General features: G+C 42.3%; 5 protein-coding genes and 4 non-coding genes across 10 annotated transcripts; 3 read left to right on the forward strand and 6 right to left on the reverse strand.

The window, feature by feature from the left end:
• Positions 1-10,174: 10,174 nt before the first annotated feature.
• On the reverse strand, positions 10,175-33,261 carry mfsd8l2 (major facilitator superfamily domain containing 8-like 2). Its single transcript, XM_060921458.1, has 12 exons — positions 33,186-33,261; positions 32,319-32,504; positions 31,760-31,822; positions 31,462-31,581; positions 28,556-28,635; positions 28,042-28,333; positions 22,807-22,880; positions 22,332-22,545; positions 14,582-14,704; positions 14,348-14,478; positions 13,811-13,928; positions 10,175-10,712 (listed from the first exon to the last, which is right to left on the reverse strand). Exons 1-11 carry the CDS (start codon positions 33,259-33,261, stop codon positions 13,848-13,850), a joined length of 1,440 nt encoding a protein of 479 aa, XP_060777441.1. The 3' UTR covers positions 10,175-10,712; positions 13,811-13,847.
• A 2,318-nt stretch (positions 33,262-35,579) lies between these two features.
• kcnmb3 (potassium calcium-activated channel subfamily M regulatory beta subunit 3) lies at positions 35,580-44,889 on the forward strand. Its single transcript, XM_060921472.1, has 4 exons — positions 35,580-35,667; positions 42,203-42,427; positions 43,159-43,333; positions 43,640-44,889. The coding sequence occupies exons 1-4, from the start codon at positions 35,633-35,635 to the stop codon at positions 43,931-43,933; spliced, it is 729 nt and encodes a 242-aa protein (XP_060777455.1). The 5' UTR covers positions 35,580-35,632; the 3' UTR covers positions 43,934-44,889.
• A 47,855-nt stretch (positions 44,890-92,744) lies between these two features.
• tbl1xr1b (TBL1X/Y related 1b) lies at positions 92,745-135,461 on the forward strand. Of its 2 annotated transcripts, none has more exons than XM_060929185.1 (16): positions 92,745-92,948; positions 96,530-96,600; positions 103,181-103,281; positions 120,410-120,555; positions 120,658-120,865; positions 127,271-127,403; positions 127,529-127,670; positions 129,884-129,947; positions 130,167-130,264; positions 130,348-130,408; positions 130,702-130,823; positions 130,946-131,020; positions 131,223-131,350; positions 131,433-131,598; positions 131,685-131,786; positions 134,010-135,461. In XM_060929185.1, the coding sequence occupies exons 3-16, from the start codon at positions 103,224-103,226 to the stop codon at positions 134,034-134,036; spliced, it is 1,530 nt and encodes a 509-aa protein (XP_060785168.1). In that variant the 5' UTR covers positions 92,745-92,948; positions 96,530-96,600; positions 103,181-103,223; the 3' UTR covers positions 134,037-135,461. The 2 variants fall into 2 exon arrangements, with proteins under 2 accessions (XP_060785168.1, XP_060785175.1); XM_060929192.1 differs by having other exon boundaries at positions 92,937-93,024.
• Positions 135,462-154,223: 18,762 nt separating this feature from the next.
• b3gnt5b (UDP-GlcNAc:betaGal beta-1,3-N-acetylglucosaminyltransferase 5b) lies at positions 154,224-206,039 on the forward strand. The gene is made up of 2 exons (XM_060921482.1): positions 154,224-154,396; positions 203,277-206,039. Exon 2 carries the CDS (start codon positions 203,411-203,413, stop codon positions 204,536-204,538), a length of 1,128 nt encoding a protein of 375 aa, XP_060777465.1. The 5' UTR covers positions 154,224-154,396; positions 203,277-203,410; the 3' UTR covers positions 204,539-206,039.
• A 14,486-nt stretch (positions 206,040-220,525) lies between these two features.
• On the reverse strand, positions 220,526-240,777 carry eif4a2 (eukaryotic translation initiation factor 4A2). Its single transcript, XM_060929203.1, has 11 exons — positions 240,701-240,777; positions 239,795-239,852; positions 226,949-227,081; positions 226,735-226,874; positions 225,898-226,066; positions 225,551-225,660; positions 224,942-225,085; positions 224,524-224,661; positions 221,509-221,598; positions 221,331-221,410; positions 220,526-221,246 (listed from the first exon to the last, which is right to left on the reverse strand). Exons 1-11 carry the CDS (start codon positions 240,727-240,729, stop codon positions 221,102-221,104), a joined length of 1,236 nt encoding a protein of 411 aa, XP_060785186.1. The 5' UTR covers positions 240,730-240,777; the 3' UTR covers positions 220,526-221,101.
• On the reverse strand, positions 224,396-224,470 carry LOC132896809 (small nucleolar RNA SNORD2). Its single transcript, XR_009656175.1, has one exon. It is a non-coding gene; the product is annotated as a small nucleolar RNA SNORD2 (small nucleolar RNA).
• On the reverse strand, positions 224,725-224,911 carry LOC132896786 (small nucleolar RNA SNORA81). The gene has a single exon (XR_009656169.1). It is a non-coding gene; the product is annotated as a small nucleolar RNA SNORA81 (small nucleolar RNA).
• LOC132896781 (small nucleolar RNA SNORA81) lies at positions 225,298-225,476 on the reverse strand. The gene has a single exon (XR_009656168.1). It is a non-coding gene; the product is annotated as a small nucleolar RNA SNORA81 (small nucleolar RNA).
• On the reverse strand, positions 225,765-225,837 carry LOC132896805 (small nucleolar RNA SNORD2). Its single transcript, XR_009656174.1, has one exon. It is a non-coding gene; the product is annotated as a small nucleolar RNA SNORD2 (small nucleolar RNA).
• Positions 240,778-285,116: the final 44,339 nt, after the last annotated feature.

Here is a 285,116-nt window from a genome sequence, read left to right on the forward strand (position 1 = left end):
GACAAAGAGAATACACATTCACCTGTTTATACGTCATGTTCAGGAACAAACTAATGTTAAGGGCGCTGAAACAGACACCATCAAATGGTGCGGTTGGAGTCTTGGACTCAACTCGCATTTTTTTTAATGACTCGGACTTGAACGCTGGGGACTCAAGACTGGACTTGGACTCGAGGTTTAGTGACTCGACTACAACACTGTCATGTTGTAAGAACGTGTGAATGAGTGTAACAATAGCGCACTGTGCATATGCATTACAATCACCACAACAGCAAATTGTGATCTTGCATTATCAAAGGTACAAGTGGCGAAGCCACTATGTCATTGTGTTGTGTTGTAAGAATGAGTGTAACGATATCAAAACTTCGTAACCAATCAGTACTTATCCTGATCAAGTTCGATTACCCATTCTACTTCTTGATAAACTTCGGAACCAAGCAGAACCAGAAACGAAATAAGAGAAACCTCGTTATAACTTTGTAGTATCGGAAGATAATCGGCAGATAAAAAGATAAATGAAATTCACCTCATGGTTCACCAAGGCTACTGATTTGATATCAAGTAAGTGGTGATCATCACAGTTTTTCTTTGGTCCTTCTGAAAGGTCAAATGAAAGGTTTTGCAAGGTTCCCATCTCATTATCTCTAGCCGCTTTATCCTGTTCTACAGGGTCGCAGGCAAGCTGGAGCCTATCCCAGCTGACTACGGGTGAAAGGCGGGGTACACCCTGGACAAGTTGCCAGGTCATCACAGGGCTGACACATAGACACAGACAACCATTCACACTCACATTCACACCTACGGTCAATTTAGAGTCACCAGTTAGCCTAATGTGCATGTCTTTGGACTGTGGGGGAAACCGGAGCACCCGGAGGAAACCCATGTGGACACGGGGAGAACATGCAAACTCCGCACAGAAAGGCCCTCGCCGGCCACGGGGCTCGAACCCGGACCTTCTTGCTGTGAAGCGACAGCGCTAACCACTACACCACTGTGCCGCCCCAAACTTGTGCTATTCACTTTAATTTTATGGCCCTTTTCCACTACCCTTTTTCAGCTCGCTTCAGCCCGACACGGCTCGCGTTTCGACTATCTAAAAACAGCACGACTCAGCTCGCTTCAGCCCTGCTTAGCCCCCAAAACTCGCACCGTTTTGGAGTGGGGCTGAAGCGAGCCAAACCGAGTTGAGTGAGGCTAGGGGCGTGAGGAGACACTCCCCTGTGCACTGATTGGTGAGGAGGAGTGTCCTCACACGCCCCGCGAGCACGCTGGGATCTGTAAACACCGTAAACCCGGAAGAAGGAGAATTACGAATTATGAAGCCTTATGCGCCTCGCCTCATCTATACGCTCTTGCCAGTATCTGTTGGCGTTGTCGGCAACAACAAGCCACAGCACCAAGACCAGCAACACTAACGACTCCATGTTTATTGTTTACTCTCTGGGTTGTGAGACTACCGCTTAAAAGCTCACTGATGTCACTGTTTGCGCCGCCTAACGACATCACGTGACGTCCACCCACTTTCGCTAACTCCACCCAATGTGTCCACCCACTTCCAGCCAGCACGGTTCAGCGCGGTTGTAGTCAAAATGCAACTCCAACAGCCCTGCTCGGCTCGACTCAGCCCGACTCAGCACGGCACGGCTCAGCCGCGTTGGTAGTGGAAAAGCGGCATTAGAGTCTCTACACTACACTTCAAAGACAACTCATGAACAAGCGCTTTCTTACTATTTTGAAAACAGATCTAGTTCACAGCGCTGTATTTTGAAGAAAGCCCTGATGCTGCTCACAGCTTGGTGACACTTGTACGGTAAGAGATGAGGCGAGTATCATTGATAACATGATGTATATATGCTATATTTACTGTATGGACATGGGATCAGAAAACTATTTTATTTATAACCAGTACCCGTCCGACGGGTACATGTACCCGTCAAGTACCTATTTCCCCCCCCTCCCCCATCAAGAGAGGTCATATACAGTATGACATGATGAGATGAAGCCAGGTTGTATTGTAGGTTTTTCCTTCCCCCCCCAATGGGCGGAGCAGGAAGTTAGATAAGAAGAAAAAAAAAAAAAGGGGGTGTGCACATAACTAATTGTGACGCCTCACTGAATCCAGGGATACATGTTGGCCGAAACGAATCCGAGATAATCGCAAAAGAAGCTTTTTTTTTTTTTTTAATTTGTGATTTTTGTTTTTTTCCATAATGTGCAAGTTGAGATCTTGAAGAATGCAATCAGTATTTCAGATAATAGATTGTTTTGTTGGAAAAGCATACATTTTTTGTTGCAAATTGTCTCGTTTTTGTCAGGACTGTAGCCTGCTGGGGGGTGTGGATAAATTACCATATGGGGCATTCACATGATGATTTGTCTTTTTTTTTTGCGAATCAGCTGTATGATACGAGCTGAGCTCATGGCTACTTAAGCTGCATACAGGCGTGTAATTTCACTATGGAATGAACAAGCTAAACAGAGCGCCGAGGAGCTGAAACACCGCGAAGCAAACAGACACACTGTTTTTACATCGGAGATGACCATTTCTAGCAAAAAACCCCAACCAAAAGGAAGCTAGGATTACATTCCATCGGAGGCATTGGTGTGTGCAAGGCGACGTTTCTCTTTCTGGTGGGGTGAGTTTATTAATCTAAGGCTGTGTGGTTATTTTTGCATGTAACGGAGAGTGTTGTGGTTTGGTTAAGCCTAGGTCACAACCGGACGTACGATTTTTTGGCGTTTCCCAAATCGCTGCGTTTTTTTTTTGTTCACGGAGAAAGACGCGCGTTGGCCGTAAGCTTGTCTTGCAACCTGAAAAAAACGTAAGCGCCCGTAGAGTTTGTTTGACATGACAAAGAACCTCTGCGGCCGGTCTGCGGCTCGAAAATCAGCACATCACACGCGCCCTCCGTGCGTTTCTTGCGTTTTTTGTATGTAGACCGGCCGTAGGAGCACGTACAGCCGGTTGTGACCGAGGCTTTACATGAAACTAGCGTTGTTAGTTGTGTCATCATCGTGCTATCTTTCTTTCTTACGGTGTGAGTAATTTTTCAACCACAAAACGTTAAAGTATACTTTAGGACTTATTTTTGTACTTCATAATTGTGTTGGGCATACTTTGCATGGAAGGAAAATTGACGTGGTGATCTTTGTTTACATGAAAGTAGCATCGTGCTAGCTCGTAGGGGGTAGGGCTTTCCTTAATGTCATGCAAATGAGCACCATTATGTGCCCGCCCTGCACCCAGAGTAGCTGAGAAGGGAAACTTTGAGGGCGATTTTCTCCCTTTCCTGTTTTAAGAGGTATACACTTTCAAAAGGCCACACATTCTTCAAATATTGTCAGATCTCCACATGGAAGGCATCATTGGAAAGCTTAGAAACTGTACTTTCTGAATCTGTCAATAACTCAAAATGCCCCCGGGCCGACATGTGTCCCTGGATTCTGGATTTGGGCACAATTTGTTTTTGACTCGCCCTGTCTAAATGCCCAACCAAATTTGGAAAATGCCTCCAAACTTCACGCGGACACAAACATCCGGGACCGAATTCATCTTGTAACTCGTTAAAGTCCCGGTTTATTATGCAATTATTCATGTCGAAGTATTTCAAGCGTGTCGGTCTGAACTTTTAAGGCATTTATTTGAAGAAGGATTTCGGCATGTACCAACCTTTTTGATATTATAAGAAGATGAATCTTTCTAAGTGTGTGTGTGTGTGTTTAACGTCATATCCATGAATCGACCTTCTCTCATTCAGAACGACACCATATGCGAGCGATGCATTATGTGCACTCAGTAAACGCTACAGCGTGTGCCCTTTAACCCCGGTCTTGACCGAGGCAGCTGTCTCGCTGCTCTCATATCACCGCAGTTTGCCCTCGAGCTGCCCGTGTAGCGCCTTTTTTTTTTTTTTTTTATGTTCATCGTGCTCAGCCGACACGTTCAATCCCAGACTGCTCTGTGACGTCTGACACGCTTGTCAAATAGGATTTTGAGTGCAATATAAGCGCTACACGCTGCTTCTAAATGACGGTTGTGACATTCCCAGCGCAGTAAAATCTGTCAAACAGCTGCACGTGACTTTTTCCCCCCCATCTATAAAAGCACACTACACGCTGTTCTTACATATAATAAAACGCTTTAAAATATGCTTTCTATTACACCTATAATGACGTTCCCTTAGGACTCTACATCACACATGGGTGGCTGCACGTGCAGCTGATTTTTCCATGGGTTACTGCTGCTTTCACTTGCTATCAGAATCATAATAAATAGGAGCCCCAGACAGATTTGGGCAGAGTATCAAAAAAGAAAAAAAAAGTGAAAGGCAAGTCAAGTAGCGTGCTATTGATCAGATTTACGCTACATCTGAGCTGAACTTTATTTAACCTAAATCCCATGGAATCAAATCAGCATTCATTCAACCCGGAACCACATTAAATATGGTTATTGCTGGGTTTCACGTGACGTCGCATCCACCTCATTAGTTATTCAAAAGTTTAACTGGTGGTCTACCAAAGCTCAGTTGACAAAGTATTTGTACGAAGAAGGTGCATTGCTTGCATGAAAAATGCCTTACGCTTGCGTTGTTCGAATCGATCAAACCGCGAAACTGATCAAAGTTTCTTCAGGGTTCCTCGTGAGCTAATAAAAAAAAAAGTGAACGAACACAGAATTTCACAAAAAGACGTTGAGAAAGGTAGCTTTTGAAACTCTCGCTGAAATCGAAGGAAGCCGAGTCGAAGCATGCTTGAGTTTGCAGTGATCACTTCTTCGTGAAAGGTTTGTATTTCCCCTCTTAGCTACAGTGGTGCTTGAAAGTTTGTGAAGCCTTTAGAATTTTCTATATTTCTGCATAAATATGACCGAAAACATCAGATTTTCATACAAGTCCTAAAAGTAGATAAAGAGAACCCAGTTTAAAAAAATGAGACAAAAATATTATACTTGGTCATTTATTTATTGAGGAAAATGAGCCAATATTACATATCTGTGAGTGGTAAAAGTATGTGAACCTTTGCTTTCAGTATCTGGTGTGACCCCCTTGTGCAGCAATAACTGCAACTAAACGTTTGCGGTAACTGTTGATCAGTCCTGCACACCGGCTTGGAGGAATTTTAGCCCGTTCCTCCGTACAGAACAGCGTCAACTCTGGGATGTTGGTGGGTTTCCTCACATGAACTGCTCGCTTCAGGTCCTTCCACAACATTTCCATTGGATTAAGGTCAGGACTTTGACTTGGCCATTCCAAAACATTAACTTTATTCTTCTTTAACCATTCTTTGGTAGAACGACTTGTGTGCTTAGGGTCATTGTCTTGCTGCATGACCCACCTTCTCTTGAGATTCAGTTCATGGACAGATGTCCTGACATTTTCCTTTAGAATTCGCTGGTATAATTCAGAATTCATTGTTCCATCAATGATGGCAAGCCGTCCTGGTCCAGATGCAGCAAAACAGGCCCAAACTATGAGTCTACCACCACCATGTTTCACAGATGGGATAAGGTTCTTATGCTGGAATGCAGTGTTTTCTTTTCTCCAAACATAACGCTTCTCATTTAAACCAAAAAGTTCTATTTTGGTCTCATCCAGCCACAAAACATTTTTCCAACAGCCTTCTGGCTTGTCCATGTGATCTTTAGCAAACAGCAAATGAGCAGCAATGTTCTTTTTGGAGAGCAGTGGCTTTCTCCTTGCAACCCTGCCACGCACACCATTGTTGTTCAGTGTTCTCCTGATGGTGGACTCATAAACATTAACATTAGCCAATGTGAGAGAGGCCTTCAGTTGCTTAGAAGTTACCCTGGGGTCCTTTGTGACCTCGCCGACTATTACACGCCTTGCTCTTGGAGTGATCTTTGTTGGTCGACCACTCCTGGGGAGGGTAACAATGGTCTTGAATTTCCTCCATTTGTACACAATCTGTCTGACTGTGGATTGGTGGAGTCCAAACTCTTTAGAGATGGTTTTGTAACCTTTTCCAGCCTGATGAGCATCAACAATGCTTTTTCTGAGGTCCTCAGAAATCTCCTTTGTTCGTACCATGATACACTTCCACAAACGTGTTGTGAAGATCAGACTTTGATAGATCCCTGTTCTTTAAATAAAACAGGGTGCCCACTCACACCTGACTCTAATTTCACCTTCAAATTAACTGCTAATCCTAGATTCACATACTTTTGCCACTCACATATGTAATATTGGATCATTTTCCTCAATAAATAAATGACCAAGTATAATATTTTTGTCTCATTTTTTTTAACTGGGTTCTCTTTATCTACTTTTAGGACTTGTGTGAAAATCTGATGATGATGTTTTAGGTCGTATTTATGCAGAACTATAGAAAATTCTAAAGGGTTTACAAACTTTCAAGCACCACGGTATGTCCTTCGTGTTTTCCAAGTACTTTACTTGCTATGTGTTGTTATTTTACGGTACTTTTTTTTTTTAGTCACGAAGCGCTAAAGTCCCCAACTGTTTCTTTGTTTACTCCTCACAAAGTCCATATGCATGAAGGTCGCGACAAAATTCGTCCCCAGCTGTACAGTTACAATGCGCCGTGATCACTTCTCCGTCTTGTTTAACTAAGATCCAGGTCTTTAAAGAGGTTTCTGATGATCTTTGTGAATGATTTAGCTGAGAGATAAGAGCCAACACAAGTGAGAATCAAGCCAACTGTTTGTTTACACTTCAACTTGCAGCGCTTTGTTGTAAAGATGCGAACAAAAAAGCTTTAAAAAACAAAACAGACTTACACGGGCAAAAACAATACAGGATTCATTTGGCAGTGACTTGATCCCGAGGTCCTTTACCCAGCCACATACAAAAAAGTTGGAAGCCTCCATACTCTTCCACGCTTTCATCTGTTTTGCGGTGTAGAAGGACGTCTGCAACACCAGATAGTTCGAGATGTCAGGGACCTCGACTGAAGGGTAGTTTTCGAGATCGTACAACAAATCCTTCTTTCCCAGACTGTAGGGGTCGATTCCATTGTACATAGCAATCTTCTGAATACAGTAAGCCCTCAGTATTCGCGGGGGTTAGGGACCGAACATGGCCGCAAATAAGCCAAAATCGCGAATACTTGTAAACCCCCCCCATAAAATTGCTCACAAATGCTTATTTTGATGTCTATTGAGAAGCATATCGAGAAGTCCTACCTTCTCCTGCAGCATCATTACCTTCTTCTGGCGCTTAGGTTCCTTGGCAGGAGCCTTAGAAGATGCAGAGCGTTTAGGAGCCAATGTAGGGCGTAAAAATTATTCAAAAATACCAAGAACGCACAACACGTGAACAAGTCTGAACTACGGGAACCGCGAGACTGTACTGTACAATGCGCTCATTCGTATCAGCCAATGAGCAGCAGCCCGCCATTCAAACTTCAGCCAATAGCGAGCGAGCATTCAGCTCCAAGAATGTAGCAGTGCGTAAACGTTCGATATGTTCGCCGCAAATGACCGCGAATCGCTGAGATTTCCGCGAATGTATAGGAGATATGCTCTATATAAAATCCTGCGAATATGTGAATTCGCGAATAGGCGGGGGTCTACTGTATATCTAAAGCAAGCACTGGCTTCTAGATTACGAGCATACTCTGATACGTTATCGCTAGTTGTTTAGACCACCAGCTATTTCACTTCCGGTAAAACCGCTAAGAAAGTCACGTGACTGAAACCCAGCAATGTTGAAAATTTTGTGACGTGTTACGCAATTCTGGTGCGAGTTTTTTGGTTGGTGTGGAGGTTTCACTGTCGGCTACCAAAAACAAAATGGCGTCTTTTCTCCCTCACCGTTTTCCAGCAACATTCAAACATCATAGTATGGAGAAATCTCGACGCTGGATTCAGACTGCAGTGCAGACGCGCCGAGCTACAGCAGTGTTTTACGAGACAGTCTGATCACTCGGAGGTGCTCGCTGACCACCGATACTTATTAGTTTGGTCCTGCGTTTCCTTTCCTTCGTATATAGCAACGTCTTTTCTTCTCGCTTTCCGTTACTGTAGTCGGTCTTTCACGTTTCATTCGCACACTCGCGTCCTCCATTTTTCTCTCCTGTTTCAAATTTGTATCCCACAATGCCTTGCGCAAACAGGGAAAGCCCACCATGTGCTGGTGGCATGACGTAGTATCTTGTATTGGGTCATGGTGAAGCAGGAAAAAATAGCGGTGAACTTAGGGCCACACAGCCCTAAATTCATTAATTGTTCTATTTAAAAAAAAACCTAATAAAATTGGAAGTCTGTGATTCAAATTCAGTAGCCACTAAAGAAAAATAATCAGGTCTTGGGAAAATTCTTTTGATAACCTACTGTACACTTGAAAAATCTGAAAGGTCATCTACCTTTAATGGTATTGTGGATCCTGCAACAAGTACCAGCAAAACTTTCTAGAAAATTAGCATACATCTATTACCTCAGCTGTTAGCATTAACGAGCGCTAAACAGATCAAGTTAGAAAGAGTTTGAAAAGAAATAGCATAAATTGCTTTTTTAAAATATTTTCATTTCCCTTGTCTGTAGTTTTGCCATGGACAGTTGGTATTGATCCATCTTTTAGGAACAATTACGTTGCCAGTCCTTCATTGTACTGGCGCAGATTGGACAAGCAGTGTGACACAAAGTGGTTAGCAAATGCGAAGAGGTTTTGCCGACTGTAATAATAAACTCAATCCACTTGACTCTTCTGTCGTCTGAACCTAGGGGTCGATGTAACAATGTGTACTCCTCTGTGCTTGCTTTGACGTAATGCTGGCAGGTCCAACAATTGTACGGACAAAAAAAAAAAAGGCACACCTTCGCAAAGGTAGTTCTCAAGCAGTGGGAGGAGATACTCGGACTGGGGACGATAAGAAGGGGAGCCAAATCTTGTAGGCTTCTAGAATCACATGTTTCAAAAAAAAAAAAAAGTGTCTGTCTTATTTCAGAGTTTGTGGGTTGGTCGATTCCAGATGCCCAAACGTATGTGCACAGGCACCGAAAAAGTGACTACTACTACTTCTTCACAATAAGATGGCAACCCAAGGAAAGAGAGTCAAGGAGGTGAGGTAAAAATCTGAAATGTAACACAGCTGGAGTGTTCGTCAAGCATTTATTAACAGCAGGGACACGAGGGATCATAAATATTTACCTTCTCCAGCGCAATAAGGAGCTGAGGGGATATCATTACCGAGCTGTCACTCAACATCAGGTCGGCGTGTCTGGCAGAATTATGAGGGGGGTTATGATGAATAATGTCATGACTCTTTTTAAATCAAACGCATTAACAGGCCGTGTGTGTGTGTGTGTGTGTGTGTGTGTGTGTGTGTGTGTGTGTGGTCTACTGGGCGAGTGTGAATGTGTGTGTCAGACTGGGATTACAACCTGTCAGGCCACACACAGAGAGAGGAGGGATTGGGAGATAATCTGGATTAAAGTGTGAGAGGTTAAACACTTTGTCGTCCGGCTTTCTGCTGTAAATCACACCGAAGACAGATGTGCGTAAATACTGAAAATCAATTTTACATGTCAGAAAGCGGCATCGTTAGCATTCGGTGCCGATTCTTCCAGTTCGGCCATTTTGCCGACTTTAATTGGAGATTTATCAAGATGAAAAATATAAACGTTCTGGTCCTGTGTCTCGAGTTATTAAAAGTAAACACAGAAGCGGGGAACATTAAAATTACAGTGAAGTTGGGCTTGTTTGAGAGTTATTCCAAATTTCATCATAGTTTTAGTTAATTTATTTCACAACTATCCCCCTCTCTCTCTCTCACACACGCACGTTTCTCTTACTATTTTTATAAGGACCTTCCGAGCAAATGTCCCCACAAGATCAAAACTGTCAGATATTTCTGTTTCTGTGGGGAAATTTAATCCCCGGAAAGATAAAAAAAAAAAACACACACACACTTGTTTGTCTTACTATCCTTATGAGGACCGTTCATTCATATTTAACGTCAATGGGAGGTCCTCATAAGGATAATTTTGTGTGTGTGAGAATGTTTTTGCATCTTTCTGAGGACCAAATGTCCCCACAAGGTAAAAAAAAGAAAGAAAGGAAAATATTCCTATTCTTGTGGAGAAATCTGTCTACACACACACACTTTTGCCTTATGAGGACCTTCCACTGACGTATTAAATATATGACATTTAACATAGGTAATGCTACACCAAAACCTAAATCTAACTCCAACCTTAACCTCAGTAATCAAAACAAAACTCTTTTCTCCATTTGTTTTTAATAAAAGCTGAAGTTTTTGTAAAAACAAACAAACAAATCCTTGTGGGGACCAGCCAAATGTCCCCACAAGGTCAAAACTGACAGATATTCCAGTCCTTGTGGAGACATTTGCATGTACACGCACACACTCAGTGTTGTGGAGGAATAGCGCCCTCATCTGTACACTCACTGCAAACTACAATCACGCAAATCAAAGCAACCTTAGCATAAAGACTTGAAGACAATAAATTGCGTAGTTTGTTTAAATGCATTTTCATATTTACGGTACTGTACATTTTATGCAAAACAGTGCAAATTACATAACACGCAGAGCTGTATAAGGTGTGTGTGTGTGAGCATATGTGTGGGCGTGCGTGTGTGTCCATCCCTCTTGCTGTCTGAGGTCTGCTGCTCCTGGCACAAGCTGGTAACTACCACGGCTTCAGCATCTGTTCCACTGAGCACCACACGCACTCCAAACCCGGGCCAGACGGACCACCGCAAGCTGCTGTCCTGAATGGAAATTTAAAAAATAAATAAATAAATAAAAATTATAGATCTTTTCATTTCACTTGGCCATCTGGAGACGCAGTGTCGCGACTGGAATAAAGTGCGTCTCGTCCATGTCGCAACATTCTCACGTTGTCTGATACTAAACAGCGTTTTCTTTCGTCTAAATACATACATATCCATCCTAATTCACCATCACCTACATGAGCATTTTATAAAACAAACTGTCCTATAGTCGTCTTTACGGATTTTAAGCGTCCATAAATCACCTGCAATCCTGAGGCTCTGCCCTCCATGCCCTGTTTCAGATAAACAGCTAACGACGTCGCCGAAATTGGAGCAGGTGTTTCAGCGTGGGGGAAATAAATGAAAAATTCCGGCTCGCCAATTTATCCGATTTTCTAATATTCGTAATATACCCTGGTTAACATTTCCCTCACTGTTTAGAACACATAAGTGGGCACTTTCTGAACAGAGTGTCAAAGCAGCAAGTGGATTTTTCATTAAAAAACACACTACTGGTGGCCAAAAAAAACCACTACAGTTGAATTAATTTTCCACAGAATTTATCAAATCATGAGCATCCTCACTACAGCATCGGGCATGTCATATACTGGCCATAAAAATGACAAATGTTCATAAATAAACACACAAAAGTTAACTAGCTAGTAGGCTACGTGAAGAAAACTTGCCTATCTAGAGGTTAGTTGGCTAGCTTGCTACATAAAACAAACTAGCGAGTCTGCTAAATAAAACTAGCTAGTTGACTAGAAGTTAAATAACTACTTGGTTACGCATAACTAGGGTATGTTAAAGTTAACCAGCTAGTTGACTACATAGAAGTAGCTAGTTTGCATAAACGTTAGCTAGCTGGTTGGCGATACATAAGTAACTTGTTGGCTACATAAAATTAACTAGCTAGTGGGCAACATAAAAGTAGCTAGTCTAGCTAGTTTCTGAGCTATGCATTACTTGTTGTTGGCTACATAAAATTAGCTAGTTTGCATAAATGCATTACTAGTCGTTGGCGATATAAAAGTAGCTAGTTTGCATAAACATTAGCGAGCTAGTAGGCTACAGAAAAGTAGCTAGTCTGCATAAACTAGCTAGTTGGTCAGCTATGCATTACTAGTTGTTGGCTATATAAAATTAACAAGTCTGCATAAACATTAGCTAGCTAGTCAGCTAAGCATGAATAACTTGGCTATATGAAATTAACTCATCCATGTAAAAGTTAACTAGCTAGTCAGTTACATAAAAGTAGCTATTCTGCATCAGTGTTCGCTAGCTAGTGGGCTACATAAAAGTCAGCTAGCTGGTCAGCTCTGTATAACTAATTGCTGGCTATATAAAATTAGCTAGTATGCATAAAAGTTAACTAGCTAGTGGGCTACATAGAAGTAGCTAGTCTGCATAAACTTTAGCTAGTTGGTCAGCTCTGCATTACTAATTGTTGACTATATAAAATTAGCTAGTTTGCTATGTAAAAATATCTAGTCTGGATAAACTTTAGCTAGTTGGTCAGCTATGCATTACTAGTTGTTGGCTATATAAAATTAGCTAGTGTACATAAACGTTAACTAGCTAGTGGGCTAAAGAAAAGTCAGCTAGCTGGTCAGCTATGTATAACTAATTGCTGGCTATATAAAATTAGCTAGTTTGCATAAAAGTTAACTAGCTAGTGGGCTACATAGAAGTAGCTAGTTTGCATAAATGTTAGCTAGCTGGTCGGCTACACATGAGTAACTTGTTGGCTATGTAAAATTAACTAGTCTGCATAAACGTTAACTAGCTAGTGGGCTACAAAAAAGTAGCTAGTCAGTCAGCTATGCATTATTAGTTGTTGGCTATATAAAATTAACAAGTCTGCATAAACATTAACTAGCTAGTGGGCTACAAAAAAGTAGCTAGTCAGTCAGCTATGCATTATTAGTTGTTGGCTATATAAAATTAACAAGTCTGTATAAATGTTAACTAGCTAGTCAGCTATATAAAAGTTATCTAGCTGGTCAGCTATGCATGAATAACTTGGCTATATGAAATTACCCTCATCCATGTAAAAGTTAACTAGCTAGTGGGCTACATAGAAGTAGCTAGTCTGCATAAACTTTACCTAGTTGGTCAGCTATGCGTTACTAGTCGTTGGCGATATAAAATTAGCTAGTTTGCATAAACGTTAGCTAGCTAGTTGGCTACAGAAAAGTAGCTAGTTTGCATAAACTAGCTACTTGGTCAGCTATGCATTACTAGTTGTTGGCGATATAAAATTAGCTAGTTTGCATAAACGTTAGCTAGCTAGTGGGCTACAGAAAAGTAGCTAGTTTTCATAAACTAGCTATTTGGTCAGCTATGCATTACTAGTTGTTGGCACTATAAAATTAGCTAGTTTGCATAAACGTTAGCTAGCTAGTTGGCTACAGAAAAGTAGCAAGTTTGCATAAACTAGCTACTTGGTCAGCTATGTGTTACTAGTTGTTGGCCATATAAAATTAGCTAGTTTGCATAAACATTAGCTAGCTAGTGGGCTACAGAAAAGTAGCTAGTTTGCATAAATGTTAGCTAGCTAGTTGGTTACAGAAAAGTAGCTAGTTTTCATAAACTAGCTACTTGGTCAGCTATACGTTACTAGTTGTTGGCGATATAAAATTAGCTAGTTTGCATAAACGTTAGCTAGCTAGTGGGCTACAGAAAAGTAGCTAGTTTGCATAAACTAGCTGTTTGGTCAGCTATGCATTACTAGTTGTTGGCGCTAGAAAATTAGTTAGTTTGCATAAACGTTGACTACAGAAAAGTAGCTAGTTTGCATAAACTAGCTGTTTGGTCAGCTATGCATTACTAGTTGTTGGCGCTATAAAATTAGCTAGTTTGCATAAACGTTGGCTACAGAAAAGTAGCTAGTTTGCATAAACTAGCTACTTGGTCAGCTATGCATTACTAGTTGTTGGTGATATAAAATGAGCTAGTTTGCATAAAAGTTAACTAGCTGGTTGGCAACACTAACATTTTTGCGACATAAATTTAGTGAGTCTGCTGTTGATATAAAACGATTGTCAAGCGGTGCAGCTTGTGACCCAAAAACCCAAATGTCCTCCTCCTCTCACCTGAACAGTTTGACGTATGAACGAGGGACTTCCTCGTCTATCCTTCGCCCTCAGAGTCGTCTGCGTGCCGCACCACGGGGGGCTCCACCAGTTTTTCGTAGGACAGTGCCATCATGATCTGATCAACAACACACACACACAGTGGTTATAGTAAACCCAGTCCATTCAATACGAACCTGTTTTAAATCCCACTTTTCCAAATTCCTTTCTGAATTTGAGTTTCGGGCCTAAACTCTCTCTCAGTGTGTCTCAGTGCCTACAGCGCTGCCTGTGCAGCCAGATTTCTGAAAGGCATCACCATATCCTGACCTAAACAATCCCTCAATGCAGTGTGTCGACAAGAACAGAAGTTAAATTGCGGATGTTTGTCGATTATCATGCTAGCTTATTATTAGCCTGTCGATTGTTCGTACAGACCGATTAAATTACTAGAAGGGTCACGATAGAATCTTTCCGAAAGCACCTTCAGATTACGGATTCTGATCTCACGAGTGATTTCGGGTATTATCTCCGATCAGTAATCGGAAGACTAATCACCATAATGAGTGTGAGGAGAAACAGCATCATTCCCAGCATCACATACAAGTTTCCTGTTAAACCTCCAGCCCAGAGCGGACCCAGGATGGTCGCGAGACCTCCAACGGAGCGCCGTACACCTTGACTAAAACCTGTGGATATATAAAACGCGCACATACACTATAATAAGACGTCTGGTAATGAAAGATGATGAGATTTTATTCTTTTAGCTTCATTTTATCCTCACACACACACCTTGCGTCTTCTCTGCAGTGACTTTGGAGAAGAGGGACACCTGGGACACTGCGACGAAGGGAAGCCCCAGCAGCTGCAGGAACACCCCGATAATGAACTCGCTCAGCTCCAGCACAAAGCCACCTGATCTCACACACAATAGAACACATTTCCTACAACGCCCAACAACATTCTACACTTTGAAACCATGATAAAGTGTTTTGAAATACAATGGAGCACTTGCATGTGACGTCACAGCCGATCCAGATTGTGACAGACGCCATCTTGTCGGTCAAACGCCATATTCCGCCTTCTACTTCTGCTTTTACTTCTACCTTTTCTTCTGGAAAACCCTACTATATACAATCATACTACAACGGCTGCGGTTACAAGCTCTCCCTACCTGTGCACGTTTTTTATTTTTTTTGTGTGTATTTTTGCGTGTTGTTCGTCTGTACCGGACTTCAATATCCACTACAACCGTATGGACTTACTGGACATTGGTTTCCAGCAGAAAATGACGGTTTGTAGCGATTTCCATCGCATGCACGACATTCCGGACGAGATAGCGAGACCAGCGGGGTCTCCGTGGATTGTTATCGGAAGCAAAGCGAAGGAGGCGGCGCCGGGAGCGGAAGCAAAAGCGAGGCTACAGGCAGAGCCAGCCTGTTGACTAAGCTCAGAAAACAGCCACTCAAATCTCCACTGCCAAGCCTCTACCTCTCCAATGCCAGATCCATGGTAAACAAGACGGACAATTTGGAATTACCTTATTCTATTCTATAATCGGCTGGTCAGTGCTATACTCAATACTTAAGTGACTTACTCATCCAATGAGGATTCTTGTTTACAAGATGCCACATCTGAGTCGCTGACAAATCCTGAATTTCTGTAAAGATAACTGTGCAGAGGTTTATAGGCACGCAGTGCTTCACCACTGAACAGCGAGGGAAAGTTAATGAGGTAATTATACACGTCCGGGTATTCCGCTGGCAGTTCAAAATCCGGTCGTGAAAACTCCATCCGGTAAGTCATAAGGGTCATAAATCTGTAGATCGTTTATTTTAGACATATATCTAGTTATCGGTTCATTAGAAAAATGAGCCGTGTAGTCCGTCGGTTGAAATTGATCCATTTTGTACACGAGTGCAGCAGTATTCAGCTGTTTTTGACCAACAAGATGGCGGTTGTGTACTTAACGGTCACGTGACTGCAAGATCTCTATTACCACATTTATTTGATTTAAGAAACCAACAAACGGGGAAGTGGGGGGACAAAAAAACAAAACTCTGTTAGATCATGGTATCAATAAGCGTCGCTCTTTTTTTTGTGCATCATTGCACCTAATTCAATAAAAAACAAATTCGATCATGAATGAATAATGATAAAGCTAGACGGCCTTTCGATTTTATAAAAAATCGGTGAAATTTAGTTCTCGCTGAATTTGGTCATTGTGATACATGTTTATTTCTGTAATATTTCACAAAATATCAGGCCATTCTGTGGCTGGGAAGTTATTTAATTCAAGAGGATTAAAGCAAATAATGTGTATGAAATCGCTCTTACCTTTGACCGTGCATTGACAGTTCTATCATTCTATCGTGAAATGAACAGCTGATCACACCGAGGTGCTCGCCAATCGCCGATATTTATTAGTTTGGTCCTGCGGTTCCTTTCCTTCGTATATAACATAACGTCTTTTCTTCTCGCTTTCCGTTACTCTAGTCGCTCTTTCACGTTTCATTCGCACACTCGCGTCCTCCATTTTTCTCTCCTGTTTCAAATTTGTATCCCAAAACGGGGAAAGCCCACCACGTGATGGTGGCATGACGTAGTATCTTGTATTGGGTCATGGTGAAGCATGAAAAAATAGCGGTGAATTTAGGGCCACATGGCCCTAAATTCATTAATTGTTCTTTTTAAGACTAATAAAATTGGACGTCTGTGATTTAAATTCAGTAGCCACTAAAGAAAAATAATTAAGTGTCGGGAAAATTCTTTTGATGAGCTACACTTGAAAAATCTGAAAGGCAGTCTAGCTTTAAAGATCAGTCGATACAGTGTACCAGTAGCGTACAGTAGAAATGCACATGGTGCCTAGCTAGTCCAGGGTTCTGCCTAACTACTACCCTTCTACCACAGCGGTGCTGAATTCTCCATTTTGATTGGTCAGAAGTGTTTTGTTGATCCATTTCCGAGCGCATACGCAATACTGCGTCTATATTATATATCTATATTTTTTTCCCGTACAAACTTTGTTACAGATTTCTATTGTATGACTTCTACGGTACATGACAGTCAAAACATTACAAAAACATTTTCACGTTCCAAACGTTTGTGGGTTTTTTTTTTTTTTTTTCCAGCACAAAATTAAACGTTACGAAAAAAATTAAAAGTTTGTATCTGCGCAGCATATTCCATAAGAGAGCATTTTCTTTTCAGATCGAGGCCCACTTTACACGGGGACAGTCTGAAACAAAAACGCAAAAGTCCGTTTTCGTTCTCACTTTTTTCCGCGTCTGCACGACCGTTTTCAAGGAGGAACTCTGCGTCTATACGGTGACGCATAAATGTGTGGAATTCAATTGGATGTGCATGCCAGGCGGCTAGGTGGCGCTGTGAAAGACCTCCGCTATGTCTGCACGCATGCGCAACGTCTTCCGTCTTGTCTGATCTGCACATCTGCGCCGCGAAAACTTTGACTACTCTGGCTATTCGGTATAGATGTTCGAAGGACTCCTGGACGTTTATTAAAGCTGCCAGAGCAGCTTGAAGGTCCGTTGGATCGATGTAATCAGACATGCTCTTACTTTTTTACTTCCCGGGCTGGCATGTACAGTATATGACATATGTATGACGTAAGCGCGTACCCGACGTGAGCAGATCCGAGCAGAGTTTCGCGTATTGGGTAGTTTAGACGGATATGCAACGGGGGCTGTTTTTAACTTATCCACTCTGGAAGGCGTTTTCAATTTTTCCCGTTTTTCAGCCTCGGAAACGCCGTCCCCGTGTAGACGAAAGGCACTTCCGATAAAATATTTAGTCGTTTTTATTCGACAGCGTCCTCGTGTAATCAGGCCCTGAAAAAGAAAACATAATGAAGGCTACTGGGTTTTGGTGCAAAATTAAGAACTGAGTATGACAGAGTGTCCAGAAGGACCGTGGCTGGTTCTGGAAGACGCTCAGTAAAACCTACAGCTCATTTCCTTATCAAACTGCACTCACTGGACCTGAGACTACACTGAGTGCAGAATTATTAGGCAAGTGAGTATTTTGACCACAGCATCCTTTTAATTCATGTTGTCCCACTCCAAGCTGTTTAGGCTTGAAAGCCTACTACCAATTAAGTATATCAGGTGCTGTGCATCTGTGTAATGAGAGGGGGTGTGGTCTAATGACATCAACACCCTATATCAGGTGTGCATAATTATTAGGCAACCTCTTTTCCTCTGGCAAAACGGGTCAGAAGAGAGATCTGACAGACTTTGAAAAGTATAAAATTGTGAGATGTCTTGCAGACGGATGCAGCACTCTTGAAATTGCGAAGATGTTGAAACGTGATCACCAAACAATCAAGCGTTTCATTGCAAATAGTCAACAGGGTCGAAAGAAGCGTGTGGGGAAAAAAAAGGCACAAAATAACTGCACATGATCTGCGGAAAATCAAGCGTGAAGCTAACAAGCAGCCATTAGCATCCAGTTCTGCCATATTCCAGAGTTGCAACATTCCTGGAGTGTCAAAGAGTACAAGGTGTGCAATACTGAGGGACATGGCCAAGGTAAGGAAGGCTGAAAAACGACCACCACTGAGTAAGGCACACAAGATAAAACGTCAAGACTGGGCCAAGAAATATCTTAAGACTGATTTTTCTAAGGTGCTGTGGTCTGATGAGATGAGCGTGACTCTTGATGGGCCAGATGGATGGGCCTGTGGCTGGATCAGTAATGGGCACGGAGCTCCACTCCGACTCGGACGCCAGCAAGGTGGAGGTGGAGTACTGCTATGGGCTGGTATCATCAAAGACGAGCTTGTTGGACCTTTTCGAGTTGAGGATGGACTCAAACTCAACTCCCAGACCTACTGCCAGTTCCTGGAAGAAACCTTCAAGCAGTGGTATAGGAAAAAGTCAGCATCTTTCAAGAACATGATTTTCATGCAGGATAACGCTCCATCTCATGCGTCCAAATACTCCACTGCGTGGCTAGCCAGTAAAGGCCTGAAAGGTGAAAAAAATAATGACATGGCCCCCTTGTTCACCTGACCTAAACCCCATAGAGAACCTGTGGTCCATTATAAAACGTGAGGTCTACAAAGAGGGAAAACAGTACACCTCTCTGAACAGCGTCTGGGAGGCCGTGGTTGCTGCTGCACACAATGTTGGTCGTGAACAGATAAAGAAATTGACAGAATCTATGGATGGAAGGCTTTTGAGCGTCCTCATGAAGAAGGGTGGCTATATTGGTCACTGATTTGTTTTTGTTTTGTGTTTGAATGTCAGATATGTTTATTTGCAAATCTGGAGTTGTCATATCAGTGTACCTGGTGAAAATAAATAAGTGAACTGGCTACATATTTGGTTTTTATTAAGTTGCCTAATAATTCTGCACAGTGAAAGTTACCTGAACACATACACATTCTCCTAAAATGGCCAAAACTAAAAACGCCCCACTCTAACTTCCATACGTATTCAGCTTTGATATTTATGAGTCTTTTTGTTTGATTGAGAACATAGTTGTTGTTCAATAATAAAACTAATCCTCAAAAATACAACTTGCCTAATAATTCTGCACTCCGTGTAAAGCAAAGGGTCGTCTCACACCAAATATCGACTTCGTTTCATTTATTATGGCTTACTGATTACTGTTTATAGTATTTTTAAAGCCGTTTTTGGTCAACAGCATTTCTTTACACGTGCCTAAGACTTTTACACACAACTGTGTATTGTTTCTATAGTAACAACATGCATAACTCTGGACAGGTGAGGTTTTCGATGAGGTGATGGCACGACTGGTTATAGCTGCTTGATAATGCAAGTGATAACAGGGACTCTCTTGTTTCATGGTTGTTCCACGTAACTATAAATGGATACAACGCAGTAATTTTAATCAGTAAAATTGCATTAATTATTGCAATCAGTGCGGTTTGTTTGTTTGTGTGTCTGCCTGTTAACAATCTAGCGTCTAGACGGTTGCACCGACTGACTTCAAATTTTCAGGGTAGGTGGGCAATTCTCTATAGATTACCTGATTACATTTTGGGGGTAATCAGGTCAAGGCTACCGGAAAGGTCAACCTTTCGGTCAAAATAACATTTTCCATTATAACTCAAACGGTTGCCGATAGATAGATAGACGTTTACTAGTATGAGCATATAGGAACTCCAGTATGGCCTTTCATTTGGCACCATGATCTTTGACCTTGAAAGGTCAAACTCAAGGTCATGGGTTTTCAAAGGGCTATAACTTTAAAATGGTTCATGACAGCCAGATGTTTCCCATTATCAACATATACAGTGGTGCTTGAAAAGTTTGTGAACCCTTTAGAATTTTCTATATTTCTGCATAAATATGACCTAAAACATCATCAGATTTTCACACAAGTAGATAAAGACAACCCAGTTAAACAATTGAGATGAAAAATATTATACTTGGTCATTTGTTGATTGAGGAAAATGATCCAATATTCCATATCTGTGAGTGGCAAAAGTATGTGAACCTTTGCTTTCAGTATCTGGTGTGACCCCCTTGTGCAGCAATAACTGCAACTAAACGTTTGCGGTAACTGTTGGATCAGTCCTGCACACCGGCTTGGAGGAATTTTAGCCCGTTCCTCCGTATAGAACAGCTTCAACTCTGGGATGTTGGTGGGTTTCTTCATATGAACTGCTCGCTTCAGGTCCTTCCACAACATTTCCATTGGATTAAGGTCAGGACTTTGACTTGGCCATTCCAAAACATTCACTTTATTCTTCTCGAACCATTCTTTGGTAGAACGACTTGTGTGCTTAGGGTCATTGTCTTGCTGCATGACCCACCTTCTCTTGAGATTCAGATCATGGACAGATGTCCTGACATTTTCCTTTAGAATTCGCTGGTATAATTCAGAATTCATTGTTCCATCAATGATGACAAGCCGTCCTGGCCCAGATGCAGCAAAACAGGCCCAAACCATGATACGACCACCACCATGTTTCACAGATGGGATAAGGTTCTTATGCTGGAATGCAGTGTTTTCCTTTCTCCAAACATAACGCTTCTCATTTAAACCAAAAAGTTCTATTTGGGTCTCATCCATCCACAAAACATTTTTCCAATAGGCTTCTGGCTTGTCCACGTCTTTGTCCACTTTAGCAAACGGCAAATGAGCAGCAATGTTCTTTTTGGAGAGCAGTGGCTTTCTCCTTGCAACCCTGCCATGCACACCATTGTTGTTCAGTGTTCTCCTGATGGTGGACTCATGAACATTAACATTAGCCAATGTGAGAGAGGCCTTCAGTTGCTTAGAAGTTACCCTGGGGTCCTTTGTGACCTCGCCGACTATTACACGCCTTGCTCTTGGAGTGATCTTTGTTGGTCGACCACTCCTGGGGAGGGTAACAATGGTCTTGAATTTCCTCCATTTGTACACAATCTGTCTGACTGTGGATTGGTGGAGTCCAAACTCTTTAGAGATGGTTTTATAACCTTTTCCAGCCTGATGAGCATCAACAACGCTTTTTCTGAGGTCCTCAGAAATCTCCTTTGTTCGTGCCATGATACACTTCCACAAACATGCGTTGTGACGATCAGACTTTGATAGATCCCTGTTCTTGAAATAAAACGGTGCTCACTCACACCTGACTCTAATTTCATCTTCAAATGAACTGCTAATCCTAGAGGTTCCCATACTTTTGCCATTGGATCATTTTCCTTAACTGGGGTCTCTTTATCTACTTTTAGGACTTGTGTGAAAGTCTGATGTTTTCGGTCCTATTTATGCAGAAATATAGAAAGGGTTCTAAAGGGTTCACGAACTTTCAAGCACCACTGTAAGAAGTCCCATATGCGCTTTCAGTTGCCGCCATGACCTTTGACCTTGACCAAGGTCATAGATTTTCATAGGACAATCACCTGACAGCTGATGACTGAGAAATTACCATTATCAACCTACAGGTGGAAAATAAGTGCTGCTGGGCGAGGTTTGTTTTGCCTGGCGACACTTGCTGGAAAATTAGTATCGTGTAAGAGGAATAAAACACTCCGAGATGTGCTGTTCGTGCAAAACAGGCTACCACAAAGAAAACGTTCATTCTTGGCAAAACACCAAACAGCACTGTATAGGTTTTAAGATTCCTTTCGCTTGGTCTGGTTTCGTTTTATTGCCCATGGAGCACTTTTTGTCATCCAGACCCATCAGGCAAACATCTGTGCCTTTTTAATTATCCTCCGTTTGTTGTATTTTTCACTGTGAGCACAGCAGGTAGTCATGAATAATTGAAAAAAATGTTTCGAAGTGTCCATACACTTCTTGACAGTGTTTGAATTCTTCTGCACCCTACTGGAAGATATACTGCATTTTTATTTGATTTAAAAAAAAAAAACATCAACAACAAACACACACAGAGTGATATTGCAGGAAGAAAAGAGCACCGCTCTACACGCACCACCTGGCATCAAACAGAGCCAGCATATTGTGGCTGTCCACACGCAGGTGTGTGCCAGTCTGTCCGGGCATGTGGCCAACTGAGCTCTCACACTTTATAACTCACTCACACACACACTCGCACGCTTACCCTTGGGGTCGGCAAGGAAGACGAGGCACCAGACACAGGCCACGCAGCTCACGATCAGGCCGGCAGCGAGCAGCACACGCTCCTCCAGCATGCGGCTCAGCCAGCGAACGACAAAGAACCCGACGATGACCTCCACGCCACACAGTCCGTACATCACACTGTTCCCCAGCTCACCAAAGCCGAAGTACTTCTGCGTCATTGGCGTGACCATGGTCTAAAGACGACACAATGATGCTTTCTTTAACATTAACCCGAATAATATTCTCGTATTAATACTCTTATTATGTAAAATACCATTCTACACCATTTTGGGTTTTCAAATCGGTGGTTGTTTCCATGGAAACAGTGAGAGGTGAGATCTCTCAAGTGCAAGAAGTTTGAGCGTTTGAGACCTTGCTACAAAAATTAAGTAAATACCAGTACACTAACTGGCTCAAAAAGCTAACCATTCTCTTGTCTAAGAATAAGAATGCACCTCGAGTGCGGTCTGATTAAAGAGCGTGATGAACTGTGCGGTCAGGAGAACCACCACCTCCTCCCTCAGGAACTCTAAAGAGAGAAGAAAAGAGAGACGGATAAGTGAAGGAGACAAAGCTGTGGCACGGATCGATAAAAGCTATATCGCAGTATATCACAAACGCACAAACGTAGAAAAGGTGCACAGGTCAATAAAGACTTTCCCCAGTCTGAGATCATCTCCCTCAGTCGCAACAGGAGGAATCGATGAAGAGTGATCCCACCCACACACACCCACACACACACTGGTGCAGCCTCGATCTATACTCAACAACTCCCTTCTCCCCAGGGGTGATGAAAACATTTTACCGAGAGCCGCCCAGCTAACAATTTCAGTTTCAGGAAAGTCTGGTTTGAAGGAAATTCTTGGCTGTTCGGAAAACGATTTGTTTTTGATATGAAAGCATTCCTACGAGTGTTTTCCAGAATTTTTTACTAACCTTGTGGATGGGAGTCCAACCGTTTAAACACTTGAAGCACTGAAGAAGACCGTCAGCATTCAAATAGTCACAACGTGCAATTTCAGCCATGTTAATTCACTATTAATATTAATATCCACAATTTAAAGTAAGGTTAATAATATAAACTTAGATTACACATTTTTCAGTTTTACTCAAATTAGGGTGGTGCAAAAATGAGTACACCCCACAACATCTAGTAATTTGTATGGCCTCCATGATTTTTAATGACGGCACCAAGTCTTCTAGGCATGGAATGAACAAGTTGGCGACATTTTGCAACATCAATCTTTTTCCATTCTTCAACAACGACCTCTTTTAGTGACTGATGCTCAACTCGTCTCTTCAGAATTCCCCGTAGGTGTTCGATTGGGTTCAGATCAGGAGACGTACTCGGCCACTGAATCACTTTCACCCTGTTCTTCTTCAGAAATCCAACAGATGCGTGTTGGAAAAGTGCACGACGACCAAGGGCACGGAGTGATGGTAGCATCTTCTCTTTCAGTATAGAGCAATACGTCTGTGAATTCATGATGCCATCAATGAAATGCAGCCCCACATAAGGACACTGCCACCACCATGTTTCACTGTAGGCACCAGGCATTTTTCTTTGTATTCCTCACCTTTGCGACGCCATCAGTTCCAAAAACATTTATCTTGGTCTCATCACTCCAGAGTATAGAGTCCCAGTAGTCTTCATCTTTGTCAGCATGGGCCCTGGCAAACTCTAGGCGGGCTTTTTTGTGCCTGGGCTTTAGGAGAGGCTTCCATCCGTGCATGCCATTCTTCTGCAGTGTACGCCGGGAAATAGTCACCCCAGTTTGGCTTTCTACTTCTTTAGATAACTGCAGTGAACTTGCATGCCGATTTTCTTCAACCCTTCTCATCAGAAGACGCTCCTGTCGAGGTGTTAACTTCCACTGACGACCTTGACGTCTCTGTGAGATGGTTGCAGTTCCAGCTTTCTGAAATTTTTGTACCACTTTTGCTACAGTATTCTGACTGATAAGTAAAGCTTTGCTGATCTTCTTGTAGCCTTCACCTTTGTGGTGGAAAGAAATTATTTTCTTTGGGGAATTCTGAAGAGACGAGTTGAGCATCAGTCACTAAAAGAGGTCGTTGTTGAAGAATGGAAAAAGATTGATGTTGCAAAATGTCGCCAACTTGTTCATTCCATGCCTAGAAGACTTGGTGCCGTCATTAAAAATCATGGAGGACATACAAAGTACTAGATGTTGTGGGGTGTACTCATTTTTGCACCACCCTAATTTGAGTAAAACTGAAAAATGTGTAGTCTAAGTTATATTATTAACCTTACTTTCACGTTATAAGTTAAACAGATGTTATATTAAACTTTGTCTCGTCAACATTTTGGAAATTGTTTGCGTTCATTGAGATATTGTTTAAAATGTTACTTTTCAAAGGGGGTGTACTCATTTACGCTCAGCACTGTAATTATTTTTTGTTCAGCGGACCAAAAGCTACTCAATTTGAATCACACACTTTCAATGTTATTAGGTTTCGTTTTTTTCATAGAACAATTAATGAATTTAGGGCCACATGGCCCTAAATTCTCTGCTATTTTTTCCTGCTTCACCATGACCCAATACAAGATACTACGTCATACCATTATCACGTGGTGGGCTTTCCCCGTTCGCACAAGGTATTGAGGTATTTCACCTGACGTCACAGGGTCACGTGACGCCCTGGTGTCCGCCATTTTGAACGTCAAGCTACATACTAACGCTGCAGACAGAGAGGGAGAACCAGCTTGAAAAAAAAACGTGTTACAGACACCTAGAATAGATTAATTTGTCAGTAAGCACTCTATAAATAACCATGGTGTTTGCTTGTTGTGCTGTGGGCTGCCACAACAGACAGGGACGGCGTGCAGGACGCTCCTTTTACCCGTTTCTAGTGATGGGAATTTCGGCTCTTCTTACTATAAGGAGCCGGCTCTTTTGGCTCCCAAAATTTTATTTTTGATTTAATTGCTGCAATTAACTAGTTAATTAATTACATTATTATTTATATTTTATCAATAGGATGTTTTCCATTTTATTTTTTAGTTTTTGTAGCCATTGTAAAGCTTTGTAAAGTATAGCAGTGTAACAATGTTCTAGCTATAGAAATAAAACTTACTTACCAATTAATAAATTATTTTCTCACAAACATAATGCAAAACTGTGTTATATTACCAATATAAAATACACAGCTGATTTTCCCCTCCTCAGGTGCCTCACAGACTCCTCTCCCCTGCGCTCCACAGCTTTAAGCATTACACCAATTTTCCTATTTTCGCAGCTGTGAATTACATCAACCCCCCCAACCAAAAAAAGTAGGCGTACACCATGCTACTTTTTTTCCTTTGAATGGTAATAGACAACACAAAGACGCAATCGGACAGCAACTTTTTTTGTGAAAGTCTCTCTCTCTGAGGCACCTAAGGACAAAAAACTAATTCGGCTCCCACCGAAGAGCCGGCTCCCGTCGTTCACTTCAAAGAGCCGGCTCTTTGAACCGGATCGTTCGCGACCGACACATCACTACCGGTTTCCTACTGACCCAGACAAGAGGGCCAAATGGATTGCAGCTGTGAAGAGACAGGATTGGGAGCCAACAGAGTACTCCAGACTTTGCAGTGATCATTTCATTTCAGGTTAGTTTATCAGTTAACGCAATTTTGATAAAATATACAGCAAAAAGTAAACGGGTCAGTGTTTGTTAACCCATCTGAGCAGTGAAACAAGGCAGTGTTAATTTGTCTAGGGTTGCATGTAGCAGACATCAGACATAAAACGCAATAACAGAGGCTGGAAAGAAACGGGACACAGAAATAAATAAACAGGGCTCCATACCAAGGCTGGGTACAGTGTTTGTGATAAAAGACAGATCCGATTTAACACGAATCACAGCTTACTTTCTTGTTAAAATGTGCAAAGGTCTCCACCATCTCATACCGCCTTGCACTGAAGGACTTAAGCGTGCCGTCCAAAATGGCTGCGTCACGTGACTTGGTCACGTGGGTGAAATACCTCAATACAAGTGTGGGATACAAAATTTGAAACAGGAGAGAAAAACGGAGGACGTGAGTGTGCGAATGAAGCACGAAAGACCGTCTACAGTAACAGAAAGTGAGAAGAAAAGACGTTATGTTATATACGAAGGAAAGGAAACGCAGGACCAAACTAATAAATATCGGCGGTCAGCGAGCACCTTGGTGTGATCAGCAGTGCTGGGAATAACGGCGTTAGAGTATAACGGCGTTACTAACGGAGCCACATTTTGGGTAACGGAATAATTACTTAGTTACTTAATCCATATTTGTATCGCCGTTACCGTTACTCGGGAAGTAACGTGATGCGTTACAATTTGATATGGGCGCCTTGACAACATGAGCATTGGCAACACGGTACCGCAATATATAATAATAATTATGTACCAATATGGCTTTTACATTCTCCCATTCACCCTTTGAATGCAAGAGAACAAATCGTGATTTGCTAAGATGTTCTAGGTGGGTGGAGTCGATTGTGTTTTCCCGCTACGCACACACGCGCACACAGAGATGGGGAAGAGACAATGGCAGCACCAAGCCGCAAAGTCGCATTTTCGAACTGGAAACACCGGCATAATTTCACGCTGGTTGAAGTCAAAGGCAATAATGTTTATGTCCAATGCAAACTGTGCCCTGGAAACAAAGTTCTGTAAATGCGTTAGTAACTGCGTTACTTCACTAGAAAAGAACAGTTATCCTCGTGTATCTGTAAGCAAAAAAAAAAAAAAGTAACGCAATAAATACTTTTCCTGGTAACTAGTTACTTTTCTAGTGAAGTAACGCAGTTACTAATGCAATTACTTTTTTGGAGAAGTAACTAGTACTTGTAACTAATTACTTTTTCAAAGTAATGTGCCCAGCACTGGTGATCAGCTGTTCGTTTAGCGACAGAATGATAGAACTGTCAGTGCATGCTCAAAGGTAAACCTGCACATGCGCACACGCGCATGCACTTCCTCTGTTTGCTTGACTGCACGAAGCGAGCGATTATATTTCATGCACATTATTTGCTTTAATCCCCTCAAATTAAATAACTTCCCAGCCACAGAATGGCCTGATATTTTGTGAGATATTACAGAAATAAACACGCATCACAATGACCAAATTTCAGAGGGAACTAAATTTCACTGATTTTATGAAATCGAAAGGCCGTCTACCTTTAATATGGCCATGGTATAATCAACTCGGGTGATAAAATTGTAATTAAGTGTAGCTTGTAATTTGTTACTTTGAGCTCTCCGTTCAAGAAATCGTGCCCACGTTTTGGCAAACTGGATGGATCTAATTGGATTCTGAAAAAGTCCTTTTGAAACAAATGAAGCATGGTGGTGGTAGCAGCATCATGTTGAAAATGACCCTTGTGCCAGCTTAATCCTAAAGAGAAGTCCCGGATCCAGCCTCAAATTATCCCCCCCCATTCCCACTGCTTGTCAAGTCGTCTTTTCTTCTGATAACCTGAAGGTTACTTGGAGATAAATAGCATTGCTTAGAATCACTCAGTTGTACAGGCTGCAAGAACATAAATCTGTAGAGTATTAACAACCCCCTTCGTCGTTCATTCGATTCACTACCTAGAAATTATTCTTAAGTTATATAAAATTTATGATGGAATTATTATATATTCGCAGCTTCACACAGTCATCGCCCTGGCAACAACTTCAGCCCACACGACACGCACCTTGGCTGGCGTTGAAGTTCTCGAAGGGGTCATCCAGGGAATGAGGACTGTCTGAGGCAGGTGCGAGGTCTTCTGAAAGCTGCGTCTCGGTCTGGTCAGATAGCACCATGGTGCAGGAACCTGACACCGGTGTACTATCGTCACCCTGCGAGCACACAAGAGGTCGCTCCTCTTCTTCCCTGACACAGTGAAGGGCAGTGTGCATCTCGGGTACGGAGTCCAGCGGAGGGACGTCCCAGTACAGCACAACCACGGCTAACTGGAGCACCAGCCACATGGTACACATGAAGAGCTGAAACAAATACAGGGCAAAGGAACTGGTTTGCGTTTAGGGGTTAACAGTATCATCATATCACAGAATATCTTGGTATACTTGGTCACACCAGTGGCTGCATACTAATGTACTAAATATTATACCAAAATAGTACATCAGACATTTTAACCTATGTTATTTAACGAACACTATTTTGGATAGAGCCCATGACTCTGTGCCTTTTTGTTTGGGTGGTCTTACCCCAGGAGCGGTGTACTTGTTCACGATGAACGGTCCCAGTTGAAAATCGCACAATCGCAGGAAAATGTTAAAAGCAGGCCCTACAAACAACAAGCCACTGTATATCATCATGGAAGAAAGCAAACAATAAGACCTACCCTGTCTATCTATAAACAACCCCACCCCTTCTCCCTTGGGGTGAAAATATTTTTTCCTGAAATAGGACTTTTTTTTTCCCTTTTCAGGAAGACTGAACCCATGCATGGTGAGAGAGGTCTACTAGTTCAATCCATCCAGCGAGCAATTTTAGAACATTATGGATTTTTAAACTTCAAAGAAAATGCAATGAAATTATCCATCCATCCATCCATCCATCCATTATCTGTAGCCGCTTATCCTGTCCTACAGGGTCGCAGGCAAGCTGGAGCCTATCCCAGCTGACTATGGTACACCCTGGACAAGTCGCCAGGTCATCGCAGGGCTGACACACAGACAACCATTCACACTTACGGCCAATTTAGAGCCACCAATTAGCCTAACCTGCATGCCTTTGGACTGCGGGGGAAACCGGAGCAAACCCACACGGACACAACATGCAAACAACACACAGAAAGGCCCTCATCGGCCGCTGGGCTCGAACCCAGGACCTTCTTGCTGTGAGGCGACAGCGCTAACCACTACACCACCATGCCGCCGCAATGAAATCAAGTGTTGTGAATAAGTTTTTATAAAATATGTTTGGAGGCAAAGCATGGTGATGGTAGTATCATGTTGAGAATTACCCTTGTGCTAGTGGCAGGCTTGTAGTACTCGAGTCCAGGACTCGTGATTTGACTTGGACTCGTGCATTCACTGCATTTGGACTTGTAAATTGGAGACGAGGACTCTGATTTTTTTTTTTTTTTGTAACATGCCATAATAATTTGGCATAAGATATTTACATTTATATCTACATTAATTTTATACTAATTTCATGCAAGAGAATGCACATTCACCTGTTCATACGTCGTGTTCAGGAACAAACATGAACATGACGGCGCTAAAATGCCTGGAGAGAACGCTCCTAGGATTGTCTGCTTTGCTTATACAGACTTCTCGTGCAGTGGGGGGAAAAAAATGCACTGCTATGTGTTCCATATGTAGAAGAACTATCGAGGAGACGACGGGGACAACCTCGAACTTCAATCGTCATTTGGCAAGACCACACCCAGAGAAGGAAGTGACATGCTATGTTCATTGCTCTGTTGATAGTGGGCGGGGCTTGCTTGCTGAGCGATGAACTAGCTAGTGTTAACCCTCTCTCATGTTATTTGCCCTGTTGAGAGTGGGCGGGGCTTGCTGAGCGATGAACAAGCTTTTTACCTGTAGCCTATTAACTAAAATGGGGCAGTCGAGCAGTGACGTTAGTCCGACACAGTAGCAGAGACGCTTTCACATATAAAGGCAGCGACAGCCACCGTCAAATGGTGCAGTTGGAGTATTGTTCTCGGACTCGACTTGAAATTTTCTTTAATGACTCGGATTTGAACACTGGGGTAGAGCCCTGCACTCCCGCAGGAGTCCCGCGGGACTCGCGGGACCCGCCGCAAAGCAGTGCGGCGAGGGACAAATTTTGAAAGCTCATTGCGGGCACGGGCGAGACCGGAAGTGCACATATGCGCGCGTGGGCGGGAGCGGGAATGCACATATGCGGAGCGGGTGGGAGCGGTGATAAGCTGCAGTCCCGCTAACTAAAAACGTGCTTGAAATAAAATTTATAAATTATAAATTTTTATGTCTATCATATATAATTTGTGCTAGAAATTTTATTTGGCATTAATAAAAACATTTTAAGATGCCTAAATTCGCAGAGAAAGTCAGATTGCCAGATTGAGTGAGAAATGGCATCTTAAACTTGCCATTAATCACCCTAAGAAGAAATTCTTTGATCACTCTAATGACTCGCAGTTCACACCCAGCTAGCAAGAAAACCACAAGTAAGTTGATTTACTTGTTGCAGTAGTCTACAACTTTAATCAGAGAGACAGGTTACACAGTGACGGTAGGCTTGACTCAATGCTATCCCAGAAATCCTTCCTGTAATATGCAAATTTGGCTGTCCAATCAGAGGCGGCCAAATTTGCATATTACAGGAAGGATTTCTGGGATAGCATTGAGTCAAGCCTACCGTCACTGTGTAACCTGTCTCTCTGATTAAAGTTGTAGACTAACGCAAGCAGTAAATCAATTCACTTCTTTTACTAGCTCTGCTTTGTAATAATAAAAAAAAGAAAAAAAAATACACTGGTACAAAGCAAGCCCATTCACTTTTTTATGCTGATCAAAGAATTGCAATGGTTTCTCATGTGATAAAAATGTGTGATTTGCGATTATCGTTTGACAGCAGTAATTATTATTATTAGAGATACTACATGCTGAATTCAGAAACAAGGTAAACAATAACAAACGTGAGCTGTAGATATTTATGCTCAAATCCATTCAAAGTAGGGGGCGGGGCACCATCACACTGTGTCAAGACAAGAACTTTCCTGAGAAATAACGCGAATGTCTGCATCATGCGGGATTTGCGGGCGGGAGCGGGACAAAATATGGCAGGCGCGGGCGGGAGCGGGACTGAAAATCATAATTTTTTTATGGGCGCGGGCGGGAGCGGGACTGAAAATCATAATTCTTTGCGGGCGCAGGTGGGAGTGGGACTGCACAATGCGGGCGCGGGCGGGACTGAAAAATCCGACCCACGCAGACCTCTACACTGGGGACTCGAGACTAGACTCGGACTCGAGGTTTAGTGACTCGACTACAACACTGGCTGGTGGTTGGGCCAAATTCTTAGTTAGTTTTTGACTTACAATGTCATCAGTTCTCAGTAATGGAGTCTGACTTTAGTATCATGCTATGCCACAAAACCACAAATGACTTCGACTGACCGATCAGGAGTCCGGCTTGTCGTGATGCCATCACAGCGGCGAACACTCGAGCTCGTTCTTCAGGAAAGGTGGTCCGTGTCAGGAAGCCAAAAATGGACGAACCTGCGCCAGCTCCGACGCCTGGGATCATTTTATATACAAGCCATGTTGTAAAACACAAGTTTTAAAGATTCCTCAAGATAAAAGATGGTTCACTGCATCACCAGGAAAACCGATTATGTGAGAATTTGCAGTTTAGTGAGTGCTACCCATGTTTGGATTTTGAAATCGGTGTAGATCAAAGTCTAACCATTCTCACCTGCAACAAGTCGACTGGACAGGAGAAGCCATTTTGAGTAGCCTATGAAGTACATGAAGTTCCCTGTATGAAGAAATAGTTCTTAGTGTACAATATGAACTGTGTAAGGAATAAAATACTTTGGTGGTGTGATGTGGCCCAATAAGACTACAGTAATAAGCAGACTTTTTGTCATCACTCCAAAGTTGATGGTTTTCCAATAACTGCGTGTTTGGAAGCTTTTAGTCCTCAATGGTTACATTTTTTATTTAGTCAAGAAAGTCCACCATACAAATTTCCGTTCCTATAGAAACAAGAACAAAACCAATAAAATACCATAATTGTTGGTAATTCGCTATGGTGTTAGATGAACAAAACACCTCATGACATGCTGTTATTGGAAAATAATCAAGTTTGGGGTGCTACAGTAACTCAGCTTCATCACACCTCACAATCATCGTTGAGAATTTTGTTGATTGTTTCCCTACAACAGCACACCCCACAAGTCTTTTATTCCTGATGTATCACACGCGAGTGTAGACCTCATAATTCTGGCCTGGATCTTTCTCTCAACACTCACCCACAATCTCAAAGAGGTTCGAGAAAAGGATGATGGTCTTTGTAGTGCGGGTTCGATCAGACCAGCGTCCGAATAACGGCCCCGTCACGAGTCCACTGAAACTGAACGCGGACAGACCGAGTCCGAGGAAATACGGCGGGGCATCGAGAATCTGCAGATACCTCCATATAGTCGGGAGGATAACAGCTTCGAGAGAGAAAGAGAGGGGGATAAATAAAAATAGATCAGTTACGAGAACGCAGGAAGTCTGTAACCTGGTTGATGACGTCATCAAGGCACCTCCTCGTGTCCTTTCAACAGGTTCCATTTCGTTGCGATGAGAACTTGGGATTCGTCGGAAGGCATATAAACCACGCCGCTTTTCTTGGGATTGGCAGGTTTACAGGCCACACCCCCTTCCATTGGTCTGACGGGTGAAGAAGGATCACTGAAACTGAAAGGTTCATAGGCCACACCTCCTTTCCTGGAACTGACAGGCACAGAGGCCACGCCTCCTTCATTGTGTCTTCCAGGTTTAAAGGCCACACCTCATTCCCAGTGGTTTTTATTATACAGTATTTATTAAAACAAACAACAACAACAAAAAAAACTAAAGATCAAGGAGTCGTCGTCATGATCCATTTTCTTGACGGTATAAAATAATACATCAAAAGAAAAATTTAATTTGCTATAATGAAGAATAATTTAATATAATAGTCTAACGTAAGCCAAAGTCATTTTGTTTACCAAATTCTAATTCACATTTTTGTCCTTTCCTCCTACAGTAGAGGGTTTTTTGCTAACTGGAGAAACAGTAGCGCACACACAGCGTTTATATTCAATCCACAAACAATCTGTTAACCTCTAAACGCACGATCAGACACTCACCATATTCAATACCACTCAGGAAAAACAGCAGTCCGATTGTGACAAAAGAAAGTTTCCTCTTACGTCCGTAATCCATCAGTATGACTTCCTACAATGGTGCCTTTTTCACCCAAGTGTCCTCATTACTCCATTTTTGTTCCTGCTTTGAGGAAACGGTCCAAACGAGAGACGTGATGTTCCCACTTAAGGCCTTTCTCTCGCATGGAGGCTGTTGCAATCCATCTCTCTTTTTCAATCAGGAATACACACACGAGAAGAAAAAAAAAACAGGCAGATGTTTCACGTCTTCAAGGCTTTTTTTTTTTGAATAAATAAATAAAACTATCTTTGTACAGGAGGTATTTCGATCTCGGCTAGCCTGATCGCCTCCAGCGTAGGGTCAAATCCTCTGAAATAGTACACTGACCAGTAGCAAAGTCGATGTTTTATTAATCGTGTTAAAATAAAGATGAGTTGCAATCTGATTCCAGTATTTTTTTTTTTTAAAGTGCTTTTTAGTTCAGGGCAATTTGTGGAAAGATGAACAGCTTCCAAATGAGCCTTATTGAGGCCATCTGATAACATTTCAGTTAATTTACTGGATATTAGTACAGTATGGATGAGAAGAGAACCCTGAAGTCAGTTATTCTCCAATAAGATGACATCCTGAAGTGCTTTATTCCTCTTGCACCACAGGAACCTACCCTCCATTATCTGTAGCCGCTTATCCTGTGCAGGGTCACGGGCTAGCTGGAGCCTATCCCAGCTGACTATGGGCGAGAGGCGGGGTACGCCCTGGACAAGTCGCCAGATCATCACAGGGCTGACACAGAGACAAACACATTCACACTTACCGTCAATTTAGAGCCTCCAGTTAGCATGTCTTTGGACTGTGGGGGAAACCGGAGCACCCGGAGGAAACTCCGCACAGAAAGGCCCCTGGGCTTGAACCCAGAACCTTCTTGCTGTGAGGCAACAGTGCTAACCACTACACCACTGTGCCGCTTTACAATTTTTTTTTAAATTTAATTTAAAATTCACATCCTCAGCAGGGGGCGGCACGGTGGTGTAGTGGTTAGCGCTGTCGCCTCACAGCAAGAAGGTCCGGGTTCGAGCCCCGTGGCCGGCGAGGGCCCTTCTGTGCGGAGTTTGTTGTCCGTGTGGGTTTCCTCCGGGAAAGACATGCAGGTTATGTTAATTGGTGGCTCTAAATTAACCATGAATGGTCGTTTGTCTCTATGTGTCAGCCCTGTGATGACCTGACGACTTGTCCAGCGTTTACCCCGCCTTTCGCCCGTAGTCAGCTGGGATAGGCTCCAGCTTGCCTGCGACCCTGTAGAACAGGATAAAGCGGCTAGAGATGATGAGATGAGATGAAAGTCTTTTCTACTTTTGCAACGGCCAAAAGATCGTTAAGGTGTCGATAATTGTTGACTTTTTATGATGATTTTTTTGCTGGAGAAAGGATCCCTTTTCTAATGTAATGGAGTTTATCATTTCACTTTCCAGCTTCAATCACTTTCGTTGGAAATCAGTTTCCAAGTTCAGTTCAAAACACAAAAGCTGAATGGAAAAGAGTCAAAAACTTTCAGAAGACATGAATCACTTTGAACAAAGGTAATATAATGAGCATTTTTCTTCGCTGGGGGGAAAAATAACTAGTGGAAAAGTGAAATTTGTCTGAAGGAGTGATGTTTTTATGACTGGACTCCTCCTCGAGCGCCCTAGGAGGAGCAGTGGATCCAAAAAATGTGTTGGAATAAGGCAGGATAAGGAAACTTAAGAAGAACAATAGTGTGCTTGCCTATGGTGGTGTAGTGGTTAGCGCTGTCGCCTCACAGCAAGAAGGTCCGGGTTCGAGCCCCGTGGCTGGCGAGGGCCTTTCTGTGTGGAGTTTGCATGTTCTCCTCGTGGGTTTCCTCCGGGTGCTCCGGTTTCCCCCACAGTCCAAAGACATGCAGGTTAGGTTAACTGGTGACTCTAAATTGAGCGTAGGTGTGAATGTGAGTGTGAATGGTTGTCTGTGTCTATGTGTCAGCCCTGTGATGACCTGGCGACTTGTCCAGGGTGTACCCCGCCTTTCGCCCGTAGTCAGCTGGGATAGGCTCCAGCTTGCCTGCGACCCTGTAGAAGGATAAAGCGGCTAGAGATAATGAGATGAGATATCCCATATCCTCAGGTCTTACACTGAACAGCTTCAATAGCAGGCCTGTTGATTGACTTGCATGTTGCCAGGGCCTTCAGCCTGAGGAGATCGAGCTGCACAGGTGTGCCACATTGTATTTCGAATGTTTCCACATTTTTAACATCAATGTTTCATGAATAATAGACGCTATTTTGAATTTGGATCCCATCCATTATTCACGAACGGATGTGTTGATAAAGTGCAGCTGAGCAAGTTTTAACACCACATGAGGTCCGTCCGCTAGTCAGAGGTCTTTAATAAGAAACCCCCGGCGTGAGCAGCGATGCAACTGCAAGAAAGGCGAACGCATATTTTCAGGTAAGATGTTCGATTTATGATCAGTGGTTTTACATTTGTGGTCAGAACTTTACATATACAGACGTGGACATCATGCCAGTATTGGGCTTTTAATGATTTTCTTTGAACTGTTCGTTTTCTGTTGCACATCATACAGTTGTGGTCAAAAGTTTACATACAGTGACATGAATATCATCTTGGATATGAATGTCATGGCAATATTTGGGCTTTCAGTAATTTCTTTGAACTGTCCTTTTTCTGTGGCAGAATGATTGTACAGCATACAGCTTTAATTAAAAAAAAAAAACCACTAGAATTTGGTGCACAAGTTTTAATTTTCTTTGAGTTTTCTGAAATCAACACAGGGTCAACATTATACATACAGGGTCAAAATATTCACTTAGATTATTAATTCAGAGGTGCTGAAACTTCCAAAACGTCTCTTATCTTGCCAAGGCCGAGGTCTCTTAACTTCCTGTTAGTGATCATGATTGACGACAGCTGGTAGCTTCTCTGTGCCTTCATAAAAAGGGTTTGTTTGCAGCACTCATTGGATTGACCAACACACAGTAAAATGGGAAAGTCCAAGGAGCTCAGTGCAGATCTGAGAAAGAGGATCGCAGATATACACAACTCCGGAATGTCTCTTGGAGCCATTTCTAAACAACTGCAGATCCCAAGAGCAGTTCAAACAATTGTATCCAAGTTATTGTGAAGTGGAGTCACTTTGCCAAGCCACTTTGCTTCAAGAAAACCCAAACTGTCACCCTCAGCTGAAAGGAAATTGGTTTGGATGGTCAGGAACAACCTGGGAACCACCATGGCACAGCTCTGCCATGAACTGGAAGCTGATGGATCACTGTCTACATTTCAGATCACCATGGACTAAGAGGCTGCTATCCAAGAAATAACCCCCTGCTCCAAAATTGACACCTTCAAGCTTAACTAAAATTTGAAGCTGACCACACGGACAAAGAAAAAGCCTTCTGGAGGAAAGTTGTATGGTCAGATGAGACAAAGATTGAGTTGTTTGGCCACAATGACCACCATGTACAGAAGAACACTGTACTGGAGGTGGTGGTAGGATCATCATTCTCTGGGGCTGTTTTGCTGCCAGTGGAACTGGTTCATTGCACAAAGTGAATGGAATAATGAAGAAGGAGGACTACCTCAGAATTCTTCAGCATAAACCATCAGAAACTTGAACACGACTTGGGACTTACAACAGGATAATGAACCCAAACACACATCAGAGAATGGTCATGGAGGATAAAGCAGGCTAACATTAAGCTTAAAACAAGCCCTGACTTCAACCCTATTGAAAATATATGGACCGTGCTTATAAGTCGAGTCCATGCCAAGAAAAAAAAAATAATTGAACTCTACCAACTCTACCATGAAGAGTCATGAAATATCCAACCAGCATTCTGCCAGAAGCTTGTTCATGGTAAACAAAAATGTTTGGTCAAGGTGAATCTTGCGAAGAGACATTTTACCCAAATATTAGGTGTGCTGTATGTATAATTTTGACCCTGTGTTGATTTCAGAAAACCCAAAGGAAATTAAAACTTGTGCACCAAATTCTAGTGTTGTTTTTTTAAATTAAAGATGTATGCTGTACAATCATTCTGCCACAGAAAAAGAACAGTTCAGAGAAATTACTGAAAGCCCAAATATTGCCATGACATTCATATCCAAGATGACATTCATGTCACTGTATGTAAACTTCTGACCACAACTGTACATCTTTAATAGAAAAACAAAAAGAATCTGGTGCTCAAGTTTTAAATTATTTTTGGGTTTTCTGAAATCAACACCAGGTCAAAAATATACAAACAGCACACCTAATGTTTGGTTAAATGTCTTTCAGTGAGTTTCACCTTGATTCCACGTTTTTGGTAGCCATCAACAAGCTTGTGGCCAAATTCTGGTTGGATTTTTGACCACTCTACTTGGCAGAATTATTAGAGTTCTTTTAAATTTGTGTGTTTCTTGACACAGACCTGACTTTTAAGCAAAGACTACATATATTCAACTTGTTTTTAGCTTAATGTTAGCCTGCTTTGTGTGTGTTTGGGGTCATTGTCCTGTTGGAACACCCAGTTAGGTATGTCCAAGTTTCTGATGGTTTGAGGTGATGAAGAATTCTGAAGTTCTTTATTATTCCGTCTACTTTTGCTTCCAGTGTAACTGGTGTGTTGCACAAACAGCCCCAGTGCATGATCCTCTTCCTGGAGTAATGGACAAAAGACTGCTTTGTCGTCTTTTGTCTGTTAGTCCAGGAAGAGGATTTGTCATCCTTGCAGTTACCCCAAGGCGAATTACACCACCATGCTTAACAGTTGGTACAGTGTTCCTCTGTACCTCTGGGTCATTGTGGAAAAACAACTCAATCCTTGTTTTCTTTGTCCATGTTTTCAGCTGCAAACTTTAGTAGATCGTAAAAGTGTGGATTTTGGAGCAAGGGCTTCTTTTTTGGACGGCAGCTTCTCAGTCCATGGCGATGTAAAACTCACTTAACTGTAGACAGTGTTCCAGCAGCTTCCAGTTCATGGCAAGCCTGTGCCTCAGTGGTTCCTGACCATCTGAACCAATTTCCTCTCAGCAGAGGCTGACAGCTTGGGGTTTTTTTTCCCAGCAAAAGGGCTTGGCAAAGTAGCTCCACCTCCCAATATCTTGTACTTACTTACAGTTATTTGCACTGATGATCTTGGAATCTGCAGTTGTTTAGAAACGGCTCCATGAGATGTTCCTGAGTTCCCGAATGGGTAAATCTATGATCCTCTTTCTCAGATCTGCACCGAGCTCTTTGGACTTTTCCATTTGTACTGGTCAATCCAAATGGACCATTTGTTGGTCAATCCAGTGAGTGCTGCCAAACAAACTGTTTTTATTTTGTGCACAGAAAAGTTACCAGCTGTAGTCAATCATCATCACTAACAGGAAGTTAGAAGAAAAAAAACTTTGTCACATGCACACTTCAAGCACAGTGAGATTCATCCTCTGCATTTAACCCTATGGAAGCAGTGAACACACGCAGAGCAGTGGGCAACCATACTACAGCACCCAGGGAGCAGTCAAGAGTTAGGTACCTTGCTCAAGGGTACTTCAGCCCAAGGCCACCCCATGTTAACCTAAGTGCATGTCTTTGAACTGTGGAGGAAACCGGAGCACCCAGAAGAAACCCACGCAGACACGGGGAGAACATGCGAACTCTACACAGAAAGGCCCCAGCTGGCCGCTGGGCTCAAACCCAGAACCTTCTTGCTGTGAGGCGACAGTGCTAACCACTACACCACCATGCCGCCCTTAGTTAAGAGACCTTGGCAAAATTAAAGGCATTTTAGAACTTTCAGCACTGAATTAATAATCTAAGTGGGTGTATGTAAATTTTTTTGACCCTGTCTGTATAATTTTGACACTGCGTTAATGTCAAGAAACCCAAAATAAATTCAAATCTGCTAAGCCCAGGTCACGGTGACTGATGACGTAAGCAGAGTGTGATAGTTATCTTTAATCACGGATTTACCATGAGAGGGTCCTCGTTGTATAATCCGACACAGAGAACAAAACAAAACCCAAGTCTGGTGTAGAATCCAGCCAAGAAATCGCAGCAGTCTAAAACTGGCTTTAGTCCACTAACGAGAACAGCGTACTCAGATATCATTCAGCAGGAACATCGATTTTTTTTTTTTTTTTAATATATAGTAACTGAAAATCTGTACAGTTTTTGATAAATAATGTATCTGGTGCTATTGGGCTCTGACTTGTAGGCCCCACTGTACGAGTACACATCCAGCTGAAATAATGGTCCCATTGGACATAATTATGATGTTGCCTGGTGGTGGCAGTTCCTATAGAAACCCATGCCTTGGGCATTAGATCTCAAAAGGCAGGCCTGTTTTTTTTGGCTGTAAGATGCCCGTCCCTAATGTGCCCTCTGTGGCACTGTATAGAAGCGTGTGCACCAAATAAGGCCAGGAACTGTGCAATTCCAAATAATTCAGTGCTGGAGCTCATCAAGATTAGGCATGCTTCTGAGTACGTCCCCTCGAGGGTCCTTCAGCATTCCTGTTCACATCAACCTCCGCAGACGGCGCACGAGGTGAGGGCCTGATTTTGGCAGGAAATGGATTCGAGTCAAGGGAAATAGATTATGTCTTACCGAGTGTTATAGATTCTGGACTGTTATGAACCATATATGAACCATATGGATCATTAGTGCACTATATTAAGAACTACCTGGTGAACCTTTGGTTAAAGATGAAAAACACAGTTAGGTCCATAAATATTTGGACAGAGGCAACATTTTTCTAATTTTGGTTCTGTACATTACCACAATGAATTTTGAACAAAACAATTCAGATGCAGTTGAAGTTCAGACTTTCAGCTTTAATTCAGTGGGTTGAACAAAATTATTGCATAAAAATGTGAGGAACTAAAGCATTTTTAAACACAATCCCTTCATTTCAGGGGCTCAAAAGTAATTGGACAAATTAAATAATTGTAAATAAAATGTTCATTTCTAATACTTGGTTGAAAACCCTTTGTTGGCAATGACTGCCTGAAGTCTTGAACTCATGGACATCACCAGATGCTGTGTTTCCTCCTTTTTAATGCTCTGCCAGGCCTTTACTGCAGCGGTTTTCAGTTGTTGTTTGTTTGTGGGCCTTTCTGTCTGAAGTTTAGTCTTTAACAAGTGAAATGCATGCTCAACTGGGTTGAGATCAGGTGACTGACTTGGCTATTCAAGAATATTCCACTTCTTTGCTTTAATAAACTCCTGGGTTGCTTTGGCTTTATGTTTTGGGTCATTGTCCATCTGTATTATGAAACACCGACCAATCAGTTTGGCTGCATTTGAGCACACAGTATGTCTCTGAATACCTCAGAATTCATCCGGCTGCTTCTGTCCTGTGTCACATCATCAATAAACACTAGTGACCCAGTGCCACTGGCAGCCATGCATGCCCAAGCCATCACACTGCCTCCACCGTGTTTTACAGATGATGTGGTATGCTTTGGATCATGAGCTGTACCACGCCTTCGCCATACTTTTTTTCTTTCCATCATTCTGGTAGAGGTTGATCTTGGTTTCATCTGTCCAAAGAATGTTCTTCCAGAACTGTGCTGGCTTTTTTAGATGTTTTTTAGCAAAGTCCAATCTAGCCTTTTTATTCTTGAGGCTTATGAGTGGCTTGCACCGTGCAGTGAACCCTCTGTATTTACTTTCATGCAGTCTTCTCTTTATGGTAGATTTGGATATTGATACGCCTACCTCCTGGAGAGTGTTGTTCACTTGGTTGGCTGTTGTGATGGGGTTTCTCTTCACCATGGAAATTATTCTGCGATCATCCACCACTGTTGTCTTCTGTGGGCGTCCAGGTCTTTTTGCATTGATGAGTTCACCAGTGCTTTCTTTCTTTCTCAGGATGTACCAAACTGTAGATTTTGCCACTCCTAATATTGTAGCAATTTCTCGGATGGGTTTTTTCTGTTTTCGCAGCTTAAGGATGGCTTGTTTCACCTGCATGGAGAGCTCCTTTGACCGCATGTTTTCTTCACAGCAAAATCTTCCAAATGCAAGCACCACACCTCAAATCAACTCCAGGCCTTTTATCTGCTTAATTGAGAATGACATAACGAAGGAATTGCCCACACCTACCCATGAAATAGTCTGAGTCAATTGTCCAATTACTTTTGGTCCCTTTAAAAACAGGGTGGCACATGTTAAGGAGCTGAAACTCCTAAACCCTTCATCCAATTTTAATGTGGATACCCTCAAATGAAAGCTGAAAGTCTGGACTTTATGTCCATGTCCATTATATAACTATAACCTGAATATGTTTCAGTAAACCAGTAAAAAAACAAAATTTGTGTCAGTGTCCAAATATATATGGACCTAACTGTATATTGCGGAATATAATAATATGGAGCAAAGTGAGATATGATGTTGCATGCATGTTGAAGCAGTTGTGGAACTGTATAATACTAGCTAGCATTATTTTTCCCCAGTGATGGACCACTGACTATCGAATCTGTGGGAATTCAAATAATTGGAAGTCAATTCTTTTGCATTTGCTGAATGAACCTAGTTGTAGAAAAAGCTACAGCCACTAAATCTGTACGTCAGTGGGTTAAAGCAGGGTTGATCATAGCTATAAGTGGTAGAAAGAGTCACTTAGACCCCCCCAAGTCTAGCGCCCAACCAGGGGGTGCTATAAAATGTACTGTAGATTTTTTTTTTTAAATGCATGCATGTACAGTATATACACATTTTGGATTTAAACCTAAACCTCAATCACTCAAACAAAGAAACAGGGAAAGTTCAAGAATGAAAAGCTGTATGGTTTAACTTAAGTCAAAATTACTATTACAAATCTGTCATTTGTACTTGCCTACTTCTTTCAATTCTGTATTGGTGTATACACTCGAGCAGTTTAGTAGTGCTCACCACTATCTTGTAACTTCTTAATTTCAAGCAGCTTTTCTTAAACTCCTAAAAACTTTCATCTTGGTCATACACCATTTATGAAGCTGGCCTGCGTTTTTGCAGAGAGCTCCTTCAATTCCCATCTACTGTAGCTGAGTCACAGAGGAGAAGACATCGTGGTGGTGGTGGTGATGACAACGACGATGATGGTGATAAAGCCAAAGCCCAGGTATCTCTTTCCACTGTAGGAGAGGACAAAGCGATGCTCCTGGGTTACTGCATGATTGTTTTCTCCATCTTCATGTACTTGGCGGTGGGGATCATTGTGGTAAGGCCGTGTATCCACAGGTAAGGACAAGCAGAAAGTGTGAGTCACAAGAGGTATAGTTTGTGTCTCAGGGGTTTCCTGGGTCATTGGGAAATGCAGACTTCTGTTGGGTCAAGTTCCTAGGAACAGGACAAAATTCTTAGTGAAACTGATCTGATCAGAAAGTAGTTTGGAAACGTCAGTATAGAATGTGCATTGAAGTCAACGTAATTTAAAGTGTTATCTATCATTTTTTTATATGCATTTTATACTGTGGGCGGCACAGTGGTGTAGTGGTTAGCACTGTCACCTCACAGCAAGAAGGTTCTGGGTTCGAGACCAGTGGCCAGCGGGGGCCTTTCTGTGTGGAGTTTGCATGTTCTCCCAGTGTCTGCTTGGGTTTCCTCCGGGTGCTCCGGTTCCCCCCCCACAGTCCAAAGACATGCAGGTTATGTTAATTGGTGGCTCTAAATTAACCATGAATGGTCGTTTGTCTCTATGTGTCAGCCCTGTGATGACCTGGCGACTTGTCCAGGGTATACCCCGCCTCTCGCCCGTAGTCAGCTGGGATAGGCTCCAGCTTGCCTGCGACCCTGCACAGGATAAGCAGTTATGGATAATGGATGGATGAAAGAAGCCAATTTGGCATGAAACGTTACACAACAGTTCCCTCGATTCTTCAGGCATTTTTAGGCTTTTCTAAAATACTCTCTCAAATCTATTTCTCAGTGTTTTAACATGTCAGTTTATGGTGAGTGCTCTTGCTGTGCAGTGACTGGGGAGACGCCACCAACTGCTCACTGATCCAGGCCGAGTTTCTCAGCGAGTCTGTTCAAAGAGGCAGCAGTTATCCGTGTCTGAAGGTTTTGGTGAACATCACAAATGGAACATCTGAAAGAACATTGTATCTGCGCTACGATGAAACAGCCCTGGACCTGAGCCCAGAGGTACTGCTTTGAATAATGCAAGACTCTTAAAAAGCCAGTGTCGCATTAAAACATCTCAGAATGTAAATTTGCATTATGGGCTGTAAAAAAAAATGTTGCCACAACAACAATCGTAAATGTTTACAGTGTAGGCCAAAGTAAAGGTTCTTTGCGATGGGATTTAAAGTGATGGTGGGCAATGATAGTTGAATAGCTTCACCTTTTACACCACTTTTTCACAGGGTTGGGAATATGAATGGGTTGGGCATGATTAAACTACTGGATGCTTTGTTGTCCACCACTGACCACATCATCTTTTCCCGTTAGTGTTTCTACACCCCGAAAAACCACCAAAACATATCCGACATGATGAAAGAGGCTCAGGCAATCAAAGATCATTTCAATAAATGGCAAGGCCAGACTGTAACGTGTCACCTGAGCGAATGGCACTACCCGGATGACGCCATCCTGACAAAGAAACACAACCTGCACATGGCGCTGTGGTGCCTGGTGTGGCCAAGCCTCATGCTGTTTGGAGGAGCGCTGCTGGTCGGTCTGGTCATGCTCACGCAGTACCTTGCAAATCTGTGTAACCAAATCATCCCAGAAGAGGAGGAATAGTGGACAGGTAGAGCACAGTAGGCCAAAACAAACTCGACCCATTTGTACTCTGTATGCCCTGGAGTTCCAGCATAGAAGAGGAAGATTAAGACAACCAACCCAGCTCCAATACAATGATACTGCTTGGAACTAGCAATCAAATCCCAGGACTGAGTGGGTTCTTGAGCAACACCCTTATCCTTAAATTGCTTACTGTATCATTTGATCAGGTGAAAGTATCTTGCAATGACTGAATGAATGAATGTATATATTTGTTTTATAATCATGATTACATGATATGGTTCCAACATGCAGGATGTTGGGCAGCATGTGGTCATTCGTGTCTCGCAGCTCCAGGGTCCCCATTGTGATCCTGAGCTCATGCTGCTCTGAGGAGTTCCACGTGTCCTCCCAGCATCCATGTTGGTTTCCTTCAGGTTCTCTGGTTACATCCCATCTCCAAAAACATGTAAGTAGGTGGATCGGTGACTCCAAATTCCCACTAGATGTGAACATCTTCTGCAGGGCGCATTCACGCTTCACACCCGTTGTTGTCGTCAGGATAGTCAATGCAATGCTCAGAGTCACAGAGAAGGAAGAGCTAGATAGATTTTTAAAAGGATTTGGTACTACTTCAGCAATATGCCAGGAAAAGATCAGACCTCCATCTGTCAAGGCTGGATATACTTACAAAGAGCTCTTCTTGGTTTGATGTTCTGCTATCCAAAAGCTTTTATGGTTGGATCATGGCATGAAGAAAAGTTCATACATGAGGTTTCAGTGATTGAATTTTTTTTTTATCATTGGGATCATTGGGCAACTCCACCGGAGCTCCAAATGCTACCAACAGATGAGGTTCTGAAAGTAGAATAGGACATTTCTGTGAAAAAAGAAGGGTTAGCAGAAACTATTACTATCTATGCACTATTAAGGGATATTATTTATTAAACTACTTACAACTGAATATACCATATACAGTGGGGCAAAAAAGTATTTAGTCAGCCACCAATTGTGCAAGTTCTCCCACTTAAAAAGATGAGAGAGGCCTGTAATTTTCATCATAGGTACACTTCAACTATGAGAGACAGAATGGGGGGAAAGAATCCAGGAAATCACAGTGTAGGATTTTTAATGAATTAATTGGTAAATTCCTCGGTAAAATAAGTATTTGGTCACCTACAAACAAGCAAGATTTCTGGCTCTCACAGACCTGTAACTTCTTCTTTAAGAGGCTCCTCTGTCCTCCACTCATTACCTGTATTAATGGCACCTGTTTGAACTCGTTATCAGTATAAAAGACACCTGTCCACAACCTCAAACAGTCACATTCCAAACTCCACTATGGCCAAGACCAAAGAGCTGTCAAAGGACACCAGAAACAAAATTGTAGACCTGCACCAGGCTGGGAAGACTGAATCTGCAATAGGTAAGCAGCTTGGTGTGAAGAAATCAACTGTGGGAGCAATTATTAGAAAATGGAAGACATACAAGACCACTGATAATCTCCCTCGATCTGGGGCTCCACGCAAGATCTCACCCCGTGGGGTCAAAATGATCACAAGAACGGTGAGCAAAAATCCCAGAACCACACGGGGGGACCTAGTGAATGACCTGCAGAGAGCTGGGACCAAAGTAACAAAGGCTACCATCAGTAACACACTACGCCACCAGGGACTCAAATTCTGCAGTGCCAGACGTGTCCCCCTGCTTAAGCCAGTACATGTCCAGGCCTGTCTGAAGTTTGCTAGAGAGCATTTGGATGATCCGGAAGAGGATTGGGAGAATGTCATATGGTCAGATGAAACCAAAATATAACTTTTTGGTAAAAACTCAACTTGTCATGTTTGGAGGAGAAAGAATGCTGAGTTGCATCCAAAGAACACCATACCTACTGTGAAGCATGGGGGTGGAAACATCATGCTTTGGGGCTGTTTTTCTGCAAAGGGACCAGGACAACTGATCCGTGTAAAGGAAAGAATGAATGGGGCCATGTATTGTGAGATTTTGAGTGAAAACCTCCTTCCATCAGCAAGGGCATTGAAGATGAAACGTGGCTGGGTCTTTCAGCATGACAATGATCCCAAACACACCACCCGGGTAACGAAGGAGTGGCTTCGTAAGAAGCATTTCAAGGTCCTGGAGTGGCCTAGCCAGTCTCCAGATCTCAACCCCATAGAAAATCTTTGGAGGGAGTTGAAAGTCTGTGTTGCCCAGCAACAGCCCCAAAACATCACTGCTCTAGAGGAGATCTGCATGGAGGAATGGGCCAAAATACCAGCAACAGTGTGTGAAAATCTTGTGAAGACTTACAGAAAACGTTTGACCTCTGTCATTGCCAACAAAGGGTATATAACAAAGTATTGAATGAACTTTTGTTATTGACCAAATACTTATTTTCCACCATAATTTGCAAATAAATTCTTTAAAAATCAGACAATGTGATTTTCTGGATTTTTTTTCTCATTCTGTCTCTCATACGGTAGTTGAGGTATACCTATGATGAAAATTACAGGCCTCTCTCATCTTTTTAAGTGGGAGAACTTGCACAATTGGTGACTGACTAAATACTTTTTTACCCCACTGTATCTGTTTTCCAAATATGAAGAAAGAAATTTAAGAAAAAGTCCTTGTTACGAATTCCAAATCTTCGTAACAGTGTCCATATTCTGGTTTGTCATTTTGGATAACCCTTAAAGGTTCTCTGTAGAACCCTGACTGGTGCATTTAGGCTAGACGTTAAGTGCAGTTGCTTGATGGCATTCAAAGTTACGTCAACATTTACACAGGGAAAGATACATTTGTTCAGACTCAGCTTGCACAGCTTTGGATGTAGCATTACAAAGTTTATGCAAATGACCTGCATGTAGCTCACACCTCCAAGGTTACCAGATTTGTTCTCAAGAAGAAGTGTCAAGAGCTTCTGGACCACCACTGTTAAACAAGCCAAAAATCAGGGATAGAAAATGTGGACTGAAGACAGAAATCACTTCTTTTTTCACTTTAGTGTCAAATGTAATGATGTAACCTCATTATTCAGAAGCTTATAAAATAGCACTTGATCCAGCACAACTTCAATTTTCTTTTGATATTTTGCTCCATCAGTTTAAAATCGAGGATGATGGGATGTAGGTGAAACAGAAGTTACCTACATCAAGGAAACCAAATGCCTTTTAGTAACTTTATGTGTCCATTCAACCCCCTAAATTGTTTTTGCTTTGTCCATTTGGACAACTCTTAAAGGTTCTATATAGAACACTTAATGGTGGTTCCACACTTGAGTCTGTAGATGTTAGGAAGTCCTGATGAAACAGTGAAATATGACTCATTAGGCAGTGTTTAAGAATGTATTCGCAAGTCACTCATAGGAGCATTTCTGCAAAAAATGTGGTCCTCATGAAAATCCAGTTATTTCGGAAAAATATTCGTAGACAAGAGTTCCCGAGTTTGTGCAAATTTACGTAGAAGGAATCGTGACCCTTGACTGATCAGCTTTAGATTGTAGTATTATTATTTTTATTGACAATCCGAATACATCTATAATTTAAGATAAATAAGACTGGCTAGACAGTTAGGGCAAAAATAATGGCACCCTCTAAAAAGAAAGAAGAGTTAGTGTGTGTTTACGGTAGCTGACACACTGCAGTGTCTGAGCTGCATTACTGGATGATGAAGTGAACACCAGGCTTGTAGCACTCGAGTCTGACTCCTGCCCTAATTTTAAGGACTCGTGACTTGACTTGGACTTAGACTCGTACATTAACTGCATTCGGACTCAAATTGGAGACGAGGACTCCGATTTCTTCTTTATTTTTTTATAACATGCCATAATAATTTGGCATAAGATATTTATATCTGCATTGATTTTTATACTAATTTTGTGCAAGAGAATGCACATTCACCTGTTCATACGTCATGTTCAGGAACAAACAAAGTGTTAATGGCGCTAAAATGCCTGGAGAGAACGCTCCTCGGATTGTCCGCTTTGCTTATACAGACTTCTCGTGCAGTGGGGGGAAAAAAATGCACTGCTGTGTGTTCCATATGTAGAAGAACTACCGAGGAGATGACGGGGACAACCTCGAACTTCAATCGTCATTTGGTAAGACTCCACCTAGAGAAGGAAGTGACACGCTATGTTCATTGCTCTGTTGATAGTGGGCGGGGCTTGCTTGCTGAGCGATGAACTAGCTAGTGTTAACCCTCTCTCACGTTATTTGCTCTGTTGAGAGTGGGCGGGGCTTACCGAATGATGAACAAGCTTTTTATCTGTCCAACTAGTGGAGCAGGTTAAGGCAGATTTTGCTCCAAATCGTGCACTTTGTGATGTAAGCATGAAACATGGCACGATTGTTGCTGATAGGTCACTTTTTCAGAAAAAAGTGCTAGCCACGAAAAAAATTCAATATGGCGGCCATTTTTTCAAGATGGTCACCAAAAAAATCCCCCGTTAGTGGTCTTGCTCTGGTGTCAAAGTACAAAAGATGAATTCAATGAAACATTTTTGATTTATTGCCATTATAATCCTGAATTACATGCAGAAAAACAGAATGATTGCACAATTAGCTAATCTGGCATGATGAAAAACCTATTTTTCACAGTGGATAATCTTGTGAAACCCTTACATTCCAATGCTTTTTTGGGAAAATTCCCATATCTTTCCTAAGCTCCAAGAGTTGTTTCTTGCTGATTGATCCTTCCATCAAATAGTCCCAAATGAATTGGTCACATGATTTTCCAGCATGCTCATAGGCCTTTCAGAGAAAAACAAGTGAACAAAAATAGTGCTAATGCTCAACAGTGAAAAATAACTTGGTCAAATCTATGACATCGACAAAAATATCCATTGCTGAGATCTATCTTTTATCCCTGAACTGCTACCCCCCCCAGCACCCAATTACACCAGTTTTAGGTAGACAGTGCCCCCTACCATAAAAATGGTTTGCCAGCTCTGATTTATGAATGGATATGTACCACTGTCCAAAGTGAAGTTTGGTAGACCATTTGAATTTGGATTACTTTGCCATCGCCAGCATGGCTAGGCCCAAAGTTCAGTCACTGTTCCTTGCTTAAAAATCTCACAAGGGCAACTGCACAGTGGAGTACAACCTATTCCAGCCTTCGAGCACTTGCATTTGGGATACTAACTCAATGTTTAGCTGACATTGAACCCCATGCTGAATTTCACAGCAGTGTCTGTCACCAGTGTGCCCTGGTAGTGAGCGACATACACTCTCTTCTTACGCCCTATGAACTGCCAGAAGATGTGCCATTACTCGGCGTCCTCATAGTCCTGTTCCAGTAAGTGCTATTAATCGTCCTCCTCATCCCCTTCCAGTTAGTGCCATTACTCAGTTTCTTCTGCCAAGAGCAACTGGTTTTGAGGCGCCAGATACTCACCTTTCGCACCACCTCTATCTGCAAAATCACCCCTGCCGGCTCTGGAAGGCTAGGGTGGACACTTGACTGCCAGAGGCTGTGTGGTTCGCAAGCCATTTGGGATATTTTGTAAGCAATGAGAGCTCATTGCCATCCCGGCAATAGCAGTCCATTTTAGGAGCAGACATGAGCACAACCACACAACGGGGATGTGCGTCTGGCAGCCATCTTGAAAAATGGCTGCCATATTGAATGTTTTGGTCTGTTAGCACTTTCAACTGAAAACATGACCTACACAGAACATTATTGCCAAATTTCAGGTTCATATGACAATATGCACTGTGGCTTTTTAACAAAGCCACAAAATGGGTACGCGTCTGGCGGCCATCTTGAAAAATGGCCGCCATATTGAATTTTCTGGAGGGCTAGCACTTTTAACTGATAACATGACCTACACAGAACATTATTGCCAAATTTCATGTTTATATAACAATTTGCTCTGTGTTTTCTTAACAAAAACATGAAACGAGGATGCGTCTGGCAGCCATCTTGAAAAATGGCCGCCATATTGAATTTTTTTCGTGGCTAGCACTTTTTTCTGAAAAAGTGACCTATAAGCAACAATCATGCCAAATTTCATGCTTATATCACAAAGTGCACGATGGTTTGCTTAACCTGCTCTACTAAACACAGTAGCAGAGACGCTTTCACATAAAGGCAGCAACAGCCACCGTCAAATGGTACCGTTGGAGTCTTGCTCTCGGACTCGACTCGAAATTTTCTTTAATGACTCGGACTTGAACACTGGGGACTCGAGACTGGACTCGAGGTTTAGTGACTCGACTACAACACTGGTGAACATTGCATTGAAGAGGTGCTCTTTCACCATTAAACCATTTGTTCATTTGGTGGCTAAATTTAAACCCACAAACATGCTGGTAATCAGTGTGTCACTGGAGTTTATCAACATATTTCAACTACGTCATAGCCTGCAATAATACTTTTTAGCACTTTATCAATGGTGAAATTTTCCAGATTTTAGATATTAAATAATCACCTGATTTTCAAGTCAGCTACAGTGGTGCTTGAAAGTTTGTGAACCCTTTAGAGTTTTCTATATTTCTGCATAAATATGACTTAAAACATCATCAGATTTTCACACAAGTCCTAAAAGTAGATAAAGAGAACCCAGTTAAACAAATGAGACAAAAATATTAGACTTGGTCATTTATTTGTTGAGGAAAATGATCCAATGTTACATATCTGTCAGTGGCAAAAGTATGTGAACCTCTATGATTAGCAGTTAATTTGAAGGTGAAATTAGAGTCAGGTGTTTTCAATCAATGGGATGATAATCACATGTGAGTGGGCACCCTGTTTTATTTAAAGAACAGGGATCTATCAAAGTCTGATCTTCACAACGCATGTTTGTGGAAGTGTATCATGGCACGAACGAAGGAGATTTCTGAGGACCTCAGGAAAAGCGTTGTTGATGCTCATCAGGCTGGAAAAGGTTACAAAACCATCTCTAAAGAGTTTGGACTCCACCAATCCACAGTCAGACAGATTGTGTACAAATGGAGGAAATTCAAGACCATTGTTACCCTCTCCAGGAGTGGTTGACCAACAAAGATCACTCCAAGAGCAAGGCATGTAATAGTCAGCGAGGTCACAAAGGACCCCAGGGTAACTTCTAAGCAACTGAAGGCCTCTCTCACATTGGCTAATGTTAATGTTCATGAGTCCATCATCAGGAGAACACTGAACAACAATGGTGTGCATGGCAGGGTTGCAAGGAGAAAGCCAATGCTCTCCAAAAAGAACATTGCTGCTCATCTGCAGTTTGCTAAAGATCATGTGGACAAGCCAGAAGGCTATTGGAAAAATATTTTGTGGACGGATGAGACCAAAATAGAACTTTTTGGGTTAAACTAGAAGCGTTATGTTTGGAGAAAGGAAAACACTGCATTCCAGCATAAGAACCTTATCCCATCTGTGAAACATAGTGGTGGTAGTATCATGGTTTGGGCCTGTTTTGCTGCATCTGGGCCAGGACGGCTTGCCATCATTGATGGAACAATGAATTCTGAATTATACCAGCGAATTCTAAAGGAAAATGTCAGGACATCTGTCCATGAACTGAATCTCAAGAGAAGGTGGGTCATGCAGCAAGACAACGACCCTAAGCACACAAGTTGTTCTACCAAAGAATGGTTAAAGAAGAATAAAGTTAATGTTTTAGAATGGCCAAGTCAAAGTCCTGACCTTAAGCCAATCGAAATGTTGCAGAAGGACCTGAAGCGAGCAGTTCATGTGAGGAAACCCACCAACATCCCAGAGTTGAAGCTGTTCTGTATGGAGGAATGGACTAAAATTCCTCCAAGCCAGTGTGCAGGACTGATCAATAGTTACTGGAAGCATTTAGTTGCAGTTATTGCTGCACAAGGGGGTCACATCAGATACTGAAAGCAAAAGGTTCACATACTTTTGCCACTGACATATGTAATATTGGATCATTTTCCTCAATAAGTAAATGACCAAGTATAATATTTTTGTCTCATTTGTTTAATTGGGTTCTCTTTATCTACTTTTATGACTTGTGTGAAAATCTGATGATGTTTTAGGTCATATTTATGCAGAAATATAGAAAATCCTAAAGGGTTCACAAACTTTCAAGCACCACTGCATGTTAGGAAAACATTGTGCCATGTCGGATTTCTTATCAGCATCACTAAAGTGCTTCGACCTATTTCTCTTCATGGTCAGATAGTTTAGTTTTATGTGTGAATTTTGTAAACCATTAATAAAAATGTGTTAAAGAGTATATTCTTGAATTTTAAATCATCTTTACTTTGTTGAAATGCTGTACACTCAACTATACTTTGTTTTCCACCATATTTTATAATAACCGAATGACTGATTCTTCATTCAGCCGAATACAAGGTTTGTTCTGCTTTTTTTTTCATTTAATTTCAATAAACATAAACGCAATCCCTATTCTACAGTGGTGCTATTCAGTAAACGATTTTGATTTCTCAGAATATTAAAACGAAGTCACTTGGAGCGGTGATGTGCGATGGGTAAAGCTGACCAACAGGATGATGATGATGGCTCCTCCTACTAGCATACATGAAGAGAGGAAAATGGCGCTGCTCCCATATAATCGGCTCAGGACGAAGTTGGCCTGGTGATCAGAGGGATCATAGTAGCACGGGACGTGGCGCTGTTCCCGTAAACTCTCAGAGATGTTCATTATCAAAGCGAGAGAAGAGCAGCTTGGTCCTCCTGACATTTCAGGATGTAGAAGCACTGTGGCGAAATCCATAAAAAAAAAAAAATGCTTTTTCCACTTTCACATTCCATCATAAGCTGATAAAAGAGCTGTAAATCCACGAGGAAAAAAATAAAAAGACATGTAGCATATACTGTAGGATAGTTTTTCTGATTTCGAGTCACATTTCAACATGACAGATTATAGTTGCATCAGACACTGTTCCTCACTCCTACATCTCCATCCTTCACTCTGAATACTGATGTGCACAATTTCCTCAATAAATGTGCATAAGTCAACTCTAATACAAAAAAAAAACAACAACAACAAATTTTTCTATCATCATGATGTGTTAAACCTTACACTAAGTGTCATTTTGGTATAAATTCTCTTTGTAATTGTTTTCCGAAGGGTGCACAAACTTTGGTGCCGTCTCTACAACATACAGTAGCTCCAGGAAAAAGATTAATTAGTTGTTTGGGAGGTTTTATTTGGATTGGGAAATTGCTAGAATGACGTTTCAAATGAATATGGATGTCATTTATTACATTATTTTTTTTAAAAAGCCACAATTTTTAAATTCTAATATCCTGTTTTAATGAGAAACCAAATCTGTAATTAACACTTTTTTTTGGTAATATTAATATCATCATCATGTTGGGATCCCTTACTGTCTTGTACCGTAATCGAAGCACATGGATAATTAGCTGAAACATGTTTATGAAGCAAACATGTGTAACAGTCGAGGTAATCAGCTGACCTTTTTCTCGCCGTAACCAAAAGCGTCCTTCCTGATGGTCCGTCCTGAGATCTGCCTGAATCTGATGGTCTCCACGCACACAAAGAAAAACTCTGACACATAATCTCTCATATAATAAATGCTCATGAAAACTGGAAATATTCACAATAAGGTTTAAAAAAAAAAAACCAAAAACATTCGAACTGATAACAATGTGTCAGATTCTCTTTTAAAGGAACAGTCCACCGTATTTCCATAATGAAATATGTTCTTCTCTGAATTGAGACGAGCTGATCCGTACCTCTCCGAGCTTTGCGCGACCTCCCAGTCAGTCAGACGCGCTGTTACTCCTGTTAGCAATGTAGCTAGGCTCAGCATGGCCAATGGTATTTTTTTGGGGCTGTAGTTAGATGCGACCAAACTCTTCCGCATTTTTCCTGTTTACGTAGGTTTATATGACCAGTGACATGAAACAAAGTTCAGTTACACAAATTGAAACGTGGCGATTTTCTATGCTATGGAAAGTCCGCACTATAATGACAGGCGTACTAACACCTTCTGCGCGCTTCGACAGCGCATTGATACCTTCACTCGGAGTTGTACCATTTTTTTTTAGACAGGGCGGACGGACCAGGGCATTCGCCCGCCTGGCGGTGCCCGACGAGGAGCGCTCTCGGCCGGCTTGGGAGGCAGACGGCAGCCCCTCCTGGAAGTGTGGTTTTACCATGGGCCTCATGTGGAAAAATGACAAAGTCCTAGTTTTACCATGGGCCTTAGGCTGAAAAAATGACAAAGTCCCAGTTTTACCATGGGGCTCGAGTTGTACCATTCTTTTTAGACAGGGCGGATGGACAAGGGCATTCGCCCGCCTGGCCGTGCCCGACGAGGAGCGCTCTTGGCCGGCTCGGAAGGCAGACGGCAGCCCCTCCTGGAAATGCAGTTTTACCATGGGCCTGTGAAGGTATCAATGCGCTGTCGAAGCGCGCAGAAGGTGTTAGTACGCCTGTCATTATAGTGCGGACTTTCCATAGCATAGAAAATCGCCACGTTTCAATTTGTGTAACTGAACTTTGTTTCATGTCACTGGTCATATAAACCTATGTAAACAGGAAAAACATGGAAGAGTTTGGTCGCATCTAACTACAGCCCCAAAAAATACCATTGGCCATGCTGAGCCTAGCTACATTGCTAACAGGAGTGACAGCGCGTCTGACTGACTGGGAGGTCGCACAAAGCTCGGAGAGGTACGGATCAGCTCGTCTCAATTCAGAGAAGAACATATTTCATTATGGAAATACGGTGGACTGTTCCTTTAAAATGAAGGTTAAACATCTTCCAAAACACATTTTCTGCCCATCTCAGCAACCTGATCTTTCAGTAAAGGTGATCTTGTGACCCATGATCCCCTGAGGATCTTTTACCATTTGTTATACGAGTTTTCTTTCTTTCTTTTTTTGAAAGACTACTTTTAATGGCTCGTGAAATAATCTGTGACCGTTCTGTCGTATAGCTCCATCAGGATGCAGTTTGATACAGTGCCTTGCAAAAGTATTCATCCCCCTTGGTGTTTGTCCTGTTTTGTCGCATTACAAGCTGGAATTAAAATGGATTTTTGGAGGGTTAGCACCATTTGATTTACACGTCTACCACTTTAAAGGGGCAAATTGTTGTTTTATTATGACACAAACAATAATTAAGCTGAAAAAAAAAATCTGGAGTGTGCATAGATGTCCCCCCCCCCAAGTCAATACTTTGTAGAGCCACCTTTTGCTGCAAGTCTCTTGGGGTATGTCTCTATTAGCTTAGCACATCTAACCACTGTGATTTTTGCCCATTCCTCAAAGCAAAACTGCTCCAACTCCTTCAGGTTAGATGGGTTGCGTTGGTGTGCAGCAATCTTCGAGTTATGCCACAGATTCCCAATTGGATTGAGGTCTGGACTTTGATTAGGCCATTCCAGGACATTTAAATGTTTCCCTTTAAACCACTCCAGTGTAGCTTTAGCAGTATGTTTAGGGTCCTTGTCCTGCTGGAACGTGAACCTTCGTCCCAGTCTCAAACCTCTGGCCGACTCAAACAGGTTTTCCTCCAGAACTGCCCTGTATTTAGTGCCAACCATCTTTCCTTCAGTCCTGACCAGCTTTCCAGTCCCTGCAGATGAAATATCCCCACAGCATGATGCTGCCACCACCATGCTTCATTGTAGGAATGGTGTTCTCAGGGTGTTGGGTTTGTGCCACACACAGCATTTCCCATGATGGCCAAAAAGATCAATTTTAGTCTCATTTGACCAGATCTTCCTTGTGTTTGGAGAGTCGCCACATGTTGTTGGGCAAACTCCAAACATTTTCTTAAGCAATGACTTTTTTTTCTGGCCACTCTTCCATAAAGCCCCAAGTGGTCCTATGGACAGATACTCCCATCTCCACTGTGGATCTATGCAGCTCCTTCAGTGTTCTCTTTGTTGCATCTCTGATTAATGCCCTCCTTGCCCAGTCTGTGAGTTTTGATGGGTGGCCTTCTCTTGTCAGATTTGTAGTGGTGCCATATTCTTTCCATTTTGCTATAATGGATTTAATGGTGCTCCCTGGGATATTCAACGTTTGGGATATATATATATATTTTTTATAACCCAACCCTGATCTATTCTTCTCCACAACTTTTTTTCTGACCTGTTTCGAGGCTCCTTGGTTCTCATGTTGCTTGCTTAGTAGTGTTGCAGAGTCAGGGTCCTTCCAGAACAGGTTGATTTATACAATACAGACATCATGTGACAAATCATGTGATACTTTGATTGCACACACGTGGATCTTAATCAACTAATTATGTGACTTATGAAATGAGTTGGTTGGAGCAGCTCTTATTTAGGGATTTCATAGGAAAGGGGGTGAATACTTATGCACACTCCAGATTTCTGTTTTTTAAATCTTAATTATTGTTTGTGTTACAATAAAAACAGTTTGCACCTTTAACATTGTAGGCATGTTGTGGAAATCAAATGGTGCTAACCCTCCAAAAATCCATTTTAATTCCAGCTTGTGATGCGACAAAACAGGACAAACACCAAGGGGGATAAATACTTTTGCAAGACACTGCATTTTTAATGCTGTTCAGTCAAATATATACAGTGTACAGTATATTTCTGCCTATGGATGACTGCTTTGTCCTCGTCCATCAGGTAATCCATCCCTCTTTCCTCTAGTGTCGTTAAATTCCCCTTTAAATACAGCATTAATTTTTATGACAAAGCAGCTTTGTCTTTTATGGTGCTAATCCTTCCCTATCAGACACTAACAGAGCACTTTCCAAAAACAAGTTCATTAATATTTATAATGCGACGTCTCCAGTTAATTAAGCACACTTTTCAGGATGGCTAATCAATTTACAGACGAATGGAGCTTCCTGCTCTTGTCTATACACAGCATTAATGATTACACTGAATGGTCTGAACGTTTAAGCAACGCATTAGCAATGGGGTCTCGTTTAAAACGAGCAACACCTCTGGTGCATCATTATGTTCCCATCGAGATGGGACGTTGGAGAAAAGTTGCCCTGAGGAATGAAAGTAATAAAAACATGCTACCTAACAACTGTCAGCGTCCTCTGATAGAACACCTGCGCAACATGTCCAAGGTGTGACGGATCATCTCAAAGTACAACCAATCACATTTCATTAAACATCACCAAAGCATCTTCCATATTCTATATACTCCTGTATGTGTACAGTGGACACTCCATACAGCAGCTAGAAAAAGAATAATCATCTCATTGTATAGTGACATTCACTTAAAATTCATGGAGTCTCCAGTGTCGGTGCTTTGTAACAGTCAGAGATAAATCTGTAATGTTTACGTTTTCCACCACAGGAAAGGCTAACAATGGAGGGAGGGGGTGTTGCGGGTTTTGCGTCATTTCAGTAAAGAAAGCCTGATGAGGGAATGACTGTTTATAGCTGCTATAATGCAAGTGATAACATGAACTTAACTTTTTTTTTTCTCTCGTGAACATTCCACGACATTAAACGTAGCTATGGTGCTTGTTAATAAAAATTGTACAACCCCAATTCCATAAATTTGGGACACTGTGTAAAACCAAAATAAAACACTATATTTCAGTGAAAATAGTGCAAAGGCAACATATCAAATGTTGAAACTGAGAAATTATTGTTTTTTGAGAAATAAATGCTCATTTTGAATTTGATGTCAGCAACACGTTTCAAAAAAAAGTTGGGACGGGGCGTGTTCATCACTGTGTTGCATCACCTCTACTTTTAACAACACTCTGTAAATGTTTGGGAGCTGAGGAGATCAACTGTCGTTTTGAAAGAGAAATGTTGTCCCATTCTTGCCTGATATTCAATTTCAGTTGCTCAGCAGTTCAGGGTTTCTTTGGTCATATTTTGCACTACATAATGCACCAAATGTTTTAAATAGGAGACAAGTCTGGACTGCAGGCAGGCCAGTTTAGCACCTGGACTCTCTTGCTACAGAGCCATACAGTTTTAATATCTGCAGATAGCAGTTTGGCATTGTCTTGCTGAAAGAAGGAAGGCCTTCTCTGAAAAAGATTTTGCCTGGATGGCAGCATATTGCTCTGAAATGTGTATAAATCATTCAGCATTAATGATGCCTTCCTAGATGTACAAGCTCCCCATGTCATGTGCACTAACGCACCCTCATACCATCACAGATGCTGAATGCTTTTGAGCTGTGCACTGATAAGCCGGATGGTCCGTCTCCTCTTTAGCCTGGAGGACGTGGTATCCATGATTTCTAAAAAGAATTTCTACTTTCGATTCATCAGACCTCGGGACAATTTTCCACGTCGCCTCAGTCAATCCATCGTAAAAGAGCTCGGGCCCAGAGAAGGCGGTGGTGTTTCTGGATATTGTTTATATCTGGTTTTAACCTGCATTTGTGGATGCAGTAATTAACTGTTTTCACAGACGATGGTTTTCTGAAGTGTTCCTGAGCCCAAACAGTGATTTCCACTACAGACATGTGTCTGCTTTTAATGCAGTGTCACCTGAGGGTCTGAAGATCACAGGCATCCAATGTCAGTTTTCAGCCTTGTCTCTCGCATACAGAGATTTCTCCAGATTCTCTGATTCTTTTAATGATATTATGGACCATAGATGATGTGATCCCCAAATTATTTGCAGTTTTACACTGAGGAATGTTATTTTTAAATTGTTGTACGGTTTGCCCACGCAGTCTTTCACAGAGCAGTGAACCCCTCCTCATCTTTGCTTCTGAGAGACTCCGCCTGTCTGGGATGCTCTTTTTATACCCAATCATCTTCATTGATGAAATATAGGATTTCCATGATTTGCAAATTGTCATATTGCGTTTTTTTGTTTGTTTTACATAGTGTCCCAAATTTATGGAATTAGGGTTATAAACATTGGAAAATTGCTGTGATTCATAATTCAAAAACTGAAATGTACCCAATTCCTAATCCTGATTTTTTTTTTAGTAAGATTTTACTTTCTTGGATGCATGCCATGTTCATGTTATCAGTTACCTCACTTCCTGGTTTGGGCAAACGAATCAGACAGCTCTCAAACTTCCAGGTTAGAATTCTCACTCAACGTTTAAACCTTTTGCATGTCTGTAGGTGATGATGACAGTTATTCCCACATAATTTCAATGCAGAGTTAGTATTAGAAGTGCAATACTTTTAGTGCAAGCTGGGAAAGCTGGGCGTCATGGATCATGCAGAAAAAGTTGATCAATGTGACACAGAATTCACAACCCTTAGAAAGTTTAACAGGTTGATCGTTCTTGGAAACACAAGTGAAATTTGTTTCATGAATCTAAAATCGTTAGCTAGTGGCGATTTTGCTAATCAGCATCACAGCACAAAGATCACTGTTAGATGATCGAGCAAGCAGGACAACGAACACTCTTTCTCCTAGTTAAGATGCTCTTAGAGTTAAAGGGATCCTCCAGTGGATTTACTGTTAAAACTTATGTTAAGTAAAAGTATTTGTACAACCCCGATTCCAAAAAAGTTGGGACAAAGTACAAATTGTAAATAAAAACAGAATGCAATAATTTACAAATCTCAAAAACTGATATCGTATTCACAATAGAACATAGACAACATATCAAATGTCGAAGGTGAGACATTTTGAAATTTCATGCCAAATATTGGCTCATTTGAAATTTCATGACAGCAACACATCTCAAAAAAGTTGGGACAGGGGCAATAAGAGGCTGGAAAAGTTAAAGGTACAAAAAAGGAACAGCTGGAGGACCAAATTGCAACTCATTAGGTCAGTTGGCAATAGGTCATTAACATGACTGGGTATAAAAAGAGCATCTTGGAGTGGCAGCGGCTCTCAGAAGTAAAGATGGGAAGAGGATCACCAATCCCCCTAATTCTGCGCTGACAAATAGTGGAGCAATATCAGAAAGGAGTTCGACAGTGTAAAATTGCAAAGAGTTTGAACATATCATCTACAGTGCATAATATCATCAAAAGATTCAGAGAATCTGGAAGAATCTCTGTGCGTAAGGGTCAAGGCCGGAAAACCATACCGGGTGCCCGTGATCTTCGGGCCCTTAGACGGCACTGCATCACATACAGGCATGCTTCTGTATTGGAAATCACAAAATGGGCTCAGGAATATTTCCAGAGAACATTATCTGTGAACACAATTCACCGTGCCATCCGCCGTTGCCAGCTAAAACTCTATAGTTCAAAGAAGAAGCCGTATCTAAACATGATCCAGAAGCGCAGACATCTTCTCTGGGCCAAGGCTCATTTAAAATGGACTGTGGCAAAGTGGAAAACTGTTCTGTGGTCAGACGAATCAAAATTTGAAGTTCTTTATGGAAATCAGGGACGCCGTGTCATTCGGACTAAAGAGGAGAAGGATGACCCGAGTTGTTATCAGCGCTCAGTTCAGAAGCCTGCATCTCTGATGGTACGGGGTTGCATTAGTGCGTGTGGCATGGGCAGCTTACACATCTGGAAAGACACCATCAATGCTGAAAGGTATATCCAGGTTCTAGAGCAACATATGCTCCCATCCAGACGACGTCTCTTTCAGGGAAGACCTTGCATTTTCCAACATGACAATGCCAAACCACATACTGCATCAATTAAGACCTACGACAGTTGAGCAACTAGAATCCTACATTAGACAAGAATGGGTTAACATTCCTATCCCTAAACTTGAGCAACTTGTCTCCTCAGTCCCCAGACGTTTACAGACTGTTGTAAAGAGAAAAGGGGATGTCTCACAGTGGGAAACATGGCCTTGTCCCAACTTTTTTGAGATGTGTTGTTGCCATGAAATTTAAAATCACCTAATTTTTCTCTTTAAATGATACATTTTCTCAGTTTAAACATTTGATATGTCATCTATGTTCTATTCTGAATAAAATATGGAATTTTGAAACTTCCACATCATTGCATTCCGTTTTTATTTACAATTTGTACTTTGTCCCAACTTTTTTGGAATCGGGGTTGTAGATCTCAACAGCCAAACGTTAATTTTTGGAGACCAAATAGTGTCCTAGAAAAATTAGTTTTTATTAAAATACCAGATGGGCCTCCTGCAGAAGTGGTGTATGCGATGACGTGGCATAGTGGAAGCTTGGAGCAACTCGGCTGTTTATATTTTCTGCTGACCTCAAAACAACCTACTTCTCCGAACATTTTAAATCATCCTGTTTTGATGAATCAATGGAATTAAAAAGCAAGATTCATGGGGGCTTCCAGAATAAAAAGAGAAAGATAAAAGACGATGCCGTACCAACAACATTTGCCCATCGTTCAGCTCCAAAAGTCCGCCGATGCAGTGTTGAGCGGGAACAGAGACAACACCACTGGGAGGTTAGTTTTGACTTTGTTCTACCGTGGTTCTTTGTAGTGTACAGGGATGGATCCAGACCAAGAATCTGGGAGATGCACATTTGCAGAAATATTTTCACTAATTTTACGTGATTATGGATTTTCACAGCGCCGTAGAGCATGCCAAGCCCTTTCTGAAGAGGGCAGCCACAGCCTGCTACGACGACGGCTTGGCCTGATATTTGCCCCTGAAGCTCCGTGCAAGCACAACTCACCGAAAACTTTAACATGATCCCTGGCTCCATCCGTGTGGACGCTGGAATTTAAAAATTCATAACTCGGCCACTGAAAGTTTTAGCCACGCCAAACTTTACAGGTACCTCCATCTCCCGGAGACCTTTCAAAACAACCCAGGCACGGCCCGCTATGACCATGGCTTGGCCTGTTATTCACGGTGAATTTCGACCTCTTTCTGAAGCATTTTATTGGTTTGACCTCAATTATTTGTGTCAGGTCACACTATACATATATCGTGAGAATACAGGTAATTAGGTCAGGGTAAGCATCACTGCTTTACCACAGGTGGTCGGATCCTGAACCACTGGTCTGTTGGTTGAGAGTGGCTAGAGCCCATGTAGCCAGGTAGAAGTAAAGTAAACAAATGACCCGTGGCCGATGCCAACTGGTGCACACACATGTTATTTACCAGCTGGGAGGTCCATATCGTGAAATACCGTGGCCAAGGTCAGTATTCAAGGCCGAGGTCACGGTATTTCACCATACGGACCGACCTTAAGCTGGTAAATAATATATTTATTTTTTCTTTACCAAATTCTAACAGAAAACGAGAGCGCCTGAAAGGGAAAACCGAGCCGAGCCGCCATTTTGAATCCTCATTCACGGCTGTAATGCAAATGGCTTCCTCCTCGGTATACAAGTGCACTTCCATGGCAGGAAAAAAACTACATTTTGCCGTCTATGTAGTCCCCTATTTATACAAAATTGAGTCATTCAGGATTCAGCCATGTTTTTGCTCGGCGTTAGCAACAGTTAGAGGTTTTTAGCTTTCTCCTGAAATTTTTTCTTTTATTTCGTCTTCATCAGGGTAGTAAAACTCGCTTCCGCTCTGAAGACTGTCGTTATCGCTATCCATGCTGTAAAATTAATGCTATTATGCTGAGAAATGCTGGCAATAATTTATAAGATTTTTGATAAAAATCTTATAAATAAATCTTATAAAAGATAAATGTTGACAAAAATTGCTACCATGTTTGTTGTTGTTGTGAACGAGCGAGTCGCCAGAGGTCCGTATCGTAGGATACGGACCTGCTCGCCAGCCAATCAGAGCGCAGGATTTGATGAAAAACACAGCACGAAAAAAACAAATAAATATTTATGACCGATGCACGTGCATTGGTCTGGATCCGTCCCTGGTGTCTTACTTGGCGTGTACTGGAAGAAAATACGGGTAACAAAGAAAACACAGACGTTAAAGAACAATCACCGATGGATCAAGAGACGGAGCATTCGATTGCGCTTCAGGTATGGTCAACTACAGTCCAGATAAGAGAATTACTCGGAACATTTTGCATGAAACTCACTCATTTGAAATTTCCAAAGTTTTATTTCACGGTCGTTTCAATTTCATTTATGTGCTCGGAACGCGAATTGACCAGAAAGAGGGATATTGCTGTGCAAACAGATGAACCAGTCAGTGTTGAAATCCAGACAGAGACAGTTGTCTTCGAAGACAAGATTATCCAGTGTTCTTTGTTGGGAGATGAAAGCGTCTCATTAGATGATTCGTTCGAACTCTACTAGCAAAACCACGATTCGAGTTGCTCCAAGCTTCCACTACGCCACGTCATCGCATACGTCACTTCCGCAGGAGGCCCAGCTGGTATTTTAATAAAAACTAATTTTTCTAGAACACTATTTGGTCTCTGAAAATGAATGTTTGACTGTTGAAATCTACGAATACTTTAACTTAACATAAGAGTAAATCCACTGGAGGATCCCTGTACGAGGCTTTCCGGAAACTTGGCACTGATCTTTAACCAGCGTGTCGGGTCTTGTTCCAAATCAGAAAAACTCCTTTCCAAAAAACAAAAAATTGTTAATACGAAAGTCTGCTGTGAAATAATCTGAGTAATGCAGACGTTTCAGAAGCTTGTCATATTTCATTTCTTTCTTTCCTTTCTTCCTTAATTGGACGCATCCATCGGTTCTAAAGAAGAAGTCGGAACAGGTTAAAAATGCACAGTATGTGGTCTGTCTGCTTAAATAAATCCCTTCGAACCAAAGCTAGCAGCTAATAACCTTCTTTGCTGAGTCAACCTTGATAATCACCCCTCTTCCCAGCGCTGATCCAGAGGGGCACACTGAAAGTCGTAAAAGCTTTTTATAAGACCCATGTGTATGCAGGGCTGGAGTGGAAAGATGAGCCGTGAGCATAAATGACTTATTTTCAACTGGGTTAAGCAGTTTATATCCAGACGTCTGAGTCCACCGTGCTTCGTTTTTCCAAAAGTTTCGGTCGAACGGTAACGCGTGCCCTATTCGAAGACTCTTTATTTTCTTGGTCACTGTATATTCGTGAAGAATAGCAGATCCAAAAGTGGCCTACTTTGAATTACGTCACTTTTCAAAGACGTGACATGAACAGCAGTGACCGCTTTCTCACCATCAGAGTTTAGATCCATTTCCCAAAGCTGATAAAAAAGAAAAAAAATTCAAAAGGCGGACCTGGAGGTCTTTGCTGGCTCAGAATTCTCTGTAGTGGCAGCATGGTGTGAGTGTGTCTATGGCACAGTGTCCACTGGCTGTGAAGCTGATGAATTAGTGCTTTAGGGCTTGAAAATGCTTGCAGCTGCAAACATCATTTCTACTGTCCTGGGCTAACAAAGAATGTTATTAGAACGCTTAGTAAATATTCAATAAGCTTCTTAGAAGGTTATATCCTAACAGTCGAGGAATAAGGTTCCTGCAAGGTTGAAGGATTTGCTCAATTAAAAAAAAAAAAACCACATTATGGAACATTGTCTAAGCAATAAAACACCAAGAAGTGTCGGAGAAGTTGGGTTACACTCACTACCCAGAGGTTGAGAATATTTTCCATTAACGTTAATGTCCTGAAAGTGAGCCATCAACAATTTGCCAATGGTTATAATTTGTCCTGTCCTCAGTCTTCAGCTACGATCACATTACAGCTCATGATGGGTTTACGAATACTTGACGATGAAAAACTGGTCACATCGCCACCAGTGTTTCTCAGAGCTTCGCAAGATGTTCTTTGGTGCGTCTCTGCCTTGTGAGTGGCCAAAAACATCCGTGCATGCATTGAAATTCGGCAATGATGTTTGAAGCGGCGAATACTCGCAGATGGGTTTGGGAATACTTCAAGAAGTTTGAAGAACCTTTCATCAATAACCCATCGCAAAGCATCACGAGCTATAGGCTACATCCACACGACAACGGCAATGAGATGTTATTTAAAAAAATATCGCGTCCAAATGGGCAACGATCAATAAAATATCAGGTCCATATGGCAACGCAACGCTTGCTGAAAATGATGCAATACACATGCCACACCTCTAGGGGCGCTGTAAGACGGTCCCTTCGGAGACACCAGAACAATAGAAGTAAGGACGCATGCACATAAACTATTATGCGCAAGACTTCATATTAGCCACAAAGTCAGGAAAATCTGTTCGTAAAATTACATTATAATGACCAAATACAATGAAAAGTATTTTTCCAGTCTCACCTGTGAAAGGTAATCCCATGTGATCTCGTTTGGACGGCAAACCTGTTGGTACAGTTAAACGCAGCTAATCTTTATTCTCCGCTTTGACCTATCCAATATGGCGGCGAGGCTGACGTATGATTCTACGCGGAAGGCGGCGTCTTTAATGGTCCGGAATAAATTGAATGCTACACGTTGATGGATTAATTTGCTCTTCTACGCCCTTTTTGAGGAATGTATTGTAGGACTTAAACCAACATCTGAAGAGGTGAGATCGCTCCTTTTTTTCCCTATTTTTGCTGGCGGGATTGACTCTGCCCTAAGGGCTATTTTCTCTCTCTCTCTCTCTCTCACTTTGCACCATTACACAATAAATATTCACAGTGAAAATATTTTGTAAGCGCGTTTCATGAACCAAGTTATAGGATTTGTTGACAACTCGCATCGAGTTCGTTACACTTCTACCCGGCGTGAAGCACTCACAGTCATGTGGTTGTGACGTCATCGTAAACAAATCCGTTCTACTCATCCAGACGACTTCACAACGGCAACGTTGCCAGATCTTTCCACTCTGGAACCCGTTCTCAAAAAGATTGCGTTTTGGGCACCCAAAACGCCGGTGCCGTGTGGACGCCAGGCCTAAACGATAAGCAATTGTATCGGAGTCACCTGAATCCGTTGCCGTGTGGACAGGGCCATAGTGTGGCTGTAGCTTTACCCGGAAAAAAACAAAACCAAAACCACAGCTTTACCTTGGACTGGAGACTCCTTCCATAAAATGTTAAATAAAGATCTCCTGACTTGGCATAGGGAAAGACTTCCCCATATCAATGATTAGCCGTTTTACTTTGTTAAGGAACACGTGATGTGATTAAAAATCTGTTTATTATTATGTCTGCGATACAAATCCGTATGAATGAGTTGCTACGATAGAAACGATAACGTCGGAGAACATCAGTATAAACCTGTGATTTGGATAGATTTGAGCGAGTCAGAAATCTAATGAGAAGTCATTAGGCCTCCTGTGGTGAAAAGGAAGCAAAGATCAAAGATTATCAAATGACTTGAAGGAGCAAGAGTCTCCTGAGAAGAAGTAGTGAGATTTCTGAGGACACCAATGTATCTTATAATCTCTGAACACACACACACTGGCTGTGTTACAGCATCATGCAATCACATAGATGAGTCCTTCACTACCATCACGATCTTCACCAACAAATCATAATCAAGCCTTTAGTCATGGTCAAAGCAAGCAGTTCTCCGAATAAAAAAGCTGACAGATTGTGAGCTAAAAGGTGCACAGGAACGGAGTTATCGAGTCCGTTTATCGAATGCCGCTTATTTTCCCCTTGAGAGGAAAATGCTGTCGCTGGCTGAGGTTGTGAAGATGCACCTTGGAAGCATTTTGTTCTGGCAAATGAATATTCTACGCATGCACATCAAAAAAACATGAAGATCTGGATCTCAGTTATAACTGGGGGAAAAAAAAAGATTATATCTACAATTTTTAAAAAGGTACAAATTCTAAAAGATGGAAGAAGATGGCTTGGGGGCGGCACAATAACTCACTTCTCACTGCGATGTCAAAGTGTCTCTGGAACGCATTAATCACTGGGCAGTCGATGTTATATTTATATTTTCTGCTACCAATCTCTGCCGGATGACGCCCACAACATTCGGACCTTTTCACTCACTCCTGCAATTACACCTCTGCTCCAGACCAGTTGCTATTTGTGTAAGATCTTATTTACCTTAAACATCTCAAATGGAAGCTATCCGAGTCAGCCGCGAACACTTTGCCACTTTTCTAACCTCTGCATAATCACGGCCATTTACATTTTGTATATGCGAGTGTTAAAGCCTTCCTGAACTTTTAGAGAGGTGCTTTCCGCTGCACAGGAAAATGTTCCATTTAGGATTTTTTTTCCTCCTCAGTATTAAGTTTATCCCTCTACAAGAATCAATTTTGGTGAACGTTGTACCATTTGCAGCTCACACGCCACAGAACTGAAATGTTCTGGTGTATTTCAACAGTTTTTGCGAGCGAATCATACGCTAGCCTGAGGGGATTTCTGATAGGACTAGATATCCTGTTCATATCAAACTTCCCTGCTAATGCTTGCTAGCTAGCTAACTAATATAAGATAACCTGAGAGGATTAGATATCTTGTTCTGAGAAGTCTATAAACTTCCCTGCTAATGCCTGCGACAGTAGCGAGCAAAAATAACACAACCTGATGAGATTTCTTAGATTTGTTCATAGCAAATCTAATAACTTCCTTCCTAATGCTAGCTAGCGAGTAAACATAAGCTAACCTCAGGGAATTTGTGAAAGGATTTTTTTTTAAATATATGTATACAAATGTTCCACACTATTGCTAGCTAGCTAACAAGCTATGCTAATGAGAATTCTGACCGGATTAGATATCTTGTTCATGTCAAACTTCCCTGCTAATGCCTGCTAGCTAGCAAACATAACCTGATGAGGTTTCTTAGATTTGTTCATAGCAAATCTAATAACTTCCTTCCTAATGCTAGCTAGCGAGTAAACATAAGCTAACCTGAGGGATTTTCTGAAAGGATTTTATTTTATTTTTTTAAATATATGTACACAAATGTTCCACACTATTGCTAGCTAGCTATGCTAATGAGAATTCTGACAGGATTAGATATCTTGTTCATGTCAAACTTCCCTGCTAATGCCTGCTAGCTAGCAAACATAACCTGATGAGGTTTCTTAGATTTGTTCATAGCAAATCTAATAACTTCCTTCCTAATGCTAGCTAGCAAGTAAACATAAGCTAACCTGAGGGATTTCTGAAAGGATTAAAAAAAATATATATATATATATATATATATATATATATATATATATATATATATATATATATATATACACACACACACACACACACACACACAATGTTCCATACTATTGCTAGCTAGCTAACAAGCTATGCTAATGAGAATTCTGACCGGATTAGATATCTTATTCATGTCATAAACTTCTATGCTAATGCTTGCTAACTAGCAAACACAACATAACCTGGTTGGATTTCTTAGCTTTGTTCATGGATATATAATAGCTTCCTTGCTAATGCTAGCTAACGAATAAACATAAGCTAACCTGAAGGAATTTCTGAAAGGATTTGATTTTTTTTTAAATATATGTACATAATGTTCCACACTATTGCTAGCTATCAAGCTATGCTAATGAGAATTCTGACAGGATTGGATATCTTGTTCATGTCAAACTTCCCTGCTAATGCCTGCTAGCTAGCAAACATAACATAACCTGATGAGATTTCTTAGATTTGTTCATAGCAAATCTAATAACTCCCTTCCTAATGCTAGCTAGCGAGTAAACATAAGCTAACCTGAGGGAATTTCTGAAAGGATTTAAAAAAAAAAAAATACACACACACACACACACACACACACAAATGTTCCACACTATTGCTAGCAAGCTAGCTAACAAGCTATGCTAATGAGAATTCTGACCGGATTAGATATCTTATTCATGTCATAAACTTCCATGCTAATGCTTGCTAACTAGCAAACACAACATAACCTGGTTGGATTTCTTAGATTTGTTCATGGATATATAATAGCTTCCTTGCTAATGCTAGCTAACGAATAAACATAAGCTAACCTGAAGGAATTTCTGAAAGGATTTGATTTTTTTTAAATATATGTATATAATGTTCCACACTATTGCTAGCTAGCAAGCTATGCTAATGAGAATTCTGACAGGATATCTTGTTCATGTCAAACTTCCCTGCTAATGCCTGCTAGCTAGCAAACATAACATAACCTGATGAGATTTCTTAGATTTGTTCATAGCAAATCTAGTAACTTCCTTCCTAATACTAGCTAGCGAGTAAACATAAGCTAACCTCAGGGAATTTCTGAAAGGATTTTATTTTATTTTTTAAAATATATGTATACAAATGTTCCACACTATTGCTAGCTAGCTAACAAGCTATGCTAATGAGAATTCTGACCGGATTAGATATCTTGTTCATGTCATAAACTTCCCTGCTAATGCTTGCTAACTAGCAAACACAACATAACCTGGTTGGATTTCTTAGATTTGTTCATGGATATATAATAGCTTCCTTGCTAATGCTAGCTAACAAATAAACATAAGCTAACCTGAAAGAATTTCTGAAAGGATTTGTTTTTTTTTTTAAATATATGTATATAATGTTCCACACTATTACTAGCTAGCTAACTAACAAGCTATGCTAATGAGAATTCTGACAGGATTAGATATCTTGCTCATGTGAAACTTCCCTGCTAATGCCTGCTAGCTAGCAAACATAACATAACCTGATGAGATTTCTTAGATTTGTTCATAGCAAATCTAATAGCTTCCTTGCTAATGCTAGCTAGCGAGTAAACATAAGCTAACCTCAGGGAATTTCTGAAAGGATTTTATTTTATTTTTTAAAATATATGTATACAAATGTTCCACACTATTGCTAGCTAGCTAACAAGCTATGCTAATGAGAATTCTGACCGGATTAGATATGAAAGGATTTTATTTTATTTTTTAAAATATATGTATACAAATGTTCCACACTATTGCTAGCTAGCTAACAAGCTATGCTAATGAGAATTCTGACCGGATTAGATATCTTGTTCATGTCATAAACTTCCCTGCTAATGCTTGCTAACTAGCAAACACAACATAACCTGGTTGGATTTCTTAGATTTGTTCATGGATATATAATAGCTTCCTTGCTAATGCTAGCTAACAAATAAACATAAGCTAACCTGAAAGAATTTCTGAAAGGATTTGTTTTTTTTTTTAAATATATGTATATAATGTTCCACACTATTACTAGCTAGCTAACTAACAAGCTATGCTAATGAGAATTCTGACAGGATTAGATATCTTGCTCATGTGAAACTTCCCTGCTAATGCCTGCTAGCTAGCAAACATAACATAACCTGATGAGATTTCTTAGATTTGTTCATAGCAAATCTAATAGCTTCCTTGCTAATGCTAGCTAGCGAGTAAACATAAGCTAACCTCAGGGAATTTCTGAAAGGATTTTATTTTATTTTTTAAAATATATGTATACAAATGTTCCACACTATTGCTAGCTAGCTAACAAGCTATGCTAATGAGAATTCTGACCGGATTAGATATCTTGTTCATGTCATAAACTTCCCTGCTAATGCTTGCTAACTAGCAAACATAACATAACCTGGTTGGATTTCTTAGATTTGTTCATGGATATATAATAGCTTCCTTGCTAATGCTAGCTAACGAATAAACATAAGCTAACCTGAAAGAATTTCTGAAAGGATGTTTTGTTTTTTTTAATATATGTATATAATGTTCCACACTATTGCTAGTTAGCAAGCTACGGTATGCTAATGAGAATTCTGACAGGATTAGATATCTTGCTCATGTGAAACTTCCCTGCTAATGCCTGCTAGCTAGCAAACATAACATAACCTGATGAGATTTCTTAGATTTGTTCATAGCAAATCTAATAGCTTCCTTGCTAATGCTAGCTAGCGAGTAAACATAAGCTAACCTCAGGGAATTTCTGAAATGATTTTATTTTATTTTTTAAAATATATGTATACAAATGTTCCACACTATTGCTAGCTAGCTAACAAGCTATGCTAATGAGAATTCTGACCGGATTAGATATCTTGTTCATGTCATAAACTTCCCTGCTAATGCTTGCTAACTAGCAAACACAACATAACCTGGTTGGATTTCTTAGATTTGTTCATGGATATATAATAGCTTCCTTGCTAATGCTAGCTAACGAATAAACATAAGCTAACCTGAAAGAATTTCTGAAAGGATTTGTTTTTTTTTTTTTTAATATATGTATATAATGTTCCACACTATTGCTAGTTAGCAAGCTACGGTATGCTAATGAGAATTCTGACAGGATTAGATATCTTGCTCATGTGAAACTTCCCTGCTAATGCCTGCTAGCTAGCAAACATAACATAACCTGATGAGATTTCTTAGATTTCTTCATAGCAAATCTAATAGCTTCCTTGCTAATGCTAGCTAGCGAGTAAACATAAGCTAACCTGAAGGAATTTCTGAAAGGATTTGAATTTTTTTTTAATATATGTATACAAATGTTCCATGCTATTGCTAGCTAGCTAGCCAACAAGCTATCCTGATGGGAATTCTGACAGGATTAGGTATCTTGTTCACATCACAAACTTCCTTGCTCATGCCTGCTAACTAGCTAACATGAGGGGATTCCTTCGAAGAATGAAATTTCTATTAATTTCTTGTTTAAAGAAATCTAATTTCTTCCCTGCTAAGCATACCTAGCTAACTAATAAGCACAAACCTGAAGGGAATTTGAGGGGATTAGATATCCTGTTCACGTCATAAACTTCCCTGCTAATGCTACCTCGCTAGCAAACACAAGCTATAACCTGAAGGGACTTCTTAGATTTGTTCATAGCATATCTAATAGCTTCCTTGCTAATAAGGCTAGCAAACTTGCAAACATCAGCTAACCTGAAGAGATTTCTGAAAGAATGTGATTGCAAGTCTACAAATGTTCCTAGCCAACAAGCTATCCTGGTGGGAATTCTGACAGGATTAGGTATCTTGTTCACATCATAAACTTCCCTGCTAATGCCTGCTAGCTAGCTAACATGAGGGGATTCCTTCAAAGAATGAAATTTCTATTAATTTCTTGTTGAAAGAAATCTAATTTCTTCCCTGCCAAGGACAGCTAGTTATCCACACTATTGCTTTGTTCAGAGAAAATCGAATAGCTTCCTTGCTAATAATGCTAGCAAGCTCGCAAACATAAGCTAACCTGAAGAGATTTCTGAAAGGATTTTTTTTTTTTTAAATAACAATGTTCCGAACCAACATAAGCTATCCTGGTGGGAATTCTGACAGGATTACGTATGTTATTCACATCATAAACTTCCCTGCTAATGCTACCTAGCTAGCAAACAAGATATAACCTGAAGGGATTTCTTCAATTTGCTCACAGAAATCTAAGCTCTTCCTTGCTAATGCTAACTAGCCAGTTAACATAAGATTACCTGACAGGATTTTTGAGATTGCATATCTTGTTCATAGGAAGCTATGATCATCCCAGGAATGATAGCTAGCTAGCTAATATAAGCTAACCTGAGAGGATGAGATATCTTGTTCATAAAAGTCTGTAAACTTCCCAAGCTAGCAAGCATAATCGCAAGATAACTACACACACACACCTACTATTGCTAGCTAGCAAACTAACCTAAGTTATCCTGATGGGATTTCTCGCAGGATTAGATGTTCATATTATAAACATACATTTTAATGCCTGCTAGCCAGTGTTGCCAGATTGGGCGGTTTTAAGTGCATTTTGGCGGGTTTTGAACATATTTTGGGCTGGAAAACGTCAGCAGTATCTGGCAACACTGCTGCTAGCTAGCTAACATGAGGGGATTCCTTAAAAAAATGAAATTTCTATTAATTCTTTGTTCAAAGAAATCACATTTCCTTCTCTGCGAATGATAGCTAGGCAACTAATAAACGCAAACCTGATGTGAATGAGAGGATTAGATATTCTATTCATATCAAACTTCCTTAACACTTGCTAACTAACATGAGCTAACCTGAGAGGATTTCAGAAAAAAAAAATAGTGATGATTTATAATCTTTCTTTGCTAGCTAACTAAGATGCACTAACCTGACAGGATTCATTTTGAGGATGTTTAAGTCATGTTTACATTCTTGACCGCTAAAGCTACCTAGCTGGCTAAGATAAACTAATGACAGGATATCTGATCGAGAGCAACCATTACTTTAGATTGTACATTTTATCATTTTAAATGCAGTTAAAAAGTTTCAAATAATAAAATCAACAAGCCATCACAATAGTTAAAGCTAGACAGCCTTTCGATTTCATAAAATCTGTGAAATTTAGTTCCCTCTGAAATTTGGTCATTGTGACATATATCTGCAGTATCTCAAAAAAAAAAAATCAGGCCATTCTGTAGCTGGGAAGTTATTTAATTTGAGCAAATAATATACATGAAATCGCTCACTCTGTGCAGTCAAGCAGACAGAGGAAGTCCGTATGCGAATGCGCAGGTTTACCTTCTTCTTTTGGGTTTTACGGCAGTTGGCATCCACAGTGTTGCATTACTGCCATCTACAGGTTTACCTTTGAGCGTGCACTGACAGTTCCATCATTGTCGCTAAACAAACAGCTGATCACACCGAGGTGCTCGCTGACCGCCGATGTTTATTAGTTTGGTCCTGCGTTTCCTTTCCTTCGTATATAACATAACGTCTTTTCTTCTCGCTTTCCGTTACTGTAGTCAGTCTTTCATGTAGGTCCTCCATTTCCTGTCTCAACGTGACCCTAAATTCTCTGCAATTTTTTCCTGCTTCATCATGACGCAATTCAAGATACAACCCCGATTCCAAAAAAGTTGGGACAAAGTACAAATTGTAAATAAAAACAGAATGCAATAATTTACAAATCTCAAAAACTGATATTGTATTCACAATAGAACATAGACAACATATCAAATGTCGAAAGTGAGACATTTTGAAATTTCATGCCAAATATTGGCTCATTTGAAATTTCATGACAGCAACACATCTCAAAAAAGTTGGGACAGGCGCAATAAGAGGCTGGAAAAGTTAAAAGGTACAAAAAAAGGAACAGCTGGAGGACCAAATTGCAACTCATTAGGTCAATTGGCAATAGGTCATTAACATGACTGGGTATAAAAAGAGCATCTTGGAGTGGCAGCGGCTCTCAGAAGTAAAGATGGGAAGAGGATCACCAATCCCCCTAATTCTGCGCCGACAAATAGTGGAGCAATATCAGAAAGGAGTTCGACAGTGTAAAATTGCAAAGAGTTTGAACATATCATCATCTGCAGTGCATAATATCATCAAAAGATTCAGAGAATCTGGAAGAATCTCTGTGCGTAAGGGTCAAGGCCGGAAAACCATACTGGGTGCCCGTGATCTTCGGGCCCTTAGACGGCACTGCATCACATACAGGCATGCTTCTGTATTGGAAATCACAAAATGGGCTCAGGAATATTTCCAGAGAACATTATCTGTGAGCACAATTCACTGTGCCATCCGCCGTTGCCAGCTAAAACTCTATAGTTCAACGAAGAAGCCGTATTTAAACATGATCCAGAAGCGCCAACGTCTTCTCTGGGCCAAGGCTCATTTAAAATGGACTGTGGCAAAGTGGAAAACTGTTCTGTGGTCAGACGAATCAAAATTTGAAGTTCTTTATGGAAATCAGGGACGCCGTGTCATTCGGACTAAAGAGGAGAAGGACGACCCGAGTTGTTATCAGCGCTCAGTTCAGAAGCCTGCATCTCTGATGGTATGGGGTTGCATTAGTGCGTGTGGCATGGGCAGCTTACACATCTGGAAAGACACCATCAATGCTGAAAGGTATATCCAGGTTCTAGAGCAACATATGCTCCCATCCAGACGACATCTCTTTCAGGGAAGACCTTGCATTTTCCAACATGACAATGCCAAACCACATACTGCATCAATTACAGCATCATGGCTGCGTAGAGGCGGCACGGTAGCGTAGTGGTTAGCGCTGTCACCTCACAGCAAGAAGGTCCAGGTTCGAGCCCCGTGGCCGGCGAGGGCCTTTCTGTGTGGAGTTTGCATGTTCTCCCCGTGTCCGCGTGGGTTTCCTCCGGGTGCTCCGGTTTCCCCCACAGTCCAAAGACATGCAGGTTAGGTTAACTGGTGACTCTAAATTGACTGTAGGTGTGAATGTGAGTGTGAATGGTTGTCTGTGTCTATGTGTCAGCCCTGTGATGACCTGACGACTTGTCCAGGGTGTACCCCGCCTTTCGCCCGTAGTCAGCTGGGATAGGCTCCAGCTTGCCTGTGACCCTGTAGAACAGGATAAAGCGGCTAGAGATAATGAGATCAGATGAGATGGCTGTGTAGAAGAAGGGTCCGGGTACTGAACTGGCCAGCCTGCAGTCCAGATCTTTCACCCATAGAAAACATTTGGCGCATCATAAAACGGAAGATACAACAAAAAAGACCTAAGACAGTTGAGCAACTAGAATCCTACATTAGGCAAGAATGGGTTAACATTCCTATCCCTAAACTTGAGCAACTTGTCTCCTCAGTCCCCAGACGTTTACAGACTGTTGTAAAGAGAAAAGGGGATGTCTCACAGTGGGAAACATGGCCTTGTCCCAACTTTTTTGAGATGTGTTGTTGTCATGAAATTTAAAATCACCTAATTTTCCTCTTTAAATGATGCATTTTCTCAGTTTAAACATTTGATATGTTATCTATGTTCTATTCTGAATAAAATATGGAATTTTGAAACTTCCACATCATTGCATTCCGTTTTTATTTACAATTTGTACTTTGTCCCAACTTTTTTGGAATCGGGGTTGTACTACGTCATGCCACCATCACGTGGTGGGCTTTCCCCGTTCGCGCAAGGCATTGCGGGATACAAACTTGAAACAGGAGAGAAAAATGGAGGACGAAACGTGAAAGACCGACTACAGTAACGGAAAGCGAGAAGAAAAGACGTTGCGTTATATACGAAGGAAAGGAAACGCAGGACCAAGCTAATAAATATCGGCGGTCAGCGAGCACCTCGGTGTGATCAGCTGTTCGTTTAGCGACAGAATGATGGAACCGTCAGTGCACGCTCAAAGATAAACCTGTAGATGCACACGCACACCCTCCGATTTCATGCACATTATTTGCTTGAATCCCTTCAAATTAAATAACTTCCCAGCCACAGAATGGCCTGATATTTTGTGAGATATTACAGAAATAAACATACGGTATATCACAATGACCAAATTTCAGACGGAACTAAATTTCACCGATTTTATGAAACCGAAAGGCCGTCTCGCTTTAAAGACATGAGATTTCATGAAATGACTGTTGAAATGGTACAAAGTAGTGTTTGAATGTTGTTAAACATATACACTACCGTTCAAAAGTTTGGGGCCACTTTGAAATGTCCTTATTTTTGAAAGAAAAGCACTGTTCTTTTCAATGAAGATCACTTTAAACTAATCAGAAACACACTCTATACATTGCTAATGTGGTAAATGACTATTCTAGCTGCAAATGTCTGGTTTTTGGTGCAATATCTACATAGGTGTATAGAGGCCCATTTCCAGCAACCATCACTCCAGTGTTCTAATGGTACAATGTGTTTGCTCATTGCCTCAGAAGGCTAATGGATGATTAGAAAACCCTTGTACAATCATGTTAGCACAGCTGAAAACAGTTGAGCTCTTTAGAGAAGCTATAAAACTGACCTTCCTTTGAGCAGATACAGTTTCTGGAGCATCACATTTGTGGGGTCGATTAAATGCTCAAAATGGCCAGAAAAAATGTCTCGACTATATTTTCTATTCATTTTACAACTTATGGTGGTAAATAAAAGTGTGACTTTTCATGGAAAACAAACACAAAATTGCCTGGGTGACCCCAAACTTTTGAACGGTAGTGTAACATAACAGACAAACACAAACATTCAGTGCCACATCACACCACCGAGGGGCTCTGTTGGTACACAAAACATTATATTTAAAATATGAAAGAAAAAAAATGAATGAATAATTGATTTTCGTAGAGGACCATGGACAAAAACATTCATCTTGAGTTAGCTTGTTAACAACTAGTAGTTGATAGATAGATCTATCTATCTATGCATTTTATATAGTAGTAATTAAACCCATTGTTTACTACTGCTACTATTATTATTGTCACGATGCATACATTTATGATCAGTATCAATGCTTTGCAAACAAACAGCAGTTCATTTCTAGCTATAAAAATTACAAGATGGGCCTCAACATATATAAAGCTGTCATTATATGTTATAGCTATACCAGTGTACATAATTACCAAACCACCAGAAATTGGTATTTCCATGTACGCTGCATCTCCTGAAATGGGAAAAAACAAACAAACAACTAATATATCAATCCAGACGTTTATCAATTCAGGGGTTTTATTTATTAAATGATTTAACATTTTTTGACTTTTTTTTTTTAATATACAGTGGTGCTTGAAAGTTTGTGAACCCTTTAGAATTTTCTATATTTCTGCATAAATATGACCTAAAACATCATCAGATTTTCACACAAGTCCTAAAAGTAGATAAAGAGAACCCAGTTAAACAAAGGAGACAAAAATATTATACTTGGTCATTTATTTATTGAGGAAAATGATCCAATATTACATATCTGTGAGTGGCAAAAGTATGTGAACCTTTGCTTTCAGTAGCTGGTCTGACCCCCTTGTGCAGCAATAACTGCAACTAAACATTTGCAGTAACTGTTGATCAGTCCTGCACACCGGCTTGGAGGAATTTTAGCCCATTCCTCCGTACAGAACAGCTTCAACTCTGGGATGTTGGTGGGTTTCCTCACATGAACTGTTCGCTTCAGGTCCTTCCACAACATTTCGATTGAATTAAGGTCAGGACTTTGACTTGGCCATTCCAAAACATTAACTTTATTCTTCTTTAACCATTCTTTAGGAGAGCGACTTGTGTGCTTAGGGTCGTTGTCTTGCTGCATGACCCACCTTCTCTTGAGATTCAGGTCATGGACAGATGTCCTGACATTTTCCTTTAGAATTCGCTGGTATAATTCGGAATTCATTGTTCCATCAATGATGGCAAGCCGTCCTGGCCCAGATGCATCAAAACAGCCCCAAACCATGACACTACCACCACTATGTTTCACAGATGGGATAAGGTTCTTATGCTGGAATGCAGTGTTTTCCTTTCTCCAAACATAACGCTTCTCATTTAAACCAAAAAGTTCTATTTTGTTCTCATCCGTCCACAAAATTTTTCCAATAGCCTTCTGGCTTGTCCACGTGATCTTTAGCAAACTGCAGACGAGCAGCAATGTTCTTTTTGGAGAGCACTGGCTTTCTCCTTGCAACCCTGCCATGCACACCATTGTTGTTCAGTGTTCTCCTGATGGTGGACTCACAAATATTAACATTAGCCAATGTGAGAGAGGCCTTCAGTTGCTTAGAAGTTACCCTGGGGTCCTTTGTGACCTCGCCGACTATTACACGCCTTGCTCTTGGAGTGATCTTTGTTGGTCGACCACTCCTGGGGAGGGTAACAATGGTCTTGAATCTCCTCCATTTGTACACAATCTGTCTGACTGTGGATTGGTGGAGTCCAAACTCTTTAGAGATGGTTTTGTAACCTTTTCCAGCCTGATGAGCATCAACAACGCTTTTTCTGAGGTCCTCAGAAATCTCCTTTGTTCATGCCATGATACACTTCCACAAACGTGTTGTGAAGATCAGACTTTGATAGATCCCTGTTCTTTAAATAAAACAGGGTGCCCACTCACACTTGATTGTCATCCCATTGATGGAAAACACCTGACTCTAATTTCACCTTCAAATTAACTGCTAATCCTAGAGGTTCACATACTTTTGCCACTCACAGATATGTAATATTGGATCATTTTCCTCAATAAATAAATGACCAAGTATAATATTTTTGTCTCATTTGTTTAACTGGGTTCTCTTTATCTACTTTTAGGACTTGTGTGAAAATCTGATGATGTTTTAGATCATATTTATGCAGAAATATAGAAAATTCTAAAGGGTTCACAAACTTTCAAGCACCACTGTATATATATATATATACACACACACACACACACACACACACACAGTACTGTGCAAAAGTCTTGGGCACATGTAAAGAAATGCTGGAGACCAAAACGGCTTAAAAAATGATGAAATGAAATGTTTCAACATTAAAAAAAAAATACTATAAACAGTAATCAGTAAGCTATAATACATGAAACAAAGTCAATATTTGGTGTGCTTTAAATAAAATAAATAAATAAAAATAGTAGTCTAAAAGTGTCGGTTTTACTGAGCATCTTGCAGAACCAGCCACAGTTACACAGTCTGGACACTTTGTCACACTCACGTCTTAATTTTTGCACCAAAACCCAGTAGCCTTCATAATGGTTTCTTTTTGAATCTGAAAAGAAAGTGCTCTCTTATGTAATATGCTGTTCAGATACAGTGGTGCTTGAAAGTTTGGTGAACCCTTTCGAATTTTCTGTATTTCTGCGTAAACAGGACCTAAAACATCATCAGATTTTCACACAAGTCCTAAAAGTAGATAAAGAGAACCCAGTTAAACAAATGAGACAAACATATTATACTTGGTCATTTATTTATTGAGGAAAATGATCAAATATTACAAAAGTATGTGAACCTCTAGGATTTGAAGGCGTTTTCAAATCAATGGGATGACAATCAGGTGCGACTGGGCACCCTGTTTTATTTAAAGAACAGGGATCTATCAAAGTCTGATCTTCACAACACATGTTTGTGGAAGTGTATCATGGCACGAACAAAGGAGATTTCTGAGGACCTCAGAAAAAGCGTTGTTGATGCTCATCAGGCTGGAAAAGTTTACAAAACCATCTCTGAAGAGTTTGGACTCCACCAATCCACAGTCAGACAGATTGTGTACAAATGGAGGAAATTCAAGACCATTGTTACCCTCCCCAGGAGTGGTCGACCAACAAAGATCACTCCAAGAGCAAGGCGTATAATAGTCGGCGAGGTCGCAAAGGACCCCAGGGTAACTTCTAAGCAACTGAAGGCCTCTCTCACATTGGCTAATGTTCATGAGTCCACCATCAGGAGAACACTGAACAACAATGGTGTGCATGGCAGGGTTGCAAGGAGAAAGCCACTGCTCTCCAAAAAGAACACTGCTGCTCGTGTGCAGTTTGCTAAAGATCACGTGGACAAGCCAGAAGGCTATTGGAAAAATGTTTTGTGGACGGATGAGACCAAAATAGAACTTTTTGGTTTAAATGAGAAGCGTTATGTTTGGAGAAAGGAAAACACTGCATTCCAGCATAAGAACCTTATCCCATCTGTGAAACATGGTGGTGGTAGTATCATGGTTTGGGCCTGTTTTGCTGCATCTGGGCCAGCACAGCTTGCCATCATTGATGGACCAATGAATTCTGAATTACACCAGCGAATTCTAAAGGAAAATGTCACGACATCTGTCCATGAACTGAATCTCAAGAGAAGGTGGGTCATGCAACAAGACAACGACCCTAAGCACACAAGTCATTCTACCAAAGAATGGTTAAAGAAGAATCAAGGTAATGTTTTGGAATGGCCAAGTCAAAGTCCTGACCTTAATCCAATCGGAAACCCACCAACATCCCAGAGTTGAAGCTGTTCTGTACAGATGAATGGGCTAAAATTCCTCCAAGCCGGTGTGCAGGACTGATCAACAGTTACCGCAAACGTTTAGTTGTAGTTCTTGCTGCACAAGGGGGCCACGCCTTTTACTGAAAGCAAAGGTTCACATACTTTTGCCACTCACAGATATGTAATATTGGATCATTTTCCTCAATAAATAAATGACCAAGTATAATATTTTTGTCTCATTTGTTTAACTGGGTTCTCTTTATCTACTTTTAGGACTTGTGTGAAAATCTGATGATGTTTTATGTCATATTTATGCAGAAATATAGAAAATTCTAAAGGGTTCAGAAACTTTCAAGCACCACTGTACACATGTTTTTCTGTAGCATTTAATTTTGTGCTGGGGGGAAAAAAGAACATTTGGAACTCTAAAATGTTTCTGTAATGTCTCGAATTGATAATGTAGAAGTCATAAAACAGAAATCTATAACAAAGTTTGTATAGAAAAAAAATAGGGGGGCTAAGACTTTTGCACGGTACTGTATATATTCCTGTCTTTATAATTTCCATGTTGATTGATGGCCAGTTGTTCGGATTTAAGCCAGTTAGAACATAAAACAGCGTCATGTCGGCTTTAAAAGGCTTACACAGTTCACTTGTGTGTGTGTGTGTGTGTGTGTGTGTGTGTGTACCCATTAATACACGAGCACACACAAGGATCCCTGCTGAGCTCCATTTTCTGCACTCGCATTTAAAATAAGGACTAAAGTGTGGGAGATTGTAGAGTTCCCACAACACACATCAGCCTCCTGCTGCGCAGCTATTTCTGCAAATCATGCTCATCTTTTACCCAGAGAGTGATGTTTCATTTCCCGAGCACTTCCAAATACATTATGACGTGACACCTTATGCTCATGGTGTCTTCACACTTTTAGAAGAAATCAAGAAGAACGAGGAATGGGATGGGGGGGGGGGGGGGGGGGGTTAATTTCCTGATAACTTGCCTGCTTCCTGTTTAGCTCTCAAGTTATCCTGGGATTTGAACTCACAACCTTTTGGTCATGAGATCAGAACTAAGGCCCTGTCCACACGGCAACGGATTCAGGTGACTCCGATACAATTGCTTATCGTTTAGGCCTGGCGTCCACACGGCACCGGCGTTTTGGGTGCCCAAAACGCAATCTTTTTGAGAACGGGTTCCAGAGTGGAAAGATCTGGCAACGTTGCCGTTATGAAGTCGTCTGGATGAGTAGAACGGATTTGTTTACGATGACGTCACAACCACATGACTGTGAGTGCTTCACGCCGGGTAGAAGTGTAACGAACTCGATGCGAGTTGTCAACAAATCCTATAACTTGGTTCATGAAACGCGCTTACAAAATATTTTCACTGTGAATATTTATTGTGTAATGGTGCAAAGTGAGAGAGAGAGAGAGAGAGAGAGACAGAGAGAGAAAATAGCCCTTAGGGCAGAGTCAATCCCGCCAGCAAAAATAGGGAAAAAAAGGAGCAATCTCACCTCTTCAGATGATGGTTTAAGTCCTACAATACATTCCTCAAAAAGGGCGTAGAAGAACAAATTAATCCATCAACGTGTAGCATTCAATTTATTCCGGACCATTAAAGATGCCGCCTTCCGCGTAGAATCATACGTCATCCTCGCCGCCATATTGGATAGGTCAAAGCGGAGAATAAAGATTCATGTGCTGCGTTTAACTGTACCAACAGGTTTACCGTCCAAACGAGATCACATGGGATTACCTTTCACAGGTGAGAAACAACAAATTAATCCATCAACGTGTAGCATTCAATTTATTCCGGACCATTAAAGACGCCGCCTTCCGTGTAGAATCATGCGTCATCCTCGCCGCCATATTGGATAGGTCAAAGCGGAGAATAAAGATTAGCTGCGTTTAACTGTACCAACAGGTTTACCGTCCAAACGCGATCACATGGGATTACCTTTCACAGGTGAGACTGGAAAAATACTTTTCATTGTATTTGGTCATTATAACGTAATTTTACGAACAGATTTTCCTGACTTTGTGGCTAATATGAAGTCTCGCGCATAATAGTTTATGCGCATGCGTCCTTACTTCTTCTATTGTTCTGGTGTCTCTGAAGGGACCGTCTTACAGCGCCCCTAGAGGTGTGGCATGTGTATTGCATCGTTTTCAGCAAGCGTTGCGTTGCCATATGGACCTGATATTTTACTGATCGTTGCCCATTTGGACGCGATATATTTTTAAATAACATCTCGTTGCCGTTGTCGTGTGGATGTAGCCTAAATCTGCTGAGGCATCGGTGACACCACAGCGCTGCTGGATTCTGATTTGTCGGGAAAAGTGTTGATTAATTTACCTTAGCAACATTTACTTTAGCAACTGTCGCTACCCTTATCCTGGGGGACAAGCGAACTTCGTTTGCTGAAGCCAAGATGTCCAGCATCTTGTTGCTGTTCTCTATTTTTTTTTTAAAACTGCAGCTAAAAAAAGCTCTACTACCGGATTACTTGTATAATCTTAGAAAGAAGCGAAGGATATATATATGCAAAAATTAGAGTTTATTAGTGGTTCTGATCCATACAAAATTCCTCGAAACGACTCGAAACCCCTATGGAGAAAAAATCCAGGACCGTGACGTCGCCCGGTAGGACGCAGCCGGGGCCCCACCCTGGAGCCAGGCCCGGGGTTGGGGCTCGTATGCGAGCGCTTGGTGGCCGGGCCTTTGCCCATGGGGCCCGGCCGGGCTCAGCCCGAAGAGGTGACGTGGGCCCGACCTCCTGTGGGTTCACCACCCACAGAGGTAGCAGTAGGGGTTTGGTGCAGTGTGGATTGGGTGGCAGTCGAAGGCAGGGGCCTCGACGACCTGATCCCCGGACACAGCGGCTGGCTGTTGGGACATGGAATGTCACTTCGCTGGGGGGGAAGGAGCCTGAGCTTGTGCGGGAGGTTGAGAGGTACCGGCTAGAGATAGTCGGGCTCACCTCCATGCACAGCTTGGGCTCTGGAACCCAGCTCCTCGAGAGGGGCTGGACTTTCCACTTCTCTGGAGTCGCCCATGGTGAGCGGCGGCGGGCTGGTGTGGGCTTCCTTATAGCTCCCCAGCTCAGCCGCCATGTGTTGGAGTTTACCCCAGTGAGCGAGAGGGTCGCCTCTCTGCACCTTCGGATTGGGGAGAGGGCTCTTGCTGTTGTTTGTGCCTACGGGCCAAATAGCAGTATAGAGTATCCGGCCTTCTTGGAGTCCCTGGGAGAGGTACTGAGGGGTGCTCAGACTGGGGACTCCATTGTGCTACTGGGGGACTTCAATGCTCACGTGGGCAATGACAGTGACACCTGGAGGGGCGTGGTTGGGAGGAACGGCCTCCCCGATCTGAACCCGAGTGGTGTTTTGTTATTGGACTTCTGTGCTAGTCACAGTTTGCCCATAACGAACACCATGTTCGAGCATAGGGGTGTCCATAAGTGCACGTGGCACCAGGACACCTTAGGTCGGAGGTCGATGATCGACTTTGTAGTCGTGTCATCTGATCTCCGACCCTATGTCTTGGACACTCGGGTGAAGAGAGGGGCTGAGTTGTCAACTGATCACCACCTGGTGGTGAGTTGGATCCGCTGGCGGAGGAGGAAGCTGGACAGACCTGGCAGGCCCAAACGTATGGTGAGGGTCTGCTGGGAACGTCTGGCCGAGCACTCTGTTGGGGAGGTCTTTAACTCCCACCTCCGGGAGAGCTTTTCCCAGCTTCCGAGGGAGGCGGGGGACATTGAGTCTGAGTGGACCATGTTCTCTACCTCCATTGTGGACGCAGCTGTTCGGAGCTGTGGCCGCAAGGTCTCCGGTGCCTGTCGTGGCGGCAATCCCCGAACCCGGTGGTGGACACCGGAAGTAAGGGATGCCGTCAAGCTGAAGAAGGAGTCCTATCGGGCCATGTTGACCTCCGGGACTCCTGAGGCAGCCGACGGGTATCGGCAGGCCAGGCGTGCTGCAGCTCGGGCAGTTGCGGAGGCAAAAACTCGGAACTGGGAGGAGTTCGGGGAGGCCATGGAGAAGGACTATCGGTCGGCCTCGAAGAAATTCTGGCAAACCGTCCGGCGCCTCAGGAGGGGGAAGCAGTACTCTGCCAACACTGTTTACAGTGCGGGTGGGGAGCTGTTGACCTCGACTGGGGACATTGTCGGGCGGTGGAAGGAATACTTTGAGGATCTCCTCAATCCCACCGTCATGTCTTCCACTGAGGAGACTGAGGCTGATGACTCGGAGGTGGACTCGTCCATTACCCAAGCCGAAGTCACTGAGGTGGTTTGCAAGCTCCTCGGTGGCAAGGCACCGGGGGTGGATGAGATCCGCCCTGAGTATCTCAAGTCTCTGGATGTTGTGGGGCTGTCTTGGTTGACACGCCTCTGCAACATCGCGTGGCGGTCGGGGACAGTGCCTCTGGAGTGGCAGACTGGGGTGGTGGTCCCTCTTTTTAAGAAAGGGGACCGGAGAGTGTGCTCCAATTATAGGGGAATCACACTTCTCAGCCTCCCAGGGAAAGTTTACTCCAGGGTACTGGAGAGGAGAATTCGACCAATAGTCGAACCTCGGATTCAGGAGGAACAATGCGGTTTTCGTCCTGGTCGCGGAACACTGGACCAGCTCTATACCCTTCATAGGGTGCTCGAGGGTTCATGGGAGTTTGCCCAACCAGTCCACATGTGCTTTGTGGATCTGGAGAAGGCATTCGACCGTGTCCCCCATGGTATTCTGTGGGGGGTGCTTCGGGAGTATGGGGTTCGGGGCTCTTTGCTAAGGGCTGTCCAGTCCCTGTACGAACGGAGCAGGAGTCTGGTTCGCATTGCCGGCAGTAAGTCAGACCTGTTCCCAGTGCATGTTGGACTCCGGCAGGGCTGCCCTTTGTCACCGGTTCTGTTCATAATTTTTATGGACAGAATTTCTAGGCGCAGCCAGGGGCCGGAAGGAATCCTGTTTGGGAACCACAGGATTTCATCTCTGCTTTTTGCGGATGATGTTGTCCTGTTGGCTTCTTCAAACCAGGACCTTCAGCATGCACTGGGGCGGTTTGCAGTCGAGTGTGAAGCGGCTGGGATGAGAATCAGCACCTCCAAGTCCGAGGCCATGGTTCTCGACCGGAAAAGGGTGGCTTGCCCTCTCCAGGTTGGTGGAGAAGTCCTGCCTCAAGTGGAGGAGTTTAAGTATCTCGGGATCTTGTTCACGAGTGAGGGAAGGATGGAGCGTGAGATCGACAGGCGGATCGGTGCAGCCTCCGCAGTGATGCGGTCGCTTTACCGGTCCGTCGTGGTGAAGAAGGAGCTGAGCCAAAAGGCGAAGCTCTCAATTTACCGGTCGATCTACGTTCCGACTCTCACCTATGGTCATGAGCTTTGGGTAATGACAGAAAGAACAAGATCGCGGATACAAGCGGCTGAAATGAGTTTCCTTCGCAGGGTGGCTGGGCGCTCCCTTAGAGATAGGGTGAGAAGCACAGTCACTCGGGAGGAGCTCGGAGTAGAGCCGCTGCTCCTCCACATTGAGAGGAACCAGCTGAGGTGGCTCGGGCATCTTTCTCGGATGCCTCCTGGACGCCTCCCTGGGGAGGTGTTCCAGGCATGTGCCCCCGGGAGGAGGCCCCGGGGAAGACCCAGGACACGCTGGAGGGACTATGTCTCTCGGCTGGCCTGGGAACGCCTCGGTGTTCTTCCCGAGGAGCTGGCCGAGGTGTCTGGGGAAAGGGAAGTTTGGGCTTCCATGCTTAGACTGCTGCCTCCGCGACCCGGTCCTGGATAAGCGGAAGAAGACGAGACGAGACTGGAGTGACAGTGCAGATTTGTGGCCTAGTGTTAGCATTAGCTACACATTGGAACATACCTTCGTTTTCCCCCCCGAAGAGTCTGGACACATAAGAACAGTTTAAAATAATAAAAAAAAAAAAATCTACAAAAGCAAGAAAACCTCCTTTGTGTAAGGAATTTTTCCCTGACATCAGCTTTTGGGAACAGAATGCTGCGAAAGCTGAAGCGTCTACCCTCAAAGGGCTCTGACCTGAACCGTGGGCTGGATGGTAGACTATTCCCACCCCTCCATGTCTCAACAACCCCAAGGACATCTAGTTACAGAGCTATTTACATTCCATCACTGATACATTGACACTTATTATTGTTAAAACAATATCTGAAGTGTTGTGTGTAAAATAAAATATCTTGCTCTGGACTTTCAAACAACATTGTAAGATTTTATTTTATTTTAATTTGATCTAACAGTGGACGGTACAGTAAATACAAACGCGAACGGAATCGGCACATTCCAATTGTAGCTACAGTCATATAGTAACTCGAGCGGCGGCTACAATTATCGACACCATAACGATCTTTTGGCCGTTAACAAAAAACATAGTTTTTATTTAAAATTTGTTTTACATACTTATACAACCCCGATTCCAAAAAAGTTGGGACAAAGTACAAATTGTAAATAAAAACGGAATGCAATGATGTGGAAGTTTCAAAATTCCATATTTTATTCAGAATAGAACATAGATGACATATCAAATGTTTAAACTGAGAAAATGTATCATTTAAAGAGAAAAATTAGGTGATTTTAAATTTCATAACACATTTCAAGAAAAGTTGGGACAAGGCCATGTTTCCCACTGTGAGACATCCCCTTTTCTCTTTACAACAGTCTGTAAACGTCTGGAGACTGAGGAGACAAGTTGCTCAAGTTTAGGGATAGGAATGTTAACCCATTCTTGTCTAATGTAGGATTCTAGTTGCTCAACTGTCTTAGGTCTTCTTTGTCATATCTTCCATTTTATGATGCGCTAAATGTTTTCTATTGGTGAAAGATCTGGACTGCAGGCTGGCCAGTTCAGTACCCGGACCCTTCTTCTACGCAGCCATGATGCTGTAATTGATGCAGTATGTGGTTTGGCATTGTCATGTTGGAAAATGCAAGGTCTTCCCTGAAAGAGACGTCGTCTGGATGGGAGCATATGTTGCTCTAGAACCTGGATATACCTTTCAGCATTGATGGTGTCTTTCCAGATGTGTAAGCTGCCCATGCCACATGCACTAATGCAACCCCACACCATCAGAGATGCAGGCTTCTGAACTGAGCGCTGATGATAACTCAGGTCGTCCTTCTGCTCTTTAGTCCGAATGACACGGCGTCCCTGATTTCCATAAAGAACTTCAAATTTTGATTCGTCTGACCACAGAACAGTTTTCCACTTTGCCACAGTCCATTTTAAATGAGCCTTGGCCCAGAGAAGACGTCTGCGCTTCTGGATCATGTTTAGATACGGCTTCTTCTTTGAACTACAGAGTTTTAGCTGGCAACGGCGGATGGCACGATGAATTGTGTTCACAGATAATGTTCTCTGGAAATATTCCTGAGCCCATTTTGTGATTTCCAATACAGAAGCATGCCTGTATGTGATGCAGTGCCGTCTAAGGGCCCGAAGATCACGGGCACCCGGTATGGTTTTCCGGCCTTGACCCTTACGCACAGAGATTCTTCCAGATTCTCTGAATCTTTTGATGATATTATGCACTGTAGATGATGATATGTTCAAACTCTTTGCAATTTTACACTGTCGAACTCCTTTCTGATATTGCTCCACTGTTTGTCGGCGCAGAATTAGGGGGATTGGTGATCCTCTTCCCATCTTTACTTCTGAGAGCCGCTGCCACTCCAAGATGCTCTTTTTATACCCAGTCATGTTAATGACCTATTGCCAATTGACCTAATGAGTTGCAATTTGGTCCTCCAGCTGTTCCTTTTTTGTACCTTTAACTTTTCCAGCCTCTTATTGCCCCGTCCCAACTTTTTTGAGATGTCTTGCTGTCATGAAATTTCAAATGAGCCAATATTTGGCATGAAATTTCAAAATGTCTCACTTTCGACATTTGATATGTTGTCTATGTTCTATTGTGAATACAATATCAGTTTTTGAGATTTGTAAATTATTGCATTCCGTTTTTATTTACAATTTGTACTTTGTCCCAACTTTTTTGGAATCGGGGTTGTATTTAGTCCAAAATATATTTTATATAAATATATCGATGCTTACGTAAATGAGGAAGTAATTCTAAAGTTCGTAAACAAATGAACTGATAATGTTTAATCTGTGTCAGAAAATCTTTTTGTTCCACTTTCTAAGTATTTTCGTAGATCACATTTTGTTAATCATTCGTTGTTGCTTGTATTAATTTCTAGTTTACCCATAAATGTCAACAGGCAATTGACATTGTAACCACATGAAAATCCAGGTCAACGGTCACGCCATTCCTCGAACCAAAAATTTTTATAGTGGCAGCGGCACCGCCCCCACCCAAAAAAAATATGTTACAAGGAAGAAAAGGAGAGAGTAGTGTGAATAAACACCCCACTGCGTACTCGTTTTCCCTTATTAAATCCCGCTGCGTCCCTTCATCCCGGCGCCATCCCTTTGTACTGTAGGTTGGTAGCACCCATTCGCACCACAACCCATGCAAATTAGCCTGGCCCTGACATCACCGATTGCCTCCGCTTTCCGGGATTTTCCTCATTTGGCTTACGCAGAACTGCAAAACCCATCACTTTTAGTAGACAAGCTGATTTATGAATATTTTGTGGACTAATTAACCCGTTGCTGTGGCAACTGTCTAGACATGTCTGGTCTCCTTGGGTACTCTCGCCAAAGCGGGGACCCTATGACAGCAAGGCTATGACAGTGTTACTGCATTAGTATCTGACTGATAACTCCTGTCCTGTCCGGATAGCTAGATAGCGTTCACAAGACGTACAAGCAGTTTTGGGCGCCCAAAAACTTGATGCTGCTCTAGATCTACATGAATTCGCTTGCTGCCCTGACCAAACCCATGGTAAGAGGGTGCTATTCTCTCGATGATACTAAGTAGACGTAATTACATTACATTACAATGTCATTGGTTCTGTTTCATATAGAAAAAAATGCATGGATGAAATGCACTCTAATAGAAACATTAAACTTAGCTTTACTCCACCAAAATTTGCCTCTCAAAATGCGGGAAATGGAGTTTTAGAGGGTTAAAAATTCCAAAATTTTCCGGGGGGGGGGCATGCCCCTGGACCCCCCTAGATTTGGCACGCAACACATCACCCCCCCCCATCCAAAACTTCCTGCCGCCACCTCTGTTTTACATCTAAAAATATAAAATATCTACTGATATTGTAATATGTGGTAGTTATTTACAACAAACTGCAAATAAATATAAATAAATAAATTTCTGAATGGAATAGAAAAATCTGAATATTTCAAGCATGTAATTTTTTTTATATGTTAGGAATTTAATTCTGGTCTAATTCTATTTATTGCAATCGGATTCCAAATACTCTATAAACATTCCGTTCGGTTATGGATCAGAAAAAAATATCTAGATATAAAATCACAGTATTTTTTTTAAAAGTACTTCATCTTCTTCAACAATGTTACACAAAGATCGATCCATAACAGTTGTAAATGTCACTTAATTCCACAGGGTGTCGATAATGGTGGACCCCGGTGAAGGTGATCACTATTATCGACACCTCACGTGACTTCTCAAACGCGCGTTTCGATACAAAATGGCGACTGTGAAACGAAAGAGGAAGAAGCAAAATAGGTTTCGATGAGGAGATCATGAAATATCGGTGAATTTGATCAGTAAAAACATGTCCATGATCTTTCCACCATGCTTACCTGCGATGATAACGTCCGGGTTTTCCGAAAAATTGCTGATTGTGCTCAAAAATAATAACAATAATAATAATTCCATCTCAGGTAACGAGCTGCGTCATCAGACGACAATATCAAAGAGCGACGGAGGTCTTCTGGTTGATTAATTAACCAACAATAACTGCTGGAACTGAAACTCATCTTTGTAAAATTGTTTTTTATTGGTAAATCTGAAAAGGTGTCGATAATTATGGACTGTCGATAATTGTAGCCGCCGCTCTAATACAATTACATACGTTTGTTTTTCTCGCTTGTTAGTTAGCGATATCCAGCACAAATTCATTATTTTGTCACGTGCTAGCTAGTTACCACAACTGTAGTTTATTAACTAGCTGACTCTTATTTATACATAATAATTAATCCAGCTTCATTACATTATTAGCGAGCTTCTATGGTATCTGGTTAACACAACATCTACTTAGCTAGCTAATAAGCTTATTAATTAGCCAATATGCTCGGGTTGCTTCTGACATCACATCCACCTCATTAGATATGCAAGACAGGAAGTAGTGGTCAGCTCAGCTCACAAAGCGTCACTGTCGCTTGATAGTCGTTAAAATGCCCTGTAAAAACAAATAATAATAATAATAATAATAATAATAATAATAATAAATATGCTGAAGCCTTGATAAAAGAAAGCAATAATAAAGGTGCAACTGTAGGATTTTTTTAGAAGTAGTATTCGTTACTTATACAAATAACCTGGAAGATATGTGGAACATGATTTAAAAAAATAAAAAAAGTGTGTAAAGTTGCTGAGAAAACCTGTTTGGGAAACAGACTTCCGGTTCAGAATATTTGTATTGATAGTCACACTTCCTGCTGTAGATCATGGGGGCGGGAATCATTCAAATAGCCCTAATCTTAGAAAGAAAGAAAGGGAAAAAAAAACTTACCAAATGAACCTTTAAATATTTAATAACTGTGTAATAATAATAATAATAATAATAATTAGCCAATATGCTCGGGTTGCTTCTGACGTCACATCCGCCTCATTAGATATGCAAGACAGGAAGTAGTGGTCAGCTCAGCTCACAAAGCGTTACTATCGCTTGATAGTCGTTAAAATGCCCTGTAAAAACAAATAATAATAATGGGGCGGCACGGTGGTGTAGTGGTTAGCGCTGTCGCCTCACAGCAAGAAGGTCCGGGTTCGAGCCCCGTGGCCGGCGAGGGCCTTTCTGTGCGGAGTTTGCATGTTCTCCCCGTGTCCGCGTGGGTTTCCTCCGGGTGCTCCGGTTTCCCCCACAGTCCAAAGACATGCAGGTTAGGTTAACTGGTGACTCTAAATTGACCGTAGGTGTGAATGCGAGTGTGAATGGTTGTCTGTGTCTATGTGTCAGCCCTGTGATGACCTGGCGACTTGTCCAGGGTGTACCCCGCCTTTCGCCCGTAGTCAGCTGCGATAGGCTCCAGCTTGCCTGCGACCCTGTAGAACAGGATAAAGCGGCTACAGATAATGAGATGAGATGTTCGGGTTGCTTCCGATGTCACATCCGCCTCATTAGATATGCAAGACAGGAAGTAGTGGTCAGCTCAGCTCAGCTCACAAAGCGTCACTGTCGCTTGATAGTCGTTAAAATGCCCTGTAAAAACAAATAATAATAATAATAATAATAATAATAATAATAATAATAAATATGCTGAAGTCTTGATAAAAGAAAACAATAATAAAGGTGCAATTGTAGGATTTTTTTAGAAGTAGTATTCGTTACTTATACAAATAACCTGGAAGATATGTGGAACATGATTTAAAAAAATAAAAATAAAAAAAGTGTATAAAGTTGCTGAGAAAACCTGTTTGGGAAACAGACTTCCGGTTCGGAATGTATTGATATTCACACTTCCTGCTGTAGATCATGGGGGCGGGGCTTCGTGAACATGGGCGGGAATCATTCAAATAGCCCTAATTTTAGAAAGAAAGAAAGAAAGAAAGAAAGAAAACTTACTGAATGCACCTTTAAATATTTAATAACTGTGTAATAATAATAATAATAATCCAATATGCTCGGGTTGCTTCTGACGTCACATCCGCCTTATTAGATATGCAAGACAGGAAGTAGTGGTCAGCTCAGCTCACAAAGCGTCACTGTCGCTTGATAGTCGTTAAAATGCCCTGTAAAAACAAATAATAATAATAATAATAATAATAAATATGCTGAAGCCTTGATAAAAGAAAACAATAATAAAGGTGCAATTGTAGGATTTTTTTTAGTAGTAGTATTCGTTACTTATACAAATAACCTGGAAGATATGTAGAACATAATTTAAAAAAAAAATAAAAAAGTGTATAAAGTTGCTGAGAAAACCTGTTTGGGAAACAGACTTCCGGTTCGGAATATTTGTATTGATATTCGCACTTCCTGCTGTAGATCATGGGGGCGGGAATCATTCAAATAGCCCTAATCTTAGAAAGAAAGAAAGAAAAACTTACTGAATGCACCTTTAAATATTTAATAACTGTGTAATAATAATAATAATTAGCCAATATGCTCGGGTTGCTTCTGACGTCACATCCGCCTTATTAGATATGCAATAATAATAAATATGCTGAAGCCTTGATAAAAGAAAACAATAATAAAGGTGCAATTGTAGGTTTTTTTTAGTAGTAGTATTTGTTACTTATACAAATAACCTGGAAGATATGTAGAACATTATTTAAAAAAAATAAAAATAGTGTATAAAGTTGCTGAGAAAACCTAGCCCTAATCTTAGAAAGAAAAAAATGCACTTTTAAATATTTAATAACTGTGTAATAATAATGTCATTTTTACATTAAAATAACGGTTGAATTTTAAGTTGACGATCAATCCTGCATACTAGGATACTACAGAGTACGTGTAAGCAGTGCAGCACTGCACCACGCACACTATTCTACCATACTACGCAGAATCTAGAGCGCTCCTCATTTTCGCCCGGAAGGTCACCGAGTTTGGTGACGTCGTTGTGCTTCCTGTGAGCCGACGAGCTTCTTGCTCCACACGACTTTCTGAAAGTCTCATTACTGCCCATTAACCCGGGGCATGCTCATTATTCCTGCATAAACAAAACCGGTCTTGGATTTAAAAAACAAACAAACATCTTGTACGACGTCTGGATTTAAAAAATAATAATAAAAAAAAGCCCGGCGCGTGACCCAGGATCTCAACGTAAGCACTTTCAAGTTAGCACAAAGTGCGCGAGGCCTAATCGTTAGCTAGCTAGGTGGCTAACACAAGTAGCACGGTGTGTTTATTTTATTGTGTGTGTGTGTGTTGGGGAATAAATCACCGCGCATTTTAATTTGAAATGTTTCACGCTTTATTTGAGAGATTGTAGCGTCGTTACAGAGGCCGAGTGGCGTCCAGAGCTAGCAGCGGGTCACATTGAAAGCTTGGCTTGTGTGCTAACCCGTAGCATGTGCAGGAGAGGCTGTGTCCTGAGGGCCGCGTCCTAAATGGCGCGGTTTAGGATGTGGAGTGCACTACATTCCGCTTTGACGCCATTTTAGTTTCATTCACTATATAGTGTGCTCATATAGGATTGAGCCGGAGTGTAGTAAATGGGGGATGGGTGTTATCCATCCGAGGTATTATTATTATTATTATTATTATTCTCCCTTCGTATTAAACAAAATTTATAAACCGAGTCAACATTAACGCTTCACTTTAATAAAGTTTATGATAACTTTTTTTTTAAAACACCCTATGCAGTCTACTGAACTACGCCTTTTAAAGATTAGCATTAGCAAGCTGGCTATCTGCAGAGCCGGCTTAGCAGCTAGCTAGCTAACGAGCTGTTTGCGTGAACTATGAAATTTAAAAAAAAAAAAAATCACAGTAAACAGTTTAATGTTGAATAAACAGCTAAACAGTTTAGCTAACTAGCTGTGTCACCGGTTGCTAAGTTAACACAAGTTCTTTTCTAGAACATTCCTTAAATTATATATCCTGTATGGTTTGCATGGCTGTGTTCCAATTTGCTTCATGTTTCCTACCAAGTCCCCTGTGTGTGTGTGTGAGCGCGCGTTGAACACTTTCTATCCCCCATGGAGTGATTTGTAACGCGTCCTGTTTATTTTCCTGATCACCTTTAGTTGTTTAGAAGTGGACCACGTGACCAAAGAGAGCGTGACATCACATCCTGGGATAAATGAGCCAGTTGAAGGTTTTGTTGAAGCCTGTTATAATCAGAGGAGGAAGTCCCTCAGGCTCTCACACCTGGCAGTCAGTTCAGTGAATCCGAATCGGAGCAAAAACTGAGGGTTAAAATAAACCTAAAAGTGAAAACTGTTGTTTGAGGAGTGTGTGTGGGGACGAGCGTGTCCCTGTAACACACGCAATACTTCGCTGGGGTTGAGTCACTTCCTGCGCGAGTCCAGTTGGTTTCTCACCGGGTTCACTCGGACCGAGAGCTCATCACTCCAACCGGGCTTTCACTTCACACCTGAGCGGGACTGTGTCTAAACTCCTCCTGAGTAACCTCCCTCCCTCTTTTGTGTATCTTTCTGTCTCTCTCTCTGCCTCACTGACTCTTGTATCTCTCTCTCTCTGCCTCTCTAATTCTTGTATCTTGCCCTCTCACTCCTTTGTGCATCTCTGTCTCTCTCTCTCTCTGACTCCTTTGTGTGTCTCTCTCTTCCTCTCTCTGCCTCACTGACTCTTGTATCTCTCTCTCGGACTCCTTTGTGTGTGTCTCTCTTCCTCTCTCTGCCTTACTGACTCTTGTATCTCTCCCTCTCTAATTCTTGTATCTCGCCCTCTCACTCCTTTGCATCTCTCTCTTCCTCACTGACTCTTGTATCTCGCCCTCTCACTCCTTTGTGCATCTCTGTCTCTCTGACTCCTTTGTGTGTCTCTCTCTGCCTCACTGACTCTTGTATCTCTCTCTCGGACTCCTTTGTGTGTCTCTCTCTTCCTCTCTCTGCCTTACTGACTCTTGTATCTCTCCCTCTCTAATTCTTGTATCTTGCCCTCTCACTCCTTTGCATCTCTCTCTCTCCCCCCTCTGACTCTTGTATCTCTCTCTCTTCCTCACTGACTCTTGTATCTTGCCCTCTCACTCCTTTGTGCATCTCTGTCTCTCTCTGACTCTTGTGTGTGTCTCTTTCTCTCTCTCTCTCGGACTCCTTTGTGTGTGTCTCTCTGCCTCACTGACTCTTGTATCTCTCTCTCTCTCTCTCTCTCTCTTGGACTCCTTTGTGTGTGTCTCTCTGCCTCACTGACTCTTGTATCTCTCTCTCTCTCTGCCTCACTGACTCTTGTATCTCTCTCTCTCGGACTCCTTTGTGTGTGTCTCTGCCTCACTGACTCTTGTATCTCTCTCACTCCTTCTCTAATTCTTGTATCTCGCCCTCTCACTCCTTTGCGTATCTCTCTCCCCCTCTGATGCTTGTATCTCTCTCTCCCCCCTCTGATGCTTGTATCTCTCTCTTCCTCTCTCTGCCTCACTGACTCTTGTATCTCACCCTCTCACTCCTTTGTGTATATCTATCTCTCTCTCTCGGACTCCTTTGTGTCTCTCTGTTACTCTCTCTGCCTCACTGACTCTTGTATCTCGGCCTCTCACTCCTTTGTGTATCTCTCTCTCGGACTCCTTTGTGTCTCTCTCTGCCTCACTGACTCTTGTATCTCGCCCTCTCACTGCTTTGTGTATCTCTATCTCACTCTCGGACTCCTTTGTGTATCTCTATCTCTCTCTGCCTCACTGACTCTTGTATCTCACTCTCTCACTCCTTTGTGTATCTCTATCTCTCTCTGTCTCACTGACTCTTGTATCTCACTCTCTCACTCCTTTGTGTGTCTCTCTCTTCCTCACTGACTCTTGTATCTCTCTCACTCATTTGTGCATCTCTCTCTCCCCCTCTGACTCTTGTATCTATCTGTCTCTCTCTCTGACTCCTTTGTATCTCTCTCCCTCTCGAACTCTCTTGTATCTCACTCTGTTTCTCTCTCTCTCCCTCTCTGATTCTTGTGTATCTCTCTTTCATGGACTCCTTTCTTTCCCTCTCTCTTTTTGTATCTCACTCCATTGTGCATCTCTCTCTGTCCACCATTTCCATCTTCCTCTGAACTTGTCTCCCTGTCTCCTCCGTCTTTCTCTGTCCATTGTGGTTCCTGACTTTCCTGATCCCTTCTTCCTCCATCCTTTTTCTTTTTCTATTAATCACCCAACATGTTTCTTTGAATCACTTTCCCCAAGCGCGCTCTCTCTCTCTCTCTCATGTCCATGTCTCTCGTTTACTACCCCTCACATCTTTTCATAAATAGCCTACTGTCTCTTCTTTTCCTGAAATCCATCACTCCTCTGTCTGAAAGCGTACGACAAAAGATAAGGTTTTAATCTGAACACGTGCTGAGACTCACGCAGCTGTTCACATCATTGACAGGTTCAGCACTGACTCAGCGAAACTTTATGGCCCTAGAGGTTTAATATATTATATATTTTTAAAAAGTTAAATTGCATAAGTGTTGTGGTTTTTTTTTTTTTTTGGACCTTGCTCACTTCATAAAACTGGCATCGGTCGCAAGTTTAAAATAAAGCGCCATTTTCCAGATCGATCTGCTTTACTTTAAGTAAAAGATGTAAAAGTTTTGTTCTTCAATAATCCCGGTTTCATGATTGAGCAGAATGTGATTATGTTCGCCGTGTATTTTCCAACACAGTGTTTTATATTTATGTTTCTGTTTATTTATTTGATATGCCTAATGCGTGTGGTTTTCTTTCTTTCTTTCCCTTCTCGTCAAGTCAGGCTGAAGACTTCTGCCACGTTTACCGATGGATCTCAAGTGTGCGAGTGTCTGATCCACACTTGGTCTCATGGTGAGTTTTACACGCCACCACATGTTCAAGCTGGATACGGATGGATTTACTCGTAAGGAATTCTGAAAAGGGGGAAAAAAAACAGTTCGTACCCGACTCATGCTCCTGAGTGAATTTGCGCGTAAGACGGCTGACTATTGTAAACCTCGATGACTTCGAGTCCTGTCATTTGCATGGATTATGAAACGTTTATAGTATACGGAATATACCGTGGAGTTTAAATTGCTTGCGTTTATCTCCTATCCAGAGCAGCTTCTAAAAGGGATCTGGAGTCTCGATCAAAGACGCATCCTCGTACGAGTTCAGTAGGTCAGGGACGAAGAACACCATCGAAAACGTTTTCGGGAAAACCAGATGTTTTATACTGATGACATATTTTTAATGAAAGAATATGAGAAAGAAAGCCAGCTCAGAACGAATGAATCGTTCAGTTAAGACAAAAGAAACGGAGTACATGCCGGTCTGTCCGCACTAAACAGGAAACAAACACCTCGGCTGATATAAGATTTAGTTAATCGTTAACATCTAAATCACGTTGGCTGGTATATCAGATATATTCCATGACAGTCGAAGACGAGCAGCTGAGTGGAATATAGACCATGAAAAAAAAAACCCAGCCAATATTATTATACAGTGTGGCAAAAAAAAATTTAGTCAGCCACCAATTGTGCAAGTTCTCCCACTTAAAAAGATGAGAGGCCTGTAATTTTCATCATAGGTACACTTCAACTATGAGAGACAGAATGGGGGAAAGAATCCAGGAAATCACATTGTAGGATTTTTAATGAATTAATTGGTAAATCCCTCGGTAAAATAAATATTTGGTCACCTACAAACAAGCAAGATTTCTGGCTCTCACAGACCTGTAACTTCTTCTTTAAGAGGCTCCTCTGTCCTCCACTCGTTACCTGTATTAATGGCACCTGTTTGAACTCGTTATCAGTATAAAAGACACCTGTCCACAACCTCAAACAGTCACACTCCAAACTCCACTATGGCCAAGACCAAAGAGCTGTCAAAGGACACCAGAAACAAAATTGTAGACCTGCACCAGGCTGGGAAGACTGAATCTGCAATAGGTAAGCAGCTTGGTGTGAAGAGATCAACTGTGGGAGCAATTATTAGAAAATGGAAGACATACAAGACCACTGATAATCTCCCTCGATCTGGGGCTCCACGCAAGATCTCACCCCGTGGGGTCAAAATGATCACAAGAACGGTGAGCAAAAATCCCAGAACCACATGGGGGGACCTAGTGAATGACCTGCAGAGAGCTGGGACCAAAGTAACAAAGGCTACCATCAGTAACACACTACGCCGCCAGGGACTCAAATCCTGCAGTGCCAGACGTGTCCTCCTGCTTAAGCCAGTACATGTCCAGGCCCGTCTGAAGTTTGCTAGAGAGCATTTGGATGATCCAGAAGAGGATTGGGAGAATGTCATATGGTCAGATGAAACCAAAATAGAACTTTTTGGTAAAAATTCAACTTGTCGTGTTTGGAGGAGAAAGAATGCTGAGTTGCATCCAAAGAACACCATACCTACTGTGAAGCATGGGGGTGGAAACATCATGCTTTGGGGCTGTATTTCTGCAAAGGGACCAGGACGACTGATCCGTGTAAAGGAAAGAATGAATGGGGCCATGTATCGTGAGATTTTGAGTGAAAACCTCCTTCCATCTGCAAGGGCATTGAAGATGAAACGTGGCTGGGTCTTTCAGCATGACAATGATCCCAAACACACCGCCCGGGCAACGAAGGAGTAGCTTCGTAAGAAGCATTTCAAGGTCCTGGAGTGGCCTAGCCAGTCTCCAGATCTCAACCCCATAGAAAATCTTTGGAGGGAGTTGAAAGTCGGTGTTGCCCAGCGACAGCCCCAAAACATCACTGCTCTAGAGGAGATCTGCATGGAGGAATGGGCCAAAATACCAGCAACAGTGTGTGAAAACCTTGTGAAGACTTGGAGAAAACGTTTGACGTCTGTCATTGCCAACAAAGGGTATATAACAAAGTATTGAGATGAACTTTTGTTATTGACCAAATACTTTTCCACCATAATTTGCAAATAAATTCTTTAAAAATCAGACAATGTGATTTTCTGGATTTTTTTTTTCATTCTGTCTCTCATAGTTGAGGTATACCTATGATGAAAATTACAGGCGCCTCTCATCTTTTTAAGTGGGAGAACTTGCACAATTGGTGACTGACTAAATACTTTTTTGCCCCACTGTACATATAAACTCTTCATATCAGCATTCTCGAAGGCCAATGCTAGCTTACTCGTGACTCGGTACCATTAGCACAGCAGTCCTGATACCTTCCAGCCGGTGTAGCGGTAGTATTAGCAAAGACTGACGCTAGCTTACCCGCGACTTGGTGGTGTTACCCTGACGAGGGCCTTTTTGTATAGAGTTTGCATGGTGTCTGCGTGGGTTTTCCTTATGCTTTAAAGGCATGCAGATTTGGTAAAAATACCCAGCCAGTGGGTTTGTACAAGCGCCAGTCCCAAGCCCGGATAGATTGGGGAGGGTTGTGTCAGGAAGGGCATCCGGGGTAAAAAAAAAAACAAAAACAACCTATGCCAAAGGGCTTGAAAATCAAAGCAGATACGCAGAACCTTTATTTTTAAATACATTTCTGAGTGGATAGTATCGCCATCCTTGACTCTGGTATGCTGCATAAATGGGAATTTTTAAAAATATATATTTTTGAGAGTTAAAATCGACCGCAAAGTTGGTATTCGAGCTGAGACAGCCCTGAGTGCGTGACGTCACTGCGGGAGCCGGTTTTAAGGCCGAGGCCTTTGACAGCTATAAACCAAGGCCATCCTTAAAAAAAAAAAATCCGTTTCCTGTCCACCGGGTGAGCAAAAAAATTTTCAGTCGGGAGGGAGGGATTTTTTTTTTTAAATGGATGGATAAGAAATCGCAATGCTGTGTTTGCTTTTTCTTTCAGTACTTTTTTATTACAAAAGCAGACACATTTAATAAAATATGACAGTTTAATCAACTGAAACTTGTACAAAAACTTTAAGTTAGCATTTTAAATGCCGACTGCAACATTTGCAAAACTTTTACAAAGGTACTTAAAATGTCCGACACACGGACTTTTTGTAGTTCTAAATCACCCGTTAGGCCTAGTTCGGATGAAATTACACTATTAAAATGATCACTGAATGATTTGTTTTTCTGAATCTTTACTATTTTGTTGTTCGCTAGAATACCATTTTGCGATTTCACACTTAAGCAAATGTTTGAAAACTCCAGATCTGCTTCCTTCATGGTGGCTGCCATTTTTTTGTGCCGCACGGCGCATGCGCAGAGCTGATTCAGTTCAGAGTGCGTCGGAGGGAACAGAAGCAGAGATGACGCTTATTTTGTCTCCGGTAAACCAGTCTTCTCTCGTTCAATTACGTGCTGGCATCAAAAGACGCCGTTGGTCGTAAATGAACCCAAACTGAGTGGTTGGAGTGTATTTTCATACACAAATGGAGAAATGTTCGCCGAGTGTGTAATTGTGTAGCCGCCACTGCAGACCGTTGTCGTTGTTAATTCATAGCATGCTCAGCTGCGTGAATGTGTCATGCACCGAAAATAAGAGATTTACAAGCCAGGAACGCCTCATGATGCAATACGCAAGAAAAGAAAGAAGATTTACTGCCATTTTACTTTGTATTTGAGTAAAGTGAATAAATAAATGGTCTGTAGAGAATGCATTTAATCCTGGGAACTGCGTGCACAGGAGTTTTTGTGTTTACTCCCCCCTCCCGGCTGGCTACTTATTTGTCATGGCTGGCTAGTATGAGCCTTAGTGGAAAGCCCTGGGAATGCGGAAATGTCAAGTTCGATTTTAGATTTACGAACCCGAAAAAAATGTCGAAAAACCGATGTTAAAAAAAAAAATTCAACCGCACAAACGGCACTCACCCGGCTGGTGGACCGGAAACAGAACATTTTTTAATAATGGCCCAAAGTCATATAAATAAAAACTTATGGTGAAAGTAAGAAATGGCGTTACCGACTTGCTCAACTAAGACTGATTTGACTTTGTTAAAACAGGATGGGTGTTATAACTTGCGTGCGTTTTCACTGATAAAACGTAAAAGGCTAATTAAATAATCACATTCTGATGCAAATTAAATCTTATACCGCTAACTTGCACACAATACAAGTTACATGTATTAATCTAAATGCAGGTAAACAACGTTTTTTTTTTTTCTTTTTATCCAAACGAGCGTCGGAGCTTACCCGTCTGTGTTCTCGCTTCTTGAAGGCCGATTGTTTCGAAACAGTCCAACTTTCAGTTCTCCGTTCATTCGCGTCTTCTACGTAAGGGCGAAATGGCAGCGATATCCAGGTTAGAAATAAGACGGCTGCTCCACTCATTCTCTCCATACCGAGTGTCGGCTCAGGCAATTACTAAAACCCGGGACGGAACGGGATGTTGCCGGTTTTAGCAACAACTGCGGCGAGGTCACTGCCCGAGCGATATGTCCAGTTCCGTCCCAGGTTTTAGCAACAACCCTCGGCTCACTCTCCAGGAGTGAAAACGCGTCCAAGCCTTTGCAGTTTGAACATTCTCGGGCCGTGAACGCCACATAAATCCACCTTCTGTCGTGTTGCTGCACCCATCAGCAACACGTCTACCGTACGTGGCACAGCGATAAGTAGCTCAAAATGGCAGTCAGCTCTGTTTTTTAGTATAGACCCTTTTCAGTCACGTGACCTTCGTAAACGCGACCGCCATTTTGGACATGTAGTGGACTTCGGCTCGAATCGGTTTGAATGCGAGGAAGGCGACAAACGAAAAACATAAAAGAAAAAGGAGCGAGATGCAGAAAACACCTTCACTATCCAGCGACGTAGGGCATTTACAGGGCGAGCAGAGGGAGAGGTATTTGCAAAAATTGAGGCTAGCAGGCTTAGAGAACGACGTTTACCTGCTTCCACCAGGATTGTTCACTGACGTACGGAAGTACACGAAGCCCTCGTCTTTACCTGACTTCGGCCCACATGATCTGTATACCCATGTCGTTAAAAACCCATCGCCATACACATACACGCCAACATCCGAGGTTCCGCAGCGCGCTCCGGCTTGCTCCCCCTCAGATTAAGCAGCGCGCTCCGGCTTGCTCCGGAGCAAGCCGGAGCGCGCTGCTTAATTTGAGGGGGAGCAAGCCGGAGCGCGCTGCTTAATTTGAGGGGGAGCAAGCCGGAGCGCGCTGCTTAATTTGAGGGGGAGCAAGCCGGAGCGCGCTGCTTAATTTGAGGGGGAGCAAGCCGGAGCGCGCTGCTTAATTTGAGGGGGAGCAAGCCGGAGCGCGCTGCTTAATTTGAGGGGGAGCAAGCCGGAGCGCGCTGCTTAATTTGAGGGGGAGCAAGCCGGAGCGCGCTGCTTAATTTGAGGGGGAGCAAGCCGGAGCGCGCTGCTTAATTTGAGGGGGAGCAAGCCGGAGCGCGCTGCTTAATTTGAGGGGGAGCAAGCCGGAGCGCGCTGCTTAATTTGCGGGGGAGCAAGCCGGAGCGCGCTGCTTAATTTGCGGGGGAGCAAGCCGGAGCGCGCTGCTTAATTTGAGGGGGAGCAAGCCGGAGCGCGCTGCTTAATTTGAGGGGGAGCAAGCCGGAGCGCGCTGCTTAATTTGAGGGGGAGCAAGCCGGAGCGCGCTCCGGAACCCCGGACGTTGGCTCCGGCAGCTATTTATACTGGATCTGGTGTAAATAGCTGCCGGATCATAATTACAGTAAACTAGTAAATACAGTAAAGGAAAAACTTGAGACTGAAAGGTTTTAACAGTCATCCAAATGACTGAACGTAAACATTGCTACAGTAACATACTAGCTATGATGTTGTTGACATTAGCTAGTCAACAATAGCTACTACAGAAGAACAAAGAGGTTACAATGGGTTATTTTAGCCTATTTGGTTACACACTCGCCGCCACAGAACGTTAACAGCAATGTAATGCCTTTTCTGGCTAATTTTATTCGTCTTACCTCCAACAAAGTGGTCATTACACAAGCGCTGGTATGCCGAGGGTTGCCAATCTTTCCTGTTAATGGCCGCTATCCATCTTCTCCGTCGGGATCCGATAAAATGATAACCCTTGCCTTATTTGTTGATGGTTATTACATCCAGGTGCACAACAATATAGTGGCATGATGGAAGTCTTGCTGAAAGTGTAAACTTTCTTTGCTGCCGTTCCTCAATGCTGGCTGTGGTAAACTACTGGTAGTACACGTCCAAAATGGCGGCCGCGTTTGTCGTGACGTCACGTGAAAAGGGTCCATAGCGGAAATGGCGACGAGACCGATAGGCTTCCTGCTCAAGGTGATTCACTCAGCCCGCTACCTATATGAATCACTTTAATCGTAAAAATTTCCTATATTAGGTTTATTGTTCCCGCTTAAAACTATTCCTGTGCCGTTCTTGAGGTCGAAAGCGAGGCCCTGGCTCTGCGTATCTCCTTTAAGCATGTTTTTCTCGAATCTTCTGACATTTGTCAATTAGATTCCATTTGATTTTTTGTTTTTTCTCCTCCTTTACTTACCTTTCTAATTATTTTTTTTTCCTCCTCTCGCTAGGCTCCTCTCTTGCCCTGACGTCTTGGTTTAGCCAGGATCCAAAATGAGCATAAGCAGTGATGAGGTCAACTTCCTGGTGTACAGATACCTACAGGAGTCAGGTAAGGAGGGAGGGGGGAGGGGTCAAGACGAGCTTTAAATCAGCTGTCTTGCTCCTGAATAAATATTTAAAAATTATTTCCCAACCCCGAACACCACATGACCTGTACATGTGACGCCCGTCTCGCTTTCACTAACGTAATCGGACCGATATTTAGTGCTGGATTTTCCAACGCTGCGCAAATTATAGGTTACACATCACTAATTAACCCGCCAGTATTGGGCTTTCAGTGATTTTTTTCTTTGAACTGTTTGTTTTCTGTGGCCGAACGATCGTACAACATCCTTCTTAAAAAAAAAAATTCTTTGGTGCTCAGTTCTGGTTGGATATTTGACCACCAGGGCTCTACGTTAACTTTGAGACATGGTTGCCCAAATATTACATTTTTTTTTTTATTATTCAACCTTCTTAGACGTAGTCTGGTTAACACCAGACCATATCACAAGTGAAATATGGTCTGGAATCCGCCTATTGAATTTCTCGTAGGGGAGGTGTGGTTTACGATTGTCAACGGCCGTTTATTGGACGTTGCGAATGTCTATCATTTGGCGTATACGTAGCCCATGGCCAATCATGGCAGTTTTACCCGGTGACGTAGTTAGAGCGGCGAAGAGGCGAAGAAAGACTGTAACGCCAAACGCTGTTCTTTTTTTAAAACAAACTTTCGCTCTAAACTATTCAGAACAGTGTCTAAAGCTTGATCGAAAGTTTGGTTCGTATCGCTCGCCGCCATGTTAAATGTGATCCGTAAACAGTCCCAAATAAACTACAAGCTTCCGTTTGTCGAGTAGTACGCGTCGCCGTCTTTCCACCCCTCCCCACTCTCTGATTGGCTCCCTAACTCAGGCGAGCCTTTAGACCATAGTTTCCATGCTGTCTTTTCAGATCGGAACGATTGTGCAAAGCAGCATGGGATTTCCCAGGCTATCTTAGACGCTGTCTGTATCAACAAGCGTTGACACTAGCGCCCCGTGCGAGTAATGCGCTAATTAGTCATGTAGTGAAGGACATACCAATAGACAGTCCCCCCAGGATTCCGCGGGCCTTTTTTGTGATTGTTGCGGGCTAAAATGTCTGATGTTGCGGGGGGGTTTTCCAAAAAATTGCGATGAAAGTTGTGTTTTTTAGGTTTTTGTTGCGATTACATTGCGGGAGGAAGTGAAAGTTGCGAGAAATTGTTACGATTTTCTCTTTTTGTGATTAAAATTGAGTGATATGTTAAATATTAAGTTATTACCGAAAAACTATTGATTAAAAAAAAACAAAGGACACTGAGAAATGGTCCTATAAACAACTTTACCCATATAAAAGATGACCAGGACTACAAAAATGCAGAAAAATCGGCTTTACTTATCCAAATGCACCTGTTGGTTCAAAAGTTAAAGTGCAGAGAACCTCACAGCACAACATGAAGTTACCTTCAAATATAATATAAATGCCTCAGCTTTCATGTAAGAATAAAACACTATTAATACTAGTACTGTGTGCAGGCAGTCTCTCCTGAAGACTAAATTAAACAATAATTATAAACTAATAAAATAAATGGCTCAGGCTTCATAGAAGAAAAAAACAATTTGAACAGAATCTCACAGTATGATGCTGAAGCTGCCTAAACAATGGAAAATAAAATACCATTTTGGCAAAAATGTTGGCATCCATTAATTTCTTGTATTAAGTAAAAAATAAAGTGCGCACAGGCCTTCACTGTAAACATAACACACTTTCAGTAACAGAATTTAAGCCGACATAAACACTGACTCGCACATCATGCAGTGTTGCCAGATACTGCTAACGTTTTCCAGCCCAAAATATGTTCAAAACCCACCAAAATGCACTTAAAACCGCCCAATCTGGTAACACTGCACACATGCTGCTTCTCTTGAATGTATACATGGAAGTAAGACGGAAGGTAGTTTGTCAACGTCACCTCAAGACGACGCCAACGATTGGTCAAATTTGCGGTGATTGGATATAATTGCAACACCGCCCTGAATTCGCGGGGATTGGTTGAATTTGCGTTGAAGTTGCAAATCGCAACATCGCGAAATCCTGGAGGGTCTGAATAGAACACTGAATATGCACTACGCGATAATTATTAGCAATGGGAAACTGCATTGCGAGCCCGCAATGTGCAAATGTGAATTCCGCTAGTTGTTGAACATCCCGTAATGATAACACGGACGCGGTCTTTCCGAGTCAAACAGTCAATGGAATTTCATCATAATATGAATGAATAAACATCGTTTTTCACGCAAGTTGACATATTTGGGTAGTTGCCCGATCGGGCAAGCATTTTGTGAGAGTCTGGTTGTCCGAATCTATTTTAATGGTTGTCCCGGGCAGTCGGGCTACTGTTAACGTCGAGCCCTGACCACTCGCTCTTCTTGGCACAAATGTGCGTTTCCTGGCACGGACCTGACGTTTTAGCACAGCGCATTGTTTGTTTTTAGCTCAAAGGCATCCTCCAGAGGATTTACTCTTCAGTTTCCGGAGATCAAACAGTGCTGGAGAAAAATCAATTGTGACGTAGTGGAAGCTTGGAGCAACTCGGATCGTGGTTTTGCTAGTAGAGTTCGAACGAGGCGCTTTCATGTCCCAACAAAGAACACTGTCTTCGAAGACAACGGTCTCTGTCTGGATTCACCTGTTTGCACAGCAATATCCCGCGTTCTGAGCACGACAAACGACCGTGAAATAAAACTTTGGAAGTTTCAAACGAGTGAGTGCGTTTGTTCCGAGTAATTCTTTTATCTGGAGTGTAGTCGACCATACCTGAAGCTCGATCGAATGCTCCGTCTCTTGATCCATCGGTGATTGTTACCCGTATTTTCTTCCAGTACACGCTGAAGAGCCCACAACACTGGTAATATACCAGGGACGGATCCAGAAAAAAAAAATTTTATATATGTGTTAGGGCTGTAACGATACACCCAACTCACGATTCGATTCGTATCGCAATTTTTGACCCACGATTCGATACGCCCACGATTTTTTTTTAAATGTTTTTTTAAAGTAGTAAATTTGACTTATTAACATTTACTTACTTACATTAACTATTTAATAACAAATAATTCAGACCACTGCAGAGAATGAGTAATATGTATGCAAAAATGAACAAATGTATATCCAAAGACTGTTTTATTTCTCAAAATAATACTGTTGAGCCGGAAGCTCTGTTTTTTTCGGTTCTGAAAAAGTCATTTTTCTAAATCGTGTAAATCCGTTAAGATTTTTTTTTGGGGGGGTGGCTCTCTCACTGTCTCACTCTCATAGGGCCAATGATTTTCTGTGATCGCGGAAAACAGATGGAAATTACGGAATTTTTATGGTGAAACATTGCTCGCGTGTCAAAATGTAACTGCCGCAGAAGGCTTCCGCCCAAGCAGACATGCCTTCAGTGTTGCCAGATATTGCTAACGTTTTCCATCCCAAAATATGTTCAAAACCAGCCAAAAAGCACCTAAACCTGCCCAATCTGGCAACACTGCATGCCTTTCCGGTCAAGTGATTGTGATTGGCTTGTGGCACACCTAGCCAGCCAATGAGCTGCTTGTTTACAGATTCGCTCCCCGCGTCGCAACCAGAATGGCGACCGCGAAAAAGAAATGAATGCTCTGCCAGTGGCGAGTATGGATGTTGCGTGACTCGCAGAAGATTGTCGCAGGTCGGCGAAAAAACGACTTACTAATAGATATATATAAAAAAAAAAAAAGTAATTTAAGTAAGTTTAAAATGTAATTTAAATAAAAAGTAAAGTATTCATAAATTGAAGTTTGGAAGCGCCTCTGTTTTTGGGCTGAGGAGAAGTTTGAAAGGGTGTACCGCGATTCTGCCTTCCTGTATCGCGACACGGATTGTGGCTCTGCGTATCGCAATTTCGATACGCATATCGTTACAGCCCTATATATATATATATATATATATATATATATATATATATATATATATACACACACACATAAAACACACATAAAAAAGTGTGTGTGTGTGCACCAGTTGGCATCGGTCACGGGGCGTTTGTTGACTTTACCGCTACATGGGCTATAGCCACTCTCAACCGTAGGTCGCGTTAACTGACAATTGTCCGTCATTGACGGATTTTTTTTAGCTATGACGGAAAAATCTGAAGGCCGTCGGTCATTTTGACGGATGTTTACCGTTACCATTACCAATAACAATAATAGCCTAATAATAATAATAATAATGAAACACACAATTGAAATGATTGGCAAGTTGTGGCAGAGTTTTCTTACATACAGTATACATAATCTTCACTGCCGTCACTTTCAATCTGAGCCGACGTTGCGGCAGTCTTGATGTTCAGTGCATAGGCTACTCATGTATACACTGTAGCCACTGCGCAAGGCTGTTCCCCCCATCGCGCTCCTGACCGCGCTCTGACTTTTCTAACCACTAGCACAGTGAGATGTATTAATGTTTCCCTTCTCTGCAGAAGACACGTCATTTTTGCTATTAAAAAAAAAAGAGATGCATTGGGTTGTTTGTGTCGTTTCCCTGCCTGTACGTCTTAATGCAATAGCGCTCATTTAGGCTAGTTGTTTTCTTGTTTTTAAAATGAAACAAATGCCGATTTATTGTATTCTTCCCCAGCAAGCTTAGGAACATCACTGCTCGAATATCTGCTAAACTATCATTTAAACATAACTTCGTTTTATTTAAGACCTTCCGTGTCAGGTTCCAGGCTCCGCCGAGCCGAGCCGACCCCCACTATGACAAATTAAAGTAGCCTACGGAAGAATCTGATTCCACGGGAAATCCAACTTTCAGAGGCTCTTGCCGGCTTCTGATCACTTCCCTGGGAGAAATGTTTCCCGACTTCAGAACTTTGGCTGAAGTGGCGCTGGTTATTCCAGTCTCCAGTGTCGCAGCAGAGCGCGGGTTCAGCCTTCAGAATAAAATTAAAACGTCAACGAGAAGTCGTCTGTCCGAGGCAAAGACGCAAAATTTAATGACAATTGCCTCGGCAGCAGTCTCCGTTGACGACTTTGATTATGCACAAGCGAGCTCCCAATTTAAATCCATGCGGGCCAGAAGGAAGGTTTGAGCTCACGCAAACAGGTCAAATTAGATTGCCACTTAAATCGTTGTAGTGGACTGTTCATTAGGGCCCGAGCCCGAATGGGCGAAGGCCCTATTGCTCTTGTAAGAGTTCACTATTCTTCTTCTTCTTCTTCTTCTTTATTTTTCTCCGCTGTTGGGCCATTTTCGGGGCGCTTGCCATGGGCGAAAACGCACGAAATTTGGCACCAGTTCCGAGAATTGCCACCGCTACTCAGACCCAGAAGCCCAAACTTGGCCGGGGCTCAGGGCCTCTATAGCGCCCCCTAAGTCGTTGTGATTTTGGCCTCCCGCATTAAGGTGCCTGGTTGCCATGTAGTTTGTAGTAGTGGCATGCCATTTGGTACGCATATGTATCTCACTAAGCCGGACAAAAATGTAATGCCAATGCATTAGCCACGCCCAACAGGAAGTGAGGTGATTTCACTTTTGTGCGAAATGCATGGCCACGAAGACGGCGCAACTCCTCCTAGACCGCTCATAGGAATGTCACCAAAATTGATACACATCATCTACAGACATGGCTGACAAAAGTTACTAAATAAGTTTCACGTAGGATAAACCGTTCAGAAGTTATACGTCAATCAATTTTCAATGCTCAATTTTACATGCTTAAAAATTCATAACAAATCTTCTAATTGCTCAAAACTGCTCATACTTCACACGCAAATCACTCATTGGGCTTCTGACATGTTACCCAATTTCTGTGATATTTCGCCACTGGGGGCGCTATTTTTGGGCAAAAATTCCAATCTTTCCTCAAATTTGGTCAAACTTCACGGCCACCCTCTTACTACCTCCCATGTCATGTATACCACATTTTGGGAATTTTCGTCCATGGGGGGCGCTGTTTTTGGCCGACGCAATTGCTCCAGAACGGGTTTTTGGTAAATAATTCCATAATGCTTTTCCTTCACACCACTACCTTGTGATAGTACGTTGCTGTTGTAGACACTTATTTTTCCAACTCATAATCGCTCATGTACAGCATAGCGCCACCTACTGACATGGGAAAAACCAAAAAATTTATTCTTCAAAAATCTATATCTCATCTTCTATTTACTCAATTGTCATCAAACTTCATACGCAAACTCTTCATAGCTCACCTGACATATACGCCAAATTTTGTGCACTTTCGCCCCTGGGGGTGCTGGTTATGGCAAAAATGATATTGCAGCTTCTGATTTGTCAAACTTGGCAAGCAAACTCTTTACAAGACCCTTATTGGGGCGCTTGCCATGGTCAACAACGCACGAAATTTGGCTCCTTTTTCTTAGACTGCCACCGCAGGCGGGCCTCAGGGCCTCTACAGCGCCCCCTAACGTGTTGTGATTTTTGCCTCTCGCATTAAGGTGCCTGCTTGGCATATAGTTTCTAGTTAGGGCCCGAGCCCTATGGGCGAAGGCCCTATTGTTCTTGTAAGAGTTCACTATTATTATTCTTCCGTCTTCTTCTTCTTCTTCTTCTTCCGTCTTCTTCTTCTTCTTTATTTTTCTCCGCTGTTGGGCCATTTTCGGGGCGCTTGCCATGGGCGAAAACGCACGAAATTTGGCACCAGTTCCGAGAATTGCCACCGCTACTCAGAACCAGAAGCCCAAACTTGGCCGGGGCTCAGGGCCTCTATAGCGCCCCCTAAGTCGTTGTGATTTTGGCCTCCCGCATTAAGGTGCCTGGTTGCCATGTAGTTTGTAGTAGTGGCATGCCATTTGGTACGCATATGTATCTCACTAAGCCGGACAAAAATGTAATGCCAATGCATTAGCCACGCCCAACAGGAAGTGAGGTAATTTCACTTTTGTGCGAAATGCATGGCCACGAAGACGGCGCAACTCCTCCTAGACCGTTCATAGGAATGTCACCAAAATTGATACACATCATCTACAGACATGGCTGACAAAAGTTACTAAATACGTTTCACGTAGCATAAACCGTTCAGAAGTTATACGTCAATCAATTTTCGATGCAAAATTTTACATGCTTAAAAATTCATAACAAATCTTCTGATTGCTCAAAACTGCTCATACTTCACACGCAAATCACTCATTGGGCTTCTGACATGTTACCCAATTTCTGTGATATTTCGCCACTGGGGGCGCTATTTTTGGGCAAAAATTCCAATCTTTCCTCAAATTTGGTCAAACTTCACGGCCACCCTCTTTCTACCTCCCATGTCATGTATACCACGTTTTGGAAATTTTCGTCCATGGGGGGCGCTGTTTTTGGCCGACGCAATTGCTCCAAAACGGGTTTTTGGTAAATAATTCCATAATGCTTTTCCTTCACACCACTACCTTGTGATAGTGCGTTGCTGTTGTAGACACTTATTTTTCCAACTCATAATCGCTCATGTACAGCATAGCGCCACCTACTGACATGGGAAAAACCAAAAAATTTATTCTTCAAAAATCTATATCTCATCTTCTAATTACTCAATTGTCATCAAACTTCATACGCAAACTCTTCATAGCTCACCTGACGTCTACGCCAAATTTTGTGCACTTTCGCCCCTGGGTGTGCTGGTTATGGCAAAAATGATATTGCAGCTTCTGATTTGTCAAACTTGCCAAGCAAACTCTTTACAAGACCCTTATTGGGGCGCTTGCCATGGTCGACAACGCACGAAATTTGGCTCCTTTTTCTTAGACTGCCACCGCTACTGAGAACCAGAAGCCCAGATCCAGGCGGGCCTCAGGGCCTCTATAGCGCCCCCTAACTCGTTGTGATTTTGGCCTCCCGCATTAAGGTGCCTGGTTGCCATGTAGTTTGTAGTAGTGGCATGCCATTTGGTACGCATATGTATCTCACTAAGCCGGACAAAAATGTAATGCCAATGCATTAGCCACGCCCAACAGGAAGTAAGGTAATTTCACTTTTGTGCGAAATGCATGGCCACGAAAACGGCGCAACTCCTCCTAGACCGTTCATAGGAATGTCACCAAAATTGATACACATCATCTACAGACATGGCTGACAACAGTTCCTAAATACGTTTCACGTAGAATAAACCGTTCAGAAGTTATACGTCAATCAATTTTCAATGCAAAATTTTACATGCTTAAAAATTCATAACATATCTTCAAATTGCTCAAAACTGCTCATACTTCACACGCAAATCACTCATTGGGCATCTGACATGTTACCCAATTTCTGTGATATTTCGCCACTGGGGGCGCTATTTTTGGGCAAAAAATCCAATCTTTCGTCAAATTTGGTCAAACTTCACGGCCACCCTCTTACTACCTCCCATGTCATGTACACCTCATTTTGGGAATTTCCATCCATGGGGGGCGCTGTTTTTGGCCAACGCTATTGCTCCAAAACGGGTTTTTGGTAAATAATTCCATAATGCTTCTCCTTCACACCACTACCTTGTGATAGTACGTTGCTGTTGTAGACACTTATTTTTCCAACTCATAATCGCTCATGTGCAGCATAGCGCCACCTACTGACATGGGAGAAACCAAAAAATTTATTCTTCAAAAATCAATATCTCATCTTCTATTTTCTCAATCTTGATCAAACTTGATACGCACACTCTTAACAGGTCACCTGACATGTGCCAAATTTTGTGAACTTTTGCCACTGGGGGCGCTGTTTTCAGGCAACAATTTATATCTCGGCTTCTGATTGGTCAAACTTGATCAAACTTTACAAAACAACTCTTCATAGGTCCCTTGACATGTATACCAAATTTGGTGAACTTTCACCACTGGGGGCGCTCATTGCGCTGTATCAGTTGCAGGAGAGGTGTTTACAATCATGAGGCACCAGGAGTATGTTGTTTTGGTTGCCTTAAACACACATGACTTGTGGACCACTGGGGGCGCTCATTGCACTGTAGCAGTTGCAGGAGAGGTGTTTACAATCATGAGGCACCAGGAGTATGTTGTTTTGGTTGCCTTACACACACATGACTTGTGGCGAATGGGTAGGCAGTCGGGAGCAAGTGTTGTAGCGTTACATACAGACTAATAGATGTCTAACAGAAGACAATCCTATGTAGCTATAGCTTGGTGACTGATGAGGTAAATACATTAATTTGGTTGGGAAGCCATGGCATAAAATGTTCTGTCCATGACAACATCTCAGCGCACCGTGTACTCTGTGTCCAATTCTGTGCTTTGTCACCATTGTGGGAGTAATGTCTCTTGCCAAAGAAGCTGTGGAAGGTATTTCGCGGGGACGCATGCCCCCGCCCCCCTTGGCCGCTGGCGCGAGGGCCCGTCGAGGCCGCTTGCGGCTTTAATTATTATTATTATTATTATTAGGGCCCGAGCACCGTACAGTGCGAGACCCTATTGTTTTTGAAGGATTATTATTATTATTATTATTATTAGGCCCCGAGCACCGTGCAGTGCGAGACCCTATTGTTACCATGTGTCCAATTCTGTGCTTTGTCGCCATTGTGGGAGTAATGTCTCTTGCCGAAGAAGCTGTGGAAGGTATTTCGCGGGGACGCATGCCCCCGCCCCCCTTGGCCGCTGGCGCGAGGGCCCGTGAAGGCCGCTTGCGGCTTTAATATTTTAACTGCACATGTCTTGCTACGTTGTAAAATAACATTGTTCATATGCCCGTTAAGGCACAACAGCCGCAATGTTTTTAGCGGAGGGAAAATGGGTTCACAAGTGACCGAACGTCAGAATCTCTGTTCATCTTTTTGCATCATAAATAAATGATTAAATAATACAAGCTTGTTCTGTGAATTAATTTTTAAATGAAAATGAGTCCATGAAAACACAAGTTATTAAATATATAGCATTTATAGCCTATATACATTGTCATTTTATTTTAACTTTTAAATGACAGATAATAATGGACAATGACGGAGTTTTTACGACCCTGTCCGTCAAAATGACGGACGATGAAAAAGTCTAACGTAACCACTGCTCTCAACCAGTGATGCTTACCCTGACCTAATTACCTGTATTCACACGATACCGTGTATAGCGTGTCCGGACACACAATCGCGTTCAAACCAGTAAAACGCTCCAGAAAGAGGTCAAAATTCGCCGCAAATGCCAGGAACCGATGCAGAACTACACTACCGTTCAAAAGTTTGGGGTCACCCAGGCAATTTTGTGTTTGTTTTCCATGAAAAGTCACACTTTTATTTCCCACCATAAGTTGTAAAATGAATAGAAAATATAGTCGAGACATTTTTCTGGCCATTTTGAGCATTTAATCGACCCCACAAATGTGATGCTCCAGAAACTCAATCTGCTCAAAGGAAGGTCAGTTTTATAGCTTCTCTAAAGAGCTCAACTGTTTTCAGCTGTGCTAACATGATTGTACAAGGGTTTTCTAATCATCCATTAGCCTTCTGAGGCAATGAGCAAACACATTGTACCATTAGAACACTGGAGTGAGAGTTGCTGGAAATGGGCCTCCGTAGATATTGCACCAAAAACCAGACGTTTGCAGCTAGAATAGTCATTTACCACATTAGCAATGTATAGAGTGGATTTCTGATTAGTTTAAACCAGGGCTTTGAACCAGAATTTTTTCCCTATTGGTTCGTTCCAAACAGAAACGGAATTTTAACGTTTCCGGTTTTGGGTTCCACCATTAAATGGACGTTCCCAAACCGGTTAGAACAAAAAAAATTTTGTTCCCGGAACGGTTAATTACGTTCCCTGTCAGCTGTTTAACAAATGGCTATAAAATTATGTCTCTGTCTCATCCAGCTTAAGCCAAATGTAGGCTAATTCTATTACAACCTTCATTAAATAAGACAAGAAATAATTCAAAACAATTATATCTGTGAAGACAGGCTTTCGTCTAAACGGGGGAACAGGGGTGCTGCGCCCTCTTACTGACTCCGTGAAAACATCCCAGCAACACTGTGACAATGTGTCTGATCATCAAATATGGTATAATTACTCCAAAAATATTCCAATCATAGTAGATACACCGCCAGACGGTGCAAAAACAATCCGAATTGGCGTTTTCCAGACTGAGGCGCCATGTTGTTTAGTTGTTTACTTGTCGCGGCTGCTCTCACGAGATTTGACATGGGTTACATACAAGGTCAGCTGACTTGCAGAGCGAGATTTCTCGAGACTGAATGACCTTTCACCCACCGGCGCGGGAGCTTTTGACAGAAGTAGTTCGCGAGTTGTTTTTGTTGACACTTGGGCATTTAAAGATGTCATCCCGCGGCATGAAGCGGAAGAAAGCCAAAGACTGTCCGGGGCAGAAGAAGATTACTTCTTTCTTTTTCAATGTTGACAGTGTGTTACAATTTCCCTCTCAGATAGCCTCAGAATGTCCCATTGGAGCATTTTTCAAAGGCTTTGCACGGCGGGGGGGACAACCGGCACCATTCTCCCCCCCCCCCCCCCCCCAGGGCTCGAAATTAACTTTTTTGTCTTTGTGTCCCCCAGTGGTCCCGAATTCTGTGTTGTATTGTCCCGAATGGAAGCAATAGTGTCCCCATTTTTTTCCTCTCTGAAATAACCAGTGGTTAATATTATCATATGAAGTTACTATTATATTTGTAACTATGCGATTTTGAACCCTTTATATCATTTTTACAATAAGTCACAAAACACAAGCGACACATGTCCTATACATCATCTACTTCAAAATTAGTTATTGCATTTTCAGTTTATTAAACTTTGGTGATCCCGCTGTATGAATAGATACCCGTTTATTTAAAGGGGCCAACTAGCTCATTCAGAAAATGTTTCAACTCCCTACATCTCCAGTACACTTTAGTTGAACATAAGACCCCTTTTATGTTCATTTCATCTACTTATACCTTGAATATCTGTTGGCACTTATAAGGCCAACTTATAATTTTCACCAATACCGTTATCCATAGCCCTGTGATGACCTGGCGACTTGTCCAGGGTGTACCCCACCTTTCGCCCGTAGTCAGCTGGGATAGGCTCCAGCTTGCCTGCGACCCTGTAGAACAGGATAAAGCGGCTACAGATAATGAGATGAGACCGTTATCCATTTTTATGAACTTTCCGTTATCCATTACCGTTATCCATTTTTATGAACTTTCCGTTATCTATTTTTATGAACTTTCCGTTATCCATTACCGTTATCCATTTTTATGAACTTTCCGTTATCCATTACCGTTATCTACGTATTTTTATGAACTTTCCGTTATCCATTACCGTTATCCATTTTTATGAACTTTCCGTTATCCATTTTTATGAACTTTCCGTTATCCATTACCGTTATCCATTTTTATGAACTTTCCGTTATCCATTTTTATGAACTTTCCGTTATCCATTTCCGTTATCCATTACCGTTATCCATTTTTATGAACTTTCCGTTATCCATTTTTATGAACTTTCCGTTATCCATTACCGTTATCTATTTTTATGAACTTTCCGTTACCCATTTTTATGAACTTTCCGTTATCCATTACCGTTATCCATTTTTATGAACTTTCCGTTATCCATTACCGTTATCTATTTTTATGAACTTTCCGTTATCTATTTTTATGAACTTTCCGTTATCCATTTTTATGAACTTTCCGTTATCCATTTCCGTTATCCATTACCGTTATCCATTTTTATGAACTTTCCGTTATCCATTTTTATGAACTTTCCGTTATCCATTACCGTTATCCATTTTTATGAACTTTCCGTTACCCATTACCGTTATCTATTTTTATGCACTTTCCGTTACCCATTTTTATTAACTTTCCGTTATCCATTACCGTTATCCATTTTTATGAACTTTCCGTTACCCATTTTTATGAACTTTCCGTTATCCATTACCGTTATCCATTTTTATGAACTTTCCGTTACCCATTTTTATGAACTTTCCGTTATCCATTACCGTTATCTATTTTTATGAACTTTCCGTTATCCATTTTATGAACTTTCGCTGCCGAAACGTGGGTGCAAATGTTAGCAACATCAGCATAGTGGCAGGTCCGAGCCTAGTTGTGCTGCTGACTGACTAAACTTTCTGAACTAGAAAGACACCAAGAAAGCTCACTTATTCTGTTGAACGGTATCTTCCGTCAATATCATCCACATCATTCCTGTTGTATTTTATAACGTGTCTAACAGTGTTCATTAAGTTCGTTCAGTTGCTAGCGTTGCCTGCAGACCAGGCGATGACACTTTGGATCCTGAAGGTCCCGGAGACGTTATGTCTGGGCTTTCAGTTTCTTCCCCGCGGTCGGTCCGCTTCAACCACTTAAGCATTTTTGTTCTGGCAAGAGTCGGCGTAGCGTGTGCGGTAGCAATTCCATTCCAAGTCCATATAATGCGGACACCGGCCGAAGATTCTAGAACAGAATGCGCTGCTCTGTAGCCTACGGATGCAGGTGCATCGAAAGTGTAGCTACTATGTATTTTTCGCTGTTAACGTTTTAAAATTAAAATTGACAAATTAGGTGAATGTCTACGTATGTGTTACGGCTTTGTAAATAATATTAATGTAGAACTTTTTTTCTAGATCTATTTTTTTCCATTGTCCCGGGATTGTCCCAGATATGATAATTTTGTGTCCCGATGACATTTTTTATGGTCCCCGGGACGTCGGGACACCGTTAGTTTCGAGCGCTGCCCCCCCCACTTCGCTCCCTCGCCATGGTGAGCGCCCTCATACTACATTTTTCTAGAAAAAACCCTGTGTGAAGATACTCAGTCATCCAGGTACATAGTAATCTGTGGTTGGTAGAAGAGAGCAACTGGACTTACTTGAAAAGCCTTGAAGACGTTTCGCCTCTTGTCCGAAAGGCTTCCTCAGTTCTGTCTGACTAATAGGGAGTATCAAGTATCCATCCTCTCATGGATCATCATAGAATCCGAATGCTGATGGCTGCATTGTAGGTGGTTAATAGATGTCATAGACACCCACCTCTGTTCAGTGATGGTCGTTCCAGGTTGACATACATCTTCACAGATATGTTTCTACGCACTTTGGGATGAGTTCCCTTCGACTGGTGCGGGAGTATGAGAGGACTTCCAGAAAACTGGCAGACATCTTAGCCAGAGAGGATCGTTCATTTTTGTCAACCTGGAACGACCATCACTGAACAGAGGTGGGGGTCTATGACATCTTTTATCAGCCACCTACAATGCAGCCATCAGCATTCTGATTCGGATTCTATGATGATCCATGAGAGGATGGATACTTGATACTCCCTATTAGACAGACAGAACGTCTTCAAGACTTTTCAAGCAAGTCCAGTTGCTCTCTTCTACCAACCACAGATTCAAAACAATTATTATTTCAAATGTTGGCGATTTGGATTCTCAGTACGTCTTCCCATCTACACAAACAGAAAAAGTGCCAAAAATGAAAGAGAATTCGTTTAGTGTGTTACCAAAGGCTAGTCAGGCCCTATGGCTAACAGAGGTTAACGTCATTTACTGTTCGCGAGCCTCTCATTAACGTGGACAAATATGTTGATATCGTGTTTGAAATTGACGTTTTTGAATAACGATAGACTGCAATATTTACCTCTTATTTAAGATGTGGAGACGTGATAGTCGTCCACCCTCCCGCTCTCTCCATTCAGTCAGCGAACGTCAGACAGGAAGTGAACCCCAGCAGGTCATAGAAACTTGCGCAGGAGAAGAATGACTTTTATTTGTAGGCTACGGAAACTTTGAGGAACGAAATAAAAACCGGTATTAACCGGTTACCGTTATTTTTAATAAGCGTTTCTGTTCCGGAACATAAAAAATAATAAAGTTTCTGGTTTCGTTTCTGTTCCATGTGAAATAGAAAAAGTTCCCGGTTTTCGTTCCTTGAACCGGTTCAAAGCCCTGCTTTAAAGTGATCTTCATTTAAAAGAACAGTGCTTTTCTTTCAAAAATAAGGACATTTCAAAGTGACCCCAAACTTTTGAACAGTAGTGTGTATATATGCGCTACTTGGCATCGGTCACAGGGCATTTGGTTACTTTACTGCTAGCTGGCTACACGCTCAACCCCTGACCTAATTACCTGTATTCTTATGATGCTTTGGATAGCATGACCTCACACACAATCGCAGTCAAACGCTCCAGAAAGAGGTCAAAAATTCATCTCGAATAACGGGCCACGTCACAGCGGGCCGTGCCTGGGCTGTTTTGAAAGGTCTCGTGGAGATGGAGGTGCCTGTGAAGCTTGGTTGGGCGAGGACTTCCAGTGGCCACTAGGGCTGTAACGATACACCCAACTCACGATTCGATTCGTATCGCGATTTTTGACCCACGATTCGATACGCCCACGATTTTTTTTTTTTTAATGTTTTTTTAAAAGTAGTAAATTTGACTTAACATTTACTTACTTACATTAACTATTTAATAACAAATAATTCAGACCACTGCAGAGAATGAGTAATATGTATGCAAAAATGAAAAAATGTATATCCAAAGATTGTTTTATTTCTCAAAATAATACTGTTGAGCCGGAAGCTCTGTTTTTTTCGGTTCTGAAAAAGTCATTTTTCCAAATCGTGTAAATCCGTTAAGATTTTTTTGGGGGGGGTGGCTCTCTCACTCTCATAGGGCCAATGATTTTCTGTGATCGCGGAAAACAGATGGAAATTACGGAATTTTTATGGTGAAACATTGCTCGCGTGTCAAAATGAAACTGCCGTAGAAGGCTTCCGCCCAGGCAGACATGCCTTCAGTGTTGCCAGATATTGCTAACGTTTTCCACCCCAAAATATGTTCAAAACCAGCCAAAAAGCACCTAAAACCACCCAATCTGGCAACACTGCATGCCTTTCCGGTCAAGTGATTGTGATTGGCTTGTGGCACACCTAGCCAGCCAATGAGCTGCTTGTTTACAGATTCGCTCCCCGCGTCGCAACCAGAATGGCGACCGCTTAAAAGAAATGAATGCTCTGCCAGTGGCGAGTGTGGACGTTGCGTGACTCGCAGAAGATTGTCGCAGGTCGGCGAAAAAACGACTTACTAATAGATATAAAAAATAAAAGTTTAAAATGTAATTTAAATAAAAAGTAAAGTATTCATAAATTGAAGTTTGGAAGCGCCTCTGTTTTTGGGCTGAGGAGAAGTTTGAAAGGGTGTACCGCGATTCTGCCTTCTTGTATCGCGATACGGAGCGTGGCTCTGCGTATCGCGATTTCGATACGCATATTGTTACAGCCCTAGTGGCCACACATTTAAAGTTTTCGGTGAGCCAGTGCTTACGCAGAGTTTCGGGGGCGAGTAACAGGCCGAGCCGCGGTCGTAGCGGGCCGTGGCTGGCCTCTTCGGAAAGAGCTCGGCGTGCTCTACGCCTCTGTGAAAATCCATAGCGATCTGGTAAAATTGGTGCATCTGTCAGATTCGTGGGCTGGATCAGTCCCTGTATACTACAAAAAAAAAAAATCACAGTGGGACGAAGTCGGAACGAACCTCCCCGTGTTGTCGTCTCCGTTGCCGCTCGACACTGCATCGGCGGACTTTTGGAGCTGAACGATGGGCAAATGTTGTTGGCACGGCAAGCCCCCATTAATCTTGCTTTTAATTCCGTCGATTCAGCAAAACCGGAGGATTTAAGATGTTCGGAGTAGAAGTAGGACACTGCAGGTAGATTTTGATGTCTTGTCTTGAATCCTTTTTTTTTTTTTTTGAATAGTCGGACGATTCGGTCCAGGTAAACGCTGAAAAGATCTCTTTTATCATCATTTTGGCATTTAATATGCTGCACGACGAGGCATGCTTTTTACTTTTTTTTTTTTAAAGCCTATGAATTCAGTAAAAAGTCCTTGTAAAACTAGCAAAACCACGTCAGCAGAGAATATAACCAGCTGAGTTGCTCCAAGCTTCCACTACGTTACGTCACTTGCGCAGGAGGCCCAGCTGGTCCGAATACTTGAGAGTAAATCCACTAGAGGATCCCTTTGTTAGCCTTCTTTATCCTCCACAACCAGCTCCGATGCGTGTTTGAGGGTCATCGTCCTGTCCAAGTTCTCCTTTATTCAAAGAACCAATTCGTTCGCCTTGTTGAGTTCCGCTAGCAGCAAAACGGCCCCGGAGCACGATGCCGCTACCACCACCGCGCTTCACGGTTGGTGCCGTGTTCCCGTGGGCAAACGACTCAATCTTTGTCCCGTTTCTTCCTCTCTCGCTGCAGGATTCTCTCACTCGGCGTTCACGTTTGGCATAGAGAGCCACATCAGCCAGTCGAACATCAACGGTGCGCTTGTTCCTCCCGCAGCACTCATCTCCATCATCCAGAAGGGCCTGCAGTACGTCGAGGCCGAGGTCAGCATCAACGAGGTGAGTGTGCGCCTTGCTTGCCGGTAGATGGAGTCGACATCGGTGCTGCAGAGCCACGAATCGTATCGGACCTTTTGATTAAATCAGCCACTCTCTTCTCAGGATGGCACCCTCTTCGACGGCCGCCCGATCGAGTCCTTGTCCCTGATCGATGCCGTGATGCCTGATGTGGTACAGACGCGTCAGCAGGTGTACCGCGATAAGCTGGCGCAGCAGCAGCAGGCTGCGCCGGGGACAACGGGCAGCGCCGGCGCCAAGAACGGAGAGAGCGCCGCCAACGGCGAGGAGAACGGCGCGCACATCTTATCTAGTAAGAAAGAGAAATGGATCTAAACGAGAATCTCAAAACACTGTCTTCCAGTTAAATAACAGAATTTAGGGACTCGAGAATGGGACAGAGATGCAGCTTCTACCTTTCCACACATGTCCTGACGGTGGCGCTAAAGCCACTCAATCTAGTTTTCTACGTTCTCACTAGCAAGTCCCTTTTTTTTTTTTTTTTTTTTTTTTAATATTAGCTTCCGAACCAGCAACACTCTCTCACCACAAGCACCAGCTACTTCTTTCCAGTGTTCATCACGTCTCATTATACATGGAGTGACAGCGTGTGTATTTTATATACACGTTAGTATTGTGGAAAAAGTATTTGCTCCCTGCTGATTTCTTCCATTTACAGCGCTCGGTGTAAATGAGTCCACCCCCTTTGAAAAGTAACATTTTAAACAAGATCTCAACGAGCACAATTAATTTCCGAAATGTTGACAAGACAAAAGGTTAATAATATAAACTTGGATTACACTTTTTTCAGTTTTACTCAAATTAGGGTGGTGCAAAAATGAGTACACCCCACAACAAAAACTACTACGTCTAGTACTTTGTATGGCCTCCATGATTTTTAATGACGGCGCCAAGTCTTCTAGGCATGGAATGAACAAGAATCTTTTTCCATTCTTCAACAGCGACCTCTTTTAGTGACTGATGCTCAACTCGTCTCTTCAGAATTTCCACCACAAAGGTGAAGGCTACAAGAAGCTCAGCAAAGCTTTACTTATCAGTCAGAATACTGCAGCAAAAGTGGTCCAAAAATTTCAGAAAGATGGAACTGCGACCATCTCACAGAGACGTCCAGGAAGTTAACACCTCGACAGGAGCGTCTTCTGATGAGAAGGGTCGAAGACAATCGGCATGCAGTTATCTAAAGAAGTAGAAAGCCAAACTGGGGTGACTATTTCCCAGCGTACGCTGCAGAGGAATGGCATGCACGGATGGAAGCCTCTCCTAAAGCCCAGGCACAAAAAAGCCCGCCTAGAGTTTGCCAGGGTCCATGCTGACAAAGATGAAGACTACTGGGACTCTATACTCTGGAGTGATGAGACCAAGATAAATGTTTTTGGAACTGATGGCGTCGCAAAGGTGAGGAATACAAAGAAAAACACCTGGTGCCTACAGTGAAACATGGTGGTGGCAGCGTCCTTATGTGGGGCTGCATTTCATTGACGGCATCATGAATTCACAGACGTATTGCTCTAGACTGAAAGAGAAGATGCTACCATCACTCCGTGCCCTTGGTCGTCGTGCACTTTCCCAACATGACTAAACGCACATCTGTTGGATTTCTGAAGAAGAACAGGGTGAAAGTGATTCAGTGGCCGAGTACGTCTCCTGATCTGAACCCAATCGAACACCTACGGGGAATTCTGAAGAGACGAGTTGAGCATCAGTCACTAAAAGAGGTCGTTGTTGAAGAACGGAAAAAGATTGATGTTGCAAAATGTCGCCAACTTGTTCATTCCATGCCTAGAAGACTCGGTGCCGTCATTAAAAATCATGGAGGCCATACAAAGTACTAGATGTTGTGGGGTGTACTCATTTTTGCACCACCCTAATTTGAGTAAAACTGAAAAATGTGTAATCTAAGTTATTATTAAATGTTATAAGTTAAACAGATGTTTTATATTAAACTTTGTCTTGTCAACATTTTGGAAATTGTGTTGTGATCACTCCGTTTATTAAAGGTGATGCAGGTTTTGATTACTTATGTGAAAAAGTAATTGCCCTCTTAAACCTCACAACTGGTTGGGCTGCCCTTGGCGGCAACAACTGCAATTGAAAGTTGGCGATAACGCTTGCTGTGGAGGAAGTTTTGCCCACTCTTCTTTGCAGAATCGGTTCGATTCAGCCACACCGGAGTGGGAAAAAAACCCCCCGAGTTTTCAGAACGCACACTCGGATTTGCACGATACGGATTACTTTTGACACGGCGATCTTTGTTCTGAATGTTGACGGTGAAACCGCTGGGCGTGGCCACGTTGGATTTTGGTCGAAAGCCGATGACGTGCCACCCGTGACGTTATCTAGCTCGCTTTCTCTTGATCGATACCAGAATTCAAGAACAGTCATGACCCCTGGCAGGTCTGTTCGTGGTAATTCCAGTCAAACCAGAAGCCATTCAGAGAAAGTTCTAGTCAGTCAGTCAATAGATGTGGATCTTTCTATGGAAAACAATAAAAATATTGGCTTCTGCAGGACAGAGGGGGGAATAAAAGGTTCAGGGATGTTAATCATATTGTTTTGAAGAAGTTACATCGCGCTTTTGAGTGCTGGGGGAAAATAAAGCCAGTTTTGAATTCCGAACTTCATACTTTTGATATGCCACGCTCCTTGATCGCAACTCGATTTAAAAAATGGCCCGTCGTTGCTAATTGGCGGGTTTTCCAGGATGAACTGCCCATTTAAGGTCTTGCCACAGCATCTCGATTGGATTCAAGTCAGGACCTTGACCAGGCCAGTCCAAAACCTTAATTTTATTTCTTTCGAGCCATTCAGAGGTGGACTTGCTCGTGCCTTTCGGATCATTGTCCTTCCGCATAACCCAGCTGCGCTTGAGCTGATGAGCAGACCACCTCCTTCAGGACTTTTTGGTAGAGAACAGAATTCATGGTTCCATCAATTATGGCAAGTCGTCCAGGTCCTGAAGCAGAAAAGCAGCCTCAGACCATCCCACCACCACCACCAGGTTGCCAGATGTACCGGGACCCATGTCTTCTAAAAAAGTTCTATTTTTGACTCTTCAGTCCACAGAATATTATCCCAAAAGTCTTGGGCAAATGTAAGACGAGCCTTTGTGTTCTTTTTGGTCAGCAGTGATTGGTTTGCGCCGCACAGCTCTCCCACGGATGCCATTTTTTGCTCAGCGCCTTCCTTATTGTTGGATCATGAACACTGACTTTAACCGAGGCAAGTGAGGCCTGCAGTTCTTTATGATCTCCTGGATCAGTCATCGAAGTGCGCTTGGTTGAATATTGGAAGGCTGCCTACTCCCTGAGAAGGTTCACCACCGTTCCAAGTTTCTCCATTCGTAGATAATGGCTCTCGCTGTAGTTCACTAAAGTCCCAGAGCCTTGGCAATACTGCAGCTTTGTAACCCTTTACTTCGCGGCATCTTTTTCAGCTCTATTAGCCCACTTCGGATTGCCAGTCTGGTTCTGTTTATGTGCGATTTCAATTGAACAGGCCTGACAGTAATCATGCCAGGGTGTGGTTAGAAAATGGAACACATCAGAAGGGAGCAAATACTTTTTCACGGCCACGCAATTAGTCTGAGAAATGATTTGTTGCTTTTCCGTTCTGCGTGTACCAGTGAAAAGTTTGGAAACGCCTTCAAATTCGACTTTTTTTTTTTCCTCTACATTGTGAATTAATACTGAAGTCATCCAGACTACGCAGCAACACGTAAGGAATCATTTAGTCAACTTTAAAATATGTTTTAGATTCTTCAAAAGTAGGCACCTTTTGCTTTGATTACAGCTTTGCACACTCCTGACATCCTCTCAATCAGCTTCAAACGGTTTTCCGACAGTCCTGAAGGAGTTCCCAGAGGTGCTGAGCACTCGTTGGCTGCTTTGCGGTCCAACTCGTCCCAAACCATCTCAGTTGGGTTTAGATCAGGTGATCGTGGAGGCCACGTCATCTGATGAAGCATTCCATCACCCTCTTTCTTGGTCAAATAGCCCTTACGTAGCCTCGAGGTGTGTTTTGGGTCATTGTCCTGTTGAAAGACAAATGATGGGATGGCACATCGCTGCAGAACGCTGTGGTAGCCATGCTGGTTAAGTGTGCCTTCGATTTTGAATAAATCGCCAGCAGTGTGACCAGCAAAGCACCCCCATACTATCATACTACTTCACTGTGGGCACCACACGTGGAGGAACCATCCACTCACCTTTTCTGCATCTTACAAAGACACGGCGATTGGAACCAAAAATCTCAAATTTGGACTCCTCAGACCAAAAGGACAGATTTCCACCAGTCTAATGTCCATTCCTTGTGTTCCTTGGCCCAAGCTATTCTCTTCCTCTTGTTGTTCTGTAGAAGTGGCTTCTTTGCAGCAGTTCGACCATAAAGTCCAGATTCTTCTCTGAACAGCTGATGTTGAGATACTACTTGATACTACTTGAACTCTGTGAAGCATTTAGGGGTGCTGGTAACTCTGATGAACTTATCCTGTGCAACAGAGGTAACCCTGGGTCTTCCTTTCCTGGGGCGGTCCTGATGAGAGCCATAACGTTTGATGGTTTTTGTGACCACACCTGGGGATACTTTCAAAGTTCCTGAAATTTTTCGGACTGACCGACCTCCGTTTCTTAAAGTAATGATGGACTGTCCTTTTTCTTTACTTAATTGAGTAGTTCTTGGCATAATATGGATTAGAACAGTCCTCGGATAGGGCCATTCACTGACTGTATACCAACTCTACCTCTTCACAACACAGCCGATGGTCTCAAACACATTAAGAGGTCAAGAAATTAACTCGGCTGTAAACTGAAAGCCGTTCCAGGTGACTACCTCGTAAAGCTGACTGAGAAAATGCCAAGATGTGCCAAGCTGTCATCTAAGCAAAAGGTGCCTACTTTGAAGAATCTAAAATACAACGCCGATTCCAAAAAAGTTGGGACAAAGTACAAATTGTAAATAAAAACAGAATGCAATGATGTGGAAGTTTCAAAATGCCATATTTTATTCAGAATAGAACATAGATGACATATCAAATGTTTAAACTGAGAAAATGTATCATTTAAAGAGAAAAATTGGGTGATTTTTAAATTTCATGACAACACCACATCTCAAAAAAGTTGGGACAAGGCCATGTTTACCACTGTGAGACATCCCCTTTTCTCTTTACAACAGTCTGTAAACGTCTGGGGACTGAGGAGACAAGTTGCTCAAGTTTAGGGATAGGAATGTTAACCCATTCTTGTCTAATGTAGGATTCTAGTTGCTCAACTGTCTTAGGTCTTTTTTGTCGTATCTTCCGTTTTATGATGCACCAAATGTTTTCTATGGGTGAAAGATCTGGACTGCAGGCTGGCCAGTTCAGTACCCGGACCCTTCTTCTACGCAGCCATGATGCTGTAATTGATGCAGTGTGTGGTTTGGCATTGTCATGTTGGAAAATGCAAGGTCTTCCCTGAAAGAGACGTCGTCTGGATGGGAGCATATGTTGCTCTAGAACCTGGATATACCTTTCAGCATTGATGGTGTCTTTCCAGATGTGTAAGCTGCCCATGCCACACGCACTAATGCAACCCCATACCATCAGAGATGCAGGCTTCTGAACTGAGCGCTGATGACAACTCGGGTCGTCCTTCTCCTCTTTAGTCCGAATGACACGGCGTCCCTGATTTCCATAAAGAACTTCAAATTTTGATTCGTCTGACCACAGAACAGTTTTCCACTTTGCCACAGTCCATTTTAAATGAGCCTTGGCCCAGAGAAGACGTCTGCGCTTCTGGATCATGTTTAGATACGGCTTCTTCTTTGAACTATAGAGTTTTAGCTGGCAACGGCGGATGGCACGGTGAATTGTGTTCACAGATAATGTTCTCTGGAAATATTCCTGAGCCCATTGTGTGATTTCCAATACAGAAGCATGCCTGTATGTGATGCAGTGCCGTCTAAGGGCCGGAAGATCACGGGCACCCAGTATGGTTTTCTGGCCTTGACCCTTACGCACAGAGATTCTTCCAGATTCTCTGAATCTTTTGATGATATTATGCACTGTAGATGATGATATGTTCAAACTCCTTGCAATTTTACACTGTCGAACTCCTTTCTGATATTGCTCCACTATTTGTCGGCACAGAATTAGGGGGATTGGTGATCCTCTTCCCATCTTTACTTCTGAGAGCCGCTGCCACTCCAAGATGCTCTTTTTATACCCAGTCATGTTAATGACCTATTGCCAATTGACCTAATGAGTTGCAATTTGGTCCTCCAGCTGTTCCTTTTTTGTACCTTTAACTTTTCCAGCCTCTTATTGCCCCTGTCCCAACTTTTTTGAGATGTGTTGCTGTCATGAAATTTCAAAATGTCTCACTTTCGACATTTGATATGTTGTCTGTTCTATTGTGAATACAATATCAGTTTGAGATTTGTAAATTATTGCATTCTGTTTTTATTTACAATTTGTACTGTGTCTCAACTTTTTTGGAATCGGGGTTGTATAAAACAGATTCTGGTTTGATTAACACTTTTTTTTTTTTTTTTGGTTCACCAAATAATTCCATATACATTTCTTCATAATGTTGATGACTTTAGTATTAATCTACAATTCAGAACATTTTAAAATAATGAAAAACCACTGAATTAGAGGGCGTTTCCAAACTTTCGACTGGTACTGTAGCTGTGTGTAAAGAGCTTGTTTTGTTCCTGGCAGACCATCACTCGGACATGATGGAGGTGGACCGGGCGGTGGAGATCCCGGCCCATAAGGCCATGGTGCTGCGCGGCCACGAGTCCGAGGTGTTCATCTGCGCCTGGAATCCGGTCAGCGACCTGCTCGCTTCAGGGTCAGTCACGTCATCACCAAAGTGTTTACTCTTGATATTTTTCATCTTGACCACGCACACATTCAGGACCAATTGTAAATATTCTTCTACGGATCTGTTCACTCCATGTGCGGTTTTGTTTGTAGGTCCGGGGACTCGACGGCGAGGATCTGGAACCTGAGCGAGAGCAGCTCGGGAGGCTCCACCCAGCTGGTGCTGCGCCACTGCATCCGAGAAGGAGGCCAGGACGTGCCAAGCAACAAAGACGTCACGTCACTGGACTGGAACGTGAGAGGCGCACCACAAGCTGCTCATTTGCGTGAACCTAACCTTTCTCGGCTCTTTCTGGACGAGTCACGTCGTTAGAGAGAAGAATAGGCACACGAGTCCCCTTCCCCCCCCGAATAGATTTGATCTGCCAAGACGTTATTTGGCGTGCGGGCGTCTTTAGCTCGTCTGGCTGGAAGGCCGATGAGCTGTTGCCATGGCGTAGCGTCCGTCATCCACAATTCGGTTAAATCGTATCTCCTCCTCCAGTTCTTCACTCCATACAGAGCTTGGTTGTTTTATCAAAATTTTTTTTTTTTGCTAACGAGTTACTAATTAGGCCAAATTAACAAATCTTCCAGGTCTCTCACTAGAATTTTATCTCCCCTCTCACCCGGTTTCTGTTTCGGGTCGATCTTCCTTCAGGGAACAGAATTTAGTTTGACGGCAGGCCAGATGAGCGACTCCAGCCTTGGCGTTCTGGTTTGGATTAAAGTGTTTGGGATGTTGATCTGGCGCAATACGAAGTGTGTGTTGGCTAAATTTTTTTTGGGGGGGCGGGGATTAAGCTAATGGTCAGTGCAGTAATTTATATTTGTTGGAAACAGACTTCCTGTCTGTCACTCTGTTGCTTCTCACACTTATTTTAGTCACATGACATGCCAGATTTGGCTTTAAAAGCTGAAGTCTTTAACAGTACCGTTAATCTGTCTCTCTTAAAATCTCTCTCCTCTCTGTCTGTCCTTCACATCTCTTTTTCCTCTTTGTCTATCCGTCTCTCCTCTGTCTGTCCTTGGTTTCTCTGTCTCTCTCCTTTGCATCTCTCTCCATCTCTGTCCTTTGCATCTCTCTCTCTCTCTCTCTCTCTCTCTCTCTCCCCTTTGTCTGTCCTTCGCATCTCTTTTTCCTCTTATTTCTTTGTCTGTCCTTTGCATCTCTTTCCTCTCATTCCTTTGTCTATCCTTCATACCTTTTTCCTCTCTCTTACTCCTTTCTGTCCTTCACACCTTTGTCTTTTGCATCTCTTTTTCCTCTTATTCCTTTGTCTGTCCTTCGCATCTTTTTCCTCTCTATTCTTTGTCTGTCCTTCGCACCTTTTTCCTCTCTTACTCCTTTGTCTGTCCTTCGCACCTTTTTCCTCTCTTACTCCTTTGTCTGTCCTTCGCACCTTTTTCCTCTCTTACTCCTTTGTCTGTCCTTCGCACCTTTTTCCTCTCTTACTCCTTTCTGTCCTTTGCATCTCTTATTCCTTTGTCCTTTGCCTCTTTCCTCTCTTTTCCTTTGTCTGTCCTTTGCACCTTTTTCCTCTCTTACTCCTTTGTCTGTCCTTCGCACCTTTTTCCTCTCTTACTCCTTTGTCTGTCCTTCGCACCTTTTTCCTCTCTTACTCCTTTGTCTGTCCTTCGCACCTTTTTCCTCTCTTACTCCTTTGTCTGTCCTTCGCACCTCTTTCCTCTCTTACTCCTTTCTGTCCTTCGCACCTCTTTCCTCTCTTACTCCTTTCTGTCCTTCGCACCTTTTTCCTCTCTTACTCCTTTGTCTGTCCTTCGCACCTTTTTCCTCTCTTACTCCTTTCTGTCCTTCGCACCTTTTTCCTCTCTTACTCCTTTGTCTGTCTGTCCATCTCTTTTTCCTCTCTTCCTTTGTCTGTCCTTTGCACCTTTTCCTCTCTTACTCCTTTCTGTCCTTTGCACCTTTTTCCCCTCTCTTTCTCCTTTGTCTGTCCTTCGCACCTTTTTCCTCTCTTACTCCTTTGTCTGTCCTTCGCACCTTTTTCCCCTCTCTTACTCCTTTGTCTGTCCTTCGCACCTTTTTCCTCTCTTACTCCTTTGTCTGTCCTTCGCACCTTTTTCCTCTCTTACTCCTTTCTGTCCTTCACACCTTTTTCCTCTCTTACTCCTTTCTGTCCTTCACACCTTTTTCCTCTCTTACTCCTTTGTCTGTCTGTCCATCTCTTTTTCCTCTCTTCCTTTGTCTGTCCTTTGCACCTTTTCCTCTCTTACTCCTTTCTGTCCTTTGCACCTTTTTCCCCTCTCTTTCTCCTTTGTCTGTCCTTCGCACCTTTTTTCCTCTCTTACTCCTTTGTCCTTTGCATCTTTTTCCTCTCTTACTCCTTTGTCTGTCCATCCTTCATCTCTTTTTCCTCTCTCTGACTCCTCTATCTGTCTGTCCTTTGCATCTCTCTCTCTCTCTCTCTCTCTCTCTCTCTCTCTCTCTCTCTCTCTCTCCCCCAGAGTGAAGGTACACTGCTCGCCACCGGCTCCTACGACGGTTTTGCCAGAATATGGACTAAAGATGGTACGTCTCCGTTTATCTGCTCTACTCTCTAGTGTATAACCCTAGTCATTTTATTAGGTACCCCGTCTGTATAGGTCACTCTGGGAGGTTTTTATTCTTCATTACACTGATTCTGAAATATTGAATTTTAAAAAAAGTAACCTCAGAGCTGCATTCCTTGCTCCTAACATCGACTGCCGTCTTTAATCAGGCCCTATAATACTCCTACGTGCCTCTTAGGTAACCTCGCCAGTACTTTAGGCCAACACAAGGGACCCATATTTGCTCTCAAGTGGAACAAGAAAGGCAACTTTATCCTCAGTGCTGGCGTCGATAAGGTAACCCTGTTTGCGCCGTGCTCCGAGTCGAAATGATTGGACGCTCTGTGTACTTTAAGCAAACATGCGTGTTTTCCTTTCAGACCACAATTATTTGGGATGCACACACAGGAGAGGCCAAGCAGCAGTTTCCATTCCATTCAGGTGAGCTGGTTCATGAGTAATCGGTTAGTTTTTCCCCCTGAAAGTTTAAAATTTTTTTTTTTTAAATATGCAGACGTGTAACAAATTAACGTGAAAGCTGGTGACTTATGCAATGGCAGCATTTATTTATGCTTCACACCTCCCCTTCGAGGCACTCAATCCAGACCAAATCCAAGCTAAAGACCTGAACGATCACCTTTATCCTGTGATGAAGATTTCTCTCTTTCAGGATGACTCCACCCCCAAATCCACAGTATTGATCAAATGTATTTTTGACGTGTGTGTGTGTGTAGCTCCCGCTCTTGACGTGGACTGGCAGAGCAATAATACATTCGCTTCCTGCAGCACAGACATGTGCATCCATGTGTGTAAGCTGGGCCAGGACCGACCGGTTAAGACATTCCAGGGTCACACGGTAATGCTTTTTATGGCTGCTTCCCCCCCCCCCGCCGCCCTGCCTTTAGTTTTAAACCCATCACATTAAACACATGCCTACGTGGTCCGGGTGTTCATTTGTTCATGTGCTCGTTTTTATAGAACGAAGTGAACGCAATTAAGTGGGATCCAACCGGCAGCCTCCTGGCTTCCTGCTCCGACGATATGACGCTAAAGGTAACACGGAAGCACTTAACGTTTCGCTCGGTAGAACCTTTTTAGAATTTTGTGCTTTATCATATTAGACGTTTCTGTTAGAACATGCTTAACTATATTTCGAATACTCCCGCCACGAGAGCTTCAGTCTTGAGGTCGCGTGCCGTGTATGTACTCTCTGATCAGGTTCTGTCATGCTACAGTAGTTGTTTTCTCGTTCCAGCTTTGGAGTATGAAGCAGGATACGTGCGTTCACGACCTGCAAGCCCACAGCAAAGAGATTTACACCATCAAATGGAGTCCCACTGGACCTGGAACCAACAACCCCAACGCCAGTCTCATGCTGGCCAGGTACACACTCGTACCATCACGCATGTCGACCTGCTGAAGCAATTTGTTACCATGCAAGTAAACTCGTAACCTACTCCTGCAGCGCGTCGTTTGACTCGACAGTGCGGCTGTGGGACGCCGAACGTGGCGTCTGCGTACACACGCTGACACGGCACCAGGAGCCCGTCTACAGCGTCGCGTTCAGCCCCGACGGCCGCCATCTCGCCAGCGGCTCCTTCGACAAATGCGTGCACATCTGGAACACACAGGTAACGGCGACCACACAGGCACAGCTCTCCCTTTCATGCTACGTCCTAACTGGACTTTTTACCTGCATTTCCTCATGTGCCCACAGAGCGGCGCCCTCGTGAACAGCTACAGAGGGACAGGTGGGATCTTCGAGGTGTGCTGGAACTCCACTGGAGACAAAGTAGGAGCGAGTGCGTCAGATGGATCGGTAGGTCCACAGGAATCTAGACCAATGTGTAACGTTTTACTGTAGTTATGTATCAGAGCCCGGAAGTCCGTAGAACACTTCCTACTCAGCAGTTAGGCCTAGTTTGTGTACGCCCCTCAGGTCATGTCAAGCTGTATCGCAGCATAATTAGACCAAAGTTGATTTACGTTTTATTTTTATTGCTGGACAGTTTGTCTATGAGCTCTGTATAAAATCTGGAGAGCTCAGAGCCTATTCCCCGCTGTAGAGACGAGTGAAGCCATCCGGTCGCCACCTTATCGCTCACATCGCATGTATGTTAAACTGTCGTATCTGATCAAATTTGTCCCAGGAAAATTTCATTACCTCTGCTTATTTTCTCACCTTTACCCACATTCCTTACATATCTTTATGGCACTCCGCTTCACTGTTTGTTTTTCCCTTTTCCAGTTCAGTTTTTTTTTTTTTGAACAGCTCTTTTACTACTAGAATTATTTCAGTGGAGAGTCAGTTTTTCTTGTACAGTGTATCTTTTGTATATTTCTTCTATCTATCATACCAACACAAAGGCTTACAATACTTCTTTTCCTATTTAGGACAGTTGTTGAAACAGGATTATTGACTTCGTATCTGAACGGTATTTATTGGTCGCAAGCTGCATGAATGTTGTGACCAATAAATCCTGTTAAAGTGCTATTCCACCATTGGATGTATTCTTTGGCATAAAATACAATGTATTTTGACAACATATATAAATGGTATCACTCGATACAGAAATCTTTTAGCTTCAAAATTATATATCAAACATAATTTTTTGACAACGACAAGTATATTAATTTTGCGACCAAAGTCACCTACCCTTTTAATTTCCGCGCGTGATGTCATCGGCAGGTTCCCCTTCTTGTGTACCACGTGACGTGGCACATATCAGCAATGGTGGATAGAACGCGATAAAAATAATACCAATAAATCTAGCTAACTGAAAGATTAACTCAATTTTTCGCAATTTTTTTGGCCCCCATATACGAGGAGAAATGACTCTCTCACTTTGGGGGCTTCCTGGTCTAAAAATGGACCGACACGTGGTACACAAGAAGGGGAACCTGCCAATGACATCACGTTTCACTACCGCCCGGAAATTAAAAGGGTAGGTGACTTTGGTCGCAAAATTAATATACTTGTCGTCAAATTATGTTTCATACATCATTTTGAAGCTAAAAGATTTCTCTGTCTAGTCATGTTGTCATAAAATATATTGTATTTTATGCCAAAGAATACATCCTAAGGGTGAGAAGGACGTGAAAATGGCAAATAACATGAGAAAATAACCCCGTTTCAACAACTGTCCTAAATAGGAAGGCAGTATTGTACAGCCTTTGTGTTGGTATGATAGAAAGGAAGGAAGGAAGGGCTATTCGAAAGCGAGAGTATAAGAGAAGTGAAAATCTCCTGAAAAATAAATAGTAAAAAAGCAGTTTAAAAAAAAAACGATCAGAGACTGGACTGGAAAAGGGAAAAAACTAACAGTGAAGCGGAGGTAATGATTGAAAGAGTCAGGAGATATTTTTCCTGGGGCAAATTTGATCGGATACGACGGTTTAAACACATAAGCCAAATACACGCAATGTGAGCGGTAAGAGGACGGCCATACGGCTTCACTCTGACGGCAAACTGAAGCCGTTTCCCCCCCAGCAACGCGACCTGATGTTAAACAAACTTGTGATTTTCAGCTTGACATCAACTTATCTCGTAATGTGTCCGAAATCACCCCCGACCCACAGGATCCTACAACGCATCACGAAAAGTCGTGTACAACCGAGGGTCACTAACCAAACTATATATCCCATCATGCATGGCGGTCGCGCTGAAAGAAATCAAAAGCTTCGAATTTGATTTAATAAAAGGCAGCGGCAAAGAAAAGTATTCGGCTTTGTTTTTTTTTTAACAGCGTGACGGAGTAGTGTCCGAAAGTGGGTTTTCATTTCATCAACGAGCTCGCTATATAATGAGTATGGAGTAGTGAACGAGGGAGTGATTTTGGACACAGGGTTTCTCTGTCTCTTTCTTTCTGTTACAGCGGCGTTCTTTACAATTTATACGTCACTAAAAGTCCGATTTAATCCCCCCCCCTTCCTTTTCGGCTTGGATGTCGCTGCATAACGTATCGATGACTGATGTTCACAACCTGGCTTGAACGTTAACAGATGACAGAATTTAACGCAACTTTTAACGTGTGTGTTTCAGGTTTGTGTTCTAGACCTGCGGAAATGACTGCCAAGGATGGGGGGAAGCAAGGCATCGACAAAGAATGTGCACTTCGCCAAATTGAAAGACTCTCCACATGAGCTGCCGTGTATTCCCGTACAGGATACGCGGCTAATAAATCGGCCACGCACCAAAATATCAGTCGTATATCTTTCGCGTCCCTTTTTAGGCCATTCCAGTAATCGGGACGCACCCGATTTACAGCCTCGGTGATGTGAGCACCAGAAAGCGACCTGTCGAACTCGAAGGCGGCTGTTCGGCCCCAGTACCGATTTAGTTTAATCGGACGGCTGATTGTTTATACGAGCTATGCAACGTTACGGCTAGACGAAAATAAATAAATAAATCACACGGGATTGACGATCCAAGTTATCAAAGGATAGAGTACGGAAGATAAAATTACAGGCAAAAAAAAGTCAGTTACTAAGAAAACTTGAAAATAATTAAAGCGAACGTCCAGTGCGGTGTTTGTCTGTCTTTTGAATCCTTGGCTAGCTGTAACAGTAAACACCGGTTCGGATTTCGTGGCTGCTTCAAAATCAGTTAGTGATGAACTTTGTATTTACATCAGAGGCTTTTCCAAAACCGGTTTCAAGTCGACGTTGCGACTGAAGTCCGACGTCAAGTTTGCACACGTTACACCATCCACTCAAGTTTCTTTATAAAATACCATTAGACAGTCGGTTTTGCGTCCCCCCCCCCACCCGCCGCAGAAGCGAAAGGACGGACTGCGAAGACGTTTCTTTCCTGCACTTTAGATAGACGCGACACCAAGAAATTCGTCAAGCACTTAATTCTGACGAAAATATCATTTATGTATTGACTTGAACGTTCTCTACGATGCTCGTTTGTAACTCGTGGCATCCCGATTTTTTTTTTTTTTTAAACTTTTATTACATACAACGGCTTCACGTTATTTTGTCAAATCATAATTTGCTGATTTTTGTCCAGAATGTTGCTAAAATTTTGTAAAGAGAGTATTTTGATGCCTGCTTGAACTAATCGATACTACACAGATTGTACCATAAAGACGCCTATTTATTATATTGTCTATGACAGTGGAACGGTATTTTATAACGTTTTTGGTTTTAAAGACACGCTTTTTACAGAGACTTCTTTCAGTCTCGGCGCTCGCCTCGCCGTGTCTTTTTGTACTCTTTTTTGGAACCTTTTTGTAATTCTGCTTTATTTGTAGTCATCTGTGCAAAAACATCTATATATAAAAAAAAATTAAAAATACAGGCATATCCTTTAAAAAAAAAAAATTAAAGTGGACCATGTAAATAAATACCTGTTCACATCCCCCAGCTTCTTTTTTTTTTTGACCCAACAAATTCCCTACCACCATTTTCTTTCTCCTGTTCAGTTTCTTGCAAAGTTGATTTGACTTTGTGATTTTTTTTTTTTTTTTTTTTTGAGTCAAATGGAAAAAGTCCAGAATAAAATATATTTTGATAATCGTGTCATTTGTGGCTTTTTCCCCCTCCTTCATCTGCACTGTAAAAATATTAAAAAAAAAAAAAAAAAAATTACCACCACTTACCTTTCTCTTCCTTTTTTGAAAGAAATTTAGTTAAACGTATGAAGTAGGCAGTTAGTGGGAATTAGTGTTTCCTCTACAGTCAAAGGTACTTTAAGTATCACTTCCTTAATAACTGGTAGCATCGAGTTTAAGTCGCTCTAATGACGAGTGCTTTTAAGAAATTAATTCATTTAGTAAGTGTCCTCGATAAATATACCTAGTCGCAGCAAAAGTTTGTACACCCCTACTCTACCCTATGGAGCACTTGCATGTGACGTCACAGCCGATCCAGATTGTGACAGACGCTATCTTGTCGGTCAAACGCCATATTCCGCCTTCTACTTTTACCTTTTTTCTTCTGGAAAACCCTACTATATACAATTCTACTACAACGGCTGCGGCTACAAGCTCTCCCTACCTGTGCACGTTTATGTTTTTTGTGTGTATTTTTGCGTGTTGTTCGTCTGTACCGGACTTCAATATCCACTACAACCGTATGGACTTACTGGACATTGGTTTCCAGTAGAAAATGACGGTTTGTAGCGATTTCCATCGCATGCACAACATTCCGGACGAGATAGCGAGACCAGTGGGGTCTCCGTGGATTGTTATCGGAAGCAAAGCGAAGGAGGCGGCGCCGGGAGCGGAAGCAAAAGCGAGGCTGCAGAGCCGGCCTGTTGACTAAGCTCAGAAAACAGCCACTCAAACCTCCACTGCTAAGCCTCTCTCTCTCCAACGCCAGATCCATGGTAAACAAGACGGACGATTTGGAATTACCTTATTCTATTCTATAATCGGCTGGTCAGTGCATCTAGTATCAGTACTAGTAATACTTAAGTGACTTACCCATCCAATGAGGATTCTTGTTTACAAGATGCCACATCTGAGTCGCTGACAAATCCTGAATTTCTGTAAAGATAACTGTCCAGAGATTTATAAGCACGCAATGCTTCACCACTGAACAGCGAGGGAAAGTTAATGAGGTAATTATACACGTCCGGGTATTCCGCTGGCAGTTCAAAATCCGGTCATGAAAACTCCGTCCGGAAAGCCATAAGGGTCACTAATCTGTAGATTGTTTATTTTACACACATATCTAGTTATCTGTTCATTAGAAAAATGAGCCGTGTAGTCCGTCGGTTGAAACTGATCCATTCTGTACACGAGTGCAGCAGGATTCAGCGGTGTTTTTGACCGACAAGATGGCGGTTGTGTACTTAACGGGCACGTGACTGCAAGATCTCTATTGCAGGGATTCCCAAAAACAGCATTAGCTTCTGGCCGGGGACCCCCTTTGCAAACCCACAGACAATGCTCCAAAATATGTAAAGAAAGAACTTTTAGAATGTGTTCTCTTTTATTCAATAGTCAATAATTGTTACATTTGTTTAGCATAAGAATATTATTAACTAACCTGTTTTCAACACAAATATTTTCGCACTGAACAATAAACTGTATAACCTCCTGTAGTACCTGATTCAACTCGTTATCCATCCTTTTTGCGACCAGTGCCTCGTGATGGAGCATGCAGTGTGTAGCCACTACAGTACATGCGGGGCCTTCTGCTTAAAGGACATGGGACATGAAACATAAATGCACGCTATATCAGTTTCTTTCCATTAAAAATATGAAAATTGCATCAACAAATACAAAATCATCTATTAAATTCAGCAAAATCGTTATATTCGTGATGATTATATGGCATTTCTGCTCGAGCTCCGATATGCATATTTTACAACCGGAAGAGCCGCTGTCACGTGATCATACGTCACAAAAACTTTCGGGTACAGCACAAGCGGGTAGATGAATATGGAGAAGTGTGATGATGACGAATGCGACAAAATAGTTTTTGTGTCTTGGATGACAAGAAAATTGTTTCGTTTTTAACGTACATTGAACATCATGGTGTATTGCGACCTCCCAGTCAGTCAGACGCGCTGTTACTCCTGTTAGCAATGTAGCTAGGCTCAGCATGGCCAACGGTATTTTTTGGGGCTGTAGTTAGATGCAACCAAACTCTTCCACGTTTTTCCTGTTTACATAGGTTTATATGACCAGTGACATGAAACAAAGTTCAGTGACACAAATTGAAACGTGGCGATTTTCTATACTATGGAAAGTCCGCACTATAATGACAGGCGTACTAACACCTTCTGCGCGCTTCGACAGCGCATTGATACCTTCACTCGGAGTTGTACCATTTTTTTTTTAGACAGGGCGGACGGACCAGGGCATTCGCCCGCCTGGCCGTGCCCGACGAGGAGCGCTCTCGGCCGGCTTGGGAGGCAGACGGCAGCCTCTCCTGGAAGTGTGGTTTTACCATGGGCCTCATGCGGTAAGGATTAGTATTATAATTTTGGGTGTATCAATTATTGATTATCATAATTCTGACTCGTTTCGCCATTTTGAATGTTTTCATCTCGGACTCTGGAAGCATTGTATCTCAATCAATCTCGAAAAATATCAGCAAAAAAAAAACTAGCAACGGACTTTAGCTAGATCTATGATGAACTTTCAATGTATGATACAAAAATAATACTTCTTTCAACAGATCATTAGCCTTTGAGCAGAATTGTTTTTAACTTACCAGGAAGTGTTATCGAGCCGACCGCTTTCAGTTTCATGGGGACTGAATGAACTCTCACGCTCAGAATCATCTGACCCGTCAGAGTAAAGACAAGATCCATGTTCATGTGAATTTCCAGCTATCGGTTCGAATTGATAGGGTCTAACTTCACATCTCTGTGAAACATCGGGAATGTCACTGTCGATGGTGTCCATTTCGGTAACCTGTTTACATTAGATTCCCAAGCGCTGGCTCCTTGGAAAGTTTTTGTGACATCACAGGTCACGTGACCACCTAGCTCATTAACGAATCATTGTTTTACGCTGATGTATAAAAAAGTTGAATAATGTGATGATTTTCACATTTTTGATGCCCTGCAGTGATTTAGATGGCATTTCTTATGTCCTTCATACATAATTATACCCAGAAAAAAATCCATGTCCCATATCCTTTAATAACTGGTAGCATCGAGTTTAAGTCGTTCTAATGACATTTGAGTGCTTTAAAGAAATTAATTCGTTTAGTAAGTGTCCTCGATAAATATACTAGTCACAGCAAAAGTTTGTACACCCCTACTCTACCCTATTGCAGGGGTTCCCAAAAACAGCATTAGCTTCTGGCCGGGGACCCCCTTTGCAAACCCACAGACACTGCTACAAAATATGTAAAGAAACAACTTTTAGAATGTTTTTTATTCAATAGTCAATAATTGTTACATTTGTTTAGCATAAGAATATTATTAACTAACCTGTTTTCAACACAAATATTTTCACACTGAACGATAAACTGTATAACCTCCTGTAGTACCTGATTCAACTCGTTATCCATCCTTTTTGCGACCAGTGCCTCGTGATGGAGCGTGCAGTGTGTGGCCACTACGGTACATGCGGGGCCTTCTGCTTAATGAGAGCGGTCACTCCACTGATCTTCCCGGTCATTGCCACGGGTCCAGTCCAATGCGTTAGACTCGATGTAATCGTCCAAAACTTGAAAAATGTCTTTCCCAGTAGTTCTTCTTTCAAGTGCTTTACAAAGTAGTATTTCCTCCACAAATCTTTCCTGTGAAATAAATCTGTGCTCTCATCCAGCTGAAGTGCGAAGTATTCGCTGGCTCTCACCTGCTCCAACAGCTGAGCAGATACGTCTTGAGCCACGTCAGCAATCCGTCAGCTCACGGTGTTATCAGAGAGTGGGGCAGCATCCTCACCAAGCAATTCTCGGACAATGTCTTTGGTGGCTGGTAAAATCAAACCTTCTCCAATTGAGTGAGGTTTTTTAGCACGAGCAATGTGGTACGAGGCTAAAAATGATGCCTTCAGGGCCCGCTCGGGGACAGTAGCTTGCCTGACCAAATGCTCTTCTTTGCGTCTGAAGAAATCTACTGTTTTTTCGGCATCTGTCGGATGTTTTTTGTACCAAGTGACGCTGAAGTTTCGAAGGTTTTAAGCACTCGTTTGACAGGGTCTCCGGACAGAGGACGCATTTCGGGCAATCATGGCCATTTTTCTGTACGGCTGTAAAGCCATACTTAATGTATGCTGCCTCATATTTTCGGATTTTAGTTGGCCAGGACTTTAGTTTTTTTCGCAGCAGTGTCCTCCACAGCAGGGCTGTTGGTTTGTTCCTTCGGTCTCTTCTTCAAAAACCTGTCCATTTTGCGCTAGCAATACGCTAGCTTGAGAAGCAAAGCAGCTTGATGAATGACGCAAACCGCAATGTCACAGGCAATCGGAGAGATGAGCATGGCAAACAACGTTTCGATATGATGTATTATTATATTTTATAATAAATGATTAAAAACTAATTACAGTATTTAATATTATTTTTTTAAAAATTCGCAATTTTTTTATCGTCCCTCCAACTTTGAGGCCCCCTAGCGCCCTCCCAGGGGGCCGCAGCCCCCACTTTGAAAACCACTGCCCTATTGTATAACAATTAAATAATATCTGCTGGTGTTGAGTGGTACATCAGATATATTCCATTCAGCTAGCATGATATTGAATGAGTTGCTGAATGGAATATATCTGATAGACCATAAAAAAAGCCAGCCAATATTATTATACATGCACATTCGATGTAAAATCTATAATTGTTCCAAAAAGTTAAGAACAAGGGGGCAATTTACCAATGCTGATTCTGATCAAATGTACAAAGTTCGAACAATAAAAATGGCACAAGCCTAAAAAGCCTGAACCCAACTTAGATGCAAACTCTAGCCAGGTTGACCATTCAAGTTCAGAGTTGCTTGTTACGTTGCTGTTGTTCAAAACAAAAGGGCTTCGCTGAGTGAAGTCCTCTTGTAAAAAAAAAAAAAGTCTCCATCACTTTTTTTCCTCACCTCCAAGTAGAACTTTGACAATCATTTCCCCGATATTGCGCTCTTTTCCAGTTTTTTGATGTCCGTTGGTCTGTTTTTCCCTTGTAAATATGCGTGAAGAATCTCCAGTCAAGTTTTGGCGCCCTTTCAGGTATCCACTGCGTCTTTCTCTTTAAATGTTCTGCTTTTGACGAAGCAAACCTCGCGGTCATGTTTCTGTACAAACTTGCTAATGTGGAAGTTTTACATTAGGGTGGTCCCCAAATTTTTTTTTTAGGATTTTGTTACGACCACCTTTTTTTTTTTTTTTTACATTTGCCTAAAAAGTTATTGTGTGAAATTTGGTTAAGATTGAACAATGTTTAGAGGTGCCACAAAGCCATTAAAGTTCTCACTCAAGACATAATATAAAATAATGTGGCTTATTAACTGTTTCATATTAATACAAACAATACAGTAATATACAACCCCGATTCCAAAAAAGTTGGGACAAAGTACAAATTGTAAATAAAAACGGAATGCAATGATGTGGAAGTTTCAAAATTCCATATTTTATTCGGAATAGAACATAGATGACATATCAAATGTTTAAACTGAGAAAATGTATCATTTAAAGAGAAAAATTAGGTGATTTTAAATTTCATGACAACACCACATCTCAAAGTTGGGACAAGGCCATGTTTCCCACTGTGAGACATCCCCTTTTCTCTTTACAACAGTCTGTAAACGTCTGGGGACTGAGGAGACAAGTTGCTCAAGTTTAGGGATAGGAATGTTAACCCATTCTTGTCTAATGTAGGATTCTAGTTGCTCAACTGTCTTAGGTCTTTTTTGTCGTATCTTCCGTTTTATGATGCGCCAAATGTTTTCTATGGGTGAAAGATCTGGACTGCAGGCTGGCCAGTTCAGTACCCGGACCCTTCTTCTACGCAGCCATGATGCTGTAATTGATGCAGTGTGTGGTTTGGCATTGTCATGTTGGAAAATGCAAGGTCTTCCCTGAAAGAGACGTCGTCTGGATGGGAGCATATGTTGCTCTAGAACCTGGATATACCTTTCAGCATTGATGGTGTCTTTCCAGATGTGTAAGCTGCCCATGCCACACGCACTAATGTAACCCCATACCATCAGAGATGCAGGCTTCTGAACTGAGCGCTGATAACAACTCGGGTCATCCTTCTCCTCTTTAGTCCGAATGACACGGCGTCCCTGATGTCCATAAAGAACTTCAAATTTTGATTCGTCTGACCACAGAACAGTTTTCCACTTTGCCACAGTCCATTTTAAATGAGCTTTGGCCCAGAGAAGACGTCTGCGCTTCTGGATCATGTTTAGATACGGCTTCTTCTTTGAACTATAGAGTTTTAGCTGGCAACGGCGGATGGCACGGTGAATTGTGTTCACAGATAATGTTCTCTGGAAATATTCCTGAGCCCATTTTGTGATTTCCAATACAGAAGCATGCCTGTATGTGATGCAGTGCCGTCTAAGGGCCCGAAGATCACGGGCACCCAGTATGGTTTTCCGGCCTTGACCCTTACACACAGAGATTCTTCCAGATTCTCTGAATCTTTTGATGATATTATGCACTGTAGATGATGATATGTTCAAACTCTCTTTGCAATTTTACACTGTCGAACTCCTTTATTGCGCCACTATTTGTGGGTGCAGAATTAGGGGGATTGGTGATCCTCTTCCCATCTTTACTTCTGAGAGCCGCTGCCACTCCAAGATGCTCTTTTTATACCCAGTCATGTTAATGATCTATTGCCAATTGACCTAATGAGTTGCAATTTGGTCCTCCAGCTGTTCCTTTTTTGTACCTTTAACTTTTCCAGCCTCTTATTGCCCCTGTCCCAACTTTTTTGAGATGTGTTGCTGTCATGAAAATTTCAAATGAGCCAATATTTGGCATGAAATTTCAAAATGTCTCACTTTCGACATTTGATATGTTGTCTGTGTTCTATTGTGAATACAATATCAGTTTTTGAGATTTGTAAATTATCGCATTCCGTTTTTAATCTACAATTTGTACTTTGTCCCAACTTTTTTGGAATCAGGGTTGTATTAACCAATTTCTGAAATTTGCTTGTTGCCTTCTTTTAGCCTATGTAAAAAAATGTTTCCCATACATTTCGGGACCACCCTATTTTACATCTCCAATGTGTCTGTCTGTTGGTAGGTTTTTCTCTCGTAAATATGCGTGAAGAATATATAATAAAGTTTTGGTAGTCTTTCGGGTGTTCAACGCGTCTTTGGTTTCAGTTTATTCATTTAGTTCTTCATCCGAGCACTGGATTAGCCTTGTCTTCTCTCTCTCTGCCGGCCGCCAAAGAAATGATTTCTGCTGCGCTCGCGCAACAGAAGAGTTGTCATTGGCTCTTCGCATGAGCTCCGATGTGTGACATCGTCTTGTCTTGATAACGTGCGATATTATAATGTTGCACGCTCATTCTCCATTGGGGAGAGTGGCGTAATACATGGAGGATAAGCGATATGATGTTGCATGCCGTGGAAAAAGTGGCCCGTATGTATAATAATACTGAAGACATCAACACTACGGAATAACATCTGGTATTACGTGGCTTAAAAAAAAAAAACTCCTCCCCCCTGAGATTCTTCAGCCTTTACCTCGATGATGCTTTGCACACTATTGGCGTCATCTTCCCCAGCTTCACGAGGTGGTCAACTGGGATGCTTTTCAATTAACAGGTGTGCCTCGTCAAAAGTTAGATTAATTTCTTGCCTTCTTAACGTGTTTGAGCTCAAACAGTAAATAATAATACAAAATAGGCCTATTCCACATCAGTACCGTATGATGTCAAGAACCGCTCAACTAAAGTAAAGAGAAACGACATCCATCATTACTTTAAGACATGAAGTGACTTTATTACAAAATAATGAAAAACCATGGAATTAGAAGGCACGTCCAAACTTTTGACTGGTTCCGTACGTTAGTGTTCTAGTCGAGACCAAGACGTTCAGGGGTTGAGATCAAGTCAAGACCAAGACCAGACCAGTGTGAGAGATGGGGGAAGGGTGACTGCTTTTAACAGGAAGAAAATTCTCTTTTCAAAATCGCAATAAGTCACATTATTGGTTGCATTTGAAGCAGGAAATTTTGCATCCAATCGCAGTAACGATGTTAACAAATACAGCGCTCGGCGTAAATGAGTGCACCCCCTTTGAAAAGTAACATTTTCAACAATATCTCAATGAACACAATTTCCAAAATGTTGACAAGTTTAATATAACATCTGTTTAACTTATAACGGGAAAGTAAGGTTAATAATATAACTTAGATTACACATTTTTCAGTTTTACTCAAATTAGGGTGGTGCAAAAATGAGTACAGCCCACAACATCTAGTACTTTGTATGGCCTCCATGATTTTTAACGACGGCACCAAGTCTTCTAGGCATGGAATGAACAAGTTGGCGACATTTTGCAACATCAATCTTTTTCCATTCTTCAACAACGACCTCTTTTAGTGACTGATGCTCAACTCGTCTTCAGAATTCCCCAAAGAAAATAATTTCTTTCCACCACAAAGATCAGCAAAGCTTTGCTTATCAGTCAGAATACTGTCGCAAAAGTGGTCCAAAAATTTCAGAAAGATGGAACTGCAACCATCTCACAGAGACGTCCAGGTCGTCAACACCTCGACAGGAGCGTCTTCTGATGAGAAGGGTTGAAGACAATCGGCATGCAGTTATCTAAAGAAGTAGAAAGCCAAACTGGGGTGACTATTTCCCAGCGTACGCTGCCGAGGAATGGCATGCACGGATGGAAGCCTCTCCTAAAGCCCAGGCACAAAAAAGCCCGCCTAGAGTTTGCCAGGGCCCATGCTGACAAAGATGAAGACTACTGGGACTCCATACTCTGGAGTGATGAGACCAAGATAAATGTTTTTGGAACTGATGGCGTCACAAAGGTGAGGAATACAAAGAAAAACGCCTGGTGCCTACAGTGAAACATGGTGGTGGCAGCATCCTTATGTGGGGCTGCATTTCATTGACGGCATCATGAATTCACAGACATATTGCTCTATATTGAAAGAGAAGATGCTACCATCGCTCCGTGCCCTTGGTCGTCGTGCACTTTCCCAACATGACTAAACACACATCTAAGGCCACTGTTGGATTTCTGAAGAAGAACAGGGTGAAAGTGATTCAGTGGCCAAGTACGTCTCCTGATCTGAACCCAATCGAACCCCTACGGGGAATTCTGAAGAGACGAGTTGAGTATCAGTCACTAAAAGAGGTCGTTGTTGAAGAATGGAAAAAGACTGATGTTGCAAAATGTCGCCAACTTGTTCGTTCCATGCCTAGAAGACTTGGTGCCGTCATTAAAAATCATGAAGGCCATACAAAGTACTAGATGGAGCAGTTAAACTTGTGAACATTTTGGAAATTGTTTGTGTTCATTGAGATATTGTTTAAAATGTTACTTTTCAAAGCGGGCGTACTCATTTACGCTGAGCACTGTAAATCAGACAATGCACAGGCAATTTAGTGAAATCCACAGTTGTGGTCTTGAACTAAAATCCCAGAGTCCACTACGTCCGAGACCTTCAAAAAGTGGTCTTGAGACCGGACTTGAGTACCACAACAAAGTTTCAAGCAAGTGACCGTCTGATATTCATATTCATATCGCAGCTCTAGAAATTAATAAATATCGAGGAAGTGACTTGTTGGACACTATGGTCAAACGGTCCATTATTTTTGCTCTGAAAGTGGACAGGGATCACACAGGCTTGCGAACTTGTACCGATTTGTACGTTAACGGGAGTTCAAGGTGCGTCAGGTAAAATTAGTCTCCCTTCCTTCTTCCCTTCATTTAACAAACTTTCATATCTAAAATCACACATTATATTCCTGAAACGTATCATTTGCCACGCCCACTGATGATGTTGCTAAAACTACTAGAGGAACCGGTTAGGACTAGGAAGTGGAGTTCTACGTGGCAAGCGGAGTGATGCACACAGTGCAGTTAGTTATCGCGAATTCTCAGCATTCTCAGAACGCTGCATGACCGGTTGTATAGTAAATATTAACTTTCAACGGCTACCAATCTTCAACGTCCTACTGCTTTGTATTTTTTATTTACATAAGACGTTTTAGGTCAAGTTTATATTTAAAAAAAAAAAACACCCTAACGAACATTTTTGCATGCTCACAGTGCTTGTACACCTCTTTGAGAATTAAACTCTGGCATGGTGGAAAAGACAAAACCAGTTCCATCAACTGCACAAGCATTATTTGTTCATCTTCTAAATACAAAGTCTCAACTGTCTGAATTTGTCCAAACAGGTTAAATGGACTTAATCTTCAACTCAAGGTGGAGAAAAATGAAGTCATCAAACCGATTTCATTAAGTTACAACCAGCGTTGTAGTCGAGTCACTAAACCTCGAGTCCAGTCCTGAATCCCCAGTGTTCAGGTCAGAGTCGAGTCCGAGAACAAGACCATGTGACGGTGTCTGTTTTAGCGCCGTTAATATTAGTTTGTTCCTGAACAGGTGAACGTGCTTCTCTTGGTCAGGGAGCGTCAAGTATTCTGTCAGAGATGGTTGGGAGACAGATGTAAGTGCAGAAGGTGTGTTTATTAATACAAGTGAAGACGGTAAACAATCCAGAACGGCAGGCAAAATCGTAAAATGGTGAAACAGGTAATAGGTCGAGCGAGGCGCGAACAGGCTATCGGAGACTCGGCAGAATCAAAGACGAGAAACAGGAAGTCCAGGATCAGGAAACAAGGCTCGGTAATGTATCAACAACGCGACTCAATACTTCGCAAAGTGAGTTTTCACAGTTTTTATATTGGCGCACTGATTGCGCCTTAATCCTGTGCAGGTGTGAGTCGTTTACGGTGCGTGCACACACGAGAGTCTATCTGATGCACAGGCCAAGGCACGCAGGTGTGACACTCTTGCACGAAATTAATACAGATATAAATATCTTAGTGGTGCTTGAAAGTTTGTGAAACCTTTAATAATGTCCTGACATTTTCCTTTAGAATTCGCTGGTATAATTCAGAATTCATTGGTCCATCAATGATGGCAAGCTGTGCTGGCCCAGATGCAACAAAACAAGCCCAAACCATGATACTACCACCACCATGTTTCACAGATGGGATAAGGTTCTTATGCTGGAATGCAGTGTTTTCCTTACTCCAAACATAACGCTTCTCATTTAAACCAAAAAGTTCTATTTTGGTCTCATCTGTCCACAAAACATTTTTCCAATAGCCTTCTGACTTGTCCACGTGATCTTTAGCAAACTGCAGATGAGCAGCAATGTTCTTTTTAGAGAGCAGTGGCTTTCTCCTTGCAACCCTGCCATGCACACCATTGTTGTTCAGTGTTCTCCTGATGGTGGACTCATGAACATTAACCAATGTGAGAGAGGCCTTCAGTTGCTTAGAAGTTACCCTGGGGTCCTTTGTGACCTCGCCGACTAGTACACACCTTGCTCTTGGAGTGATCTTTGTTGGTGGACCACTCCTGGGGAGGGTAACAATGGTCTTGAATTTCCTCCATTTGTACACAATCTGTCTGACTGTGGATTGGTGGAGTCCAAACTCCTTAGAGATGGTTTTGTAACCTTTTCCAGCCTGATGAGCATCAACAACACTTTTTCTGAGGTCCTCAGAAATCTCCTTTGTTTGTGCCACGATACACTTCCACAAACATGTGTTGTGAAGATCAGACTCTGATAGATCGCTGTTCTTTAAATAAAACCGGGTGCCCACTCACACCTGACTCTAATTTCACCTTCAAATTAACTGCTAATTCTAGAGGTTCACATACTTTTGCCACTCACAGATATGTAATATTGGATCATTTTCCTCAATAAATAAATGACCAAGTATAATATTTTTGTCTCATTTGTTTAACTGGGTTCTCTTTATCTACTCTTAGGACTTGTGTGAAAATCTGGAAGAGTCCTTGTCTCCATGAGTCCTGAAAATTAGGGCACGAGTCGGACTCGAGTACTACAAGCCTGGTTACAACAACTTGAGTCTAGTTTTAAATCAATTAAGGCGGAAATTTGAGTTTAAATTACAAATAATATTAATGATAAAACTGGTAACGTTATGATCATTACAATCAGTACAACGCATCAAAATAATGTTTGCAACTTAGAGTTAATGTTGCAAGTGTGCATTTAATTAAGTGGTGGAAATAAGTCGCCTGAATTGTAAATAAACGTAAAGCGAGGGAAGTCCAAAAGGAGGTCAAGAATTTGCATAGCTTGGCTCCCTTCACTCAGATTTTGCTCTAGTTGACATGTACAGTACAATATTCAAAATCAGATTTTCATCTCTCAAAGATTATCTGCAATTAGGTAGCCATGGCTCTCCTGATTATATGATTAGCAAGCAGTTATCACAGGGTTATCGTTGGCTGATTGTCGAACTGAACTTGTTCATCGAGCTAAACTCTAGTATTAAATGTAACTTGGCACCAATTGGGGTGCTACTTGTAAAAAAAAATGGCTTGGACCCTGATGTAAACCCCATTTGTGGGTTTACTCAAGTTGGAATTTGTTTCCGTTGTCCCCGATTTGATCACCTACCAATAACCATCCATCCACCTCTCTTTTATCACGCAACAGCTACGAACCAAGGAACTGTAAAACGCTTGTGTTGGCCTTTAAAGCTAGACGGCCTTTCGATTTCATAAAATCGGTGAAATTTAGTTCCCTCTGATATTTGGTCATTGCGATATATGTTTATTTCTGTAATCTCTCACAAAGTATCAGGCCATTCTGTGGCTGGGAAGTTATTTAATTTGAGGGGATTAAAGCAAATAACGTGTATGAAATCGCTCTTACCTTTGACCGTGCACTGACAGTTCCATCATTCTGTCGCTAAACGAACAGCTGATCACACCGAGGTGCTCGCTGACCGCCGATATTTATTTATTAGCTTGGTTCTGCGTTTCCTTTCCTTTGTATAGAACATAACGTCTTTTCTTCTCGCTTTCCGGTACTGGAGTCGGTCTTTCACGTTTCATTCGCACACTCGCGTCCTCCGTTTTTCTCTCCTGTTTCAAATTTGTATCCCACAATGCCTTGCGCGAACAGGGAAAGCCCACCACGTGATGGTGGCATGACGTATCTTGAATAGGCCATGTGTCAGTTTTCCCCATAGCTACAAGCCCGTGGTGGGCAAGCTAACCTTGACAACCATAAGAGTTTGACTGGCGATGCGAAGCAATCCATTTCTATAATAGCTGTTTTTACCTTTTCTACCGTCTTTTTTGACCTGAATTTTCGTGTGTACTTGGAAAAAGTTTGTGGTTTTAACTTCTGTCATGAGTTAAAGCGAATCATTGGCCGTAAAAGAGGGTTTTGTGGACTCAAGTTGGTCGCCGCCGAAAGAAATTCACGTGCAAAATTTCTCCTTTCCTACCTTTATCGTTCGCTTAATGTGTGAAGATTCTTGAAAATAAACACAGATATATCTGTATATGTGTTTTTAGCAGATGAGAAACAGATTTATTCCCCAAATGATTCGCTTTAACTCACGACAGAAGTTAAAACCACAAACCTTTTCCAAGTACACACAAAAATTCGGGTCAAAAAAGACGGTAGAAAACGTAAAAACAGCTATTATTAGAAATGGATTGCTTCGCATCGCCAGTTGTCAAGGAACGTCAAGTTAGCTTGCCCACCACGGGTTTGTTGCTATGGGGAAAACTGACACGTGACCAACTCCTGCAAATGGCCTATTGGGTCATGGTGAAGCAGGAAAAAATAGCGGTGAATTTAGGGTCATGTGGCGGTAAATTCATTAATTGTTTTTTTTTTTAAACGTAATAAAATTGGAAGTCCGCGATTCGAATTCAGTAGCTTTCGGTCCACTAAACAAAAATAATTGGGTGTCGGGGAATTCTTTTTATGACCTACACTTGAAAAATCTGAAAGGCTGTCTAGCTTTAAATGTGGAAGTACGCCACCATGAGGTACCAATTAAAAATGAGCCCCCCCGATAAAAACGGCCAATCCAACATGTGAATCGGGAATCGTTAATTAGTGCATAAGTGTTCTGAATTGAACTTGCGGACACCCTCAATTTCTGTCAAGGTACACAGAGAATGCATTGAGAAACAAAAACTTCTCTGTATATATTTGACTTCGCTAAAATTAGACGACAACTGAATTATTTACACGTTTATTAAGGACGCTGCCGAAAATGGTAAAAGGCTAAACTTGAGCGGTAATGCTAATTAGTGTGTCCCCGACAGGAAAGTGATGGCGTATTCACATCTACGTTGTTTGGTCCGGACCAAACGAACCAAATTTCCCTTGGCCCGGACCTTTTGGGTTGGTCTGAATACAAACCACCGAACTCTGGTCCGGACCAAACAAGCGGACCGAGACCGAGCTGCAAGGTCGGACTCGGTCCGGACCAAAGGAACCCTGGTGCGGATCTTTTGGAGGTGTGAAAGCAGACCGGACCTAATCCGACAGTTTTGCTTTTTTGTACCTCGGGAGCTTCCGTCGTTTGTCGAGCATTATGGGAAACAGAGTCTTGACACTCCACCGCAAAGTGCAAACACTGTTTCGGTTGTCAAGGGAACCTTACAACAGTCGTTCAGTCATTCAGACCAGTGGTAGGCTAGACTACAGAGTACAAAAAATGAGTCGGGGCAAACGTGGGCCGAGGAAGAAACGCGTACCCTTGTGGATATATGGGCAGATGTCCACATATCTGAGCTTTTGGAGAGAACACGCAAAAATGCCGACGTGTTTGCTGTATTCAGTGAGAAAATGAAGGAGAAGGGGTTCACGCGCTCCCCAGAACAATGTCGGCTAAAAGTGAAGAAACTCCGTCAGACCTACATTAAAATCAGGGACATTCTTTCAAAAAGTGGCGGTGCTAGCGACTTGCGTGAAGAGCCAGAACTGTCACGACATGATGTGCGCTCATCAGCGCTATCCTCCGTAGCCGCTTTGTCGTCGTCGTTGATAAATTACTTGTACAACAGCATAGTAATCGCACAATTGTGAAAACAGTAAAAACATATAGCTTTGATGACATTAAAAAGAATAACAGCGCGGAAAGCCTCCATGACTACTTTTGAACTTAACGCTTTGTGTGCGTGTCGTCTCTGACCAATAGCTGAACGACCTCAGGGCGCGTGGCTTTGTTGACAGATTTTGGTCCGCTTACTAAAATGTACAGTGTGAAAGCGAACTGCACCAAAATGAAAAAATTAAAAAAAAAAACATTTGGTTCGGACCAAAGCAAGTGAACTATCGAACTATCCTGGTCTGAATACACCCTTAGATACACTAGTTAGTCGACATCATCTTAAATAAGGAAACATCAACGATTCCTTCACAGGAACAAACAGAAGAACCCCAAAGTGACGATATTTTGCATTTAAAAAAAAAAAAAAGTGACCAAACTGCTAGAATACAGAAATTCAAGATGACAAAAAGGACAGCAACCAAATCAAAAGTGGAACATTTGGTTGCTAAATGAAGGAGCATAGAAGGAATAAAAAGTCTCAGGAGGACTATATCTCTCAAATATGGACTCGTCATCTAAATACATGCAAAGCAACATGATAGAAAAACAATCTGCAAGAATATTATTGGGATAACATGGCAATTTTACATTCTTGGGCCTTGTTAATATGAATACAGCAGACTTAAAGGGAACCTTCACCCTGAAAATTCACACATTAAATATATTTATATTAAGATATTTGTTAGTTGGTGATTTGCTACTGCTGGGACAGTTAAAAATGCAATCTTCAAAATCAGGTGTCACTTTTAGCTGCTAAAGTCAAAATGAGCAAAAGTTTAAAAACAGCCTTAGAGAGTAATAAGCAGACCAACATAAATTGAAGAAATAAGTTAAAAATAAGAAAATGAGAATGAATATTGAGAATACTGAGAAGTGACCCTTTGAGAAATGAGGAACAAATTCACATAACTGAAGCTCTCTTGATTCTAAATAATCTTTTGGTTATAACCGATAAGAGAGTTGTGGTGGGAAATTCAGCTCAGCACAGTAACTGATTATACAGCTGAACATCATTACCTGCTCGTGTGAAAACCCTGTGTGTCCAGGTGAACAATGTGAAAAGTGCGCAAAAATGAAAAGAAACTCAGGAAGGCAAGTCAGCTCCGAGTGTCAGTAATCGAACCGACTCAGAGTCGACTCATTCGCGAACATGTGTGTCCATACTAACATGAAAACTGCAGAAAGAAAGAAAGAAAACAAACTCATGTATGAGAGTCGGCTCCGAGTGTCACTAATCGAACCGACTCAGAGTCGACTCATTCGCGAAGAACACTGCATTACCTTCTTGTGTGAATGCCCGGTGTGTGTTCCCATTCCAACAAAACTGCAGACAAAAAAGAAAGACAGAAAAAACAAACAAACAAACAAACAAACTCATGGGACTCGGCTCCGAGTGTCAGTAATCGAACCGACTCAGAGTCGACTCATTCTTGAACACATCATTACCTTCTCGTGTGAATGCCCGGTGTGTGTTTCCATTCCAACAACAAGAAAACTGCAGAAAGAAAGAAAGAAAGAAAGAAAGAACTCATGTATGAGAGTCGGCTCCGAGTGTCAGTAATCGAATCGACTCAGAGTCGACTCATTCATGAAGAACACAGCAGTACCTTCTAGTGTGAATGCCCGGTGTGTGTGTGTGTTTCCATTCCAACAACAAGAAAACTGCATACATAAAGAAAACAAACTCATGTATGAGAGTCGGCTCCGAGTGTCAGTAATCGAATCGACTCAGAGTCGACTCATTCGTGAAGAACACAGCATTACCTTCTAGTGTGAATGCCCGGTGTGTGTTTCCATTCCAACAACAAGAAAACTGCATACATACATACATACATACATACATAAAGAAAGAAAACAAACTCATGTATGAGAGTCGGCTCTGAGTGTCAGTAATCGAACCGACTCAGAGTCGACTCATTTGCGAAGAACACAGCATCACCTTCTAGTGTGAATGCCCGGTGTGTGTTTCCATTCCAACAACAAGAAAACTGCATGCATGCATACATACAGAAAGAAAACAAACTCATGTATGAGAGTCGGCTCCGAGTGTCACTTATCGAACCGACTCAGAGTCGACTCATTCGTGAAGAACACAGCATTACCTTCTAGTGTGAATGCCCGGTGTGTGTTTCCATTCCAACAACAAGAAAACTGCATACATACATACATACATACAGAAAACAAACTCATGTATGAGAGTCGGCTCCGAGTGTCACTTATCGAACCGACTCAGAGTCGACTCATTCGTGAAGAACACAGCAGTACCTTCTAGTGTGAATGCCCAGTGTGTGTTTCCATTCCAACAACAAGAAAACTGCATACATACATACATACATACAGAAAGAAAACAAACTCATGTATGAGAGTCGGCTCCGAGTGTCACTTATCGAACCGACTCAGAGTCGACTCATTCGTGAAGAACACAGCATTACCTTCTAGTGTGAATGCCCGGTGTGTGTTTCTATTCCAACAGCAAGAAAACTGCATACATACATACACACATACAGAAAGAAAACAAACTCATGTATGAGAGTCGGCTCTGAGTGTCAGTAATCGAACCGACTCAGAGTCGACTCATTTGTGAAGAACACAGCATTACCTTCTAGTGTGAATGCGCGGTGTGTGTTTCCATTCCAACAACAAGAAAACTGCATACATACATACACACATACAGAAAGAAAACAAACTCATGTATGAGAGTCGGCTCTGAGTGTCAGTAATCGAACCGACTCAGAGTCGACTCATTCGTGAAGAACACAGCATTACCTTCTAGTGTGAATGCCCGGTGTGTGTTTCCATTCCAACAACAAGAAAACTACATACATACATACATACATACATAAATACAGAAAGAAAACAAACTCATGTATGAGAGTCGGCTCCGAGTGTCACTTATCGAACCGACTCAGAGTCGACTCATTCATGAAGAACACAGCATTACCTTCTAGTGTGAACGCCCGGTGTGTGTTTCCATTCCAACAACAAGAAAACTGCAGAAAGAAAGAAAGAAAGACAACAAACAAACAAACTCATGTATGAGACTCGGCTCCGAGTGTCAGTAATCGAATCGACTCAGAGTCGACTCATTCGTGAAGAACACAACGTTACCTTCTAGTGTGAATGCCCGGTGTGTGTGTTTCCATTCCAAAAACAAGAAAAATACATACATACATACATACATAAAGAAAGAAAACAAACCCAGTTATGAGAGTCGGTTCCGAGTATCAGTAATCGAATCGACTCAGAGTCGACTCATTCGCGAACCACACATGACCGTCTGCTTCTTCTTCTGTTAAACGGCAGCAGGCTTCCTTATTGTCGCCATGCTGCCACCGTGTGGCTCAGTTCTTTGTACCATTCATACTTGTAGTCGACTATTTTCACCTTGTGTTTTTCAAAAATAGAAATAAAAACACACATCGAACAATTTCTAGAATATTTTTAACTGGCCCTGATGTCACACAGCTGTCCTTCATTAGTGAATTTGTGTCCCTGCTGTCCAGTCTGTAGGATGGGAGCTTGTGGCTCCTGAATGAACCTGATGTGGAAATGCAAACAGGATGAAAACTGACCAACTTGTTACAAAGTATGTGTGCTTAGGGGAAAAAAGAGTAGTAAAATCAGGCTTTTGACACTCACACACACACACACACACACTCTCTGTCTCTCTCTCCACCCCTGGAGGCAGTTTTGTGTTACTGTGCTAACTAAGATCCACTGAACCCACACACTCCAGTAAGACGAAATGCCAGGAGGTGTGGAGGGGAAATGACCTGCTGCTCCTCCACTCACGCATCCTAAACCACTAATAAAGCCACTCTTTTATTTTTTAAAGTGTTTTTGTTGTGTTCTCGACAGCTGAACATCTGAAGCCATTCTTAAAGGTCTTCATCTTGCAGTAAATAAGCAGAAGAGTCGGTGAGTGCTGCTCAGATAACCTTCTGTCTGTAGGAACTTCATGTCAACCAGGAATGCCTGTGTTTCTAAACATCTCATCTCATCTCATGAGATGAGATGAGATGTTTAGAAACATAGACATACCACAAAGATTTTGAAATGAAAATGAAGTCTAAGGGTTTGTTTGTTTGTTTCCTGGGTGGTGGTGGTTTGAACAATTATAGTTTAAAAATGCAACGACCAAGGACTTAAATTGGCCAGGTTTCTTACACAAATAACTTCTTAGTATTTTCTTTTCCCAGAAATCTGGTTCCATTTACTCAAACTGGGACCAGTTTACTGTAAACAAAACCAGTTCAGTCTGTAGATGATTCCAGTAACCTGCATGACAATTTTATACCTAAAATTGTTTGTAAAATACATTAAAAATCTTTTTTTTTTTTTTTTTTTAACGTCACTTTTATTTAAAAAAAAATATATATATATATATATGGCCCATGTGTTGGAATCTCATCTCATGTCAAAATTTTCACCCGAATGTCCAAGATGATTCGTCATTCTGAACTGTTTTTGATGCAGTAGATATTGATTAGAGCTTGCGAATAAATTTTGAGATTCTGATTAGAAAATTTCCATAAATTCCAAAAAAAACCACGCTGAACTGGCACTAATCTCCATCAACAAAGGATCGTTATTTATGTTCGATTTAGACATGATTTACGTCCTTAAATTGACTGGACGCCAAGCATGACGTTTGACACTGAAGTCATTATTACCGTAACGTGTTCTCGTAACATGTTAGGGAGACTTGGGACAGTTTGTATTCCCTTAAATTAATTTCAACCAGTCAGGTTTTAGATGACATCAGAAGTTAGATGTTGCCCCTGAGAGTAGCTGACTTCCTTTGGAGTCATGAAGCTGGACGCTGCAGTGAGATACGGTATTTTGTCAACCAAAACTTGTATTTTCGACTTCAGCTCCATTCTGTGGTGTAATGTATGCTGGAGTTGGGGATTTGTTAGGAATTAAAGTCTGTAGCCTGGAGTTACCAGATATAGTATTATTTATTAAACTTAAATTCTGGGGAAAACATTTAAGGATTTTTTTTTCCCAAAAAAAGAATGTCCAGATAGGGAGAGTTGGGACAGTTCATCATGTTACTCCTGGTTTACAAATATAAAATTGTTTAAATGTTTGTTGAAAATGTGGGCGTGTCCCTGCATGAGGATGAAGCTGATTTCATTCCTTCTTGAGAATGGAGCTGTTTTGTCTGGTCAGGTTTTGGGTAAACTGACGTTTTTCTATCACCAGCATTGTGTGTTCATACAGTTCATATGGTACACGTTTACATGAAAATAACTAAAAATTAAATTGTAGGATTAAGCTAGGTATGTTATTTTTGTCCCAAGTCTCCCATCAATGTCTCATGTCTCCCTGCAAAAAATAAAAGTGAAGCCTGAACGCCAGTGTACGTGACAAGCTGAGAAACTAATGTTGTGGTAAGCGGGTATAGTAAATACTCTTGAATGTGACGCTATCTGCAAAGAATTTAGCACGCTCTACGGTACAAAAACTGAAATGTGTCCCAAGTCTCCCCATCTACTGCGTCATTATTGTCTTTTCCGCATGTAATACCTGAATGAAAAGTATGTCTGGTCAAATCACGACCTTACTATTTTATCTTTCATCCAAGATTGGAAGACGGCTGAGACTCAAACCTTTAGTTGTATAAATAGTTTTTTTTTAAGCAACCCTTAATGTTTTATTTCCTCGCCTGGGACGGAGTCCACCAGGGGCGAAGTATTGTTTTCGGTAGGTTTTTTTGTAAACGATATTACGGAAAAACGGCTGGATCAATCTTCATGAAACTTTCAGGATAGATGGGCGTTGGTCTCAAATAGATCCGCCAACATTTTGGGGACCATCCGGTCAAGATCAAGGTTTTTGTGGCTACTGCTTCATGTCGAGGCAGTAGCCACTATGTCATCGTGCTGTAAGAGTGTAACAATCGCATAGTACGGTGTGAGAGCAGTACGGTGTGTTCTGATTGGCTGAGAGCAGCAGAGAATCAGAACCATGTTTACTGGCCAAGTATGTTCACACTCAAGGTCACCAGAAAGGTCAATCGTTTCTTCGCAATATCTTCCTTCATATTCATCATAAGTGCTACTGGGCAAGGTTTGTTTTACCTGGCAACACTTGTTTAGTGCCAGGTATTACAATCGACACTTCAAGTTTATTTGTATTGCGCTTTTAACAACAGACGTCACAGAGCAGCTTTACAGAAAATTAAATACTTTAAACGTATGAGCTATTTTTATCCCTAATAAATTTGTTTATCCCCAATGAGCAAGCCTGTGGCAACGGTGATGAGGAAGAAACCTCGAGAGGAACCCATCCTCATCTAGGTGATAACAGATATCGTGATTATAAATAACTCGGGGCGGCACGGTGGTGTAGTGGTTAGCGCTGTCGCCTCACAGCAAGAAGGTCCGGGTTCGAGCCCCGTGGCCGGCGAGGGCCTTTCTGTGCGGAGTTTGCATGTTCTCCCCGTGTCCGCGTGGGTTTCCTCCGGGTGCTCCGGTTTCCCCCACAGTCCAAAGACATGCAGGTTAGGTTAACTGGTGACTCTAAATTGACCGTAGGTGTGAATGTGAGTGTGAATGGTTGTCTGTGTCTATGTGTCAGCCCTGTGATGACCTGGTGACTTGTCCAGGGTGTACCCCGCCTTTCGCCCATAGTCAGCTGGGATAGGCTCCAGCTTGCCTGTGACCCTGTAGAACAGGATAAAGCGGCTACAGATAATGAGATGAGATAAATAACTCGCTTCTGTAACCGTGTCCTATAGAGTCACAAAGTATAACTGTGCAACCAGGAAATTCATTGTAGTTTTAACATGAAGTCTGTAAACTGTTCATTGATGGAGACTTGAGTGCAAGACTGTTCATGACAACTGCAGTATTCGTCATTGGCTGTCCATCGCTAGCAATGATGACTGCTTCATTAGGATGCACAGAAACGCAGATGGGCCGTGAGGCCTGAACCAGAGCGACAGAGTCGCCTGCAGCGGCAGCACGAATGGCCTGGCCGAGCCACCACGGAATGTCTTGCTTCATGAGCTCTCGCATGCTATTCTCCTCTCCTAGCAAAACGCCTTGCACAGTGAGGTAAGACAATAATGTCGTACCCCCATCGTGTTGTGTCTCTGGACCTCCAGATCTGATGCCAAGTAGTGCACAAAAGTGTCACAGACCTGACGGGTATGGAAGTTGTCCTGTAGTGACAACTGACTTGTCGAGTGATGTCATTCATTGGCCATTTGAGTGGCTCTTCCGCATGCCATTGACCCTGTTAGGTTCATCTGCCACATTGCACCGAAAAGCGCCCTGATGTACTATTTAACCCATAGCTGGAACCCAGGCAGGTGCCACCACTTCAGGTCAGAGCGGACCTGGGAGCAGTGGCGATTTAAGGGGTAACTCCACTTTCCCCAATATTCAAGTCCTCCCGGACCTGAGACTCACCACCGGTTGCAGTTTAAAGTCATACCCAGGACTAAACTGCAGTATGAAAGTTATCATGGTGATTATAGTCCTAAACCATCATAGCAAAACTGTAAGTGTCTAGAGCCGTCTTCTAAGTGTGTCTTTCGACTGTCCATATGGGGCCGTCCTCCACAGGAGCGATGTGATGAGACTCCAGCCAGAAGCAGGGCATCAGGATGGATCAGCAGGAGAGGTCAGCATCACTGGTGTCTCAGGATCGACATGTAACTCGAGAGACAGACAGAGAGAAAACACAGGTTATGTCTGCCCAATGTCACCTAACGGTTAAGAACAGTATACATTGTGCATTGACTGCAAGCAGGGACTCTGGGAAGACTAAGTATGACCACATAACTAAAAGGGAGAGCCAGAAGGTAACACAGACGTGAGGGAGCCCCGGAACATAAAGCAGCCAGCCGCTACACCGTCAACAAATCCGAATGAGAGTGGGGGGTGACAGCATCCATATATCCCAGTTTACCAAAACGCTATGTCTGAGGACCCTCCAGATCTATTCTGGAAAAAGGCTTGACTAAACAGATACAGTGGTGCTTGAAAGTTGTAATATTGGATCATTATCCTCAATAAATAAATGACCAAGTATGATATTTTTGTCTCATTTGTTTAACTGGGTTCTCTTTATCTACTTTTAGGACTTGTGTGAAAATCTGATGTTGTTTTAGGTCACAGAAATTATAGAAAATTCTAAAGGGTTCACAAACTTTCAAGCACCACTGTATCTTTTCAGCCGAGACTTAAACGCTGAGACTGTGTCTGAGTCCTGAACACTACTTGGAAGGCTATTCCATAACTGTGGGGCTTTGTAAGAAATGGCTCTGCCCCCTGATGTACAGTGGTGCTTGAAAGTTTGTGAACCCTTTAGAATTTTCTATATTTCTGCATAAATGTGACCTAAAACAACATCAGATTTTCACACAAGTCCTAAAAGTAGATAAAGAGAACCCAGTTAAACAAATGAGACAAAAATATTATACTTGGTCATTTATTTATTGAGGAAAATGATCCAATATTATATATTTGTGAGTGGCAAAAGTATGTGAACCTTTGCTTTCAGTATCTGGTGTGACCCCCTTGTGCAGCAATAACTGCAACTAAACGTTTCCGGTAACTGTTGATCAGTCCTGCACACCGGCTTGGAGGAATTTTAGCCCATTCCTCTGTACAGAACAGCTTCAACTCTGGGATGTTGGTGGGTTTCCTCACGTGAACTGTTCGCTTCAGGTCCTTCCACAACATTTCCATTGGATTAAGGTCAGGACTTTGACTTGGCCATTCCAAAACATTAACTTTCTTCTTCTTTAACCATTCTTTGGTAGAACGACTTGTGTGCTTAGGGTCGTTGTCTTGCTGTATGACCCACCTTCTCTTGAGATTCAGTTCATGGACAGATGTCCTGACATTTTCCTTTAGAATTTGCTGGTATAATTCAGAATTCATTGTTCCATCAATGATGGCAAGCCGTCCTGGCCCAGATGCAGCAAAACAGGCCCAAACCATGATGCTACCACCACCATGTTTCAGAGATGGGATAAGGTTCTTATGCTGGAATGCAGTGTTCTCCTTTCTCCAAACATAATGCTTCTCATTTAAACCAAAAAGTTCTATTTTGGTCTCATCTGTCCATAAAACATTTTTCCAATAATCTTCTGGCTTGTCCACGTGATCTTTAGCAAACTGCAGACAAGCTGCAATGTTCTTTTTGGAGAGTAGTGGCTTTCTCCTTGCAACCTTGCCATGCAAACCATTGTTGTTCAGTGTTCTCCTGATGGTGGACTCATGAACATTAACATTAGCCAATGTGAGAGAGGCCTTCAGTTGCTTAGAAGTTACCCTGGGGTCCTTTGTGACCTCGCAGACTATTACACGCCTTGCTCTTGGAGTGATCTTTGTTGGTCGACCACTCCTGGGGAGGGTAACAATGGTCTTGAATTTCCTCCATTTGTACACAATCTGTCTGGCTGTGGATTGGTGGAGTCCAATCTCTTTAGAGATGGTTTTGTAACCTTTTCCAGCCTGATGAGCATCAACAATGCTTTTTCTGAGGTCCTCAGAAATCTCCTTTGTTCGTGCCATGATACACTTCCACAAACATGTGTTGTGAAGATCAGACTTGGATAGATCCCTGTTCTTTAAATAAAACAGGGTGCCCACTCACACCTGATTGTCATCCCATTGATTGAAAACACCTGACTCTAATTTCACCTTCAAATTAACTGCTAACCTTAGAGGTTCACATACTTTTGCCACTTACAAATATGTAATATTGAATAATTTTCCTCAATAAATAAATGACCAAGTATAATATTTTTGTCTCATTTGTTTAACTGGGTTCTCTTTGTCTACTTTTAGGACTTGTGTGAAAATCTGATGATGTTTTAGGTCACATTTATGCAGAAATATAGAAAATTCTAAAGGGTTCACAAACTTTCAAGCACCACTGTAGCCTTCACTATATGAGGTACCAATAGATATCCTGCACCTTTTGATCTAAGGAGGCGTGGCGAGTCATAAAGGACCAGAAGTTTGCTCAGGTACTGTGATGCGAGACCATTCAGTGCTTTAAAGGTTAATCGTACGGTAGTATTTTTATAATCAATGTGAAACTTGATTGGGAGCCAACGCAGTGTGGATAAAAATGGGCAATGTGGTCATATCCGCCAGTTCAGTCTGTATAGCTGATCTGTATTAATCTTGTGGAACATCTGAGTCAGTTCCTCATCACCTTTTTTTTTAGTTATTGCTTAGTTCCTATTAACATTTTCTTTTAGAGTAACTCTAGTCAGTCACCGCACGTTGCCACACTCTTGTGTCCTCTATTTTGAAGAACATGAAAAATTTCTTCTTGAAGCACAAAGTCCTCGGTCCTGAAGGCATCCTGCAAAACGGCATGAGGCCCCTTCCATAAACATAAACATCTCCTTACAGAAGACTTTACTACATCAGTGGTAATGATGAAATATAACGCTGTAGTATTTTAATTAAAAAAAAAAACCTCCAGGACATGCCGTTGCAGGAAAATAATCAAGCAACCCAGCAACTCCTTGATGGTGACCCCCATGTAACAACATGCCGCCAATAATAAAACATGATCAATTTTCAGAGCAAAGTTTGGAAGAACAACCAACGAAACATCTAACCGAAGCTTCACCTGCTAGTCTTGTTCTGTGGGCGTGGCTTAATATTCAACTAAGCACGCTTGATTGAGGTACCGCTAAGGCTTCGTCCATGTGAATGTAGTCGTAGAGAAGTTATTTGGGAGGGATGAGTGACGTCAGCCATGTGATTGATGAGGGAAGTTCAGCCAGATTAGCCACACCTACTTTACATTGATAGTATACTAGCAACTGTGACCTACGGTAATGGCAGACTTTAGAAATGGACTTACAGCAGTGAGCTACAGATGTAAAGTTTTCGGGTCTAAAACGTTAGAATCGAGAATTCAATACAACATTGAAAAATACAGTTCAATACAGTCTTTTTCTGGAATGAGATTCGAGTGTCACTGCTCCGTCAAAAGACAGTCAGGGTTTTCCACCATGGGCGAGTCTTCACATCTTTGGAGTTTACGCTTTGCAGTTTCTTTATTAGGGCCCGAGCCCGAATGGGCGAAGGCCCTATTGATCTTGTAAGAGTTCACTATTCTTCTTCTTCTTCTTCTTCTTCTTTATTTTTCTCCGCTGTTGGGCCATTTTCGGGGCGCTTGCCATGGGTGAAAACGCACGAAATTTGGCGCCAGTTCCGAGAATTGCCACCGCTACTCAGAACCAGAAGCCCAAACTTGGCCGGGGCTCAGGGCCTCTATAGCGCCCCCTAAGTCGTTGTGATTTTGGCCTCCCGCATTAAGGTGCCTGGTTGCCATGTAGTTTGTAGTAGTGGCATGCCATTTGGTACGCATATGTATCTCACTAAGCCGGACAAAAATGTAATGCCAATGCATTAGCCACGACCAACAGGAAGTGAGGTAATTTCACTTTTGTGCGAAATGCATGGCCACGAAGAGGGCGCAACTCCTCCTAGACCGTTCATAGGAATGTCACCAAAATTGATACATATCATCTACAGACATGGCTGACAAAAGTTACTAAATACGTTTCATGTAGGATAAACCGTTCAGAAGTTATACGTCACTCAATTTTCAATGCTCAATTTTACATGCTTAAAAATTCATAACAAATCTTCTAATTGCTCAACACTGCTCATTCTTCACACGCAGATCACTCATTGGGCTTCTGACATGTTACCCAATTTCTGTGATATTTCGCCACTGGGGGCGCTATTTTTGGGCAAAAAATCCAATCTTTCCTCAAATTTGGTCAAACTTCACGGCCACCCTCTTACTACCTCCCATGTCATGTATACCACATTTTGGGAATTTTCGTCCATGGGGGGCGCTGTTTCTGGCCGACGCAATTGCTCCAAAACGGGTTTTTGGTAAATAATTCCATAATGCTTTTCCTTCACACCACTACCTTGTGATAGTACGTTGCTGTTGTAGACACTTATTTTTCCAACTCATAATCGCTCATGTACAGCATAGCGCCACCTACTGACATGTGAAAAACCAAAAAATTTCTTCTTCATAAATCTATATCTCATCTTCTATTTACTCAATTGTCATCAAACTTCATACGCAAACTCTTCATAGCTCACCTGACATATACGCCAAATTTTGTGCACTTTCGCCCCTGGGAGTGCTGGTTATGGCAAAAATGATATTGCAGCTTCTGATTTGTCAAACTTGGCAAGCAAACTCTTTACAAGACCCTTATTGGGGCGCTTGCCATGGTCGACAACGCACGAAATTTGGCTCCTTTTTCTTAGACTGCCACCGCAGGCGGGCCTCAGGGCCTCTATAGCGCCCCCTAACGTGTTGTGATTTTTGCCTCTCGCATTAAGGTGCCTGCTTGGCATATAGTTTCTAGTTATTATTATTATTATTAGGGCCCGAGCACCGTTCAGTGCGAGACCCTATTGTTTTTGAAGGATTATTATTATTATTATTATTATTATTATTATTAGGCCCCGAGCACCGTACAGTGCGAGACCCAATTATTAATTCTGCCCCGGATTTTTTTTTTCCACTCACATTTAGGATATTTGTTGCATCAGTCATAGTGATATAAACACAAACACATTTGTATTAGTTCTGTGATTTAGGATCATATTTCATGCTTTGTATCATTTTACTGTTGTGGATAAGCCGGCTTATTGAAAGAGGGGAAAAAAAGATCACAACAGGCCCTGTAATGTTTTTGGTGTGGCCTGGCAACCTGGAGAGTTCCACTAACGTGAAGTTGTCTGAGTCCACAACTGTGTGTTTGTCACCCTGGAGATTAATTAGGTCCTGATATTTGATCCTGTCTGGGCAGTGCTGTTACATAACCTGAATTGGAATCCATTTGCAGTTCAGAGGTCAATCAAGTCAACACCATGGAAGCACTGAGGAGGACAAATTTCTTGAATTGTGGCTGGCTAAACCTGACGATTAAGAAGTGTGACAGTCCTTTTGGATTGATTGATTTATTTTGAACAAAAGCTGCTCTGAGAAACCTCAGTACATCTGGGCCAATTATGTCCATAAATTAGTTTTTTTTTTTTTTTAAATCCTGAGAACCTCTGTGTGAAGCTAGCAGGCTTGCTAGCTGAAAAACTGCTGTACTCAGGTTTGTTTTTTGTGAAATAAATCACTGATTAAAATTATGATACAGACCAAGATACTGAAATCCCATTGGTGTCTCAAGTCCCTTTCATGCCAGGATCTGGTCTTCCCGGGTAGTTTCCTATCCCAGTACTAGCCAGCTCTGTGAGGTGCATGGGTGCGGTGCCGATCTCCATTTCTGTAGCCCTCGGCCTCTTTCCTGTTACGGGGGGGGGCTGGTCCTCTGGTAACCACGAGAGTTTGACTCCCTACTCGCAGCGTGCCTTGCCAGATGGCAGTAGGTACCTAGCCTGGCTAACGCGACTGCAAAGCTCTACGAGCTATTGGTCTGGCCAAGATATTAAGCCCAACCGTTTCCCAGAGCCCGTGGTTGACCCGCCTCCCTGAAATGCCTCAGTTTGCTACTGGTCGAAGCCAGAAAAGGCTGTGACGAAGCTTAAACCAATCACATCACTCTTTCCTCTGATGTATGCGACGCGACGGGGCTAACTGGTAGATTAAACTCTTACCGAAGCCGGTCGGGAGCAAGGCAAAAACGTCCTTCCTTTCAATAAATACCTCCAGGGCTGCTCTTTGCTCCGTTTTCACTGAGAACTTCCCGTTGAATGCTTTCAATACAGCATCTATGCGTAATAGATGCGGAAGCGTGAATGAAGCGCTTCCGGCATAGATTCTGTAAACAATCTATGGCTTCCGGTCGCAGTTCTACTACGTCAGTGCCTTGAACACGCCTCTACCCAGGGCCGTTGGAGATGCTCAAAGTTGATTGGTTCCCGATTTTTCGGGAGCTTGGAAGAGCTGTAGATAGCTTGCCTGGCCAGACTAGTAGGTACCATTTTTATGATGGTCTTTTGGTAGGACCCGACCATGAGTAGAACTCACAATCTCCCAGTTGAGAGGCAGACGCTCTAACCACTAGGCCAACTCGTGGTTCATTGGTGTCTGTGTCAAATGTACAATGGATGTATAAAAGGATGGAGGGTTAGAGTTTGGGCGGCATGATGGTGTAATGGTTAGCACTGTTGCCTCACAGCAAGAAGGTTCTGGGTTCGAGCCCAGTGGCCGACGGGAGCCTTTCTGTGTGGAGTTTGCATGTTCTCCCTGTGTCTGCATGGGTTTCCTCCAGGTGCTCCGGTTTCCCCTACAGTCCAAAGACATGCAGGTTAGGCTAATTGGTGGCTCTAAATTGACTGTAGGTGTGTGTGTGAGTGGTTGTTTGTCTCTATGTGTCAGCCCTGCGATTATCTGGTGACTTGTCCAGGGTGTCTGGGTGCCTCTCGCCCATAGTCAGCTGGGACAGGCTCCAGCTCGCCTACAACCCTGCACAGGTTAAGCAGTTATGGATGATGGTTAGGGTTTGGGGTGCACAGCTGTCTTCAAGTGATTCCACAAGTTTCCAGTAGGATTTAGATCTCTGCTCTGACTGGGCCGTTCCAAATCGTTCCTTCGTCGACTTGGATTTGTGCTTTGGGTAAGGTATCGTACTAGAAGGTGAAATTTTTCTTCAGCTATGTAACAGAGGCCTGCCAAAATAGATTGGTGTTTGGAGGTATCCATGATTCCCTCTATCTTGACAAGGGCGCCCCAGTGCCAGCTGAAGAGAAGCATAGCATGATTCTGCCACCACCTTTCTTCGCTTTAGGTGGGGTGTTCTTTTAGATTGATTTAAGGTGTCCTGTTTTTGCGCCAAACATATCGTTTAGAATTGTCTAGAATGTCTTTGTATGCGGCGGCACGGTGGTGTAGTGGTTAGCGCTGTCGCCTCACAGCAAGAAGGTCCTGGGTTCGAGCCCTGGGGCCGGCGAGGGCCTTTCTGTGTGGAGTTTGCATGTTCTCCCCGTGTCCGCGTGGGTTTCCTCCGGGTGCTCCGGTTTCCCCCACAGTCCAAAGACATGCAGGTTAGGTTAACTGGTGACTCTAAATTGACCGTAGGTGTGAATGTGAGTGTGAATGGTTCTCTGTGTCTATGTGTCAGCCCTGTGATAACCTGGCGACTTGTCCAGGGTGTACCCCGCCTTTCGCCCGTAGTCAGCTGGGATAGGCTCCAGCTTGCCTGCGACCCTGTAGAAGGATAAAGCGGCTAGAGATAATGAGATGAGATGTCTTTGTATGCTGTAGCATTCCGGTTTCCCTTCACTGGAACTAACAGGCCCAAACTTGTCCAGCATGACATTGCTCCTGTGCACAAAGCAAGCTCCGTTAAGACATGGCTTGTCAAGGTTGGAGTGGAAGAACTCAAGCGTTCTGCACAGAGCTCTGCGTGAACTCGACCCCATTTGTGACTGAACACCTTTGGGAAGAACTGCACCCCAGGCCTCATCACCCAACATCAGTGCCTGATCTCACTGTAAACTGAATGAACACACATATCTCTACAGCCACGCCCCAAAATCTAGTAGAAAGCTCGGAGTGGAGCTTATTATAACAGCAAAGAGAAGGGACTCCATCTGGAATGGGATGTTCAGTAAGCACATACGAATGTGATGGTCAGGTGTCCACAAACGTTTGACCATGTAGTGTATGCACAGAACATTTCCAGACCCTTCATTTTCACACGTTTGCTGAATAGTTGTTAACATTAGGCTACACGGCTACTCCTGTTGTAAACGTGACCTGCTTTAATCTTCTTGATGATGATGTGCTTCAACAAGAGAAATATTACCATTTGCAAAACAAAAAAAAAAGAAATGACTTAAAAAAATTTAACTTTTCATCCATCTTCATGTCGTGAAAATAGCCTGTCTGGGTTTTGCAACAATTTACTCTTTCATTTTCTTCAAAATTGGAAATGTGCAGGGGGAACAATTCATCATTCCTCATTAAATGATGTTGAAATTTTGGGTGATGCATCCTTGTTTCCCCCCATATGAGCCTGCTGGAAGCTGTTCTTTGTGCTCCAGCATGTCTCTGCTTTCCGTCACTCTCAGCACTTTTTCACTGCCTCTGAGACCTTAAAGCCCTCCATTATTGGCGAGATGTGGCACAGTTGCTGTGCTGGCTTTTACATTGATGCAGGGATTTTTGAAAAAAAAAAAAAGTAGTCAGTGGTATATGCTAGAGCTGGCGATCAAAAAATGTGAATCAAAATGTCATGCCGAGCTACCGTAGATGATGTAAGAAATAAATATTGAGTGAAAGAACGTTTACAACAAAAAAGTAATGAGCAATAGCAACACTAAGAAAGTAGGAAACTCTAAACTCTTATTATTTTGTCACAAATGAATATCGAACAATGAAACAAATGTTGTCCGGACTCCATGTTGGTAAAGCCATGTTATCAGTTCTTGCCTCTTTTGTGAGAGTTTTGGTATTCTTTAGCTGATGTTGGTATAGATCTATCTTGATGAATGATGTTTAATTTGAGCAGTCTGTGAATGTTTAGCGCATTTACAGTGCTCAGCATAAATGAGTACACCCTCTTTGAAAAGTAACATTTTAAACAATATCTCAATGAACACAAACAATTTCCAAAATGTTGACAAGACAAAGTTTAATATAACATCTGTTTAACTTATAATGTGAAAGTAAGGTTAATAATATAACTTAGATTACACATTTTTTCAGTTTTACTCAAATTAGGGTGGTGCAAAAATGAGTACACCCCACAACAACAACTACTCCATCTAGTACTTTGTATGGCCTCCATGATTTTTAATGACGGCACCAAGTCTTCTAGGCATGGAACGAACAAGTTGGCGACATTTTGCAACATCAATCTTTTTCCATTCTTCAACAATGAGCTCTTTTAATGACTGGATGCTGGATGGAGAGTGATGCTCAACTTGTCTCTTCAGAATTCCCCAAAGAAAATAATTTCTTTACACCACAAAGGTGAAGGCTACAAGAAGATCAGCAAAGCTTTACTTATCAATCAGAATACTGTAGCAAAAGTGGTACAAAAATTTAAGAAAGATGGAACTGCAACCATCTCACAGAGACGTCCAGGTCATCCACAGAAGTTAATACCTCGACAGGAGCGTCTTCTGATGAGAAGGGTTGAAGAAAATCGGTATGCAAGTTCACTGCAGTTATCTAAAGAAGTAGAAAGCCAAACTGGGGTGACTATTTCCTGTGACACAATACGGCATACACTGCAGAGGAATGGCATGCATGGATGCTGTCCACGAAAGAAGCCTCTCCTAAAGCCCAGGCACAAAAAAGCCTGCCTAGAGTTTGCCAGGGCCCATGCTGACAAAGATGAAGACTACAGGGACTCTATACTCTGGAGTGATGAAACCAAGATAAATGTTTTTGGAACTGATGGCTTCAAAACTGTTTGGCGTCGCAAAGGTGAGGAATATAAAGAAAAACGCCTGGTGCCTACAGTGAAACACGGTGGTGGCAGTGTCCTTATGTGGGGCTGCATGAGTGCTGCTGGTGTCGGGGAGCTGCATTTCATTGATGGCATCATGAATTCACAGGCGTATTGCTCTATATTGAAAGAGAAGATGCTACCATCACTCCGTGCCCTTGGTCGCCGTGCACTTTTCCAACATGACTAAACACACATCTAAGGCCGCTGTTGGATTTCTGAAGAAGAACAGGGTGAAAGTGATTCACTGGCCAAGTATGTCTCCTGATCTGAACCCAATCGAACACCTACGGGGAATTCTGAAGAGACGAGCTGAGCATCAGTCACTAAAAGAGGTCGTTGTTGAAGAATGGAAAAAGATTGATGTTGCAAAATGTCGCCAACTTGTTCATTCCATGCCTAGAAGACTTGGTGCCGTCATTAAAAATCATGGAGGCCATACAAAGTACTAGATGTAGTAGTTTTTGTTGTGGGGTGTACTCATTTTTGCACCACCCTAATTTGAGTAAAACTGAAAAAATGTGTAATCTAAGTTATTATTAACCTTACTTTCCCGTTATAAGTTAAACAGATGTTATATTAAACTTTGTCTTGTCAACATTTTGGAAATTGTTTGTGTTCACTGAGATATTGTTTAAAATGCTACTTTTCAAAGGGGGTGTACTCATTTACACTGAGCACTGTAAATGCAGTGTTTCCTCTACCGTTATTCTAGGGCTGCGTACCGGTACTGTGTACCGGTACTGTACCGTGAAAATCGATTCGGTACAGGTCCAAAATACTGGATCATGAAGTACCGGTACTGTACTGATATAAATTTACACCAAGTATCTGCTTATTTTGTGACTGAAGATGCGTAAATCCTACCACAAAGACGAAAATTTAGCACTGGAAAAGACGTAAAATGCCGCACTGAAACTTGAAATCAGAGCCAGCTTTGATTTGAGATCCTCTCGCCACAGTCTCACGAGACATTGCGAGAGCTTGGCTGATCCAGCGTTCTGATTGGTCAAAAAGACTCAAAAGCAGGTCAGCCATTTTTTTCTTTGCTGGCATTGGCGGCCTTTGTTACTTTGTGTAATTTTGCCGCGCAAGTTAAAGGCTGCGGACTGCGCGTAGTCTGTAGTACTCTAGTGTAGTCACTTCTCGCTGTGAGACAACTTATGACTTTTTGTCCCGAGTTAACTATAGCAGGGATGAGAATTTTCCGCCGATCGGCGGATTTCCGACTTTTTCAGACCAAAATGATCGTTTTTGAGATCGATGTAAATCCGTTGAGAAATTTTCGGGGGGGTATGATTAACGATCTGTGGTCACCTTATAACGCAGACATCCCAAGTCTCCCAGAACTTCCTGGAGTCTCCTGCATATTGATAGAAGCGAGCAAGAGCGTGCGCGCGCAACATTAAGGTCTGCATCACGCATCTTAGAATGTGCGCGCGCAAGGGAGACTGTGTGCAGTGTTGCCAGATACTGCTGACGTTTTCCATCCCAAAATATGTTCAAAACCCGCCAAAATGCACTTAAAACCACCCAATCTGGCAACACTGCCTGTGTGCCTGTTCATGTAGCGCATGCCAGACAAAGAGCATCCTGATTGGGTTACTCAGCGAAATAAGCCAATCAGCTTTCAGTGTGGGCGGGCTTTTATCCCTTTTCTCGAGGACCGACCGGCATAGCAGAGAGAGCGCGCGCGCCCCAAAAAGCGAAAGTACAAAACCCACTTCAGCTAAAATTACACAAAAGAATCTCCCTGTCTAATAAGGGTAGAAAATAATGACAGTTTCGCGCGATGTACTGTTTGCAGCAGTGGTTTCAGCATTGCCCATGGTGGCTTAAATGATTGTAAAGGACATGTTGAGGTGAGGAGTGTCAGTTCATGTGCATTATAGGTCTACAACAGGCTGGCATGAAAAGACCAAACTTATTGAAGATTTCCGTAAAGTAACAATGTATGAATATACATCATATTCAGTGGTGCTTGAAAGTTTGTGAACCCTTTAGAATTTTCTATATTTCTGCATAAATATGACCTAAAACATCATCAGATTTTCACACAAGTCCTAAAAGTAGATAAAGAGAACCCAGTTAAACAAATGAGACAAAAATATTATACTTGCTCATTTATTTATTGAGGAAAATGATCCAGGGTTACATATCTGTGAGTGGCAAAAGTATGTGAACCTCTAGGATTCGCAGTGAATTTGAAGGTGAAATTAGAGTCAGGTGTTTTCAATCAATGGGATGACAATCAGGTGTGAGTGGGCACACTGTTTTATTTAAAGAACAGGGCTCTATCAAAGTCTGATCTTCGCAACACATGTTTGTGGAAGTGTATCATGGCACGAACAAAGGAGATTTCTGAGGACCTCAGAAAAAGTGTTGTTGATGCTCATCAGGCTGGAAAAGGTTACAAAACCATCTCTAAAGAGTTTGGACTCCACCAATCCACAGTCAGACAGACTGTGTACAAATGGAGGAAATTCAAGACCATTGTTACCTTCCCCAGGAGTGGTCGACCAACAAAGATTACTCCAAGAGCAAGGCGTGTAATAGTCGACGAAGTCACAAAGGACTCCAGGGTAACTTCTAAGCAACTGAAGGCCTCTCTCACATTGGCTAATGTTAATGTTCATGAGTCCACCATCAGGAGAACACTGAACAACATTGGAATGCATGGCAGGGTGGCAAGGAGAAAGCCACTGCTCTCCAAAAAGAACATTGCTGCTCATCTGCAGTTTGCTAAAGATCACGTGGACAAGCCAGAAGGCTATTGGAAAAATGTTTTGTGGACAGATGAGACCAAAATAGAACTTTTTGGTTTAAATGAGAAGTGTTGTGTTTGGAGAAAGGAAAACACTGCATTCCAGCATAAGAACCTTATCCCATCCGCGAAACATGGTGGTGGTAGTATCGTGGTTTGGGCCTGTTTTGCTGCATCTGGGCCAGGACGGCTTGCCATCATTGATGGAACAATGAATTCTGAACTATACCAGCGAATTCTAAAGGAAAATGTCAGGACATCTGTCCATGAACTGAATCTCAAGAGAAGGTGGGTCATGCAGCAAGACATTGACCCTAAGCACACAAGTCGTTCTACCAAAGAATGATTAAAGAAGACTAAAGTTCATGTTTTGGAATGGCCAAGTCAGAGTCCTGACCTTAATCCAATCGAAATGTTGTGGAAGGACCTGAAGCGAGCAGTTCATGTGAGGAAACCCACCAACATCCCAGAGTTGAAGCTGTTCTGTACAGAGGAATGGGCTAAAATTCCTCCAAGCCGGTGTGCAGGACTGATCAACAGTTACCGGAAACGTTTAGTTGCAGTTATTGCTGCACAAGGGGGTCACACCAGATACTGAAAGCAAAGGTTCACATACTTTTGCCACTCACAGATATGTAATATTGGATCATTTTCCTCAATAAATAAATGACCAAGTATAATGTTTTTGTCTCATTTGTTTAACTGGGTTCTCTTTATCTACTTCTAGGACTTGTGTGAAAATCTGATTATGTTTTAGGTCATATTTATGCAGAAATATAGAAAATTCTAAAGGGTTCACAAACTTTCAAGCACCACTGTATATCAAATACACGTCATATATAAGTGTGTATCTTTTTATAAATGAGGTTAGCTTGTCTAATGTAGCATGTTGGGGAGAATCATAGTATCATATCTATATTTCTGATAAAATTTTAGGTATGATACCGTGTATAACTCTCCTACTTATTGCTCATTTCATGGGGGGGAATTGCTGGGATGTGCCGCGCGGGAGCGTCTGCCCACGTTTTTTTAGGCTGAGATGAACTTGTAGTTTTTGATTTAAAAAAAATTTTCCAATTTGTAATGCCCATTGTACATGCCTGTTCTTTAACTCAAAATCACCATCTCGATCTTCAAATTGGTCGTATGGTATATGCATTACATTACACAACATCCTGTCCAGATAAAACCTCGTTAGTCCACACAACAGTCGAAAGGGAAGTGATGAGTGATGTTGAATGTTGCCTGCTTAATATGCAAGAGCTCCTGCTACCATGATAACATCAGAAGAAAGCTTAAGAGAATTATATGACAGAACTTTTTTCTGGTTTGCACTTCATTGTAAAGGATTAGAGTATTCAAAGACATGAATTGCAAAAATGCAGAAATATAATACTGTAGAGCTCGTTTATATTAAAAGGTGCATTGATTTTTTGAAATCATCAAATGTGAATTGATTAAAAACAAGTCTCTTGTACCATATTAATCATTTTCACCTGGTAGTCCACCAAGAAGGGGAATTTATTTCCAAATACATTGCAACTTTTTGCTGATAAAATTAATGGTTTTGGGGTAAAAAAAAAAATACATAAAAAATAGCCAAAAATCATTAGCCCCTGGAACCCCTGGGCCCCACCCCCTTGGGCTATGGGCCCCGCCCCCCTGGGCCATGGGCCCCGCCTTGGTTTTTTCAGACTTTTTAAATACACTGGCAGTCAATGAAAAAGTCCAGGTCAATAATTCAATATATTATGCAATACGGAGTTGGGGAAATGTTTGTTTTGAGATGTTTCTATTGAATAGCGTGCACAGAAGTCATTAATGAGTTCTCCTCAATCCAAACATTTTTCAATAGTCTTCAGGGAGTGGTCTTTAGGAATCAGCTCAAAGTGCTGTTTTGGAGAAAAACAAAAATTTGTACACGGTTGAAAGGATGGGTTGGATAGCCTTTATTAAGGCCATGAAAAAGCCGACTTTTGTATTCCTTATGTCCAAGATGCCACGGTTAAATCCGAATGACAGATGGCGGGCCCTCGGCATGGTGCAAGCCGGCCTAAGTTTTTCAGAAGTTGGGCGTCGATTGAATGTCCAAACCCTGCCATGGCCTGCGTATTCACCTGATCTCAATCCCATTGAGCATTTATGGGATCACCTTGGTGTTCAGATCCAGAACCGTGTTCCTCGTCCCATGAACAGAGGTCAACTGATCCAGGCTCTTCAGGAGGAGTGGCAGGCCATTCCACAAGACAGGATTCGCTGTTTGATACGCAGTATGCGTCGCAGACTGACGGCTTGTATTGCTGTTGGTGGGGACAATACTCGGTACTGAAGCTGCAACTTTCCAATTACAGGGTATCCATTATGTTCAGACTGTACATTATCAAAGCTCACAACAATTGTGATTTTTTGTTTATTCATCTCGAGTTAAATGTCAGTATATTGATCTGTAAGCTTCTAGTACATGATTTCATAGCTTATGAATAAAATTTTCATAAATGTCACTTGGACATTTTCAGTGACTGTCAGTGTATTTTTCATTCTCATCCCTGCTATAGGGTGACTGAGAAGTGAGGTAGGAAACCTAGTTATGTTCAGTTTTCTTTGAATAAAGATACTGACAAGTTGTCAATAGTTTATTAATGTTTCTGTCATTATTGAAGTAGTTCAGAAGAATTTGTCAAATTGTTCAGGTACAGGTCTGTACCGGTACCTGTACCTGATGTTACGTTTAGGTACGCAGCCCTACGTTATTCCCCCCCCAACACACACATTTTAAAGGGATCCTCCAGCAGATTTATTCTCAAACTTATTTTAAGTAAAAGTAGTCGCAGATTTCAAAAATCAAATTTTCATTTCCAGAGACCAAGTAGTGTTCGAGGAAAAATGAATTTTCTTTAACATGCTAGATGGGGGGTGGCACGGTGGTGTAGTGGTTAGCGCTGTCGCCTCACAGCAAGAAGGTCCGGGTTCGAGCCCCGTGGCCGGCGAGGGCCTTTCTGTGCGGAGTTTGCATGTTCTCCCCGTGTCCGCGTGGGTTTCCTCCGGGTGCTCCGGTTTCCCCCACAGTCCAAAGACATGCAGGTTAGGTTAACTGGTGACTCTAAATTGACCGTAGGTGTGAATGTGAGTGTGAATGGTTGTCTGTCTGTCAGCCCTGTGATGACCTGGCGACTTGTCCAGGGTGTACCCCGCCTTTCGCCCGTAGTCAGCTGGGATGGGCTCCAGCTTGCCTGCGACCCTGTAGAACAGGATAAAGCAGCTACAGATAATGAGAGGAGATGCTAGATGGGCTTCCTGCGGTGGTGACGTATGCAATGACATCATGTAACGGTCACTTGGAGCAACTCGGCTGTTTATATTCTCTGTTTACATCATAGTTTTGCAAGTATTTTTCTGAATTTATCAGTTTTTTTAATAAGTATGCCTCATTGTGTAGCAGTGTTGTAGTTGAGTCACTAAACCTCGAGTCCCCAGTGTTCAAGTCCAAGTCATTAAAAAAATTTTCGAGTCGAGTCCGAGAACAAGACTCCAACTGCACCGTGTGACGGTGTCTGTTTCAGCGCCATTAACACTAGTTTGTTCCTGAACAGGACGTATGAACAGGTGAACGTGCTTTTCTTTGTCAGGGAGTGTGAAGTATTCTGTCAGAGATGGTTGGAAGATGGATGTAATTGCAGAAGGTGTGTTTATTAATGCAAGTGAAGACGGTAAACAATCCAGAACGGCAGGCGAAATCGTAAAACGGTGAAACGGGCAATATGTCGAGCGAGGCACAAACAGGCTATCGTAGACTCGGCAGCATCAAAGACGAGAAACAGGAAATCGGGGATCAGGAAACCAAACAAGGAAATAAGGCTCGGTAATGTATCAGAAACGCAACGCAATACTTCGCAAAGTAAGTGTGTTTTCACAGTTTTTATATTGGCGCACCAATTGCGCCTTAATCCTATGCAGGTACGAGTCGTTTATGGCGCGCCTGAGAGTCTATCTGATGCACACACCAAGGCGCGCAGGTGTGACACTCTTGAACGAAATTAGTATAAAAATTAACGTAGATATAAATATCTTGTGCCAAATTATGGCATGTTACAAAAAATAAAGAAAAAAATCGGAGTCCTCATCTCCAATGTACGAGTCCAAATGCAGTTGATGCACAAGTCCAAGTCGAGCCATGAGTACTTAAAATTAGGGGACTCGAGTACTACAAGCCTGTTGTGTAGCATATAAATGCCACAATGATGGTAAAAAGAAAGCACAAGCTGAACCTAGACTTCATTTCCACAGAGAAAATGCAAAATGTGCTTGCTCAGCTCTAGCAGAGGCTCACCAACAGTAACTGGTTCATGACAACTGCAGTCCTAAAGTTAGCAAGTTAACTGTAGTCCTCAGCGATAAAAGCATTACTGTCAGTGTCCAGAGCGTCTTCCAAGTGGAACTTTCAACTGCCCATATGGGGCCGTCCTCTACAAGAGCGACGTGATGAGACTCCAGCCAGATGTAGGGCATCAGGATGGATCAGGCAGGTCCGAGGAGCAGAAGAGGTCAGCAGCTTGGTCTCAGGATTGACATGTAACCCAGAGGGACAAACAGTGTGAAGGGGGGAAGAGATTGCCTGTTTGTTTTAAAAAATATATATATATATTTACCTACTTATTTTCCATCCGTTTGATGCGTGACACGGTATGCTGTCATGCGGAATCCTACATCACGCACTACCACCCATGTTTTCATCTCCTAATACGTCCATATATCTGGCTAATCCAGTGTAGCCACGCCTGGGGAAATGGCCCAATGGACTGATGTTACAACTTTTACATATTTTTTAAGCTAAAGTCTGCTTCGGTTTTTTTTTTCGTCAAGAACATCTTGTACGTATAATGATGACATTTCATAACCCTGTAATTTCAAAAATTCTTGGTTTAAAGGAGAACTGAAGTCATTTTTAAACTTGCTTTATTTCTTAGCATGTTATTCAACTACGTTTTCGGTTTTAGTAACCTTATATCGTGACTCGTATTGGTAACTAATTGCAATTAAATATTATACTTATTGGCCTATTCGGTTTTTAGCCGTGTTGAATTTAGTTCATTTTGTCCGCGGCAGGCATCGCTTATCCACGCGATCTTCACAAGACTTGTGCTAGACTTCGAAACATGAAGTGTCAGTGCCGCCATTTTGAAAACTCTTTTCCAAACGAAATATTGCACAAAAATGAGTTTAAATGACCATCATTGCCTACTTTCTTCAAACTTTCCTGATTGCTATCAAAACAAACGAAACGTCTGGCTTGATTACATCAGCATTCGAAAGGGGGCGCACGCATCTTTTGACAACGTTGGCAGATGTTGGTCACTTTGATTTCCGCTGTACGTTTTACTTCCGTCGTACGATGTCTCACACAGGTCTCAACGAATCTCATTTACGCCCATCGCTTTGACATATGGACTGATGTATTACAGAGCATATTTCAAACACTCAGAACTTGTTATAGCAGCGACAGAATAGCGATCAAAAATACATTCCTACATTTAATAAAATGAGAAATAGAATTTTGATGATGATAAATTTGCCTTCAGTTCCCCGTTAAAGGAGATACGCAGAACCTTTATTTTTAAATAAATTTCTGAGTGGATAGTATCTCCATCCTTGACTCTTGTATGCTGCATAAATAGGAATAAAAAATAAATTTTTTTGAGAGTTAAAATCGTACACAAAGTTGTCACTCGAGCTGCCCCGCTGAGCCAGCCAGCCCTGAGTGCGTGACATCACAGCGGTAACCGGTTTTAAGGCAGAGGCCTTTGACAGCTATAGACCAAAGTCATATACAGTTAGGTCCATATATATATTTGGACACTGACACAATTTTTTTTTTTTTTACCTGTTTACTGAAACATATTCAAGTTATAGTTATATAATGGACATAAAGTCCAGACTTTCAGCTTTCATTTGAGGGTATCCACATTAAAATTGGATGAAGGGTTTAGGAGTTTCAGCTCCTTAACATGTGCCACCCTGTTTTTAAAGGGACCAAAAGTAATTGGACAGTTGACTCAAAGGCTATTTCATGGGCAGGTGCGGGCAATTCCTTCGTTATGTCATTCTCAATTAAGCAGATAAAAGGCCTGGAGTTGATTTGAGGTGTGGTGCTTGCATTTGGAAGATTTTGCTGTGAAGAAAACATGCGGTCAAAGGAGCTCTCCATGCAGGTGAAACAAGCCATCCTTAAGCTGCGAAAACAGAAAAAACCCATCTGAGAAATTGCTACAATATTAGGAGTGGCAAAATCTACAGTTTGGTACATCCTGAGAAAGAAAGAAAGCAAGCACTGATGAACTCATCAATGCAAAAAGACCTGGACGCCCACAGAAGACAACAGTGGTGGATGATCGCAGAATAATTTCCATGGTGAAGAGAAACCCCTTCACAACAGCCAACCAAGTGAACAACACTCTCCAGGAAGTAGGCGTATCAATATCCAAATCTACCATAAAGAGAAGACTGCATGAAAGTAAATACAGAGGGTTCACTGCACGGTGCAAGCCACTCATAAGCCTCAAGAATAAAAAGGCTAGATTGGACTCTGCTAAAAAAATTTTTTTAAAAATCTAAAAAAGCCAGCACAGTTCTGGAAGAACATTCTTTGGACAGATGAAACCAAGCTCAACCTCTACCAGAATGATGGAAAGAAAAAAGTACGGTGAAGGCGTGGTACAGCTCATGATCCAAAGCATACCACATCATCTGTAAAACACGGCGGAGGCAGTGTGATGGCTTGGGCATGCATGGCTGCCAGTGGCACTGGGTCACTAGTGTTTATTGATGATGTGACACCAGACAGAAGCAGCCGGATGAATTCTGAGGTATTCGGAGACATGCTATGTGACCCAAAACATAAAGCCAAAGCAGCCCGGGAGTGTATTAAAGCAAAGAAGTGGAATATTCTTGAATGGCCAAGTCAGTCACCTGATCTCAACCCAATTGAGCATGCATTTCACTTGTTAAAGACTAAACTTCAGACAGAAAGGCCCACAAACAAACAGCAACTGAAAACCGCTGCAGTAAAGGCCTGGCAGAGCATTAAAAAGGAGGAAACACAGCGTCTGGTGATGTCCATGAGTTCAAGACTTCAGGCAGTCATTGCCAACAAAGGGTTTTCAACCAAGTATTAGAAATGAACATTTTATTTACAATTATTTAATTTGTCCAATTACTTTTGAGCCCCTGGAATGAAGGGATTGTGTTTAAAAAATGCTTTAGTTCCTCACATTTTTATGCAATCATTTTGTTCAACCCACTGAATTAAAGCTGAAAGTCTGAACTTCAACTGCATCTGAATTTTGTTCAAAATTCATTGTGGTAATGTACAGAACCAAAATTAGAAAAATGTTGTCTCTGTCCAAATATTTATGGACCTAACTGTATAAATAAATTTATGGTGAAAGTAAGAAGTAGCGTTACCGACTTGCTCAACTAAGACTGATTTGACTTCGTTGATTGTCGGTTGACTCATTAAAACAGGATGGGTGTTATAACTTATGCAACATACATGTGAGTGCGTGCATGCATTTTCACTGATAAAACGTAAAAGGCTAATTAAATAATCAGATGAACTGAGACAATCACATTCTGAAGCAAATTAAATAATCTTATACTGCTAACTTAAACACACAATACAAGCTACATGTATTAATCTAAATGCAGGTAAACAAGAAGTGTTATTTTGTATCCAAATGAGTCGTTTCTTACCCGTCTGTGTTCTCACTTCTTGAAAGCTGAGCTTATGGCTGATTGTTTTGAAACAATCTGACTTTCAGTTCTTTGTTCATTCGCTTCTTCCATGTAAAGGCGAGATATTGCTGCTGAGGCGAGCATATCCAGTGGAGAAATCAGACGGCTGGTCCACTCCACCATTGCTGCTCGGCTCGGGCAATTACTAAAACCTGGGACGGGATGTCACTGGTTTTAGCAACAACCGTGGGGAGGTCACTGCCCGAGCAATAATGTGTCGCATCCCATTCCGTCCCGGGTTTTACCAACAACCGTCGGCTCACACTCCGGGAGAACTGGTGCAACTGAACTTACTTTCCTTTTCTTGTAGTTCTCTTTTCCTTTAATTGCTGGTACTGCCCCCTCTTTCAATACGGGCTTATAGCCAACGCTCCTCAACAGATCAGAGGTCTCGTACGAGTCTTGAGTAAAATGTGCAGAGGAGAGACCACTTCGTAGGTGCCCAATATGCCTGTGAACTTCTCGCAAAACGTGCCCAAATCTTTGCAGTTTGAACATTCTCGGGCCATGAATGCAACGTAGATCCACCTTCTGTCGTGTTGCTGCACCCGCCAGCAACACACCTACGTGGCATGGTGATAAATTAGCTCAAAATGGAGGATCGGCGTTGCAGTCAGCTCTGTGTTTTAGTATAGCGGAAACGGCGATGAGACCGATAGACTTCCTGCTGCGACGTCACGGACGTCAAGGTCATTCACTCAGACTGCTACCTATATGAATCAGTTTAATCGTAAAAATTACTATATTAGATTTATTGTTAATGCTTAAAACTATTCCTGTGCCGTTCTTGAGGTCTCAAGGCATTTATAAACAAAAAGTCAGGCCATGATTCTGCATATATGCTTTAAAGTGCATATCCTGGACCAAATTGTTTTTTTTTTGTTTTTTTTTTTATATGAAAGAATGTCCCTTTACACACTCATCCAGAAGGGTAATTTTGCACAAGGCCATCTGTCTACAGCAAAAAAAATAAAATAACAAAACGCGTCTGGAAAAATCCCAAGGGAGTCTGGAGCCAGAGTCGTGACGTCACGTGCGGATCCGCCAGCAGGCTGCGAGAGCTTGCGTGGATTCAGTGCACAGTCTGTGTAGACCAAGTTTAGCAGCTAGCGATTTTGCATTGAAATATGGAATTGTCGCCTGAGCTTCGAAACCCATGGATTCATGTATCAATGCTCATCTATCTATTGTTACATAAATCATATTTTTTCTAATTACTATTATGTATTTATATATTTCTTCATTTAGAAGAGTACTGGCTACTGTAGGAGAAAGAATTCATAAGCTACACACATGGAATCGGCTAAGCAGGGTTGTATATACTGTATAACGTGTTTGACAGGTCCCAAGATCTCAAGCCCTGACACGCATATCCCTTGATACATGTGAAGTAAGTGTATTATCGTCCAGCGCTTTTGTGTGTGTCAATAAATAACATTATCCGTGTACCACACAAACACAGGAACACCTAATTTAGAGTATCGTCTCTTATTTCTTACCCTGGCAACAGTCAACTTGTGAATTGCCGATTTTCTTGGTCTTTTTCTCGGCTCTGCTTGGTCCTCGGCTTCGAGGGCCTCAGTAGATGCAGCACTTCGCCTTCTGTCAGGGGAGACGAACACGGCTGGCTCCTTTGGTGACGCTGACGCAGATGGAGACGGTGTTGCTTTAGGCATTCTGACAGATCAAGTTGCCTCGCGAAGCCCATTTCCCACTGCAAATAGTTCTCAAAGTCGTCGGGCCTTGTGAAGTGAGCACCGCAAATAATGCTGTAGTCTGTAGCATGTTGCCAATTTTTCCGGGTGCCTCGTACGAAGCGCTCCCATTTCTCTCTCATTGTCCAGTCTTTCGGAAAACGATGAGTACTGATCCCATCAAGATTGGTGTTGCTACAACCTCCTATGATACATCTGTTAACCATTTTAATAATTACGTGATAACGTTGAAGAAATTTGCAGAAAACCACCAGGTCGTTTTCTCATAAACAAACCAGCGCTGACGTAGGATTCAGAAAGAGGCGTCCCGCACGTGACGTCACAGAAATCAGTGTTTCCCGGGAAATTCAAATGCAAAAGTTTTTCAGAGGCGGACAAATTCGCCTCAAATGGCTTGATTTCAACTGAATTTTTCTGGTATTGCCCAAAATGCAAAATGTGACAGATATTTGACCAAAGTTTAATATAAAATAGAATTACATTGATCTTGCTCCTGAATTTACCCAAGATGTGCCCTTTAAAGCAGGGCTTTGAACCAGAATTTTTTTCCTATTGGTTCGTTCCGAACAGAAATGGAATTTTAACGTTTCCAGTTTTGGGTTCCACCATTAAATAGACGTTCCCGAACCGGTTAGAACAAAAAAAATTTTGTTCCCGGACCGGTTAATTACGTTCCCTGTCAGCGGTTTAACAAATGGCTATAAAATTATGTCTCTGTCTCATCCAGCTTAAGCCAAATGTAGGCTAATTCTATTACAACCTTCATTAAATAAGACAAGAAATAATTCAAAACAATTATTATTTCAAATGTTGGCGATTTGGATTCTCAGTATGTCTTCCCATCTACACAAACAGAAAAAGTGCCAAAAATGAAAGAGAATTCGTTTAGTGTGTTACCAAAGGCTAGTCAGGCCCTATAGAGGGCTACCGCATGACGTCACCGCGCCGCGAGATTTTGTTAGGCGCCATATTGGAAGACCAAGTACACATCTATGCAAGTACATACATACATAAAACAAACTACACCTGAAATGTAGCCAGGGCCGGTTCTGCCCTAATCTGGACCCGGGTGCAACATCGCGCAACCCCCCCCCCCCCCCCAAAAAAACAAAACAAAACAAAAAACACCAGTCTAAATCAGGACAACCATCACATAACTATAACTATAAACATTTTATATCAACTATTTTAACTAAATGGGCTATAATAAATAAGCCTGCAGGCAGCCACGGCGGGCTGCCTTAAAAAGTAACCATTTGTCCTACCTTAAAACTCGTTTTGCATTTTCTGCCTCCTTTTTTGTATTTTCGACCCTTCGTTTATTTTCTTTCCTTTTCTGAAAACCCGATTTGTGTCCAGACATTTTGTTCTGCTACCAACGAATTAACTTGTCAGGTCTCGTCTCTCGAGCCCGCGATGATTCCCGTGGGAAGGGCAACAATTGATACATTTTTACAAACAACCAATAGGGAGGTTGCAACGTTCAGGCTCTTCTTTGCTCAGACACTCACTCACTCACTTATCACGTGGAGACGTGATAGTAGTCCACCTTCCCGCTCTCTCCATTCAGTCAGCGAACGTCACACAGGAAGTGAACCCCAGCGGGTCATAGAAACTTGCGCAGGAGAAGAATGGCTTTTTTATTTGTAGGCTACGGAAACTTTGAGGAACGAAATAAAAACCGGTATTAACCGGTTACCATTATTTTTAATAAGCGTTTCTGTTCCGGAACATAAAAAATAATAAAGTTTCTGGTTTCGTTTCTGTTCCATGAGAAATAGAAAAAGTTCCCGGTTTTCGTTTTCGTTCCTTGAACCGGTTCAAAGCCCTGCTTTAAAGTGCATATCACGGGTAAATTCAGGAGCAAGATCAATGTAATCCTCCTATTTTATATTAAACTTTGGTCAAATATGTCACATTTTGTGCAATTTTTTTACCTTGTGCAATACCAGAAAAATTCAGTTGAAATCAAGGCATTTGAGGCGAATTGGTCCGCCTTTGAAAAAAACTTTTGCATTTGGATTTCCCGGGAAACACTGATTTCCGTGACATCACGTGCGGGACGCCTCCCTCTGAATCCTACATCAGCGTTGGTTTGTTTATGAGAAAATGACCTGGTGGTTTTCTGCAAATGTCTTCAATGTTATCACGTAATTATTAAAATGGTGAACAGATGTATCGTAGGAGGGTGTAACAGCACCAATCTTGATGGGATTAGTGCTCATTGTTTTCCAAAAGACCGGACAATGAGAGAGAAATGGGAGCACTTCGTGCGAGGCACCCGGAAAATTGGCAACGTGCTACAGAGGGCTTATTTATTTTGTTTTTTATTGTTCTTTACCATTGTATTTTCATATTTGGAATTTAAAAAACTTTGGTTTCATACATTTTTCGTTGGTGTCAGATTATTTATAACATATTGGTGATGAACACTGGTCAGAAGGGCCCCCTGGAAATTTTTGCTTGGGGCCACAACAGACTCTCGAATCGCCTCTGACTGAGACTGCACAAAGCTCGCGCAGCCTGCTGGCGCTTCCGCAGATGACATCACGAATCTGCAGGTGACGTCACGACAATTCCATATTTCAATGCAAAATCGCTAGCTGCTAAACTTGGTCTACACAGACTGTGCACTGAATCCACACAAGCTCTCGCAGCCTGCTGGCGGATCCGCACGTGACGTCACATTCTTTCATATAAAAAAAAAACCCGAGGACCAAGCAGAGCCGAGAAAAAGACCAAGAAAATCGGCAATTCACAAGTTGACTGTTGCCAGGGTAAGAAATAAGAGACGATACTCTAAATTAGGTGTTCCTGTGTTTGTGTGGTACACGGATAATGTTATTTATTGACGCACACAAAAGCGCTGGGCAATAATACACTTACTTCACATGTATCAAGGGATATGCGTGTCAGGGCTTGAGATCTTGGGACCTGTCAAACACGTTATACAGTATATACAACCCTGCTTAGCCGATTCCATGTGTGTAACTTATGAATTCTTTCTCCTACAGTAGCCAGTACTCTTCTAAATGAAGAAATATATAAATACATAATAGTAATTAGAAAAAATATGATTTATGTAACAATAGATAGATGAGCATTGATGCATGAATCCATGGGTTTAGAAGCTCAGGCGACAATTCCATATTTCAATGCAAAATCGCTAGCTGCTAAACTTGGTCTACACAGACTGTGCACTGAATCCACGCAAGCTCTCGCAGCCTGCTGGCGGATCCACACGTGACGTCACGAATCTGGCTCCAGACTCCCTTGGGATTTTTCCAGACGTGTTTTGTTATTTTTTTTTTCTTTGCTGTAGACAGATGGCCTTGTGCAAAATTACCCTTCTGGATGAGTGTGTAAAGGGACATTCTTTCATATAAAAAAAAAACCAAATTGGTCCAGGATAGGGCGGCACGGTGGTGTAGTGGTTAGCGCTGTCACCTCACAGCAAGAAGGTCCGGGTTCGAGCCCCGTGGCCGGCGAGGGCCTTTCTGTGTGGAGTTTGCATGTTGTCCACGTGGGTTTCCTCCAGGTGCTCCGGTTTCCCCCACAGTCCGAAGGCATGCAGGTTAGGTTAACTGGTGACTCTATTGGCCCTTTTCCACTACCCTTTTTCAGCTCGCTTCAGCTCACTTCAGCCCGACACGGCTCGCGTTTCGACTACCAAAAACCAGCACGACTCAGCTCGCTTCAGCCCTGCTTAGCCCCTAAAACTCGCACGGTTTTGGAGTGGGGCTGAAGCGAGCCAAAGCGAGCCGAGTGAGGCTGGGGGCGTGAGCAGACACTCCCCTGTGCACTGATTGGTGAGGAGGAGTGTCCTCACATGGCCACACACGCCCCGCGAGCGCGCTGGGATCTGTAAACACCGTAAACCCGGAAGGAGAAGAATTATGAATTACGAGAATTTCTGAAGCCTTATGCGCCTCGCCTCATCTATACGCTCTTGCCAGTATCTGTCCGCGTTGTCGGTGACAACAAGCCACAGCACCAAGACCAGCAACACTAACGACTCCATGTCCTCCATGTTTATTGTTTACTATCCGGGTCGTGAGACTACCGCTTAAAAGCTCACTGATGTCACTGTTTGCGCTGCTTAACGACATCACGTGACGTCCACCCACTTTCGCTAACTCCACCCAATGTGTCCACCCACTTCCAGCCAGCACGGTTCAGCGCGGTTGTAGTCGAAATGCAACTCCAACAGCCCCACTCAGCTCGACTCAGCACGGCACGGCTCAGCCCGACTCAGCCGCGTTTGTAGTGGAAAAGCGGCATAAATTGAGCGTAGGTGTGAATGTGAGTGTGAATGGTTGTCTGTGTCTATGTGTCAGCCCTGTGATGACCTGGTGACTTGTCCAGGGTGTACCCCGCCTTTTGATTGATTGATTGATTGATTCCGAACAGTAAAGAAGATATAAAAACAAACAAAAAATAAAAATAAAAAATGCAATCATCAAAACATTGTCGTAAACAGAATAGCGTAGCCACAAGGCAATAACATAATAATGTTCGGAAAGGATTAGGAAGAAGTAAATAACTTATCAAATCCTAACCCTCTATACCACCGTTAATCAAACGTCACTTTCCACTATATATACAAAAGAAAGCAAAAACAACAACAAAAAAAATCATACCAAGACATACCAACATGGTATAATATCGATCAAATCATATATACAAATACTTATGCATATATATACACAGTACATACATATACCTATAACTATACACATCCATACGTACACAGACGCCCATATCATAATTATGCATATTATGCTTATATATTATATACAATTATCTACATTCATCTTAACAACAAAGGACACTCATTTCAGGATTGTAACGTACACATTTTAGCCAGAGAGGATCGTTGGTATGAGCGAGGAGTTAAAGAAGCCATTTTTGTCAACCTGGAACGGCCATCACTGAACAGAGGTGGGGGTCTAAGACGTCATTTATCAACCATCTACAATGCGGTCTTGGACACTCTTCCCAGACGGCTGGGTGTACGCCAGGACCCAGCTGTTTTCAGTGACTCACAGGAGGACAGAGAGAGTCAGCTTTCCATTGATCACCCTAACGGGCAATCCTTTGATCACCCTAATGACTCGCCGTTCACACCCAGCCTCCAGCGACCCACACCAACATGATGCCTCAATGACACCTTAGATGAGCTGGTCATCAGAATTCTGATTCTGAGCCAGGAGAGGATAAATATCTGATACTCCCTATTAGTCAGACAGAACTGAGGAAGCCTTTCGGACGAGAGGTGAAACGTTTTCAAGAATCTTCAAGCAAGTCCAGTTGCCCTTTTCTACCACCCACAGTTTACTATGAACTGGATGATTGAGAATCTTCAGACATATACAATTATGCACACTCACTTTTTATTATAATATAGCCGAATGTACCCATACCCACATATTATTAATAGCATGTTATTAGGGCCCGAGCCCTATAGGGCGAAGGCCCTATTGTTCTTGTAAGAGTTCACTATTATTAGGGCCCGAGCCCTATAGGGCGAAGGCCCTATTGTTCTTGTAAGAGTTCACTATTATTATTCTTCTTCTTTATTTTTCTCCGCTGTTGGGCCATTTTCGGGGCGCTTGCCATGGGCGAAAACGCGCGAAATTTGGCGCCACTTCCGAGAATTGCCACCGCTACTCAGAACCAAAAGCCCACACTTGGCCGGGGCTCAGGGCCTCTATAGCGCCCCCTAAGTCGTTGTGATTTTGGCCTCCCGCATTAAGGTGCCTGGTTGCCATATAGTTTGTAGTAGTGGCATGCCATTTGGTATGCATATGTATCTCACTAAGCCGGACAAAAATGTAATGCCAATGCATTAGCCACGCCCAACAGGAAGTGAGGTAATTTCACTTTTGTGTGAAATGCATGGCCACGAAGACGGCGCAACTCCTCCTAGACCGTTCATAGGAATGTCACCAAAATTTATACACATCATCTACAGACATGGCTGACAAAAGTTACTAAATACGTTTCACGTAGGGTAAACTGTTCAGAAGTTATACGTCAATCAATTTTCACTTCAAAATTTTACATGCTAAAAAATTCATTACAAATCTTCTAATTGCTCAACACTGCTCATACTTCACACCCTAATCACTCATTGGGCTTCTGACATGGTACCCAATTTCTGTGATATTTCGCCACTGGGGGCGCTATTTTTGGGCAAAAAATCCAATCTTTCCTCAAATTTGGTCAAACTTCACGGCCACCCTCTTACTACCTCCCATGTCATGTATACCACATTTTGGGAATTTTCGTCCATGGGGGGCGCTGTTTTTGGCCGACGCAATTTCTCCAAAACGGGTTTTTGGTAAATTATTCCATAATGCTTTTCCTTTACACCACTACCTTGTGATAGTGCGATGCTGTTGTGGACACTTATTTTTCCATTTCATAATCACTCATGTACAGCATAGCGCCACCTACTGACATGGGAAAAACCAAAATATTTATTCTTCAAAAATCTATATCTCATCTTCTGTTTACTCAATTGTCATCAAACTTCATACGCAAACTCTTCATAGCTCACCTGACATGTACGCCAAATTTTGTGCACTTTCGCCCCTGGGGGTGCGGGTTATGGCAGAAATGATATTGCAGCTTCTGATTTGTCAAACTTGGCAAGCAAACTCTTTACAAGACCCTTTTTGGGGCGCTTGCCATGGTCGACATCGCACGAAATTTGGCTCCTTTTTCTTAGACTCCCACCGCTACTGAGAACCAGAAGCCCAGATCCAGGCGGGCCTCAGGGCCTCTATTGCGCCCCCTAACTCATTGTGATTTTGGCCTCCCGCATTAAGGTGCCTGGTTGCCATGTAATTTGTAGTAGTGGCATGCCATTTGGTAAGCATATGTATCTCACTAAGCTGGACAAAAATGTAATGCCAATGCATTAGCCACGCCCAACAGGAAGTGAGGTAATTTCACTTTTGTGCGAAATGCATGGCCACGAAGACGGCGCAACTCCTCCTAGACCGTTCATAGGAATGTCACCAAAATTGATACACATCATCTACAGACACGGCTGACAAAAGTTCCTAAATACGTTTCACGTAGAATAAACCGTTCAGAAGTTATATGTCAATCAATTTTCAATGCAAAATTTTACATGCTTAAAAATTCATAACATATCTTCAAATTGCTCAAAACTGCTCATACTTCACACGCAAATCACTCATTGGGCATCTGACATGTTACCCAATTTCTGTGATATTTCGCCACTGGGGGCGCTATTTTTGGGCAAAAAATCCAATCTTTCCTCAAATTTGGTCAAACTTCACGGCCACCCTCTTACTACCTCCCATGTCATGTATACCACATTTTGGGAATTTTCGTCCATGGGGGGCGCTGTTTTTGGCCGACGCAATTTCTCCAAAACGGGTTTTTGGTAAATTATTCCATAATGCTTTTCCTTTACACCACTACCTTGTGATAGTGCGATGCTGTTGTGGACACTTATTTTTCCATTTCATAATCACTCATGTACAGCATAGCGCCACCTACTGACATGGGAAAAACCAAAATATTTATTCTTCAAAAATCTATATCTCATCTTCTGTTTACTCAATTGTCATCAAACTTCATACGCAAACTCTTCATAGCTCACCTGACATGTACGCCAAATTTTGTGCACTTTCGCCCCTGGGGGTGCGGGTTATGGCAGAAATGATATTGCAGCTTCTGATTTGTCAAACTTGGCAAGCAAACTCTTTACAAGACCCTTTTTGGGGCGCTTGCCATGGTCGACATCGCACGAAATTTGGCTCCTTTTTCTTAGACTCCCACCGCTACTGAGAACCAGAAGCCCAGATCCAGGCGGGCCTCAGGGCCTCTATTGCGCCCCCTAACTCATTGTGATTTTGGCCTCCCGCATTAAGGTGCCTGGTTGCCATGTAGTTTGTAGTAGTGGCATGCCATTTGGTAAGCATATGTATCTCACTAAGCTGGACAAAAATGTAATGCCAATGCATTAGCCACGCCCAACAGGAAGTGAGGTAATTTCACTTTTGTGCGAAATGCATGGCCACGAAGACGGCGCAACTCCTCCTAGACCGTTCATAGGAATGTCACCAAAATTGATACACATCATCTACAGACACGGCTGACAAAAGTTCCTAAATACGTTTCACGTAGAATAAACCGTTCAGAAGTTATATGTCAATCAATTTTCAATGCAAAATTTTACATGCTTAAAAATTCATAACATATCTTCAAATTGCTCAAAACTGCTCATACTTCACACGCAAATCACTCATTGGGCATCTGACATGTTACCCAATTTCTGTGATATTTCGCCACTGGGGGCGCTATTTTTGGGCAAAAAATCCAATCTTTCCTCAAATTTGGTCAAACTTCACGGCCACCCTCTTACTACCTCCCATGTCATGTACACCACATTTTGGGAATTTTCGTCCATGGGGGGCGCTGTTTTTGGCCAACGCAATTGCTCCGAAACAGGTTTTTGGTAAATGATTCCATAATGCTTCTCCTTCACACCACTACCTTGTGATAGTACGTTGCTGTTGTAGACACTTATTTTTCCAACTCATAATCGCTCATGTGCAGCATAGCGCCACCTACTGACATGGGAGAAACCAAAAAATTTATTCTTCAAAAATCAATATCTCATCTTCTATTTTCTCAATCTTGATCAAACTTGATACGCACACTCCTAACAGGTCACCTGACATGTGTGCCAAATTTTGTGAACTTTTGCCACTGGGGGCGCTGTTTTCAGGCAACAATTTATATCTCGGCTTCTGATTGGTCAAACTTGATCAAACTTTACAAAACAACTCGTCATGGGTCCCTTGACATGTGTACCAAATTTGGTGAACTTTCACCACTGGGGGCGCTCATTGCGCTGTAGCAGTTGCAGGAGAGGTGTTTACAATCATGAGGCACCAGGAGTATGTTGTTTTGGTTGCCTTAAACACACATGACTTGTGGACCACTGGGGGCGCTCATTGCACTGTAGCAGTTGCAGGAGAGGTGTTTACAATCATGAGGCACCAGGAGTATGTTGTTTTGGTTGCCTTAAACACACATGACTTGTGGGGAATGGGTAGGCAGTCGGGAGCAAGTGTTGTAGCGTTACATACAGACTAATAGATGTCTAACAGAAGACAATCCTATGTAGCTATAGCTTGGTGACTGATGAGGTAAATACATTAATTTGGTTGGGAAGCCATGGCACAAAATGTTCTGTCCATGACAACATCTCAGCGCACCGTGTACTCTGTGTCCAATTCTGTGCTTTGTCACCATTGTGGGAGTAATGTCTCTTGCCAAAGAAGCTGTGGAAGGTTTTTCGCGGGGACGCATGCCCCCGCCCCCCTTGGCCACTGGCGCGAGGGCCCGTCGAGGCCGCTTGCGGCTTTAATTATTCTTCCGTCTTCTTCTTCTTCTTCTTTATTTTTCTCCGCTGTTGGGCCATTTTCGGGGCACTTGCCATGGGCGAAAACGCACGAAATTTGGCACCAGTTCCGAGAATTGCCACCGCTACTCAGAACCAAAAGCCCAAACTTGGCCGGGGCTCAGGGCCTCTATAGCGCCCCCTAAGTCGTTGTGATTTTGGTCTCCCGCATTAAGGTGCCTGGTTGCCATGTAGTTTGTAGTAGTGGCATGCCATTTGGTACGCATATGTATCTCACTAAGCCGGACAAAAATGTAATGCCAATGCATTAGCCACGCCCAACAGGAAGTGAGGTAATTTCACTTTTGTGCGAAATGCATGGCCACGAAGACGGCGCAACTCCTCCTAGACCGTTCGTAGGAATGTCACCAAAATTGATACACATCATCTACAGACATGGCTGACAAAAGTTACTAAATACGTTTCACGTAGCATAAACCGTTCAGAAGTTATACGTCAATCAATTTTCGATGCAAAATTTTACATGCTTAAAAATTCATAACAAATCTTCTAGTTGCTCAAAACTGCTCATACTTCACACGCACATCACGCATTGGGCTTCTGACATGTTACCCAATTTCTGTGATGTTTCGCCACTGGGGGCGCTATTTTTGGGCAAAAAATCCAATCTTTCCTCAAATTTGGTCAAACTTCACGGCCACCCTCTTACTACCTCCCATGTCATGTATACCACATTTTGGGAATTTTCGTCCATGGGGGGCGCTGTTTTTGGCCGACGCAATTGCTCCAAAACAGGTTTTTGGTAAATTATTCCATAATGCTTTCCCTTCACACCACTACCTTGTGATAGTACGTTGCTGTTGTAGACACTTATTTTTCCAACTCATAATCGCTCATGTACAGCATAGCGCCACCTACTGACATGGGAAAAACCAGAAAATTTATTCTTCAAAAATCTATATCTCATCTTCTATTTACTCAATTGTCATCAAACTTCATAGGCAAACTCTTCATGGCTCACCTGACATATACGCCAAATTTTGTGCACTTTCGCCCCTGGGGGTGCTGGTTATGGCAAAAATTATATTGCAGCTTCTGATTTGTCAAACTTGGCAAGCAAACTCTTTACAAGACCCTTTTTGGGGTGCTTGCCATGGTCGACAACGCACGAAATTTGGCTCCTTTTTCTTAGACTCCCACCGCTACTGAGAACCAGAAGCCCAGATCCCGGCGGGCCTCAGGGACTCTTTAGCGCCCCCTAAGTCGTTGTGATTTTGGCCTCCCGCATAAAGGTGCCTGGTTGCCATGTAGTTTGTACTAGTGGCATGCCCTTTGGTACGCATATGTATCTCACTAAGCCGGACAAAAATGTAATGCCCATGCATTAGCCACGCCCAACAGGAAGTGAGGTACTTTCACTTTTGTGCGAAATGCATGGCCAAGAAGACGGCGCAACTCCTCCTAGGCCGTTCATAGGAATGTCACCAAAATTAATAGACATCATCTACAGACATGGCTGACAAAAGTTCCTAAATAAGTTTCACGTAGGATAAGCCGTTCAGAAGTTATACGTCAATCAATTTTCAATGCAAAATTTTACATGCTTAAAAATTCATAACAAATCTTCTAATTGCTCAAAACTGCTCATACTTCACACGCAAATCACTCATTGGGCTTCTGACATGGTACCCAAATTCTGTGATATTTCGCCACTGGGGGCGCTATTTTTGGGCAAAAAATCCAATCTTTCCTCAAATTTGGTCAAACTTCACGGCCACCCTCTTACTACCTCCCATGTCATGTATTCCCCATTTTGGGAATTTTCGTCCATGGGGGGCGCTGTTTTTGGCCGACGCAATTGCTCCAAAACGGGTTTTTGGTATATAATTCCTTAATGCTTTTCCTTCACACCACTACCTTGTGATAGCACGTTGCTGTTGTAGACACTTATTTTTCCAACTCATAATCGCTCATGTACAGCATAGCGCCACCTACTGACATGGGAAAAACCAAAACATTTTTTCTTCAAAAATCAATATCTCATCTTCTATTTACTCAATCTTGATCAAACTTGATACGCTCACTCTTAACAGGTCACCTGACATATCTCCCAAATTTTGTAAACTTTTGCCACTGGGGGCGCTGTTTTCAGGCAACATTTTATATCTCGGCTTCTGATTGGTCAAACTTGATCAAACTTGACACAACAACTCTTCATAGGTCCCTTGACATGTATACCAAATTTGGTGAACTTTCACCACTGGGGGCGCTCATTGCGCTGTATCAGTTGCAGGAGAGGTGTTTACAATCATGAGGCACCAGGAGTATGTTGTTTTGGTTGCCTTAAACACACATGACTTGTGGGGAATGGGTAGGCAGTCGGGAGCAAGTGTTGTAGCGTTACATACAGACTAATAGATGTCTAACAGAAGACAATCCTATGTAGCTATAGCTTGGTGACTGATGAGGTAAATACATTAATTTGGTTGGGAAGCCATGGCATACAATTTTCTGTCCATGACAACATCTCAGCGCACCGTGTACTCTGTGTCCGATTCTGTGCTTTGTCGCCATTGTGGGAGTAATGTCTCTTGCCGAAGAAGCTGTGGAAGGTATTTCACGGGGACGCATGCCCCCGCCCCCCTTGGCCGCTGGCGCGAGGGCCCGTCGAGGCCGCTTGCGGCTTTAATTGTAATTCCTCCTCCCTATACCTCATAAAGATCTGTTCCTTATACCTTTTTTTGAACTGGTTTATAGTTGTACATTTCATGAGCTCCACATTCAAACTGTTCCATAGCTTTACTCCACAAATAGAGATACTGAACATTTTTAACGTTGTCCTAGCACTGCGAATTTTAAATTTAATTTGCGGGCCTTTCGCCCGTAGTCAGCTGGGATAGGCTCCAGCTTGCCTGCAGAACAGGATAAAGCGGCTAGAGATAATGAGATGAGAAGTCTTAGCCTAGTAAACTAGACCCACCCGCCTAGCGGCCAAAAATATTTTTGCCTACGAGTGGGTCTAGCCTTGGACCATATCAACAACACACCCCGGGCATCAAATCGTGCCCGCCAATCACAACGCAAGGTTTTTGTTTGGATTCTTTGGGCGGGCTTTTGCAGGAGTGACGACAAGGCTGCGCGACGCTGGAGAAAGCACAACAGGAAAGATGGCTACGGCTGTTGAACAGCGCTTGTTTGACTCCACTTTGGAATCAGTTTTAGAAGAATTAGACTTGGAGTTTTCATTGAAACATGAGCAGGAAGAGGTTCTCCGCTCATTCCTTTTCAAGAAGGGACGTTTTCACTGTTTTGCCGACTGGCTATGGCAAAAGTCTGATCTACCAGCTGTTTACCCTCCCCCACTGCTTTCTGTCACTCTGACTACGTCACAGTCACTGTTGCGCTGATTGGTCAGAGCATTGGCCTATACGCACAGAGACCGTTTGAAAGACAACGGGTTGTTCCTACCCACACCCTTCGGAAATGTTTACGACTGAGACCAGACTAAATATTCATTTAGTCTGGCTTGCCAGGCTAGAGAAGTCTGATGGCGTATTCACACCTACATTGTTTGGTCCGGACCAAACGACCAAACGAACCAAATTTCCCTTGGTCCGGACCTTTTGGGTTGGTCTGAATACAAACCACCAAACTCTGGTCCGGACCAAACAAGACCGAGACCGAGCTGCAAGGTTGGACTCGGTCCGGACCAAAGGAACCCTGGTGCGGATCTTTTGGAGGTGTGAAAGCAGACCGGACCTAATCCGACAGTTTTGCTTTTTTGTTCCTCGGGAGCTTCCGTCGTTTGTCGAGCATTATGGGAAACAGAGTCTTGACACTCCACCGCAAAGTGCAAAGGCTAGACTACAGAGTACAAAAAATGAGTAGGGGGCAAACGTGGGCTGAGGAAGAAACGTGTACCCTTGTGGATATATGGGCAGATGTCCACATATCTGAGCTTTTGGAGAGAACACACAAAAATGCCGACGTGTTTGCTGTATTCAGTGAGAAAATGAAGGAGAAGGGGTTCACGCGCTCCCCAGAACAATGTCGGCTAAAAGTGAAGAAACTCCGTCAGACCTACATTAAAATCAGGGACATTCTTTCAAAAAGTGGCGGTACTAGCGACGCAAAAAAGAAATTCATCTATTGCGTGAAGAGCCAGAACTGTCACAACATGATGTGCGCTCATCAGTGCTATCCTCCGTAGCCACCTTGCCCTTTGTCGTCGTCGTTGACAAATTACTTGTACAACAGCATAGTAATCGCACAATTGTGAAAACAGTAAAAACTGGAAAAAACATATAGCTTTGATGACATTAAAAAGAATAACGGCACGGAAAGCCTCCATGACTACTTTTGAACTTAACGCTTTGTGCGCGTGTCGTCTCTGACCAGTAGCTGAACGACCTCAGGGCGCGTGGCTTTGTTGACAGTTTTTGGTCCGCTTACTAAAATGTACAGTGTGAAAGCGAACCGCACCAAAATGAAAAAATTAAAAAAAAAAAATTGGTTCGGACCAAAGTGAGAAGAAGAAAAAAAACAGTGCAGGCGCTAGGACCACGCGGAAAGTGCGCCTGCTCAAAAACAGGCAGGCGCTAGGACCATGGTTAATCAGCGTTCTCCTCATGTGCGCTCATAAACGAGTGGACTGAAGCAATCAGAACCCCACCAAGCGGCCAAACATAGAGGACACATGACTTTTTTTTTTTTTTTTTTCTCTCTTTCAAAAAACAGTAAGTGACCTTTTCAGGCAGACTATATACCAGGTATATTAAGTTTCTTCACGTTATCTTATGAATATTCATATTGACATCATATTAGAAAATATCACTTTTGTAAAAATCTTCGTGATCTATCTGAAGAAAATGACTTTTTTTTAAAAAAAAGTTATTTCAAACAAGCAGTCGGTCAACTACTGTCTTGACTCAGTATATAAATCAGAATAATGTAGAGGTGAGTGAAGAAAAATTACATAGAGAAGAAATTCGACTTAATAATTAGAAATATAAATGAATGCCATTTTCATCTCTCTCTAAATCACGACACTAACACTTTTTTTTTTCCTTTCATGAAAGTATTTTTATTTATTCGGAAATTAACAGAGAGAATTCCTAGCAGTGGTCACATGACCGGTGCATTCGTCACTCTTTCTTTCTCATTATCATAAAAAATGTGAACAAGAGTGTAAACAATGAGCACGTGCCTTGTGACCAATAAAAATCCACTACACAGCATAATTAATGAGCGCTAAACTTTTGACCAATCACAGCGCGACTTAATCTGCCTGCTGTGGTGATGTAATTATCTCTGCGGGAACCGAACAATGGCGCTGAGGAAGCACTGAAGATGATTTAAGGGCCGGAACAGGGTCGGTTTATTTAAAAAATAAATAAATTAATTAATTAATTAATTTTAAAAAAATCCCCAAAGTGAAAGTGCTGTCAGCTACGTTTCCGGGGGCGTGGCGTGTTGAGTTCCTGTGACTAACGTATGACGTAAACCCAAAGTCTTTCTGTATTCGGTTTGAAAATCTACAAGAAAATCGAATCCCTTCACTGTCGGTTGGTTTATATGTAAATAATGGAGAGCTCTAGCATTTTAAACAATATCTCAATGAACACAAACAATTTCCAAAATGTTAAGTTTAATATAACATCTGTTTCACTTATAACTTAGATTACACATTTTTCAGTTTTACTCAAATGAGGGTGGTGCAAAAATGAGTACACCCCACAACAAAAAGTACTTTGTATGGCCTCCATGATTTTTAATGACGGCACCAAGTCTTCTAGGCATGGAATGAACAAGTTGGCGACATTTTGCAACATCAATCTTTTTCCATTCTTCAACAACGACCTCTTTTAGGCTATGTTCACACTGCAGTGACTCAAATCCGATCTTTTCGCCCATATGTGACCTGTATCCGATCTTTTATTGACAATATGAACGACACAGATCCGATTTTTTTTCAAATCCGACCCAGGCCGTTTGGATATGTGGTCCTAATTCCGATTCCTATCCGCTCTTTTCATATGCGACTTCAGTCTGAACCGCCAGGTCGCATTCATCCGACTTACACGTCATCAACAAGCCACAAACGTCACTATTCTGCGCTGAAGTAGGCGGCGGGTCTCTCAAAAAAAGTTACGACAACATGGCGCATAATCACGGGCGCAGATAGAGGGTGGGACTCGTCCCACCCAGATTTAAATTCACCTCGTTCGGTCCCCCCCACTTATAGGGAGGAAAAAACGTCTATGCTGTCTTTCTTTGCATAAGGCAAACCTCACGGAAAAATCAAAAGACTAATTACCATTTGGTTTATTGAGGTGCACGGCAGTGTATACATAGTTGCAACAATTCACATAAAACAAAGACTGATATTCGGTTGGTTGAGCTGCACAGACTGCACAGGTTGCGAGCTCGAGCTTGGTTGCTATGGTAACCCACGACAAGTTTGGCAGGCATGTTGGGGTTGGTTTGCTGGCAGCTTTGTCCCCCCCAGTTTTTTGTCCCCCCCAGTTCAAAAAACGTATCTGCGCCCCTGCACATGACATCAATGCGAGGGACGCTTCGGGCTGTGAAGGTTCTGAATCTTCTCAATGGAAGGACACAGAGGTTAGGGAGCTGATTTCCATTTGGGGGGATACAGCTATTCAAGCTAGATTGGATGGGTCGTACCGCAACCGGGCGGTTTTACTTCCGTAAACACTGGCCATGCTCACTGCGTGTGACGTCGTCGTATCCTGCAATGCGCATGCGGAACACTTTTAGGTCGCTTTTCGTTCATACTGAGGATCACATACAAGTCGCATATATTTGTTAATGTGAACGACCTCACAAAAAAATCGGATTTCACAAAAAAATCGGAATTGAGCATTAAGCCTTGCAGTGTGAACGTAGCGTTAGTGACTGATGCTCAACTCGTCTCTTCAGAATTCCCCGTAGGTGTTCGATTGGGTTCAGATCAGGAGACGTACTTGGCCACTGAATCACTTTCACCCTGTTCTTCAGAAATCCAACAGATGTGTGTTGGAAAAGTGCACGACGACCAAGGGCACGGAGTGATGGTAGCATCTTCTCTTTCAGTCTGTGAATTCATGATGCCACCAATGAAACGCAGCCCCACATAAGGACACTGCCACCACCATGTTTCACTGTAGGCACCAGGCATTTTTCTTTGTATTCCTCACCTTTGCGACGCCATCAGTTCCAAAAACATTTATCTTGGTCTCATCACTCCAGAGTATAGAGTCCCAGTAGTCACGGGCGCAGATAGAGAGAGGGTGGGACGGGTGGGATTCGTCCCCCCCACTTATAGGGAGGAAAAAACGTCTATGCTGTCTTTCTTTGCATAAGGCAAACCTCACGGAAAAATCAAAAGACTAATTACCATTCGGTTTATTGAGGTGCACAGCAGTACATACATAGTTGCAACAACTCACATAAAACAAAACAAAGACTGATATTCGGTTGGTTATATATCTGTGCAGACTGCACAGGTTGCGAGCTCGGTTGCTATGGTTACCCACAACAAGTTTGACAGGCATATTGGGGACAGCTCCTAGTTCAGGACCCCAACACGGCATGATGAAGGGTGCCAAACCGAAAAGGCAGAAAACGATTGCATCGTTTTTTCAAAAAACAATGACTAAGTAAACTGTGCCTTACTTTATCATATCACCTTGCAATTTTTTGATAGTCTGTTCAAAGAAATGTCATAGTGAAAGTAAAATCGTACGGAGTAGGGATGCCTTTCTGGTAGCCTCCTTCTTTCGGCGGTAGCCTGTAGATACAGTGCTCAGAAGGTAGTTTTAATGTTTAATCTGGCGTTCCCTGCCATAATTTCAGCGAGCATATTGTTTCATAAGGAAGCTTTGCGAAGAGTTGTTGACTGACTGCTGCTCACACAACACACAGGCATAGTTAGAAAGTCAGGATGCACTGGTTTACACTTTACACACACACACGTAGCCCAGCCTCTCGCTATGTTTAACAGTTGGAACTTAGCGGTTTTAAAACTAGTTTTGCAATTTCTGTTCGTGATGATAATGTGTAAACTTTGGATTTCCATAGGCTATGTTAAAATGTTGTCATTGTCCTGGCCTGCAGGTAGTTCCTGGTGATGGCAGTGAGGGAGGTGAAATAAGTGATCCACAGGAGGGTAGTAGTAGTGCACTAGGCCTGCAACTGCAAGAGGCAGAAGGAAGAGAGAGAGAAGGGGGGTAAAAGAATCAGTGTGCTGAAAGTCAGTTAATGTTTAAATAAAACAGTTTTTGCATACGGCATATGGCATGCTTGGGGAGTGATTGGAATCAGTATCCGAATCAATAAGCTTTATTTCTTTCAATGATGGGTAATTAAGTTTGACAGTCCAAGTCTCAATACATAGGATACACAGACCTAGATCCTATAGATAAATACAAAGGGTAGACAAAACAGTCAGCAGTCATCCAGAGCGCACACACACATGCAGTGGTGCTTGAAAGTTTGTGAACCCTTTAGAATTTTCTATATTTCTGCATAAATATGACCGAAAACCTCATCAGATTTTCACACGAGTCCTAAAAGTAGATAAAGAGAACACAGTTAAACAAATGAGACAAAAATATTATACTTGGTCATTTATTTATTGAGAAAAATGATCCAATAGTACATATCTGTGAGTGGCAAAAGTATGTGAACCTCTAGGATTAGCAGTTAATTTGAAGGTGAAATTAGAGTCAGGTGTTTTCAGTCAATGGGATGACAATCAGGTGTGAGTGGGCACCCTGTTTTATTTAAAGAACAGGGATCTATCAAAGTCTGATCTTCACAACACATGTTTGTGGAAGTGTATCATGGCATGAACAAAGGAGATTTCTGAGGACTTCAGAAAAAGCGTTGTTGATGCTCATCAGACTGGAAAAGGTTACAAAACCATCTCTAAAGAGTTTGGACTCCACCAATCCACAGTCAGACAGATTGTGTACAAATGGAGGAAATTCAAGACCATTGTTACCCTCCCCAGGAATGGTCAACCAACAAAGATCACTCCAAGAGCAAGGCGTGCAATAGTCGACGAGGTCACAAAGGACCCCAGGGTAACTTCTAAGCAACTGAAGGCCTTTCTCACATTGGCTAATGTTAATGTTCATGAGTCCACCATCAGGAGAACACTGAACAACAATGGTGTGCATGGCAGGGTTACAAGGAGAAAGCCACTGCTCTCCAAAAAGAACATGGCTGCTCGTCTGCAGTTTGCTAAAGATCACGTGGACAAGCCAGAAGGCTATTGGAAAAATCTTTTGTGGATGGATGAGACCAAAATAGACTTTTTGGTTTAAATGAGAAGTGTTAAGTTTGGAGAAAAGAAAACACTGCATTCCAGTATAAGAACCTTATCCCATCTGTGAAACATGGTGGTGGTAGTATCATGGTTTGGGCCTGTTTTGCTGCATCTGGGCCAGGACGGTTTGCCATCATTGATGGAACAATGAATTCTGAATTATACCAGCGAATTCTAAAGGAAAATGTCAGGACATCTGTCCATGAACTGAATCTCAAGAGAAGGTGGGTCATGCAGCAAGACAATGACCCTAAGCACACAAGTCATTCTACCAAAGAATGGTTAAAAAAGAATAAAGTTAATGTTTTGGAATGGCCAAGTCAAAGTCCTGACCTTAATCCAACTGAAATGTTGTGGAAGGACCTGAAACAAGCAGTTCATGTGAGGAAACCCACCAACATCCCAGAGTTGAAGCTGTTCTGTATGGATGAATGGGCTAAAATTCCTCCAAGCCGGTGTGCAGGACTGATCAACAGTTACAGGAAACGTTTTGTTGCAGTTATTGCTGCACAAGGGGGTCACACCAGATACTGAAAGCAAGGGTTCACATACTTTTTCCACTCACAGATATGTAATATTGGATCATTTTCCTCAATAAATAAATGACCAAGTATAATATTTTTGTCTCATTTGTTTAACTGGGTTCTCTTTATCTACTTCTAGGACTTGTGTGAAAATCTGATGATGTTTTAGGTCATATTTATGCAGAAATATAGAAAATTCAAAAGGGTTCACAAACTTTTCAGCACCACTGTACATATATTCAACCCACATGACATCCTGTCGTGTCAGTGGTAAATAGCACATGAGAGCACCAGACATCACAGGTGTGCTCTATTCCTACTCTTTATTTATTAGTAGGCCTAAGCTAACGGTTGCAGGGATGAAGGAGTGATGGTTTTTTTTGTCTTAGCTGAGTAATGTCGCCGCCCTGAGGGCATCAGAGTATATTCCTCGCACAACACATGTTGGGGGTGGGGTTGGGGTTGGTTTGCTGGCAGCTTCGTCCCCCCCAGTTCAAAAAACGTATCTGCGCCCCTGCCAGTAGTCTTCATCTTTGTCAGCATGGGCCCTGGCAAACTCTAGGCGGGCTTTTTTGTGCCTGGGCTTTAGGAGAGGCTTCTTTCGTGGACGGCGTCCGTGCATGCCATTCATCTGCAGCGTACGCCGTATTGCGTCACGGGGAACAGTCACTCCAGTTTGGCTTTCTATTTCTTTAGATAACTGCAGTGAACTTGCATGCCGATTTTTTTCAACCCTTCTCATCAGAAGACGCTCCTGTCGAGGTGTTAACTTACGTGGACGTCTCTGTGAGATGGTTGCAGCGCCATCTTTCTTAAATTTTTGCACCACTTTTGCGACGGTATTCTGACTGATAAGTAAAGCTTTGCTGATCTTCTTGTAGCCTTCACCTTTGTGGTGGAAAGAAATTATTTTCTTTGGGGAATTCTGAAGAGACGAGTTGAGCATCAGTCACTAAAAGAGGTCGTTGTTGAAGAATGGAAAAAGATTGATGTTGCAAAATGTCGCCAACTTGTTCATTCCATGCCTAGAAGACTTGGTGCCGTCATTAAAAATCATGGAGGCCATACAAAGTACTAGATGTTGTGGGGTGTACTCATTTTTGCACCACCCTAATTTGAGTAGAACTGAAAAATGTGTAATCTAAGTTATATTATTAACCTTACTTTCACGTTATAAGTTAAACAGATGTTCTATTAAACTTGCCAACATTTTGGAAATTTTGTGTTCATTGAGATATTGTTTAAAATGTTACTTTTCAAAGGGGGTGCACTCATTTACGCTGAGCGCTGTATCTGTGCAAATATTCGAATTGTGGCAGTTTGGTTGTGGCACGATGGTGTAGTGGTTAGCTTCACAGCAAGAAGATCCTGGGTTCGAGCCCAGCAGCCAGCGAGGGCCTTTCTGTGTGGAGTTTGCATGTTCTCCAGGGGTGTAGCTAAGATTTTTCAAAGGGCCGGGGGGGCACACACTGACTGGCAGCCTGAGTACATACCCGCAGGTTTGTAAATGAAAAAATAAGTTTGAGAAAATAACGCGGTCTTTGCATCATTCTTTCATCTCATGTTGCGAGCTGTTGAGATGTCAGACAATGTTTAGGCCAAATCAGCTTTATCCAGTAACATATGGATAGCGGCTCGACATCTTACCCTAGTCAACCAATGCAGATCTCTGTATTCTTGTCTTACTGCTCATCGGCCAAAATGTTTCTAAGTAAAAGGCGTCGTGGATGACGAATGGCAAAGATGTCGATGATCTCGTCAATGTCGATCGCTCCGTCATAGCGTATGTTCATCATCTCCAGTCCCAACTATGAAAAATACGTAACAAAAAATAATTACCATTGCTAGTTTTAGGTAGCTTAGAAACCGGCTCTTTCATTATTGCTGTTTCTTCCACATTTTCTTCATGCTGTGTTCTAGAAACGGCACTAAAACTTAGCTTCGAAGCCACAAGATGGAAAAAAAATATACAATAAATTGCTTACCTCTTCACGTCGAAAGGAGGAAAGTTTCGCTTGTTTTGACATGGCGAATTATTAACGCAAGAGGAAATACTCACTCATAATTTGCAACTGGAAAGACTGCAGCTATAGTCTGGTTAACACCAGACCATATCACAAGTGAAATATGGTCTGGAATCCGCCTATTGAATTTCTCGTAGGGGAGGTGTGGTTTACGATTGTCAACGGCCGTTTATTGGATGTTGCGAATGTCTATCATTTGGCGTATACGTAGCCCATGGCCAATCATGGCAGTTGTACCCGGTGACGTAGTTAGAGCGACGAAGAAAGACTGTAACGCCAAACGCTGTTCTTTTTTTTAAAACAAACTTTCGCTCTAAACTATTCAGAACGGTGTCTAAAGCTTGATCGAAAGTTTGGTTCGTATCGCTCGCCGCCATGTTAAATGTGATCCGTAAACAGTCCCAAATAAACTACGAGCTTCCGTTTGTCAAGTAGTACGCGTCACTGTCTTTCCACCCCTCCCCACTCTCTGATTGGCTCCCTAACTCAGGCGAGCCTTTAGACCATAGTTTCCATGCTGTCTTTTCAGATCGGAACGATTATGCAAAGCAGCATGGGATTTCCCAGGCTACTGCAGCTACACTGGCAGCTTGACCATGCTTTCTAGTGCGATCGTGTTGCGCTTGCGCAGAACTGGGTTTTCATGCCCAAACCACAGGAAGTCCATACAAGGTTATAGAAACCCTAATGCGGCTAAGGTGACAATCTATGTGGAAAAAAAAGTTAGAAAAATTACAGTGGGCGCTTTTCTAATATTCTTATGCGGCTATTGAAAAAATGTATGGTCAGACAAAGGGGGGGTGGTCACGGGCACCCCAGGACCCCCCCCCCCCCCCCAGCCACGCCCCTGTTCTTCCTGTGTCTGCGTGGGTTTCCTCCGGGTGCTCCGGTTTCCCCCACAGTCCAAAGACATGCAGGTGGCTCTAAATTGACCGTAGGTGTAAATGGTTGTTTGTCTCTGTGTCAGCCGTGCGACCCCGTAGAACAGGATAAGCGGCTACAGATAATGGATGGTTGGTATAAAGCTGTATTAAGTCTTTGATACGTCGGTAGCTAAAAAAAAATACAGACTAAGTGAAGAATAGTCCTTTGACTTGATTTTTCATGACTCGGGGGGGGGAAACGCTGCATAGCATCTGAACTCTAATGTAATGAATAGTGAACACCGATGACTATACCTCTGCCTGAATTGAGTTCCAGTCTGGAGCAGTCAGACCACAACTAGTCTATAATCCCGACTATAATATCGGTTGGTCCTGCCACTCAGGTAAATAAATGCAAGCAACTTAGGAACTGTTTCCTTGGGGAAGTTTTTCCCAAGTGGTACCACTTTATTCCAGGTCGTACTGTTCAGTGAAGCAATCTCACCGATACGGATAAACCCAGGCCTGGGCTATAGGTATCGTTATCAGTCTGGTGTGAGCACCAACCACACAAACTGCAGGGGACCGATTTTATTTAGTTATTGGTGTCATGGGACCAGGCCTTTACTGCTTTGTTGGGGTGGGTAGCCATGCTCCATCAAAGAAATTCATTAACGTGGTATCTTCTGAAACTTGTATATCCAAGACTAATTGGCTTCAGCTGATTTAATTCCTAAACGATTCATAATTTTAAACATAGTTTTCAGTACATTTTACCTTGGATTCTATACTTTAGCAATAGAACTGAGCTGAAAAGCCAAGGCAGTCTTCATAATTTTATAATTCTGGTCTCTGTGCTGAAGAATTGCCCATAATTTGGACTGCACAGTATGTGACTATGTTGGGAAGGATTTCATTTGGTAAACCATTTATGTTTCTGTTTCAGACACAACTATGCTGGCAGAAGTCTCTTGAAATGGTTTCAGCCTCAGGATGGACTTCAAAAGAACTTTGTGACAAACAATGTTTTGGCATAAAACCTAGCCAAGGCTTGAACCTGTATGTGTACAAGGGTCCAGAATGTTTGTATGTTTCCGGCGGATCAGAAAATGCCGACAGCTGCTGATGATGTTCTTTGTCTTGTCAGTGATCAAGATGTACTGGGAAAGTTTTGACCATGTAACAGATCATGTCAAGTCCTACTCCTTGCGTATGCTCAACAGCTTGGACTTTATAAATGCTAACCTAACGATTAGTCACGAGGAGGCGCGCAAATTCAGCAACCACCGTTATTTGATAAATCACGAAGAGAAATGTGTCAATGAAGATGTGCTGCTCTTGCTGTTTGTAAAAAGCTCACCAGAGAACTTTGAAAGGAGGCAGGCCATTCGGTCCTTGTGGGGCAACGAGGTCTACATCAAGAAGAATCTTGATGTGACTGTGAGAGTGGTGTTTGCTCTTGGCGTCCACCCTCAACCAATGAATAGGAAGAAGCTTCAGCAAAAGTTGCTTTGGGAAGACCAGTTATACCAGGACCTAATTCAGCAGGACTTTATCGATACCTTTCACAACCTCACAATCAAGCTTCTCCTCCAGCTTCGCTGGACACATGCCTACTGCAACCACGCCCGCTTTTTCATGTCTGCAGACGACGACATCTTTGTCCACATGCCCAACCTGATCCGCTACCTACAGGAGGTCAACCGGAGCGGTGTCAAGGACTTTTGGATCGGCAAAGTACATCGAGGTGCTCCACCCATCCGTAGGAAAGACAGCAAGTACCATGTATCTTATGAGATGTACCCTTGGCTTCTCTATCCTGATTACACCCCTGGAGCCGGTTATGTTCTCTCCAGAGACGTGGCTTCTAGAGTCTACCAAGCTTCTCTCACCTTAAATGCCTCTCTTTATATCGATGATGTCTTTATGGGCATTTGCGCCAGTGCAGCGGGGATCTCGCCCCAAGAACACGTCTTCTTCTCGGGAGAGGGTAGGGCTCCTAACCACGTCTGCATCTACAACCAAATGATGACATCACACGGACATGTCAAGGACTTGCGCGAATTGTGGAAACATGCAACAGATCCTGAGGTGCAGCAGGTTTCCTCGGGATTTTTTGGAAAGCTGTACTGCACCATCACCAAAATCAGACTGCTTTGTATATTACACACTTCAAAAACCTACCCATGTAAGGCAGCCTTTTCATAGGGCCTAGACCAGTATGAAATCCCTTTTTTCAGCCTCCTCTTCCTTTATGTTTTCGACCAACACCTTTGTGCTAGGAAGAGATCTGTATACTGTATTTGTCAGTTTAACGTTCAGGGCTTGGAAGCATCTTGAAATTATTATTAGTGAAACTACTTAAAAAAAAAACCCTCCTTACACCTTACTCACAATTCAACTTGTTTATTCCTTTGCAGCCTGTGTCTTGTTTCTTAAACATGCTACTGTAGTTGCATCTTTCTTTTTTCAAACTCCTTGAGAGAAACCAACAATACTCGAGACTCTTTGAGTCTCTTGGAAACACCCATACATATCTGGTTCTTTCCCAAACTATTGCTGCAAAGGTCTATAGAATTTCCCTTCACTGGAACCAAGAGGCCCAAAATGCTCCTGTGCGACAATGCACCTGTGCACAAAGCAAACTCCATGAAAACATGGTGTGCTAAGGTTGGAGTGGAAAAGCCCTGACTGAACTCGACCCCACTAAACACCTTTAAGATGAACTGCACCCAACATCAGAGCCTGACTTCACTAATTAACACACATCCCCACTCCAAATTCTAGTGGAAAGCCTTCCCAGATCTCCGAGTGGAGCTGCTTATAACAGCAAAATGAGGATTGTAGCTGGACTGAGATGTTCAACAAACACACATTGCCCATGTAGTGTACCATGAACCATTTTGAGCCCTCGTGTATGAAATTTTCCAGAATTTCGATAGTTTTTAAGTTGACCTCAAGCTTCCATTTGGCAGCAGTGGAAGTTGAAGCGTTATTCTATTTGAAGCAATAGAATAGGCTGTGGTTTGTATGCGACTGCTGAAAACTCATGCTCAGAGGTGATTTCATTCCACATATTGGTGCAGAGAACTGCCACAGACCTTGGGTCTGAATGACACCACCACGTTGCCAAGAAATCAGATTCCCATTATGAGCCCTCGTCACTTTTTTTTTTTTTTGTAGCAGCTGTGTATGAAGGTCTTATTTTTGTTACGTTATACGCATCCACTAGCTTAGCAGTAACCCCCCTCCAAAAAAAAAAGGGAACTTCCATGAGTAAGATTTCGCATGAAACATTTTTGGGAAGTGGTGATTGACCAATTTTTTTTTTTTTTTTAAACGTTCAAAATTTTCTAGAAGTAGGCATCCACCTTCACCTTTCCAATTTCTGCACTACTGTTTCCACGTTTGTCTTGAAGTCTCTGTTTTTGTCCATCTGAAATAAATGAAAGTGTCCAGTGGGGTGCTGGGTTATGATGCAATGATGATGCTTCTGTCTTTCATGTGTAGATCGACGGGTTCCTCTGTAGAAAGTCGACATGAATTTGCAAAGCTATTTCGCACACCATCAGTCAGACATTTTTCGTTTGATTTACACCAGGTGTTCCCACAGCTTTTAGGCAGATTTTAAGTGATCTCAAAACCTGCCGTTTTCTTAAATGAATGGTTCAAAATCGAGGGTTTGTATGTTGTATACATATTCAATAAATCTTTTGACATATTCTTGTTTGTTTTCTTGATTGTTCTGCGAAGAAACTGAATTGCTCCATACACTCAGTGTAAATGAGTCTCCTTTGAACAGGACGAAATGCGTCTTCAGTGAAGAAAACCAAAAGGATTGTGAAATAGAGCCCTCAAGGCTTTATTTGTAAATTAAGTGACACCACAAAGCACTGTGGCCCCTAGCATGAGAAGTTGTGCTTTTTCACTATACAAAAAAAAAACAACACAGTATTTCTTTGGAAAATTAACGCTTCAAATAATTTTTTTTTTAAATATAGAGTGGCAGCTACAATTACCGACACCTTAACAATCTTTTGGCCATTGCAAAAGTAGAAAAGACTTTCAATACGTAATTTCTGCTTGAATATGATTGAAAACATCAGATTTTCACACAAGTCCTAAAAGTAGATAAAAAGAACTCAGTTAAACAAATGAGACAAAAATATTATACTTGGTCATTTATTTATTGAGGATAATGAGCCAATATTACACATCTGTGAGTGGCAAAAGTATGTGAACCTTTACTTTCAGTATCTGGTGTGACCCCCTTGTGCAGCAATAACTACAACTAAACATTTCCGGTAACTGTTGATCAGTCCTGCACACCGGCTTGGAGGAATTTTAGCCCGTTCCTCCGTACAGAACAGCTTCAACTCTGGGATGTCGGTGGGTTTCCTCACATGAACTGCTCGCTTCAGGTCCTTCCACAACATTTCCATTGGATTAAGGTCAGGACTTTGACTTGGCCATTCCAAAACATTAACTTTATTCTTCTTTAACCATTCTTTGGTAGATCGACTTGTGTGCTTAGGGTCGTTGTCTTGCTGCATGACCCACCGTCTCTTGAGATTCAGTTCATGGACAGATGTCCTGACATTTTCCTTTAGAATTCGCTGGTATAATTCAGAATTCATTGTTCCATCAATGATGGCAAGCCGTCCTGGCCCAGATGCAGCAAAACAGGTCCAAACCATGATACTACCACCACCATGTTTCACAGATGGGATAAGGTTCTTATGCTGGAATGCAGTGTTTTCCTTTCTCCAAACATAGCACTTCCCATTTCAACCAAAAAATTCTATTTTGGTCTCATCCAGCCACAAAACTTTTTCCCAATACCCTTCTGGCTTGTCCACATGATCTTTGGCAAACTGCAGACGAGCAGCAATGTTCTTTTTAGAGAGCAGTGGCTTTCTCCTTGCAACCCTGCCCTGCACAACATTGTTGTTCAGTGTTCTCCTGATGGTGGACTCATGAACATTAACATTAGCCAATGTGAGAGAGGCCTTCAGTTGCTTAGAAGTTACCCTGGGGTCCTTTGTGACCTCGCCAACTATTACACGCCTTACTCTTGGAGTGATCTTTGTTGGTTGACCACTCCTGGGGAGGGTAACAATGGTCTTGAATTTCCTCCATTTGTACACAATCTGTCTGACTGTGGATTGGTGGAGTCCAAACTCTTTAGAGATGGTTTTGTAACCTTTTCCAGCCTGATGAGCATCAACAACGCTTTTTCTGAGGTCCTCAGAAATCTTTGTTCGTGCCATGATACACTTCCACAAACACGTGTTGTGAAGATCAGACCTTTTGTTTTCTTTGAATAAAGCAGGGTGCCCACTCACACCTGATTGTCATCCCATTGATTGAAAACACCTGACTCTAATTTCACCTTCAAATTAACTGCTAATCCTAGAGGTTCACATACTTTTGCCACTCACATATGTAATATTGGATCATTTTCCTCAATAAATAAATGACCGAGTATAATATTTTTGTCTCATTTGTTTAACTGGGTTCTCTTTATCTACTTTTAGGACTTGTGTGAAAATCTGATGATGTTTTAGGTCATGTTTATGTCAAACATTCTGATCGCGTTTGAGGGAAAAATCGAAATGGCAAACCACTTCAAATCCTGCCAGAATATCCCGAATGAGCCGGAATGCCGTCGGAATGAAAATTCTTCGTATATTCCGGGATATTCGAAGTATTCGAGCTGCATGCTCTTTGAATTCTTAGACGTTCGAAACGTATTCGGCATTTGAGGTGAATTCGTACAGCATTCGATGCACCTTCTGACCAGACTTTGGGTGGTATTCGGGCAGCAATCGAACCGCACTCGTACGGCATTCGACGTGCGTTCTTAATATTCTTACTGCATTCTAGGTATTCCTATTGTGTTCCAACTACATTTGAACTGCATTCGAAAGCTAATACACCTGGAATGTGCAAGAATCATTCGAGGCGGGTTCGAAGCGCATTCTTACGAAGCTGTAAGGATGTTGGTCAGTTTGAAATTCCCGCCCAAATGTGGCATGAATTTTGAAAAAACTTTCATTCCGGCTGCTTCTGCTTGATTCCTGCTAATTCCGAATAAGTGTGACAGAGGCTTAAAAAGTTCAGAAACTTTCAAGCACCACTGTAAATGAAGACGGCGTATATTGTAGCGGAACTTTTTTTGCTAGATCTTGTCACAATTTCACCACGCGAAATGCTTTCTCAGGCCCACACACACACCCTGTGTTGTATTGCAACAGCGTTTTGGAAAATATATCGGCTTCAAGTTTGAAAAATATATAAAATTCAGTAGTTTTCACTATTTTAAATAAATCATTTTAAAAAATTGACTAGGGGCGGGGGGGAACATTGGCCATTCTGCATTGGTGTGCAGATCTCCATAGGTGTAGCTTTTTAAAGAAATAAAACTCTTCAAATACGGTGCAAAGCATGATTTGGCGAAAAATAACTCGTTGACCAAGTGGATGGTGGTGGTGTGTAAAAATTTAGGCTAACAAGTGAACTTTAGAAACTACCTTATGCTAGAATTGAAGATGGGGGGGATCAAAACGTGCATCCTTTGATTTGAAAGCAAGGTTTAATTTTGTCAGTTTATTTCAGAAAATCTGCCAATGGAACTACAAACGGATAAGTATGCGTTATTTTTTAATAAATAATACTTGTTAATGTTAGATTTCTGATTTGGGGTGGGTTTTTTTTTTTGTTTTGTTTCTTTCTTCTTCTTTCCTCATTTGTGGCCACAACTCCTAGCTCCAGCTCTATGGTTTTTGTTTAACCCCCTTACATTTGCTTATACTTTTCCAACCGAACAACAAATGACGCAAAAAAAAGTGCCCTCTCTACAAATACACAGCAAGGCTATGCAAAACTCAACATGTGTAGTTCGAAGGTGTTGAGGAGCTTTACAGTGCATGAGACCAGGATTTTAACCCTGAGAAAGGTTTTCTTTCTCTCAAAACGCCGCATTCAACTTCGTAAAACTCAACAACGGCCTGATCAGTTGGAACAAGGAACGCTTCAAACTGCATTTAGGCTTTTTAGCCCTTATAACGCTTAAATAAATAAATAAATAAATCCAACAATGAAACTGAAAAAAAAAAAAAAACAAGCATTCAAGGATTTACAAAGTGAGTTAACCCATCTCACGTAACCGTTTAGTGTTTTAGCATAGAATTAACAAATAGCACTTGTTCTAATGACTTACTACTTTTTTTTTTTAAATAATCTGTAATTTACCTTCAGGCTATCGTTTGGGTAACAGGGTTCCACTTTCAAAGTGACTTCATCAGTCAGTGTCTGTAAAATATTTTGAAGTGTAGTTTGAGATGAGCATGTTGAGACACACAAAAGTCAAGTAATCATTTTTTTCTTGATGTAACGTATGTAAACGTAATAACAGTGGGACGCAAACAGCACTCCTGATCACGGAATCGCCCCAAAGCGTCCTCTAGGATATGGTTACTCCAAAAAAAATCCAACAACAACGTCTGTCAAATTTCAGAAATGGGGTTTATGATTTAAGAAAGAATAACTTCTGGAGGTTAAAAGCTCAACTCTACATCTTTCTTTCAAATGTATTGTTATGCAAATCCTGTTTGACTTTCAGGTGGTCAAGCCTGTCGCGCTGTCTCCGGGCAAACACCTTCTGTTTGCATTTCAAATTACTTATACCAGATGCTTTTTTTGTTTTTAAAGAAAAAAAAAAATTCTACTCCCTAGCTGGAATGGTTTATTATTATTTTTTATTTGGACATACACTACCGTTCAAAAGTTTGGGGTCACCCAGGCAATTTTGTGTTTGTTTTCCATGAAAAGTCACACTTTTATTTACCACCATAAGTTGTAAAATGAATAGAAAATATAGTCAAGACATTTTTCAAACTCGATCTGCTCAAAGGAAGGTCAGTTTTATAGCTTCTCTAAAGAGCTCAACTGTTTTCAGCTGTGCTAACATGATTGTACAAGGGTTTTCTAATCATCCATTAGCCTTCTGAGGCAATGAGCGAACACATTGTACCATTAGAACACTGGAGTGATACATTTGCAGCTAGAATAGTCATTTACCACATTAGCAATGTATAGAGTGGATTTCTGATTAGTTTAAAGTGATCTTCATTGAAAAGAACAGTGCTTTTCTTTCAAAAATAAGGACATTTCAAAGTGACCCCAAACTTTTGAACGGTAGTGTATTTTAGGAGAGAGACCTGCCGTGTTAACACTTCCTCTATGAAAGACATAAGGGCAACACCGGTGACCCCTTAAGGGCTGTGACAATACAGTTCAGCCGTTGAAGGATGGATGATTTGGATTACACGAGGATCAGGCTTATATATTATTCAGACCTTGAACAATGCATAGAAATTAAGCTCATATTCCTGTTTGAACTTGGAACGAGTTCAGAAAACAATATTTGGTGGAATCACCCGAGATTTAATCACAGCTTTCATGCGTCTTGGCATGCTCTCCACCAGTCTTTCACATTGCTCTTGGGTGACTTTATGCCCCTCCTGGTGCAAAAATTCAATCAGCTCAGCTTTCTTTGATGGCTCGTGACCATCCCAGTGTTGGCGTCGAGTCACTAAACCTCGAGCCCAGTCTCGAATCCCCAGTGTTCAGGTCCAAGAAAAATTTCGAGTCAAGTCCAAAAACAAGACTCCAACCGCACCATTTGGTGGTGGCTGTTTTAACGCCATTAACATTGTACATTCACCTGTTCAGGAATAAACTATTCTCTTTGTCAGGGAGTGTGAAGTATTCTGTTAGAGATGGATATAAGTGCAGATGATGGGTTTATTAATACAAGTGAAGACAGGTAAACAATCCAATATAGCAGGCAAAATCATAGACGAGAAACAGGAAATCAGGAAACAAGGCTTGGTAACGCAACTCAATACTTCGCAAAGTAAGCGTGTTTTCACAGTTTTTATATAGGTGCGCTGATTGCACCTTAATCCTGATCACGTCTATCTGATCACGTGCCAAGGCACGCAGGTATGACACTCTTGCATTAAATTAGTACAAAATTAACGTAGATATAAATATCTTATGCCAAATTCTTATGGTGTGTTACAAAAAAATAAAGAAAAAATCCAAGTCGGACTTGAGTACTACAAGCCTGGATCATCCATCTTCCTCTTGATCACATTCCAGAGGTTTTCAATGGTGTTCAGGTCTGGTGATTGGGCTGACCATGATAGGGTCTTGAGCTTATTGTCCTGCTGGAAAACCCACTCCTCAGAGAGTTTGGGAACATTGTCGGAGCAGAAGAAAAGTTCTCTTCCAGGATAACCTTGTACATGGCTTGATTCATGTGTCCTTCATGAACAAAAATTTGCTCCATTCCAGCCATGCTGAAATGTCCTTCAGATCCTCCAGATTTCACAATGGGTGTGAGGCATTGTGGCTTGGAGGTAGGGGCATCATTGGGGGGGAGGGAGTGTTAAGATGATTCTTAGGGCCCAGCATTGACGGGGGCCCTCAGAAGATAAGATAATATGTGCAAGTTAATTTAATAAAAATATTTTCTTATATTGAGTAAATACAACAACCTTTTGGTTTGGTTTTCCATAAAATTATTAGAAGTGTCTTTATATTTCACCCCTTTCCCTATTCATCACATGGTACAGTCTTGTTTAGGCAGAGCCAGAGCATGACGCCACGTTAAGGGATTCAGGTGAATCCGATACAATTGTTTATCGTTTTGGGTGCCCCAAAACGCAATCTTTTGAGAACGGGTTCCAGAGTGGAAAGATCTGGCAACGTTGCCATTGCGAAGTCGTCTGGATGAGTAGAACGGATTTGTTTACGATGATGTCACAACCACATGACTGTCAGTGCTTCACGCCGGGTAGAAGTGTAACGAACTCGATGCGAGTTGTCAACAAATCCTATAACTTGGTTCATGAAACGCGCTTACAAAATATTTTCACTGTGAATATTTATTGTGTAATGGTGCAAAGTGAGAGAGAGAATAGCCCTTAGGGCAGAGTCAATCCCGCCAGCAAAAATAGGGGAAAAAAGGAGCGATCTCACCTCTACAGATGTTGGTTTAAGTCCTACTATACATTCCTCAAAAAGGGCGTAGAAGAACAAATTAATCCATCAACGTGTAGCATTCAATTTATTCCGGACCATTAAAGACGCCGCCTTCCGCGTAGAATCATACGTCATCCTCGCCGCCATATTGGATAGGTCAAAGCGGAGAATAAAGATTCATGTGCTGCGTTTAACTGTACCAACAGGTTTACCGTCCAAACGAGATCACATGGGATTACCTTTCACAGGTGAGACTGGAAAAATACTTTTCATTGTATTTGGTCATTATAACGTAATTTTACGAACAGATTTTTCTGACTTTGTGGCTAATATGAAGTCTCGCGCATAGTAGTTTATGCGCATGCGTCCTTCTATTGTTCTGGTGTCTCCGAAGGGACCGTCTTACAGCGCCCCTAGAGGTGTGGCATGTGTATTGCATCATTTTCAGCAAGCGTTGCGTTGCCATATGGACCTGATATTTTACTGATCGTTGCCCATTTGGACGCGATATTTTTTTAAATAACATCTCGTTGCCGTGTGGCTGTAGCCTAAGTTTGTTGCTTTCCAATTCAGTACTCATGTTAACTGTGCATGGTACAAGCAGAATTGATGGTGAACCATTAGTAGATTGACACCATCATGAAGAAACGTAAAGAGAGGCAGGAGAAGGCCAAGAGAGAGAAAGAGCCAAGAGTTAGTCATCTATTCCCCCCCCCCGAAGAAAGGTAGCCTGTACCGTACATTTACTCACTGATCTTCCTCTGGTAGCTATTAACCTAACATGCCAATGTTAATGCTGCAGGAGATTATTATTGTGCCTTAACCACTGCTTGGATGATCAAACTAACAACTTAACGAGACGAGTAACAGATGTAATTTTGGTCTGCAAAGAGCTCAATGAATTTATAAGTCCACTGCACAGTTAGGGCACCAGCTAGGTTAAGATGCATGCTAATAACTAGCTTGTTTACTCATAAGGTCTAACCTTAACATGCACAGAAGAAACCCCTCCCTTAACCCAGTTGTAACAGGTGGTGGTGAGCGGTATTTTGTTGATGCATTCACAGAGCAAGATGACCTGGTCATCACCATCCCCCACCACAAGCATTTCATGAAAACCACTCAACACTTACGCACTTATAAGTCCATTGTTTTAACATCGACTTATGATGCAAGGGCTAGGACGCCTTCATGAAACGCTACCCAGCTTTTTTCAGTAATATGAGCACGCAAAGTTTCACTGATGTAGCTTCTGAGAAAACTTGTCCAGCTTGAAATAGATGGACAGATTCCATTCCTAGATCCAGCTGCCCACTTCATGGCAGGGGATAATAAAGGACTTTGGGGTTAAGACTCACGAAGACCCAATTTTAGTATTGATGCTGCATTTAGCACGTGAGCAGCTACAGTGGTGCTTGAAAGTTTGTGAACACTTTAGAATCTTCTATTTTTCTGCATAAATGACCTAAACCATCATCAGATTTTCACACAAATCCTAAAAGTAGATAAAGAGAACCCAGTTAAACAAATGAGACAAAAATATTATACTTGGTCATTTATTTATTGGGGAAAATGATCCAATATTAAATATCTGTGAGTGGCAAAAGTATGTGAACCTCTAGGATTAGCAGTTAATTTGAAGGTGAAATTAGAGTCAGGTGTGAGTGGGCACCCTGCTTTATTTAAAGAACAGGGATCTATCAAAGTCTGATCTTCATAACACGTTTATGGAAGTGTATCATGGCACGAACAAAGGAGATTTCTGAGGACCTCAGAAAAAGCGTTGTTGATGCTCATCAGGCTGGAAAAGGTTACAAAATCATCTCTAAAGAGTTTGGACTCCACCAATCCACAGTCAGATTGTGTACAAATGGAGGAAATTCAAGACCATCGTTACCCTCCCCAGGAGTGGTTGACCAACAAAGATCACTCCAAGAGCAAGGCGTATAATAGTCGGCGAGGTCACAAAAGAGCCCAGGGTAACTTCTAAGTAACTGAAGGCCTTTCTCACATTGGCTAATGTTAATGTTCATGAGTCCACCATCAGGAGAACACTGAACAACAATAGTGTGCATGGCAGGGTTGCAAGGAGAAAGCCACTGCTCTCCAAAACGAACATTGCTGCTCATCTGCAGTTTGCTAAAGATCACGTGGACAAGCCAGAAGGCTATTGGAAAAATGTTTTGTGGACGGATGAGACCAAAATAGAACTTTTTGGTTTAAATGAGAAGTGTTATGTTTGGAGAAAGGAAAACACTGCATTCCAGCATAAGAACCTTATCCCATCTGTGAAACATGGTGGTGGTAGTATCATGGTTTGGGCCTGTTTTGCTGCATCTGGGCCAGGACGGCTTGCCATCATTGATGGAACAATGAATTCTGAATTATACCAGCGAATTCTAAAGGAAAATGTCAGGACATCTGTCCATGAACTGAATCTCAAGATACGGTGGGTCATGCAGCAAGACAATGATCCTAAGCACACAAGTCGTTCTACCTAGACCCCGAAGCCGCCGCTAAAACCGCCATTTAGAATTTGAGCCGCCGCCAGCCAATAATTTTGTAAGCCAATTTGAGCCGCTATCTAATAAAATTTGGCTGAGCCACTAAGAATTGTGTACATCAAATAATGGGTTTATCCACATCATGAGCTACAAGAAAAGTGACACAAACATGATCAACTGTACACACTAGTAGTAACACAATAGAGACGTATAGGCATACACTGTAGAGATTTAGAACTGATATCACAGCACAGAGAGCCACCACAAGCTTGCCGTTGTGACTACCTGTCTGGCTTCCCGCTCCTCACACCGTTACCACGATACACTCAGGAACCCACCCAGAGCATCAATCGACTCCGATATCGACGAGATGGCTGCATTCTTTGCCGCTGCTGAGGGAAAGTGTAAAGGTATTTTTTGTTTGTTTCACATACTTCGAGATTGATTTAAAAAAAAAAAAAAAGTACTCCACCACTCTACTTTCATCATAGTAAGATAGCTGCCAGTCCTTCACTGGTCATTGCTAGTGAGAGTAGATAGCTAGATGCCTTCTTCGAACAATCCAGATTAGCTTATTATTAGCATTGAACTACAATCTTGCTAGATTTATATTTACAATGAAGTAAGAGACCAGGGGACCTGTGGTAATTTGCTATTTATTCCCCCCATTTGTTTGATCCGTTCACCCGGATATATGCCACACAGTGACGTCCAGTATCAGCCATTTGTAGCCATAAACATTTTGGTGGCTGCAGCAGCCATTAAGGTTTTGGCTGAGTCAGCTAGCCAGCCAATAATTTCATCAGCCAGCCATTATCCTGAAAACAAACGGCTTCAGGGTCTAGTTCTACCAAAGAATGGTTAAAGAAGAATAAAGTTAATGTTTTGGAATGGCCAAGTCAAAGTCCTGACCTTAATCCAATCAAAATATTGTGGAAGGACCTGAAGCCAGCAGTTCATGTGAGGAAACCCACCAACATCCCAGAGTTGAAGCTGTTCTGTACGGAGGAACGGGCTAAAATTCCTCCAAGCCGGTGTGCAGGACTGATCAACAGTTATTGCTGCACAAGGGGGTCACACCAGATACTGAAAGCAAAGGTTCACATACTTTTGCCACTCACAGATATGTAATATTGGCTCATTTTCCTCAATAAATAAATGACCGAGTATAATATTTTTGTCTCATTTAACTGGGTTCTCTATCTACTTTTAGGACTTGTGTGAAAATCTGATGTTTTAGGTCATTTATGCAGAAATATAGAAAATTCTAAAGGGTTCACAAACTTTCAAGCACCACTGTAGCTCTAGCAAGCACGTACAGTTTTAGCCGATAGTTGTTCCAATAATGAAACGTACAACTAGCATATGAGACAAAAACTAGCTAAAAAGATTGTTCGATAGCTTGACTTAAGATGTAAAGGGGATAATGCCATTGCTACTTTTAAGCTCATCCCATCATCCAAGCATTAGTAATACATACACACAGTCCTCAACACGCTGTGTTAGAACGATTATATGACGGATTCTGAATTATATACCTTATGGTTAAGGTTATGGATACTTTAGAGCCAGGGCCCTCTTCAAGCCATGATGCAGCCAAAGAGAAGACCCTTTTCTCTTTTTGATGCATCCAGCACAGCGTTACTAATTTGTTGATGTAAAATTCATCATGTGTAGAAAAAAAAAAAAAAAAAAAGTTCTCCGCTATTGCACAAAGCAGCCCATAAATCGCTTTAAAACCAGATGTATGGCGCTTATCGAGATCATTTGAGGCTATTGAACGTTGAGATACGAAACATTTGAGGTTGAGGGTTTTATTCTCTGCCATTTTGACCTCTTTGTATGTTTAGATGTTTTACCATCGTTCACATGGTTATTTAAACAAGCTGATGAATGTTACCTAGAGTCAGTATATGAAGGAGACAAGGATGAATTTGGAGGTGTTTGCAACAGCAAAGCCAGTCTACACCAAGTTTATACTTATCTACAAGTTCACGTACTAGCTACAGCCTGGGTAGGTCTGAGTAAATACTGACACCTAGTGGCAAAAAGTAATAAAGGCATAAACAAGGTCCGTGTCTTCTGATAACTTCAGTAGAGGTGTTCAGATCCAGTTGGTCATTACTGGTGTTTAACAAACTGACTTTTGAATTCATGTTTTTTTTCTGTTAGAAAACTACACTTCCTCTGGGGTAAACCAAGGGTCAGGTGTTTTTTTTTTTGTTGTTGTTGGAGGCAACATGCGTATATTCTTGCATAGGGCCCAAAATTTCTAGCAGCACCCCAGGTCTCTGTCCAACCATTAAATGAGCAGGTGATGGAGGGGTAAAAGCTGAAAACTAGACTCCGAGAAGATAACCTTGCTCCAGTCCAATCGTTATGGTCTTTCACAAACCTCAGTCCGACTCTTCTTGGACTTTTCCTAGCTTTGCATGACTTCAACCCAGTTTCCCGGCTGTCCACTTAACCCCTGCTGCTACTCTTTTTGAAGATCACTTGACGCCATCCTACAGTTGAGTGACATTCGAAGGAGTTGATGATCATTCCATTCAATGGGGAGTCATTTTCACCCTTTGCCAGTCTGTAACCACCAAATGTCTGCTGCTTGACCTTGTTCTTATGAACAGTAACCCTTCTTTTTCCTCACTTAAAGCTTTTCTGTTTAACTCGTTGGGCATGATGAATAGATTGTTTTCCAGTTCAATTTAAGGGACTACTAGGACTGTTTTTTGCCATCCAAACTGGCAAGAGGATTGTCATAACCCCAGCAGTGGTTTTTATACTTTTCCCCCTCATTAAATAAGATTTGGTTCAGGTAATCAGTACATCACTAAGTAAAGTGAAGCATACTCGTGTTGGAATTCCAGCACAGATACTGGAATTAAGCTGTCGTCGGTAGAGATGTTCGTTGAAGAAACAAGAAGTGCTCCGACAGCACAATATCCTGCTGGCAACTCTGGTAAAATGCAGTTGAATTGAATGAAATTGCAATATGCATATTACCAACATTTAACAAAGAATCCTGTCAAGTTGCATGAAATTCCTCCAAAAATTGAGAGTTGATTTCAGAAGGCGAGTACCCTTCCCAGGACAGACATCACCACGATATAAATTCCCCCTTCGAGCTTTTTGGCCAGCGGCAGATAAAAATCGTGAGGGAAGTTGATTTCAGAAAGCAAGCACACCTTTAATTTGCCAAAGTTTGGTGAAATTCCTCCACAAATTGTGAGAGGAGTTGATTTCAGAAGGAAAACGCATGAAACTGTCAACTAATTGTTAATCAAGGGCTGGAACTCTGGTAAAACCTGACCGAATTGAAAGTTACAATAGGTGCATTACCACCAAAGAATCCTGCCAAGTTTTGTGAAATTCCTCCAAAAAAAAAAATTGCAAGGAGTTGATTTCAGAAGGTGAGAGCACCCTTCCCAGGACTGATGGACACCACAATCTTTGGGCCTTTTGGCCAGCAAGGGATAAAAATTAAAAATGGTCTCTTCCCCCCCCCCCAGAACTGTACATCATAATACCACTGTCTCAAGAGTACTGACAAATTGGATGCACTGCAATTTCTTTTAAAGTAAAGCACATTGGAGATGGCCCACTATCTCGGTTCCACCATCACAAACACAAGCGACCTAAAACTAGAGATTGACGAAAGGCGAGGAATGGCATCAGCAGTTATGGAGTCACTTTGGCGGCACAATCACATCTCATTTACCCCTTTTCCACCAAATCAGTTCCAGGGCTGGTGCTGGTTCACAACTCGTTCAACTTGCAAGCCAGCTGAGAACCAGTTTGCTTTTCCATAGCTCGCAGTGCTAAGGGAAGCCACGCCATTACGTCGCTGTATACGTCAGTTACATCGCTATATTTGCATAAACCTTGGCGCGAATATCGAAGCAACAACAAGGCCCCGAAACTGCTTTGGTGGAAAAGGGGCAATTGAGGACCAAACTGCACATCAACACCACCCCTGTACGGTCAAGTCCTCCTATATGGAGCTGAGGCCTGGCCACTCAACACCACCTTGGCAGCCAGACTTGATGGATTTGACCGCAAAGCCCTACAAAGGATCATGGGCATTAGATCGCAGCAACATGCATCCTACCTAGCGACAGCCCACAGAGTAAGATGGTTTGATCATGTACTTAGATTCCCTCCTGACTACCCACCACAGGCGCTCTTAGCCTTTAACCCGCACCAGGCAGGGTGGAGACGCCCCCGAGGAGCCCCTCACTCAGTGGATCGATGTTGTGGCCAAAGACCTGGAAGCCTGCCAGTTGGCAAAGATGCAGGGCCCTGACTTCTCTGGCTAGCTCTACATGCAAGAGGACTAATAATTAGTGCTGTCAAAAATGTCGCATTATTAACGCGTTGACTCAATTTTAGCGGCGATAATTTATCGCGAGATTAACGCTGAGACATGATGTAGGTTTTTCATAAGCTTCTGAAACTGCCAGGAACTTGGAACAGAGACTTTGCTTAGAAAAACGATAGCAGCTAGACTGTAATGCCACGCCCTGCACAGCCAGAGTCCTCTGCCCTCCCCCCAAAGAACCAGCGCGCTAGCCCCGCGCCTTGGGACGAAGAGCCATGGTGCTCGGCTTAGGTTTTGTTTTCCCATCGGCAGCTCCAGCCCCACTTTGCAGTGGCTGTGACAAGACGTGTTATGCTCTGCAATAAAAAAAAAAAAAAGAAAAAAAAAAAAATATTGGTACAACCAACCAGTGTTCGAACTATGCCAATATTTTCGGGGGGTCCCTTTTTCCCCCTTTGGGGGGGGTGCGCGCGCGCGCTTGTCTCAGAGCGCGGATCTCCATCGCGCACTCACTTCGGATATGCAAATGCTTCCCGTTACACACGATTGCTATGTCAAACATTTTGCCAATATTTTAGAGACCCCCCAACATTTCCCAAATCATGTTTTCAAGGGATCTCGTGTCCGTTTCAGGGGATCTCGGATCCCCCGAGTACCCCTGTAGTTCGAATGGTGAGCAAGCCCATTCACTTTATGCTGATAAGAGAATTACATGGTTTTTCATGTGACAAAAATGTGCGATTAATTGCGAGTTAACTATGACAGTCACGACATTAATCGCGATTAAATATTTTAAATCGCTTGACAGCACTACTAATAATATTAGGTCACAATACCACGATCTTGAGTACTGACATTTTTTAGGCTGCATTGCAATTTCTCAAAAAAAAAAAAGTACATTAGTACCTTTTTAAAATCAGGAACCATGTTGAGAAGGCGTCAAGTCTCTCCAACAGCAAGGCTTCAAAGAGGTTTGAACAAGCATCATTTCCATAGTAACAAACTGCACAGAGATTTGTATTAGGGCTTCAGACAAAATCAAAGAACATTAGATGGATGATGTTTAACACTTCCAGAAGAAATCCAGCGTCAGTGCTTTAACAGCAATAAATGAAAAATCTGTCTAGTAGTGGAAGAACTAGAGATATGCTCCAAGAGGAAAACTGCTTCATCACACTTATTTAGGTGATGTAGGAAAGTCAGTAAGCGTCCTAAAGCGTCGACAGTACTGCCAACTGAAACCAGTTTCGTATGCAACAGCGCCTCCTTGTGCAGTCTGCAGAAATAACTCTAGATCTAGCTCACACAAACAAGCAGGAGTATCACCATCCTCTTTATTGTCATGAGTCAAACACTACATAAACATTTAAAGGACTTAAATGTTTAAGACCCACTTTTGAAGAGGACTTCACACAAAGAAGTAAATTGATAAAACAATATACAATTAAATTAATACATTCAAAAAAGTGCCTTTGCTTTTACCGACAGGGGAGGAGTGAGGGGGCATGAACCAAGTTAAACTGCACACGTATGTTAGCATAACATAGTTGGCAGACTTGATGCAGCACTTGTATCTTTTAGTCCACAAGTAAATTACTAAACGATGAAGGACATCTAATACAGGTATTCTGAACATACTAAGGAGAAAATACCTGATAAAGAACACATTTAAAGAACCCATTTTTCTGTCAACGTCGCCACAGGTAGACACCGGTACGACGCCCACAGCCGTCCGCACAGGAAAGTCACGTCACGTATCGTTTCGAATTCGCACGTCTGATCCACAGCCAGCATTGAGAAGAAACAGGCTTTTTTTATTCTTCCAATAAAATAAGCGCAAAAATGCAAGTGATTATTCTGTAGCTATCCCTGCATTAAAAATAAATCTCCGGCGGTTTAAATCAGATCGGCCACGTTCATGGGCATCTCCTCAACGGTTGTGTTGTAGAACGTCTCAATGTCTCGAAGGATCCGTTTGTCCTCTTCAGTAACGAAGTTAATGGCGACACCTTTTCTGCCGAAACGACCTCCGCGGCCAATCCTGCAAAGGAAAACGTTTAAAATGAAAGCTGCAAAAACCTCAAGAGTCTCTAGCGACTACGCACATTAATAGCTATGCGCTTACCTATGGATGTAGTTCTCTCGGTTTGTCGGAAGGTCGTAGTTGATAACCAGGGAAACCTGCTGTACATCAATACCACGAGCCTGAAAAGGGGGACGTGTACAGCTCATTCATCTACACAGATCTCAGCAAAGTAATTCACACAGGAAGCAAAAACTCCAACTGGAGTTTCAGGACTCACCAGCAAATCGGTAGTAATCAGCACTCGGCTAGATCCAGACCGAAATTCTCTCATGATGATATCACGCTCTTTCTGATCCATGTCTCCATGCTGCAGGGGGGAGGGGGGAGAGAGATTATTTGTCTATCTGTCCAGACATCATTCAGCCTCTTGGAAATTAATTTTGATCTGCACAATAAAGCTGTGGAGCCAAACTGAACATAATATTGGCAAGTTTGAGGAACAAAAATTAAAAACATCGAGTCTTGGCCATGTGGTCCCCCCCTTTCCACAACATTACAGTTCTGGGGCAAAAATGTTAATTTGAAATCTGTTACTGGTTAATAAAGTTAGTTTTGCACACCTTAAAACCCAAATAAGCTCTTAGGTCATGTCATCTTACATTTTAAAAACCATGGCACATGAGTGAGCGATTACACGCATTCATCATATCCCCCACCTCTATGGCACACCAACATGGCTTCCGTTTGTGTAAAAAAAAAAAAGCCACACTTGGACATTTAACATTACTGACTGCTGCTTGACTTCAGATGTCGAAAGTTCAAACTCAAACACATTTACTTTTCCTTGCCTTCAAGCTGCACGCACACAGCTAACTGATGAGTGATGTGCGTTTGCCTCCTTGAAACAGCAAGCTCTACAGCCTTAACAAGGGAACGATAAAGTACACTGTTCAACATTTGAAGGAATAAAAGCCATCAAACTTAAAGCACATACGCAGAGCCACAGCCTCACTTTCGTTTATAAACGCCTTGAGACCTCAAGAACAGCACAGGAATAGTTTTAAGCATCAACAATAAATCTAATATAGTAAGTTTTTACGATTAAAGTGATTCATATAGGTAGCGGTCTGAATCACCTTGACGTCCGTAATGTCACAGCAGGAAGTCTATCGGTCTCGTCGCCATTTCCGCTATACTAAAAAACAGAGCTGACTGCCATTTTGAGCTATTTATCGCCGTGCCACGTAGATGGATTTACATTGTATTCACGGCCCAAGAACGTTCAAACTGCAAAGACTTGGATGCGTTTTGCGAGAAGTTCATGGGCACCTACGAAGTGGTCTCTCCTCTGTACGTTTTACTGAAGACTCGTACGAGACCTCTGATCTGTTGAGAAGTGTTGGGTATAAGCCTGTATTGAAAGAGGGGGCAGTACCAACAATTAAAGGGAAAAAAAGTATTTTAACACGAGTTTAGTTGCACCAGTCCTCCTGAAGAGTAAGCTGAGGGTCGTCGCTAAAACCCAGGATGGGACATATCGCTCGGGCAGTGACCTCGCTGCAGTTGTTGCTAAAACCGGTGACATCCCGTTCCTTCCGGGGTTTTAGTAATTGCCTGAGCCGAGCAGTAATGACAGAACACTCCGTATGGAGAGAACGAGTGGCGCAGCAGTCTTATTTCTAAACTGGATATCGCTGCCATCTCACCCTTACGTGGAAGAAGCAAATGAACGAAGAACTGAAAGTCAGATTCGTTTCAAAACAATCTGCCACAACGTCGGCCTTCAAGAAGCGAGAACACACTCATTTGGATACAAAATACCAGTTTACCTGCATTTAGATTAATACATGTAACTTGTATTGTGTGTTTAAGTTACCGGTATGAGATTATTTAATTTGCATCAGAATGTGATTGTCTCAGTTCATCTGATTATTTAATTAGCCTTTTACGTTTTATCAGTGAAAATGCACGCATGTACACGCATGCTGCACAAGTTATAACACCCATCCTGTTTTAATGAAAATCAACCGACAATCAACGAAGTCAAATCAGTTTTAGTTGAGCAAGTCGTCATGCCATTTCTTACCTTCACCATAATTTCTTTATTTATACAACTTTAACTTATAGCTGCAAAAGGCCTCGGCCTTAAAACCGGCTCCCGCAGTGACCTCACGCACTCAGGGCTGGCTAGCTCAGCAGGGTGGCTCGAATGCCAACTTTGCAGTTGATTTTAACTCTCAAATATATATTTTTATTCCTATTCGTGCAGCATACAAGAATCAAGGATGAAGATGCACTCTGTTTAAAAACTTAAAAAAAAAAAAAAAAAAGGTTCTGCATATCTGCTTTAAACATTTACAATTTCAGCTGCTTTTCAAAGCCCAAAAACTATCCACCCATTATGCATACCCATTCCAGGAAACATTCACAGGCATAATAACCAAGTGCTGGGGTGTGGTTTAAAACCCTGTGGGTCCCCGAAGCCCACTCATACCCCTTTTCCACCAAATCAGTTCCAGGGCTGGTTCACAACTCGTTTAACTTGTGAGCCAGCTGAGAACCAGTTTGCTTTTCCATAGCTCGGGGTGCTAAGGGGAGCCACGTCATTACATCATTGTATACGTCAGTTACGTCGCTGCATTTGGATAAACCTTGGCGCGAACATCGAAGCAACACCACCACAGAGAAGAAGCAGCAGCAGCAATAATGGATGACTTCACATTTGTACAGCTGCTGCTTCTGGCTTTACGGTGCTTCATTGGGATCAGAAAACAGCAGATCCAATACGTTTGTGTTGATCGACAGGTTATAACCTAATAACGTTTTGACTCTTACTTACACTATCTCGTCGCTTAAAAACTGCGACCTTTCGCAGTCTTGCTATTGTTGTTGGTCTTAACAACTACGCCCCCCCGCTGACGCAAGTGGTTCTTTCCTCTGGCCCAGCAAAGAGTTGGTGCTAGCCTGGAACTGGTTTTTCTGGCCCCAGAGCCAGTTCTTTGTCAGTGGAAACAGAAAACCCGGTTCCAAACTAAGCACTGGCCCCGAACCAGCCCTGGAACTGCTTTGGTGGAAAAGGGGCATCTGAGAACCATCGAGAGGTTTTGTTCCCCAAACCACCTGAACTGCCATGTTTTAACAGTCACCATGCAAGCTGGTCAGAGGTATGATCAGTGAGAAGCAATAAGAGTCTCTCCATTATAGTCAGTCCCGAAAGATGGTATGCCATCATTTCATACCTGATCCAACAAGCAGGTGTGAATAAAACAATCATTTCAAAAATCACTCTTACCAGCGCAGACACAGTGAAGTCTCTGGCGTGCATTTTCTCAGTCAGCCAGTCCACCTTTCTCCTCGTGTTCAAGAAAATGACAGCTTGGGTAATCGTCAGAGTCTCATAAAGATCACAAAGCGTATCCAGTTTCCATTCCTAGACACAGAGCAAAATCATTTAGCGCCAAAAAAAAAAAAGTCGTAAACCTTGTGAATATTTAAGTGTAGCGCAGAACCAGGAGACACAGGACATGGGACATTAAGAAAGCGGTCCTTCCTGGTCTTGTTCCTAACACTGCGGCTTTTGCTCTCCTTCTCTGAGATGTACCATACCAGCATGACCAGCGTGACTAAACTAAAAAGCTCAGACCTGCTGATTTTGGCACGGCGCTTTTGGTAAAGAAGGGGTATATACACTAGGATGTGTGTGTAATCACCTCTCTTTCTACATTGATGTAGAACTGTTTGATACCCTCCAGGGTGAGCTCCTCTTTCTTCACCAGGATGCGCACAGGCTCACGCATGAACTTCGTCGTCACGTCCAAGACCTCAGCAGGCATGGTGGCCGAAAGAAGCACGACCTAAAGGCAGACGCAACCATGCATGGCGTTTACAAGTCTGTTTATGATCATACTGTTACCTCTGGACTCCCTCTCAGCCCTACTGTAGCAGCCTTGACTACTAATATAGGGATATTTTAAATCAAATACCATAAAATGAACATAATTTGGTGTCTGCGAGCGATCCCAAACTACCACCATGACAATAAAGAAAAAAAGAAATTGAATAGAATCACTGTCGCACCGAACCTTGAAACAAAGGCCACTGGACATTAAGAAAGAGGTCCGACCACGTTTCATTTTCAGCACAGAGCATTTTCGTCTTCTTCCATGGTTTCACTCTGCTAGCATTATTACATAAACCAGGAAATCTGGAGTCTGTAATTTAAGCACAGTTCTTTTGGATGGAAGGGAGAGAAAGGTGGGATGGAAACCCCCCCCCCAAAAAAACCTGGACTTTTGGTTCTGCTGGATGAAACAACTCACTTGAATGTTTGTGCTCAATTTCTGGAAGATTTCATAGATCTGATCCTTGAAGCCACGACTCAGCATTTCATCTGCCTCATCCAGGACAAACATCTTGATCCATTTAGGAGCTAAGTTGGGGGATGAGGAGGGAAGAAAATCATGGTGATTCAACAAATCTTTATAAAAAATAAAAAAAAATACATAATGTGTCACCATGTTATACTGGACAGAGATATGATCAGTTAAGTTAAAAAGCTTCTCCATGACATGTCAGTCCCGAAAGATGGTATACCATCATTTCATACTCAATCCAACTAGCTGTATTTATTCATTCAACTTAAAAACGCCTTGAGACTTGAACTTACAGAGAAATCTCCTGTTCAGCATGTCGAACACGCGTCCTGGAGTGCCCACAACAATGTGCGGTGCTTCCGCTTGAAGCTTCTGCATCTCATTGCGTACATTGGTTCCCCCGATACAGGCATGGCATGACGCACCCATGTAGTCACCCAAGGCCAAGATGACCTTCTGAATCTGTGCAGCCACAAAAAAAAAAAAAAAAAAAAAATTAAACAAGGCACTAGAGGTAGAAATTAGAAGTTTGATCAGATTTGTAGGTTAATTAAACCTGCATTAATGTTCATTCACATTCTTAATTATAAAGATTAGAGAACCCGACCCCAAAAAAAGTTTACTGCTGGATATTACACGTTTTTTGGTAACACAATATACTTTTAATTGTTTACAGCATACAGTTAAAGAGAGGAAAGGAAATAAATCCACACAACACTCTTGGGGGCACATCTTTATCGCAAAATATTTGTACATCAAAACAAGACCATGTCTGGTTTAATCAAGTGTGCATCCTTTCATTTACACATCTCTAATTAGCCTCATTTGCATAAACATTTATGCTTCAATGCCAAAGACTTATTTATACTGCATACACCACCCTATTTACCTGTAGGGTCTTGCCTCAAGAGGCTTTTTTTTTATTTTAGGCTCAAACATTAACTGGAGAAAAGATGCAATATATTTACATGCACACATGAAAATCTGGCTTCCTGCTAAATAAATAAATAAACTGATTCCACAGTTACAAAGCAGGAAGAAGAGCAAAATTGTACCTTGGATTGAGCCCCAAATATGCCGCCTTGGTCTGAGACACCCTTAAGTTTATCATGACCTCAGGTACAGCATACCTGCTGAGCAAGCTCACGGGTCGGCGCCAGGACCAGAGCCTGGGTCTCTTTCTGCTCAATCTCCAACTGCTGCAGGATGGAGATGGCAAACGTGGCCGTTTTGCCAGTGCCTGACTGGGCTTGAGCAATGACATCGTACCCTGAATAGGATCAAAATGATTAGCTTGAAATTCACCATAGAAAAAAGATCCCCCCCCAATAAAGACATTAATACCTTTAATGCAAGGAATAATTGCTCGTTGCTGAATAGCGGATGGCTTCTCAAAACCATAAGCATAGATTCCTCGAAGGAGCGTCTCCTTCAGGTTCATATCATCAAAGTTGTCCGTGATCTCGTTCCAGTTGCTCTGCAAAGCAAATCCAGACGTCACAGCGTTAACTGATGCATTCTTTCTAGTCCTAACAATAAGCAAATACTTCATATAGACTTGATACCATCTCTAGATTGACTTTCAAAATACAACCAAAACCGTTTCCAAGATCAAATTGCACCAATAAAATCTTCCAAATTATAAGTGCTCCCAGTGTCAGATTATACAACAAAATCGTCTAACAAGAGATCTGTGATTAAAAGAAATCGCTACTTTCTGCTTACATCATTCAATCTAACTGCAAGAAACAGGATGTCAAAACATTCAAGTGAGCTTCAGGTCACGAGGATATTTTGTCAGTAGTTTGTCAAAACCACTCATCATGGTCCCATTGACTTGACCACAATATCACACCATTGTCATCCTGTTAGTGGCTTTTAGACGAACACCACAGCAGCACGCGTGCTCAGATTTTCATTTAAATAATCTCACACTACCAGAACCATCACATCAGTTGAATTTGGTTGCAAAGGCACTAAATCTCATACTGGAGAGCACGTCATGTCAGATACACTTACTTCTAACATGTACACAAGACAGCTGTCACGGACATCTTGGACATTTAGCATATGCATGGCAGCAGCATAGCACCATGTGACTTTCAATGCTACTGAAAATACAAATTGATGCTGCATCTCAAATCGCATACAATTTTCTTGAATCACGGCTTTCCTAGTGTTCAAGTTTTAAAAAGCCTTCACATCAACTTGAAGCCTAGCAAAAGTTCTCTTTTGCATATCCGTCTAGATTTTCTAGACAACTAAATACTTGAATGTACGTGGATCATGGCAACAATCACAACGACTGCAAAACGCTTTAAGCCGAGGTCACAACCAGACATACGATTTTTTGGCCGTGCGATTTTTGGCGTTTCCCAAATCGCTGCGTTTTTTTGTTCATGGAGAAAGACGCACGTTGGCCGCAAGTTTGTCTTGCAACCTGAAAAAAAAAACGTAAGCACCCGTAGAGTTTGTTTGACATGACAAAGAACCTCTGCAGCCGGTCTGCGGCCAGTCTACGGCTGAAAAACCAGTATGTCATATGCGCGCCCTCCGTGCGTTTCTTACGTTTTTTGCACGTAGGAGCACATACGGCCGGTTGTGACCTAGGCTTTAAAGAGAACCAAGCGTCCAACAGCGCTGTGCATGAAGTCACTAAACATTTTACACAGCTCAACTTGGAATTCTGACACAGGGTATCTGCACATTTTTCAAGTACAAATTTAAAGACTTAAGACCTTTTCAAAACCTCTAAATGGAAAAATTAAGACTGTACCATGGCAAAGAAAATGATAAATACGACAACTTAAAACTGTTGTTTTCTGCAATAGTGACAACAGGGTGCATCAATGGCAACCGTTAGACATGCAAACAGCTGAAGCAAAGTCATGTGTTTTGGGCCTGCAGAACTACTGTAGCAGCAAGGAGAAGACTGGTGTTTACTGGAGAAAACACCATGAATCATTTCAAAAACGAAAACAATAAACGGCAAGTAGAACCAGCTGAACAACCTTAGCCGGCATTATTTCAATCCCCAAAGATTATCTTTGATGTGTGATTTTGTGTCCGACAGCAAAATCAGTCTGAGTGTCGTACAGTATACAGCTGGCTGAGGAAGTTCTCGAGTATCTTCTGCATTATAGCAGGTAACAGCATAAACCTGTTTATGCAGTCATACAATCAGAGCGTTACATTAAACACAGAAAAACAACTGTCACCTTTCATAACCATTATCAATATTAATCAATGTGTTATAATAACTAAACTATCAATGATCATTATTCAAAAATAATCTATAATCAATGAATAATTTATTACTACTAATTTTTTAATTTAAAAAATTAACTTAATTTTATAACATTTTAATAATCACTACTTATTAGCTATATTAATTAATAATTGAGTAGCAATTATAATTCAGTATTAATTACTACTTAATAAGCAGTGATTATCAAGATGTAATTAATAATAAGTAGTAATTATTAGCAACTACTAAATTATACTAATAATTAGTGATTATTAAAATGCTATAAAATTGAGTTATAAGATTAGTTAATCATTAAAAAAGTAGTAATTATTATTATTATTAGTAGTAGTAATAGTGGTGATACAATTATTCATGGATTATAGATAATTTGTTTTTAATAGTGAACATTGATATAACAACTGAACTGATAACATTAACAAGTATTACTAGTAGTACAGTTATTTTATATCAATGTTCACCGTAGGTCGCGTTAACCGACAATTGTCCGTCATTGACAGATTTTTTTTTTTTTAGCTATGACCGAAAAATGACCAACGGCCTTCAGATTTTGACGGATGTTTACCGTTACCATTACCAATAATAGCCTAATAATAACAATAATAAAACACACTGTTGAAATGATTGGCAAGTTGTGGCAGAGTTTTCTTACATACAGTATACATAATCTTCACTGCCGTCACTTTCAATCTGAGCCGACGTTGCGGCAGTCTTGATGTTCAGTGCATAGGCTACTCATGTATACACTGTAGCCACTGCGCAAGGCTGTTCCCCCCATCGCGCTCCTGACCGCGCTCTGACTTTTCTAACCACTAGCACAGTGAGATGTATTAATGTTTCCCTTCTCTGCAGAAGACACGTCATTTTTGCTATTTAAAAAAAAAAAAGATGCATTGGGTTGTTTGTGTCGTTTCCCTGCCTGTACGTCTTAATGCAATAGCGCTCATTTAGGCTAGTTGTTTTCTTGTTTTTAAAATGAAACAAATATCAATTTATTGTATTCTTCCCCAGCAAGCTTAGGAACATCACTGCTCGAATATCTGCTAAACTATCATTTTAATGAGAGCACGGGTAGACAAACTAACATTTAAACATAACTTCGTTTCATTTAAGACCTTCCGTGTCAGCCCACTATGGGTCACCACGGGGTGCAGCTGCACCACTGGTGCAGAAAGACCGCATGCTGCAGGATTTCCTCCCTACGAAGAGAGTACTAGCAGGGTCGAGAAATCCAACTTTCAGAGGCTCTTGCCGGCTTCTGATCACTTCCCTGGGAGAAATGTTTCCCGACTTCAGAACTTTGGCTGAAGTGGCACTGGTTATTCCAGTCTTCAGTGTCGCAGCAGAGCGCGGGTTCAGACGTCAGAATAAAATTAAAACGTCAACGAGAAGTCGTCTGTCCGAGGCAAAGACGCAAAATTTAATGACAATTGCCTCGGCAGCAGTCTCCGTTGACGACTTTGATTATGCACAAGCGAGCTCCCAATTTAAATCCATGCGGGCCCAGAAGGAAGGTTTGAGCTCACGCAAACGGGTCAAATTAGATTGCCACTTAAATCGTTGTAGTGGACTGTTCATATTTGAACTGCAATTGTCTTGCTACGTTGTAAAATAACATTGTTCATATGCCCGTTAAGGCACAACAGCCGCAATGTTTTTAGTGGAGGGAAAATGGGTTCACAAGTGACCGAACGTCAGAATCTCTGTTCATCTTTTTGCATCATAAATACCGTATTTATCCTTACAGAAGCGCCCTCCCTATTTGACGCGCCTCCACGATTTTCAGAGCTAGAATAGTATTTACCAACCATTTTCTTCATTTAACAAACTTTAAATCCAACAAACCACAACAGAGACATTCAATTTCACCGCTGATTTTTTTTTTTTACCAGAAATCACGTTAGTAAACATGGACAGTATAAAATACAGACATTCACTCTGCTGCGGATATCAATACGGGTGCGAGCGTGTTGAAAATTATTTCGTAACAAATAGAGAATACGATTGTTTTTGATAGGAGTTGTTAAGAAACATAAAATCTTACCGTATGTATGGATTATCATATGACCTCAATATTGCGAGTGACAATGTAAAACGATAATTATATAAGAATCTATAGCTTTACTACAATGATGTGTCGTTATAGTACTATCGTTTTAACACAATGTATTTTGTTTTCCATTTTCAGAGACATAAAACCACATGTGATCTAGTTAATTTCAGGATGGAGAGTATCCAGTGAGTCCAGTTACAGGAATGATTGCACGTGATTGCACTTGTAGAGTCATTTTACTACCCTCAACATTTTCTGCGTGTTTTCTTAATTTAAAAGCAGTGGAATAGATGCTTGTACCTTTCTGTTATTGTCTTCTTGCTAGAATATCAACCAAATTATCCCACAAAAGTTGTTTTGTTGAGTGTTTGATGTGTTAGACTGTTTAAACGTTTTTTCCATTGGGGTATTATATTTATTTATTTATTTTCTTTACCAAATTCTAACAGAAAACGAGAGCGCCCGAAAGGGAAAGCTGAGCCGAGCCACCTCACGGCTGTAATGCAAATTGCTTTCCTCCTCAGTATACAAGTGCGCTGCCATGTCAGGGAAAAATAAACTACCACTGCTGCCTATGTAGTCCCTATTTATACAAATAGGAGTCATTCAGGATTCAGCCATGACACGGAGCAAAAACATGGCTGAATCCTGAATGACTCCTATTTGTATAAATAGGGCACTACATAGGCAGCAGTGGTAGTTTATTTTTCCCCTGACATGGAAGCGCACTTGTATACTGAGGAGGAAAGCAATTTGCATTACAGCCGTGAGGCGGCTCGGCTCAGCTTTCCCTTTCGGGCGCTCTCGTTTTCTGTTAGAATTTGAATTGTGACGTCACTACAAATAGTTTACTTACCAATGTTATCCTTATAAGCGAGCTGGACATTGTTTAATTGACTTTTTGGACATATAACTGTATTTTCATGTGTTTTAAAATATATATGTTTTAAATTCCGATGATTTTGTCATGTTCGATTTTTGTCATTTAAGGGTCGAAACTGACGCTCCCCCTTCATGTTTTGCATCGCGCCCGGGCACGTTTATTAGGATAAATACGGTAAATGATTAAATAATACAAGCTTGTTCTGTGAATTAATTTTTAAATGAAAATGAGTCCATGAAAACACAAGTTATTAAATATATAGCATTTATAGCCTATATACATTGTCATTTAAAAGTTAAAATAAAATGACAGCTAATAATGGACAGTGATGGAATTTTTACGACCCTGTCCGTCAAAATGACGGACAATGAAAAAGTCTAACGCAACCACTGATGTTCACTATTTAAAAAAATTCTATAATCCATGAGTATTTGTTTGTATTCTACCAATTACTACTTTTTAATAATTTGTAATTTTTAATAACTTATTTAAAACATTTAATAATCCCTAGTACTTATCACTAATTCATAAGTAGTAATGATTAATAATCAATAATAATTACTATTACTACTAATTATTAGTGGTTGTTAATATTATTCTTATTATATTAAAAACACTGTTGGAGACAATAAGTAATAAAACAAACTTTGTACAAATTATTTATATTGTACTATATTTAGAATTATTGTATTTTCTGGAGTTCTTTTTGAGTTTTGAAATAAAGGTTGTTTATATATTTATATTAAACTTTGTTTATTGTACTGTTAATTATGTAAAAAAATAATGCTAATCATTATTATTTCCTACAAGTCCCATTTTCCACCTGACTCATGTGCATGCGCAAACCCCCCTGTGTTTCACTCCGGAGTGCTTGACCTCTAACACACACGCGCCTCGTATCCGTGAAAAAAACAGTTTCCCAGTCCGCCATGTCCCCAGCGCTGCGTTATCGTCTTTAAACACATCTGTGCGATCCAGCACTTTTTATCGCAAACAATTCTTCTCCGTATTTTGGGGGTATTTGTCATCCCCCAACCACTTGTCGTTAAACAGACATCTTCCCATAATTATCAATGCTTTCTACCACCCACGTAAGCTACCTGTGTATCTCTCTCGCTCTTCACAACCACCACACCACACTTCCTCCAGTAGCCTCCTAACCTTAGTTCTTGATCTACGGAATGCACAGAAGACGCACAGAACCAATGCTGCCCCCAAAAGGTATGCTGGTCACTTTTAAAATTACGGTTAAAAAAAAAAAAAAAAATACCCCAAACCGGATGGAGACATTTCACTCGTTCGGTCAAATATTAAATTTAATACCTTCCTTTCGAAAATTCCAGTCATTCCAAACAATTTAAGACGTTTTTAGGCCTTGAAAACCGAAAGTTGTATTTAAGACTTTTTAAGGACCTGCAGAAACCTTGCTGACAGCCAGGGGCCTTTTGGCTTTGACGTGCAATCTAGTGGACATGGCATTCAATCCTCCAGATGTGCACAAGACACGATTGCGTGAAAAATCCCATTTACATAGCAAGTGTGTACAAATGTCATGAAAGTGGGGTATATTTGCACCTTAAGACTGAAAACACTACTTATGGCCAAAGAATCTTTTAAAGGGGAACTGAAGTCATTTTTAAACATGCTTAATTAACATTTTTGGTTTTATTAACCTTATATCGTGACTCATATTGGCATATATTACACTTATCGGCCTTTTCAGTTTTTAGCCACATTGAATTTAGTTCATTTTGTCCAAAATGAAGTGCCCACGTCACCATTTTGAAGACTGTTTACACAGCAGCCAGATCGCCATACTCCAATTTAGATTAATTTCGAGAGCTTCATCAATGATGATTATTCCATACAACTTTGAACCATTGGTTAAATATTTTTTGGGGGGGGGGTGCTTTTGGACACTAGTCTGTCACACTGGTATTTACATCATTACTGTCACACAATTAAAACATGCCAGATCAGTCAACCAGTGGGTTTTCAAAATAAATACATTATACTGAGCACATTTCCCCACATTTAATCAATACAAAGTACCTGCATCTTTCAGTTCTTTTAAAGCTCATGGGCAACGGTTTTAATTTTATGCATATTTGAAACTTTATATGTTAAAAAAATCCTCTGTAACTTTCTTCTGGTCCCAAAAAGTATTGTTAATAAGTAAATTAAAATAAGTTAGCGCGGATCGTGGCAAATATCTGTTCAGCTATTTTCATGACCACTCAGCACGACAATTTTAGACAAACAAACCACTTGAGTTGAGTCCACTTTCGTGTATTTTCATTGCCGTTCAGCTTGAGTACAGATGCGCGTTCGGGAATTTCCAAAAAAAAAAAAACCATGCCTTATTGTGCAGTGAACTGTAACAGGACCGGTTCAGGAAGATTTTACCTTTTTCCGAGGCGGGGCGAGACGGTTGGCCTTTTCCAAAAAGGAAGAGAGGCAGAGCGAGACGGTTGGCCTTTTCCGAAAAGGAAGAGAGGCAGAGCGAGACGGTTGGCCTTTTCCGAAAAGGAAGAGAGGCAGAGCGAGACGGTTGGCCTTTTCCGAAAAGTGGATTGTGTGCGTGAAGCCAGAGAGTTGTTTTTTCCCCCGGAAGAGGAGACGAGGCAGAGAGTGGATTGTGCACGTCAAACAAAATCAAGCAGTCAAAGAAAAAAAAAAAAAAAAACGGAGCAGCAACGCTCAAGCAAAAAGGAGAAGATTGGAGGTAAACATTTTTACTTTTGCTTGCAATTGACAAGTCAAAAATCCTGAGGGATCCTGTACAATCATTGTGGAAATGAGACAAAGGGATATTTCCTCGCTTAGAGTAGGCTACAAATAGTACAATGCCGTGGATGGCAGGCTAATGTGGCCTACCAGCACACTGTCAAGTAGTCGTTACCTATATCCACTAGGGAGGGCAGTTTATTCTTCAAAAGGGCTCTTATCTAAATTATCTAAAAAAATTTATCTAAATAATAATCATCTAAATAATTATTACGACAAAAGTAGGAATTTATCGTAACTACCAGGATAAATTGTTTGGGTGCGAGTCTTGTTGAAGTCCGGGGTCATCGCGATCAGTCAGCCGAGTTGCTGTCCGATTCCGAGGCTGCACAGTCAAACCAGTGAGCCACATTCACCGACTGCTTCACAACGGCCATAGGTTCATACATATATGGTTTCACCTCTAAATATTCAATTTGGAGAGTTCCTACTTCAAAATCGCTATGAGACATTTTACACAACCTCTCACAACCAAAGGCCGTACACGTGTGCTCAGTTTGCAAGTAAACACAGAGCTGCTCCCGGTCTGTTTGGCTTAAATGACGTCACGATGACGGTCCCCTGGAGGTGAAAGTGTGTATAAGTGAGATGTAAGCAAAGCTTTAGAAATTGGGCAAAACGGTATATTTTAACTGTTTTATTCAATTTTAGGGTGCAAATTAGACACCAAGAAGCTTGAATTCGCTTTTTAGGTCGTTCTTCTAGACAATAAAGTTGATATTCTACGTTTCACCTCCAACTGTTGCCTATGACCTTTAAATCAAGGCTGAATACTTTCTTCTTTACCGCTGTCTTATTAAATCAAATTGGAGACTTGATTTCTTTCGGTGCGCCTGAAATGCATGATGGGATATATACTGCTTTGGTTAGTGACCATTATTGTAGACTACTTTTCGTGATGCATTGTGGGATACTTTGAGTGCACTATATAGGGGGCAAATAATCCTCACTAAGGTTTCAGATAGCACTACAAAATGGCGTCCTCGCTATAGACCCTTCCCACTGACGTCACCGGAAACTGGAAGTAAACAAACCCTGCGCCATATTGGAAGACCAACAAACTCGTGATTAGGGGGAAATAACGGCAGCGCGCGGAATTTAAACCCACGAGGCACTTGATTCATCATAAACCTACAATGGTAAACTTTTGTGCTGTGTTAGGGTGTTCCAACAAAGCTGATGGGAAAGGTGAAAAGAAGTCTTTCTACAGAATACCAGCTGTGATTGAGACACAAGCAAACCAAGGAGCTTTCTGCCAGGAGACAGAGAATAAGTGCATTACTGAGTGTCTGTGAGCAAAGGAGAGCCTGTTTGTAAAAATGTATCAATTGTTGCCCTTCATCGCGGACTCGAGAGACGAGACCTGACGAGTTAGTTCGTTGGTAGCAGAACAAAATGTCTGGACACAAATCGGGTTTTCAGAAAAGGAAAGAAAATAAACGCAGGGTCGAAAATACAAAAAAGGAGGCAGAAAAAGCAAAACGAGTTAAGGTAGGACAAATGGTTACTTTTCTGAGGCAGTCCGCCATGGCTGCAGGCTTTCAGTTGTCATTGAATGGTTACTTTTCTGAGGCAGCCCGCCATGGCTGCCTGCAGGCTTATTTATTATAGCCCATTTAGTGCTTGCGCTTGTCTCGGAGCGCGGATCTCCAAACACGAGAAGCCTCTCTTACGCACATATCACGTGGACTCCACACACGCATCGCGTCTGAAGTCATAACTCATCAGGGGAAATCGTGTCTGCATTGGCATGTTCAAAAAACAACCTCGTGTCAACAATGATACCACACGCAAGAAAAAAACAGTCAGGCTACTCAACAACCAACCTGGCAGCAGCAGTTGTCATATCGGTTTATTTTATCTTTGATGTAAACAACACTTCGGATATGCAAATGCTTCCCGTTACACACGATTGCTGTGTCAATAAACATCATTTTGCCAATATTTTAGAGACCCCCCAACATTTCCCAAATCATGTTTTCAAGGGATCTCATGTCTGTTTCAGGGGATCTCGGATCCCCCGAGTACCCCCGTAGTTCGAACACTGGTTGTCCTGATTTAGATTGGTGTGGGTTTTTTTTTTGGGGGGGGGGGGGGGGGGGGGGTTGGTTGCGCGATGTTGCACCCGGGTCCAGATTAGGGCAGAGCCGGCCCTGGCTACATTTCAGGTGTAGTTTATGCATGTATGTACTTGCATAGATGTGTACTTGGTCTTTCAGCGACTACCGAAATCTCGCGGCGCGATGACGTCATGCGGGAAGGGTCTATACAGTGCCCTATAGGGAGTAGGGAGCGATTTCGGACAAAAGGAAAACTTCCGGTTTGATTACATCAGCATTCGAAAGAGGGCGCGAGTCTTGACAACGTTGGCCACTTTGATTTCCGCTGTACATTTTACTTCCGTCCTACGATGTCTCGCACAAGTCTCAACAAATCTCATTTACGGCCATTGCTTTGACATATGGACTGATATTACACAGCGCATTTCAAACACTCAACTTGCTACAGCAGTGACAAAATAGCCGTAAGAATGCATTCTTACATTTTATAAAAGTAAATAGAATTTTGATAAATTTGCCTTCAGTTCCTCTTTAATGCGATTTGTCAATGAGAGACATCAAAAATTGTATCAAACCCAGCTTATGCAATTTGTTTTTTTAAACAAGACTCATCACAATATATATTTCAAAGAAATATCACACCAGTGCCCATTTTTAACTTGGGATAAAATACTAAATGGCCCTGTTAGGTTTTTGGTGGTTTAGCCCCATCATTGAACTGAACCAAGTTGGATGATAATTTTGCCTTCAAAGACACCAATAGCGTTAAGCATCAGAAATGATCTATCCAGCTGGGGGCTATTGATTGGTGGCCATTTTGCCGTGACCACCAACATCCTGAACATCTTGCATTCAAGTGGTTTAGCCCCATCACTGAACCGAACCAAGTTTGATCATAATTTTGCCTTCAAAGACACCAATAACTCATGAGAGCTTTTAAAATTACGTATCAAATATTTGATATGTAATTTTAAAAGCTCTCATGAGTTATTGGTGTCTTTGAAGGCAAAATTATGATCAAACTTGGTTTGGTTCAGTTCTGGGTTTGAGCCCAGTGACTGACGGGAGCTTTTCTGTGGTGAGTTTGCATGTTCTCCCTGTGTCTACATGGAATTACACCCCCCCCACACACACACACAGTTCAAAAGACATGTGGTGGCCTTGACCCCCAAACGCTCCCTGGGTGCTGTAGCATAGCCACCCACTGCTCTGGTTACATGTGTGCATGCACATGTTCACCACTTCAGATGCATTAAAGAAAAACTAGTCATTTTTAAACTCGCTTTCTTAATTAACGCGTCATTCAATTACATTTTAGTAACCTTATATCATGACTCGTATTGGCAACTAATTGCAATTAAATATTATACTTATCGGCCTATTCGGGTTTTAGCCATGTTGAACTTGGTTCATTTGGTCCACAGCAGGCGTCACTTATCCGCACGATCTTCACAAGACTTCGAAACATGAAGTGTCAGCGCCGCCATTTTGAACCGTTTTCCGAACAAAATATTGCACAAAAACAAGTTTAAATGGCGATTACTGCCTACTTTCTTCAAACTTTCCTGATTACTATCAAAACAAACAAAACTGCCAGCTTGATTACATCAGCATTCGAAAGAGGGTGCACACATCTTTCGACAACATTGGCAGATGTTGGTCACTTTGATTTCCGCTGTACGTTTTACTTTCGTCCTTGAACGTCTCACACAGATCTCAACGAATCTTGTTTACGGCTGTTGCTTTGACATTACATAGCATATTTCACTCATAACTTGCTATAGCAGTGACAAAATAGCTAGCAAAAATGCATCCCTTTATTTAAAATAGAATTTTAATTTAAAAAAGTGCCTTCAGTTGTCTTTTAAACGCAGAGGACGAATTTTACCATGCTCGAGTGTGCATGTGATAAATACTCGATCCAGCTAGCTAATCAGAATTTCTTCAACCACTGAATTAGTTTACATAAGTCAAACGAAAAATCCAGTCAAGTTAAACTTTCCTTAAAAAAAAAAAAAAAAACTACGCGCTCTTATGAAGATAGAGCTAAAAGCCACCAGACACTAGCCTGGGAAATCCCATGCTGCTTTGCACAATCGTTCCGATCTGAAAAGACAGCATGGAAACTATGGTCTAAAGCAGGGGTGTCCAAATTGATCCATAAAGGGCCGTGTGGCTGCAGGTTTTCATTCCAGCCATGCAGCAGCACACCTGACTTGGCTCATTCAATCAACTGAACTGTCTTCACACAGTCAAATACTTGCAGCCACACCCACCCTTGATTAAAGGGTGGGTGTGTCAGTTGATTGAATAAGCCAAATGAGGTGTGCTGCTGCATGGCTGGAATGAAAACCTGCAGCCACACGGCCCTTTATGGATCAATTTGGACACCCCTGGTCTAAAGGCTTGCCTGAGTTAGGGAGCCAATCAGAGAGTGGGGAGGGGTGGAAAGACGGTGGGGCGTACTACTCGACAAACGGAAGCTTGTAGTTTATTTGGGACTGTTTACGGATCACATTTAACATGGCTGCGAGCGATACGAACCAAACTTTCGATCAAGCTTTGTCTTGCACAAACGGCAGTAATCGTTCGGTGCCATTGTTTTCCTATTTGTTTTGCCTTCTCTTTCCTTCTCTTCTTCGCTGCTCTAACTACGTCACCGGGTACAACTGCCATGATTGGCCATGGGCTACGTATACGCCAAATGATAGACATTCGCAACGTCCAATAAACGGCCGTTGACAATTGTAAACCACACCTCCCCTACGAGAAATTCAATAGGCGGATTCCAGACCATATTTCACTTGTGATATGGTCTGGTGTTAACCAGACACCCCGTTAACATGCTTCATTTTTTGTGTATGCTTTTCCTGTAGGTTATCAATTCACGATTGAATGGGAAGTTTGAGCACATTGCTGTTCATACCGAATTACAATTTCGAAAACCAAAGGTCATTTAAAGTGGAGATTTTGGTTTTTTTTAATCATAGGTTTTTGAGGCAAGAAATTTTAATTTTTCACCAACTGGAGACTTGATTTAGAAGGTGCTTTTAAATAGAAGTTTTTGGGCCTGAGAATGCCAATACAGTACAAACTAACAGCACCATGCTGTAAAAAGTGGATCCTAAAGAACAAAAATTACCTCGATGACGCCATCAGGCTCCATCCCTTCTGGCCCTCCATGATCTCGATCTCTGGAGCTACATTTGAGAAGGGGAAAAAAAAAAGGACACACATTATTAACTCAAAACTTTCAACCACTGCACAATGCATGCAAAACAGCCAAGCTAGAAGAAAAAAAAAAAGACCAGACATTTTCTGATCGCCACGTGGAAGGATTGTACTGTGACTGAATCCCAAACGACCTCCTGCTCCCTACACTCGTGCACTACCTCTACTCTGTATTAAGGACGGCAATAATGGCGCCTACACCCTATATAGTGCACTATATGTCCAAATACGGCGCCATTTAGGATTCCCTTCATGTCGTGAGGCCCTCAATGATATATAATAGACGGACCAGGAGCTCATTTCACACCTTATAACCAGACTCAAAAGCGTAGATGAAAATGAGTCGCAATTCAAGCTACTCACAGTGCGATTTTTACAGATTAACAATGTTAAAATTAAGTCTTGTGTAGATTTATCCTTGCTAGCAAAACGCACAATTAGCATTAGCGTTTTAGCTAGAGGCCGCGGGATGAGTATGAGTAACGGGCGTGACACTAATAAGTACACGCTTCAAACAAGAACATCAAAAGTTTCTACGACGAAATATAGATTTTAGTAATAAAAATTACTTCAGGTGAATTTAATAACTGACGCCAGTTAGCTAGCTACAACGAATTACGGCGTGTTAGCTAGCTAGCTAGCTAGCAAGACGAGGAGGAGATGTAGGCCAAGGTATGGCGCGCGCGCGGCCTCACCAACAAGCGCTGTATTAAAAAAATAAAAACATTCACCACAACCAAATTTTGACTCACTGTGCTAAAAAGCGCCGTATAAAAGTTATAAATCGTAAATAATATTTAATTAAACAGTCGCATACCTATGATAATCAGCAGAACCGCTAGACATGATCTGTTCGCGACTTCGGCATCCACTCGGAAAGGAAGAGCGGAGGAATCTCAGGCGAGTTCTATTTAACCGGAACTATTTTATTCCGAAGCCAGTGTGCAACTCCGAATAAGCACGCAGGAAGGAAAAAAAACAGAGACGTATATTAGATTTTAATGTTTTAAAAATATTTATTTTCAATGCGATAATTATATCTGAGGAAAGCTGTATGTTTGCATTTTATAAAAAGACACAGCGCTTGTTTTATGCCTGGAACTATATGATGCAGCGCAATGATATTGCCGCAGTGCGGAGGGGTGACGCGGCCGCTACGGGGTCTCCGCCGGTTTGGCTGAATGGATTTGGTCATACTGTTTAAAAAAAATAATAATAATAAAAAGTATATAACACACACACATTTTTAATTTAATTTTATTTTATTTTACAATTCATTACCAGACATCTTGGCCCCAAAAATTTCGAACCTTTTAATAATCAATAAACCTACAAATAATAACCAGCAAATATAAAAAGCAGTAGTTTTTTTTTTTTAAACAACAACAACTCGACATTCAAATTCTGTAATATAATTTAGTTTGGGCAGCACAGTAGTGTAGTAGTTAGCGCTGTCGCCTCACAGCAAGAAGGTCCGGGTTCGAGCCCCGTGGCCGGCGAGGGCCTTTCTGTGTGGAGTCTGCATGTTCTCCCCGTGTCCGCGTGGGTTTCCTCCGGGTGCTCCGGTTTCCCCCACAGTCCAAAGACATGCAGGTTAGGTTAACTGGTGACTCTAAATTGACCGTAGGTGCGAATGTGAGTGTGAATGGTTGTCTGTGTCTATCGCCGCTTTTCCACTACCAACGCGGCTGAGTTGGGCTGAGCCGTGCCGTGCTGAGTCGGGCTGAGTCGAGCTGAGTGGGGCTGTTGGAGTTGCATTTCGACTACAACCGCGCTGAACCGTGCTGGCTGGAAGTGGGTGGACACATTGGGTGGAGTTAGCGAAAGTGGGTGGACGTCACGTGATGTCGTTAGGCGGCGCAAACAGTGACATCAGTGATCTTTTAAGCGGTAGTCTCACGACCCGGATAGTAAACAATAAACATGGAGTCGTTAGTGTTGCTGGTCTTGGTGCTGTGGCTTGTTGTCACCGACAACGCCAACAGATACTGGCAAGAGCGTATAGATGAGGCGAGGCGCATAAGGCTTCAGAAATTCTCGTAATTCTTCTTCTTCCGGGTTTACGGTGTTTACAGATCCCAGCGTGCTCGCGGGGCGTGTGTGGGCATGTGAGGACACTCCTCCTCGCCAATCAGTGCACAGGGGAGTGTCTCCTCACGCCCCTAGCCCCACTCGGCTCGGTTTGGCTCGCTTCAGCCCTACTCCAAAACCGTGCGAGTTTTGGGTGCTAAGCAGGGCTGAAGCGAGCTGAGTCGTGCTGCTCTGAGGTAGTCAAAACGCGAGCCGTGTCGGGCTGAAGTGAGCTGAAGCGAGCTGAAAAAGGGTAATGGAAAAGGGCCATATGTGTACCCCACCTTTCGCCCGTAGTCACCTGGGATAGGCTCCAGCTTGCCTGCGACCCTGTAGAACAGGATAAAGCGGCTAGAGATAATGAGATGAGATGAGATATTCTCGCATACAAGGAATTAAGAACTTGGCAATAAACCTGATTCTGATTCTGATTCTGAAACAATCATTTCCTTAACTGGCTGACACTTAGATCAAAAGGTACAGGCTATCTGCTGGTACCTCGTATAGTGAAGGCTTTTTTGGGCGGCACGGTGGTGTAGTGGTTAGCACAGTCACCTCACAGCAAGAAGGTTCTAGGTTCGAGCCCAGTGGCCGGCGAGGACCTTTCTGTGTGGAGTTTGCATGTTCTTCCCGTGTCTGTGTAGGTTTCCCCGACAGTCCAAAGACATGTAGTTAGGTTAACGTGGGGTGGCCTTGGGCTGAAGTGCCCTTGAGCAAGGTACCGAACCCCTGACTGCTCCCCGGGCGCTCTAGTGTGGCTGCCCACTGCTCTGGGTGTGTTCACTGCTTCAGATGGGTTAAATGCAGAGGATGAATTTCACTGTGCTTGAAGTGTGCATGTGACAAATAAAGGTTTCTTCTTCTTCTTACAAAGCCCCACAGTTATGGAACAGCCTTCCAAGTAATGTTCGGGAATCAGACACAGGCTCAGCGTTTAAGTCTAGGCTGAAAACATCTGGGTGGTTGACATGACATGGCCTTTTTTTTTGGTCCAATGTGTCAAATATAAGTAAATTATAGAAAAATATGTCAAAAACTGTGATGATATTGTTCAGAAAGTGCTGTTTTAGATTAGATTAGATTCACTTTATTCATCCCACATTGGGGAAATTCACGTGTTACAGTAGCAAGAAAATGTCAAACAGATAACAAATAAAACTGAAATAAAAATTAGACAAACGAAGGATTAAATACAGAGGGCTATTTGCATTATCTACCGTGAAAAAGTATAGAAAAATTGCCTTATTGAGAGGCTCGGAAAAATTGCACATGACAGGTAGACTCTGTATACATACACACATATATACATAAATAATATTTTTATAAGGGCGGCACGGTGGTGTAGTGGTTAGCGCTGTCGCCTCACAGCAAGAAGGTCCTGGGTTCGAGCCCCGGGGCCGGCGAGGGCCCTTCTGTGTGGAGTTTGCATGTTCTCCCCGTGTCCGCGTGGGTTTCCTCCGGGTGCTCCGGTTTCCCCCACAGTCCAAAGACATGCAGGTTAGGTTAACTGGTGACTCTAAATTGACCGTAGGTGTGAATGTGAGTGTGAATGGTTGTCTGTGTCTATGTGTCAGCCCTGTGATGACCTGGCGACTTGTCCAGGGTGTACCCCGCCTTTCGCCCGTAGTCAGCTGGGATAGGCTCCAGCTTGCCTGCGACCCTGTAGAACAGGATAAAGCGGCTAGAGATAATGAATGAATGAATGAATATTTATATATATATATATATATATATATATAAGTATGCTTAAAAATAGTTTAGGGCCTATATTAATTGCACATAATAATTGCATCGATGAGAGATGGCAGAGGTAGTAGCGGTGAAGTAGTGCAAATATAATGACAAACAGGTTATTGGTGCTACGTTACAAGTCGTGGGTGTTATACAGTCTGACAGCAGCAGGTATGAATGACCTGCGGTACCTCTCCTTCTTACACCGTGGGTGTAGCAGTCTACTACTAAATGAGCTGCTTAAAGCCCTCACAGCCTAATGTAGGGGGTGAGATGGGTTATCCATGTTTGAGGTCAGCTTGGCTAACATCCTCCTCTCACCCACCACCTCAATGGAGTCCAGAGGACAGTCCAAGACTGAGCCAGCCCTTCTGACCAGTTTATTAAGTTTCTTCCTGTCCCTCTCTGAACTTCCACAGCCCCAGCAGACCACAGCGTAGAAAATCGCTGATGCTACCACAGAGTCATAAAAAGTCCTAAGCAGTGTCCTGCACACACCAAAAGACCTCAGTCTTCTCAAGAGGTGGAGACGACTTTGGCCCTTCTTGTATAGGACATCTGTGTTGTTAGTCCAGTCCAGTTTGTTGTTGAGGTGAACACCCAGGTATTTGTACTCCTCCACGATCTCAATGTCCAAACCCTGGATGCTCACTGGTGCAATTTGAGGAACCGTCCTTCTGAAATCGATCACCACCTCCTTTGTCTTGCTGGCGTTGATGCGCAGGTGGTTCAGTTCGCACCAGGCGACAAAGTTGGTGATGACCTCTCTGTACTCCAGATCGTCCCCCTCTGACACATGTCCAACGATGGCTGTATCATCTGAGAACTTCTGGAGGTGGCAGCTGTCCGTGTTGTAGCTGAAGTCAGATGTGTAAAGTGTAAAGAGGAAAGGAGAGAGCACTGTACCCTGTGGAGCCCCTGTGCTGCAGACTACCACATCAGACACACAGTCACAGAGCCTCACATACTGCGGACTGTTAATGAGGTAGTCGATGATCCATGCAGCCAGGTGGCAGTCGACACCAGCTCCCTCCAGCTTTCCCCAAGCAGTGATGGCTGGATTGTGTTGATTATATGAACATACAGAGCATTCATGTGATTAATTTTCCATTTTTTCACAATTTTCAACCAAACTAGAAAAAAAAACTCATATGGCGTGACTGTCCCAAGCACATTTCACAAAATTTGATTTTGAATAAAAACAAAAAAAAGAATTCATTTTCTGTTTATTCAATCATATATTGATAACCCAGATGTCTACTTGTGAGACTACTTGGCCAGTAGACCTATGCCAGGTATGCCAGACCATGAGGTAAAGGTGTAGATCTGGAGGGTCCTCAGACATAGAGTGTTTTGGTAAACTGGGATGTATGGATGCTGTCAGTCCCCCACTCGCTTGCTCACTCGAGTTTGTTGACGGTGTAGTGGCTGCTGCTTTATGTCCCGGGGCTCCCTCATGCCCGTGTTACCTTCTGGCTCTCCCCTTTTAGTTATGCTGTCATAGTTAGTTGCCGGAGTCCCTGCTTGTACTCAGTGCAGTATGTATACTGTTCCTACTTATTCAGGTGACATTGCATAACAACCTGTGTTCACAATAGAACATAGACAACATATCAAATGTCGAAAGTGAGACATTTTGAAATTTCATGCCAAATATTGGCTCATTTGAAATTTCATGACAGCAACACATCTCAAAAAAGTTGGGACAGGGGCAATAAGAGGCTGGAAAAGTTAAAGGTACAAAAAAGGAACAGCTGGAGGACCAAATTGCAACTCATTAGGTCAATTGGCAATAGGTCATTAACATGACTGGGTATAAAAAGAGCATCTTGGAGTGGCAGCGGCTCTCAGAAGTAAAGATGGGAAGAGGATCACCAATCCCCCTAATTCTGCACCCACAAATAGTGGAGCAATATCAGAAAGGAGTTCGACAGTGTAAAATTGCAAAGAGTTTGAACATATCATCATCTACAATGCAGAATATGATCAAAAGATTCAGAGAATCTGGAAGAATCTCTGTGCGTAAGGGTCAAGGGCGGAAAACCATACTGAGTGCCCGTGATCTTCGGGCCCTTAGACGGCACTGCATCACATATAGGCATGCTTCTGTATTGGAAATCACAAAATGGGCTCAGGAATATTTCCAGAGAACATTATCTGTGAACACAATTCACCGTGCCATCCGCCGTTGCCAGCTAAAACTCTATAGTTCAAAGAAGAAGCCGTATCTAAACATGATCCAGAAGCACAGACGTCTTCTCTGGGCCAAGGCTCATTTAAAATGGACTGTGGCAAAGTGGAAAACTGTTCTGTGGTCAGATGAATCAAAATTTGAAGTTCTTTATGGAAATCAGGGACGCCGTGTCATTCGGACTAAAGAGGAGAAGGACAACCCACGTTGTTATCAGCGCTCAGTTCAGAAGCCTGCATCTCTGATGGTATGGGGTTGCATTAGTGCGTGTGGCATGGGCAGCTTACACAACTGGAAAGACACCATCAATGCTGAAAGGTATATCCAGGTTCTAAAGCAACATATGCTCCCATCCAGACGACGTCTCTTTCAGGGAAGACCTTGCATTTTCCAACATGACAATGCCAAACCACATACTGCATCAATTACAGCATCATGGCTGCGTAGAAGAAGGGTCCGGGTACTGAACTGGCCAGCCTGCAGTCCACATCTTTCACCCATAGAAAACATTTGGCGCATCATAAAACGGAAGATACGACAAAAAAAGGCCTAAGACAGTTGAGCAACTGGAATCCTACATTAGACAAGAATGGGTTAACATTCCTATCCCTAAACTTGAGCAACTTGTCTCCTCAGTCCCCAGACATTTACAGACTGTTGTAAAGAGAAAAGGGGATGTCTCACAGTGGTAAACATGGCCTTGTCCCAACTTTTTTGAGATGTGTTGTTGTCATGAAATTTAAAATCACCTAATTTTTTTCTTTAAATGATACATTTTCTCAGTTTAAACATTTGATATGTCATCTATGTTCTATTCTGAATAAAATATGGAATTTTGAAACTTCCACATCATTGCATTCCGTTTTTATTTACAATTTGTACTTTGTCCCAACTTTTTTGGAATCGGGGTTGTAGTTTTCTCTGAAGGCATCTGATAATAATAAACGCATTGCAATGTAATATTACGTGCCTACAACTCCCATGAGCACCTGCATAAACATTCTGACAACATGTTAGAATTGTTTAGAACGTTCGTTAACGTCTCAGATAAAATCAATGATACGGTAACCTGCGGTTAATGAACGAAGCGACAAAGTTGCTGACGACTGACAAGCGCACTATGTGGCGGCATAGAGCTGGAGTTTCAAACCCTGGTGCTCAGGAAAAAAGGGGCAGAGATGATCAGGGCCGGAGGCAGCATTTTAAAATCACTGAGGTCCGTGATGCGCAAAGTGCGTGCCGAAAATTTTTTCAACATATTTAAATGAGAGGGGTGAATTACACGCCACACAAGAGATCGATTCCTGAAATTACTTTTAATGGTGTTTGAACTGAATATCGTCAGTTTTGAAAAAAAAAAATCATGTGGCAAGAGTAAGAATAATTTAAGCTTGTTTAATGGTTTGATCTGGCCCAAGCAATAAGGACAAAAGATACCCTAACCATGTAGCCTATGGAACTAAGATAGATTAACAATCTGGCATCCGTTACACCTACACAAAAAAAATTCTGGGAAAAAAATCAGTATACACCACCATGTTTTAGGCAAAGTTATCCAAGGCAAACATAAGTTGAAACTTTCCACTCTATTGCTTTGGCTTATCGAATGATTTATTTTTAAAATCACAAACAAGGCAGGCTACAACTGTGCTGCTTTGAAAATGTAAATTGAACAGCTTGATGAAAGTGCGCTGATGGTTACCATGGAAACCCCGTGTCTCCTGCACTGCGTTCCTCCCCCGAGTCGTGCGCTCATTCGCTTTTGTGTTCTTGGTCTCAGAGCCGCGTGTGCAAAACAGACACAGAATACAGAATCAGTGTTTAACATCATTAACAATGCACTTTTTTACAGAGACGTTTTAATGTTATTCTTTATTTTTTTATCCAGTTGAATATTTAGCGTACAAATGTATTTTCAGCTCTTAAAAATGACCGAGGTCCGGGTCTCAGTGGCCATGGAGATGAACAAGATGCTAATAGGAAGATAAGACAGTTGAATGACAAATGGAAGTTCGGGTGAGATTGGCTAGTTCATAGCAAAACTGAAAATACCCTGTACTGCGAAGACTGTAGAAAGTATGGCAAAGACAGGCACCAGCAATTTTAAACTCAAAACTATAAAGGACCACGCAAAGTCAAATGCACACATCGGTACTATAACATCAAAACCGGCGAAGACGGCTGGTTCACTACAGGACAGCATTGCTTTCAGTCTCTGGCTGTCATGAAGTCAGCTGAGCTGGAGAGGATGGAGCTGCTGTTTAGAAACGTTCAGGCGATTGGAAAGAAGTTGATGTCGCCCTAGCCATCAACTTATGGCCTGCTGGAAGCCTCAGGTCACGAAGACCATTTCTCATTGACCATTCAGACTCATCTGATGATGAATGTAATGAGGACATTTAATGTCTCTCTCTACACATGTTCTCACACACACACACACACACACACACACACACACACACACACACAATTAATAGACAATACATAATACTTGATAATACACATAATACTTGCATATCAAAATATCAAATGGTTTTCAATGATAAATGTTTTGAATTGGACTTTTAATATTAGAATCAGTTCAGTTGTACTGAATGTTATTTTTCATATTATACGATATTTCATATTGTAAAGGGCTTGAATTTGAGCTCAATAAACAGAATACTCTGTTTATATTTTTGTCTGAATTGGTTGCATGTTTTCATTTAGGGAGCTACCTTAACAGCACTGAATATTTGAGTGCTACCGTAGAGATACATTATACACTACCGTTCAAAAGTTTGGGGTCACCCAGACAATTTTGTGTTTTCCATGAAAAGTCACACTTTTATTTACCACCGTAAGTTGTAAAATGAATTGATAATATAGTCAAGACATTTTTCTGGCCATTTTGAGCATTTAATCGACCCCACAAATGTGATGCTCCAGAAACTCAATCTGCTCAAAGGAAGGTCAGTTTTATAGCTTCTCTAAAGAGCTAAACTGTTTTCAGCTGTGCTAACATGATTGTACAAGGGTTTTCTAATCATCCATTAGCCTTCTGAGGCAATGAGCAAACACATTGTACCATTAGAACACTGGAGTGATAGTTGCTGGAAATGGGCCTCTATACACCTATGGAGATATTGCACCAAAAACCAGACATTTGCAGCTAGACATTTGCAACTCTTCCTCCAGACTCTAGAACCGTGATTTCCAAATTAAATGCAAAATGTACTTTCATCTGAAAAGAGGACTTTGGACCACTGAGCAACAGTCCAAAGTCCTCTTTTCAGATGAAAGTACATTTTGCATTTAATTTGGAAATCACGGTTCTAGAGTCTGGAGGAAGAGTGGAGAGGCACAGAATCCAAGGTGTTTGAAGCCCAGTGTGAAGTTTCCACAGTCTGTGATGATTTGGGATGCCATGTCATCTGCTTGTGTTGGTCCACTGTATTTTATCAAGTCCAAAGTCAACACAGCCATCTACCAGGAGATTTTAGAGCACTTCATGCTTCCATCTGCTGACGAGCTTTTTGGAGATGCTGATTTCCTTTTCCAGCAGGACTTAGCACCTACCCACAGTGCCAAAACTACTACCAAATGGTTTGCTGACCATGATATTACTGTGTTTGATTGGCCAGCCAACTTGCCTGACCTGAACCCCATAGAGAATCTATGGGGTATTGTCAAGAGGAAGATGAGAAACACCCGACCCAAAAATACAGATACGCTGAAGGCCACTATCAAAGCAACCTGAGCTTCAATAACACCTCAGCAGTGCCACAGACTGATCACCTCCATGCCACACCACATTTATACAGTAATTGATGGTAAAGGAGCCCCAACCAAGTACTGAGTGTATAAATTAATATACTTTTCAGAAGTTGGACATTTCTGTATTGTAAATCCTTTTTTTGATTGATCTTAGGGAATATTCTAATAATTTGAGATACTGGATTTCTGATTTTCATGAGCTATAAGCCATAATCATCTCATCTCATCTCATTATCTCTAGCCGCTTTATCCTTCTACAGGGTTGCAGGCAAGCTGGAGCCTATCCCAGCTGACTACGGGCGAAAGGCGGGGTACACCCTGGACAAGTCGCCAGGTCATCACAGGGCTGACACATAGACACAGACAACCATTCACACTCACATTCACACCTACGGTCAATTTAGAGTCACCAGTTAACCTAACCTGCATGTCTTTGGACTGTGGGGGAAACCGGAGCACCCGGAGGAAACCCACGCGGACACGGGGAGAACATGCAAACTCCACACAGAAAGGCCCTCGCCGGCCCCGGGGCTCGAACCCAGGACCTTCTTGCTGTGAGGCGACAGCGCTAACCACTACACCACCGTGCCGCCCGCCATAATCATCAAAATTAAAATAAAAAAGGCTTTAAATATTTCACTTTACATGTAATGAATATAGAATATATGAAAGTTTACCTTTTTGAATTAAATTATGAAAAAAAGGAACTTTTTCATGGTATTCTAATTTTTTGAGATGCACTAGTACAGTGGGGCAAAAAAAGTATTTAGTCAGTCACCAATTGTGCAAGTTCTCCCACTTAAAAAGATGAGAGAGGCCTGTAATTTTCATCATAGGTATACCTCAACTATGAGAGACAAAATGAGAAAAAAAATCCAGAAAATCACATTGTCTGATTTTTAAAGAATTTATTTGCAAATTATGGTGGAAAATAAGTATTTGGTCAATAACAAAAGTTCATCTCAATACTTTGTTATATACCCTTTGTTGGCAATGACAGAGGTCAAACATTTTCTGTAAGTCTTCACAAGGTTTTCACACACTGTTGCTGGTATTTTGGCCCATTCCTCCATGCAGATCTCCTCTAGAGCAGTGATGTTTTGGGGCTGTCGCTGGGCAACACGGACTTTCAACTCCCTCCAAAGATTTTCTATGGGGTTGAGATCTGGAGACTGGCTAGGCCACTCCAGGACCTTGAAATGCTTCTTACGAAGCCACTCCTTCGTTGCCCAGGCGGTGTGTTTGGGATCATTGTCATGCTGAAAGACCCAGCCATGTTTCATCTTCAATGCCCTTACTGATGGAAGGAGGTTTTCACTCAGAATCTCACGATACATGGCCCCATTCATTCTTTCCTTTACACGGATCAGTCGTCCTGGTCCCTTTGCAGAAAAACAGCCCCAAAGCATGATGTTTCCACCCCCATGCTTCACAGTAGGTATGGTGTTCTTTGGATGCAACTCAGCATTCTTTCTCCTCCAAACACGACAAGTTGAGTTTTTACCAAAAAGTTCTATTTTGGTTTCATCTGACCATAGGACATTCTCCCAGTCCTCTTCTGGATCATCCAAATGCTCTCTAGCAAACTTCAGACGGGCCTGGACATGTACTGGCTTAAGCAGGAGGACACGTCTGGCACTGCAGGATTTGAGTCCCTGGCGGCGTAGTGTGTTACTGATGGTAGCCTTTGTCACTTTGGTCCGAGCTCTCTGCAGGTCATTCACTAGGTCCCCCTGTGTAGTTCTGGGATTTTTGCTCACCGTTCTTGTGATCATTTTGACCCCACGGGGTGAGATCTTGCGTGGAGCCCCAGATTGAGGGAGATTATCAGTGGTCTTGTATGTCTTCCATTTTCTAATAATTGCTCCCACAGTTGATTTCTTCACACCAAGCTGCTTACCTATTGCAGATTCAGTCTTCCCAGCCTGGTGCAGGTCTACAATTTTGTTTCTGGTGTTCTTTGACAGCTCTTTGGTCTTGGCCATAGTGGAGTTTGGAGTGTGACTGTTTGAGGTTGTGGACAGGTGTCTTTTATACTGATAACAAGTTCAAACAGGTGCCATTAATACAGGTAACGAGTGGAGGACAGAGGAGCCTCTTAAAGAAGAAGTTACAGGTCTGTGAGAGCCAGAAATCTTGTTTGTTTGTAGGTGACCAAATACTTATTTTACCGAGGAATTTACCAATTAATTCATTAAAAATCCTACAATGTGATTTCCTGGATTCTTTCCCCCCATTCTGTCTCTCATAGTTGAAGTGTACCTATGATGAAAATTACAGGCCTCTCTCATCTTTTTAAGTGGGAGGACTTGCACAATTGGTGGCTGACTCAATACTTTTTTGCCCCACTGTATATTCAAAGTCCCTTCCCACACCATGTGGTGCATAGGGTGGTGCTGATCTCCATTTCCGAACTCCCCACTCGCATCTGTATTGCAGCCTGCCTTGCCAGATGGCAGGAGGTACCATTTTTATGACGGTCTTTGGTATGACCCGACCGTGAGTAGAACACGCGATCTCCCAATCGAGAGGCGGACACGCTCACCACTAGGCCAACTCACAGTTCATTAATATATATTATTTGAATAATATTATTTGAATATCAGTGTTTAGATAATAATAATAATAATAATAATAATAATAATAATAATAATAATAATAATAATAATGTATCTTTTTTTTGACATAAAATGTAACTGAAAATGAGGGTGGCATGGTGGTTAGCACTGTCGCCTCACAGCAAGAAGGTTCTTGGTTCGAGCCCAGTGGCTGATGAGGGCCTTTCTGTGTGGAGTTTGCATGTTCTCCCCGTGTCTGTGTGGGTTTCCTCCGGGTGTTCCGGTTTCCCCCACAGTCCAAAGACATGCAGATAAGGCTAATTGGTGGCTCCAAATTGACCCTAGGTGTGAATGTGAATGGTGGTTTGTCTCTGTGTGTCAGCCCTGTGATGACCTGGCGACTTGTCCAGGGTGTACCCCGCCTCTCGCCCATAGTCAGCTGGGATAGGTGCCAGCTTGCCTGCGACCCTGTACAGGATAAGCGGCTACAGATTATATATATTTTACAAATGCTGATATTTATACCAATAAGTTTTGCATTTATATTTCCCCTCCTATACTAACATCCTGTTTACACCATTGTATGTATGTATTATTATTATTATTATTATTATTATTATTATTATTATTATTATTATCCTAAGAAATGTAAGAAATGTATGTATTATTATTATCTCCTGAGGTTGTCATTGCTGGGATGGGAGTAGACCTGAGAATCTACTCTCTTATAAAATGCTCAAATGGTATGCGTTTCTGATAGCCTCTGACAACCGAAGCCCAGCTCCTGGCCTTCTCGTGGCGGAGATGTTTGGAACTAACAAGAAGGGGCGATGGCGAATTTTTGGCACCTTAAAACCAGATTCTCCAGGTAGGCAGAGCTCGTTAGCCTTGGTTGGCAGTCTGTCTAGGAGAGGGCTCACTCTGATTTCAAAAGCCATCACTATGCGCTGGGACGTAGAAATACTTGGGTTGGTGTCCGAGGGTGCAGTAAGCCCACTGGGAGTGTGGGGCCCCTAGTCTTTGTCAAGGCATCCCTCTAGGAGAAGGCTAACTCGTATATAAAACCTGCTACTGTACTAAGCTGGATACCTTGCGCTTTGCTTGTCTCTGGGTTGTTAGTATCACTAGTTAGAATCGTTGCGGTGTTGTGCAAACCACACACGACTTAAAACCCTTGCATGGGCATTGTTGACACTTGAGATCTCGTGTTGACTTTCAAGCCCAGTGGTGATGGGAAGGTGGTGACACGTACAGGTCTGATGAGCTGGTGGTACGTAGCTGCCGACCTGCACACTGGAGGCCCTTGGCAGATGGGTCAATCCATGTGAAATCACCAGAGGCCTCGCCACTGACCATCTCAGATTTGCTTCATACTTTCTGGAAATATTGTCAGTGTGCCCAATAAATAGTATACAAAATTTTAGGCTTGTACCTTCATTAGTTTCTGAGATATAGGGGCTTTAAAAGAGAGGCGTGACCCCAATTTCACTGTTAAAATGCATGCTACAGAAAACGGACCTAAATTCCATAAGTCATTACTTTTAAACTATTCACGCAAGATACATTAAATTTTCAAGGATTGTTCTTCAATGCCAGATGCCTTTAAATACTAAAATAGAAAGTTTGCAGTTCAATATTTGCCAAGTTATGGCTTGCTGAAAATCATAAAAAAATGTGCTTTGGAGCAACTTTGACGCCCCATATCTCAACATTAAAGCACACCAGATATTTCAAATTTTCTTATTTATTACTCATGTTATAGTACTCTTTAGGCAACTAGGTATGTGTTCAAAAGAAATCAAACTTTCTGATTTATTAGGCCTTAAAAATAAAAAAAAACATTTTGTGCCTATAATTCAAATGCATATTACAAATATATGATAAGGTCTACCATAAAAACAATTATACCACTGGAAAGAGCTTGTTTTGATTAGCAAATGCACAAAATATGAAGTTGGTACCCTAAACCAAACTATAAATATTAAGGTATCAAGCACAGCATGTTTTACGATAGACGGAAATGCTGTTTTAAGGCATATAATCTACTAGCAGACAAACTAGCAAAACATCATTTCATTGCCAAACACCAGAGTGGATATTTGAAGAATTTGAAGGAAAATCTGTCAGCGGATGAATGGATTATGCTTTTGGATTTTGCCGAAAACTATTCATTTTGTGTACAAGATTCTGCCCAGGGATACCACTGAGATAACAGCCAGTGCACTCTTCATCCATTTGCAGTGTACATTAGAGCAAAGAATGAAGACGGTACAAAAGTAATGAAATGCATTTCTATGTGCATAACAAGTGACTGCCTTAAGCAAGATACAGTGGCTGTGCATGCATTCTTAAAAAAGGTTTTACCATATGTATGCCATTTACATCCCCAGTTGAAAAAGGTCATTTACTTCAGTGACGGATCAGCAGCCCAATACAAAAATTATAAAAATTTCACAAATCTACTAAAGCATGTAGACGATTTTGGACTTTTGGCAGAATGGCATTTCTTTGCCACTTCTCATGGTAAATCACCCTGTGATGGTATTGGAGCACAGGCAATTGCTCTAAGACAACGAGGGAGGCTCAGCCTCCTCTAAAAATGACGAACATCGTGTAGGATAAATTGCGCTAGGCTTATGTTATAGCCGACCTTATAACATTGCTATTTCAGATCCAGAATCATAGAAATATATGTGCTCAACCCAACTACAGTGCGAAATCATTCCGTTATAACTTTCCCCAGTTCGCCTAATGTGTGCGTGAGTTTTTCCTCCTCGTGACAGCGCGATGCAGCCCAGCCTCAGTGCACTTCAATGGCATTTGGGAGCTATGCGCTTTTCAATATCAAAATGCAAGACGATTATTGGACAAATACTGCAAAAGCGCCCGCCCACCGGACTCCCAGCCTCAGTGGACTTCAATGGCATTTGGGAGCTATGCGCTTTTCAATCTCAAAATGCAAGACGGTTATTGGACAAATACTGCGAAAATGCCCGCCCACCAGACTCCCAGCCTCACAGTGGGAGGGACATGGCAGTTTCCGCGAGGAGACTGGTGATTGGTGAAAGCGGCCGGATATTTTCTTTGATTGACAGCTCGTTTCAAATATAGACAGGCAGCGGTGAATTTCAGTTCAGTCCCATGCGGATTCGCAAGTGCTGTGGTGTATTGTAAGAGATCAGCTTACATTTCGATTTCATTCATTACATACGGTTTCTACCAGCTTTTTTAGTTTGTATATATTTTCATTGTAAATAAAGTGTAAATATAGTGTTGTCAAGTTTGTTATCTTAGTTCCAGAAATGTCGTTTATTTGAGTGACTGAACTTGAACTTGAGGGGGCTAGTCAGCTAGCAAGAAAGCTGCGCACGGATGCCAAGCATTGCTGATTTAATTTTGGCGAAGCCATTTGCCAGTCTTCCTTTCAAGGAAAAAATTAAAATTAAAGAGCAGGGTAGACCAACGCCTCAAACTGACTTGGTGAAAAAGGTAGGGAATAATACTCGTTCCTTTCAGCTCTCCTGGTACGAGAAAGTGAATTGGCTAACAGCAAGTGACCCACATCAACAACAGTAAATAGGCTACTTTAGTAATATGTCATGGATGGACCAAAAATATAGAATCTATTTAAAATGTTTATGCTGAGTATATTATATTGGAATATATATTTTTCTGGATATGAATTAAACACAGCTACAATTTGGAAAACATTTTTAAACAAAAACACAGCCGAGAACATTTCACACTACAGACCTGGATTAAAAGTGAAGGGTTATCAAAATTGTCAATAAAACATTTCTGTCAAAATAAGTAAAATATAGGGAAAGTGTCATTGAATGAAATGTGTGGCACCCAGCTCTATGTTTGGCTCCCCAAGGTCAGTGCTTGTGCCTATTCCAGAACACTCTGCTGTTACTGCTGAGGTTCCTGACAAAGAGCTGCTTTCAATAATGATCAATTTTTAAACAACATGCCACAATTTTAAAATATAAAATGTTAAAATATACCCCCCCAACACCACCATCATGTATATTGGACAGTAGGCTAATGGGCCAAAAGAACCCGTTATTTCAGTTTGTGATCCTGCCAACAATCAGCCAGATCAGAGGCAAGAGTATGGGCAAAATTTATGTGTTTTTTCTTTTTTCTTTTAAAATCTGGAAATATCGTAACTGACCAGCCTCCCCTGTTTAAAAGACTACCAGCCGCCACTGTATTGGAGGCACTGTAAAGCGGTCAGCAGCTCGAGCGAGCTTACAGGCAGTCACGAGTGATTACATACTAACCCCATCTGATCTGTTTTTATGGGCGGAAAAACATATCAAGAACATCCATTTCATCTGGGTTGGTACAGGGGAGGTTATGGAGAGTGGAAAAGCATTGGAGACAAGATTTTCAAGGTCAGCTACTATTCCTGGAACAGGAGAGAACCACTCATTCGTTCCAATCATGTCCAACCAGCTGCAGGTCAGCAGGGTGTCAGGTGGTCCTAGCTTCATTGTGGAATGAGTGGGAATCGGCCACAAGTAATGCATAAAATCCCTGTTAAATCAGCAGTCTCTCTGGCAGATACAATTCCTGGTAAATATGTTGTATGTTTGTATGACAGACAGTGGTAGATAGGCAACATTCGTGCATTATCAGAGGAGGAACAAGATGTACAAGTAACATTTATGGTCCCTCTCAGACTTACAGCTAGCCCAGGAGAGAGGATAACTGTTGGGTCCCTCTGGTGCATGCCATGAAAATCATTGATGCCCCACTTACATCAACTGGCAGGCAGTATAAACTTCTATCTGATGTGGAAAAGCAAATCAATACACTGTTTAAGCTCTTCAAATAAAGTATTTTTAAGGTTATTTTTCCTACACTGTAGGTTTGTAATTGTATTGCAATATGCCTTAAAACAGCATTTCCGTCTATCGTAAAACATGCCGTACTTGATACCTTAATATTTATAGTTTGGTTTAGGGTACCGACTTCATATTTTGTGTATTTACTAATCAAAACAAGCTCTTTCCAGTGGCATCATTATTTTTATGGTAGACCTTGTCATACATTTGTAATATGCATTTGAATTATAGGTGCAAAATGTTTTTTTTTAATTTTATGGCCTAATAAATCAGAAAGTTTGATTTCTTTTGAACACATACCTAGTTGCCTAAAGAGTACTATAACATGAGTAATAAATAAGAAAATTTGAAAGATCTGGTGTGCTTTAATGTTAAGATATGGGGTGTCAAAGTTGCTCCAAAGCACATTTTTTATGATTTTCAGCAAGCCATAACTTGGCAAATATTGAACTGCAAACTTTCTATTTTAGTATTTAAAGGCGTCTGGCACTGAAGAACAATCCTTGAAAATTTCATGTATCTTGCATGAATAGTTTAAAAGTAATGACTTATGGAATTTAGGTCCGTTTTCTGTAGCACGCGTTTCAACAGTGAAATTGGGGCCACGCCCCTTTTTTAAAGCCCCTCTATCTCAGAAACTAATGAAGGTACAAGCCTAAAATTTTGTACACTATGTATTGGGCAGACTGACAATATTTTCAGAAAGTATGAAGCAAATCTGAGATGGTCAGTGGCGAACATTTTTCTCAATCTGGTGATTTGGGGTGGAATTACCCATATACAAAGTCGCTCGGTCAACTTGTCAGCGATGGTCTTGCTCGTCTAACGAGTAGACAGCCATCATCATTATTATTATTTGAATTAACCAACTGTACAGGGTCTAATGGATTTACTGCCGAATGGTACAAAACTTTCAAAGAGTCATTGACACCAGTATTATTAAAAGTGTTTAACTGGGTGCTTGAACATGGAGAAATCCCCCCATCATGTTGAAAGGCAGTTACGGTATCATAATACTACCAAACGAAGGGAAAGACAGGTTAGACTGCTCTAACTACAGGCCAATTAGCTTGTTAAATCAGGACTATAAACTCTTTGCCTCAATCCTAGCAAAAAGACTAGAAAATATTCTCCCAGACATGATTAATTTAGACCAGACAGGTTTTATTAGACAGAGGCAAACCCAGGACAATATAAGATGTACCCTATACATAATTAACCACATTAAACAAAACAGCATGGAAGCTGTCTTATTAGGATTAGATGCCGAAAAAGCTTTTGATTCTGTAGACTGGTCTTTCTTATACAGAGTGTTATTTAAGTTTAATTTTAATGAACAATTTATTAAGACAATAAAAGCCCTGTATAGCAAAGCATCAGTAAAGATAAAGATTAACAGAGTATTATCAGACTCTTTCAAACTGCAGCAGGGCTGCCGACAAGGTTGTCCCATGTCCCCTCTTCTATTCGTGGTTTTCATCCATCCATCCATCCATCCATCCATCCATTATCTGTAGCCGGTTATCCTGTCGTACAGGGTCGCAGGCAAGCTGGAGCCTATCCCAGCTGACTATGGACAAGAGGCAGGGTACACCCTGGACAAGTCACCAGGTCACCGCAGGGCTAATACATAGACACAGACAACCATTCACATTCACGGTCAATTTAAAGTCACCAATTGGCCTGACCTGTATGCCTTTGGGGGAAACCGGAGCACCTGGAGGAAACCCACACGGACACGGGGAGAACATGCAAACTCCACACAGAAAGGCCCTCGCTGGCCACTGGGCTCGAACCCGGACCTCCTGGCTGTGAGACGACAGTGCTAACCACTACACCACCGTGCCGCCCTCGTGGTTTTCATTGAGCCACTAATTCAGTTTATAAGACAAAATGACAAAGTACACGGAATTATGATGGCTCAAGGAGAAAAAAAAATTGCATTATTTGCGGATGACATTTTAATATACTTCGGGTGACCTGATACTTCCTTCCTGGCCTTAATTGCGACCTTAAGATTATGAACTATTGTCCGGCTATAAACTAAATACTCACAAATCTCAAGTACTAACATTTAATTACTCTCCCAGTCAGTCTATTAGAGACACGTTCAAGATAAAATGGGATTCTGATGCGATGAGATGTCTGCGAGTGAATATCCCCAAAAACCTGAACAAAATTACATCATTAAATCATGTTCCCTTAGTTTCGCAGATTAAATCTGACCTATCAAGATGGAATCTATTACCCTTCCTAAATTTAGCCCAGAGACTGGAAGCAATAAAAATTAACATATTACCAAGACTCCTGTATTTGTTCCAAACCATCCCAACTGAACCCCCACACGGTCAATTCCTAGAACTACAACCCCGATTCCAAAAAAGTTGGGACAAAGTACAAATTGTAAATAAAAATGGAATGTAATGATGTGGAAGTTTCAAAATTCCATATTTTATTCAGAATAGAACATAGATGACATATCAAATGTTTAAACTGAGAAAATGTATCATTTAAAGAGAAAAATTAGGTGATTTTAAATTTCATGACAACAACACATCTCAAAAAAGTTGGGACAAGACCATGTTTACCACTGTGAGACATCCCCTTTTCTCTTTACAACAGTCTGTAAATGTCTGGGGACTGAGGAGACAAGTTGCTCAAGTTTAGGGATAGGAATGTTAACCCATTCTTGTCTAATGTAGGATTCTAGTTGCTCAACTGTCTTAGGTCTTTTTTGTCGTATCTTCCATTTTATGATGCGCCAAATGTTTTCTATGGGTGAAAGATCTGGACTGCAGGCTGGCCAGTTCAGTACCCAGACCCTTCTTCTACGCAGCCATGATGCTGTAATTAATGCAGTATGTGGTTTGGCATTGTCATGTTGGAAAATGCAAGGTCTTCCCTGAAAGAGACGTCGTCTGGATGGGAGCATATGTTGCTCTAGAACCTGGATATACCTTTCAGCATTGATGGTGTCTTTCCAGATGTGTAAGCTGCCCATGCCACACGCACTAATGCAACCCCATACCATCAGAGATGCAGGCTTCTGAACTGAGCGCTGATAACAACTTAGGTCATCCTTCTCCTCTTTAGTCCGAATGACATGGCGTCCCTGATTTCCATAAAGAACTTCAAATTTTGATTCATCTGACCACAGAACAGTTTTACACTTTGCCACAGTCCATTTTAAATGAACCTTGGCCCAGAGAAGATGTCTGCGCTTCTGGATCATGTTTAGATACGGCTTCTTCTTTGAACTATAGAGTTTTAGCTGGCAACGGCGGATGGCACGGTGAATTGTGTGCACAGATAATGTTCTCTGGAAATATTCCTGAGCCCATTTTGTGATTTCCAATACAGAAGCATGCCTGTATGTGATGCAGTGCCGTCTAAGGGCCCGAAGATCACGGGCACCCAGTATGGTTTTCCGGCCTTGACCCTTACGCACAGAGATTCTTCCAGATTCTCGGAATCTTTTGATGATATGCACTGTAGATGATGATATGTTCAAACTCTTTGCAATTTTACACTGTCAAACTCCTTTCTGATATTGCTCCACTATTTGTCGGCGCAGAATTAGGGGGTTTGGTGATCCTCTTCCCATCTTTACTTCTGAGAGCCGCTGCCACTCCAAGATGCTCTTTTTATACCCAGTCATGTTAATGACCTATTGCCGATCTAATGAGTTGCAATTTGGTCCTCCAGCTGTTCCTTTTTTGTACCTTTAACTTTTCCAGCCTCTTATTGCCCTGTCCCAACTTTTTTGAGATGTGTTGCTGTCATGAAATTTCAAATGAGCCAATATTTGGCATGAAATTTCAAAATGTCTCACTTTCGACATTTGATATGTTGTCTATGTTCTATTGTGAATACAATATCAGTTTTTGAGATTTGTAAATTATTGCATTCCGTTTTTATTTACAATTTGTATAGAATGATCTCAAGATTTGTTTGGCAGAGAAAGATAAGGTTTAAGACTCTCCAGCTATCTGAGGAGAAAGGCGGTCTTTCCCTTCCAAATATTAGAAATTACTACAGAGCTGCACAGATTAAAGTCCTTGTCGATATCTGCAATCTGTCCTATATAGCTCAGTGGAAAGAGATAGATTGTCGGATATCAAGTGACATTCCAGTACAAGCCATAATAGTTGACGGTGCTTCGATCAAACACATAAAAGAGGCAAATCCTTGGGCTATGACATCGCTCAAAATATGGTTTCAGGTGGTAAAAGAACACCGAACCAAGGAACGATACCATTTGATGAGGTGAACAGCTTATAATTCAAATTTCATACCTAACAGGTCAGAGACAAGATTTAAGAAATGGGCAGAGAATGAGCTGGTGAGATACAGTAACCTTTATAAAGATGGAATGCTCAAAAACTTCCAGGAGTTAAAAACTAATTTTGGCTTACTGTAACAAATTCGAACTTCTATAGGTTTCTACAACTTAGACATTATACTGAAAAAACGATAAGTAAGGAAGACTTAAACAAGACAAATTCAGGCATTGTGAAGATCTATAACTCATATCTGGGTCTTACAAATACTTTAAAGTTATACAGTCGGCTAAACGAGCTAAGCGGGGAAGACACCATTTATATTAAGGAAAAATGGGAAAAAGAAGGTAATATCACATTGCAAATGGAAACATGGGAAAAACTAAATAAACAACAATGAAAAAGTACATCTGCCCTGTCCTGGAGAGAATTCGAGCGGAAGAACCTGATAAGATTCTTTATAACACCTGTACAACAGACTTTCTTAAATAAGAACACTTCATGTCGGAAGTCCTGTCGTGAGGAAAAGGCAAATAATTTCCATGTGTTCTGGCACTGCCCACTGCTCCTGAATTACTGAAAACAAATTAATACTCTTATGGAAAAGGCATTTAAAGTAGCAATTCCATTCAGTTTCGAAACACTATACAGTGGTGCTTGAAAGTTCTATATTTCTGCATAAATATGACCTAAATCATCATCAGATTTTCACACGAGTCCTAAACGTAGATAAAGAGAACCCAGTTAAACAAATGAGACAAAAATATTATACTTGGTCATTTATTTATTGAGGAAAATGATCCAATATTACATATCTGTGAGTGGCAAAAGTATGTGAACCTCTAGGGTTAGCAGTTAATTTGAAGGTGAAATTAGAGTCAGGTGTGAGTGGGCACCCTGTTTTATTTAAAGAACAGGGATCTATCAAAGTCTGATCTTCACAACACATGTTTGTGGAAGTGTATCATGGCACGAACAAAGGAGATTTCTGAGGACCTCAGAAAAAGCGTTGTTGATCCTCATCAGGCTGGAAAAGGTTACAAAACCATCTCTAAAGAGTTTGGACTCCACCAATCCACAGTCAGACAGATTGTGTACAAATGGAGGAAATTCAAGACCATTGTTTTCCTCCCCAGGAGTGGTCGACCAACAAAGATCACTCCAAGAGCAAGGCGTGTAATAGTCGGCGAAGTCATAAAGGACCCCAGGGCACGGGCGCAGATATCGGGGGGGGATTCGTCCCACCCAGATTTAAATTCACCTTGTTCGGTCCCCCCCACTTATAGGGAGGAAAAAACGTCTATGCTGTCTTTCTTTGCATAAGGCAAACCTCACGGAAAAATCAAAAGACTAATTACCATTCGGTTTATTGAGGTGCACAACACCCACGTGCAATGAACCGGTGCTACAGGTGCTCTAGCCCCTGCCCCTTTTCTGTTTGCTGTCCAAAGTGCCCTTTTCATAGGGACTGTTTTTTTTTTTTTTTTTTAATATTTGTAAAAGATAAGTTAGCTTCAACATCAATATTCTCTACAATTTGACAATAATATATGAAATTATAGATTTATAAAATAACGTTTTTCTATGTAAATGCGGGCATCAATCCGTGACGTCATGCATTCAGTGAGCCTCCGTGCAGAAAGCGCATGCAGGCGGTTGACAGTGGGAGACAGTGCAAGGAACGGCATGGTAAGGTCACACTGAAAGTCTCCTTTCATTTCTTATCTGAACATGCAATATTGTGCAGCTTAGAACACAGCAGTAAATGCGTAGGGTTGTTTATCATTTAATGAAGCCGCCTAGGCTATATTTAAACCGTTTGCTCCATCCATTTCATTAACGTGGCAGATTCGGAAACTTTAGTTTGAACGACGGCGTTAATAACATATTCTAGCAGCTTTGAAAACTTAAGGCTGAATGACGACGTCCACAACATATTCTATCAAGACTATTATGTTATAGTAGCTTAGGTTAGTTGAGTTAAAACATAGGGAAACGTTTTTTAAATAAGTGAAAGCCTGCATTATGCAAAGATGCCAAGGAAAGAGAGGATAAAGAAGCAGAAAGAGAAGGAGCTGCGGGAGGCAGCAAAAGGTAGTGGATCTCTGTCCAGTTGGGTCAGAAAGAAAACTACCTGTGTCAACTGCAACGGTAGAGCGTTCCTTTTCAAAGTTAAAGCTAGTGAAGACAAAACTCCGCAGCCTTTGTCATGAAGAAAGGCTGTCAGACCTTCTTCTGCTGGCAATTGAGAAAGATATCCATATTGAATACAGTGTTGTCATAGACATTTTCAAGAACATGGCAAACCGAAGACTGCTGCTTTGAAGAATACCGCAGCATTTAGATGGATCTCACTCTCACACACACACACACACACACACACAGAATGTTCATTTGCAATTGAAATTTAGTTTTGAATAAAGTTAACTTGTGTGAAAAATTTGTTCCAAGTGCCCTTTTTTGAACGTTGAGCCCCTGCCCCTCCAAAGGTCTTTGCACGGCCCTGGTGCACAGCAGTACAGACATAGTTGCAACCATAGGCGGTTTTAAACGGGGGCCGGGGGGGGCCAGTGCCCCTGTAAAATTGCTCCTGGCCCCTGTTGTGGCCCCTGTGCTGAACAGGTAACAAGATTTATTAATTTTACGTGCGCTGGCTCAAAGATCGGAACTGACATGACGGAGTGTTCTACACGGACTCCTTAAAGCGCTACACGCACACTGTTACCTGCAGCAGAAAGACCCGCAGCAGCGCGAATTGTAAACTTCGGACGTGAGAGATAACAGCTGCAGCCCTGCAAGGACTAGGCTACTGCAAAGAGGCGAAGGTAAGGAAAATTATTCAATTTCGTAACGTCAGTGTTTGCACATGTCCATGTTTTACTGTTGTTGTTCACTACAATAATAAATCCGTTTTATTGCGCTTTCTTAAAAGTGCGTTGCACAGCAATAAGTAGCCTAACTTAATATTTTTGGGAAATGGGTAAAATAACCGACAGTGTTTAACCTTCTTGTAAAACTTTAATGGCCTTTTGATATGTAGAGGCTACATTCCTCTCCGTTTACTTTTTAGTATAGACCTACTGTAGGCTATCATCATGGAAAGGAGCAAGAAGGACATTATGTCCTTTTTTGCCCCTGTTGGCAAAAAGCAACATAGAGAGAGTAAGGAAGATGAAGATTATGAAAGAGGAGAGAGAGCCAGAGGTGGTGGTTGGAGAGGTGGAAAGTGAGGCATCTGAAAGGCAATCTGAGAGTGAGGATGAAGACATTCAGGATCAGATTGAGGGACAGAATGAGGGACAACCCAACGAGTCATTGGGACAACCAGATTCACCATGCACATCAAGTACAGCACCATCAGGTTTGTGATGTTGAACAAATGTATGTGTGTGAGCAGTGTCGACCTACAATTCATATAGCCTACCCTGAAAGTGTGAAGTCTGAATAATAATTAATAAATATAAAATACAAATAATAGATATAATAATAAATTAATAAATGAATAATGATAAATAAATGTTGTTCTCAGTCGCACTCTCATATTTACTGTATTCATCTTTCTCCAGATATCAGCAAGTGCTTGGACAACACTCCAGTGCAGCCACGTCTGAAGAAAAGGTTCATTGTATGCAAAAATAGAAATCTTATTTTACAAAAAAGAGAAACATGGTTTTAAGATTTACTGAGCACAATTTATTTTATGTTTAGGCTATTGAGACAGAATGTTTATCTCATTGTATTTATGCTCAATGTATTTTGTTTTGGTTTTAAATAAACTAAACAAAACATTTTGAACGCTTAAATATTGCCATGTTTTGCTCATATGTGCCCCCCTGAAAAAACACTGGCCCCACCTCGGCCCCCCTAGTAATTTTGGTCTAGAACCGCCACTGGTTGCAACTGCGCAGACTGCACAGGTTGCGAGCTCGAGCTTGATTACTATGGTTACCCACAACAAGTTTGACAGGCATATCGGGGACAGCTCCTCCTAGTTCAGGACCCCAACACGGCATGATGAAGGGTGCCAAAAGGCAGAAAACGATTGCATCGTTTTTTCAAAAAAAAAAAGACTGTAAGTAAACTGTGCCTTACTTTATCATATCACCTTGCAATTTTTTGATAGTCTGTTCAAAGTAATGTCATAGTGAAAGTAAAATCGTACGGAGTAGAGATGCCTTTCTGGTAGCCTCCTTCTTTCGGCGGTAGCCTGTAGATACAGTGCTCAGAAGGCAGTTTTAATGTTTAATCTGGCGTTCCCTGCCATAATTTCAGTGAACATATTGTTTCATAAGGAAACTTTGCGAAGAGTTGTTGACTGACTGCCGCTCACGCAACACACAGGCATAGTTAGAAAGTCAGGATGCACTGGTTTACACTTTACACACACACACGTAGCCCAGCCTCTCGCTATGTTTAACAGTTGGAACTTAGCGGTTTTAAAACTAGTTTTGCAGTTTTGCAATTTCTGTGCGTGATGATAATGTGTAAACTTTGGATTTCCATAGGCTATGTTAAAATGTTATCATTGTCCTGGCCTGCAGGTAGTTCCTGGTGATGTTAGGGTTTTGCTGGGATTCGAACCTGGTTCGTTGGTGTGATAATCCAGCAAACCCCCACTAGGCCACCAGGGGGATGACTCAAATGCAGAGGCGTGAGGCGGAAGTAGAAAAAGAATCAAAAGGTTTATTTAAACTATATACACTATATACAGGGCAAAACAAAAGACAAAAAAAAAACCAAAGAGTATAATCCAAAAGAAAAGCAAAGTGCAAAAATACAAAAGCTAAGAAGATCAAAAAACACAGTACAAAGGAAACTGGAGATAAACATAACAGCACAAAGACTCCGTGACAAGAGGACTGAACTCAGGGGGTATAAATACACAAACTAATTAAGGACACAGGTGAAGATAATTAGGACTAAACAGGCAATTAACAAAAACACAAAACACAGGAACAGTGGCGGCCTCTAGAGGCCAAAATAAACATGACACGAAAAGGAAATAACAGCGGCCTCTAGAGGCCAAAACAGTCCAGGTCCTAACAGGACCCCCCCCCCTCTAGGAGCGTCTCCTGACGTTCCCAGGGCGATCCGGATGGGCCGAATGGAAGTCCTGACACAGTTCTTTATCTAGGACATCCCGAGCAGGAACCCAGCAGCGCTCCTCAGGACCATAGCCCTCCCTGTCCACCAGATATTGCAACCCGCCGCGGACCCTGCAGGAGTCAAGCAGGCGATGCACAGTGAACACAGTCTGCCCCTGGAAGATGCAGGGGGGGTGGGGGTTCCTAGGGGCAGGGGCATATGTAGACGTCAGTACAGGCCGCAACAGGGAAACATGGAAAGTGGTATGCGTTCCGTAGGTCCAACTTGGTGAAGACGGTGGCGCCTTGGAGCAGGTCGAAAGCAGTGGACATCAGCGGAAGGGGATATCGGTTGTGCACAGTGATCTTGTTCAGGCCCCTGTAGTCAATACATGGTCGAAGCCCCCCATCCTTCTTGCCGACAAAGAAGAAGCCGGCACCAGCAGGTGAGGTGGAGGGTCGAATGAACCCAGAGACCAGGGCGTCTTTGAGGTATTCCTCCATAGCCTTGCGTTCTGGCTGAGAGAGGGAAAACAGTCTGCCACGAGGAGGGGTAGTCCCAGGGAGCAAGTCGATGGCACAGTCGTAGGCCCGGTGCGGAGGAAGAACGGCGGCCCTGCTCTTGCTGAATACCTCCTTGAGATCCCAGTACTCTGTGGGAACTTGAGATAACTCTGTGAGATCAGGAGGCTCGGCAGGAGACACAGGAGAGCTAGAGAGCAAACAAGAGGCATGGCATGCAGGGCCCCATTCCACAACCTGGCTTGTTACCCAGTCTATGCGAGGGTTGTGGCGAGTAAGCCAAGGAAGGCCTAGAATAACTGGGAACTCAGGTGAAGGAATCAGGTGCAGGGATATTTCTTCCTTGTGACCTTGAGACTGGAGGAAAACTGGAGAAGTAACTTGGGTGACTCTTCCATCACCTAACGCTTGGCCATCGAGGGCAGACACAGACAGTGGGACTTCAAGAGGTGCAGTCGGAATATTGATGCTTTGGGCGAAGTGAATATCCATAAAGTTCCCAGCCGCCCCTGAGTCTATCAAAGCTTGACAAGAGTGGACAGACTCACCCCAGGAGATGGAGACCGGGATGTAGATTCCTTGGCCAGGGAGTCCGGGAGAGAGGGTAGGCCCCGTCACAACCCTCCCTCGGCTGGACGGGGCGGTCCTTTTCCCAAGAGTTCGGGACATGATGCTCGGAAGTGACCAGGCTTGCCACAGTAGATGCAGCACTTGTCCCTCCTTCTGCGCTCCCTCTCAGATGCGGAGAGGCGAGTACGACCCACTTGCATGGGTTCTGGACAGTCACTGAAGGAGGTAGACGGTCTCCAGGTAGAGGTAGGGAGGCTGGGGGGGCTCAAGGCTTGGTGGCGTTCTCTCATCCTGTTGTCCAGACGAATAGCATGTGAGATGAGGGTTTCGAGGTCACTTGGGCATCCAATAGAGGCCAGACCGTCCTTGATGGGGTCAGACAGACCATGGTGGAAGGCTGACACCAGGGCAGTCTCGTTCCATCCACTTACTGCTGCGAGTGTTCGGAACGAGATGGCGTAATCTGCGACGCTTCCTCCTTGCCGGATGGACATGAGCTTTCGGGCTGCGTCGGTACTGATGTCTGCCTGATCGAAGACCCGAAGCATCTCTTCAGAAAACAGCTGGAAATCAAAGCACTCAGGTCCCTGTCTTTGCCAGATAGCAGTAGCCCAGGCTCGCGCCTTGCCAGCTAATAAGGTGATCACAAAGGCAATCTTGCGGCGATCCGTAGTGTAGGTGGTAGGCTGAAGCTCAAAGGTGAGTTGACACTGGGTAAGGAACTCTCGGCACTCACTGTGCTTGCCGTCATACCTCTGTGGTGCAGGAAGGCTGGGTTCGCGAGGTGAAGAAGGCAGCATTGCAGGAGGCACTGGAGCAGGAGTGGGAGCTGGATCAGGAGCAGGAACTGGATCAGGAGCAGGAGATGCAGGCAGAGATGTCAGCTGTGCCAGGGTTTTCCCAATTTGCTGAAGCAGTTCCTCGTGGCGAGCGAGGGCCTCACGTTGGCTGGTGAGCGTACGTCCATGAGCGTCCATGGTCGCTCCGAAGCGTGTCAAAGCTGCCATAATTCCCTGAAGGTTGGCCGGGTAGACAGTTGAAGCAGCCTCTGCTGAGTCGGTCATGACGGAGTCTTTCTGTTAGGGTTTTGCTGGGATTCGAACCTGGTTCGTTGGTGTGATAATCCAGCAAACCCCCACTAGGCCACCAGGGGGATGACTCAAATGCAGAGGCGTGAGGCGGAAGTAGAAAAAGAATCAAAAGGTTTATTTAAACTATATACACTATATACAGGGCAAAACAAAAGACAAAAAAAAAACCAAAGAGTATAATCCAAAAGAAAAGCAAAGTGCAAAAATACAAAAGCTAAGAAGATCAAAAAACACAGTACAAAGGAAACTGGATATAAACATAACAGCACAAAGACTCCGTGACAAGAGGACTGAACTCAGGGGGTATAAATACACAAACTAATTAAGGACACAGGTGAAGATAATTAGGACTAAACAGGCAATTAACAAAAACACAAAACACAGGAACAGTGGCGGCCTCTAGAGGCCAAAATAAACATGACACGAAAAGGAAATAACAGCGGCCTCTAGAGGCCAAAACAGTCCAGGTCCTAACAGGTGAGGGCAGTGAGGGAGGTGAAATAACATGTATACACACTACCGTTCAAAAGTTTGGGGTCACCCAGACAATTTTGTGTTTTCCATGAAAAGTCACGCTTTTATTTACCACCATAAGTTGTAAAATGAATAGAAAATATAGTCAAGACATTTTTCTGGCCATTTTGAGCATTTAATCGACCCCACAAATGTGATGCTCCAGAAACTCAATCTGCTCAAAGGAAGGTCAGTTTTATAGCTTCTCTAAAGAGCTAAACTGTTTTCAGCTGTGCTAACATGATTGTACAAGGGTTTTCTAATCATCCATTAGCCTTCTGAGGCAATGAGCAAACACATTGTACCATTAGAACACTGGAGTGAGAGTTCCTGGAAATGGGCCTCTATACACCTATGGAGATATTGCACCAAAAACCAGACATTTGCAGCTAAAATAGTCATTTACCACATTAGCAATGTATAGAGTGTGTTTCTGATTAGTTTAAAGTGATCTTCATTGAAAAGAACAGTGCTTTTCTTTCAAAAATAAGGACATTTCAAAGTGACCCCAAACTTTTGAACGGTAGTGTGTGTGTGTGTATATATATATGTATATATATATATATATATATATATATATATATATATATATTATATATATATATATATATATATATATATATATATATATATATATATATATACACAAAATGGAATCATTTGCTGACAGCTCAGTCCCCCCCAGTTCAAAAATCCTATCTGCGCCCAGGGTAACTTCTAAGCAACTGAAGGTCTCTCTCACATTGGCTAATGTTAATGTTCATGAGTCCACCATCAGGAGAACACTGAACAACAATGGTGTGCGTGGCAGGGTTGCAAGGAGAAAGCCACTGCTCTCCAAAAAGAACATTGCTGCTCGTCTGCAGTTTGCTAAAGATCACATGGACAAGTCAGAAGGCTATTGGAAAAATGTTTTGTGGATGGATGAGACCAAAATAGAACTTTTTGGTTTAAATGAGAAGCGTTATGTTTGGAGAAACTGCATTCCAGCATAAGAACCTTATCCCTTCTGTGAAACATGGTGGTGGTAGTATCATGGTTTGGGCTTGTTTTGCTGCATCTGGGCCAGGACGGCTTGCCATCATTGATAGAATAATGAATTCTGAATTATACCAGCGAATTCTAAAGGAAAATGTCAGGACATCTGTCCATGAACTGAATCTCAAGAGAAGGTGGGTCATGCAGCAAGACAACGACCCTAAGCACACAAGTCGTTCTACCAAAGAATGGTTAAAGAAGAATAAAGTTAATGTTTTGGAATGGCCAAGTCAAAGTCCTGACCTTAATCCAATCGAAATGTTGTGGAAGGACCTGAAGCGAGCAGTTCATGTGAGGAAACCCACCAACATCCCAGAGTTGAAGCTGTTCTGTACGGAGGAATGGGCTAAAATTCCTCCAAGCCGGTGTGCAGGACTGATCAACAGTTACCGGAAATGTTTAGTTGCAGTTATTGCTGCACAAGGGGGTCACACCAGATACTGAAAGCAAAGGTTCACATACTTTTGCCACTCACAGATATGTAATACTGGATCATTTTCCTCAATTAATAAATGACCAAGTATAATATTTTTGTCTCATTTGTTTAACTGGGTTCTCTTTATCTACTTTTAGGACTTGTGTGAAAATCTGATCACGTTTTAGGTCATATTTATGCAGGAATATAGAAAATCTAAAGGGTTCACAAACTTTCAAGCACCACTGTATCTCGGGGTGAGACCTGACAGTGTTCAAGGTTTTGTAAATAAATATATGTTTAATATTTTGTCGATAGCAAGTAAGAAAGCCCTCACAAGAAAATGGATGACAACAGTGCCATCCACAGTAGAGGACTGGATTGAGGTGATTCATGACATTTATGTTATGGAAAAACTTGCATTTACTTTGAGACTTGAACAAGAGAAGTTTAAAAGCTGTTGGACATCTTGGACTGAGTACGTATCTTCACGTATATCTGACTTCTCTCGAACCAAATAGATGAAAGTAATACACCACTCCCACCAGGTTTCAGTTGAATTGCTCAAGTGCTAACTGTGTATAGTTTATTTATGTATAATGTATGTATGTGGATGTGAGGCCTTGCATGTTTGTGTGTTTAAGCATCCATATCAGTATATACTTTTTTAAAATATATTTTATGTTAATTATTGATATATTTATTTTTAAGTTTTTTTTTAATTATTAACATTAAGGTTACTACTACCTTGTTAAGAACAAATAGAGGATGTGTAAGATTGTGTGTGTTCTCGTGCATAGCTGTCCTGAGCTTTATGACCCTTTCACACCCTGGTAAACGTGCATAATCGCGAGAACATACTCTTTTATTTTCTCTGTACCTTCTAGTTTCGCTGAAACCACATTCCTGGTTCCTCCTGTTCTAGGGGGTGTATGGTCTGCTCTTTCATGTATAATAAAAACGACTCCTTATCTGGCGAGTTGACCTTGTGCCCCCGAGCCCCTTACTTATCTTGTCACGCAAGCTTCTGATGTATATAAACCCTGCTCTCTCTGTGTATCACTGAGCAGTGCTTGAATAAACCAGATTGATTTAACTCGTGTGGTTTGTTTTAACCCTGCTCCAGAGCGCTCTTACGTCAACGCATCTGAACTGAGACAGACACAGGTTCTAACAATTTGGTGACCCCGACGTGATACTCTCAATCAGGTAAGACATGTTTGATTGACTACCTGGTTGGCAGTAGTTTCGTAGTGTCCTACGGAGGACAGTTTTCCCTGGTTCGAGTCCAGGAAGAGCGCGCTATACAAATTTGTACTATATTTGTTGTCTGTTCCTCTTCAGATCCGTTTGTTGTCATTGTACGATGGGAAGCTCGTTCCCTAAGCCTGCGCCAGGGGAAACCCCGGCCGAATGGATGACTAGGTGCGGTTTCGCTTATTATGTTTCTCCTTGGCTCGATAATTTGGCAGGTTGGACCGAGGCCAACCCTCAAATTCCTTCATATCCTCGCCAAGGTACTTTCGATCCTGGTTATCTTGCATCGGCCTATCGCATGATTTATGAGGGATTAGGGGACCCCGGCTGGGATCGCCCGTATATGCGGGATGGATATGCCAAATGGTATGATATGAAGAAGATTTGGGATAATTTTAAACAGGCTTATACTCCCCGTTCAGTCCTGAAATCCATCCCGAAGCCTCGGGCTGCACCCGTCACCAAGGAAACGGAGGAGGCGGCGCTAGGAAAATCCAAATCTCATTCTGCTCCTCCAGCCTCGTTAGATAGTAAACCTCCACCTTATAGTAAGGCTGGAAAAATTACTGGTAAATCGCCGTCAGCTGCAAAAACGATTCCTAAAATTTATCCGTCCTTGGCTGCTGTGTCTGCGTGCCCCCCCCCCACGGTTGACAGAGGGCAGCGTCCCGGAGGGATAAAGGGTGCGCCTGCATCAGCCAAGAACGGCAAAGACGAAGAAAGTAGTGACGATACCGATGATGACACTGATGATGACGATTGGGATAATCCCGATGGTGTGGGTCCAGACGCCGGCTCGCGTCCTTATCCGCCACAAAACGCTGCTTGTGTATGGGTTGCAAAGCGCAGTGGTATTGATATAACTCCCCCGTCCCCGTCGGCTCTTAAGGACATCATCTCGCTTCTTCCGTCACCCGATAAGCCCTTGCTTTTTGTTGATCAGTTAATTAATGTTTCTCGTAATTGTCAGCTTACGGGAGCTGATTACCGGTTTATTCTGCAAAATAAATTAGGAGGCGCATATGATGAGACAGCCCTGTTAGAAAACGTTCAGGTTCTCGCCCCCGTCAATGATCAAGCTGAAAATATTAAGGAAGAGTATGAAGGGGATGACGGTCGCCCGCGTCGGCGCACCGTGACTACCTTCTTTTGGAAGGACACGCCGAACGCACTGCAGCAGCTTCGTGAGCAATTGACGCGATACCTGCTCGCCTTAAAACAAGCAAATAGAGACCTGTCACAGGTCACTAATTGCAAACAGGAGCGTTCTGAGCTGACGTCGGCTTTCTGGAAGCGCTTTGGGGAAGTTTGGCAACATTTGGGAGGTCTTGAACTTGATTTGGCAAACCCGAACCCAATGTTCTTGTCCACCTTTCTGTCTAATTGTCGCCCCGAAATACAGAGCGTTTTAAAACATCACTGGAGTGACCGGAATAATCTGGTCCTCCGTCAGGCCGGGGAGCGGGTGCGCACGCTGGAGAGCGATGGTCTTTTAGACTGTAAAACGAATAAAGCATGTTTATCCGTCGTGCCGGGCGGACGAGCGGAGGGACGACAGGAGAGGGGTCGCCGAACGGGACCGCGCGGCGGGGGAGGGAGGAGAAATGGAAAGTGCCACTATTGTGGAAAAGAGGGGCACTGGATAAGAGAATGTCATGCGAAACAGCGAGATGAGCAGGAACGCGAGAAACCCGTCATGCGCGCCGGTTCAAGCCCCACAGGGCAGAGAGATCCTGCCCGCCCATAGGGCTGCCCTCAGAGCGATGAAACCCCGACCGTTGCTATGTTAAATCTTTTATTCAGCTCCCCTCTTAACGAAGATCTTCCCACTATTGTTTTATGCCTGGCAGGGACTGAATATCCTTTTTTACTCGACACCGGGGCTACCATGTCCTCAGTGGGGAGGGAATATGCGGGTCCTTTATCTACACGGTCTGTAAGCTCTGTGGGAATAGAAGGGGTTCCTTTCCATTCCAGTTGCACGCCCCCCCTTTCTGTTACTTGTGCCCTTGATCCTTTACTGAAGTTTTCTCACTCCTTTGTTTGCATGCCTGATTGCCCTTTTAACCTGCTTGGACGGGACCTCATGAGCCTCCTAGGGCTCTCTATTTCTTTTAGTGGCTCACACATGGTTGTTGACATACCAGACGAAACCTCGTCGGCTGCTCTTGCCCTCACCTCTCTTTCTCTCCCCCATAACCTTCTCAATGCTGCTTGTGCCGTTACCTGCCTCACACCCTCTCTTTCTGATCTCCCAGCTTCTCTTTGGGCGGAACATAAGGACGAGGTGGGCTTTGTTAACTGTACCCCTTACGAGGCGGTCATTAAACACTCTTCGCCAGTATATGTAAAACAGTACCCCCTTTCCCCAGCTAAACTGTCTGGCATTGATGATGTTCTGTGTTCTCTCCTAGAGCAAGGTGTGGTTGTTCCCTGTGTCAGCCCTTATAACACCCCAGTGAATCCGGTGCAGAAGCCCAACGGCACGTGGCGTTTCACCCAGGATTTGCGTAAGATTAATGAGTTAATTATCCCAGTCGCCCCATTAGTTCCAGACGTTCCCTCTCTTATGGCCTCGATTCCGTGTGAACATGCGTTTTTCTCTGTGATTGACCTCTGTTCTGCCTTTTTCAGCGTCCCTGTGGGCCACGACACGCAGCCCCTGTTCGCTTTTACGCACAGGGGAAAGCAGTACACATGGACCAGGTTACCCCAAGGATATGTCGATTCCCCCGCGGTTTTTACAGCCGTAGTGAGGGACGCCTTGGCCGGTTTGTGCCTCCCCTCGGGCTCCTCCGTGCTCCAATACGCGGATGATCTTCTGGTAACGGCGGAGGACGAGGACCTTTGCGCTAAAGCCACACTCGCTCTCCTCTCTCTTCTGGCGCAAGAAGGTTTCAAGGTCTCACGAACTAAGCTTCAGTTCTGCCTCCCCACTGTTCGATATCTGGGTCACGATCTCTCCCAGGGCTCCCGCAGGCTCAGCCCCGAGCGTGTGCAGGTCATCCTAGACACTCAGGTGCCTGCCACCAAACACGCCCTCATGGCTTTTCTGGGACTTATCAATTACTGCCGCCAGTGGATTCCTGACTGTTCCACCTATGACAAGTGTCTGCGCTCTGCAATTCTGCACTCGGACCCTTTGACTCAGCCCCTGGTGTGGTCTGATGAGATGCTGACGGCCTTCAGGGCCTTGAAACAGGCTTTATGCTCGGCCCCTGCTCTCGGACTTCCGAATTACCGTTTGCCGTTTCATTTATATGTGTGCAACCAGCAGGGAACTGCGTCTGGGGTTTTGGCGCAGGAGCACGGGGGGGGTATGCGGCCTTGTGCGTTCCTCTCTAAAACTCTTGATTCTGTGGCACAGGGCCTCCCTGCTTGCCTCAGGGCGGTGGCTGCATGTGCTGTCATGGTCACGGACGCTGAACGGCTGGTTTTGTCTCACCCGCTCGTTCTCCACACCTCACATGATGTAGTGCACGTTTTAAAGAACCTCAGTACCCAGCATTTATCTGCGCAGCGTCGCTCTGGATACGAGTCTATTCTTTTGGCCACCGAAAACCTTACTGTTAAGCCCTCCTCCTCCTTTGATTCTCTCGCGCACGCGCTTCAGCGCCTCCTCAATTCACAGGATGATTTTCTTCCTTCTGAAACACACGACTGCATTTCTAGCATTCTTTTCGAGACAAGTATCCGCCCCGACTTACGCTCCACCCCGTTACTTTCAGGTGATTCGCTGTTTGTGGACGGCTCGTGCTCACGCCCCTCTGACGGCGTTTTCGTGTGTGGTTATTCTGTGTGCCGCCTTCCTGATGAAACTGTTGAAGCTTTTTCTCTTCCTTTCTCCTCGGCTCAGGCTGCCGAACTATACGCTCTAACCCGTGCATGTGTTATTGCTCAGGACACCGACGTCACTATCTACACTGACTCACGTTACGCTTTCGGCGTTGCTCACGACTTTGGTCGGATTTGGGCTTCGCGTGGGTTCACCACTGCAGACGGTAAGCCCATTTCTCATTCTTCGCTTGTTACTGATCTTATTACAGCGAGTCTTCTCCCGCGCTCTTTAGCCATTGTTAAGACTCGTGCTCATTGTATTGGGGACTCTTTTGAGATCAGGGGAAACTCTCTCGCTGATCGCATTGCCAAAGCCGCGGCTGCCTCCGGTGTTTTTCCGCCTTCGCTTACTCTCTCCCTGGTCTCATCCAGCCGTATGATTAGTGCCGTTCTTCCGGACATTGACTTGATCTCCCTCCAGGCCTCCGCTTCGGCCTCAGACAACCATTTCTGGGACTCATGCGGCGCGCAGCCGTCTGACGGCGTTCGGATCGATGCTCAGGGCCGCCTTTGTTTGCCTAGACATTGCACTCCATTTCTCGTCCGCGAGTTTCATGGTCCCACTCACCGCGGACGAAGGGGGGTAGTGGAGGATTTATCCAAAATATTTTGCATCGACAAAATACACACCGATGTACATCACATTCTAGACAGATGTTTAACGTGCGCCCAGAATAATCCATCTAAACCAGGCGCGGTACATCAGCACCTTCCCATACCTGACACGCCGTTCCAGGAATGGCAGATTGACTTTACTCACATGCCAAAACAGGGCCCCTTTAAGTATCTCTTGGTCATGGTCGACAAATTTTCACGATGGGTGGAGGCTTTCCCTTGCGGGAAAGAAGACGCTCGCACGGCGGTAAACAAATTGACGCAAGAAATCATTCCGCGTTATGGTCTCCCGGTAGGGATAGACTCTGACAAAGGTACGCCGTTCACCTCTAAGGTGACACAAGAACTATGTAAGGACCTAAAAATCCTTTGGCGATTCCACATCCCGTACCATCCACAATCCTCCGGCATTGTGGAGCGCGCAAACAGAACAATCAAGGGTAAGCTGCGTAAAGCCATGCAAGAAACCGGCACTAAAAACTGGGTACAAATTTTACCCTTAGTCCTCGCTGACATGCGAATGACCGCTCAAGTGGCCCTCGACAACCTGTCTCCGTATGAGCTCGTGATGGGCCGGCCTTTTCCTACACCCTGGCGCAGAGGTATGCAGGCTATAGGAACGAGTGATCTTGATGTACATCTCAGTGAGTACGCCGTGGGTCTCATGCGGGTGTTGGATGAGTACTGGACGAGACTAAATTCCAAAAAGCCTCCCATTCCTGAGGCACCCACTCACCCCTTTGAGGTAGGGGATAAAGTGTTGGTAAAGAAATTTGCGAAATTAGGCGCTCCTTTGGAGGAACCGCCCTACAGTGAACCCACGGATGTGCTCGCTGTAACTCGAACGGCTGTACTAACTGACCTTTTTCCACAGTGGATTCATGCCAGTCGAATAAAGAAGGCTCCAATGTAATAGAAATCTATATTGTTGATGCTTAACAGGTTTTTGTGTTTCAGAAAGTTGCTATGACAATAGCTGACGGCCTTTTCAGGGATCCCCTTTCCAGCATCCGGAGTGATCCGGTTTCGGCTGATCTACAAAGAGGGGATGGTCGGTGCGTCCCGCAGACTTCTGAACTGAGGAATCTGGAAGACACGTGAGCCTGGGCTACCTTCAACTATCTACATCCTGTGGACACAGAAAGAACAAAGTCAGTGACCAGTATGACTTTCCTTCTGGTATTGGTCTTAGCGCTTGGAGCAGGGAATCCCGCTCAAGCCAGCCACGAGGACAACGTTTTTTGGCGATTTGCCAATTGGACTGCTAAACAACATACTAATCAGTCTTGTTATGTCTGTCAATACGTTAGAGTCTAAACTGTAGTTATACTCTGTAAACAAAGTATAAAAGAGGGGATTGTAAGATTGTGTGTGTTCTCGTGCATAGCTGTCCTGAGCTTTATGACCCTTTCACACCCTGGTAAACGTGCATAATCGCGAGAACATACTCTTTTATTTTCTCTGTACCTTCTAGTTTCGCTGAAACCACATTCCTGGTTCCTCCTGTTCTAGGGGGTGTATGGTCTGCTCTTTCATGTATAATAAAAACGACTCCTTATCTGGCGAGTTGACCTTGTGCCCCCGAGCCCCTTACTTATCTTGTCACGCAAGCTTCTGATGTATATAAACCCTGCTCTCTCTGTGTATCACTGAGCAGTGCTTGAATAAACCAGATTGATTTAACTCGTGTGGTTTGTTTTAACCCTGCTCCAGAGCGCTCTTACGTCAACGCATCTGAACTGAGACAGACACAGGTTCTAACAGGATGTAAACATGTTCTGCTGTATGTTATGTACGGTTTTTGCAACTAATAAAAATTTTAATTATTGTTGTGGCTACTGCCTCATATACAGTGCCTTGCAAAAGTATTCATACCCCTTGAACTTTTTCACATTTTTCCACCTTACAACCCCGAACTTAAAAGTTTTTTATTGAGATTTTATGTGATAGACCAACACAGAGTAGCACATAATTGTGAAGTGAAACGAAAATGATAAATGGTCTTCAAAATTTTAAACAAATAAAAATCTGAAAAATGTGGTGTGCATTAGTATTCAGCCCCCCCTGCGTCAATACTTTGTAGAGCCACCTTTTGCTGCAATTACAGCTGCAAGTCTTTTGCGGTATGTCTCTACCAGCTTTGCACATCTAGACACTGAAATTTTTGCCCATTCTTCTTTGCAAAATAGCTCAAGCTCAGCCAGATTGGATGCAGAGCGTCTGTGAACAGCAATTTTCAAGTCTTGCCACAGATGCTCAATGGGATTTAGGTCTGGACTTTGACTGGGCCATTCTAACACATGAATATTCTTTGATCTAAACCATTCCATTGTAGCTCTGGCTGTATGTTTAGGGTCATTGTCTTGCTGGAAGGTGAATCTCCTTCCCAGTCTCAAGTCTTTTGCAGCCTCCAACAGGTTTTCTTCCAGGATTGCCCTGTATTTAGCTCCATCCATCTTCCCATCAACTCTGACCAGCTTCTCTGTCCCTGCTGAAGAAAAGCATCCCCATAGCATGATGCTGCCACCACCATGTTTCACAGTGGGGATGGTGTGTGCAGGGTGATGAGCAGTGTTAGTTTTCCGCCACACATAGCGCTTTGCATTTAGGCCAAAAAGTTCAACTTTGGTCTCATCTAACCAAAGCACCTTCTTCCACATGTTTGCTGTGTCCCCTACATGGCTTCTTATGCCTGTCTTTCAACAATGGCTTTCTTCTTGCCACTCTTCCAAAAAGGCCAGATTTGTGGAGTGTACGACTTATAGTTGTCCTGTGCACAGATTCTCCCACCTGAGCTGTGGATTTCTGCAGCTCCTCCAGAGTGATCATGGGCCTCTTGGCTGCTTCTCTGACCAGTGCTCTCCTTGCTCGCTCTGTCAGTTTAGGTGGACGGCCATGTCTTGGTAGGTTTGCAGTTGTGCCATACTTTTTCCATTTTTGAATGATGGATTGAACAGTGCTTCTTGAGATGTTCAGCGCTTGGGATATTTTTTTTTATAACCTAAACCTGCTTTAAACTTCTCCAGAACTTTATCCCTGACCTGTCTGGTGAGTTCTTTAGTCTTCATGATGCTGTTTGTTCTTCAGTGTTCTCTAACAAGCCACTGAGGCCTTCACAGAAGAAGTGTATTTATGCTGAGAGTAAATTACACACAGTAGGACTCTATTAACTAATTAGATGACTTCTGAAGGCAATTGATTGCACTGGATTGTATTTAGAGGTATCAGAGTACAGGGGGCTGAATACTAATGCACACCACATTTTTCAGATTTTTATTTGTTTAAAATTTTGAAGACCATTTATCATTTTCGTTTCACTTCACAATTATGTGCTACTCTGTGTTGGTCTATCACATAAAATCTCAATAAAAAACTTTTAAGTTTGTGGTTGTAAGGTGGAAAAATGTGAAAAAGTTCAAGGGGTATTAATACTTTTGCAAGGCACTGTACACATGTTCTGATTAAAATGGCCAGTGAATGTTCACCGTTCGAAATAAATGGACTAGACTAAAGAAATCGCTTCAGACATGTTTATGCTTATTACAGAGTGAAAGTGTGTTCCACTGAGCTCTAGCGTCGGGCCATTTCCGGGAAATAAGAGTTTGGGTCATGGCAACAGTGTGTGTATGTCAGCCTCGGTTTGGAGGTTTCAGTTTGGAAAACTGTAAGAGGTAATAGTAGAATAATATAAAGTACAGACACTTGGTATATTTTACTTCTGTGATTTTATATAGTTCATTTTTGGATTACGCTTAATTTTTGTGGCTACTGCTTTATAGAGTAAATATATATGCTACAGTTAGGTCCATAAATATTTGGACAGAGACAACATTTTTCTAATTTTGGTTCTGTACATTACCGCAATGAATTTTGAACAAAACAATTCAGATGCAGTTGAAGTTCAGACTTTCAGCTTTAATTCAGTGGGTTGAACAAAATGATTGCATAACAATGTGAGGAACTAAAGCATTTTTAAACACAATCCCTTCATTTCAGGGGCTCAAAAGTAACTGGACAAATTAAATAATTGTAAATAAAATGTTCATTTCTAATACTTGGTTGAAAACCCTTTGCTGGCAATGACTGCCTGAAGTCTTGAACTCATGGACATCACCAGACGCTGTGTTTCCTCCTTTTTAATGCTCTGCCAGGCCTTTACTGCAGCGGTTTTCAGTTGCTGTTTGTTTGTGGGCCTTTCTGTCTGAAGTTTAGTCTTTAACAAGTGAAATGCATGCTCACTTGGGTTGAGATCAGGTGACTGACTTGGCCATTCAAGAATATTCCACTTCTTTGCTTTAATAAACTCCCGGGCTGCTTTGGCTTTATGTTTTGGGTCACATAGCACATAGTATGTCTCCGAATACCTCAGAATTCATCCGGCTGCTTCTGTCCTGTGTCACATCATCAATAAACACTAGTGACCCAGTGCCACTGGCAGCCATGCATGCCCAAGCCATCACACTGCCTCCGCCGTGTTTTACAGATGATGTGGTATGCTTTGGATCATGAGCTGTACCACGCCTTCACCAGTGTTGGGCACGTTACTTTCAAAAGGTAATTAGTTATAGTTACTAGTTACTTTTCCCAAAAAGTAACTGAGTTAGTAACGGAGTTACTTTGTCATTAAAGTAACTAATTACCAGGGAAAGTAATTATTCCGTTACATTTTGTTCCCCCTCAAAAAAAATCAAATTCAATTAGTGTAATCATAATAAAAGTGAATGTTAAATGTGTTTAATGACTGAAATGGACACTTAACAGAACCAATTAGTAATGTTATCTACACTATATTAATATTTTTGTGGGACAATGTGAGATAAGACATCTATCAAATGTAATATATTTTTGTAGCTATTAAAATTATGTTACTAATTACTGGCCACTGACGAGGACAAACGCTTTGTTCCTCGACATAATGTGCATTGCACGTAAACACTCTTGCCTTTTATTTCAAGTAATGAAAAGTAATGGCTGTATTTCCAATGTGAAAGCGCAGTGCTGGGCTGACCGCTCGCCATCGCTGTGTCTTCTGATTGAAAGAGCGCGCAGTAGTGCAGTAGGCGTGGCCTACCTACGTATGTTGTCCAAATCTTCTCTGATTGCCTTACTGTGCCGTTGTCTCGCGTCTCCCCGCCCCACACGAAAGCAGAGTAAAGAAAGGCTGAACGAGCAGCGTGCCAGATGAGAACAGCTTTAATAAAGTAACGCATAGTATTTTATTGTAAGTAACGGGAACGGCGTTATAACGATGTAAAAAGTAATTAATTAGATTACTCGTTACTAAAAAAAGTAACGCCGTTAGTAACGCCGTTTATTTCTAACGCCGTTATTCCCATCACTGGCCTTCACCATACTTTTTTCTTTCCATCATTCTGGTAGAGGTTGATCTTGGTTTCATCTGTCCAAAGAATGTTCTTGCAGAACTGTGCTGGCTTTTTTAGATGTTTTTTAGCTAAGTCCAATCTAGCCTTTTTATTCTTGAGGCTTATGAGTGGCTTGCACCGTTCAGTGAACCCTCTGTATTTACTTTCATGCAGTCTTCTCTTTATGGTAGATTTGGATATTGATACGCCTACCTCCTGGAGAGTGTTGTTCACTTGGTTGGCTGTTGTGAAGGGGTTTCTCTTCACCATGGAAATTATTCTGCGATCATCCACCACTGTTGACTTCTGTGGGCGTCCAGGTCTTTTTGCATTGATGAGTTCACCAGTGCTTTCTTTCTTTCTCAGGATGTACCAAACTGTAGATTTTGCCACTCCTAATATTGTAGCAATTTCTCGGATGGGTTTTTTCTGTTTTCGCAGCTTAAGGATGGCTTGTTTCACCTGCACGGAGAGCTCCTTTGACCGCATGTTTTCTTCACAGCAAAATCTTCCAAATGCAAGCACCACACCTCAAATCAACTCCATCTGCTTAATTGAGAATGACATAACGAAGGAATTGCCCAGACCTGCCCATGAAGTAGCCTTTGAGTCAATTGTCCAATTACTTTTGGTCCCTTTAAAAACAGGGTGGCACATGTTAAGGAGCTGAAACTCCTAAACCCTTCATCCAATTTTAATGTGGATACCCTCAAATGAAAGCTGAAAGTCTGGACTTTATGTCCATGCCCATTATATAACTATAACCAGAATGTTTCAGTAAACAGGTAAAAAAAACAAAATTTGTGTCAGTGTCCAAATATATATGGACCTAACTGTATATTTACTGTATGGACATGGTATCGGAAAACTATTTTATTTATAAGCAGTGGCTACATGTACTCATAGGGTACCTTTTTTTTTGCGATATCTTCTTTCATATTCATCGTAAGTGCTACCAGGTGCACGGCAACACTTGTTTTACTTAATTTCACTTTCCTGTATCTTAACCCCTCCAGCCATTTTTCTTTTGCATTCACTAGTTGTTCTTTCTTGGTTAATGGACTTTGTGCTTTCTCCTTCAGCTGTTCAAGGATTTTCTTTTCCTTCTTTGTAGCCTTTCTTTTCGTTTTTCTTCTGTAAATCTCGTTTGCTGTCCTTGCAACTAGCTGTCTTGTCTCCTTAAGTTTCGCTTCCATTTTCCTTATCCTTCTATTTTCACCAATCTTGTTTCTTTTCTTTGATTATCCTGCCCATCACGTATATTGCATCTACTATCTTGCACACGTCATCTGTGCTGCTTAAGTATCTTTCTAGCAGTTTGTTTACATTTTCAAGGTCTTCTCCTTTTATCCTTACTTTCAGTTTCCTTAGGCGTTCTCTCTTTTCTATTGCTTCCTTTGTTTTTGGTGTCAGTCTTGCCAAGTTTTTCATGAATCTAATTCTCAATTCTCTCAGGTCTTCATTCTCTTCAATCTTGTTTCTCTGTTCCTCATTGGCATGCTGTCCTTCCTCATGTTCATATCTTTCTCCTTCATCTCTAATAGGTTCTTCAATATCATCTTCCCGCGTTTGCCCATTCGGATGCAGTGGGTTATCCGCCTCTCTTGTGCTATTTTCAATCCTCTGTTCTCCATCCTGCTCTGCTGTTTCAAGGTCTCGTCCATCTCTTACTTCTATTAGGTTCATTAACACTTAATCTTTGTTGAATCTTGTCGCATTGTCTCTCAAACATGTGGAGTCATAGGCTTATCATTGTAAATTAGATCCCATGCTTCTTTCATTCTCTTCATAAAGCCACGACCTTTGCTCCTCTCATTTGTCCATTCCATATTACCTGTTGTTCTCTCATTGTTAGGGGCCAAGCAGCGGAGCTGCAGGCACCTCTAGTGTTTCTATGGTTTCTTCTTATTATTATTATTATAGGCACCTCTAGTGTTTCTATGTTTTTTTTTAAAATTATTATTATTATTATTTCAGGGGCGGCACGGTGGTGTAGTGGTTAGCGCTGTCGCCTCACAGCAAGATGGTCCTGGGTTCGAGCCCCGGGGCCGGCGAGGGCCTTTCTGTGCGGAGTTTGCATGTTCTCTCCATGTCTGCGTGGGTTTCCTCCGGGTGCTCCGGTTTCCCCCACAGTCCAAAGACATGCAGGTTAGGTTAACTGGTGACTCTAAGGCTACGTTTACCTTACGTCGAATCAGCGGATCATCAGATTAACGTTCTTAAAACGATTCGCGTTTACACTAAAACCGTTAGCCGTGCACACAGCAACACCAATACACGGATACGCTCGGCTCCACAGGCATCCTGCGCTCCAAATCACTCCACCCTGAACAGCGAGTGCCCTCTGGAGGGTGTGCACTCCGGCCCTGCGCGCGAGTGAAGTGCACAAGCCACGATTGGGGACTGAGCCGCTGTGTGTGTGTGATCTCAGCGCATATCACTTACTACTTGCAAGTGGAAGGATGGCAAGCCTAAAGACAATCATAACTACACAATGGGCAGTATTTGCATCAGTATTTGCAGTATTTTCATACTTTTATACTCTTTAATGAAAGGTGATACAAGGCGGAAGTCCGCGCCGTTTTTCAGCAGTCGCGTCACATGACCAACGCCAGCGAATCAGGAAGGTGGATGTCACAGTGACGTTGTCCAATGAGGACGCCAGCTAGAGCTCAGCACAGCGTATTCGCGTATCTCAATGTTTACACAGCACCGGACCAGACACGATCTAGATTGAATACGTGGACCCTGGCGGATTCCCGTTTCCCGGCTTTTCCAGGTGGTTTAATGTAAACGGACAGTGCATCCGCGAAGAAAACGAGACAGATACGGTCTAATGTAAACGTAGCCTAAATTGACTGTAGGTGTGAATGTGAGTGTGAATGGTTGTCTGTGTCTATGTGTCAGCCCTGTGATGACCTGGCGACTTGTCCAGGGTGTACCCCGCCTTTCGCCCGTAGTCAGCTGGGATAGGCTCCAGCTTGCCTGCGACCCTGTAGAAGGATAAAGCGGCTAGAGATAATGAGATGAGATTATTATTTCAAGCATCTTTCTTCCGTATAGGATGTCTATGGCAGCCTATAGAACCGTATGGTAAAAAGTTATGAAATTTAGCACACTGATTCTGGACAGTTTCATGATTCTTCTCAGTAAATTTCATGTTGCCACCTCAAACTCGCTAGCGCCACCAACTGGTCAAAGTTTGACATACATTTTAGCTCATAACTTTTGAACCGTACATCCGATTCTCAAAAACTTGGTATCCCTGGAATCCTTGGGCCAAGCCGATTCCAATGCACCCTATGACGCCATTTTCTGCCTGGGTAGATTTTCCGCCATTTTGGATTTTGTTAAACTTGAATAAAATTCTACTTCTCCTACATTTTTTGACCGTTTTTCATGAAAATTGACAAGGACCATCTTCAGACTATGGTGCATATAGAATCTATTTTTTGGAGCGATTGATAAAACTGTCACTGCACAGCAGCC

This window comes from Neoarius graeffei, chromosome 1 (genome assembly GCF_027579695.1).
Source record: "Neoarius graeffei isolate fNeoGra1 chromosome 1, fNeoGra1.pri, whole genome shotgun sequence".
Taxonomy (NCBI): domain Eukaryota; kingdom Metazoa; phylum Chordata; class Actinopteri; order Siluriformes; family Ariidae; genus Neoarius; species Neoarius graeffei.

Excerpts from the sequence above, each read along its gene's own strand:
- kcnmb3 (XM_060921472.1), top strand. The coding sequence starts at position 35,633 with ATGCAACTGCAAGAAAGGCGAACGCATATTTTCAG. Across the intron at positions 35,668-42,202 it reads AGGCGAACGCATATTTTCAG|AGAGCTCCTTCAATTCCCAT; the intron begins GTAAGATGTTCG and ends GCGTTTTTGCAG. Across the intron at positions 42,428-43,158 it reads GTAAGGCCGTGTATCCACAG|TGACTGGGGAGACGCCACCA; the intron begins GTAAGGACAAGC and ends CTTGCTGTGCAG.
- tbl1xr1b (XM_060929185.1), top strand. The coding sequence starts at position 103,224 with ATGAGCATAAGCAGTGATGAGGTCAACTTCCTGGTGTACAGATACCTA. Across the intron at positions 130,409-130,701 it reads GCAGTTTCCATTCCATTCAG|CTCCCGCTCTTGACGTGGAC; the intron begins GTGAGCTGGTTC and ends GTGTGTGTGTAG. Across the intron at positions 131,021-131,222 it reads CCGACGATATGACGCTAAAG|CTTTGGAGTATGAAGCAGGA; the intron begins GTAACACGGAAG and ends TTCTCGTTCCAG.
- eif4a2 (XM_060929203.1), bottom strand. The coding sequence starts at position 240,729 with ATGTCTAGCGGTTCTGCTGATTATCATAG. Across the intron at positions 239,853-240,700 it reads GGTTCTGCTGATTATCATAG|CTCCAGAGATCGAGATCATG; the intron begins GTATGCGACTGT and ends TCTCAAATGTAG. Across the intron at positions 221,247-221,330 it reads CGAGAGAACTACATCCATAG|GATTGGCCGCGGAGGTCGTT; the intron begins GTAAGCGCATAG and ends TTTCCTTTGCAG.
- mfsd8l2 (XM_060921458.1), bottom strand. The coding sequence starts at position 33,261 with ATGGATTACGGACGTAAGAGGAAACTTTCTTTTGTCACAATCGGACTG. Across the intron at positions 28,334-28,555 it reads ACAAGTACACCGCTCCTGGG|CTCTTCATGTGTACCATGTG; the intron begins GTAAGACCACCC and ends TATTTGTTTCAG. Across the intron at positions 22,546-22,806 it reads TTAATCAGACCGCACTCGAG|ACCATGGTCACGCCAATGAC; the intron begins GTGCATTCTTAT and ends TGTCGTCTTTAG.
- b3gnt5b (XM_060921482.1), top strand. The coding sequence starts at position 203,411 with ATGTTTGTATGTTTCCGGCGGATCAGAAAATGCCGACAGCTGCTGATG.